The sequence below is a fragment of the Sardina pilchardus genome, chromosome 12 (genome assembly GCF_963854185.1).
Source record: "Sardina pilchardus chromosome 12, fSarPil1.1, whole genome shotgun sequence".
NCBI lineage: Eukaryota > Metazoa > Chordata > Actinopteri > Clupeiformes > Clupeidae > Sardina > Sardina pilchardus.
This window is the reverse complement of record NC_085005.1, coordinates 15717992-16002086: the sequence shown is the minus strand read 5'-3', so window position 1 is coordinate 16002086 and position 284095 is coordinate 15717992. Positions and strand designations below refer to the sequence as shown.

At 43.8% G+C, this 284095-nt stretch overlaps 20 protein-coding genes across 23 annotated transcripts in view; 14 read left to right on the top strand and 6 right to left on the bottom strand.

Annotated features, from left to right (window-relative positions):
* katnbl1 (katanin p80 subunit B-like 1) overlaps window positions 1-4952 on the top strand; it is a 6895-nt gene extending 1943 nt beyond the window's left edge. Inside the window, exons 4-10 of the mRNA XM_062550410.1 lie at window positions 125-410; window positions 3322-3437; window positions 3520-3570; window positions 3668-3757; window positions 3849-3953; window positions 4047-4140; window positions 4335-4952. Of these exons, the coding sequence (XP_062406394.1) occupies window positions 125-410; window positions 3322-3437; window positions 3520-3570; window positions 3668-3757; window positions 3849-3953; window positions 4047-4140; window positions 4335-4367 (775 nt within the window). The 3' untranslated portion in view covers window positions 4368-4952. The remainder of the gene's footprint in view (window positions 1-124; window positions 411-3321; window positions 3438-3519; window positions 3571-3667; window positions 3758-3848; window positions 3954-4046; window positions 4141-4334) is intronic.
* Window positions 4953-5349: 397 nt separating this feature from the next.
* emc7b (ER membrane protein complex subunit 7b) lies at window positions 5350-10047 on the top strand. Its single transcript, XM_062550409.1, has 5 exons — window positions 5350-5690; window positions 6199-6318; window positions 6507-6645; window positions 7860-7940; window positions 9137-10047. The coding sequence occupies exons 1-5, from the start codon at window positions 5461-5463 to the stop codon at window positions 9281-9283; spliced, it is 717 nt and encodes a 238-aa protein (XP_062406393.1). The 5' UTR covers window positions 5350-5460; the 3' UTR covers window positions 9284-10047.
* A 749-nt stretch (window positions 10048-10796) lies between these two features.
* Window positions 10797-13424, bottom strand: chrm5b (cholinergic receptor, muscarinic 5b). Its single transcript, XM_062550949.1, has one exon. The coding sequence runs from the start codon at window positions 13422-13424 to the stop codon at window positions 11859-11861; it is 1566 nt and encodes a 521-aa protein (XP_062406933.1). The 3' UTR covers window positions 10797-11858.
* Window positions 13425-13956: 532 nt separating this feature from the next.
* On the top strand, window positions 13957-41078 carry aven (apoptosis, caspase activation inhibitor). Its single transcript, XM_062551620.1, has 6 exons — window positions 13957-14154; window positions 14440-14614; window positions 39105-39175; window positions 39534-39629; window positions 39834-40143; window positions 40247-41078. The coding sequence occupies exons 1-6, from the start codon at window positions 13957-13959 to the stop codon at window positions 40381-40383; spliced, it is 987 nt and encodes a 328-aa protein (XP_062407604.1). The 3' UTR covers window positions 40384-41078.
* A 664-nt stretch (window positions 41079-41742) lies between these two features.
* Window positions 41743-140052, bottom strand: ryr3 (ryanodine receptor 3). The gene is made up of 102 exons (XM_062551622.1): window positions 139970-140052; window positions 129200-129319; window positions 126104-126208; window positions 121252-121326; window positions 120765-120843; window positions 120061-120173; window positions 117975-118074; window positions 117646-117739; window positions 117104-117178; window positions 116058-116214; window positions 115024-115188; window positions 112537-112658; window positions 112016-112196; window positions 110890-111025; window positions 108740-108835; window positions 105752-105870; window positions 104337-104470; window positions 101653-101894; window positions 100842-101034; window positions 98888-99104; window positions 98456-98560; window positions 96907-97010; window positions 96354-96437; window positions 96014-96173; window positions 95646-95790; window positions 94996-95201; window positions 94590-94764; window positions 94124-94332; window positions 93403-93618; window positions 92700-92860; window positions 92189-92351; window positions 91508-91594; window positions 90907-91133; window positions 89157-89994; window positions 88353-88553; window positions 87491-87593; window positions 87131-87265; window positions 84277-84550; window positions 83121-83238; window positions 81327-81456; window positions 78941-79044; window positions 78517-78652; window positions 77981-78164; window positions 77168-77276; window positions 76583-76703; window positions 76071-76240; window positions 74598-74818; window positions 73845-73935; window positions 71331-71471; window positions 70436-70599; window positions 70191-70269; window positions 69863-69952; window positions 69476-69613; window positions 69272-69334; window positions 68724-68799; window positions 68445-68568; window positions 67930-68045; window positions 67673-67740; window positions 67451-67572; window positions 67124-67173; window positions 66874-66934; window positions 66105-66340; window positions 65228-65309; window positions 64739-64869; window positions 63797-64114; window positions 62858-63098; window positions 62404-62491; window positions 61709-61801; window positions 60296-60466; window positions 59341-59400; window positions 58914-59048; window positions 57703-57815; window positions 56125-56221; window positions 54555-54667; window positions 53385-53436; window positions 53027-53083; window positions 52405-52504; window positions 52007-52086; window positions 51651-51727; window positions 50980-51053; window positions 49644-49661; window positions 48963-49043; window positions 48652-48740; window positions 48435-48563; window positions 48050-48154; window positions 47757-47838; window positions 46393-47666; window positions 46243-46280; window positions 45954-46122; window positions 45670-45756; window positions 45303-45491; window positions 44948-45078; window positions 44768-44810; window positions 44528-44655; window positions 44361-44421; window positions 44010-44156; window positions 43745-43879; window positions 43228-43384; window positions 42928-42992; window positions 42729-42829; window positions 42387-42438; window positions 41743-42020 (listed from the first exon to the last, which is right to left on the bottom strand). The coding sequence occupies exons 1-102, from the start codon at window positions 140015-140017 to the stop codon at window positions 41925-41927; spliced, it is 14535 nt and encodes a 4844-aa protein (XP_062407606.1). The 5' UTR covers window positions 140018-140052; the 3' UTR covers window positions 41743-41924.
* Window positions 140053-152302: 12250 nt separating this feature from the next.
* On the top strand, window positions 152303-171549 carry fmn1 (formin 1). The gene is made up of 18 exons (XM_062551407.1): window positions 152303-152505; window positions 153316-154585; window positions 154885-154996; window positions 156513-156574; window positions 156939-157663; window positions 158712-158850; window positions 159811-159898; window positions 160843-160904; window positions 161081-161169; window positions 161759-161888; window positions 162328-162474; window positions 162652-162711; window positions 162805-162925; window positions 167142-167234; window positions 168482-168533; window positions 169301-169450; window positions 169910-169991; window positions 170810-171549. The coding sequence occupies exons 1-18, from the start codon at window positions 152303-152305 to the stop codon at window positions 170852-170854; spliced, it is 3630 nt and encodes a 1209-aa protein (XP_062407391.1). The 3' UTR covers window positions 170855-171549.
* A 159-nt stretch (window positions 171550-171708) lies between these two features.
* Window positions 171709-173291, bottom strand: grem1a (gremlin 1a, DAN family BMP antagonist). Its single transcript, XM_062551420.1, has 2 exons — window positions 173133-173291; window positions 171709-172733 (listed from the first exon to the last, which is right to left on the bottom strand). Exons 1-2 carry the CDS (start codon window positions 173162-173164, stop codon window positions 172199-172201), a joined length of 567 nt encoding a protein of 188 aa, XP_062407404.1. The 5' UTR covers window positions 173165-173291; the 3' UTR covers window positions 171709-172198.
* Window positions 173292-173423: 132 nt separating this feature from the next.
* LOC134098375 (uncharacterized) lies at window positions 173424-180678 on the bottom strand. The gene is made up of 15 exons (XM_062551406.1): window positions 180371-180678; window positions 180015-180085; window positions 179823-179919; window positions 179449-179705; window positions 179197-179348; window positions 178800-178913; window positions 178345-178497; window positions 178133-178226; window positions 176974-177895; window positions 176416-176514; window positions 175522-175756; window positions 175217-175366; window positions 174780-174892; window positions 173944-173997; window positions 173424-173751 (listed from the first exon to the last, which is right to left on the bottom strand). Exons 1-15 carry the CDS (start codon window positions 180506-180508, stop codon window positions 173641-173643), a joined length of 2760 nt encoding a protein of 919 aa, XP_062407390.1. The 5' UTR covers window positions 180509-180678; the 3' UTR covers window positions 173424-173640.
* A 643-nt stretch (window positions 180679-181321) lies between these two features.
* actc1a (actin alpha cardiac muscle 1a) lies at window positions 181322-185594 on the bottom strand. Its single transcript, XM_062551003.1, has 9 exons — window positions 185551-185594; window positions 184005-184155; window positions 183699-183827; window positions 183072-183182; window positions 182859-182943; window positions 182488-182649; window positions 182054-182245; window positions 181703-181884; window positions 181322-181576 (listed from the first exon to the last, which is right to left on the bottom strand). Exons 2-9 carry the CDS (start codon window positions 184131-184133, stop codon window positions 181433-181435), a joined length of 1134 nt encoding a protein of 377 aa, XP_062406987.1. The 5' UTR covers window positions 184134-184155; window positions 185551-185594; the 3' UTR covers window positions 181322-181432.
* A 3782-nt stretch (window positions 185595-189376) lies between these two features.
* LOC134098189 (galactocerebrosidase-like) lies at window positions 189377-195120 on the top strand. The gene is made up of 17 exons (XM_062551176.1): window positions 189377-189636; window positions 189785-189853; window positions 189946-190009; window positions 190509-190622; window positions 190714-190853; window positions 190962-191000; window positions 191078-191205; window positions 191498-191653; window positions 191759-191883; window positions 192039-192166; window positions 192655-192744; window positions 192837-192926; window positions 193106-193250; window positions 193437-193617; window positions 194140-194303; window positions 194407-194483; window positions 194595-195120. Exons 1-17 carry the CDS (start codon window positions 189490-189492, stop codon window positions 194736-194738), a joined length of 2001 nt encoding a protein of 666 aa, XP_062407160.1. The 5' UTR covers window positions 189377-189489; the 3' UTR covers window positions 194739-195120.
* A 3158-nt stretch (window positions 195121-198278) lies between these two features.
* LOC134097847 (adenylate kinase 7-like) lies at window positions 198279-203229 on the top strand. Its single transcript, XM_062550799.1, has 18 exons — window positions 198279-198555; window positions 198647-198805; window positions 199043-199154; window positions 199325-199419; window positions 199497-199607; window positions 199753-199836; window positions 199940-200028; window positions 200144-200234; window positions 200340-200417; window positions 200588-200737; window positions 200850-200978; window positions 201081-201123; window positions 201550-201678; window positions 201806-201874; window positions 201963-202160; window positions 202459-202679; window positions 202880-203038; window positions 203146-203229. Exons 1-18 carry the CDS (start codon window positions 198466-198468, stop codon window positions 203182-203184), a joined length of 2046 nt encoding a protein of 681 aa, XP_062406783.1. The 5' UTR covers window positions 198279-198465; the 3' UTR covers window positions 203185-203229.
* Window positions 203230-203918: 689 nt separating this feature from the next.
* Window positions 203919-207309, top strand: LOC134097704 (tapasin-related protein-like). Its single transcript, XM_062550646.1, has 8 exons — window positions 203919-204035; window positions 204148-204351; window positions 204439-204711; window positions 204817-205146; window positions 205538-205873; window positions 206685-206774; window positions 206869-206885; window positions 206973-207309. Exons 1-8 carry the CDS (start codon window positions 203993-203995, stop codon window positions 206991-206993), a joined length of 1314 nt encoding a protein of 437 aa, XP_062406630.1. The 5' UTR covers window positions 203919-203992; the 3' UTR covers window positions 206994-207309.
* A 4866-nt stretch (window positions 207310-212175) lies between these two features.
* On the top strand, window positions 212176-215901 carry LOC134097896 (tapasin-related protein-like). The gene is made up of 6 exons (XM_062550843.1): window positions 212176-212318; window positions 212477-212671; window positions 212777-213049; window positions 213151-213480; window positions 214041-214379; window positions 214586-215901. Exons 1-6 carry the CDS (start codon window positions 212273-212275, stop codon window positions 214687-214689), a joined length of 1287 nt encoding a protein of 428 aa, XP_062406827.1. The 5' UTR covers window positions 212176-212272; the 3' UTR covers window positions 214690-215901.
* A 934-nt stretch (window positions 215902-216835) lies between these two features.
* Window positions 216836-220933, top strand: LOC134097880 (tapasin-related protein-like). 2 transcript variants are annotated; one of them, XM_062550832.1, is made up of 7 exons: window positions 216836-216960; window positions 217196-217399; window positions 217476-217745; window positions 217868-218200; window positions 218643-218987; window positions 219245-219328; window positions 219416-220933. In XM_062550832.1, exons 1-7 carry the CDS (start codon window positions 216921-216923, stop codon window positions 219424-219426), a joined length of 1287 nt encoding a protein of 428 aa, XP_062406816.1. In that variant the 5' UTR covers window positions 216836-216920; the 3' UTR covers window positions 219427-220933. The 2 variants fall into 2 exon arrangements, with proteins under 2 accessions (XP_062406816.1, XP_062406815.1); XM_062550831.1 differs by having other exon boundaries at window positions 219410-220933.
* A 1250-nt stretch (window positions 220934-222183) lies between these two features.
* rad51 (RAD51 recombinase) lies at window positions 222184-226952 on the top strand. Its single transcript, XM_062550604.1, has 10 exons — window positions 222184-222242; window positions 222946-223035; window positions 223323-223460; window positions 223559-223676; window positions 224230-224321; window positions 224730-224824; window positions 224978-225091; window positions 225579-225708; window positions 225953-226074; window positions 226343-226952. The coding sequence occupies exons 2-10, from the start codon at window positions 222952-222954 to the stop codon at window positions 226464-226466; spliced, it is 1017 nt and encodes a 338-aa protein (XP_062406588.1). The 5' UTR covers window positions 222184-222242; window positions 222946-222951; the 3' UTR covers window positions 226467-226952.
* Window positions 226953-227573: 621 nt separating this feature from the next.
* On the bottom strand, window positions 227574-234651 carry rmdn3 (regulator of microtubule dynamics 3). The gene is made up of 12 exons (XM_062550945.1): window positions 233688-234651; window positions 233239-233428; window positions 232958-233104; window positions 232157-232499; window positions 231683-231785; window positions 231029-231089; window positions 230863-230938; window positions 230568-230645; window positions 230083-230181; window positions 229791-229844; window positions 228875-228955; window positions 227574-228689 (listed from the first exon to the last, which is right to left on the bottom strand). Exons 1-12 carry the CDS (start codon window positions 233905-233907, stop codon window positions 228603-228605), a joined length of 1539 nt encoding a protein of 512 aa, XP_062406929.1. The 5' UTR covers window positions 233908-234651; the 3' UTR covers window positions 227574-228602.
* Window positions 234652-235151: 500 nt separating this feature from the next.
* Window positions 235152-236275, top strand: LOC134098196 (GTP cyclohydrolase 1 feedback regulatory protein-like). Its single transcript, XM_062551186.1, has 3 exons — window positions 235152-235209; window positions 235403-235497; window positions 235946-236275. The coding sequence occupies exons 1-3, from the start codon at window positions 235174-235176 to the stop codon at window positions 236076-236078; spliced, it is 264 nt and encodes an 87-aa protein (XP_062407170.1). The 5' UTR covers window positions 235152-235173; the 3' UTR covers window positions 236079-236275.
* Window positions 236276-239986: 3711 nt separating this feature from the next.
* Window positions 239987-243545, top strand: LOC134098216 (cdc42 effector protein 2-like). Its single transcript, XM_062551214.1, has 2 exons — window positions 239987-240393; window positions 242475-243545. Exon 2 carries the CDS (start codon window positions 242475-242477, stop codon window positions 243021-243023), a length of 549 nt encoding a protein of 182 aa, XP_062407198.1. The 5' UTR covers window positions 239987-240393; the 3' UTR covers window positions 243024-243545.
* Window positions 243546-245774: 2229 nt separating this feature from the next.
* LOC134097778 (inverted formin-2-like) lies at window positions 245775-268134 on the top strand. Of its 3 annotated transcripts, XM_062550722.1 has the most exons (24): window positions 245781-245901; window positions 250886-250984; window positions 251104-251534; window positions 251937-252052; window positions 252766-252925; window positions 253290-253323; window positions 253803-253944; window positions 256241-256373; window positions 256919-257644; window positions 257952-258100; window positions 258391-258452; window positions 258743-258845; window positions 259481-259566; window positions 259889-259989; window positions 261240-261310; window positions 261448-261555; window positions 262149-262219; window positions 262387-262510; window positions 262927-263091; window positions 263619-263721; window positions 263971-264123; window positions 264348-265052; window positions 266360-266419; window positions 267701-268134. In XM_062550722.1, the coding sequence occupies exons 3-23, from the start codon at window positions 251126-251128 to the stop codon at window positions 266416-266418; spliced, it is 3780 nt and encodes a 1259-aa protein (XP_062406706.1). In that variant the 5' UTR covers window positions 245781-245901; window positions 250886-250984; window positions 251104-251125; the 3' UTR covers window position 266419; window positions 267701-268134. The 3 variants fall into 3 exon arrangements, with proteins under 3 accessions (XP_062406705.1, XP_062406706.1, XP_062406704.1); XM_062550720.1 differs by lacking the exon at window positions 266360-266419; XM_062550721.1 differs by lacking the exons at window positions 250886-250984; window positions 266360-266419 and having other exon boundaries at window positions 245775-245901.
* Window positions 268135-268534: 400 nt separating this feature from the next.
* LOC134097967 (adenylosuccinate synthetase isozyme 1 B) lies at window positions 268535-279763 on the top strand. The gene is made up of 13 exons (XM_062550922.1): window positions 268535-268775; window positions 271973-272075; window positions 272226-272288; window positions 272521-272571; window positions 272659-272725; window positions 272975-273082; window positions 273214-273295; window positions 275121-275247; window positions 275691-275845; window positions 276763-276887; window positions 277082-277179; window positions 277583-277732; window positions 278295-279763. The coding sequence occupies exons 1-13, from the start codon at window positions 268611-268613 to the stop codon at window positions 278345-278347; spliced, it is 1347 nt and encodes a 448-aa protein (XP_062406906.1). The 5' UTR covers window positions 268535-268610; the 3' UTR covers window positions 278348-279763.
* The last annotated feature ends 4332 nt before the right edge of the window (window positions 279764-284095 follow it).

Sequence of the window (284095 nt, the reverse complement as noted above, 5' to 3'; positions counted from 1 at the left end):
CGCTTCACTTAAACCCATTGTCATCTAGAGGTCGCCATTATGTTGTGCTTTTATTGTCTACCTGCCGAGTCAAACCCATGCTTACCCCCCTTACTCCCTTTCCCTCACGTCCCTTTTTTCCAAGGCTTCCAGTTGGTCGCGGCGTGCACAACTCAAACAAAGCGAAGCGAGTGGTGGTGTTGAAGCGGCGGTCACGACACTCGGCGGCGGCGAGCTCCGGGCTGCTGCGCCGGAGGGTGCCAAGCGCAGGCCGGCCCTGTGACATGGCCAACAAGGAGAACGAGCTGACCTGTGCCGCCGGCGATGTGCAGGGCATCCCCTACAACGACAACTGCGGGTTCCCTGTTAACTCCGCAGAGGCCTCCAAAATGGCAACAGCCGGCTCCATGTACAGTGATTTCTTCACTGAGGTTGGTTGATGGATGTACATACAGATGTGTAATGGGTTACTGCCAGAGGTGGACAACTCCAGTTTCAGAAAGTAAAAGTCCTACCACATATCTTTGCCAACAATTTATTTAAACCAGCTGATTCTAATTAGCACAACTCTTCAGCTGAATAGAACAGCTAATTGATGAGATCACCTGTGCTAAGTGCGTAGGTAGAACCAAAACATGATTAAGCCAACATTAAGCTGGAGTTTTCCACCTCTGGTTACTGCATTACTTGCTGCGTGCTATACTGATGTTTGAGCAAGGATCATAAATTCCTTCTCACCGTCTTCGTTCAAATATAGTCAGAAAACACAGGACTTATGCACCAGGGCTGGAATTTAACAACAGCCATGGTCGTTGTTGCTTCTTGTTTCGGGCGTGATGCCCCTTTGAAAATAGGAGGTTCACAGGCCACTCTGGCCTTGGTGCCCCTTCTTTCAATATTTTGCTTTGTGTCTGACTAATAGCGAACTGACTATAGGCTAATTTGTTGCCTTAGCATTCACAGCGGGAATTAACTAGTCTTTGATGCGGTGGAGAAAGCTCACAGCAAGAAAAATCCAACATACAGCAGCCAGAAGATCCGGCAAGAAATGTAGATATTAGACAGCTTTGGGAAGCAATAGTCTAATGTCAGCTGACGGTGACCCATTCCCTTATGTTGCTGTGATGAAGAAATGTTTTTCCTTGACTTGTGTGTTGTTGATGACGTTACTTTATCTGATTCTCTCACATTAATCCGAGTGAGTGTCATTAAACACTACCCTGGTGTAGTGTAAATATTATGATGAGATAGCCTTGCCTAGCGCTAGAGTTAAAACCAAATTAGGGCGTACTCACACTGGGCACAGTTCACTTGTACTGTACCATAGTACAGTTCTCTCCCGTTCTTGGTCCACACTCACATTGCATACTATCAAACTGTACCCAGGCACAGTTGAGCTGCTGTGTTCTAGAATCTTAACATAGGTGCCCAACCATAGATATATACTGTAAACCATTCCCTTGTACAATTAGCTACAAGTAATCCGATTTTGAATTTGAAGCAAATTTGTGCATGCATGATGTCTCCAACTTTGGGCTTTAAGTTTCAGTGTGTTTTAAGTTTAAGTGTGTTTAATTTGTTCAATACATGATTTCATAACAGGTTGAATACAAAATAAATGTTAAAAATATCGGCTAGATATTTGGCCTAGTTGGCCTTGCCCCTAAAGTTATGAAATTCCAGGCCTGGTATGTACATGGTGTATAAACCACTTTGAAATGTTTTTTTTTTTCTAATTCAAGCCTGATTTCAGTCTAAAACCACCATTAGAGTTGTGGTTTTAGTATTGTGGTAATGACTAATCACGCAAGGGGGGAAGCTGGTGATGGAGCTGTCCTTCGCCACTTAGGGCACTAAACTGACTTGTTTAGCTCACCAGAAGTTGCTGGCAGACCCAACTGTGATTGGGCGGGGTCTTGAGATCAGCTGTTGACTTCACTGTGCCTCACCCCAAATACTGATCCGGCCGTGTCATTTTTGGCAAAGTGCAATGAAGAGAGGTCACCCGAAATGTAATGGACCCTTGACCCTTGACCCTCTTCATTGCCTGGGTTGGAATATGGGCTCAGTTTGCTTCATCAAGGTTCTTTGTCTAGAAACCTTTGGACATGCCTTTCTCAGGAAGCAGAGCAGAGCTATAGCTTTTCAGCAAGGTCTTAGATCTGTCCAATTGTCGTCATCTCCTTCCCACTTCTGATACCAATGTGTCAGAACCAGAGCCAACTGGCTCAGTCACCAGTTCCCCCTCTCGAGATTATAACACCAGTTCCCCCTCTCGAGATATGGTCATTATAACACTGCAAAAAACACACATCTTATGGATAGCCAAGACTAGAACTAGGAGTACACTTTTTGTGGTTTGTATAGTTATTCTATCTCCTGGTTGCATTCTAATAACGATATTGATGCATACATATTCTTTATGGTCATCATTAGCCCGACCCTGCCCACCTAGACCTTCTTTTATGGGGATCTAGTCTGGAAACCCATAGTTCTTAACAGTTTCTCTCCGACAAGAAAAATGTCAGGCCAGCAATCAGCAACCAGAGGGGAAGACTAAACAAACTTGTTGTGATAAACAGAAGCAGCAACACCTGCAAACCTGTAAATACCTGTAAATCGATTTCTTGAAATATGCAGAAATCTATTTACAGCAAAGGTAGACCCACATGTATTGTTTTCCTGACTATTAATGTTGTTTATTGTCAGTTTGTAAATATTAACCAAAGACGGAGGTATCGTTATGAATATCTGAACAATGTGATTGGTCAGGCTGGACCAATGATTTTAAAGTAAGTGGTGCCTGTCGCAATGCAAGCGTTGCAAACGTTTCCCAATCGAGAGTTGCCAGACTCTATTCACTTTGTGAAAGAGTCGGGCGGGGCCAGGCTAGGTCATCGTAACATGGCCAAAACAATCTAATGATGGCTCAGTGATGTTGCACAGTATTGTACTTTGCAATCCAGAAGTGTCCAAATTAACGTCTGACTTGACGAGCAAGGTCTAATAGCTAAAGGGCAACAGCAGCAGTAGGATTTATATAGTATTACTAACACAGCTAATATTAGCAAATATTAACACAAATATTAACTCCTATTCTTAACCTTTTTTTTTAACTTATTTTACTGACTATTATGCAACATGTAAATGAATTCAGAGAATAAAGCATCATAATCCTCATACAATTTAATCAGCCTAGTTTATTTTCTATGAAGGTATGGTTGGATACACTGCATACTCTCCTTGTATGTGCTGCTGACATGTACCATTACTTGGTTTCACATGTTGGTCACATAATCCCTGACGTCTACTAATGGTCAGTCCTGTCATGTTCTTGTTCAGATTTCCAAGGACCATGATGGGATGACACATGCTCTCTTTGGACGTAATCTTAAACTGAATGTTGCTTTAACTCTATGGCGGAAAAGTGCAAGTGAATTAGTGGCTTACTTGATGAGGTAAGAAGAGTTCAAGTTTTGGTTCTTATTATTGAAATGTAGTTAATCCAAAGCTGATTGCTTACTAATTTTCTCTCTGTAGAATACAAGACCAGGGTGTGCTGGTGGATTGCCTTCCCGTTCTTGCAAAAAGGTACCACTGTTGAATATGTTTGTAATAGCTCTACTAAATCTGTATTTGCAAAACCACTTTATATGCTTGGTTACTGATAATATACATTTTGATTTAGCCTTGAAGAGGAGCAATCCTGCATATCAATTGGCTGTTGTGTTGACCTTTTACCGCAAGTGAAGACAGTTCTTTCCAGTAAATACGAGGAGTAAGTCACTCACTATCAACCTCCTTTCACGGTTTTACTGATAATTGGCTCTGTTACCTCTGAATCTAATCTCCCCTGTTTCTCTTTCCAGACATTTGATTGTGGCTTTACACTGGGTCCATTCACTCATTAAGAGATGGTGGCCGGAACTTTCTGCTAATGGCAAAAGCTTACAAGAAAGCTGTCCGTGTGACGGGTACGTAAATTACGGGTACGCTGTGTTTTTTAAATGGTTTGATTTTGTTTATTATTCTGCGTTTGTCTAATCAAAGGGTTTTTTGTGCGACAGCAACATTCAGGTCATGAAACAGCAGCTACAGGAGTTATGGGTGGAAGGAAGTCGGTTAATTTTAGTTCCAGGAACTACGGGTGAAATAGCAAAGGTAAAATGCATGATTTAACACCATTAATATAACTCGTATTATTTTTTACATTACATTACATTTGGCTGAGGCTTTTTAACCAAAGCGACTTACAACATGTTAAAACACATTTTTAAGTTGCTATTGCAAGCAAGGTCTGTATGTGAAGTTGGACAGTTACTCACTGTTGTGTCTTTCTTCCCACTGGTGTTTAGGTCATTGAGACTTATCTTTCACAGCTGCGCTGAGGAATCCATGTAGCACACTAAGGGCGCGACCACTACGAACACTTGCTGCAGTTTTACGCTGCTTTTCTTGGCAAATCAGAAAGGGGATTTGGATGAACTGTTGCACCAAGTTCCCAGAGCACTAGCCTATGAGATCAGGGGATTGATGAACTGTCAAATTCAGACACTCCCCTGACAGTAGAGAAACTGGAGACATTTGATGAAGGCAAGAAGGCCTTCTTGTGAGCCTGGAATGGTTGCTTCACATTGAAGTGGATCGTCGTGGTAAGGGAGAGGGAGGAGGTGTGTGTCCCGTTCAACTCCATGAGACTGTCTGAAAGCAGGTGACTTAAGTGCCAACCTCTCTCTCACCACTGCAGTCAGTGCTGTGATGGTGATCATCTACATCGTTGGATGACTTATTTAATGCATCCCCACCCTCCGTTCATCTCTGATGTCTTCAATCAAGAACTTGAACTGCAGCAGTCTTAAGTTATTATAGGTCTCGTTGTTTGCCTGTTCAAGAATGAATTGTATGTGTAAAATGCACACAATGATTTTGTTTTTTCTTTTAATCAACCTTTTAAATAAATCTTCAACATCTGGCTTGCTATTTGGTCATTGAATGGCTGTACATTTGCCATGGTTTACGTAAACACTGCGTTGGTTTATCTGAACACTACATTATCGAAAAATGTGACACATCAGGCATGCTGCTAATGTAAAAACAGAACATTTTATGATAAAATCCGCATGGTTGAAGACGGTAATGATCACTCACAAATGTTGCATTAATTCAAAACACCAAACTACATAAGCTGCAGACCGTTCTGAATTGTGAGGAAGCGAAAGATATGAGCAAAATCCACCGTTTACTTAAGTGTATAATGCTCAAATACACCTTAATACGCTTTCAATGATGTGTGTGTGTGGGGGTAGTGTATGCGCCTTGTGAATAAAGTTTTTTTTACTGTACTCTATCTATGGTCATGTGACTTCTACTTCCTGTTGTAAGGATTACGTCGTCGCACTCGTAGGGAGAAATTCGACCGCAGTTGTCAAAGCTGCGTTTGGGCTACATAATATCCGATCGTACTATTTGCAGTAGATTAAGATGTTTCCACAAGATAGAATATTTCAGACATGTTTGGCCTTACACGCTTTGTTTGCCTTAGCGTGGTGTTTTAGTGATTCGGACGCAGGGCCTTCAGCTGCATCTTTACAAGCAAATGGAGACCGATTCAAGATTGAGGGTCGTGCAATTGTTCCAGGCGTAAAATCACAGGAATGGGTGTCCTCATCTCGTGTTATGGTTGAAGGAGAGGAGTATGTAGGCTTCTTAAGGTATTGAAATGTCATTATACAGCACTGTACATATTCTAGTCTAGAACACAACATTACGTTTCCAACAAGATGAGGTTAGCATGTTGAGCTAGCATGCAAACTAGCTCGGTTGCACGTACTAGCCAAGTACGCAACGTTAGCATGCCAGCTATCAGCTATCCTCTTCGAATTTACGACTGACATTATTCTAGCAGAAGTTTCATGATTTCACAAAACTACTAATGCAGATCTTGCTCAATCTCTCATTTTGATGATTAACACTATCGAGGGTATCTTAGAATTGATTTTGTCAGGTTGCGTCATGTTTTTTTTCAGGTTGCCAAAGCATGTTTTGCCTAGAAACGGAAGTGGAATACTGAGTAGCCTACACTAAAGCTAATTTATTTTTCAGTACCCTCTCTTGTCACTAGTCCAGCGAAGAATTGCTGCCACCAACCCCAATACGACACTGTCTTGCTAACGTCTTATTAGAAGTGGCTTAACTCAACGTTATGCTTTCTCCTCGCAGGACTGACGGAAGCTTTGTTGTCAATGATGTTCCCTCTGGCTCCTACGTTGTTGAGGTGGTGTCTCCTTCTTTTAAATTCGAGCCTGTGAGAGTGGACATAACTTCCAAAGGGAAAATCAGGTAAGAGTTCAAATGGCCCACTAAAAACTGAGCACCGTCCTGTCGAGATCCTCAGGAGATCCTGTTTTGTTTATGGTTTTAGCAAAGGCTTTACTTTAACAGTTTAAAGTAAATTCATAGCCTTAATAACAATCACCATAAAAACACAAACCACAACTCTGTACAAACTCTTTTCTTTTGGGTCACAGGGCACGTCAAGTGAATTACATTAAGACCTCAGAGGTCGTCCGTCACTCATATCCACTCCAGGTGAGGTCTCCAGGTCCACAGACATATTTCATGAAGAGGGAGACATGGGGCTGGTCAGATTTTCTCATGAACCCAATGGTAAGGATTTTTCTATTCCAGGATTCAAGGACATTCTATTCGTCTTACACAGAGACTGAGATAGTGTGATATTCTTCAGGTCAATGAATACAACTTTGTGTGTCCACAATAGTGGCATTCTTTCATCTTTGTAGTTAAAAACAGATTATACTCTGTCTTAAAATTGAATACAGTTTGTTGATGCATGTTATCGGATTGTCTTATCTTGGACATATTTGGTCTGATTGTAGATACACTATATTGCTAAAAGTATTGGGTCACCTGCCTTGACCCTCCTAATAACTAAAGTGGCATCCCATTCTTAATCGATAGGGTTTAATATGACGTTGGTCCACCCTTTCCAGCTATAACAGCTTCAACTCTTCTGGGAAGGCTTTCCATAAGGTTTAGGAGGGTGTTCATGGGAATTTTTGGCCATTCTTCCAGAAGCACATTTGTGAAGTCACACACTGATGTTTGATGAAGAGACTGGCTCTCAGTTTCTGCTCTAATTCATCTCAAAGGTGTTCTATCGGGTTGAGGTCAGCACTCTGTACTGGCCAGTCAAGTTCATCCACACCAAACTCTGAGACCCATGTCTTTATGGACCCTGCTTTGTGCACTGGTGCACAGTCATGTTGGAACAGGAAGGGGCCATCCCCGAGCTGGGCTTGGCCCCTTAGTTCCAGTGAAAGGAACTCTGAATGCTATAGCATTAACCAATAGATTTTGGACAATTTCATGCTCCCAACTTTGTGGGAGCAGTTTGGATAGCCACCTCCTGTTCCAACATGACTGTGCACCAGAGCACAAAGCAAGGTCCATAAAGACAGGGATCTCAGAGTTTGGTGTGGATGAACTTGACTGGCCTGCACAGAGTGCTGACCTTATCCCGATAGAACACCTTTGGGATGAATTAGAGTGGAGTCGCCTCATCCAACATCAGTGTGTAACCTCACAAATGCGCTTTAGGAAGAATGGCCAAAAATTCCAAAAAGTCAAAAAGTCATAGCTGTTACAGCGTGAAAGGGTGGACTAATGTCATATTAAACCCTATGGATTTAAGAATAGAATGTCACTTAAGTCATTAGGGGGGTCAAGGCAAGTGACCCAATACTTTTGGCAATATAGTGTATGTGAAAGAATATCACAGTTAAAATGGACAATTTTGGTACATAGCAGGTGCCAAGTTTTGTGCACCTTCATCCCATACTGATTTTATTCTGTTCTTGCAGGTAATGATGATGGTCCTTCCGTTATTGATCATTGTGCTGCTCCCCAAAGTTGTCAATACCAATGACCCAGAGATGAGAAAGGTACGAAATTAAGAGCTCTCTGTGTGCACGGATAGAAATTTGTGCAATATGTGCATGCTCACATATTGAAATCGTATAAACCCTTCGCATCGGGTGATTCAAACATTGACACTGTATGCGTGGGTGTTGTTCACATAAACAGAATCTCTGCGTGGTTGAGTGAGGGGTATGTGGATATTGCATTTAAGCAGCCTATTTGAAGCAAACTCCAGATGGCCTGCGTGACAAGTTTAGCATTTTCTTTGTTTTCAGTTTATTTGGCTAGGCTTTATTCACTCTGAACCTGAGGTCCTGGGACATCAAGCATTATGGCAGCAAATGTTTTCTTCGTGTCATTTGAGTGGGCCTTTTTCATTCTTAACTAATAATGTGCTTAGCAGTGCGCTGAAGAGTAGGCTACATTCCAATGCACAGAAAACCAACTGTGCTGGCTAATAAAATGTGTTGTGTTATAAAGAATATGGTACAGACCCTATCCACATGTTCATCGTTCAGATCAGAGCTCATGTGCATAATATCCGTCGAAAATGCTTGGAGATGGCTAGTGTGAGATCTGTATAAGTTTGAAATGTCTGGATGTTTTGTTCAGTTATACGACCCAATATCTTGATATATACGCAGACCTTGCGGACTTGCACTTATTTCTGAAAACAGTTAAAGTGTTCTATTGGTTACTGATTTAGTAGCTGATTTCTGTCTCAATATAGCTTGCTTATGGAGCATAATCCTGTCATGGTTGGATCTTAGATATGGCTATGATGTAGGGGAGTGATAAGAGTCAGTTATGTTTTAGGTGAAAGCTATATTCTGCATAACATTTTCACTGCACAAATGGCTTCAATGAATGCATCGAGGAGCGGCACATTACACCAAAGATCCTTCATTACTGACAAGATAGAGCAACATAAAGCACAATTCGAACAGTTCCTGTCTGCTTAAAGAGGCGTGTCGCAAAGACATCATAGTGGGATATCGATCTCTGTCAGATTGGAAAGCAGTTCAGTTCAAATGTAACGTAACTTTCTAGGTCTGCCCCCCTCCCCTTTGCGAAAATAGAACCCGGAAATGGTCAAACGTGTGCGCATCTCGCTCCGCTTTAAGCCTCTCTGATTGCACCACGCAATACCGTATCAGCCACGTATGTGATTTAATTGACCCCTACTCATCTCTCCACTGTGTCTGCTTTTTCTTCACAGGAGATGGAGCAGTCCATGAACATGCTCAACCCCAACCCAGAGCTGCCCGACGTCTCCGAGTTCATGACCAAGCTCTTCTCCAAGGGCTCCGCCAAGCCAGGTGGGGGCAGCAAAGGGAGTCGCAGTGCGGCGGTCAAGCGGAGGTAGTGCCGTGCCCTCGGCCAGAGTGGCCTGAGCGCCTGTGCTGAAATGTCAGTTCTACTGCATCGCTTCTCTCCTCGTGTCGTCTTTTCCTCTGTAAATATATTTTTTTTGTTTTCACCCCCCTCCACGCACACAAACATGCACACAGAAATGCATTCACTGTCGAGGAGCATGGGCCTAAAGAGTTTGAAATGGTTTTGTGTAGTCTTGTGTTGAGTTAATTTTTTTAAGTTGCTTTTTTTTATATATATATATAAAAAAAGTTCTTACTTATTTGAAATTGGATGTGTTTTGCACCAGTTGCAACTGTCATCACTCCTCATGGTCCCTGGATGTCCTCTCTAAATCAGGTGAATAGCAACTCACTAATGTCTGTTACTCAACTCCTCTATGGCTGCTGCACTTGAGATTTCATTTCCCACTAACAGATTCAACTCATTAACATTACCGATGTACTGGGGATCGGTTCCATTATGATTTAGCTACAGTGCAAGGAGATGCAGTGGGATTGTGTGAGGTATCAGAATGTGTGGAGTTATTCCTTTTTTTAACTTGGTATCTGCACCTTTTGGGTTGTGCACTTAAGTAAAATCAAAGTGGAATCGACCCCCCAACCCCCATCTCTATTTCCAGTGCTACTTGAACAAAAGCTAAAGGCCTGAATATTCATTATGAGATTTTTGTTGACCTAGCAAACATAACTGTGAATGAAAATGAGAAATTTTAGCTATATGAGACTTATTTAAATAAAAGTTATGATCAATTGTGATCGTCTACCAAGTCTTTTTATTATTATTATTCTACTGTATATACCACGCAGCTGCAGTCATGAGAGAACATGGGAAATGGCATACATTCATAATTCTGAGTAGTCTATACTATGTATTTACCAACCTCTTTGTAATGAAAATTCACTCTCGTCCAGTATAGCTACATTATAATTCTATTAAAAGCAGAACTCTATTGTTCCGATTCACTGTAGCAACTTGGAATTATTATGTTATTACATGTCTGCACAGGCTCACGAAATGTTATTGTTTTCAGAAATTCAGGTCAAGTCAGGGTTGCAATTATGAATGTCTTAGGGGGGGGAAACAAGCTATAGACAAATTGATTTTATATCTGGTGTTGTACAGACAGCCAAAATGACAAATTACTCAATTACTGGAACAATCTTGTATACAGTATGAGTGCTCTTAAGTTAAACATGATTAATAGCCATTGGCTGTTGGTAGCTTCCCGTAAGCAAAGCTCCAGTTTGAAATATTTATGAACAGTCAAGTAAACCAGCTCCCAATTTGAAATATTATGCAATGATTAGTGAGCTTACCGTATACTTCTAATTTCCAATATTGTGGATGCGCCCTGTGTGTAAGGAAGATTAAAAATGAAATGCAAATGTTGGGGGTTTTTTGGGTCATAATTACTGTATGTATTTCACTGCCCAGTTTGACACTTAACTAGTACTACATATATTTACACAGTACAGTGCAGCAGAGTTTGAATTTTAACAATGCACAAAATAACTTGTTTGTTTAAAGAAAAAAAGGAAAAAGTGAGAAGGTTGGGTGAGATTGATTCTCTCCAAAGATTTGTTCAACCTACTGATACAGAAACTCAAAATGCGTTGGCTGTAAGGCTCGAGCCCTTAATTCAAAGCCCATGTTCAGTAGAACTTGATATTAAATACACATATCAGTGGAGTCCTCTTGAAGTATGTCTGTGGTCTTAACAAGGTGATCATTATGAAGTTCGGAACATAATGGGCTAAAACACATGAGCAAATTTAAATCTTCTATGCCAGACAGCTACACTTGTAAGAGAAAAAACAATACAAGAGCAATAATGTGTTGATGAACTGCCAACTGATACAGATACATTCTGAAGCACTCGTTACACTTTTCAATAACTTGGAATTATATTGTTACATTTGAGTGGTTTGTGATTGTGAAGTATTGTACTGTAATGTTTTCACCTGCCTTTATGCTCACAATCATTTCAATCTGACATCTTTTCTTAACGATATTTGGAATAACATTTCTTACATTCAGTGCCATACAAATAATATATTGATAACATAAATTCATTTGTGCCTAAAATGTCAAGACACAATCTTAGAACTTAGGTTTTAGAATTTCAAATACGGAACAGTTCATTGTGGTGTAAACATGTCAGATAGCCCTTAAAATACAAGAAAATCCAACAAACAAATTTTCAAATGAACAACATGAATGAAAACCTGAACTTCTACCTTCATGAAAACAAACACATACAAATAATGTATAATAGTAAGTACCACACCATATGTACAGGCCTTAAGACGTCAAAACATCAACTATATTCAGTTTTGTGCTACAAATGGATACAACTCAAGATGGTGTAATTACAAGCTTATAACCTCTCAGAAAACTTTGGAAATGCCACTGTAACCAGACAATGTTCTTTACATTTGAGAGGTCAATTTGACTGAGGATGACAGCATGATCAAAATACATAGGTACACCATATTCTTCAACTCGGCTTCAAGTCAGGTCAACTTATCAGACACTCCCCAGTTCAACACCATTATGCCTAATTTTCATGTCAGCTTACTGTTCATGACAGGGTTTTGGCCACACCAGTACAATTTCTCCTTCCCTCTGTTCTTCCTCCATTTGCACAAGAGCAACATTTTGAACGTCTTCTGAAAAGTCTTGTTGCACAGGGCGTAGCACATGGGGTTAATGGTGCTGTTGACGTAGCAGAGCCAGTATCCCAAGTGCCAGAGAGTGTTAGGGACGCACTTGGGGCAGAAGGTGGAGATAAGGACCATGATATTATACGGGGTCCAGGTGAGGATGAACGCCAAGAGGATGGCACTGAGGGTCTGGGCTGCCTTCTTCTCCTTGATAAGGACCATTCTCTTTCTTTTGGTGATCTGAATCTTCAGATTGGGGTCCATGGGTTTGGTGGCAGTGGCAGAGGGGGAGGAGGTGAGTGGCAGCTGGTTGGGGGAAGGGGACAGGAGCAAGGGCGTCTGGTTGTCGGCCACTTCGCTTGGCTGAGGGCCCGCTTCCTTAGGGAGTGGCTTGAACTTGTAGGAGATGCCCTTCTTGCTGCCTTTCTGGGAGCTGCGTCTCGGAGACGGGCTGAAGTAACAGTCATCGCTGTAGCCAGTCAGCTTCCCGTTGTCGTTCAGCCCTGGCAGTGTCTGGCTCTTGCAGGACTCCTGCGAGGCTGTTGCGGAGACTGGCCTCTCCTCGTCCTCGGACGAAGTGTAGCTGTTGAAGGACGTGACCTGCTCGTTCTTGGCCCAGGTGTCGCGGGAGGAGCACACTGTGGTCATTGTGATGTTGCTCTGGTTTGACGAGGACCATGACGCTTGGGTCCTTTCTCTGTCGTTATCAAAGCCAAAGCAGGATTTTATCATGGTCCGTGGGGGCCTGGAAATGTCAGGGTTGTGTGTTGACGCTAGGCCTTGAAGCTCTGCCAGGTCCTTGGTGCGTTTCTCCGTCTCCTTGTATATTCTGCAGTAGAGAATTGTCATCACCGACACAGGGATGTAGAAAGCGGCTATAGCTGTGCCAAAGGTGATCACCGGTTCAGAGAAGAACTGGATTTGGCACTCGTTTGGTGGCACTGTCCGCTCGCCCACAAAGTATTGCCAGCAAAGAATTGGCGGAGCCCACAAGATGAATGACACCAGCCATGCCATGCCAATCATGATGCCGGCACGTTTTGGGGTCCTCTTTGCCCTGTATGTTAGTGGCCTTGTGATGGAGAAGTACCTGTCAAAGCTGATGACCAGCAGATTCATTACGGATGCATTGCTGGCCACATAGTCCAGAGCTAACCAGAGGTCACAAGCTAAATTCCCCAAGGACCAGCTACCCATTAATATATATGAAGTGTACAGGTTCATTGAGAATACTCCAATGATTAGGTCTGCAAAGGCTAAGCTCAGTAGATAGTAATTGTTCACAGTCTTCAGCTGGCTGTTCACCTTGAAGGAGAGCAGCACTAGAATGTTGCCTACAATTGTTATGAGGCTCACAACTGCTGATACAGTTGCGATGGTGATGACCTCCCATAGGCTGCGTGGAACAGTCTGGGCCTCTGATGTGTTTCCGTATAGGGTGGAGTTTTGCAAATCATCCAGATTCATGGTTCTACTGGAAATGTGTCAACTTAGTCATGAGTAAACTGAAGAACCTTCTTTGAGCTCCATCCCTATGAAATAGCAGATTATCTGAAATGAAAGGAAAAGAGAATTAGGCAAGGTAAGGCAGCTTTATTTCAGTTTGAGAACAGAGAACAGCTTATAAAATGTAACATGAAATATTAATTTATTGATTAATCATCGTAATACATCATGAGTTAAAATGACATTACTGTGGATTATGTAGACTATTTTTTTTTTTTTTAAACTTGACAACATAAAAGTGCAAGAGACCAACTTTTGTCTCTGTGGACAGTATTCAATGTGATTCAATTGTAGCTTATTGTGAGTATGTTATTATTATTATTATTATTATTATTATTATTATTACTAACATAATTTATGGTAATTTCATGAGAACATAATGCAGGAGGAAAAGGGAAAAAAAGGAACTCGTGTCTCTCCGGACAATATTCACTGTAACAACGACTTCGACAGCGTGTTGCATTGTAATTATTCCGGACAACACCCGTTGGAAATGGAGGGAGGTGGAAGACCGCACCGAGGCCGTGGCAGCGGCGGTAGAAGAGGAGGAGGAGGTGGTGGAAGTGACTCTGGCTTCTCGGGTGAACACAGAGGTGGTCGTGGGAGAGGTAGTCACCACCGTGGAAGGGGCAAAAGGGATCATTATCGGGGAAGAGGACGCGGCACTCTTGCAGCGGACTTCAGCAACCGGGTGAGATGCCGATGGCATGACTACTTAGCGAGGCTTCCCAGGCTAACCATCACATAGTTATCTAGCAAGTATATTTTACCCTCTGTGAATAACCACGAATAATCACCAAGCTGCTCTGGAAAACACTGCATTACTGAATAATTCACCATGTGAGGTATTTCGAGGCTCGTGTCAGATACGTTGCATTTGTTGTTGTTAGTAGAAGCGCATGCACCTAACAAACTTTGCAAACTACAACCAGTACCAGACATCACAACGTATCCTTGTTAACTGTTACATTGAAAGGGCCACGATGTCAACGATAATGCAGATTTTGAGGACGAGGGGCGCAGTGCTGTATTCTCCAGGAGAAAACTGGAATCAAACTGGGACCGCTATGAGGCGTCCGAGCTAGAGGAACAGAAGGATGACGTGCCTGTGCAGAGGGGAACGGACTACCATGCGCTCCTGGGCTCAGCGGGTAAGGAAAACACTGCGCGGTGACATTCTGTCAAATCAGTGCACATGGTTAGACCTGACAGTGACAGAATCTGCCCCCTTTTCAGTCGCGTCAGTCCAAATAGAATTTATTTGCTAGACTCATTTCAATATGCTTTTGTGGAGGACTGGGGTAGGACATTATGTTAAGACATCCATTGTCAGTGTGACAATAGTTAAATGTCTACTCAAATAAGTTCTTAAACAATTAAGAGGGATTTGCCCAAACAGGTACAGTTGCAGACAGTGAAGTTTACACAAGTCAGTTGTGTAATGATAAGGAAATTATGTGAAAATATCTGACAAGGCATTTGTAATAGTGCACAATGAAATTACTCAAATGGGCTCATTTCAGTCTTGCGTTTCATGCCTGGCCAGAACACAAAAGACATTTATTGTGTTATTTTCTGCGGTGGTCCCTGACCAAATGCAAATACTTTCCCCCCTTTTAACCATGCCAAGGACATTATGAAACAAAGCCAATGAAAAACAATAATGTATTAACACATTATTTCGTCTAATTTAACAAGACCAAATCCCATTGAATTGGAAAATGAGTTTCTATCACCACATATTGGACCAGCTACTCTAGGGAGGCACCTGCTGGATTTGCCTCTCATTTCCCTAATCTGCCTGCTCAACAGGAATGTTTATTTCCTGTGTGTGTGTGTGTGTGTGGTGTGTGTGTGTGTGTGTGTGTGTGTGTGTGTGTGTGTGTGTGTGTGTGTGTGTGTGTGTGTGTGTGTGTGTGTGTGTGTGTGTGTGTGTGTGTGTGTGTGTGTGTGTGTGTACACACGCATATGTTTATCCTTTTTTTTTATGTCAGGGAGGTTTTTCCGAATAGAGGACTGTTGTTGCACTGCGCACTCAAGTGGCAAAGCTAGAGTTTACTCCCACATGCTCTGAAAACCATCTCTGGTGCTGGGCTGGCAATACACTATACTGCACAGCAACCTAGTGGTACCTTGAGCATAAAGTTTGAGGTGTGACAAGCACAGAAGAGTTTCAGGTGGACATTTTCTCCTTTGCCCTTTTAAAACGTTTTTGTTTAAAAACGTTTTTGTTTTGCTGCCTCTTGTTGAATTTGAACACATCAGGTTTCAAGATGAACGTACTACTCATTTTGTAGTCAACCCCTCAGGCCTTTGATGTAGACTGACATGTTAAACAGCAATGCCTTTCATGTTAAACAACAATAAAATAATATGTGTTTGTATATATGTGCATATCACGCTAGAAGTTACGCTAATCAAGCACATTTTGTCACATTCATGACATGCTCCTTGACTGTGCTACTTCTGGTTAGTGGCTGTGCATAATGCATGAGAGGCACAGAAATGATGATTGGTGAACTTTATAGTCGTTCGGGGATGCTGTGCTTCATGTGCACCGGGTGTGCTTACCAATCAGGGGTGGCACAACTTAGGCAAATCGTGCAGCCCTAGTATCTATCAATATATCTATCACACACACACAGTACGAACACACACACACACACACACACACACACACACACACACACACACACAGAAATTAAAATAATGTAAAACATTGATTAGGAGAAAATCAAGAGTTGAAAACACAAATATAAAAGTAGATAAAAGAAAAATTAAACAAATAAATATAAAAAATGACAATAACAAGCTTGAGGGAGATCAAAGCTACAATTTTGTTTTAGTTCTGGTTTTATAAAAGCATACTTTTTTTTTAAACAATGTCCTGATTCTGAACATTCCTTAGAAGTCCTGTGTCAACCAAAGGTCATATGATCTGTGTATCCAGCACAGGTTGAAGGACACTATAATTGCTTTTCCGGTTGTTGGAAGCCTAGTGATTTGTTTTGGTCTCCCATCTATGTTTTTTTTCACTGAGAGTTTTGCCTACTCTGTCTGATTAGTCATCTCCAGAGGCTAGAGCATCCCAGAGTGCACTTAATTGAAGGTGGGTGTAGCGGTTTGTCATTTTTTCCCTGGGCAATTATGTGTGAATTCAGGAGTTGTACGGACATACTGTAGGTTCCCAGCCTCTTTAATACACACGCGCACACACACACACACACACTCACACACTCTCGCAGTGAGAGTCTACTTGGTTTACAGTGATACTGTACAGTTGTTGAGAGAGACCTTTTGTTTCTAAGTATGCTTGAGTGGCATCAGTGTTTAAATGCGGAGACTGATACTGAGTGAGGAGAACATAGACTATATAACACATAGACGATAGCTCAGTGGATTACATGCACAGCCTCTTCAACGCCCACCAGTTTGTGCTCTCATTTTCCCCATCCCCTTTACTAATTGTGTGTGTGTGTGTCTGTGTGAGAGAGAGAGAGAGAGGGAGAGGGAGAGATGCGATCCTTCAGCGTCCTATTAGATTTATGGGAAATGTACTTAACAGCCAAGTTATGTGTTTTTACGGTGTCTTGACCCTCCCTAGTTGTCCTTCAGAACTCTTAGACCCCCCACCCACCCCCACCTCATTACAACATGAATTCCTTGTACATTAGTGTACCTTCAAAATCTAACATTCTCCAGACATTTCTGAATCACTCTGACTCATTTATTAATATTTATTTACGAATAATTGGCCAGCCGTGGCTTGCGCCTGTGCTGTAATGCTCATGAAGAATTTGGCGTAATGTGCTAATTAGTTGATTAGAGAGCCTTCAGAGCTGGCGTGACGAGGTCCAGTGGTGCTGTTGCTCCGGCTTCACCCAGGAGCATACTGTAGCTACAGGGAGAGGCGTTTGTTTTTGTCCTTGTCTCCATTATGCATTGCTGTGGTGGAAAGGCCAAGTCAAGGCTCTCCTCGGAGCCGTCCGTTTAGCCTGCAAATGCAACCAGAAGCAGACGCGCTCTAGAGACACGTAGAAACAGATGGAGAGAGAGAGAGAGAGAAAGAAGGAGGAGGAGGAGGAAGAGGAGTGAATCGTTGATGTTGTTGACCCGACACCTTGAAGTTGAAGGCTACCTTTTCACAGGCAAAGTTAAGACGTATCCTCGCTCAGGAAATCCCGCCGTTCTTTTCAAGCATTGAATCTTTTTCTTTTGAATCTCTTCTTTGTTTTCCTTCTGTCTTGATTCACCCTCAGTAAGCCTAATTTCTATGAATATATCTGCTTTTTTTTCCTTTCCTTGAATGTATCTATTTGCTTTTTCTTTCTCACATCAAATCCTCTTGAACCTCTGTATCTATACGGCATTGTTATTATCCCTCCTGCCGCCCACTGTAGTGTGGTGGACACGTCTTGCACAGAGATGCAGACCTAAGCTGAACGGCACGGCGCGGCGAGAGAGGACGAGAGGGGTGACGCCTGATCTGTTTCAGGCAGAAATAGCACAGTGACGTGACGTGACATGGCGCGACATCCTGACCCCCCCTCATCCTCCAAGGCCCTCTGTGTCTCAGAAGTTATTAGAGCAGTCGCGCCATTCGTCAGTGGTAGTAGCATCTGTGAATGAGCCTACTGTGTGCCTGAACCGCATTCGTACTCTCAGCATACGTCACTCAATTAATACCAATATAAATCTGAATCTGAGTCTAAATTAGTCATATAGCTATCTGTGGTTCAACAGTTGTGTTGTGCATGACTTTATCTTCACCATAGATGCCTATTTTTATCCATTTAAAGATAGATTTGATATGAGGCAAATTATTATATAGCAAACTCTGGTTTCAACGGTTGTGTTGTGTACGGCTTTGTCCAAGAATAATTTTTGACTGATCTTGGCCCACGCCTGGGATTTGCACAATGACCTCTTTCCTGATGAGTGCGTTGTTGTGCGTCGCCACTGTTGCCGATATTTGCACTCGAGAGCTAATCAAATACATCCCTGCCTTCAGTGACGCAATGTTGTTGCAAATTGTGGACTGGCTAGAATTAGTGTATTACTGTACTCTGTCCGAACCATGATGCTTGTTTACTTTCTACTGAAGCACGACTGAGCAGAAAGGCTTTTTTAACCCCCATGGTGTGGAGAATTTATCAAAAAAAGTCTAATGAATTGGACAAGGACTGCATAATTTAAGTAACTGCATATGATGGGGCTGTGTGTTAGAAGCTAGGGAAAGCACTGGCTGACAGATGCCGGACTGAGTACATCCGTGCTTATCTTCAGGCGATCCCAGGTGTTTTGTGATGATTTGTTTTGAGCTCTGTAAAATTGGCAGGATGAAAATTGTTGCTGCTGTTGAGAAACACCACTGCAATATTTTGTGAGAGGACATGCGCGCGCACACACACACACACACACACACACACACACACACACACACACACACACACACACACACACACACACACACACACATACACATACATACTGTACATCCATACACTCACAAATACTCACATATCTCTCACATATAGACAACCAGATGCACAAATGCTCTCTTTGACACACACACACACACACAGCCAGTCAGTCAGACAGACAGGGTAGCCTCTCAACACGAGAGTCTGCCGACAGCGGTTTTGACGATCTCCCTTCATCACGAGCAGCAGGATAAAATGATGTCCAGCTTTGAGGAGTGCTGAAAATGCCGGCTGAAGGCAACATGACAGCTCAGTCACAAAGAACATCTAAACCTCTAACCCACAAATGCCACATTCGTTGTAATCCCCACCGACCTCAATTAAATACTGTCACCCATCAAAGCGATTTAATTGCCTTTGTGTATTAATGCCTAATACCTTTATTGTCTGGAATTTCAATGAGGTGCTTTTGTTGCTTCCACCTTTTTTCCTGGCCTTCCTATGGGATTTAATTGAATACTGATTACACCACAATTTAGTTGTATTGTTGGATGAATTTCTTGCATCCAAAATGGCAATCTTTCCTCATTCAGGCAGAAAGCGTACTCGTGTTAAATTAGAGGCTGGAGTTAATTTGAATTTGAATTGATTGCTAAACTGTGTCTTGTGGGTTTTAGCTTTAGCTGTTTCTGTTTCTGTTGGTCTCTCTCTCTCTCTTCCTCTCTTCCTGTCTCTTGTGATTGAGGTGGTGTTGCTAAGGATGATGCAGCCAGGACAAAAGGCTCACTTAATTTCGTTGGCTATTTAGTGTCTCATTGTTGCCTGAATGTATTAACCGACTGCTGATTGAACACCCACACAACTGTGCAAAGAGGTCCATGCTCATTAAAGCGACATCGAGTCAGGGGATCAATGGAAAAAAATATTTTCAGTTTTTGTCTGAAAACAACTGTTCAATTAGAGGTAATAATGGCATTTTTAGTTTTTGTTCATCAGTGGCTGTTGACGATGTATGACAAACATAATTTCAGTTCAGGAAAAAACAAACAAACAAACAAAAAAAAACGGCCAGTGTTTCACAGTGGCAGATAATCTTGCAACTTGGTGTGATTTTGCAGCAAATGTTGTGCTGTGAAAAGCCCTTCGGAGTTCTAGCTGTGAGTGCCGTCATCCTGAGAAACATGACCTGTTGTTGTGGCCACCTCCGCTAAAAATGGGCAACAATGTCACTGATGAGACATAAACGCTTAATGATTCAGCTAATGATTCCCACACACACACACACACACACACACACACACACACACACACACACACACACACACACACACACACACACACACACACACAGAGGATGCCAGACTGGACTGAATACACAGTTATAGTTCAGAACTACATTTGCCAGATCTTCTTACACAATGCTTTTTAAAACAATATTGCTTTATATAATATGCCAAGGTAGTCAAAAGAGTACACAGCCAGATGAAAAAACAAACAAACTTTTGATCCATTTTACTACACAGTTCTACTGGGAATGCTAATCACGCCTAACCTCTTCAACATTCAACAGAGCGAGGTTGTAATCTACTCACGACGCATAGCGAACAACAGTTGTCACCGCAGCTGGGGAAGTATGGTCAGTCATACAGAAATGGTTGTTTTTGGATTTGGATTTTTTTCTTTCGTTTTGTCTTTTTTTTTTGCTCTTTTGGCATCTTAACTGCAAAATACCAAGCCAGTTTTGTCACAGATCGAGGAAGAGGAAGAGCCAATGAAGGCAGACGTACCCTTGAAACCTGGTAACGGTGATCTCCGTGTCAGCAGCAGCAGCAGCAGCAGCAGCTATTCTCCCCACGCACCCTGGAGCCTGGACGCCCCTCCGGCCGGTGAGCTCTCTCCTCCAGCCGCTCGGCCGCACTCCCAGGCTCATAGTTTCTCCCCTCCAGCCCGCGCCAGGAGTAGTCGCTCAGCACAGCAGCACCTGGAGGATGACCTCAGCCCTCGGAGGTCCACGTGCAAAAGCGGTCGCTCCGACACTCCAAAAAGAGCCCGTTCGTGCAGTTCATTCCAGTTTCAGCCCCACTTTCACAGCGTCGGGTTTGAGACGCACTCTTCTGTCCTCTAGGTTTGTGATCTCCCCCCCCCACCAGGAGGAGGGGGGATGGGGGTGCGGTGCGGTGGGGTGGTCAGTTATGACACCCCCCCCACAGGAAGCTCATGAGTTTGTTGTTGAAGGAGGTCTAAAAAGTCCAGCTGCCGTCTCCTCTCTTCTCCCTTCTCTCACCTCCCAGAAAAGGAGTTGTGTGCTGAGAGTGGAACGATGGATGAACGAACGGACGGACAGATGGATGGATGGATGGATGGATGGATGAAGGAGATGGAGCTCTTGTGGCCAAGCGCCTCGGATGAGCTCTTGAGGTCTCTGCTGCAGATGCTAGTTAGGGTTTTTCTCTCTCTCTCGCTCTCTCTCTCTCTCTTTCTCTCTCTTTCTTTCTCTCTCTCTCTCTCTCTTGCTCGCTCTCTGTGAGCCGGCGTGCTCACTCTTCCTCCCCACTGCTGCTGTTGCTCCTGTTCCTGCTGTTGCTCCTCTTGCCTCTGCCGCTGCTGCCGCTGCCGTTACTCTGGCGAGTGTGTGTGTGTGTGTGTGTGCGCGTGCGCTCGCGTGTGTCTGTGTATGTGCGGCCGCAGCCGCTGCCGCTGACACACACAGCTGTAGCCCTCACTGGCTGGGTGGAGAAATTCCCACAGGGCCAGACAGATCGTCATGTTTCAACGACTTAGAGACACCCCACCCCCAGTTTAAGAGTGTGTGTGTGTGTGTGTGTTTGTGTGTTGGAAGGGTTTGGGGGGGTGTAAGTGTAGACTTGGTTTTGGAGTGAGTAAAAGGTGTGTGTGTGGGGGGGGGGGGCTTTGTTGGGACCTCACTGTGTGTGTGATGGAGAGGGAATAATTGTGTGTGTGTGTGTCAGGAGAATGCGGGGGTGAGCAAAGACAGGATGAGGCTTCCTGATGCATAACAGTCTCATTAATTACCCTGCCTCTGACACAGCCCGCTGGCCAAGCCCTGTGAAGCCCAAAGTGGTGATGAGGACTAGATACTATCTCTGGGTGACTAATATTAGTGACTGTGTGTTTGAACAGCTTGGGGGGAACAGTTCCTGTCAGGGTGGCCAACTAAGGGCAGATCCACATTTTTATTTGTTCAAACACACAGTCACCAATGTTTGTCACCCAGAGATAGTATCTCACCATCATCACTTTGGGGTTTGCAGAGCTTGGTCAGTGGGCTGTGTATATCTGTGTGTGTGTGTGTGTGTGTGTGTGTATTCTCTATTTCTGTCTCTCTCTCTCTCCTCCCTCCCCCCTGCAGTTTGACCTGGCTAGTCAAGATAAGACTCTGTCGTGTGTTGTGTAACAGAGGGGCCAGTGGTCCTCCGTCAGTGGTGCTTCCTTTTGGCGCCTTAAATCCCTGTGTCTTTCCCTTTCATTTTAAGACGGTCCAATCCTCTGCCCTCTCCGGCAGCCCATGCTGAGAAAGTGTCGCAGGAGACTCTAGTTTGATATGCTTGTTGGGAAACTTTCTTTAGATTAGTGATGATGTTCGTTAGGTGGGTTTCAACCTCAGGCTCCCCAAAATCGAGCTGTCGGATTCTTGCTGGCCTTGAGAAATCAAAAAATGTCAGAAGACATCATATTGATTGGTCTGTCCTTGTGTCACTTGCCTGCTTTGATCTTGTCGTGTGTGTGTGTGTGTGTGTGTGTGAGTGAGAGACAGAGAGCATAAATGCCAAGGTTTTTTTTCTTCCTTTTTCCTTATTCTGTATAAAGTATGCAAGATATTGGGAAGAAGTTGGATTTAAAGAGGAAAATATGACATTGAACTCTGATGTCTTTGCCATGACACAACTGCCTTGACCATAATGCTGTATGACATTATCGGAGATTAGTGGCCAGCCCCTAACCCTTTGATCCAACTATGTGCTTAGCCACCAGTTTTGGTGTGTGATGCACCATTTCTCAGAGATAAATATTTGCTTGTAACTACGGAATTACAATTCCACAATACTTCAGGAATATTTGTGTGTAACTGTGGCCAAATGACTACACGTGGAGCCCACTACAGTAATTTCCCGCATTGTGTATAAGCCGCAGGACAGTGTTTTATGCAAGTTAAAAGAGACAAAACCATTTTAATACCTGTATTAACCTTATAGCTGAAGAAATTTTGCAAAATCAATGAATAAGCCGCGGCTAATAGTCGGTACTAATTACGGTACTGGGCTCCTCCTTGTTATAAACCCCATGTTACAGTCTGAAGTCTCTCAGGTTGTCAAAACGATTTGATTAATAGCAAACTAATAGTCCTTGTCAAAGTACAGCAGATTATGCTTTTGCAGTCAGAGATAAGTAGTCCTAATGCATGCAGGACCAGGCTTGGAGGACTTGTCGTCGGATAAGGTTTTGAAGTGCCTCAGGTTGTTTGCTGCATCATTTGCTAAAAAAGGATTCCAATCACCACGTTAGAAAAAAATAAATAAAAGTACACTTGAGAGTGCAAATGTCAGTCTTCATGCTCGCTGAGGGACTGTGCGCCTGTAGCGCTTCTCTGACTGAACAGCTGAGCAACAGATTTTTTATTTTATTTTTTTTTCAAATTCGGGAATAAATAGTTCCTCTGTTAGAAGGACCGCTGTTTGAAGTCAGAAGCTGTCTTCATAAGTGCTCCATTCGTTGGGATCCAGTGTTTACTGACTTTAGATGGCCTGAAGGTATTTAATGTGTGGAACATTGATAAGAACCTCTACAATAAATCGTGATTTAATAGCCTCAGATTTCATGCTCAGGGGACTTGTTGCTTAGTGCTATCAACAGTGCCTCAATATTTGCTGCACCATTAACTGTCAAAGAAAGAACCAGAAACTGAGTGTGTCCTTCCGCTAAAAGACTAAGACGGACAGCCTGTTTTTAATGAACGAGACAGTATGACAAAGACTTCCCGCAGTACCTTATTTGGATTTCAGTGTATTGTGATGGATTGCGTTATTAGTGTTACTGTAGGTTTGCCGTTTCCTGACAGCGAATGAAAACGTGAAGGAACGGGATTGGTCTTTTTGGAGTCTCCTTGAAGGTTCCGTACATTTCATTGTGGACTCGTCAGCTTCTCTTCTCTCCTCTTCCTTTCTTATCAGGAGTCTTGTGCGCAGGTGTGCTGGGGTAACTGAGTGGCCTTCCTTCCCGCCGAGAGGAGAGCACAGTTTGTACAGACACACTATCAGACCACCCAGAGCAGTCTCCCCTAACCGCCCCACTCTCCCTGAATGAGTGACACACACATGCGTCAACACACACACACACACACACACACACACACGCTTACACACACATACACACACACACACACACACACACACAAGCACAAGCACACAGACAACACATGTACGCACTCGTACAGACAAACAAAGACAAACACACAGACAACACATGTACACACACACACACACACACACACACACACACACACACAAACAAAGACATGTACACACACACACACACACAGACAACACATGTACACACACACACGTACGCACACACACACAATGAGCACAAGGTTGTCAAGCGGGGCCTCTGGGAAGCAGCCCTGGTCCAGCTGCTTTTAACGAGTCCTTCAGACTGCCTCTAACATTGACGGGAAATGGTTTATGTAATACCGCGCGCCCGTTGTTCCCATGGATTTTCCAGGCTTCAAATTGTATTGAGCGTAATGGGGATGTAATGGAGGATATGAGCCGCGTTATGCATCCCAGAGGACGCTTAATGAGACACATGAATATATGGTGACGGCCCTTTGCCGTGCGCGCCTTCATCATATTCAAAGCCCACACACACACACACACACCGTCACACACACACACACACACGACACACACCGCCACTCCGGTCACCTCACCCTACCTACCACCACAGAGGACGGACGGTATGTCTGTCTGTCGGTCGCACAGGGAACTTCAGCTGCCGTCCTGTTCTTTTGTCCTTCAGTCCTCTGTGCATCCCCTCCGAGCGGCGAGCGCATGGCAAGACGTGTCTTTGGAGGGGCGTCTGGCTTTGGTACGTGTCTCTCCATGTGAGGTCGGCGGCCGCTGATTGATTGTAGGTGACAGCGCACCTGTGGGAGACTCTTATTTTTCGCCCCCCTCCCCCCCGCCCCTCCCTCCCTCGTCTCCTTTCGCTCTGAGCCATGGCCTCGATTCTTGTAGCTGTCAACAGCTGGGCCTTCCATCATCTGTGTCAGAGTCCTTTAAGGCTGTCGTCCCCTCTGGTATGCCTCCGCCGCAACCTTCCCACCTTATCTGGTATCATCAGATCATACAAGTCCCCCTGGTCACACCTAGCGCCTGACATCACTCTTTCTCCCCCCGCCTCGTCACCACCACTTTGTCTACGTAATCCCCTACTTCGATTTAAGGCCGAACGGAAACAATTGTGCTAAATGTCTCCTGGTTTCTCTCTCCTCTGTTCCAAATCACTTTGTTTCATTTTTGTGAAGTTGGAATGCTTTTGATCGTGACTGATGAGCGTGATGCGGCATGCAAGAGCTTCACCTTTTGTTGCATAAGCTCTTGTAACTCAGTTGTGAGTTGTGAAATGTTTGTGCCAAGTGAAGGTGAGGGAGATGACTTTTTAGAGTTGTTTAGTGCCCCCCCCCCCCTTTTTTTCTGATGTTGTCGTTGTAATCGTATTCTGGATGCATGCACATAATCCACCCACGCTGGTGTCTGAAAAGCTCAGGAGCCCCAGCGAAAGAACGCCTGGATCCCTGGCCCATCCGCCTCCAGTCACACACGCACACACACACACACACACGCACCTGTTTTAAATATGGGACTGGCGTTCTCCAACAGTTTGTGCTCACTGTGATCACATTAACTTTCTGCAGGATTGATGGCATCTTTATCATTCTTTTTATTCTCGATCAGTCGCCCAGCGCCTTTGTTTCTTGTGCCATCTGCTTGGCTTTCTGCCAGCCTTGCTCATCTTAAGAGTAACATAAATCCACCTGAAGCCTTCTATAGTCATCACAGTGAGGTACACCACCTTGCTTAATTGGACACAGTGCTATGATATTTTAGCCAGAGCATGTTGTGTATGTGTCCGAGCAGGTCTTGCTCACAGCAACCTTTCAGCCTTTCAGGGAAATATGACTCACTGTGAATATATGTGGTGAACGAATTCTGCACACCCCAAGAGAGGTGCTGGATAGAAATATATATATAGAAATGAATATCAAGGAATAAAGAGTAGCTGCGCACTCTTAACTCCTTTTGACTATCAATTTGTGACCGATGTTTTGGCAATAGCCTTCATCAGCCTGAGGAGGTTAGGAGTGTGTGCCTAGTCTTTCTTCATGAAAAATGACTCGCGCTCAAAAATTCAGTGCTAGGAAACCCTTTCTGCTCCTGTCGAGCATTCACATGCCTTACTGACCGGGTGTCTGACAGTCGCAATTATAAATACAGGAGGACAAACACCCCCCTTCACATACTCTCATCAAATGGTGTGAAGAAAACGGCATTGTATGAGTAGTCGTAGGCTTTTAATGGCTGTTGTGGGCTGTGTTGTGGGCTAGGGTTTTGGAGGCAGCATCCTCTATTCATTAAGGGATGAGTGGAGCGAACCCTCAAAGAAAAACACTGGAGCCTTTTTGTTTTATTTTATTCCAAACAAGTAATTATCCCTTGTCCCCAATGTCCCATTTATTTTTGCGGTATGGCTTTTTGTTGTTGTTGTTGTTGTTATTATTATTATTCTCAAGGGTTTAGCCCTAAACACTGAGACTGTGGACCTGAAGCTGGAAGTGGCTAATTGCGAGAGTGATCTGATCCCTGAGAGGTTGTGTCAGGCCCTGTGAGAATTTCAGGTGCCTTTGAGATTCTTGCTGCGCGTTATTTTCTCGTGGCTGGAATAGATTTTTGTGAGTTTTGTGGTCACGAGGAACGAGTCACAAGATGTAATGCTGTGCTTGATGTGACTGATGATGGTCTGGTTTTGAAGATATGCTATGCAACAGTTATTTTGCAAAGTAATTTTGCAAATTGGTGTGTTTTATTTTTTTTTTTTTTTTAAGAGAGAAAGCATGTAAGCATTGATGCATATCCACATAAAAATACAAAGATGAAAGATAGCCAATATGGCATCACCCTGTACTGCACCTCTGCACCCATTTGTTCCAGCTTTGACATGGTTGCTTGTTCCAGTCACTGGAACTGTGGATGTGAGTCTTGGTCCCTTTTAATTGGCTCTGCCAAAGATGGAACCTTCGTGGCCAAATAATTGGACAATCTAATAAGCTCCGATCACATTTATCAACGTATCATTTCGGCTGCCCTGTCGACCTGCCTCTTTCATTAGACTCTGGCCATACTTCCCTGTAAGGTGTATTGATTTTTTTTGGGCGAGGGGGCTGTGAGCTTTGAGTAGATTTATTCTGTTTGTCGTGGAAAAAGCAGAGTCCTTTGTGCTCCACAAGGCTGCTTCTCTTCTCCAGGTGGAGCAATCCCACAGTGAATGTTTGTCATGTCTCTGCCATGATGAGTAGTCAATCAAATGTATGCTATAAAGTCCACAGAGTGGAGTGGAGCGTCTCAAGAGGTGTTGTCATATCCTCCTAGTCATGATGACATTTATTTTTTTTAAAAAACTGATGATTCTTTGAAAAAAAAAAGAGCAACATTTGGGGACGATTGAAACCTACCATTTTGAAGATTGGATAATTCTGTGTCAGATCAGACCAAATCCAAGAAAATGGTTGCTGTCTAATGTTTAGCTCCCAAAGCCAGGACTTGTAAAACAGTTTTGTTCAATTGATGATTTGCGTGATTTGCCCTTGATTTTGTTAGTTATTACATTCTCTGAAATGCCTTATTTTGAAAGCCACGTTTGGGCAGTAAAATCTTAGAAAGTAGGATTCCTAACGTGACCAAACTCTATAAGATTGAAGACAGACATACTCTTTATGACTTGACTATTAAAAATGTTTTGCTGCATGCCTATTGATTTGATTTAAGGCATATTCAGGGCATAATAATGTCATTTTTATACCCTTGTGGCATCAATTAGCATTTTGTCTGCAAATGCAATACTTCACTAATGTTGTGCTAATGGTTTAGGTCTCCACAACATTAAGAATAGTAAGGATAAGACAAGGTGTGATTACATTTGTTAGTCATTTTCATAGGACTAAAATGGTATTTGGGGTAGGTCTATGTGAATATATGTGAGAATAGCTCAAGGACTTTATTCACATGCTATGAGGTATATCCCAATTTTGATCATATTCAGGATATGATGTTTACATGAACACAGAGAAGCCTGGTTATTAGTATCCCTATAGATGATGACTAGTATCCTGGACCAGTTACCAACAATGAACAATCAGCATAACCGGATCTCTCAAAACCAGGATAAGGATTCTGAAATCAGAATATGATATTTACATGCGCAAACACAAAAGCAGGATACTTCAAAATCCTGATCATAACAGGGATATAACAGGGATTAAGTGCATGTAAACACAGTCAATATGTCATCATTTAGTGCACAGAGTCAGTTTTGTGTACTGATACAAATAGTTGCATTGCTATACCCTTAGTATGATATTTATGTTTTAATCCAAATCTAGGGCCCTATGGCCCTATCCATGAGCATGCTGTACAAAATTCGTTCAGTCATGCTGAGAACATGTTTGTTTTCCATCCTTCAAAGGTTGGGCTGGCTGTGAATAAAACTTCACAATAGATTCATGCCCAAGCATAGCTTCCCAGATAATGTGTTTTTCAAGCTGTAAAACTGAAATAATATATATATGGAGAGGATTTGATTTTTTTTACAGGCCTTGTTTTGGGGAGTCTTTCATGATACAGAAAAAGATTGAACAAAATCTGAGAAGGTGCAGCAACAGTTTTTTTGTACTTTATGCCATCATGAATATTTTCTTGAATTAGGCCTAGTCAAATTTGATTGGAATGGTCAAAGTTCTCATTCAGTTTTGCAAATTCTATGGTTGTTTGTTTGTTTGTCATTATGAGTTGTTACCTCTCTCCAAATTCTCTTCATTTTATTAATTTATATGCCCTTTTTGTTCAAACAGTTATTGATGGTTCAGATAAAAGATAAGAACGGCATTTTCCTGGAATGACTTCATTACCATAGAAGTGTGGATTTAATGAGCAAGCCACTGTCATCGGCCCACTCCAGCCATGCTTTGAATCCCAGACAGCCCCTTTGGCTGGTCATTCTTTAGACCTCACTATGTGGCCTGTCCACATTAAGCCACCAATGAAGCTTGCGTTCGACGTGGTGAAAAATACCCCAAAAAAGCAGAATAATCCGCTGAGGATTTTTAAATGTCTAATCATACTGCAGTGCGCTGAGGATGGGGGTCACCTGAAAAGTTTGCATGTCACTCATTTTTTTTACCACTTTAATTGCAAACTTCATTGTTGCTTTCAAGAATTGCTTTCTGTTCGGAGCCTACGCACCACCACTAGGATTATAGCCAATCTCAAAGGCACTGATTCATTCTTGCATAACTCCATAATACTCCTCCTTTAGGGCCAACGGTGCTTTCGATGTATACGCGCATGTCAGAACTGGCCAAATGGTACTGTCAGAAAAACAAAAACAACCCTATTATGTTGTCAAAAACAAATGTGGGTGTAGTGTCTCATGCTGTTGGATAATGAAAAACAAAAACCCCGCCCTTCTTGATCAATGGCCCATTCGAGTCACCCATTGGTTGGCCAGACGCCTATCGGTTTGCCGCTGTTGATTAGGGGGTGTTGTGACGTTAAGGCCACGGACCCTGTCCTTAACGAGCGCCTCAGCCGGACCCCACGCAGGGCGACGGGACGGCCGTTGTTCCCGGCAGTGTTGTTGCCGTGCCGGCGTCCGCAGCTGGGTCTGGCATCAGCCTTATTTACCGCTGATTGGCCTCTTAGCTGACGTCGTGGCCACAGGGGCACCAGACCAGGCCTCACAAACACAACGGCCCCACGGCCAAAAAAAACTGTTAAGTGTTTGTCTAAATCTGGATGCTTCCCACTGGACTGTCCAGGGCGACGTCAGGTGTGTCCACCAGCCCCCCCCCCCCCCCACACACACACACACACACACACACACATACACACACACACACACACACACACACACACACACACTCTCCTCTCATATACATCCCTGCGGCTGTGCTGGCTGCTTGTCTTTTCCCATCCTGTGTGTGCTTGTTTGAGCAGCGGGTGCTGTGCTTTTGGCGTCAAAGGGGCCTTTATCAGTTCATTGTGCCCAGTGCGTCTGCGAGGGTCGGTTTGAGCCGCAGTGATTAGTTTTGCGTCGATTATTTGCTTGACCCCATGGCAACGTGGAGGGCAAACGTTTCCTGTGCTCATCGTTCTGCCATTCAGCGATTTGTACTGTTGTAGGAAAACACTCTCTCTCTCTCTCCCACTCTTTTGCTTTCTTCTTTTGACTATGAATTTAGGAAATAAGCTCTAAGGTACCTGAGTTGTTTGACTCCTCAGCATGCCCCCATGCCCCCCCCCCCCTCTCCCCCAACAACGCAAACCCCCACCCCACACCATCATATACCATCTCCTTAGCGCACACACACACACACACACGCACGCACACACACACACACACACATTTGATTTCTTTATTTGAATCCATCAATCAAATTTCTTTGAAAGGATTCAAATATTTTCAGAGAAAATACAACTTTGACATTCAAGGGTACATAAAGCATCGCCTACGCCACACAGCAAGACTGCCTATCACAGCTAATATGGAGCAGAATTTTGCCAGTTGTTTAGACTTTCCTTTTGATAGCTCTGCCAGTCTTAGTCCACTGATTGTCAGTTTGTGGACATGTCCCAGGCTGCCAAATATCAATGCCACAAACTTACATGAATATCCTAGGTTACTGATCTTTGTAAGGAGGGGTTGGTATTTAGCCATTTTTTCAACAAAGGCTATGTCCATATACAGATCATAAACACAACCTATTTCAAGGACTAGCACCTCCTTACTCCACACACACACACACACACACACTCACTCAAACACACACCACCACCACAACCACCCGCCCTGAGACACCACATTCACTTCCATCCGCTGCACTATCCATCAGCACTATCCAACGTGATGGCTAAATTAGGCTATTATTAAACACCGCATAGGAGGATTTTCATCACCCATTGTTAAATATCTTTTCGGAAAAGCGAGATAAGGTATCGTTATATAATTCACTCAATTATGCAAGTCATTCCGAGTCGACTTCTTTTTTTTTTTTAATTCCACATTCGGCATTGTGCTCTAAGAATTCATGAGAGCGGCTTCCTTTGATCACACACATCATAGAGTGTAGCTTGGCAGAATACCATCGAATGGGAGGACAACGTTTGGGAAATGCATCACTTTTGCATTGCGCAGGGCTGGTCTGTGACACTACCAGAGCTCTGGTGAATAATTCATTGGCTGAGCATTGTAATTAAAGACATAAAATGTCGCGTGGTGGAAAAATGAAAATCAATAGGCCTGCTATTATGCAGGACAGTGCAGTACAGTTGATGGTTAAACTTAACTCAAAATGTTCTAATGCTGTTTAATCATTCCATCAAAAGAAAAGGGTAAGTAGAGAGTAGGGCTGCACAACTTGGGGAAAATATCTAATTGGGATGTTTTCGGACAGTCTTGCAATATGATAGTGTTTGAATAGTGTTTTGAGAAGTTGTGCCACATCTGATTGGTGAGCATGCCGAGTGCATGAGGAGCTAGCACCTCCTTACTCCACACACACACACACACACACACACACACACACACACACACACACACCACCACCACCACCACAACCACCCGCCCTGAGACACCACATTCACTTCGATCCACTGCACGATTCATCAGCACTATCCAACGTGATGGCTATTATTAGACACCGCATAGGAGGAAATGCATTGTTGCTTCTTCTGTAGTCAGTTCCATTGATCATAGTGGAAACTAACTGTTACCAAAGATGCAACATGAACAGAGTTACGCACAGGAGTTGCGTACGGAATGGACTCACGTACCTGATGTAGCCTGCCTGTCAGGCTCTAGGTAATGCTCACCAAAGTGGCACAGTCAATGAGTCTGATGAATATAAAATGATTAATGTGACCAAATTAACTGTGCACGATTAGTTGCAGCCTTTGCGATTGGAAAACTGCATTGGTTCATAATTGTGCAGCCTTAGTTGAAAAGCAAGGTTTCTGCTTCTTTATATTTGTGTGCTGTCTATGGACTGCTAAAGGATCGACCAACCAAGTCACCCCCAATAGGTGAGGTAGAGGCTGTTGTCCATCTGCCTAGTCCTGTGTCCACTCATTACATTACATTACATTTGGCTGACGCTTTTTAACCAAAGCGACTTCCAACATGATAAAACATTTAAGCTTTTAAGAGCCCTTCTGACAACAAATAAAAAAACACATTAAGTGCATCAATGAGTGTAATAAGTGCATCAATGAGTGTAATTGTCTGTAGTAGTGCTGTGAGAGGAGATGTTCTCTGAAGAGCTGGGTTTTCAGACATTTTTCAGACACTCATATACTGTAACAAGGTATGGGGTCACTGTAACTGGGTCCCCTTGTAAATTGAAAGAGGATTTTCTAGGGATTCTATACTGACCAGTTCTAGAGACAGAGGTCCGCAGCTGCTGCTCTGCTTTCGTTGGCTTGTGTGATGGCGTCGAAGGTGTTTGTCTGTTTAGACTAATGAGACACCATCAACACTGCTTCCGAAAACAAAAACAAACGCTCACACTTTCATTTTTTTTTTTTTTTTACTGTATGCCCTGATTTCATTGGTTGTTTTGAATGAATAGCTGTCTGATGTTGCTGTGCATCACTGACCACAGACTTTAATTGCAATTAGTGTGAAATGATTTATTGAATGCGTGGTTAGTTCCACAGCTGATTGTTGTTAATTGGCTGTGTTACATACCACACTAACCGTCCCAGCTCGTTTATCTATCAAGTCTGGCAAAAATATACAGAGGCTAAAGGGAGTAACAAGAGGTGTGTGTGTGTGTGTGTGTGTGTGTGTGTGTGTGTGTGTTTGTGTGTGTGTGTGTGTGTGTGTGTGTGTGTGTGTGTGTGTGTGTGTGTGTGTGTGTGTGTGTGTGTGTGTGTGTGTGTGTGTGTGTGTGTGTGTGTGTGTCAGTGACTCACCCCACTGCGAGATGACACTTACCTTTTCTCACTGAAGAACCGAACACGTGTCTGGCAGGAAGAGTCTCATCTTTAAAATGTTGTTCAGGATTTGTTGGTTTAATCTTCCTTTAGAAGTTTTCTATTGTCCTTTTGAAGAGGTATGTGCTTCCTGGGTATTCCTGTGGGAAATGTGATAAGAAGAGGGGAAATAGCACGATCCCTGATGTGGAGAAACTGGATAGATGCCTAACAGGTAGCCTATCTGTCTAAACAAATAAAACATGTCATACATAAAGCATGTAATTTTCCACGGAGCCACACTTGGCCATCCCACCTCTAGGCTGATCTACTGTAGGCCTGCCTATATGCCCCCAGGTATGTGTGCATATGAGATGCATGTAACAGCTAATTCAGCTCGCAGAGTCTGCACCCGAGATACTGCTCCCGAATAGATTTCATAGTTTGCCACCTTTCTTGTGACATCAAGGAAACATCATATGAAAGGTGGTAAATCATTAAATCCATTTGGGAGCAGTATCTGGTGTTTTTTTTATATATATATATATATATATATATATATATATATATATATATTTTTTTTTATTTTTTTTTTTTTATTGACTTTTGTTCGGTCCAGCATCTAGAGTTTGTTTGTTTGGTTGTGTGTGATCCTTGTCAGCTTTTTACATGTGTGCTAAGGAGATGCCATTAAAACATATGGAGTTTTAGAGACCAGTTAGTTAAAAGGACTACCACTTCCTGATAGTGTCCTCTTAGAAGTGTAGTGGAGCGGCACTGTTCACACAAAACCTCTTTACTAAAAGGGTGGGGAGGAGCTGACAAACAGTCATCATGATGTATTCAGTAATCATGAAATGACGATATAACACTTAACCTATTCAAACAACACTGTATGGACCCAGGTGGAGTAGAATAAGCAAGTATGGAATGAGACCACTGCATGTTTATTAGTTTGATTCAGTTCAGTTCAAAGTTAGTCCTTTATACAGTGCCATTTCCCTGAGGAGCTTTACAGAGCTAAAAGCTTGAAACTGTCAAGACAAGCACATAGGGTAACGGTGGCAAGGAATAACTACCGAGCCACGATATTCCTGGGCCAACAATCACCATGATACCTGTAGAATCCAATTGATCAGAAATCCCATTTTTGGATAGCTGTGTTGTATTGATTTTAGTATTGCGTGGTAGACAGCGCTTGACATTTCCTTAGCCATGTAAAATTAATCAATAAGCCCCGAGAGGCCGTAAGTTACACTGATTTTAGAACACGTTCCTTACTGTACCTGTTCTAAAATCAAGCCTCTCGGGACTTTTTGCTTAATTTCATGTTTTTCCTGTCAGTCATATTGTATAAATTGAAGCCTGCTGAGACTGCACTAAGTTATAATAATGTAAAGTCACATTGTTATAATGTACAAGTTGTAATGTAAACAGAATGGATGGAAGATGAAAACTGGACCGAAGTGGGGTTTCATGAATAAGGTGGATTAGCAGGAAGGATCCTTTAGCAGCCTTGCGCTATTGTTCTACTGATTGGTCCTATGCATTTTAGTTCTACTATTTGGTGTTATATAAGTATATAGTCACGGGTGCTATGTAAATCCATGTGTGTGTATCACAGTGACCTCTAAAATCTGGTGACCACCAGTGACCACTAAAACTGATATCGTCACCTTCTACTTGCTGACCTGCGGGACAAAGATGCGACAGTCTCTTTTCCCCACAAACTCACTTGGTGTTGTTGATTTCACAACTGTAAATTGGCTCTTGTGCCACCTGCATACTCTTCTGAAGTGTACATCCATTCATGCCCAGAGGAAACTCCAGGGGAGGCTCGGTGGCAAACGACGAGAGAGTGCAAGATAAACGCGTGAGTGATTAAGGGAAAACAGATAGGACTACATTTTACAGCTGAAGCGTTCCCCTGGCGGCAGAAGCTGTGAGATTGTGGCGTCTCTCTCGAAGAGTGGCGTATAATGAAGTGGCCGATTTTTAATAACACGCTCAGCTCTGCTCCGCTCAGCTCAGCTCAGCTGGCACCACTTTCGGAGAGAGGCCTCCCAAAGGCCTGCCCGCATGCCCTCAGTCCTTGCTCTCGGCATGAGGGCCTGTGGGTTTGGAGTGCCAACCTGAGGGGGGGGGGGGGGGTGGCACATCTGTCGCCGCTAAACTCATGCCAGGGCTGGAAGCACCACCCGGTCCACCCTGTTGTATAGGGCCGCAGTACCCCCTCTCTCTACCCAACCGACCCCTGCAAAAACGTCCCACCCCAAGGACCGTCCACTTACAGTTTGGACATACGAGGCTTTATGGCCCGAACTAGCGACGGATGACCAGGCTTGTGTCTCTTTTTGGTTGCCTCCCAGAGCTCCAGGGAAGCGTCCCAGTCACTCAAGGCTCTTCTGCAGATGTTTGCTTTTGATTGATATTCGCACAGATTGGGGTGGATTAACACACACGCACAACACACACACATACGGCCGAAGCCTGAAACGCGACCAAAGACGGACTGCCGACTCTTCTGAGGCCGATGCGTCGTAAACTGTGCCAATCGCCATTAATATCTGATTCCCATTAACAATACAAATATGCTGAGACGCCTCGCGGGCCAAATATGGTTATCGCTCCGCTCGGGAAGCGCTTAGACCATACATGGCCAACTCGCTGAAAACGTTTAGCAGCAGTTTTTGCAGCTCATTATTCCACATCACGGTACAATGGGATTGTTGCAGAAAGATACACAAACACTGGTAGCTGGAAATCTATCCCATAGTTTGTCATTTTGGGGGAGGGGGGGGAGCACGTTCAGCTTTTAATAGACCACCAGTGATTACAGACTAAACAGTCCAGATAGGATATGTTTCAGCGTGTGCATAACTGAAGGACCATCCACAAGTGGGCAGATGGAGCTTCTTCAAACGCAGTGTTTTCATAGAGTCCTGAGCTCTTCGGTAGCTCTGTTTGCTTAAAAAACAGCTCCTTCTCGTTATTCCGGGTGCACTGTTGTGCTATGGCTGTGACTATGAAAATAACTGTAACTCTATAGGAGGTTGAGGGAGAGATCATGGTCTGACTTCAGTTCAGCAGCGTAGGAGGCGTCTAATTGACGGAACAGTTTAGTCATTCGTTAATTCTGTTCTATAAATTAGTTTATCCACCTGTTCATTCATACAGCGAACAATAGGACTCCACGGTTGCTGTATTTAAATATGAAGTCATCATTGAGTTTTTGAACAGTAATTGAGAAAAGTTTACTCGTTCTAAGGGGATGCTACTGAGTAGTTTGGTGGATGTTTGTTGTTGCATTACACTGTACCATGACCTCTAATATAACTTAAACTTCTAGTAACGGACTTCTAGTAAAGGCCATGTTCCAGAATATTGAGTTGTACAGTAGGTGAGGCTGAGATGCATCTGTTCTGTGTGCAGTAGATGGGATGGGAGCCATGCTCCAGGCTCTGTGTATGTGACCTGTGCTGTGAGCACCAGCTCTGTCGCGCTGACAGGGCCAGAGCTTATCGTCATGGCAGCTGTTGCCGTGGCACTGTCATGGACAGTGAAAGAAACATTCTAAAACTGCCAGGAGGGCATCTTCCATTCCACCGTTGCCAGTCACTGATCGGAATGACACGGTCGCCCGGGTGATGACGCACTACTCCCAGATGGTCAGCAGTGCTGACCTGGCAAGAGAGATGAGTTCCTGTGTATGTGTGTGTGTTTGTGTGTGTGCGAGCAAGGAGGAGTAGATGAAGCTCTCTCCTGACATCTTCTGTGTCTCTGTCTGTCTGCAAATGCACACACTCAAAGGAAAGCCACCACCCTTTTCTCTGATGCTAAGAGACCAGCATTACCTAAGAGGCGTCCATTACGAAAGGAAGTCAAATAGAGGTTACATCAGAGCACGTGCATGAGATGTTTTTCACAAGCGATTCTCAATCACACAACACACAAGAAGGCGGTCGACCATTTGCGACCTGATTTTTCCCTCAGCCAGATTTGACTTTGAAAATCCCCCCCAACAGGCCGACTAATTGTGTTAATAATTCAGTCGGTTTGATAACTCGCGTGGCAGATGGAAAGTCATTGTCCCACCACTTCAGCGTTTCGTAATTGCAATCGTGGCGTGCCGTTATGTCCGCATAAATCATCCCTTAGCCTGTCCGCCCCCCCCCCCTAGCCCCCAACCCCTTAGTTTCTCCCTGAATGCAAGCGCGTCCAAGCTGACAGAAGCTGTGCTTGAGCTCCGCTTTGCCACTTGACCCTCCGCTCTCGCTCAGCGGAGCAATCAGCGGCTTAACCAGCTGCATTTGGCAAGGGTGGCACGGCTGAATGAGGAGGAGGGGGGGGGGGGTGGTATGTGACCGCAGGGCCGAACGCGGGAGGTTGGGGACGGGGAGGCGGGAGGAGGAGAGCGGCAGGCGCCGCGCCGCACACTGTCGATGCGTCGGAGGCGGGCGACCATCCGGTCTTTTCTGCCCCGCGCCCGGGCCCTCGGACAGCTGCTCCTGACAGACAAGCCGCTTCTTTCTTTCTCCTGCCCTCAGTGCCTGCTGCCCCTGCCCGCCGCACGCATTCGGCTGGCTCTGAAGTGCAAATGACTTTCGGAGCGGAGAGACCGGGGTGGGCGGGGAAGTCAGGGATGGAGACATTCGTGCCGCCAGTAACCTCACCTCAACTTAGACCGCACATGGAAAGCAGGTGCCTTCAAAAAAAAAAAAATATATATATTTCTTTCTCAAACTGTTCCGAATTCTGTTCGAGTTGTAAGTAAGAGTGCAAAGTTTAATTAGAGCGAGGGAGAGGGAGAGAGAGCGAGGGAGAGAGAGACTCAGACGGAGAGAGGGAGTCTGATTTTAATGTATGCTGCTGCTGCTGCTGCTGCTGAAGAGCATGGAGGCTGCAGAGATGTGGTCTGGCTGCCAGGCCTGAGGCCATCATATGGTCTTATTGGTTTGTGCCAAAAGCCAAAAAATACGGAACAGATGTTTAAAATTAGCCTGCACATGTTGTTGTTTTTTTTTTCTCTCCTCCTAACATTCTGCTCCCATGACGAGAGGCTTATCTGTTCTGAGCACAAACATTAATGAAGTCCCAAATAAGCGGTTGTCTTCTGATACTGTCAATGGTGACTTGTTTTTTTTCTCTCTCTCTCTCCTGATAGAGCTTTGCCATTAGATGGCTCATTTAAAATGATTCCGAAAGGCTGTTAAGTGGTGCTTGTAACCCTGAGGGAATATTTCACGTCAACATTCCATCAGTTGTAATTGGTCTCGGTTAAAGTCCCAGCAGAATTCTCACTGTAGATACAGCTTTTCGATGACTGCTTAATCAATACGTATGGAGGCGAGCATTCATACTCGTTTGGATCGTAGGTGATCATTATCTTGGGCTGATTGGCTATGAGAAAGATTTCCTTTAACTTGAGTAGAGATGGTTCATGTCAGATGCAGGAGGAACTGAACAAATGCACAAATGGGGGGTATGTCCACCTGTCCAAAAGTATCCTCCTTGGTACTCTGATTTTGCTTTTTGTGGAGTATTATCGAGGCCACAGTGAAAATAATGACTGTGTGTGTGCCACATGTGAGCTGTGCTTTTGGAGAAGTCCGTAATGGTGGATTATTGTCATGTGCCTCACGTATTTAATAGAAAGAGAACAGCACACCGTGGACTTGTACTTCCGTACAGATTGTTACTTTACCTAAATCTAAAAGCACCTCAGCCAATTTTCAATTGCAGGATGTTTTGTGTTTTGATAACAATTTGTTTCTTCCATTTCAAATGTTCGCTTGGTAATGGAGGGTCATGCCAATGTGGAGAGTGGGCCCTCTTTTTTTGTGAGAAAAAAAAACAGTTTGATAAAAAGGGCACTCTTTTTATCAGTAGTTTCCCTGATGTTGCTGGAATATTGAAAGAAAAGTTTGAGCTTTGAGTCGTCTTTTTTTCCACAGGGGACTCGTTCTCACAGTTCCGATTCTCTGAGGAGAAAGACTGGGAGGTGGACTCACTGGCTGCACATCAGGTTAGAGATTTTATTGTTACATTTTGTTTACTAATTTATTGTTGGTAATAGATGAATACTACGGTACCTTTGCTACTACTACTACTACTAGTAATAATAATTGTTGCTGTTATTATTACCCTATCGATGGAACATGCTCATTTTTTTTTAACCGTTTTTATTTTCCCTACACAATGAACCTGTTCAGTGTACTGTGTGTATGTGTGTACAGGTGTGTTTATGCACAACAGGTTGCTGTTTTTTCTCATCTCCGCCTTCTCTCTCTTTCTCTCTCCCTCTCGCTCTCTCTCTCTCTCTCCCTTCCTCTCTCTCTTTCTCCCTCCCTCCCTCCCTCCTCTCTCTTTCTCTCTCTCTCCAGATGGCGGGTGTGTTTGTGGACCTGGCGCTGCTGGCCCAGTCTCTGCAGGAGCTGCCCCTCCACCAGCGGCTCAGTCTGGAGCCCGAGCTGGTCCAGGTAACGTTAGCACAGCGCTGCCCTCCCTCCCGCACACCTGATAAGCCGCTCTGATAGCGCCCTGCTTAAACAAAGATTTCCTTACGGTCTGTACGGCTGCATTGTGCTAAAACTGAACTGAGGGCTGTGGCGTGACGTCAATATCCTCTCTCTCTCTCTCTCTCTCTCCCCCTCTCTCCCTCTCTCTCTTTTCTTTTTTCCCAGGCGGCCACACCAGCAGAACTGCCCTCTGTAACCATGGTGAGCAAACCAGACACCAACAAGCTAGGCGGAGGGGGTTTTAAGGCCGCTGCTCCCCTGACCAAAGGCCTGGTGTCCAGCACGGGCATTTCCAGCCCGGTGAAGAAGACACCCGTCAGCACCGAAGCCCCGAGTAAACTGGAGAGTGGTACGGAAGAGGCAGATGAAGAGCTGGACCTACTCCTGGGCTTGCGGAAACCTGTAGCTGAGCTCTCTCTCTCTGAGTCGCAACCCAACAATACCGCAGTAGAGGTTACTCCAGTCTGTGAACAAAGTGAGTATGAACGTGTTTTAAAGAAGCACATTTCAGAGGTCAGTAATCTTCAGTGCAGACGGTAATCTTTGCTTGTTTTTAAAAAATGTTTTGTTTTTCGCAGAAGCAGGTGAAGAGAAGAAAACCGCGGAGGCTGTGAACAGGCCACAAGAAGAGGAAACCGCACCCCAACCAGTGCCTGTGAAACAGGAAGTGAGTGAGGAGGACCTGGAGGACTGGCTGGACAGCATGATCTCCTGACCTCAGAGAACCTTAAGCACAGAGTTCCACTGGGTCTTCGACAGACACAATGGTTAGAACCTGACGCAGAACCGGCTGCGCAGCAAAGGAAGCCGCTTGCACATACAGCTCAGACCGTTCCACCGAACGACCCGTGCCTAACCAATCAGTTCAGCCTCTGTCAAAGTAGTCTGTTTAACACCAGGGTTTACTGACCGTGTTAAAACAAGCAGAGGAATTGTAATTTTTGTTTCCTGCAAAGGTCTTAGACTTAACACGTAAGATGCAAGTTGCAAGGTCCAAGCCTTGAGTATTGACTCTTTTATGGATGCGCGTCCTTGTTTACTTTGTGGGGCATAACTCAGTCCAGTAGGTGCGGTGCCCTTGGGTGACTTTGGGACTTCAAGCCTGTGGATGAATGGGACTTTGGGACTTCATGCCTGTGGGATTGATGTGCTCAGAGACATGACTGACAAATGTGATTTATTGCATCGGTTGCTTTATTCTTTTTCCCCCCTCCCCAAAAAGAAATGGCGATCACCAAAGCTACTACATACATACAAATGGCCATACAATAGCAGTTTACATGTTTTTGTTGTTATTCAATAAACTCATAGTTTGTTCATTATTCTTTTTTTTTTTTTCAGCAGTGAATTTATCTGAATGCCGTAATCGTGATCATGTGCAGGTGGCTGAGAAAGCCCCTTGCAGTAGCCGCGAACAAATCCAAACTGATAAACACTTATTGCTAATGGTAGCTTCTGTATTCTAGAACAAACTCCAACTAAAGCCACAAAACTAACCTAGGTGTAACGATGACTCACTACTCCAGGTCTATAGCACTAAACAGTGAGGAGGGACAAAGTGTTCATTTCTTAGGTTTTTTTTGCATAGTTTCTCTTGCTAAGGCACTTTGACACTTGATAATACATTAAAATGGGCTCAAGTCGTGTCCCCATGAGGGACTGTGTATTTGACGCAGCACACAGACCTCTTTTCAAAGGTATTACACATTTTCTTTTAACGGTCATATTTTTCTTTACTGAAGTGTATCGTTTCTCTCATTGAAGCACTCTGTAAAATCCCTTAGCGGTACTTCTTGTGCATATTATTATTTTTTTTTTGTCAAACATTCACTCAGCACACTTTAACCCGCACCTAAGACGTCAATTTTACATTTCAAGACAAATTGTGCAACAGGTTTGGGCTTAGCAGATGGGAAGGCAACTTTTTATCAGTTCCATGAAGACAACGTAAGTCTTTTGGTAGTTTGGAGTTTTGGCATGGTTTGTCTCTTTTTTTCTCTCTCTTCTTCTATTTCCCTTCTTCATAGCAAAGGCATCCTCTCCGGAAAGTCTGTCATGTAGTTTTTAGTCTTCATTGAGTCAGTGAAGGTGAAAAGCAATGGTGGTGTTTTTTGTTTTGTTTTGTTTTCTTGAGTGATTACTTTCTTGGACTCAACAGCATGGAGGTAAAATCTAGTTTTGAGGTTCTTGTTTGTTTGGGATTCAGAGTTTGCAGTCTCAGTCAGATTGTGGCTAGGGACTCGACTCAGTCCTTTTTTAGCCTAGCTGGTCCTCATATTGCTTGCGGAAACAGTCTCCGGCTGGGAAGAAGTCCCAGCATCTCTCTTGGTACATCTTCCACACAAATGATTCCTGTGGGAGGAAAACATACAGATGGTGAATACAGACACAATTACAGTACCTGCACTCAAATGTTGATTGCAGCTCTGCGACAGACTAGACATTTTGTTAGATAACTAGACATTTAGGAAGAAAGATAAAGAGCATTTTGATTGATTTTATGGACCTAGAGTCTGACAAAATAAATGATGATGAAATGAAATGATAGATGACAAAAATAAATTCCAAGACCACACCTTAACATAGGTTAAAAGACAGAATAGAGAATTATTAAATGTAATATGTCAGATGTGGAATGACTGTACATGTAATGTAAATAATTATACCCTATGAGTAAAAAGTTAGATAATATATAGATAACAAAAGGGCGACTCGTACCTGACCCGTGTGCTCAGTTTCATCCTTGTTAATCAGATACATCAGGAAGAACCTGAATGGGGGGGGAAAGACACAGAATATAAGTACAGTAGTTTTGACGGTGCAATAGCACTGCTTTGGGTACAGTAGTTTCCTGTACATTAGCCACATTGTGTATAAACTCCAGGACAGTATTTTATGCAAGTAAAAATAAACAACCATAATAATACCATATTAACCGCCCCCGTATCTTAAGCTCATAGCTGATTTTTTTTTTGCAAAATCAATGTATAAGCCGCGGCTAATAATTGGGAAACTACGGTAAGCATTATCTTAAGATGTGTATAGGAAGGTGATTCTCACAGGTAGTTGGCAAGGTTGTGCTCTTGTAAGGTGTGGGTCTCGAAGCCATGGGGTGTAGTGTCGAAGTAGTCATTACCAATTCCACAGATGAAACATTTAGTCTGGAGAAGGACACAGTGTTACAGGTTATAATGAGGACGTTTGTCCCATTAGGAAAATTACGAGGTGCTTGCGCGAGAAATTGCATCGAGCCACTGACCTCCATATCCTCCTTCACTTGGTCCTGCTGGCCTCTCAGCTCTCCAAAAGCGTCAATAATCAAACCTATGAACGATGCAGATGTACAATTTGAAATATTCATATATATTAAAAATATATACATACTGTATATGGGGTGGAGGTTTTGAAAACTATTCATTGACACATTTAAATTGATTCATGAAACAGAATTACGAGTGTTCGGTATCTGGGCCAGTTTACTGCTATTTAGTAACTTTCTACTACATTTTGCTCCCATCGTGGTGGGTCACGCCGTCATGGCTCATCATCATCACCATACCCTGAATAATGGCCAGCAGGATGACGATGACGAAGAAGAAGAAGGTGATGTCGAAGAGGATACGGTAAAGTTCAGATGGATCCCCGGCTGGGTCTTCAATCTCATCACCGATGCCGCCGCCAGCCCTGACACCCACGTACATGTGGAACAAGTAGCACTGGGAACAGAAGTACAAAATAAATACAATAATGGACTACCGCATTTAACTTTGCTATTAGTCAACTGTGTTAGTTTTAGTTAGCATACTGTAATGCTTTATTGCCTTCATGCTCTGCTGGTTTATGGTCTTGATCTCCATATTTGTTAGTGTACAGATACTGTGAACCTAACAAAAGGCATCAACGTGATTTTAATTGATGCGTTTAATGGATAGGCCTTCATTAACTTAAGGCATAGTGTGATATAATAGTGAACACAGAAACACAAGGAAAGCAAGAATTTGTTTAAGAACAAGTACTATATAACTGAATCACAAAGCTTCGAGATCATTTAAATCGTGGGGATTTAATGTACTCACAGTCATCATATCGTCACACTTCATGTCAGGCTCATCCTCATCTTCACTCTTGTTGTAGAACTTGCGGAAGAAGTTGAAGGCCACGACTGTGTAGAGGTACACCACCACGGCCAACAGCCCAACGGTCAGCACCAGCTGTGTGGACACACAACATCAATGGGGCTTTCATCAGTATCAACAGTCCATTTACAGGGGAGAGAGGATGGAAGGTTTGGTATGCCTCAACTGCTGAGTTAACAGTGCCCCCTTGTGGCCATATACTTGCCTGTTTGCCATTGTGTGTTACGGATGACAGGATGGTCCTCAGAGGCTTGAAGCACATGGCGATGTCCAGCAAGTGGGCGGCGAAGAAGAAGTTGTTGTAGTGACCCAGGGAGGACATGGTGGTGTACCACACCAGATACAGGAAGGACTATAACAACACAAATCAAGATTGGTCAATCAGGGACTGAATCAACTTGAGCTCTCTGTGAATTTAGTCATCTCAAAAGTAGTCTCGGAACTTATTCATCTTAAACATAGCTTCGGAATTTAGCAACCATAAAAGTACCGTGAAGTGACTATGTTGACACAGTAATCCTCCAAAATAATTTTTAATAATACGTAAAAAACTCACATTGTCAGTCAGAACCACGCCCATTTTCCAAGTATGATACTTGGTGTCAATGGAACTCAACCTGCCAGGGTAAAGTGTAAGATCATAGCATTAAGCACGTTGTTCATTTTAACACACACACCATTCACACACCTTTTCAATAACTGGCAAATGAGTTGTGTGCTCACCAAGAAACTAGGGAGGCCTCAGGTGCCACTGTCTCTATCGTGGGGTCAAAGTCCAGAGCACTCTTGTCCAAGCCAAGGAGTTCAGCAATGCGCTCAGCTCCGTACAAATCACCATATTTATTGATGACCTATAGTAGGCATTATATAAGTCACAAGAGGAAAAACAGTTAAGATGAGATAACAGGCATATAATATTCATTAATCTAGTACCACCATAAATTCAACTAGAGTCTGTTTTACCTTTCTCTTGATAAATTTGTCCCAGTAATTGCTCGGAAAAGATCTAAAAGCAATGGAAACAGAGAATAAACAACTGGACCCCGACTGTAGTTTAAAAAGACACTGGATGATCCTGAGTGTTTCAAGACAGCAAAGTGAACTTGACATGAACTCCTTTGTAAATTTAGCTTGCTGTCTTACGGTGTGTTGATAACCAATCGATCCCACTGTCCTTTGATGTCATCGTCAGATGGCTGCTCGGTGATATAGATGCCTTCAAACTCCAGACTCCTCGCAATCTCCTTCTCCCTCTTGAACACCACCAGAGGGACCTGCACAAAGTCAACAGCACCACCGTGAATCATGTCACAAAGTTAAACCGTGTAGGCTAATATTATCGGAGGGCCCTGAACAATGTCAAAAGCACCTAAATGAATCAACTTGTGAATTTACAATGGTATACCCAACTATGGCAAGCCATCTTTAATGAGGCTGCCAATTCTGTCGTGCAATACTGGAGTGTCGTAGTGTTGGTTTACAACCACTCTCCTCTCACCTTCAGATAGTAATATCCCAAGACACACAGCAAGGAGATGAGAGTGTGTGAGAGCGCTAGGAAGGTCAACGTGGGTGCCATGTAGCCGGTACTCTCCTGAAGCACAAAGTACTCCAGCCCCTCATCGTCCTCTTCATCGTCACCGTTTTCCCAGGAGTCCTCGTCCTCATCCACCTCATCAGCAGTCACCTGAGAAGATGCCAAGATAAACAAGGGAGATTGGAATTGGAATCTGTGTACCCATAGGAACCAGGTTAGATTCCGACCTGAGGTTAATTCCCAATTCTTCAGTCTTCGCTGTCTTTTGCTTCTGATGTTATCAGCAACATCAGCAAATGTATGTAATTTCCAGAAGTGGGTTATTTACCTTGTAGAACAGGAGGATGAAGTTGATGGCAAAGGCCACAAACAGAGCCAGCATACGAAGGTTGTAGAAGTTGCGAGCCAGATAGTTCTGGAAAAAAAAAAAAAAAAATTATTACTGATGATATTACACTTGAACTGTTATTGTACAACTGCTATCGTACAAAACAAAACAATGAATTATTAACAACTAAATAACCAGTATTATGTTTTATTAAGCAGTAGCATTATCATAATGAAGGAGAAGAACAACAGGAAAAGAACCCAGCAAAAGACCCTCAGGCTCACCAGCATCTTGGTCTTGTAGACCTCCAGGCCTGCGACGAAGCTGGCCATGAAGGCAGGGCTCTCCTCCTGATCGGCACCACGTCTGGGCTTACGGGCGGGTTTGTCCTTCGCCGCCGGCTCCGCAGGCACCTCCTCTTTGGCCTTCTCCTCTTTCTCCTGATTCTCTGTGCTGTAGAAAAGCATGCATCGCAACTGTAGGACACTTTATGGAAACGGATAGTAATAATAATATAAGCTACTGGGCTCCATAGCAACTAAGGCTTAACACTTAGCAATTGTCTAAACTCACTCTGCTTTCTCTGGCTCGGATTCCTTCACTTCAGCTTTCTGCGTAAAATAAAACAAACGAGATCCGTAATCAGATTAAAGTTCACTGGACTTGATTGTCACCACACAAACAACACTTGCGCCACAGCTACTCTGGACGTTTATCGCTGACCTTGCTCTTCTTCTTCTCTGGCGCGGCGGACTCGGCAGGCTTGATCTCGCAGACGTCGCCCAGACCCAGTTCGTGCTTGGCGTCCCGTTTGGCCGCCCCGCCCATCAGCTCCATCATCACGTCCACCTCCACCGGCTCGCCGCTCGCCATCTGCGCCATGTCCGCCGCCGCCACCATTTCGCCGATGTCCGCCTTCTCCGCCTCTAGAACGTCGCCGTGGATTCCAAACTGAGTCGGGTCGGGCATGTTGCCCAGGATGTCGGTCACCTTGATGTTTTTGGCGCCCTCGACCAGGCCCCCGCCAAAGATGGACGTCCAGATGATGTGGAAGAAGCCAAAGATGACGTTGTAGATTCCCTTGAAGAAGCCGGTGAAGAGCATCCAGAAGAAGCCGAAGAAACCGGCGATCATCTCGCGGATGGTGAGCTTCCTCATCGCCTTGAACTGCTTGCCCATGCTGCGTAGGGTCAACATCTGACGGAAGTTGGAGATCTTCCGCTTAACAGAGCCGCAAGCCGCCGAGAAGGCCGACTGGGACTCCACGCCCTCCTCTTCCTCTTCCGGCTCGTCCTCCTCTTCCTCCTCTTCCTCGTGCCGCTCGACAACTTCCGGCTCGGAGATCTGTGAGGCCAGCTGCATCTCAAAGATGGTGTCCTCGCAGAAGTTGACAAACATCTCCATCTTCTCGCTCTCGCCGCCCTCGTTGACCACGTCGAAGATGAACTGTCGCTTGGACTCCTTGACCTGCGGCTTTTCCCACTGTGTGCGACTCGACTCGCTGATCTCAAAGTAGACCCTCTCGATCCTCTTGGCACTACCCATGATCTCGATGCGACCGAGGTATGGCTCGAAGTAATTCACGACGCTGTCAGCGAGGTCGAGGAAGGTGGCCAGGCGGTTGTCATGAGGCATGTGCTCGGACAGGTTCGTGAGCAGGACGACGACGTTAAAACCGATGTCTTTGGCGGGCTCGTGAAAGCGGTCAACGAACTCCTCGTAGTTAAACATGTCGTTCTCGTCGGCCTCTGCACAACAGAGGAGGAAGTCGATCTCTGATTGCATGTATTGCTTTTGGTTCTCCATAGCCTTCTGAAACTCCTTCTTGGATATGATCCCTTTGCTGTCAGGATCGTACTCCTTGAAGTTGTCGGAGGTCGTAAGGTCTTTTAGTTTGAGGAACATGTCAAAGAACTTGAGTATCATCTCTACGTTGCTAGAAGATTCCACCAGTGTATCTACCATCTGTTTTCCAATAGTTCCATTCACTATGTTACCTACAAATGAAAAGCACATTTGGAATTAATTTATTTCATCTACAGAATCAGAACAGATTACTGTCAGAATGCTGTGATTCAAATTCCTACCCTCAAGGAGAGACAGCATCATAACCACCATATCTTTCTGTAGATCCATCAATTCCTTCAACAGCTCAATTTGACTCGAGTCCTGAGGACAACGTTGAAGACATTCAGAAATGCTAACCCATCTTAACAGATTTTTAAGAATAAATGGCTATGTCCTGTAAATGTGATTGCTACAGTATGTACCACCAAACTAGACGTATCCTAATGATAAATAGAGAAGGACAAGCCAGGTTAAATGCTCAGATGACCATACATCAGAGAGCGGGGGGGGGGAAATATCAAAGAGATGGTACCTGTGAAAGCTTCATCTGCATGTTGGCAAACACATGCAGGAATCCCACCACGGCATCCCACAGCCTGCTGTGCGCCAAGCTCTGCTGGTTGCCGATGCAGGGGCCCTGGGGAAGGCAGGAAACTCCAATAAGCACTCACACCCACCCACCGCCTCCAACACCAGTCAGCATAAAAGAGCCAACATAAAAGCAGACCATTCAACTCTGCATAATAAAGAGGATTGATGTATTGCAACCATATCATCCAAGCACAAATTACTTTCCATATCCTTTTATGTCTCATGGCTTACTATACTATATAATATATTATATTTCTAATATATTTTTTTTTCTGAGAGAAAAATACATTATATGATTGGCAGGATTAATGAAAAAAAGTTATTACCTGAATGTACTCAGTAAGTGAGTTGAACACCTGCTTCGCTACAGCAAGGGCTTTGGAGAAGTTGTACTGGCCAGCTTCATCCATAACATCTTTTCCAGAGTAGTACCAGTAGAAATCGCTGATGGACTCCTAACAGGAGTGACAGGAGACTAAGAGTCAGAGTCGTGGCCACATAGTTCATGGCAGACAGAGTAAGACGACAGAAGGTGCGTGTTACCTGCAGACGGAGCAGGTAGTCCACAGTGCTGATGATGATGTTGACTGTGGTGGTGTTACCAGTCTGGGTACGGAGGAAATTCTGGAAATCTACGATTACAATCAGATCGTGAGAGGTCGTATAAGCTAAGATATGCTATATTAAAAGTCATGACTATTATCTTATACAAAGCTATGCAGATATCTTCTATCTTCTTAAAAAAGCTAATACAAATTTAAGAGTCCATAGCCCAATGTGAGATATATATCTAAGGGTATGGGTGGGAGGGGGGTATTTAAATGAATGTGAATTAAAAACAAGGGAATCCTTACCGGCGTTGTGGCCCTCACAGAGAAGCTGCAGAAACCTAAACAGATCCTTGGTGAAGTCGTCATTCTGCAGCACTTTAGAAGCTTCGGGGGTTATGGGGTTGAATAAACATTGTTAGATTAAGGGTAGCACACCTCCATGGCATATTATCAATCTCAGGAAGCTTTGATTTCAGAGCAGAGATGCAGACATGTCTCTTTCACTTGTCGCCTGTCCGATCTCATAATCTATATCATACGATATGACTGCTAATCACAGAAAACACAGTATGATAATAAGAATACAATAATGCTGATGGCACTGGGGAAAGCGATAAAGAGACACCATGTTAGTAATGTTATGATGAGGATGTCACAACCCCCAGCACACACCAACACAACACAACAACTGTAGTGCGTGAATGAGGTTTTTGTCAGTCTGTCTGTATCTAAGCCTATTGAGATGTCATGTCATCTCAGCATGCAAAACTGCTTTTGGACCAGTGGGGTTTATGAGAGTGACTCATCATAGCTGTAGGGGGCATGTGGAGGGTTGGTGGTTGGGGGGAGGAGGGGGTGTGGGGGTTGGGGGGTAAAGGTGGGTAAAGGTGGGTAAAGGTGTGGAAAGGTGGGAACATGCCCAGTACAGGTGACGGCACAGTGTAGGAGAGCGTTATAGAGAGCAGGATCCGTAACTGTATTTACCCTTCTCACTCGAGTTGACTGTCATCCATGAGAATGAATGAGAGGAGGAGGAAGACAAACGAGAAAAGCAGACGTAAGCAGAGAAGAGGACAATGGAATCTTTTTGTAAGTATATATATAACAAAACAAATAAAACAAACAAATTGGTAAGTATGTACAGACACGTGACAGGAAAACAACTAATGTTGTAAAACATTTTTAGTAGACTAAATTTGCCTTACACAAAGAAAAGTAGACGGAACATTACAATGACAGACAGACAAATTGATAACAGGACCACATAATGAAGACAAATAAACAACAGAGCTTTTCTATTGATCCTAGAAGATAGTTGGCGTTAAGGGTTATAAAAGTCCTTGCCGTTTTTATGCATTATCAGAGAACCTCTGTAATTAGTTCCTGACTACTGAAACTTTATCTGAATCAGATAACAACTAGAACAGTGCTGAACGTGCTATAATTTCTGCCCCAGCAAAACCCATATGTATTCCCTACTACTACTGATACTACACAAAGCACAACTACAGAATGCATTTACTGACAGTGATGCTCCAAAAGTGAGTATACAGACTCACCATTTTAGAAAACATTTTGATATATGGCATATAAACCATAAATTGAAGGGATGTTCTTGTAAGTTTAAAATCTGTTTTAAGTTTGGATTGGCTCTATATTGAAATCCAACCGGCTGGGTTTCGTCCAAGAGTCAGCAAATAGGGAGGAATTCTGGACGACAAATTGTTATTGACACCACATTGACCAGTCGCTGCTGAATGAGCAGTACGAGTAAGACGCCATAATGAAATTGCATTACATCAGAGTAATGCGATTCTTTTTACAGTGGCCACATTCAATCATGAGAAATAATGGTGCATTACTGTCTGGGGGTTTGTTCCATAAGCAGAAAGGAAAAGCTATTGGAATATGAAAAAAGGGGGTGGGGGGGTGGGGGTAGGGGGCTCTCCATAGCACTCTTTGCTAATTTAATGAGGTCTTCACTCAAAGGCTTAATGTTGCAGCACTCAATGGCATGAGGATGCTCAGACTGACACATGGGAGGAGTTGAGTGCAATGGTGAAGTGCTACAAATTTTCGATGATGGTCGGACATTCTACACACCCTACTTCATTAAAACAGCGCAGTAGTGAACTACAAACACCAGTCTTCAAAGAGAAGAAGAGGTTTTTAGGAGATTAGAGCGATGGGATTAGAGAGAGAGAGATGGGCGAAGCAGCGCTGTCGGCTGGCCTACTTTGGGTTGGTGGTCAGGGTAAGAGTGTGGGGGTGGGGGGGGGGCTGGGGGGGGAGACATAAGAGTGTCTCTTTGTTCACTCACTTGATCCTTCTTCAGACATCATTCCTAGGCTTTCTGCTTTGTTCTGTCTCTCAAATGCATTCAGATCCAGGACACTATGGGGAGGGTGAGACATTTTAAATTACATATAACATACCGTACATTGTTCTCAGTCACTTTCTCAGATCAGAATTGAACTTCTCAAGAGTATATGTTCAACCTCCACATCATCTAGTAGCTTGGGCACATCATAAAAATGATGTTTCATTGTTTTGAGCGTTACATGGTCTTTTGAGCCCCCACTGCCGACTTCAAGCCAGCTCTGCCTTGCTCAGAGGTGCATATTATGAACTTTTAATAGTCAAGTACACTGTACACTTCCAGCAAGGGGGTGAGGGGGGCGTGTTTCCTTTGTTTCAAAAGCACTTGTCATTCTGATGCCAATGACTTATTTAATGACATAAATATTTGCTTTTGAGACATGAACTATTTTGTATTTTGCATTTTGATCAAGTTACACACTTTCACACCACTGTGTGGTGCAGTTTATAAATTTTTTGAGAAATGCACTTACTGTGTATTACTGTGTGTAGATGTTAATGATGATTTGAGAAATGCACCAAAGTGATTAAGAACAATTGAGTCGTATACATAATAACATGGAAATGCTACCCATGATAATGTCAGTTGTACAGACGCAGAGTCTACAATACCTGCAAGCTTGCATGAGTCCAGTTAAACTTTTGAAAAAGCCAGCATCTCTTTTCAGTTTCAGGTAGTCCAGCATTTTCTGCACAGAAATTGCATTCGTAGTACAGGTAATACACACTACTGCAGACAAACTACTGCAAATGTCCTCATGAAAAAAAGGCATTCATGACTTATGCATAACGGAGTGTGTGTGTGTGTGTGTGTGTGAGAGAGAGAGAGAGAGAGAGAGTGTGTGTGTGTGTGTGTGTGTGTGTGTGTGTGTGTGTGTGTGTGTGTGTGTGTGTGTGTGTGTGTGTGTGTGAGAGAGAGAGAGAGTGTGTGTGTGTGTGTGTGTGTGTGTGTAGTGTACATGCTTTACCTGCTGGACAATCACATTACCACCACTCAGAATTGAGATGCCCAGTTTGAGTGTTCCGGTCACCATTGGCCCAAGGCGGCCTAAAGGAAAGGGATCATTAACATGAAGTCCCACATACAGGAACTACTTTGATACTTTTTGACCTTTGAACCTTAATTTCTACCCTTACAGTCTCTCGGGAAAGATAGACAGACACACACACACACACACACACACATACATACTGTACATACATAGGTAATACAATACAGTACTTGCTTACTCTAAGGTCTTCTACACTGTAGCACTGCAGTTATAAAATAATAGATAATGGATAATAATGGCTAAAAGTGCGAGCTAAGGAAATAACATAGTCATGTGAGCTTAGTGAGGCTTATGAAACGTGATGGATATCTCACCTTTACTGGCACTGATCATCTGCAGCACCATCTCAGCTGCCCCACGGGCATGGAGCCGGGCCTGCTGGTACAATATCTTCTGCTTCTCCATCTCTTTTTCCTGGGAGCCAGACACGCACGCACGCACGCACGCACGCACGCACGCACGCACGCACGCACGCACGCACGCACGCACACACGCACACACACAAACACACACACACACACACACACACACACACACACACACGTATGCACGCACGCACACACACACACACACACACACACACGTATGCACGCACACACACACACACACACACACACACACACACACACACACACACACACACACACACACACACACACACGCGCGTGTATGCACGCACGCACGCACGCAGACACACACACACACACACACACACACACACACACACACACACACGCGTATGCACGCACGCACGCACGCACGCACGCAGACACACAAACACACAAAAGGGAGTACATTCATCAGATCTGAGATTTAATGTGGTCATTTTTTTCCTTCAGTGTACTGAAAACAACTTTTGTCATTTCTAAAGGCTGGGATTAACTGAACCCTTTCGGCCTGCACCAGAACAGACGACAGCGGTGCATTTTCTCATACCTCAAAGCTCTTGGCTCCTTCCTCGTCTTCCTCCTCCTCCTCATCTTCTGCACAGCTCTGCAGAGAAATGAGACATTGGTGATCCATACTGACCAGCCCCAGTTACAGTATGTTACAAGCTTCATCTGTAAAGCACCTTTCATACACATCAATAATAATAATAATAATAATAATAATAATACAGTAATAACAACAACAATACATTTTGAGGCTAACACAGCATGTTGTTGCAGTATTATGTATATAGGCTTTGCTAACAAATGCTTAGGCTTATGTTAGGTCTTGACAATTTATTTTCATGCACTTCAACTGAGATGGACAGTTTTCATTTGTTTGATTATTCAAAGCTGAATAGTACCTTTGCCATCATGTCTGCATATGCTATATACAACGGATCTTCATCCAGCTGACTGTCAGAGACAAAATGCATGAACATACCATGAACAAACATTGTTCCCTCAACATTTCCTCCCATTGAGGCATATGATGTGTACTGTACACACACTGGCCCTCCTTATTTAGCAATGGAACCTAGAAACCAGAGTTGATCTGAGTACAGGAGTCATCTTATTATGACAGAGCTCATGTGTGATCCATGACACATAACATCACTCTAACCCCAGTGTAAGAATGAATAGGTTTGATGCATGCACAAATGTGAATGAAATATCTTGCCCCTACATATTCTCTGTTAAGAGAGATTTTCTGCCCTTGAGATACAGCTATGTAGCTATGCAGACATTGCAACTCCAATTGAACCAACTAGTTTTGACTGCCAGAAAAGTGAAAACATGGGGCTTAAAATGTAATGGATATGATCTTGAAGACAGAAAGCACCATGTACAACCAAATGCATTTATCACAAATGCAATTTATTACAATACCAGGCAACACCATAACGCCTTATGTCTGTCAATAACTCTTGTATTACAGATTTACAGTATGTCCATGGAACACTAAATCCTAATACAGGTTGGAGGACAACAGCATGAGAATAAATAATATTCTCTTGTGCACTGGACAACAAAATGGATGTCCATGCCATACACTTACTTTATTGTTGGGCCTTTCAAAGTAAACCCATAAACAAAAGGAACTCTGTCAATATGATGTACTCTAGGCTATTAATGTGTCAACATCACAAAAAACTAGGCTACAGATATGAAAGGAACTTTGATCCAGTTGGCTACATTCCATGAATACAACTCTCCAACTTGCCAGATGTCCTATGCTGCTCCACAAGCCTGTGCTGAATTGAAAAGTTCCATGCTTGAGGCTTGACCTGAGATTACAGGGTGTACCCACCCCTCACGGCCAGATTGATAAACGTCAAGTTTTACGAGGAAATTACCATATACTGTACCTGTTGTATGCCTGTTTTATGTTGTACTGTATGTTTGTTTCATAAATGTGTGTGTGTGTGTGTGTGTGTGAGAGTGTGTGTTTGGGTGCGTGTACGTGTGTGTGTGTGTGTGTGTGTGTGTGTGTGTGTGTGTGTGTGTGTGTGTGTGTGTGTGTGTGTCCTCACCTCCTCTCCGTGAGAGCATTGTGACTGAAGTGGAGGATGAGCTGGTGCAGAGGGTCAGGCTTGACCTCTGCTTCCTCCTCCTCTTCCTCATCCGCCACCTTTATCGGGGTTTTCTGCACAAGGATCCCCCCCACCACCCGTCAGCAAGACTCACTCTCTTTTACTCTCTCTTTTTTCAAATCCCACACAAACCAAATGCACACAGATGCACACCCAACTACACACAGTAAGCATCTGCACAGGAAGAAGCCATCTTTCTCAAACACACTACACGATTATATGCAACTGATTTCCCCCCGATGTTCCCCCGATTTCCCCCCACTTTTTTTTGCTGACTCTATCCATCTCCACAAAGAGAATGGCAGACTTCGCCAAAAGAACGCAACTCAAAACATGCACACTCACAACAAACACAAGGTAAATGGCCTTCATGTCACATGCTGGGATGAGCGCAAGAGTAACGCCGTACGGTACGCCGTCATCTGGGATTGAGGCACTAGATGGATGGGGAAGGGACGGTAGCAGTGGGCGTTCTGGGAGAGGGTCAGTGGTGGGAAAAGTCCAGCTTCGGAAAGTAAAAGTTCTACCACATAATCTGTGTCAACCACTCACTTGAGTTGAAACCAGCTGACTCTAATTAGCACAACTCTACAGACAGATAGAGCAGCTAATTGATGAGATCACCTGTGTTACGCGCACAGGTAGAACCAATACATGATTGAACTTTTTACTTTCTGAAGCTGAGTTTTCCAGCACTGGAGGGGGTTCATAGAGCTGGACATGCATGCACACTGACAGGAGGCATACACAGATGGAAAGTACAGTTAGTGTCCCTCGCTAGGCCCTGTTCTCTTCCCTACATCTTCTCTTAATACGTTTTTTTAACAAAACACTTAATGACTAATCCAAAGTCATCTGAAATGATATCAAACATTTCTGAATGATGTTTCTCACTGTCTACGCAATTGCAGTTCACAGCGATATAGCAATACAGAATGCCATCTGAGTTCATAAGGGGCTGAGTCCTAGAGATTTTGACAGGGTAAAGTTCTGAGTGTTAGAGCCACTTGTCTTAACACAGCACAACACAAGAGCAGACGAGATTTATGGCCTCAGATAGATGACACCAACATGCCACCAACTCCACAAACTGTTACTTGACTTACAAGAGACGACTACACCCACTGACGACACTGAGGTGGAGCTTCTGGTGGTGGGGAGTGGTTTGGGGGGGTGGTGGTAGGCAAGGTGAGTTTAGCAATGGGGTTGGGGGGGGTTGGGGGGGGTTCTAGTCCCCTCTTACCAGAACACAGGGGAACACGGCTTTGCTAGCAGTGAGTTGGGAGGAGGGGACGCCACGCACCACACACTCATGCGGGCCCCGGCGCGCGAGCCTGGGGATGCGGCGAGCCACCCGGGATGCGGCGGCAACGGCACCCGAGCAGAAAGCGGCCGAAAGCGCGGGCAGAGCCGGCCGCTCGACCGGCGCCAGCGTCGCGCCCGCGGGCCGCTCGACGTAGCGGGCGCCGCCGACCAGCGCCCAGCCGGCCGTCAGCGTGCGGGTACTTACGGCCAGGTCCTGCACTAGCTTCTCCTCAAAAAAGTACTCCTCTGCCTCTATCCAGAACCTCTGATAGGCCAGGAAGAAGTGGTTAATACAGCGATGCCTGGGAGAGGGAGGGATGGGAGGGGGAGGGAGGGATGGAGGGAAGAGCTGGTTTAGGCATGGAGGGGGGGGGGCAGATGGTACAGGAAAAGAAAGGATGCATGGACAGCTAAAGTGCAGAGAAGTAAGGATGAGTGGAGGGGGGGGAGTGTGATGGACTGCTTTCTCTGGGGGAGGTGGCATGTGTTTGGATGGAGGAGGTGAGGGGTGGGAGGTGATGGAGACCACTGCCTCATCTGACTGGTCGTAAGGATGGTTTAAAACACACAGAAGCACAGTTAAAATGTGGAGTGACAATAAGTCATTGTTACAGCTGAAACACCATTTTAAAACCATTCACTCAATCTATCAGGAATTAACTGGTCAACGCAAAACACTGGTTAGTATCAGTAAAATCTCCCAATCTTTTCGGATATACTACTAAATAATGGGTGTCTGTCACCACAGATGTGCACAAAATTAAGAGCTAAGGGTGTCAAAGAGAGCTCAGATAGGAATAAAAAATAAAAATGAGAATGTGTTGTTGGCACAACGTAGATTTGCTGCCCGACCACAGACCAATCAGAGTAGCAGTGGAGTGCTGGCATTCAGTCTTTAGCTTGCAAACATGAGAGGGAGGAGGACTGAGGTTGGAGCCATGAACTCGTTTAAGGGTCTCACAGTACCGTACCGTAAGCAAGGAGAACAGACGGTCAAAGCTGGAGTTTTGGTAACACTTTTCCAGCCACACGTACCGATAGCCATTCAGGAAGAAATTATTATTTTTGTATCTGGGGGAGGGAGGGGGGGGAGGGAGGGGGGGGAAGGGAGGGAGGGAGGGAGGGAGGGAGTGTGGCCCCGTGGCAGAGACAATAGAGAGGAAGACATTTTTTAGGAGGGTGAACAGAAGCGCAGGTCGGCACCAATGTCATGTGGAAGAGACACAATACATTAAGCTCACATGGAGGCTACACCGGGCACGTAACTGAAGCGTTCCGTTCGCTTAGCGTCTGCTGCTATAATTAGTTGCTGCTATATCAGTGAATATCTATATACGTATATATATCTATATATACAGTATATATATACAGTATATATATCAATGGAACTGGCTACACCAGACATGATAGCGGTGCATACGTTCGCAAAAATTAGACCAGTCTTCTAAAATCATTTCTACGCTACGCAAACGTAGCCCTACTACAGTACTTACAGACCCGGTGTAGCCCGGGCCTTATCCTCTCACTGATGGGATGCTCTATGGGGAGAGGGGGTAGGGGCGGGGTTGACTACCTTTAACTGGGAAAAGTGTAAAACACAGATGAAAAACAGGAAGGGGAGACAGCTCTGGGTGGGAATGTCAGTGTAATTCACTTCACTGCTTTTGAATAAGGAACCAAAGGCCATATGAACTTTTTTTCGTGCTAACATGGGTTCTTTAAAATTGTTTGTTGTCACTGGTGAAGATGTTGAGGGATGTTGTGGCCAGGTGAGGGGGTATACCTGGGCAAGTTGTAAAGGGGGGCCATGCGGAAGCAGGCCACCACGGCACGCTTGCGTTGTTTGGACAGCAGCTTCTGTGTCAAGTTCTTCTTATTCCTTAGGGGCAGCTCCACCTACACACACACACACGGAGATGAGCATTCAGAGGGGAAGACGTACACTTCCACACAGACACACACACGGAGATGAGCGTTCAGAGGGGAAGACGTACACTTCCACACACACACACACACACACACACGGAGATGAGCGTTCAGAGGGGAGGACGTACACTTCCACACACACAGCTTCATTTGTGACGGTTGGGATTCACAAGTGTAGTGTAGTGTAGTGATGTTGCTAACATGCTCAACACCTTTAGCATAGTCTCAAGTGGGTGCTAAATCTTCCTGAGTGTCAATAAAGACTTTATGAATAAAAGATGGCACTTTTTTCAATTTTAGGAATAAAGGATACACTCACAGTTCTTTTTTTTAAACTTTTTTAATCGCCCCACAGACGTTTTGGGCGAGACGCCCTTTCGTGGGGCGATCAAAAAAGTTTTGAAAAAGAACTGTGAGTGTTATCCTTTATTCATAAAATATTAAAATGTGACATGAGGAATGTTCCTGTAGTTTTGAGAACAACAACCCTACAACATTAAATCTACATACCAATTCCAACAATTCCCAATCACTATGCTGGCCATCAACCTACTTTTGTAACTTCAGAAAAAAAATAATGCATGGAAATGCACTGCATTAATGCAACACGATTGTGAGAATTTATTAAGTCCCCTAGCTGCATTGAAATTACAGCCTTAGGGATTGAGGTGGAAGGTACAGTATGCATTTATGTAAGCGCTGTTGAAACATAAATTGATGGCCCTCATGTAGGGCAAGCAACGATTATGTTGGATAAAACCACTCCAATCCAAGGTGTGGCCACGGCTATCATGCGTGTGCATGTACAGTATCCTTGTGTATGAGTAACGGATGCCAGCTAGCTAAGCTGTGCATGTAGAACGTTGGTAAACCTCACTCCCCGATGCCTCAAGCTAGTAGCCTGGGCTTTTAGCTGGATTGTTAGCACGCTCGACTCTCGATCTGTGGTGCTGCTGTTTCACAGGTTCGAGTCCAGGCGAGTGCAGGGCTGGACCACGGTGGTTCAACACAACGCAGGTTACATATGTATGTGAGCATAGCTGCGTGTGTGTGTGTGTTTCTCCATACCGCGTCCAGATGGAAGAGGGCGGCGGAGAGTCCCTGCACCCTCACGACGATGTGCTCGGGGTCCGGAGGCCCCTCGCTCTTCACCACCACGTCCTTGTACAGGTTCACCTGCCACTGCACCGCCGGGTCATCCGACTGCACACACACACACACACACACACACACACACACACACACACAATATCAAATCATAAAGCTATCACTGTTACGGCTATTCGTTTTATTGTATTATTTTATCTCATTCATTTTTACTGAAGCTGAAATAAAGACAGTAATCTTCCATTACACTTAAAGTACATTATTATTATTATTATTATTATTATTATTATTATTATGATTATTATTATTATTATTATTATTATTAATAATAACAATATATTTCAGTGCTCCACTATATGAGGAGTTTAGGTTTTATCATACATCTTACCTTCTCTTGAAGGTGAAGGTTCTGGCGAAGATGGTCTTTGACCTCGTCATCTGTGTCTTTCTGTTCATGAAAGGAGAGGAGCATACAGTCTATGATCAGTCAGAGTCGATGTGTTGAGTGGTGGTGGTGCTCAACCAAACCTACTCTTATACCAGACAGCATTGTGCCCCTTAATGGGAAATACATGCACCAGTTTGATAGCATATATGTGCAACCTTGGCATATGCTAAGTTGCCCATACTGTAGGTCACTGTGGTTGGACTTTTAAGTATAAACTTTTGAGAAGCGTATTCAGCAAAAGTCAGCGTTGGTGGTTGAGGTGAGGAAACAACAGAACTTCACATAGAACCGTAATGTAAAACCTGCTTAAAACCTTGTATGAAGTTTGAATTTCCACTTGGGGATCAACAAAGTATTCAGATAGAGATAGAGATAGATACTTTGTTGATCCCCAAGGGGAAATTCAAACTTCATACCACACTACAGCTATACAGCACTAACAATTTTCTATTCTTATTACTTTGATGTAGTCTATTACTATTATTAGTCTTATTACTACTATGTTTTCATGTCGGCTTTATGACAACTTTAAATTGTTACTTAGTTCATGGTAATGTTTATTGCTATTATTGAATTATACTGTAATATTCTATTCTACCCTAATTTCCCGACTATTAGCCGCGGCTTATAAATTGATTTTGCTAAATTTCTTCAGCTATGAGGCTAATACAGGGCAGTTAATATGGTGTCAATATGGTTGTGTTTCTTTTAACTTGCATAAAACACTGTCCTGCAGCTTAAACACAATGCGGCTTATACTGTATGTGGGAAATTACTGTATATAATTCTAAGCTAGAAAGCAGAAAGGAGTGCCTCTGAGCCAAGAGAACGTTGCCCTATGTGATGGGGTGGAGGTGGGTGACGGTGTGAGGGGGGGCTGGTCCGTGTCTCTCACCAGGCCGTAGCGGATCTTGGCCAGCGTGATGAGCTCCTGCTCGCCCGGCGTGCACATGTTGAGGCCGATGGGCAGCAGCTTCTTGAGGGCGGCCACGATGAGGGAGGTCTGCACCGAGTACAGCTCCCGCTTCCGCCGCCGGCCCTTACGCTCCTGGTCCTCGCCTCCCGACTGCGAAAGCACCAACACACACACACACACACACACACACACACACACACACACACACACACACACACACACACACACACACACACACACACACACACACACACACACACACACACACACACACACACATATGCATACAAATTCGCACACACACACACACACACAAATGCATACACATTCGCACACACACACACACACACACACACACACACACACACACATTTGCACACACAGCGTGACTAAAAGAGGAAAGGGAGTACTGTACGTCAATCAGACATAATTCTGTTCAACAGCGATGTACAGTAAGGTCACCGGTGTGACGGTACTGGCTTAAGGGTTAAGGTGCATATAACGCATGGTGCTCAATATCTCATAATTCATTCCGATCCTCATAAATAAATAAGAAGCACTGCTGTGCTAGCTTGCACTCATAGCAATTTAAGTAAAAGTGTCGTCCAGTCCCCTCGCCAATTAGGAAGTCCTGAACCTTGACAAACAGTGTTGGATTCATTTCTAATTCTGTGGGAGACCTCGTCTGGCCAAGCGCTGTTTCTAATTAGAGAAGAGGCACGAGTAAAATGCAAACACAGCAGCTAGGAGACATCTTCCAACAGAACTGAAACAGCATGAAAAATGTGCAAAGGAGGCCATTTTTGTAAAGTCCCACTCCGACCCAAAGCCAAGTTTGGAAAATACCACTGTGCAGCATCTGGGATGAAACTGCATTAGCACAACAAAAAAAGAAAAAAGAAAGAAAGAGAAATCCCTACTGTTCTCTTTGCCCCCCCCCCCTGAAATGCTGACACAAGAGTGAGGGATAGCAAGAAAGAGCGAGCAAAAGAGCAAAAGAGACAGAGCACACAGAGAGAGAAACAGAGAAATTGAGAGAGAGAGAGAGAGAGAGAGAGAGAGAGAGAGAGAGAGAGGAGAGAGAGAAAGAAAGAGAGAGTGAGATTGAGAGAGAGAAAAGGAGAGAGAGAGAGAGAGAGAGTGAGAGAGAGAAGGAGAGAGAGAGAGAGAGGGGGGGGGGGCTAATAAGAGGATTAGTTGCTAGGAGGTACACTGAGAGCAAATCAAACTCGCAGACGGCCAATTAGAGCAATCTCAGTGGCTCCAGCAGATCATTAGAACCAGTCTGTCTGGAGCCCCAATGAATGGAGACTACTGTATTTACACACGACAACAGCTACCGGGGTGGGTGGGTGTGCGGGGCAAAAAGCAGCAGACTGCTGTCCCTTTTACCTTGGCCATCTTGGTCTTGGAGTCCACAGTCAGGAAGGCCAGGTTGTTGATCTCATTCTGAACCACAAAGTTCTGCTCCTCCCTCTTGAAATTCTGTGTGGTGGAAGGCAGAGTGGGGGAGAGTAAGTGGATAAGGCTTAGAGTATTTGATTCAAACTTTACTGATACCAAGAGGGGGAATTATAGGCTTGTAGCTGAGCCATTCACACCAGGAATTATAACGTTTTTAAGTATTGCTTCAATTAATATAAATAACAGGGTCCACACCGCATACTATAACGATAATGACACAATGATATCGTCTGGGATTTCTTTCAGAGAGATTCTAAGAACGATAAAATCCAGAATGGTCAGTCAATCACAGTCCATCAAATTTCAGACATCACATCCACCGACATGAGGAGAGACTCTCCTGATCGTCGATCAGTGTGGCCACTCATAACTGTAACATTAAAGACAACCGTAACTATAACAATATGTAGAACAAATGAGAACTGTTGTTCTCATTCCTGCTGTGAATGGCCCTTTACACTATGAAGTAAGGCATACAGAGCAGTTAGCAACATCAAAGTGCTCTGTGCAACGTGAGTCAACACCTAAATTGGTACAGGCACGGCAGAGCAGAACCACATCCAAAATCTATTTCAGGGTGTTGAAAGGTGAAGAGAGAAAGACGGATACAGTTAGAGACTCACATGGGATTTGCACCAGAGGATAAAGATCTCAGCGACCATGTTAAAGAGCGTAGTGGAGTCATCGTCAGGCTCCTTAAGCCATTTGGACCTGGACACAAGAGTGACAAATCACTCCGTCATCATGTCATTATAAGAGCCAATTAATAAAGATGTCATTTTGAGTTATCCGATCGACCTACTCATATTCATTCATAGCTTTCCTTACACTGTGTGTAATTTGTCTCGAATGATCCCAATGTTGTTTGTTTGCTATCAGTACCTGAATCATATATGATCTGATCTTACACATCATTGTTTACATATTCTCATGTCACTCAATTATTACTACATAGTTTCACCATTTCTATTATAACAGTCACAGCATCATTTGTGTTTCTTGTCTGGAGTAACACATACTGTACTGTCAGGGCTGAAAATGTAAACAAGAGAAATCCTCAACGGGTCCCGTCCCTACCTGAAGTTGTCCACGTAGCGGATGAGCATGGGGTAGAAGGCGTACAGGTCCCTGCAGAGGACGGCAAACTCGTCCAGGATCTGCAGCTCCATCTCCTGCGTGTCGCCCTTGGTGTCGGCCTTCAGCGCCTCCTCCTCCGAGACCACCTTCACCGTCTTCTTCCTCATCTTCTCCAGGGTGGGCAGGAAGTGACTCTTCAGGAGGTCCGACCCGGCCTTGCAGATGACCGGCTGGGTGAAAACTAGAGGGACGATGAACAAGCAACTTAGTACATTTTTGAAACTGTAACAGCACTGGGTAAGTTGGTGAGTCCTAGAAGAAAGATGCATTAAATATATCTTTCACATGTTTTGCAACTAACTAACTAGGTAACAACAGAGCATTTTATAGCGGTACAAAGGGGAGTCCATGTTTTGTTTGTGTCAAGAATATTTGTGACAGTGACATGGTTATCACTGAAACTGAATTAAATTTAGCTGGATTTCCATATAAATGTGTAAATATTCAGCATTCTGATGATGTGACATCTATAATATGGACCTACATGTATTTGATCTATTCCAAGTAAACGTCACTGTGTTGTGTTTGACGGATCACACCACTGAACCCTTCACCTGCCCGGGCTTAAACCCACAACTTAACAGTGCCATTGGATTAGGAGGCAGATGTGCTAGCAAGGAAGCTAAAACCCATGGGTGCTAGCATCTCTTAACATCTGTACAGGCGATGGGAAGGAGGGAGGATTTCTCTTAGTGTACAGTACATACTACACAGCTATTGTACCAGCTGGCTAGCATTGCATAAACATGCTAGAGATGTGAAATCATCACATGCAGGAAGTCTCTGTTTGCATTATTGCTTCGTTGTTTCACCAGGGCGAAGGACAAGTTGCGATGCTGCATCTGCCTACGAAACACTGAGACTTGATGGCCGCCTCACCTGCCAGCCTCTTCATCCAGGGCGCCTCGTCGATGCCCAGGTTGTTGTTGAGGATGCGGAGGATGTTGCCCAGCATGGTGCTGAGGTGCTCGGACGAGACGCTGGTGCAGCATCCGCTGCTGCCGCTGTTGTTGTCCGGGCCCTTGTCCCACCAGGTGGACAGGTAGGTGCACAGCATGGGCAGGACCACCTCGATCACCTGCGGCATGTCGGAGTAGCGGGCGCCCGACTCGGACAGGTCGCTGATGTCCTTCAGCAGGCCGTCCAGCTCCGGCATCTCGGGGCACATCTCCGTCACGCTATCGGGCATGCTCAGGACTGGGGGAAGGGAAACGGGAGAGGTGCGAGAGGTCATTACAAATGTACAGTATGTTTGTGTATGTGTAACGGATGCCAGCTAGCTAAGCTGTGCATGTGGAACGTTGGTAAACCTCACTCCCCGATGTCTCAAGCTAGTAGCTCCGGCTTTTAGCTGGATTGTTAGCACGCTCGACTACGGTCGACCATGGTGGTGTAGTCACCCCTGTACCAAAACACTAGAGTCATTTCTACTCTACGTATGTCTTCATGTTTTGTTCAGTAAAAGTCAGTAAGTGCTTATTTTGTTAGGGTAGAATCTGGAAGCACTCACCATACATGACAAGCTCCATTTCATATTTGCTTATTTCCGCATAAGTGAGTCAATAAGTAGAAACTAAAGGCAATGTTCACTAATATAGCCTCTAACACATTTGAATGCAACAGAGGTTGCAGACCCAGAAAGCTTTAACACCAAATCCATAGACATTATCTAATAAGCTGGAATCAAAAGGAGAAAACATTATTTTAGAAAACATTCCAATCTTTATAGCAACTGTCTACAGTAATAGTTCTTGGTGTGGATGGGCCTGGATGCCCGATGTCTCTGTGTGGCGCTAAGTGTTGACTGTCAGTTGGACTCACTGGCTCTCTCGCGTGGCGTCTTGGTGTTGAACACGGACAGGGGGTTGTGCGCATCCAGGTGTGTCTCCAGGAAGGCCACGGGCATGGCGCTCACCAGAGTGGACAAACACTCGCCCAGGGTTGGCAGCTGCCTGGAGAGGACACGCCAGACACACAGCGGTCACCCCTTCAGAGAATTCACTCCCCCACCAACCCATAAACACAGACAAAACAATGGCACAGTCACCTTGAATTAAAATGAGAAAATCAAGATTCAGGGTGTCGCTCACACACATTACTTGACCGTTTGCCATGCAACCTTGAATTAAAGAGTCTTATTTAATAGGGGATGCCATGGGGGAATGATGGACCCGTTTTTGCAGTTGTAATATGAGACAACTTTAACTACGGGAGTGAATTGCTCTGAGGGAAGCAGTGGCCTTGAGATTATAATTTTAGATTATAATTTAAGAACTAAAGTGGCGGCACTACGACAGGGTGATGTTATACTTCTCAACGTATGAGTTCTTCCCCGTGCCCAGAGAGTACAGGCTGGTCAGGATCCGGTAACTGGATAGCTGCACGTCATCCACTGAAATGGTAAGAACAAGTCAGTAAACAGTCTACAAAATTAGAGATGCATGGATTGTAGACTTAGTGCTTCAATTGACAGATTCAACACTGACAGATGTCAACACTAGGTTAGACCAATAATGGTTGGTGAGGCAAGGCAGCGAGTGGGCAAGGGATCCTGGGGATGCAGGATTTGTACTGATATGTCCCTTTAACAAAAACCTTTACATCACTCACATATTCACACAGTATTAGAGCTATACTATTAGTTGAAACTATTAGTTTTAGACAGAATACTGAGGAGGAATTATTTGCTAACTAAGATATACTTATATACTTATAAAGTATCTCAATAAAGAACCAAGGTACCCAGAAACACACAGGTCCCCCGATGCCCATCCGAGATCCCTTTTTAACATTTTCCATGTAGTAATTTCTCCTTTAGATACAGTACTGCATTATAACACTACACATGAACTACTGTGCTATTCTGACTGGTGCAGAACAAAAAAAAAAGACTATGTTGACACATACAACACCGGTCTGAATGATTTCCACTATCATGATGACGCTAGAGAAAGAAAAGCCGTGGTGGGCCCCAGTCGTGGCGCGACTGGCTGGGGCACCTGCACCGCACGCCGGCGACCCGGGTTCGATTCCCGCCCCGTGGTCCTTTTCGGATCCCACCCCTGCTCTCTCTCCCACTCGCTTCCTGTCACTCTACACTGTCCTGTCACATTAAAAGGCATAAAAAGCCCAAAAAAATATACTTAAAAAAAAAAGAAAGGCCGTGGTGGTACTACGCAGTACGCACATAACAGATCTCCTCCAAAATGGTGGTGGGACACGTGCTGGAAGAGCGCGGTGAGCACGGGCAGCAGGGCCGTGATGGTGTAGTTGATGATCTGGGACACGCCCTTCATCTGGGTGCGCTGCGTCTGCTTGCCCAGCTTCAGGTTCTCCATGGTCTTCTCCAGGTCCTCCGCCGCGTTATCGAAGAACCCCCGCACCCCGGCCTTCACCAGCTCCGAGCCCGACTTCATCACCGTTCTGCAGGAGAGGAGGACAGAGGGTGGGATGAGTCTCGTCGGCAGTTGTAGACAATCAAGAGTCGCCGAGGCACAATTTAGACAAGTAAAGATAGAACATCAGCTGACATCTAACATTTAAAACTAAAACTAAACTTTTAACATGGTAAGATTAGAAAAACTAGGAAATGCATTTAACATGAAATTATTTTCTTATTTGTGTGTTTTTTAACATGGTGAGGTTAGAAAAAATAGGAAATGCATTTAACATGAAATTAAATCCATTTAAATGCATATAAAGCACATGTCAATTCCCTAATAATACCCTGGGGATAGGATGCACACAACTTGTGTAAGGATACAAATATACAGCTAACCCTGTAGTTCCAAAAGTGTCAGTATGCATTAGAGACACCACAGTAATACAATTACAGGGATCATGTGAAGGAAAAAAACACTACTTCAGGTTAAGCCTTATGCCACCAGGGTAATGACAGGCCATGGTTCATTCCCTAATTGCACGGTTTCATGGCAGATTTGACAGAGAAATCGAACCTGAAGTCCAGAGAATGGGCCAAGATGTGTAGGCAGCTCACCATCGTGGGTGAATCCGCACCTGACCAGAGTCATGAGACAGAGACAGAGACAGAGAGAGAGAGAGAGAGAGAGACAGAGAGAGACAGAGAGAGAGAGAGAGAGAGAGACTGACATCAGCTAACTCTGATCGAGTGCCATCTAGCGAGTCCCAGCAGAGATGGGATTAAAGATGAACTGTCAGATAGAAGCAGACAGGCTATTATCTTACCAAAGAGAGAAATCCTATGTCTGACAAGAGCTGCCAGCTTACAGAACAGACTGTGGGGGAGGGAGGAAAAAGAGAGAAAGTGAGAGAGACAAGAGCAAGAGTTTGTAGGATGCATTGATTGGGGAAGGAATGGGGGGTGGGGGGTGAGGTACAATGAAATCACCGAGATGATCAAAGCAAAGAAAAACGAGCATGCTGAAGACACTTGCTGGTCTCAGGGCAATCCTGTTTCATTGCGACATCATTCAGGTAGGGTAAGGCAGCATAAGCTAGTTTTAAAGGGAAATTAAAAGTGTTTCCGTAGATCGCTTGGGAGTTGGCGCCTACCTAGCAATCCTCTCCTTCTCTTTGTTGGTGGCGTAGCCACTGCTACTGAGGTTCTTGCTGGGAGTGGACAGAAAGTAGAGTGAGTGGTTCTTGAAGTACTGGTCAATTAGGGGCAGCAGAACCTGAAATGTGGGGACAGGGACAGAAGAATGTATTCAAGCAACACAGTACACAATTTAGGAATGAATCAATGTGTATTTTCATTGTGGGTGTTTAATATACCTTGGCAAAGAACTTAATCTCTTGCTCGTGAGGGGATTTGTCGGTTTTGCCACTGGTAGCCATGGCCTCTGAAGGAGGACAAAGTAGACATCATGTTGCGGCACGAAATCATGCAAAACGGCACGAAACGATGAGATCGTCAATTTATGTATATAAATATATTATATATATATATATATATATATATATTGTCATTTCAAACGGCTTTTCATTTTTAACTGATTTGTCCCCATGCTTCTCTGTGGCTTTGTACTCACCCAGGTGGGCGATGAACTCCTGGGCAGAGTCTACGTAGTTCAGCAGCCTCTTGAGGAACTTGGAGGCCAACCTCTTCTCCATGCTAGCGGATTCCTGCTCCATACTCTGGTGTTGTCTGGGAGAATATTGAATTAGACGGAGCTGAGATGATGAGACACCTTTATATATCAGCTGTAGTTTGTTGGGTGAGCATATTTGGTCCCATGTTCTGATATATTTCCAACAACTGGCTTTCTAAAGTGGCTAATGAATTGTATCGAAAAGTCTGAACTGACGGCAATAAACTGAAAAGCAAGAGGTCCGGGAGAGTACAAACGAGATTTCTTTCCTTTCCAGGACAAAATGCTAAAACAATTTTCCCTGACCAAAAAAATATGTACGAGCAGTGTAAGGAAAGGGGAGAAGGGGAGGGGAAATTGGCTCACTCTACTCCAGCGCTGCCCAGTGTGCTGTTCACCCAGAATACTAAGTGAGTGTGCTACGGCGGTAGCCACATTCTCTGTCTCCTTCTCACCTGATTACGGCGTAGCCGTTGACCTGCAGGAATTTGAAGAGCTCCTGGGCCTTCTCGCGGTCGCGGTACTTCTCCTTGGCCGTCAGCGTGTCATAGGGCACCAGCAGCGGGTGAGAGCCCCCTCCTGCAAAACAGAAAAAAAAAGCTTCCGCGGTCAGCTTAGTCAGTTAACACCTCCAGTTAGGATTATGCCTGGGGACCGCAAGTGGCACGAAGCGAAACGTGTCAAACTCCGGGCTAATAATAGAAGTTACAGCACAGGAGGAGTGTGTAGCCTACCTTTGCTCGCGAGCTCAGCCTTCTTCTTCTTGGCCCAGATGTTGTGGTAGTTTTCGGCCACGATCTCCACCATGCCCTGTGTTGGTGTTGAGCAGATTTAGTTAGTTCCTATTCAGGTCTTTGCATTCACTAGAGGAGTTGTTGGAACCATTTCAATTATGCTGGTATTTCAAAATGCGCATTAAAGCCCTAGAATGACATTTGTTGTAAATCGGTGTCGGGAAAAGGCCGCGTAAAAGGTTAGGCTACACCAGATGTTGCAGAAACTCACAATCTCTCCCACCCTGGATGAGGATGTTAAAAGTATTTAGGAATCTAAGTCTGATCGCTGTAGCTCTTAATATCATGACTTCATTAACTACAGTACGTTTCATACTACTGTGCTTGAAATGCAGATGTACCATTATCCTATGGCTAATTTATAAAGCGTACTATAAATCACATTTAAACACAAATGTCACAGACCTTAATGGTGTAAAAAGACACTATAACATACGCACATATTGAGAGTTAGTATCGCTTTACTGTATGTCTGAACCATCACATACCTGCAACTCTCTGGACAAAACCACGTTGTCCAGATCGAGTGGTGTGGGAGTGAAGGCTCCACTCTGTAAAAATAAAAACCCATTAGAGTGAACACAGAGAGGAGGTCTGGCTGCACTGTGGCCCCAGGGCTGTGCTATGTAGTGGTGAGAGCGGGCGGAAATGAGCTTGCTGAGGGAAAAGTAATCACGCTCGGCTCAGGCTACCTCGGAGATCTTGCGCTGTTTCTCGCTCTCTCGTTGCTGGAATATGGCCTCGCCTTCTTTGGTCCGCTCAACAGTCCAGCCCATAGCTAACATGCTTTTCAGGGACTCTTTCACTGGGTAGCGATAAGTCTCCCTTTCCTGGACCACACACACACATACACACACACACACACACACACACACACGTACACAGACAGGCAACAATACAACAGGGTTTTTGAAAAATGAATGCCCAAACTGAAAATGAATTAAGGATCGGAAATACAGTGACAGATTTGCAGAAGGGAAATGATTATGTTCATCTCAATGTGAGCCACACAACTTAATTGTAAAGCCTCGGTAGGTTTGTGTCACCACCGTTCCCTCTGCGGTGAGCACACACAGTACCTTTTCGCTCAGTGATTTATACGGCTGAAGTAATGGATGAGTTTTGGCCTCGTTGTCCACTTTCTCTCCACGATTCCAGCCTTGTGCCAACTGCAAACAGAATGGCAGTGAGAGTCTGTTAAAGAGAGATAGCCCTGTCCCACACGACATCCATCTCTGTCACTGGGCTTTAAATGAGATATGGAAATTGTTTTGAAGGGAATGCATTTGCTGTGCCCCCAGAACACACACACACAGACACACACACACACACACACACACACACATACTCAGCCCTCCCCACAAAATTGTCAGCTTGCTTTCTCGCTGCCTTGCTGTGCTCACCCACCTTCTCCGAAGACCATTTCTCGTGGGAGTGCTCGCCATACTTGTTGGCGATGTACTCCAGCTTTTCAGGGAGGGAAATGCTGAAAAGTGAAAAAAAGAAAGAACAAAAAAAAAACCACACGGGGCGTCAGTGGCGTTCTCGCATAGAATACATTAGCGGCTCGTGGAGATTGAAACGGGGCGTAATGTGAAATTGATGCGGCTGCGCTCCGGTGAGCGGCGGGCACGGCTGGTGCTCGCACTCACTTGGCAGTGCTGATGGGTTTGGGGTCGAAGTTGCCCTGGGCGTCCACGGAGGTCTGCTTCTCTAAGGTGGAGGCGGGGCTGGCGTCGACGAAATCGGGCGGCAGCGCCCCGGAGATGGCAGACAGGCACAGCATGGCCAGCTTGAAGAGGTCTGGCTCATATTTCTGCAGGTACAGATACAAACACGTTGACACATAGGTGCACAGGTACACAAATGCACGCACACACGCACGGCACGCACGCACACACACACACACACACACACTCTTTCTCTCTCCAGCAGACCAGCGAGACTAGAGGGACCGTGTCGTTACCTGAGGATACCTCATCCTTTTGATTTCACTTCAAAAGAAGCTGGAGATCTGAGTTTTAAGAACTCAGGGTCTATGAATAATTTGGTGCACTCTTTCTCCTTTTAGCAGCAGATGCACAATCTCGGTCTTATTATAGTTCCAAACCCTCCATGCTCAGCCCTGCTTTTTTTTAGTCTCATGAATAAAAATCCGCCGTGTAGAATAAATATTGATGTGGTACAAACTGTGTTCTAGATAGATCACCGCTAATTACTGGAGAGAGTCAAAGCCATTTTTGTTTTCTATTAATAATAATCCAGAAGTACAATTTGGAAGCAATACAATGCAATACAATACAATACAATACAGCCAGGAAAAGAAATACATGAATACAACAAAGACCGGAAAATCCAGGGTCTGTGTGGGAGTGTGTGTGTGTGTGTGTGTGTGTGCGCGCGCACACGCATGCGTGTGTGTGTGTGTGTGTGTGTGTGTGTGTGTGTGTGTGTGTGTGTGTGTGTGTGTGTGTGTGTGTGTGTGTGTGTGTGTGTACGCGTAAGCTTGTGTGTGTGTGTGTGTGTGTGTGTGTGTGTGAAACATACTTTCTGGGAGACGGCGTCAAAAAGTCCCCAGAAGAGCTTCTTGGTGAGTAGCAGCTCCTCCTCGGAGGCGATGCCGTAGCTGCCCAGGCCGGTGGGCAGGCAGTAGTACTTCCAGTTCTGCTCATAGTGGTTGGTCAGGAGCTGCAGAGACAAGAAACAACCGGAAACATTTCATTTCATTTTTTCCAAAAAAGGCACAAAGTATTAGCCGTGGCAATATCCTTCTTCATTCCTTGCTCCTGTCATTCCATTCTGATGACGGCGTTGAGATACTTCAGAAAATTCTGTAGAAACAGGCACCAGGAAGTCTTCCAACTGTGCTGAATAGCAATTGCACTCTGAATTCCCATGTTCGCAGTTGTGATTTTTAACTGGCATGCCCCCTTAAGTCAGAATTAGGTCTTAAGTGAGAAGTTTATATACACCATACGGTCGTATGCCTCACACTGACTGTCACATTGGCTACAGCTCACAACGTGAGTACTGTCAAAGTTTCATGGACCAAATAAGCCTCCAGCATTAAGATGGATGCACTGGGGTGCTGTGGACTGATGCTTTGTGTTTGTGATGGGAATGAAGTCAGACTTTTTTAGCCAGTTTTCCCCTGGTATAAGACCTAGTATACTAATACTGTGACATGACTGGTGCATATACAGTGTGTTTATGGTCAAATGTTATGTCTTCACCCTGCCTGGATTGCCAACGAAAACCTGACAAGTGCTACTCCTTGAAAAAAATAAAAAAAACTACGGAAACAATAAACGACCTACAGTATCTGTCTATCTTACATGGGTACATTCTACTCTCTCTCCAGGCATAATGACACCTCCAGGCCTGAGAGGAGGCAGGCAGACAGGCAGGCAGAGAGAGACGTGAGGTGTGAGACAGAGGAGGTGGGTGGTGATCCTCATGGGAGCCTAGGGTGGGTCACCTGACTTACAAAGACACTGTGCCAGCGGGGTTGATCAGAGGTGACACATCTCCGGCACCCGCTGACAGCCTCATCTGCCCTCATCTGCATGAAACCCACAAGTATGTATGTGTGTGTATTATATGGTGTGTGTGTGTGTGTGTGTGTGTGTGTGTGTATTATATGGTGTGTGTGTGTGTGGGTGTGTGTGTGGGTGTGTGTGTGTGTGCAGGTTATATGGTGTGTGTGTGTGTGTGTGTGTGTGTGTGTGTGTGTGTGTGTGTGTGTGTGTGTGTGTGCGTGCGTGTGCGAGTTATATGGTGTGTGCGTGTGTGCGTGTGTGTGTGTGTGTGTGTGTGTGTATGTATGTGTGGATGGTATGTGTGGATGTTAAGTGTGGGTGTGCATGTGTGTGTGTGACAGGGGGGCAAGCAAATCTGGAATTCAAATGTGTGTGAGCAAATGTGTGGCTGCAAATGTCTTTAAGCACATACCTCTGTGGGAGGGTGTATACTACACACAGGGTGTGTAAATGTAGCGAACATGTACTATATATGTCTGTGTGTACACCTTTTCTTCTTCTGGCTTGGACATGGGAGACCAAACTCCCAATGGCCCAGTGCTTTAAAGGAACAATCCCCAATTCCTCTAAATTATTACTATTTTGCAATCTGAGTTCAACAGCCATTAACAGGCAGTGTGTGGGTTGGAATAGTGTATGACCCAGTCTTTGTTTGTTTCTCACTTACAAATTCAGGACCACAGCTCATAAACACCAGGGCTTTTTTTGGCTTTGTTTTGTTTTGTTTTTTTTACTCACAGACTGAGCAGACAGCCACAGAAATGTGAGGAGAATTTCACAGAGTGCAATTAAAAAATGTAATGCATTATAATCAATTTTAACCGGCCAACACACATCTGATTTAAGACCTGCAACAAATCATCGCAAGCAGAGACTCACTGACAGGTCTGTGATTGACAGCTCAGAGGCCGGTAGAATAGGAACAGCGCTTGTCGGATTAGATTGCTGCAGCTTTGCACGTCATAAAACATAATGCAGAACATGTCCGCCAAATTAATTCACTGCTGTGAGGGAGGTATGAGTGACAGCGATGCAGTCAAAAGCTGGATTGCAAAAAAAAGTCTGGCTGGTCAGAATGGACCAGAAAATTAATGGGGCAGAAAATGGGGATTTGATATGTGCACCCTACAACTATTTTAAAGGTTGTGTGTGTGTGTGTGTGTGTGTGTGTGTGAGAGAGAGGTGTGTGTGTGTGTGTGTGTGTGTGTGTGTGTGTGTGTGTGTGTGTACATGTGCGTATGTGTGTGTGTGTGTGTGTGAATGGGTGCATGTCTGTTAGAGAGAGAGCGAGAGAAAGATAGAATGAAATAGACCAAGAGAGAGGTATACTGATAGAGTCAGAGGGAGAAATAGAGAGAGAGAAAGAGTGATAGAGTCTGAGGGAGAAATAGAGAGAGAGAAAGACTGATAGAGTCTGAGGGAGAAATAGAGAGAGAAAGGGAGAGGGAGAGAGAAAGCGAAACAGGGAAAGAGAGTGATAGAGATATGAAGACGACTGCTGGTGTCTGCAGACATGGCTCACCCTGATGGGCATCTTGCAGTACTCGGTGAGCAGGGGCACATCAAACACTAGACGCCTCAGCAGCTGCTGCAGCATAGACGGACGCAGGTGTCTGCCAAATAATACACACAAAAACAAAAACAAAAATAAACAACAACACACAAACAAAATAACAGCTGATATGCATACATACTGGCACAAAACACTGGTTCTCATCTAAACGTGTGTTGTGTATGTGTGTGTGCGTATGTGCATGTGGCCGTGTGTGTGTGTGTGTACAGTAGTGTGTCTGTGCGTGTGTACATACATGTACACACACTCTTAGTGTGGGTGTACTGTATGTCTACACTCATACAGTATGACTGCGTTTAACAGTCTGAGGTCACTATGGAGACATGTCAGTATGGAGACCGGTCACTATGGAGAGAGGTCAGTATGTAGAGAGGTCAGTATGGAGAGAGGTCACTATGGAGACTGGTCACTATGGAGAGAGGTCAGTATGGAGACAGGTTACTTTGGAGACAGGTTACTTTGGAGACAGGTTACCATGGAGACCAGTCACTATGGAGACAGGTCAGTATGGAAACCGGTCACTAAGGAGACAGGTCAGTATGGAGAGAGGTCACTATGGAGACTGGTCACTATGGAGACAGGTCAGTATGGAGACAGGTCAGTATGGAGACTGGTCACTATGGAGAGAGGTCACTATGGAGACAGGTCAGTATGGAGACTGGTCACTATGGAGAGAGGTCAGTATGCAGGTGTGTCCCTTACGAGCAGATGGCCAGGAGGCACTCCTCGATGGCGTCCCTCTGGGCCTTGGTGAGCGAGCGGCCCTTGGACAGGCGGTAGATGGTGTGCAGCGTGGAGTCGATGAGCGCGGCGTAGTGCTCCGTGCTGGAGAACAGGTGGGCGCAGCGGGTCAGCAGGGGCAGCACCGCCGAGCCGATGTACCTGTTCATCGCCAGCGCCGTCTCCGTGGTGCTCAGCACCTCCTGACCAGGGAGAGACACACACACGTCACGTCACGTCAGGGTTGGAAATTACGCTCACGTTTTAAAATGGGAGCATCCACCAGCCACTGAACTGTAGATCATTATTTTGCTCCTGACTACAACCAGTCAGTTTCATATATTCAGTCACAGACACATACACTTGCGCACACACACACACACACACACACACACAGACAAGCATACACATACACATGCACACACATACCCATATTGTAACAAAGATACAAACACATACACACACACACACACACACACACACACACACACACACACACACACAGATGCAGATAAAAGCTGTTACTCTATCCCGAACTAAACCCTTACTGACAGATTAACTGCGCAGATATTTACATTGCCAGCGAAAAACACCTGTGAACATGGGATAGAGTGACATAACATATATTTATACACACACACACACACACACACACACACACACACACATACACAGTACCATGAGAACAGCCATACCAATCACAGCTTTGAGGATACGCAAAGGGATTCGGCTGGAGTGCACTGCAAGCATCTAATGGCGGTACAACTCTGAAAGACGGACTAAGTGGGCAGTGGTGGGAGATTACGTGACACCCTGGGGTATGGCAGGACCCTAGCTGAGCTTTTCAGCACTGTTGTGAGGACGCGTGTGTGTTGACTAGAACACGGCTCTTGCCAATTCCGTCTGTCACCACATCGACCGCAAGCCCAACTGGCAAGGGTTCACCCTAGAGGCCAGAGCGAGAGTGAGCGAGGCCTTTGCTGTAGACAGACAGGGGCACGGACTGCCACATCTTTCACAGAGCTTTCTTCACAGTGAGACAAGACAAGACAAGACACTACAACTTAAATGTCAGTCAATCCAAAACACTATGGGATAACAGCTAGCTGTTGGTCAAAACAAACACTGAATCTCTAATATACATCTCTAATATCTAATCTCTAATATATCTCAACCCAAACAAATATAACTACCAGGAGCTCACAGTCAAGATCATTTTGTTCTATTCTGTTCTACATTATCACAATTAACACAGTTCATCTGCTATAGAAATGTCATTTAATTTCCAGTTCATTTTACTCCAGAGGTGAGTGTGAATGACTGGGCAACTGGGTAACTGAATAACGCTGTTTTCGGCAACCGTGGATTTGTGTCTGCATGTCTGTTTGTCAGTGGTTGTGTGTGTGTGAGTGTGTGTGTGTGTGTGTGTGGGGGGGGGTTGGGGTGGGCACTCACCGTGTCCAGAGAGGCCGAGGCCCGCAGGTCCGGCAGGAAGCCCACCTCCAGCAGCTGGAGCAGGAAGGCCTGGTCTCTGATCCCGTACACACGGTCCAGGAACAGCACCATCGGCGCCTTGTGCTCGGGGCAGAAGCTGGCCGACATGTCCGGCTCCGTCACCGAACCGTCTGAGAGAGAGGGATGACAGGAGAGAAAAAAAACAGAAAGAGAGGAGGAGAGAAAGAGAGACTCAGGGGAAAGGCACAGAGGACAGGGGAGTGGATATAAAACCGAAAGCCGTGGTGGTTGACAAAATTACAGAAGCGTATGAGTGCTGTAAAGCATTTAAAGAGATGAGAGCCATAAAATAAGAATGCGGTCCTGATGGACACTGTGACATTGTGACATCAATCAAACCCAGCCAGGAGTGGCCCAAAAACTATGTTTACAGTGCAATTCCTTTGGGGGTTTACGATGCTATTCCTTAGGGAGATGGGCCACCTTGGGCTGCCGGGGGGAGGGATTCATACCTTTATTGACGACGGGCATCTTGAGTGGGATGCTAATGATGCCAACGAGGTCCATGGTTGGCACCAGAGACTGAAGGATGGCGCGGATACGCAGCGCTTCCCCTTTGCCCTTGCTGATGAGCTGATGAGAGGCACAACTCAAATGTTCAAAACCATTTCGTCTTCGTTTCGTTTTTTTTACATTTATTCATTTTGGCGAAAACTTGTATCTACTGTACTTATGTGCTTGTGTGATCATTGGACCTATGGTCCTGTACACTGTACAGTAATTGCCGTTTGCCATTACCACTGTTAAAATATAAAATTCCTATAAAGTGGATGTGTTTTGTGGTGTCCAAGTAAAGCTCAGCTGGTACAGCATTATAGACTTCATCAGGATTCAGGACGTCCCTGTTCAGGCACTACTCTACTTCTGCTTTGGTAAGTTGCTTTGGATAAAAGTGGCTAAATGAGTAAATGTGATATAATGTGCCTTTTTAACATTATATATATATAATGACCTAAATCAGAGACAGAGAGAGAGAGTGTGTTTGTGTGTGTGTGTGTGTGTGTGTGTGTGTGTGTGTGTGTGTGTGGGACACCTACATGCATCTCAGGGGCACAGCGTCCCAGCAGGTCGATGAGGGCAGAGTAGAAGGACATGATGGCGTTGCCAATGTGTGTCACCTCCTCCTCCTCCTCACCCTCAACGGCCCTGAGAGAGAGGGAGAGAGAGAGGAAGAAAGAGACAGAGAAGCAGAGAGAGAGGGGGGAGATTCAGTTCACTCGGCTCACTTGGTAGCATACCCTTGCAGATTACTTTGTAGATTGGGGGTTGCGGATTCTGTTTGCAGCTGGGCTTATCTAAAGCTTGATGTGGACTTTTCTTGAGCGCAAAGACTGAATGCCAATTAGAGGTCCACAAGAAGCAATTCTTTGTATTTGAGAAGAGGGGGATTTGAATTGTACACTGCACTGGACCTTTAAAGCACATTCAAATGTTTCACTTCAGTTTGATGTGTCATGTTTTCTTGGATTCATGACCTCCATTGTCTCTAAAATAGAAACGTCTCTACGGCCTGTTATTGATCGGTGCACCCTTAAAACGTATGTGTTGAAAAATAGCACAACTTGTGTCATTTTTAACACATCTCTATGTCCAGATAAACAACACAGTTTGTGTTGTTTCCTTCTTTAATTTGTTTCACGTGTTAAAAATAACACAAGTTGCACTGTTTTTTAACACATCTCTGTATCCAGATAGGAACAACACAGTTTGTGTTTCTTTTTCTTATTTGTTACAAAATATGTGTAACAAATAACACAAATTGCGTTGTTGTTTTTTTTTAACACATTTCAGCGTCCAGGTAGGGACAACACATTGGTTTTAAGAGTGTGGTTTTAAGAGTGTGGTCTTACTCTGGTAGTCCTCCCTCAGGCACAGTGGGGAGGTCCAGAGCCGGGTCCTCGGAGATGGTGATGGCCTCCTGCATGGCGGCCAGCAGGCCTTGACCACCCTCGCCTCTCAAGGCTGGGCCGAAACACTCAGGCCGTCGAATAAGGAGCTTCACCACCACATTGGCGTTCTCCTCCACGCTCTCGCCTACGGTAAGAAGGACACACACGCATGAACATACACACACACACACACACACACACACACAAAATGCATAAATGAAATGCATAAATACGCTCTATATCACATGATAAAAACACACATTAAATACCATTTCACCCGAATCTGGTACTTTGACTGACTTCAATTGACTGTTGAGGCATGGATGTTTACTAATAAACAACTCACGCAGAATTAGCTGAGAGGGCAGAAGCTGAATTGAGCAAGCTAAGAGGCTTTTAGGCGTTTGTGGCCAGATATCTGTAAATAACAGGAAAACTTGCCCACAAATGTCTCTGCGCTAACACCAAAAATTCACCAGTCCAGTGTACCAACGTACCATTGACGAAGACGGCGAAGCGCAAGAAGGAGAGGTATCGCTCGCCTTCCATGGGGTTCCATCCAATGTCAGGGTAACCCCTGTTCACCAGCATGGCACAGCTCTGAAGCCCACAGCCAGCCAGGTATGTGACCACCTACACACACACAAACACACACAATGGAACAGAAAGCCTCAATACACACAGCACATCAAAACCACTGAATTATGCCATTTGCGTTTCTTTTAAAGATTACAATCTTATCACCGACAAGAGTTACGACAAGGTCACATTGAAACTCTGTAAGAGTTTTCCACAAAGAGTTTCTTTTAGTAGATGCTAATTTAATTCCGCATTCATTTGTATGTGCGGCTATGTCAGATTGTGAGCGGCTATCCGAACGTGGCGCTGTTTTATCAGGAGAGTTTGGGGAGATAAAGTCACCTTCTCCAGGTCAGGCTCCTCCAGCGCCAGGGCCAGGCCGTTATTATCCATCACAGAGGAGGCAGCCACGTCCAGGGGCGTGGAACCTCGCATGGCGGGGGAGGCTGTGTGGATACAGAAACGCACACACACACACACACACACACACACACACACACACACACACACACACACACACACACACACACAGTGTCAGAGAAACACACCTGCACATACACAAATACACACACATATGCAAACACAACCACACAAAAATACACACATATTTGAACACACACACAGACATACACTCCCTTGCTCTTCCTTGCTCACAGACACAAATACACACATACGCACACACGCAGTCACGCACACACACAAACAGCCAGATGCACAGAGGTCACAGCCAAGCCCTATTAAACCATTAATCCCGACTAAATTTGAAAAAAGTGTCTAACGGCGTGCTAGCACCCTCACAGCTTCGATGCTAAAGGGGCAAATTAATTCATTATCAGAGAGGCTATTTTTGTCCCTCTGTTGTAACAGCAGGGGGCACTGTCCCTCAGTCCTCCTCAATGAGGCACATCCGTTAATGTTATCAATCCACTCACCACCTATTCAGTTTCACCCTGATTTATAGTTTGACACAACACAGCACATGTGTCTGCTTCTGAGTTATATAGTTGCCCCAGAGAGAGAGAAGACAGAGCGAGAGAGAGAGATAAAAAAAAATCCATGCTTTCAGCAGACTATAAATTGCTGGAATTATTGATGAGATATTTGATAACTGGATAACTGCTTACATCTACTTTACAGAAAAACAAGCAGCTCTTTTTAAAACGGGAGGGCATGTCAAAAGACAGCTGAGGGCTTAAAGGCTAGCGTGCGTGTCACGTCCAGTCAACTAGGCCGAGGGGACCGAACTGGGCGGAGGCCATTGAGTCCGTGAGTGAGCGAATCCGCAGCTGTTGATGACCGCGAGGTGACAGACGACAGTAAAAAGGGTGGTAGCCGCCACCGACGTGCTCTCATTAGGCTCTGTGATTGTGGGAATGCCAGCGTCAGGGGCAGTAGAACTAGCCCAGGGCCGGGTGGGGCTGGAGTGGATCGAGGAGACGGTGGGGTGATGCAGTGGATTTTTTTGTATGAACATCCTGAAAAGTTGTACATTTCTGCTGTAAAAGTATGTAGCGCACACACACACACACACACACACACACACACACATACACAGACATACCCCCCCCCCCCCCACACACACACACACACACACACACACCCACACACACATACAGTACACAAACACACAAACACACATACGGTACACACAAATACGCACACACACAGTACTGCTCTGCACATTCACATTTCAAATCATGAAACCTGTCTCGAACAACACACACACTCACCCAGGCATAGTGTCTATTATTTTCACAAAACACACACACACACGTACATATATATGCACAAACAGACAAATACACACCCATACACACACACCCACACACACACACACACACACTCCATCTGAGCCCCTCCCCTGTGAGGTGCATCCAACAGCAGCAGCCATTCCTCACCGTCAGATCCTCAGTGACTCATCACTCTCTGCGCTGCATTCCAAAACCACCCATCTCCCTTTTCTCTCACACTTCTCTGCTTTTTCTTCTTCACTCTCTCTCCTCCTCCTCCTCCTCCTCCTCCTCCTCCTCTTTCACACACACACACACACAAAAAAATACTCTCTCTGATCTGTCATCAATCTGCCCCTCCCTGGCTGGCAGAGTACACCCGCTCCGCTCCACTCTCCTCACACCAACACCACCCGACCCAAACTCGCCCCGCGCCCCACGCCACCCTCAATCCCTCAAAACACCAATTCCCCCGTAGTTTTCTCCCCACGGGTTCTTGAATGATCGCCACAGTAGTTCTTATCGCCAGACCTCTTTCAAACCTCCGCCACCAACACACACACACACACACACACACACACACACAGACACACTGTACACACACATACGCACACACAAACACACACATAAACACACTCACACAAACACACACACACACACACACACACACACACACAAACACACACACACACACACACACACACACACACACACACACACACTCACATAAACACACTCACACAAACACACACACACACAAACTCACACAAACACACACATACACACACACACTCACATAAAGACACTCACACAAACACACAAACACACACACACACACAAACAAACACACACAAACACACACACACAAACACTCACATAAACACACTCACACACTCACACACACACACACACACACACACACGCGGCTGTTCCTCTGCCGTGCCCTGACTACAATAAGGTTTTGGTGCGGCGGTACGACGGTGCCGCTGTATACGCACCCAGGCCCACGCAGCTGTTCTCCAGCAGGTAGCTCAGGTGGTCGAACATGGCCTTCTGGTTCTGCCGGCTGATGCGACAGAAGTAGCACAGGAAGCGGCAGCAGCTGGCCACCATGGCGGGGAAGGCGATCTGAGGAGAAGACAAAAGAAGAACAAAGAGAAAACAAAAATAAAAATAAAAAAATAAAAAAACACCATCACCACGTCTCCCCATGGAGACAAACAACATGGACCCCCAATGGATCTCCATGAAATCCATTCTCTAGTAAGGGACCCGCAGAGGAAGGATGAAAGATAACGAAACGAAATAAAACAAAACAGCCACCATCATCAAACGTGGCAGCAAAGACATATTTAATACTAATACTGTAACTTCACTTATTTTTCAGCACTGGTGTTGATAAAGTTCAAATATTCAGTGCACGTACAAACAAGAGAATACCAGCAGTCAATCAAGATGGCGAGAGATGGCAAATTATCTGCAAAAAGTACAGATATACAACTGTACTTACATACACACATACACACACACAAACACACACACACACACAAACACACGCACACACACACACACACACACAAACACATGTTTGGTTCGTCATAAGGGTCTCCGTACGCAGCCTGCTCAGATCATATCTCAGAGTGGGGGGTTGTGGTCAGACATCTGCGACCCCCCACCCCCCCACCCCCTGAGGTGCATTCCCCAAAGCAGAAACCAGACGCTGCGGACCCTGTGGAACCCTGGGCTTCCACCCCCGCTGGCTACTTCACGCTTGGCACAGCGAGGGGCATCAAATCTCACCGCGCTCTAGCACAGCCCAAAAAGGACAGGCGTGATAGCCCCCCCACTGTCCCACCCCTCCACACACACACACACACACACACACACACACACACACACACACACACACACACACACCTCCGCCCGCCCCACTCTCTCTCTCTCTCTCGCTGTCTGACCCCCTCCACCCTTGAGTGCCTGCTAAGTTGTTAGGCCTGGGCAACATCTCCGCCTGCTGAGCTCCACGTCTTAATGACAGATAGGCTTTCCATGCCGATCAGGCCCTTGCATCACTCATACGTTTAGTTCCACGCCACGGATCAATTGGGAGCTACTGTACACCCCCGCAAGCGACAACTGTTCTCTTGGCACTTTGGAAGTTATCACATTTTCACCACAACGCTGTTCAGCAGTATATACACTCAAATCTAAATCATACAACAGATAGCAGATAAAGACATTATGGGAAAATTGTGATTTACCTCAGAGTGCCTCTCGTGCCTGAAAAGTCTGAATTTGATGAGGGAGACAGTCTGTGAGAGTAGTTTTTGACACTGTGCCCACTGAGCAAGCAACGTCTATGGACGTCCAAAAAACAGTGGTCTGTCCAGGCTGTGATCTGGACGTCTATTTTACAGTCAAAATGAGTTGATAAATGACACTGGGACAATAGTAAAATTAGTTGCAAATAGACGTTCGGCCATTCTGGCTACTCTGAGGACGTCTTCTGGATGTCTAATTAAGTCTTTCAGACGTCCTCAAGCGACGCCTATATCACACTCAGAACAACACATCTATTCAACGTCCAGGAAATACGTCTTAAAAACGTTCATTCTGGCTACTCGGAAGACGTCTTCTGGAGTTCGGCGACCACGTCTTCTGGACATATTTTGGACCAGTTTTTGCTCAGTGGGTATAGTGTGAGACTGTGTAGTGTGAGTGTGTAGCAGTTTTTGTAGACCTATTTCCCGTGTATCAGCAGCTGCTCTGGCTTGCCCTCACCGGTGTCTTACCTGAGACTTGTCGTCTCCTCCCAGGACGTTGACCATGACTTGCATGACTGTCTCATGCATCCCCAGCACTCTCATCAGGTTGGGATGTTGGTAGAAGACTTTGTTGTTCATGATGTCACTATAGGGAACACCAGGCAGAAGGGAGTGGTGAGAGATTTCATTATACTTCCAACAGCCATACAATCTACAAAATTATATTTATTATGCAAATTCTGTATCTGTGACCCTATGAAGTGTTCTTTTAACGTAAAGCTGTTAATGCTTCATAATCAACTGAACAACATGGCGGTCTCGAAAAAAAGTCGAAAAAAGAAATGGTCTCTTGCTTCATTACAAGCTTTGAGGCCAACCAGCCAACCAGCCAGCCAGCCATCCTCAAGCTGAGGGCTCTTTCAATCAAGGCTCAGGCTGAACGAGAGGTTCTTGAACAGTGATGGATGGATTGAGGCCACGGCACTAGCTGGTGGTAAGACTGAGTGTGCAACAGAGTCCGCCCGGTGCAGAGCTGCACACTTTATAAAGCCTTCTTCTCCTGTACCTTAGATTACCTTTCTCACTGCAGACGCTAGCAGTCATTATGTTAAGCTTAATTGCTAGCAGCATCATAACCACATCTTTCATTTTAATAAAATTTTTCAAGGCTTTGAAATTCATTGAATTCTTGAATTCACTGTTTTCATTTTATGAAATGGAAATGAGATTAAGGTCTAATGATATTAATTATGTAATTGTACTCCTCTATGGATAATGTGCAAATTTCTGTACATTGATACGAGTGTGATGTGAGTTTCCACATGAACTGGAATTAGAGTAAGTAGCCGGAAAGAAAAAAGCAATGTAAAAGGGTACACAATTTTATATGCTTGGTTGTATACTAGGATGTGAGTGGTCATGTCGTTTGCATGTCGTGTTCATCTTGAATTTCCCCTCGGTTTGAATTTCCCCTTGGGGATCAATAAAGTATCTATCTATCTATCTATCTATCTATCTACAGTGTATCTATCTACCTATCTATTTATCTATCTATCAATAAACTATCTATTTATCTACTGTATCTACTGTATCTACTGTATCTATCATTTTGTTACATGTTTTCAGTGAAGTCAGTGAGGGCGCTGGAGTGTGATGAGCGTGTGATGTGCCCGTCGATGCCCACCTGAGCCCGTCGATCATGAGCCTCTCCTCCTCGATGCCCATGCGCACGCTGAGCAGCGAGCGGATCTGGCCGAGCGAAGCCAGCAGGTGGATGGCGTCCTGCACCGAGGCGGCGCTGATGGTGTAGCTCTTCTTCATGGAGCGCAGCAGCTCGCCGATGCCGTCGTACTGCCGCCGCAGCAGGCTGAACATGGTGCGCACCAGCTGCGGGTCCTGCACCAGGCACTCCTGCGCCCACGTCACCATGGTCTGGGAGATCAGCTCCTTCAGGTTGGCTGGGGGAGGCACAAGCGTAGACTTTAAGTTCACAACTGTACGCTAATTAGTGATTAAAAATCGACTAACTACTGTATGAGCCCCCAAAAGGCAAGTAGCCCAGGGAACTGAGGGCAAAGACTTTGGGAGGTGCTTAAAATAGCTTAAAACAGAAGACTGCTTATTAGTTGCAGAATTTCTTTACATAACCTATTTAAGTCTTAAGAACTCATTATTTAGTTCTGAAACCTAATTCGTCAATTATTTGTTTCTTACAAACTATTAAAATGAAACAAATTTGTCTATGACCGTTTGCAAAATATGTTCAGACTTCAGAGTAGACAGGCTAATCCAAATTAACATACAGTACAGTATCATTTAGAGGCAAATCCAGTAGGTATTTTCGGACCTGATGCCATTATTGTCAGTCAGAAATAGAACAGCACTATTCTCTTTATGCGTTAGGCCTTCTCAATCCTCTCGGAAGCAAAGTGCCCTTTTTGATGTTACCAAAACTATGGTCGTGTCAGCAGCTTCGCCTGGCTGGTGAGCCTTTATGAGGGAATTGGAAACTATTACTCAGGCTGGAGAGAGAGAGAGAGAGAGAGAGAGAGAGAGAGAGAGAGAGAGAGAGAGAGAGAGAGGGATCGCTATACGTCTGCGGAGTGCTGCCGCTGTGCCTTCCCAGCTGAGTCAGTCTTTCCCGCGACCGACAGCCCTACACGGTGTTATGACTTCATAAGGATGAATCAATACACCAGCTCGGCACTTCTGGAGGGGTAGCAAGATCATTACCATGCGCAATAGATCATAATCTGGTGGGGGGGGGGGGGGGGGGTGGAGATGTTGCAATTTAAGCATTTAGCTGACACAAGTAAACAATTATTTTTTTTCCCTCACAAAAATTATTTATAGCACATTTCAAACATTTTCTTCCATTCTCCTAGTTTTAGTCTAAACAGTATTCTATACATATAAAAGCCAAATCCAACTGTGAAAACATGTACATGTATTCATTCAGCAGCAGTCACTTCTATCACAAAAAGGACTTACAAAATAACATCCAAGAGGAGACCTTATAGGGGACAATAGTTACCACAATAGCTGCCACAATAAATACCAGAAGGAGACCATAGGACAATTACGGGGTTTGGAAAGTACTCAAGTTTCATTTGGACCCACATGGATGGCCACTGACGTCCAGGTCACCAAAATCCACTCTGGCCATCAGCGAGCATCTAATTGGTCCAGAATTAACGGAACGGGCATTTTCGGTTCTGTTCAGGGGCGAGCTCGGTGCCAGGATGTTGGCAGCGGCTGCTGTGGCTCGGGCCAATGCCTGCTGGCCAGTGCCTACTGATGTGTTTTGCTTCCAAAAACACTGTTTTTCCCCTGATGTCCACGGGCAGCACAGAGATGCGGGGGTTAGGGATGCGGGGCTTAATATGCAGGACAGAGTGTGACGGTCAGGTGAAAAGCCTTTCCTGGGGAGTGCGACAGGACGGCCACATACCAGGGAGGAAGCACGGAATATGCCACATGCTCAGCCATCCCTGGAAGAGCACTGCTTGCAAGTTAATATCGCAGCACTACGGGGAGTGCTTATTGATCAAGGTAACCTTTTTGGATCACCGCTTTTGCAACATCCATCTTTTTAGCTGAGTCCATGATTAATTATATATATATACAGTATATATATAATTTTGGTGTTCAGCTTCAGTTAAAACAAACTTATATGTGACTTTTTTTGGCGGCTGTACACTGATGTTTTTTTTTATATAGCTAATTACACTGACCTACATACTTGACAGGGGGGGCTGCTGAGTCTCCAAACTCACCTCCCCCTGCATCCTAAATCTGCTGAATTATTTATACACCCCTAATGAGTCGCGGGAATTATTTTAGCATCCCTGGAAGTGTTTGCGAGGCTTGTTTTAACATACTGTACAGCCTGCCTCAGGGTGCTCGACCTTCAATCACAAGAGTGGACGTGTCTTCCAAAAAAGTCTAAATACTCATCCTGTGGACTGACTGGCTTTCCTCCAACAGCACTTTTGAAGTGTGCGTTTTTGTGGCATGGAAAAGGTAGTGATAGTTGACCTTCATTTGCCATCCCTACACACACACACACAGCAATCAAGACTGTCTTCATTCGTTGTTCCCTGTTAGTAAAACAACTTACCAAGTGCTTAAGAAGTTACCAATTACTGAGAGCATCTCCTCTCCTAACACATCTAATAACCCAACACCTTACCATGCACTTACTATGCACTTACTATGCACTTACTATGCCTCTTATCATGCACTTCTCTTCTTCTAGTGTTGTTATCTTCTTCTCCTTTCTACATCCTTCTACCTCTTTTTCCTTCTACGTCCATCTACCTTAGACCACTCTTCAACTAGTTAGCTCCGCCAAGGAGGCTATGTTTTCATCTGGGTTTCTTTGTTTGTTAGTTTGTCTGTTTGTTTGTTTGTTCGCAAGATAACTCAAAAAGCTATGGATGGATTTCGAATTTTCAGGGAAGGTGTTAAATGACCCAAGGAAGAAACTATTTAATTTAGCTTTTCTAGTACTTAAAGTTGTTTCGGTGCTGGCTTACTGGGAGCAGCTTGTTCCTCCTCTGTTGGTTCCGCCTCGGTTTTGTGCGGCCGGCCTTTGATTTTGTAGACGAGGGACATCAGGCGGCCCTTGATGGAGGTGTCCGGCTCCTCCTCCTCATCTTCAATTGGGATTCCTGCATGGGGAAACACACGTGAAATATGCTGTTAAAGACGCTCACATTTGAACACTCACTTGTATGCGATATGCGATACAATTTGGCAATATAACAACGTGTGTGTGTGTGTGTGTGTGTGTACTGTATGTGTATGTGTGTGTGTGTGTGTGTATGAATGTGTGTGTGTGTGTGTGTGTGTGTGTGTGTGTGTGTGTGTGTGTATGTGTGTGAACGGAGTCTTACCACAGTGTATTCTCAAATCATCGTGGAAAATGTGCAGCTCATCTTGAATTTCCTCAGGGCAGGGGCAATCCTCCCCCAGGGCGAAGTTGAGCAGCATATTAATCTGCATAATGAGAGTTTGTAAGATACGTGCAGAAACAGAAAATAAACAAGAGGATAAAATCTGAATCTCATGGTCCCGATGGCCTCTAGACATAATAGTGTGCGGACATAACATGACGCAAGCTGCCCTGAAAATCATATGTACTGTATTGTAGTGAAGACTCATACAGAAGACATCGAATATACATTAGGAGTGAAAGGTTGGATCACTTCCAAGTTCCTATTGGATGCTGCACATTTATTCCTGAAGCTTCTATACATCATTTTAAAGATAAGTAAGATGGAAGGGATGACATTGGCGATTAGCATTCGTTCTGGAGAATATGGCTGGTCTTTTTGGTAAAACAAAAGAGATTTAATTTTCCCAAATGTATTCACCCAAAGGATAAGTGGAATCCTAAATTAAAATGAAAGCTTCCCACAATTAATGATTCAGTCGAAGAGCAGCCATGCATAGGAAGTGAAACTGTCAGTTTCAAGTGAACCTCACTTGATATGGGAGAACCCTCAAAAGTTCTCTCAATGCACTTCTGTTAGCTTGAAATAAAGGCTTCAAACTCATTTTGATGCTATGAAGAATAAAGTCTCCAACATGGCTAATACGTTTTTGATGTACTGGGTATTATCTTAGCACAAAATGGTGTTGAACATTAACGCCAAGGGGCATATATATAAATTCTTCCGTGGTGCTGCTTTAAAGTTCTGCCAGGGCTGCCTATTTGTAATTCAGCTGACACCTGAACAGTGGGACTGCTGGTACCTGTTCCTGCGGGGGGGAACGGAACTCCTTGGTCTTCTTGGCGGTGACGGCAGCGGACATGTTGAGAGCCTGCATCAGCTCGTTGTACCTGAACTTCTGGTTGTACTGCAGCTTGGACACGTAGGCGTCGGCGAAGGCCACGATAGCCTCAATGCGCTGCTTCAGCTCACAGTCACAGAAGTAGTGCAGCAGCACACACATCTACACAACATATTTAGAGAAGTGTTTTAGCGTTACAGTATGAGGCCAGCGAATTATACCATGCAGAAATATTGAGAAAGGCACTGTACAAAACACATCGCTGGATAGAGTTGTTGAAACAAGGTGCAGAATAAGGTGCAGAACCTTTTTGGGACAACTGTATACATTCGGTTATGTGACTTCTCCAGGTCACTTATGAATTTGGCCTGATCACACAACAATATTACAAGTAGACAATGTTCTTGACATTTTCCCATTCTATTCTGTTTAGCCCAGACAGATGCTCTAAGTCAGTAACCTAATTGTTACTTTTTATGGCACTTATGGAAGCATATTATGGCACTATTATGGAATTATATTATGGCACTATTCATGGGTTTCATTTGGTCCCTTTCCACAGGTGTATCAAATCAAGCACCTACAGTAGATCATGAATGCAGACTGCATGGTGCTTGATTAATACACCTGTGGACAGGGACCTGATGAAACTGAATATATGGCACTTAATATGGGACTGAGTCCATTTTGCTGCACTGTCCCGCCCTCACATTAAAACATTCCGACACCACTGGTTCATCCAGGCGGAACAGACGGAGCTCTGACCTGCAGTTTGACCGACTCCGGCAGATGCTTCTCCAGGAGGCCCCTGGTGGGCGGCTTGGCCTCTTTGGCCTCCTCCTCGCCGGCCTCCACAGCCTTCCCCTCCGCGCTGGTCACCACCTCCTTCCCCGGCGCGGCCTCCACCGCCAGCGCGCCTCCACCACCAGCGCCTCCGCCGGACGCCTCCTCGGGCTCCTGGAAGACGTTGGGCTCGATGAGGAGCAGCACGAGGCGCACCTCCTCGCTGGTGAGCGCGCCCATGATGAGCAGCGTGCTGATGAGCTTGAGGATGGGCACGAACTGGTACTCCACGCTGCCGCCCACCGGGTCGCGGATGTGCACGCCGCCGCCGTGCACGGCCTCCGTCAGCATGGAGATGGCCTTGGCCTTGAGCTTGGCCAGCGGCATCTGCGGGCTGTGCATGTGCTGGTCGCGCTTGGTGCCGATGAAGCACGGCGGCGAGAAGGTCAGCCCCGGCGTCAGCGTGGTGCTCAGGCCCACGCCGGGCAGCGTGTGGCTCTTGGACGCGTCGCGGAAGAGCCGGATGCCGCGCGTCTCCGAGGTGACGGGGATGATGTACTCGTCCTTCATCATCAGGCGCGCCTCCTTGGCCCGGTCCAGGTGGATGCTGATGAGCACGTCGTAGAAGCCGGCGCGCAGCTGGCCCGTCAGGTATTGGTTGTCGATGGTGTAGAGGAGCTGCGATTGGTCCAGGTGGCTGCAGAGGGCGTGGGCCACGCGCGTGTTGCCCAGAGCGCAGAGGGCGCAGTAGAGCTTCAGCGTGTGGTAGTGGAACTGGCGTAGAGCCTCGTTCTCCGACAGCTCCATGATGTCAAGACACCTGAACCACAAGAGATCAATTACACAATAACCGGTCACATACCATAACATGGAGCCACAACAATTCAAATCATAAAGGGCAAGTGCTCCAAGAACATACAGTAGATCAGTGACAACCCTGGCTAAATAATAAACCTCCTAATAGCAAAGCCCAATTGGTTTCATTGTCCTTGTGAAACAGAACCATGGGGTTCTTCTATTAGTTGGTTGACCGTCTACTTCTGAGGTAATTTAGCTTCTCATTAATATAATATAATCTATGTTCTTGGAATACGTCCAAGGAGAGCCATAGCAACATCATTAACCATAACATATCAAAACAGCAGCTACCAATTCAATCAGAAGTTACTCCTTCGAGGAAGATGCATTAGCTTCTACATTAAACTGACAGTCAATATTGTATAAATAAATAATATAGTAAACCTATTAACAAACAAGTAGGTGTAGGTATTTCAAAATAAGTGTCCCCAAGGAAGAGATCAGGGCGCTTTGAGTACACAGATTAATGATGCAGCATATGGTATTCATAAAGAAAATGAGGTTTGTGTCATCCATACAAATGTATATGTGTCTGGATTCTGTGTATGTGTGTAAGTGTGTGTGACTGTGTGTGTGTCTGTGTATGTGTGTGTGTGTGTGTGTTTAAATAGTAAAGCCCTCGGGAGCACTACACTCTGCTGAAATACAAATGTATGCAATCACTGTCCTGTGGGACAATCTGCTGGCTCACGTCTCCGAGTGAGGAATCAGCGAGTGTGAAATCACCGGGACGCCTCCCTCCCTCCCTCCTCCCCACCGGTCAGGTCAGACAAGCCCACACACACACACACACAGACAGACAGACGGCTGTCGTCTCTCCGGGCGGCCATGCCACGCCGCGGTCGTCGTTCCGGCGGGGTGCGGAGGCACTGACCTGTTCTCCTCGGGGATGTGCACGGCCAGCATCTGCAGCGGGTCCAGGCACTGCACCACCCAGCCGTGGCGCTCGCTGACCCGCGCCGTCTCCACCGACAGGAAGGTGTTGGGCATGCGGCTCCACAGCACGGACACGATGGTCTGCACGTCCAGCCGCGGCGGGCACTGGGGCACCGGGTTCCTGTGCAGGCTCTTGAAGATGGCCGACGACAGGGGCATGGCATCCTGCAGCAGAGTGTGGAAGTTGGCGCACGGTTAATAGCACTATATGGCACTGGCATGAACTCTGTATTACAGTAAAGCAACAACCCAACTAGACCCAACCAACAACCCAACTAGACCCAACCAACAACCCAACCTACAGTAGCATAGCATAACTGACTGGAAGTGGGTTACATCAGTTAGCCTTTAGCTCTGTGTGGTTGCTGTGTGGTCATTAATAAAAAACCCAGCATCTCATACATTTGATTAAAGAGCATCACATTGATAAGATAAATATACAGTACAGGTTCAGATCATTCTTCAACGATATTTTTTTTTGTTTGTTTGTTTGTTTGCTTTTTTTCTTTTCAAAAATAAAGATAAAATCCAAAACCTACCTGGATCTTTGCAAACTCAAACTGGAGCAAATTAGGGCTTGTTGGCAGAATGAATGCCGCAGGAAACAGCTTGGTGTTGGGCTCCACCTGGTTGAGAGACAAGAGTAAAGTCCCATCACTGCGCTCACTCTCACACCGCCCGCTGTAGATCTTCAGATGCTTAGTCACGGACTTTAATTCAAACTGCACCGCCCTGTGCTTGACAAAGTAATGTTGCACATGGGGGGGGAGGCGGGTTGGTGCTGGGTGGATGGTGGGTGGCGGTGAGTCAGGATTAATGTAAATCCAGTCTGCTTTCAGACGGGAAATAGATTGTGAGTTGTCTCCAGTGACAGTGTGAGCCCCCGCCTGGCACTGTATCAACGTCAGCCATCAAGGAGAGACAGCAGCGGCGGGCTCATTAGTGCATAGCAGCGCAGGCAGCTCCTGGACCTGCAGGGCTTATCTTCTGGGCTGAGTTTGTAGACTCTCCGCTGAGAGATCAGCCTGGTTTCATCCATTTGGTTGCAGATGCCCCTTTTTTAATGGAGCCAATTACAGCACCGTAATTGTCAGAATACTATGAAATGTCTAGACAGCGAGCTCTGAGGTGGATTTGAACAGTCCGTGTTGGCATTACTAGTGGTTTTAATTCTGAGACAGTTGATATTCAGAGACCATCTGATAGGGTACAGCACCTACCTGGTAAGTGGTGGGCAACTCCTTGCCATTGGCAGTGAACGAGACGATACCGGAGGCCAGGTCTATGAAGCAGCCGATCTCAATGTCAACGTTGGAGCGGGAGGAGGACGAGCCGAGCCCTATGTCCCCTCCACACACCATATAGCAGTTGCTCCTCCTCAGGCTGATAACAGAACAAGGCAATAAGGAAACACACACCTTGAAATGGGACGCAGAGACAGCGGGCAAAACAAAGAAGATGATTAAAAGGTATCTTGATTTTCTTTCTTTCTTTCTTTCTTTCTCTTTTTTCTTTCTTTATTTTCAAAAGACAGATGGAGGTTTGTTGTTGCTGTTTTGTTAGTATTGCCTCACATTTATTTTGATGGCATATGCTCAGGTGCGGGACAGATAAAAAGCACCTGCTGTTCCCACGAGAGTCCAAAGCTACTCGCCACCGGCAGTTTCGGCAGCTTCAGCAGTTTCAAACAAAAACTCACCACCGCAAATCTGAATCGTCTTTTGAACTCACCTCTCGTGGACACGGCCTCGTTCGTCTCCTAGGGTTACGGTGACGGTGCGGATCTTGCTAAGGCTGAAATTCTTGCTGTAGTAGTGGTAGTCGGGAGTAACCCAGCCCACCCACACAGAAGTGGGATCCTGACCAGCAAACACTCTTACGGAGTAATAGTACTGAGGGAAAACAACACATTCATGGTACATTACGTTCTTTGATTCCGTATCCTTTTTTGTATTGCACACAGGAGCGGGTGTAGCCACTTTTAAAGCAGCACTATCCAACACTATTTGCCATTTTTTGATGTATGCTTTTGTCATGCAACTAGTTTATCATCTTAAAATTAATTTTGATGCTATATGATCATGTGAAGGACAGATAAACACATCTCGTTACAAGCACCCATCCAGGACATCCACTATGCACTCTCTAGTGCTCCAGGGATGGAGCACACAGGAATAATGAAAGACCTTTCCAAGCACAACATTGCTTGCTATATTACCAAGAGACACTAGATAACATTTTAGCAAGCCTCTAGCAGTGACAATAAGACTCTGGATGCCTCTCAGTTACAATGTCTAATTTATGGATGTGAATCTATAGCTTCATATATATATACAGTATATACAGTGTGTGTGTTTATACATATTTATACACACATACATACAGTACATACATACATACATACATGTATATATATATATATATATTTCTTTACCTTTGTGATGCTCCCATGATCAATCTTGCCACTGTCTTTCTTGGGCACTTCCGTTACCTCTACACCCTCAATGTTCTTTCTTGGCCCGGGGTAGAACTCGACGGGCATGCTCAGGCGACAGTACATCATGTCGTTGTTGCTTGCCTGTGTGCCATAGGTCTTATGGGACACCTTTAGGCACGGGGGTGTGTCCACAGTACCATCGATCCTGGTCACCTAAAAAAGGAGGGCATTCACTACATCGTTTGGTAACCAGCAGTTTGTTTGTTTTGTTGAATAGGAAAGTAGAAGAGAGTTTAACGGACAAAAGCCCACACATGTCCTTAATGTTGGGAACTAATAACTAAAAGCTATACAGTAATAACAATAATTTACATATGACTGCAGTAAAAAGCTCAACTAGGGATGAGTGTTGTAAATTAGCAATAGTTACAAACTCTTTGTGCAACACATCAGTCTCAGGCTTCTATTAGAACTATGTTCAATTGCATCATTACTATCAAATAAAATATAAATAAATAAATAGATTAAGATCTATCAACTATGTTGTTTGGGTTCTTACACCTATACATTATTACCTATAACAGTCATGGAAACTATAAACACTAATTTCTCTTCTGGGAGATGGAATTGCTGGGAGTTGGAACGTCCAATCGACCTGTGTTTCACCCATGTGGTGCCGTGTGCCCTGTGTTTCGCCCATGTCTGATGGAGGCCTCACCTCAATGTGTGGGTGATCCGCTGGCACGTTGACGAATGTGGGCAGGCGTTTGCTAAACCACATGGTGACCTCGCGGTTCATGTTGACGGCGAAGGGTTCGAATCCCTCCTGGAGGCCGTACATGGTGTAGTACTTAAAGGTGCTGGCGTCCTTGCCCAAGTTCATGCGCCCGATCTGGGAGAGTCCCAGGCTACACACTGGGATGAAGCCTGGAGGCGACACAACAACACGCTGTGGTTGCTGGCGGATGTTCAGACACATTTTCTCAGACGCTACCTTGGCCAACAGACAAGTTGGCTGAATCCTTTACTTTTTTTATTCAGTACTTTATTTCGCTCGTTTGTAATCACACTGTTCTGCAGTAAGTCAAGTTCCCTCACTTGAAAGCTGCTTTATCTCCATCTGTTTATGGACATTAAAACAGTGACATTGATTGATCGGCGCTTCGCCTGCATGTGCGACTCACCGTCCTCAGTCTCAAAGTCAGCGAAGCACAGCTCAGAGCCACTACTGGTGATGAGAATTTCTCCATTCAGAGTAAAGAGCATGGACTTGTCCTCCATATTGATCATACACCCAACCACGTCACCCTTGCTCCAGGTGCGGCCAAAGAAATGACCTCCTTTATGTACGCGTCGGCCCTAAGAAGAGCAAACCATTTAGTAGATTCCTCAAATAAGGCTTCCATGCAAACTTACTTTGTTAAATACCAATAATTTGTTTAACTGTATTGTCCGTTATTAACTGAAGACCACATAGTCTACAGTACTGTATATGATGGTGTTGTAGCTTCTAACCACCATTATACAGTATGGAAGAACATAGTGACCCATCGCAAGATATGTTGTGAGTTGTGATTGACAGCCACTTACCCGGAAACCATCAAATACATATGAGAGGTCGTCCATTCCCAGCTCTATGTCAGGCCTGGAGGCGGGCCTAGCCCAGCCCACCTGCATGTCTCCGCCTGTCAAAGCTTCAAACTCAAAGTACCACTTCCCAGTGGTGACCGCATAAGTCTGCTCCACGCGGAAGAAGCGGATAGTTTCGATGCTCTTCTTCTCTAATGCGTGGGCAGCTACAGGGTCAATGGAGAACGAGGATCTTGGTTACTGGGGCATGGGAAGCCTAGATCAAGTGTCTAAACCATCATGGGTTCAACTTTTTATTTCTATGAACTATCAATTCAACAAATAACAGTCAACAAATCACCTCTTAGTGTGAAAAATGCAGTTTGCCCTGCACTTTGGTTTATGACTGGGCTCAGTTCATATGTATTTGAAAGTGAGCCTTAATTGAAAATGATGGCAAAGGTTTGTTAAATATTGAATTAGATAATGAGCCATTACAGTGAAATGCAACTTTGAATTAATATTAGGATATGCTACACCAGTTAGAATGAAACCAGTTACCATTTTATATGCACCATAAGGGATGAGGCCTTAGGATCATTAGTTACTGATGAAATATGCTAACGATTCAAGTTTAACTCTATGTATTTTTAGATGGTGATTTTTCTCACGCTCTTGGTCTGGAGGGTCAATGTTGTACCCGTATCCGACCAGTGTTCGGATAGCCTCGCGGAGACTGTCGCGGTTGGATCTTTTAGTGCGCTCATCTAGTAAAGCATATGGCACCAGGCGAGGATTGCGTCTGCTCTTCAGATCCTACACAAAATCACAGACAGTGGTTAACGGTAAAACTTTCATCTACACAGTAATAAGTCTTGAGCCTATGCAAAAACACTGTGGTAAATTAATGACATGACTAATAACGTGATATAATGATTATAAAGTGATATACTGTATAATGATTAGAAAGTGTTATAATCAGCTAAATAAGTAATTTGACCCTTATGCAACCTGTAGTGTAGAGATAGATCAGTCTCACCTGCTGTATGCCATAGGTCCACCCTTGTTTGATTCTATCTTTGGCCCAAACGTTGTGAGCGTTCTCGGCCAATTTATCTACCAGAACTTCCTGACCAGGATTCAGCTTCACGTCAGAAAGGTCCAGTGGCGTGGGTTTATAACCGTTAGACATCACGTAACTACAACATTTTAGATGAGGAACGAAACATAGTGTACAATATTCAGCAAAGAGAAGGGCATTTTTATGTAAGGCTCTCCAGTGTGAAATCATACTTGTCAAGATATGTCAAGATATATGTCAAAATGAATGATAGTTTGTTTTGATGTGTTAACAAGTAGACAATATAGGAATACATTACTTCTTAGGAAGTTTGATTTTCTTCAGATCCTCCTCTGCATTGAGGTTGACATGGGAAACCATGCACCCCAAAGCCAGTAAGGTCCTGGAAGAGATAAACACTAAGTAAGCTTATGGAAGCATAAACAAAATGGATGTTGCTACAGAGAGGTAATGGCTTCACTGGCCAAGTTCATTGGACCTAATCAGATAAGAACAGAACACTAAACATAGGCCAGTGCCTGATACTTAGACCCCGAAATAAATTACCAAACCAACGGAGGTATTCAATATTGCAGGATAATGGAGGCTAACTGTAATGCATTTCTAATGCATTGGGGAGAGTTGCGGAAAGTTTTGAGTGAAATTAGTCCCAGGCTCCTGCCGCTCCCAATCAATACTCTCACTCTCATGGGATTCGCTTGAGGGATTAAAGTAGCCATGATTAGAATTTAAATCACGGCCCGGATCTGGATCTCTTACAGCGAGCTCCCTCCGTGGCACCACACACTGAAGACAGAGACACTGAGGTGAATTTGTGGGCTGAAACCGCTGCCGTTTCCACGGTAACTTACTTTAATGTCTCGGATGACATCTGCAGGTTATAATTCATTTCGGTCTCGGGCAATTTGGAGAAGTCAATGAGACAGGGGTGCTGTCTCTTGTTGTCATCTCGCACCTACAAGGTCCAAGGAGAGGATGGTTAGCAGCACACAATGACTTGGTTGCAAGGGCAACGTGTGTGCCTGAAGTTCTGAGAAATGTTTGAATTTGAACGTTTGTTTGAGTTATTATTTTTCTATTTTCAATGTTTAACAATCCAGCCCACACATGAATTCCATAACAATGTCTGATAATGTTAAGCCCTGAAAGTGACTTGATTCTTCTTTTTGTGATGCATACAACACTGCACTAGCCTATACTTAAAAGGTTTTGCTGTTAAAACTAATTCTTCCAATCTCTGTAGGCTACTGAACAGAGTTGAGCTTCAGTTCAGAGTACTCGGGCACTGTCATGAGTGGATGCACTTCCGCAGCTGAAGCTAATGCATGTCCAATTAAGAGACAGTGCCTGGGCCACAGATAATATATTGCACACTTCCGCAATAAAAGAAAGATAGTGCCTATCAAATCAGTTATGTGTGAGGCAAATGGGATTACAATGGAACTGGGGATCACAATAGCGCAGTTGTAAATGAAAAATGGCCACCAAATGGGGCTAGTGTCTCGGCTGCCAAGTCTCCGGCACGCGCCCTGGTGAGCGTCCCAGTCAGGGCACGGGACAATGTCACTTTGACGTAATGAGGTCCTCGTTAAAAGGAAATTAATCTGAGAACAGCTGGGCCTCCAAAATATTGCCCTTAATAAATGATAAGGTTCGGGCCCCCATGAGTGATGGGCGAATCTTCACCCGTAATTAATTTTTTGTCCATTCGCTCTCCCGCGCTCCCTGGGACGACAATGCCGTTCATTAAGTTTGTCAAACAAGGCCGTTGTATTCTGAAGGCTGCTGCTGCTGCACGCGACGCCGGGCTGGGTGAAGCTGAAGCTAACGCTAACGGAATACAAAGGAGAGCTGTGTGCTCAGCGTTTTCCCCTCTCCGCTCTGCGCCGCGGGGAGCTTAGCGAGAGGGGAGCATAAATCAAAGCCCTTTCCACCTTGAGCTCCCTATATGGCCAAAGATGAAAATCAATGTGTGAGGCCCGGGCCCATTCATACTGTGGCTATTGTGGGTCACTTAAGTGCTTTAATTAAAAGCTCATCAAACATCCTCGGAGAGAGAGAAAAAAAAATGACATTATCGCTGATCCTCCTTTAGGGTTCTTTAGATAAGGCCAATCTTGATTGAGAAGAGCAACGTACAGACACAAGATAATAATGCACTGATATAGATCACCATTTGTGTGTGAAGATAAAGAAAAATGAGTTCCCACATAATGACTCAGGCCTACTGATAAAGACTTATTAGCTCTTCAGAACCAAGGGAAGCCTTTTTTTCCATTTTTCTATACGTTGCTATAATTCCAGACGAGTTCAATCAGTAATGACTGAGTGATGAAGATTTATCAGGTATTCAGAACAGAGGAAAGAAAGCTTTTTAAAAATGTATGTCTATGTCTTTACCTTGCCATAAGTCCAGCCGAGTTCGATCTTATTCATGCCCCAGAGTTCATGGATGTTCTCAGCGAGCTTGTCCCTCACATGCTCTAGGTGAGGGGGCAAAACAATCTGGACAAAGGAAAGGTCAACAAGACAGATTTAACTGTTAGCAAACAAAGTAGTAAACACTAATAGTAAAACATTTCTAAGTTTTGTGTATTTAAAAGAAAACACAGGAATAAACCCACAAAGTTAGTTACAGATCCTGGTATGGGATCGAGAAATGGACTTGGGTGAAGGGAAAGAATTTAGAAGGCAGATTTAATAAAACACATGTCTATGTAGTTGCCATTGTTTCTGTTAGAAAGGACCCCTAATCTCAAAAGAACACTGACATCCAAGATTCTAGAGCGGAGCACTCTATGATCTTTGGTTCGCATTAATTGATTGACCCACCTGGCTGGTGTCCACAGGGATGGGTATGAAGGAGGCTTGGGACAGGAGCTTTGTGGTGCCCAGTATGTCTCGGACGCCCTCGTGGTCACGCTTGTACTCCTTCACCGGTTCAATGCGCATCTTCTCTTTGGGGAGCAGGGCTTCGTAGCACGGCGTGTAGCCGGCAGGCGGCAGGAACTTGAAGTCACCGTGGCGGCCACCCAACAGGAAGCGTACCCTGGAAAGACCCACTAGTTTAAAGATGGCATCCACGGATTCTAGTCCAGTAATGGGGCTTTTCCACAGCATGGCATCAGCTCAACTTGACTCGACTCTACTCGCTTGTTTTCCATTAGCTAAAACTGGTCACTGGTACCTGGTACTATTTTTGGTATCACCTCTGTTGAGGATCCAAGCAAGCCGAGACCAAAAGGTGACGCTAATGACATTACAGATGTTTTCTCCAGCGCTGCTATGGCAATCGGCTAGCTTATGGGGGTACTTTATTGCTGTGGAAAACGAACACGCGGCCAGTACCAAAATCGAGTAGAGTCAAGTCGATACCATGCAGTGGAAAAGCCCCACAATTCTCAACGGCATTTTTTTATCCCATTAGTTCTCGCAGTCCTCTAGCTGTTCTATGCGTTCCATGCTCAAGTTGCTTCAGTGGAAGAGAACAGTTTAGTGTAAATTGATTGACTGCTGTGCTCGAATATCAACAATCTAGAACTGCTAGAATTGTGGACTGTACCTTTAAATCCTTTCCCAGTGTAAAGACATTTCCATTTATGGTCCTTATGACAATTACATACTGTATGTCAGCTGTGAAGACACCAATCAGCAATGTTTGTTTATGTTTTCTGTACACATAGTTAAGACAGTAGTTAAATTGCTTCTGTCCATCCAGTGGGTTCTACAGTAGTTACACTGCCATTGTGTGTGCTCACACAAAAACACTCCTCTACGATTTCTGCAGGCAGTTCCTGCTCAGTAAAAGGATGTGTATTTGGGAACCATTCAAAAGTCTAGTCATGTTAATTCAGGGGCACTAGGCGGGGGAGTGTGATCTGATTGTCTGCTGAGCTCAAATATAAACAGTCAAGAATTGTTAGGATTGTGGACTGTGCCTTTAAAATAATCTCCCAGTTGTGACTTTCTGATTAGGGTTACATTTTGATACGCTTGCTCCGGGCTACAAAGAAATGTCGGAATAGAAATGTCTTTGTAATTTCAACTGGGAAATGTTCTGAGTAGTATGGCAAGAGTAGGCAAGAGGCTGCTTACAAAGTGACCTTTAGTGTTTAATGTAACATTTAACTTTTAACATTAAGGAAGCTGAGAATTTCGAGGTGTGTGTGGGAGAGAAGGCGGTTTGCCCTAGAGAAGCCAAGCCGAGCCCTGAGTATAATGCAACAGACATTGGAGGGTTTTTAAATTCAAAGTCAGAACAAAAATAGTTCCACCTCTAAAAACACTCTAGGACTCGATGTCCATGTAAATTATTGAGAAATGTTGGTTGGTCTGGCTCTCTGCTGTCCTACTTATAAATATTCAGACTGCAGGCATTTCAAAAATACCTTACAGTATGTCTGTCCACAAACTCTGAGGTGAGTGTTTGTAATTAATATTTCAACAAAATTACAGATTAAAGACATTCATGTGGACAGCATGAGATAACCCGAAATATCTTTACAGGTAGCGAATGGGGAACACTGTATCATTACAGGTGTGAGAGAGGTGTACGTATGGTGTGTATGAAAAGAGAGAAAGAAAGGAGGAGGTAGAGGGAAGAGAGAGAGAGAGAAAGAGAGAGAGAGAGAGAGAGAGAAAGTGCCTGTCTGGAGAGGAGCCCATGTTCTCTGTTACTGCAAGTGTGTGTGTGTGTGTGCAGGTGTGCAGGTGTGTGTGTGTGTGCAGGTGTGTGTGCGCGTGCAGCAGCTGTGTGTGTCTATATCAGTGAGTCTTTGATGCGTACTTGACCCCTGCCGAGAAGCTGACGACTGGGTAGAAGAAGCCGTCTATGTTGAAGTCCTCGAACATGCCCTGCACCGGCTGGCCGTTGATGCGGAAGGACATGCTCGGAGCGCCCAGGTCCAGGCAGCAGCTCACCACGTCATCGCCACTCAGCAGGTGCTGGTTGATGGACGCCACCGCCCTGGGAATACGACCTGCCGTGATACACAGTGGGGGGGGGGGGGGGAGGAGGAGGAGGGGGAACGTGTGGTTTCAAAGGTGAACACAGGTGGCAATACATTCAACTAATGCACAGGGATGATAAAAATATGGCATTACCCTGGCAGCTGTTGTGATTTAGTATGTATGACTCAGCAGTAAAAAGGTTCTGTTTCAAGAGATCGCCACACCTATAGATACCTATAGAAAAATCTATATGTACATAGTGCTTTCTTATGTAAGCATCTGTATGTGGCTGTAGTGGTTTGTGTGAAGTTAATGGATAGACGTATTTCATGTAGAAATGTCAATGCGATGATAAAAGAAAAAGTGGATGAAAATTAGGTGGATTTGTTTCTAAGTAATCAAGGCTATTAAATTCAAAGGTAGGCACTCAGAAAATAAATAAAAAAGTCTGGATTATATATGACCCCACACAACTAGGATCCTAGCCAACACAGTCTTGTTCTTGCTTGTAAAAACAGTTTTAAGCTCCTGGACCAAAAACCAAGGTAGTGTTCCAAATCCCCAATTCCTTAAAGTGCTAACTTATTTTCCGAATCCCCCCTCACATCAGCAGAGACGTGGTACTCCCCGCGGCCTGTGAGATGTACCTGACCAGAGGTGAAGCCCGTCGAAGCTGTAGGAGTAAAGGTCGTCACCCACGCCGTTGCCCCCCCATCCTTCTCCACCCCCGGGGTACGGGGCGTAGCCTTTAGTGGTGGCCCAGCCGACACGAAGGTGGGTGGGCTCGCTGGTCACAAAGTGGTCCACCTGGTCGATCATCAGCTCAAAGTACCACTTTTTATACTGGGCAGATCCCTCGTTAATGCCCAGGAAGATGTTGGGTCGCATGCTGTGAAAGAGGTGGGTGAGAAGGGGACCAAAGTAAGTACACACAAACCCTGAAATGCATGTGCTGATATTACATTACATTACATTTAGCTAACACTTTTTTTTTTTGCCCAAAGTGACTTACATAATTATGTCAATTATATTACAAGGGACTACACTGTCCCTTGTGCCTTGCTCAAGGGCACAACGATGGAAGCCGGGAACTGAACCAATAACTTTCAGACTACTGCAGGTCAGCCCAGCTCCTTAACCACGACACTACCACCGCCAATATACACCACCACCAGTCTAAAGTTTAGAAACACACATTTGCATACAGTATATACTGTATATCCATCAAATACACTACAAAATCGTTTGAAAATATAGTCAAGACGTTGTCAAAATTGATAAGAAATTGTTTTTTAATATTTGCTTCTCTCTCTGTAGGCCTATGTGTTTCCTGTTGCCAATTATTTTTCCCCCTTCCATAGGCCAGTCTCAGATGTGCCTGTTCTTTGTAACTCTCCTAAGAAGGTCATTCCTGAGCCTCCTCACTGCTTCTGATGAGACGGGTATTTTGTGGGTATTATTTCATAAAGCTGCCAGCTAAAGACCTGTGTGGCATTACTGTTCTCAAACAAGATTCTTATGTTCTTATCTGTCTACACAGATGGATGCACCAAGGCCCCCCACTTTTCTCTGGATCCTCAGCATGACTTTTGTGAATGCTGAAGTACACGTCCTTAGAATATATTCCTTTTTTTTCTTTCATTTCTTTCATGGAATGCCCTTAATGTTTTTTTCAGAGTATATTTTCTTTTTTTTTCTTTTTCAGAGTAAAGCTCTTCCTATTTGACCGTTTTTGACCACCATTAGCAGACACAGAGGACAAACACTCCAAATATTCAACTAGCCTCGCCGAAAGACAGTTTCCTACCTTATAGGCCAGTCAATCTAGCGTTTGACCCATAACTAATTGCAATAGTAATCATTCCAAGTTTTTTGTGATCCCTAGGTATATCTAATTAACATATAAAAAATCTACCCATTTATAGTTAGTGGAACATACTTTTTTTCAATGTCAAAGGTAGCAATTTCCAATGCATTTTGCCATTGGGATTTACTACTGGTGAAATGGGTAAAATGTTAAACTATAGATATCAAATTGAAACTTTCACAGTTGTTTACTCACATTAAGGCAAAGATTTTTTTGTATTGCAAGTTTTCTGAAATGTGATGTTTAGATATGCAAATGAGACCAGTTTTACTTATGCAATAATTTGCATATATTTCTAGAAAACTAAATCTGAACAATAGGTACAGTCAGCTTCAAAATAATTGCTGCATTTTGCTTCTATATTGGATACTAAAAGCCTATGCAAAGGGAATATTAGATATTACTTCATATCACCTCAGAAATGAGGAAATCAAGTCAAGTCAAAATCAATGTGTTTCAATGGAAGTACATTATAGAACAAATGATTGTCAATGATATGGTATGATGGAAGTATCTCAGTGCATGCCAACTCACTTGATATGTTGTCTAAAGGTCAATATCTTCCTTATGTGACTTGGCATGTGACTTGAGATACTTCCATCATACCATATCATTGACAATCATTTGTTCTATAATGTACTTCCATTGAAACGCATTGATTTTGACTTGACTTGATTTCCTCATTTCTGAGGTGATATCTAATATTCCCTTTGCATAGGCTTTTGGTATCCAATATAGAAGCAAACTGCAGCAATTATTTTGAAGTTGACTGTACCTATTGTTCAGATTTAGTTTTCTAGAAATATATGCAAATTATTGCATATTTAAGTAAAACTGGTCTCATTTGCATATCTAAACATCACATTTCAGAAAACTTGCAATACAAAAAATCTTTGGCTTAATGTAAGTAAACAACTGTGAAAGTTTCAATTTGATATCTATAGTTTAAAATTTTACCCATTTCACCGGTAGTAAATCCCAATGGCAAAATGCATTGGAAATTGCTACATTTGACCTTGAATAAAAGTATGTTCCACTAAATATAAATGGGTAGATTTTTAATATGTGATGCAGGAGGGTTTAAGGATCAATAAAAACTATGAACCATTACTATTGCAATTAGTTTAAGTTTTGGCCCTTTTTGAGCTAGATTGACTGGCCTATTAGGCAAAGTTCACACAGACATGTTTTTCACTTCCAAAGCACGACAATCCCAAAACAGTGAGTGCAAAAACACTTGGTGGAATTTGATTGTTTACATGTTGTTTCTATGACAAATTGTTTTTAGCTAAATAGCTAGCTAGCTTAGACTATAGCTGGCTTAGCAATTAATGGCCCAAAAATGCAAGCTCATAATTTGAACTATACATTATATTTCTAATAGTCTGGATAATAATGATAGACAGCTGCATCCTTCACTTTCAAACCCATGAATGTACGCATATTTCATTACTTGACCATTACCTTTGAACATCATTAACCAGTCGTGTCTGCAGGAGCAGATCTCTCCGAGGGAGCAGGTGGTCACAGATGAAGTTTTGATTGGCTCGGACGGCCACACCATTGCAAACGCAGAGCGAGCAGAGGACATCCAGAATCTGCATGGGGACCCCCAAATAGAACAAAGAGTGGGTAAACACTGTAAGTGATAGGTAACATATTGCATTTTATACTACATTATATTACACTGTCAAACTTTATGTGCCACAAATAACTGCTAAGTGAGTTTGCTCACACTGACGTCGTGGAGCATGGTTAAGGGAGAACTATAAAACACAGCTACTGTTCATCAGCTCTCTCAGTCAGTGCCCCAGGCAGTAATGTGTCGCACTCCATACGACAGGCTTTAAGCTTAGTGAGGCTTGACAGGCATTTCTAATAATGGGGGTGTGAGTACACTGGGATGGATGGTTAGGGTTTTTACAGGGTAGAGGAATGCCCCCCTCCCTCCTCCCTCCACCCTCAACTACTGCAGTAGGCTACCATCAGTATGGCCACCCTTGCTGGGTCAACACACTGAAGATTCTCAAAGACACTAAAAGCATCTGTCATCTGCTCTTTATGAGAAATGCCACGAATGTCACGACCCAGATGGAAACGCACCCATGTGTTATGACACGTTGAAACATGCCAAGCTTCAAATAACCCCTATTTTAGAGGTGGTATTGTACACCTTTCCGTTAAAAGTGATCAAAATAGCTCGGAGACACTTAGGGCCAGACAGCAACGGCCAATTTGGCTTGGATTGAGCCTAGTCCTACACTAAAAGCTTTTTCAATGGAGATTTTTCTTTTTTTTTTCAGATATTTTCCTTTTAGTCTAGGACTGGTCTTAAAGATGCTATTCTGAATAAGGTTTCATTTGTTGATATTGGACAGACACCACACGAAATACCAGCGAGCTCCCCTCCCCAAACCAAACCCCCCGCCCCCCCCAGGCACTTCTGTTATGGTTTGGGGGGCAGGGTTGCTCCACTTTCGTACATTTGTTTCCAGTTCAGGTAGCCAAGGCTGTGCATTTTTAACAGTACTCACAAAATGAATCAGATATTCACTGAATGAGACAAAAAGTGTTTAAAAAAAATAGTGGCTTAGAATCAGCTATAAGGGAAACTGGCTTCAATTTTTTTCCTGAATGAGTCTAACCACTAAAGTATATCACTAAATTAGGCTGTAACAACAAACAAAGCATTCACTTCCTCACTATTTGTTAATGTTCCCCCGGGAGTTGATGTGCAAAGAGCTTGGACTGGTTCTCTGCCAACTCTGTGATTTATCTTTTGCATTTAACAACCATTGTTTGTTTGTTTGTTTGTTTGTGTGTTTGTTGGTTGGTTTGTTTGTTGGTTTGTTTGTTGTGTGGGGGAGGTGGGAAGTGACCTTGTGGTTGCGTCCATGCTTGTACAGCAGAGAGATGATGGATTTAATGTGTGCTTTCTGGATGATGTTCAGGGCCTCGGGACTCTCCACCAGAATGCAGTGGAGAACCTCTAGAATTCCTGTGGGGAAACAGAGACAAAAACAAAAAAAAACTCACGCTGCTGATGCAACTTCTCAGAGCCTTTGTAGATGCATGGCACAGCCAGTGTGCTTATCTCTATGTGCTTATCTCAGTGGACAGTGCATACTAAACACACAGTGGAGAGATGCAGACACAAAAGTCTCAAATACCATAGCCCTCTGGGGATTTATTTTCTTAAGAGCAATTTTTAAAGGAAAGAAACATAGCTGTTTAAGAGAGGTTAAGGGAGTTTAAATGTGGGGGCTAGTTCATATACAACACAGGGTGATGTGTTGATACAGAGAAACATGCTTTTTAATAGTGTTTTCTCTCTGTGATGTTACAGCAGTAAATGAACTGTTGCCTACACAAGAAGATAGATAGATAGATAGATAGACAGATAGATAGACATATACAGTAGATAGATAGATACTTTATTGATCCCCAAGGGAAAATTCAAGAAACAAGAACACTTAAAACAGACAAAATAAAAAAGAATAAGTAACTCAAGGACATTCAGGTTCACCGACTGAGGTGAGACAGGTGTTTCTTTCTCTACCTACAGTACAGTACAGGTTTATTATCTTAACCACAAATGGAGAGACACTGATAAATTAGAGAGTGCAGGAACCATATTCAACCTTACATCTGGCATCTGGAACTAATATCTGGAATGAATCTTTGAAATTGCAGATAATGATTATCAGATTTAGAAAATAATAGCATGTTACATTATTGCTTTAGTTAGATGTGTTTGTGCTAGTGCAGATATTGGCATTCTTCAGGCACAAGGCTCGAGGTCTCACCGCTTTAAACTGTGGCCTTTTCTAAAGCTAGTGGAAAATGTCTGGCCTTCTCTCAAAGCCTCAGTAAGGAGGAACCATTATGTGGATAATGGTAAGAACATCATATACTCTTCACATTCTCTTACACAGCTTTGGAAAAAAATAAGCAAACCACTGCACATTTTTCGCAGCTGAGTGCTGAATGACATTCGAATGAGTTGACTGTCATATTCAAATTTACAGCGGTCTCTTAATAAAAATATCAACTCATTCAAATGCCACTCAGCAACTGTCGGGTGATATCAGAAAAATGTGCTGTGGCCTCTTAATCTTTTCCAGAGCTGTATGTTTATGTAAGTGTTTGGCAAGACATGGCAGATGTGACCAAGTCTATGTGTATGTATTAGATTAGATCAGATTAGATTAGATTAGATTAGATTCAACTTTATTGTCATTGTGCAGAGTCAAGTACAAAGACTGCAGTTGTTAAATACAATTCCAAGGAATTACCAGTGCATGAAAATGCAAAAAAATGTAGATATGGCTACTAAGGTGTAGCTAGGGTAAACATGGTGGTTGCATAGTTTAAAGAGAGTTGATGGTGTTAAGGTAGACATTTTAAAGCTTAAACATTCCTGTTCTAACTTAACTAATGATTTCTAACAGGTATTCTAAAATGTTGACTATGCTAACAATGCTAACCAGGTTGATAAGTTAACTTAGCTGATGATTTCTAGCAGTAATGTTAAAAATGCTAACTATGCTAACATTGCTAACTATCTTAACAATGCTAACCATGTTGATTAGCTAACTTAGCTAATCATTTTAGCAGTTGTGTTAAAAATGCTAACTATGCTAATAATGTTAACAATGCTAACTATGCTAACAATGCTAACCAGGTTGATTAGCTAACTTAGCTAATCATTTTTAGCAGTTATGCTAAAAATGCTAACTATGCTAACAATGCTAACAATGCTAACCATGCTAACAATGCTAACTTGCTAGTGAGGACTTTTATTTTGAAACAGTAGTTGCTAGGGTATCCATGGTGCCCACTATCAGGAATAAAGAAGTTACTGTAGTATAATCATGTTGGTTGCTATGGAAACTGTCAAAAACGCTTAGTTTTAATGGTTGCTATGTTGGTTGCTAGGTACATGGAGGTTTCATTTAGTTGACTGGAGGCATAGTTGATGATAACTGACAGTTGGAATGGTTGAACAGTTAAATAGTTGAGTAGTTTCAGTGGTTAAATGATTTAATAGTGTATTATTGCAGTGAGGACTTTTATTTTGAAACAGTTGTGGAAAGAGGAAACAGTTAACAGGATATGTAGTCTTCACAGAGAGATTGTATGCTTAAAGCCTGAGAGAGAGAGGGCTGCTGCAGGTGGTGCTGGCCACCTGGCATAAGATTCTAATTGCTCAACGACCCGATTGTGATGTCATAGAGGCCAATGTTAAGTCTATGGGGAAATTTTGAATAGTTTTTATTTAATAGTTCAAAAAGTATAAAAGTTACAAAGTTGAAAAGTCATAGCAACCCGATCCATTAGAATACCTACGTTACAGAGTTTGAATGAAGTTTCTAAGTTAAACGGTTGAAGAGAAATTGCGGTTAGAAAAATCGATCAGCTGAATAATAATAAGAAGCCTAGGAAGAACAGTACAGTGCATTTGCATGCACTGTAATAATAGAGTTGTAAATGCAGTACGAAATGCAGTTATTATGTGATTATTATGTAACTAAAGGCCAGTCCAAACACAAGATCCGCAACGAGACGAGCTGCAACATTCTAAAAACCAGCGACGTTCTAAAACTCTGCAACTAAGATTTGACATGTTGAATGTTTAGCGACGGCTTGCAACTGCTTGCAACTTTTGATTCACACCGCCGCAACTGCTCTCCGCAACCGTTTCAGACCGTCGCGAATCTTTGGTTTGAACTGGCCTTAAGAGACGACTGAAGTCACAAAGTCAGTCTAGCGAGTACAATTTCTTTCAGTTACCATTACTGTTTGGTGGCCTGAAAGGACCAAAAACGCTCTGTGCCATGATCCTTATGAATCTTTGTGCGTATTACCTGATGAGGACTCGAGCCTCTCCAGTTTGCTGACCAGCCAGTCCAGGTTGCGGGAGAACTGTGTACAGTTGGCCCTGTTGCCACGGATGAGGGCGGCTGAGAGGGAGAGACGGACAGACAGACACAGAAGCAGCCAGAGAGAAAGAGACAGAGAAAGGAGAGAACAGGAGCAGAAGGTCAGTGGGTGCTCCTCATTTCAGACGCATCCTGCATGCAGGAGCTCCCCCCCCCCCCTTCCTCTCTCCTCTGAGACAGATCCCTGGCTAGTGTGCAGGGGGCCAAATGGCTTCCCTGACCTGACTAATAAACGTGCCCTTCCTCTCCCTCCCATAACAAAACACAATTTAACAGCAGACTGAGCCCTTGTGTGTGAATGAAATATAAGATGAGCTTGCTGTGTGTGTGTGTGTGTGTGTGTGTGTGTGTGTGTGTGTGTGTGTGTGTGCATGTGTGTGTGCGTGCGTGTGCGTTTGTGTGCGTGGGTGTGTGTGTGCGCATTTGTGTGTGTGTGTGTGTGTGTGTGTGTGTGGGCAGAGTCTCGCGATCACGCTCCAGGTACAACCATCATTAAGAGCGAGTACTGCCGGAGGGCAGCCTCCAAGACAGGATCAGAGCGAGTCGATCAGCCCTCTGAACAGGAAGAGAGCAGCAGACTAAAGACACGCCGAGAGGGGAAAAGGAAGTCAGCTTCAAGGGCTGAATAACGAGCCAGAATATAAGGCAAGAAAAGGCAAAGGGGAAGAGAGGGGGAAAAGGAAATGAACATGCCTATTAGTAGGGGGGCTGACGGTGTGAAACCTGCTCACACGCCCTCATCAGGACCATCTCTCCAGGGGGGGTCTACTCTACTCTATGCCTCCCAGAAGCTCACCTCTGAGTCTCCACAGGAGAGGTGGCAAGATGTGCACCTGTAAAATCTGGCCTGTTCTCTATGGAGTACGTGTGTATGTGTACAAGTATGTGTACAAGTGTCAGTGTACTTGTGTGGGTGCATGTGTGTGTCTGTGTGTGTGTTTGTGTTTGTGGTGATGGGGGGTGGGGGGTTGTCTCTTAGGAGTATAAATATAGAGGCAGGGTGACTGGGGAGAGTCATTAAAATGATGGGTTGTTCGTTCCTCCTCGCAAAAAATAGAACTGCAAAAAAAAAACAAGAAAACAGAAAAACAACACGGCAACAATTCACAAAAAAAAGTTGAGACAAAAAAAGAAAATCAATGGCAGAGTTTTTTTTTATGTCCTCCTGCAGTCGAGATCAGAGGAGCCCGTGAGTCTCTGCTCTAATCTACACAGCCATGGAGAGAGAGAGATAGAGATAGAGTGAGAGAGAGAACAAGAGAGAGAGAGAACAAGAGAGAGAAATATGCACGTGGCGTACACAAATAAACACTACACATGATGAGGAGAGAGAGAGAGGGAGAGAGAGAGAGAGGAGAGAGAGAGAGGGAGAGAGAGAAATATGCACGTGGCACACACGAATAAACACTACACATGATGAGGAGAGAGGGAGAGAGAGAAATATGCATGTGGCGCACACGAATAAACGCTACACATGATGAGGAGAGAGGGAGAGAGAGAAATATGCATGTGGCGCACACGAATAAACGCTACACATGATGAGGAGACTCTTGAGACCGTCCCACCCACGGCTTGTTACTGGATGACAAATAGTGTTTGAAGGCGTCGATGATTAAGTCCAAGGGCCTTTCTGGGCCTTGGCTTATTTCCACGGTGACCCTGCATCAATCAAGCGGTGCGTGTTGCTGGGTAGGCAGGCAAGCAAGGCAGCCGGGCCCTTTAGGGGCAACGTAATGCTTTCATTGGTGCCCGAGACACGACGCTCACGATGACTGATGGATGTGGAGGGCTGTCACGTCACGTCAGCGCTGTCACCTGCATCAGCGACGCATTACGGATGGGAACGGGATGACAGAAGGAGTTCTTGGAGAGAGGGGGGTTAGGAGAGGTCTGTGTGTGTGTGTGTGTGTGTAAGTGTGCGTGTGCATGTGGTGCTGGTGTGTGTGTGTGTGTGTGTGTGTGTGTGTACTGTATGTTCTGGCGCTGGTGTGTGTGTGTGTGTGTGTGTGTGTGTGTGTCTGTGTGTCTGTGTGTCTGTGCATGTTGGTGGGCTGAGGCTGATGGCAATTTCCTACCCAGGAGCTCGTAAAGCAAGTTTAGAATGCTCTTCCAGGCTTCTCCAGCCTCTACTCCGGCAAACTCCTCAAAGTGGGCAGCGCTGTTGTAGACATTCAGACAGTTGATGCATTTGACCAGAAGTGTCAGCATTCCCTGTAGGGGAAAGGGGTGAAAAAAAAAACGTCTTAGTGTCTCTGTTCCACTGCTGACAAAGTTACAGCGTATCCTAAGTGCATGTGATGTGAGTGAGCAACAAAATCAGTTTAATTAAATGGTTTTCGATCATTACATTGTCCGTACAATACACAACAGTCCTGTGCAGCATGACCCTATGCAAAGTTTTTGAGCAGAAAACTCTGTCGGACATCCTCTCCCTATTTTCTGCCATTTTCTGCACATTGTTCTGCTATTTTAAAACGAGAAATATGACACAATAGAAGGGCAAATTTAACGGATTCAGCGCGGACAGGGAGCATTCAATGCTACACAACAGTTTCTCGCTCCGATTCAGTCAGGACACGTTGCTACACTCTAACAATTGTTGCAACTGTCAGGGCTTAGAGTTCTCTGGCAGGGTAGGAACTACGGCTTGACAGCACATGAAAAAACACTGACTATATCTATTATTGTATTTTTCTTTTCCTGGAGAAGCCAGAGTTCTTTGCTGGATTCTCTGCCCACATGGCATGCCTAATAAGTAGACTGTAGGAGAGTCTTGACTATGGCACTGGGTTATGTAACTACAAAATTAGGTATTAATGCTTCAGTGGGTGACAACATCCCAGTAAGAGATGACATCCCCCTGTCTCTTTCTATTCGTAATGTATAATGTATGTGTGAATCTTGATACAGACAACCACACTATAATCAAGAATTTCCCAGAGTGAAGAACTCCTGCTGTGAATAATGTTACTCACACATTTTTCCTTCCGTTCTCTCTGAATTGACAATCTCTCTCTCACGAGATATGTTAATATACCCTACGCTTCTCAATCTCAGTGGATCTGAGCGCACAGTCGCACACAGACAACTACAGTGCAATGAAAAACAAATTTCAAAATCCACGGTGGTGAATAAAACACATTCACATCTTCCTACTTCCTTCTCGGAACCCTGCTGCAGTTATAAATACTCCTCGCTCACCTCCTCCTTGAAGAGGTCCTGGCGCTTGATGAGGGAGCGCAGCTGCCGCTGCTTCTCCTCGTGCTCCAGCTCCGAGTCGGGCTGCTGGAAGTAGACGATGAGGTCGTTCAGAGACTCCCGCACTTCACCCACGGGCAGGCTCACCTCATTGCTCTTCTCCTCCTGCAGACTGTCCAGAGCCCTGAGAGAGAGAGAGAGAGAGAGAGAGAGAGAGAGAGAGAAAGAGAGAGAGGGAGGGAGAGAAATACAGTATGTGTGAGATAATGGAGTAGATAATTAGGGAATCTGGTGTTAGGGAAGCCTTTGGAATGAGAATGAAAAATTGTGAGAAAGGCCGAGATGAGGGAACATAAAGGATTCAGCTTTGCAGTTATCAAAAAGCTGGGAATTCTGTGGTATCACAAGGGTGATCCTAACTGTTATTATACAGTATGATTATGATTCCAGCTATGATATGATGTATGAGCTACTGATGCATTGTAATCTATATGTATGTGACATGGCGTGGCTGTCTCTCTTACTTGATGAACTGACTGAACAGGACGGTGGTGTTGCGGATGATGCGGGCGGCCCTGGACTCCTCGTGCTGGCAGAGCTGCAGGATCAGCCCATCGTCCATGTGGCCCTCTGGGTACAGAAAGGCCTGCGAGGTACACGCAGAAGGCCACACTTATAATACAGCCTCTTCACACACACACACACACACACTTAGTTTCTACACACGCAGCCTCTACACACACACACACACACACACACACACACACACTTAGCTTCTACACACACAGCCTCTACACATACAGCTGCTACATCATCAAAAATATTGGTGACCCACGGCGTTAATATGGCGCATTGACATTGTTAACCACACTAACTGTCACTCAGTAACAATACACTGTATCATAGAATAGACTAGAATCACAATACCTGTGGCATTGTAAAACCACCATAGCATGGTATCGTATCATAGACACAATATCATGATCATAATATATTACAATAAATGAACACCTAGGTGGCATTTTTCACCCTTATTGTATAACAATACATTACTACTGTGTTATATACAGTACATAGAAATGCGCATCATAATCGTAACCCTAACCCTGTTTGTACAGTATGCAAGCATCAATGTTGCTCAACTCATCATGTAGCAATATGTTACATGCTATTACAATATCCTAAGTTAGAGATAGTGGTTGCCAGGGATGAAGGGTACAGCGATATGCATAACTGAAACATTAATTTGAGAATAAGGTTTCCTATAATGTCAGTTAAAGGGACACTTCACCGATTAGCATTAAGCTTTGTATCTTTAGAAAATCTTTAGAATGGTTGTGCATCATTCCCTCAGTTTGCCTTGAGATGGGAGAAATACGGATTTCAATGTTGGACTTCCTGCTTTCAATGACGTAAAAATCATAATTTTACATCATTGAAAGCAGGAAGTCCTATTCATGGGTTTCATTGAAATCCATATTTCTCCCATCTCAAGGCAAACTGAGGGAATGATGCACGACTATTCAAAAACATGACTGGTTTTCTAAAGATACAAAGCTTAATGCTAATCGATGAAGTGTCCCTTTAATAATGTCAGCAGACCATCTCTTTTTTTTTTTTTTTTGTATATTTTTTTGGCCTTTTTGCCTTTATTGTTACAGGACAGTGAAGAGTAGACAGGAAGCAAGTGGGAGAGAGAGATGGGGTGGGATCGGGACACGACCGCAGGCCGGATTCGAACCTGGGTCCCCGTGGGCACTCGGACCCGTACATGGTATGGGCGCTGTAGCCTGCTGCACCACAGCACCCCCCAGCAGACCATCTCTTAATGTGGAGACTGCAGCATTGCTATATTTTTGTTTATGGATGATCCCTCTGATTCTACCTATGACCTGCGGAAAATATTTCAAATCAAATTGAACTTTCCTGCTTTCAAAATAGTTCAGCAAAATGATTTGGACTGGGTCCATATTGCACATTTCGAGGTTGACTAAACCCTACCCCAACAGTCTGGGGAAATCAGATCAAAAACAATTTCCAGCTCCTTTCATTACTGAGCAAACAGAGGCCAGACGTCTCAGGAAACCTCATAAAACAAACCCTCGCCGAGAATGGAAGTAAACATCACAAGACAGTGAGCCAACGAGGCACATTTAGATAATCAAATGTCTTTTCCATCTAACTTAGGGAAAGGGGAGGGATGGGAGAGGAGGCGAGGAGGGAGGGGGTGGGGGGATGTGTGTGTGTGTGTGTGTGTGTGTGTGCTGGGGGATGGGGGCGGTGTAGATGGATTGTATCCTTGAGGCACCCTAGCTGTGTTGCTCTATACACGGACCGTCACTCTAATAGGATAGCTTCATCAGCTAGACAGGATTAAAAACGTAGTTTGATATTTTCCTGGAGTGTGTCAAGATATGGGCACTGCACCAAGGCTCCAGCAGGATGTCACGTGTGGGCAGCGGTGGTGGTGGCAGCTGTTTCTGGCCAGGCTCACCCAGGCGGGGGGTGGTGGTGGTGGTGTGTGTGTGTGTGTGTGGGGGGGGGGTAGGTGGCCTGGGGACAACTGGGCACGGCTGACACTCCGCCGCACCTGTAAGAGCTAATCCGTCGCCTTGCGCTGCGGAGGTGCATCCGCCGGACGTCTCTCGTTATCACGTCTGGACGCTGAGCCCGTGCCACTCGTTTCGCATAGGCGGAGATAACCCTCTCTCTGGAGCGAGGGAGCCTCACGTTCTGCTCTACTCGGCACCTGACTCACAGGCTCCCAGGGCCAACGATCCCTGTGTAACAAGAGCTGGAATATGTTGTCATCCTAGGGTTTAACGGGCGTAGTTTATGGGCGTGTGTTCTGGAGCGAATTTACGAGTGTCATCACGTAGTAAAAAGACAGGTCACTCACTCAAAGGGTCGTTATAATGGAGGCCTTTTCACGTGAAAAGTTGAGAAGTTTATAAGCGCAGACAGCAAGCGCTACGGCACGTCACGTGAGAGGGATTGTTTTCAGTACTCACCCTTCTCTTGAGAGGGCCGAGGCGAGAGGATTTGGCGTCCGGCGCTTGATAGGACAGCCAAAGTCCGGTGGCCACATGCATGACGAAGCAGACCGAGTCTCCGTACTTAATCTCCGCCACTCCCATGCCTTCGATATCTCGCTTCGGGCCAGATTCCACTTTTTCCTGTCCGGGGAAGAAAAGAGGACAAACAAATGAGGATGCCATGCCAATTACTAAGCCGACTGATCTGGAAGCCTGTGAAAAGCCAACTGAGAATTACAGCTCTTTCCAGTAAAAGAGGGGGGGGGGAAAGAACTCAAAACCCTTCAGATAAAATGGAATCACACAGAACAGCAGGCGTATAATCACGTTTGAATGAATTAAATGCGTAGCGTGGCGTTTCAATGACTTCTCTTCACTGTTACGCTGCTATTGTAAAGTGAAAACAGAGTAAGCTTACGTAACTGAGTCACAATGAATGAACCACCACTGTACTGATGATGGATGCGCAGGCTGGTAATGAACAGCGAGGGGAAATCCAGTTGCAATTATAACTTTCATAAAGGTCGGCCATGTTGCCCCCATTGCAATCTTATTAAAGTCTAAGAAAAGTTCAAGTTCAATTACGGCCAGCAAGTGCTGTGGTAATTATAGATCCAGCCCATCCTTGAGGAATATTAGCCTTATTATGCTCTAAACTAATGGCATTAAATGCGGGGAACATTACCACAAAAGTTAAGAAAAACTGGGAGAGCCAGCCCAGTAAATGAAGCCCATCCCTGCACCAGCGGAGCGTATCCTCTCTGTTTGGCCACGCTCGACTGCACAGCCCTGGCATCTGCTGCTGCTCCGCGTCCATTACTATGCGCCCTGAACGCCATGTGTGCCCGGGATGAGTAATAAAAACCTATTCTGCGCTGCCGTTTTTGCCCGCGTGGCCTTGCAGGCACAGCGAATTCATTACAGGGGATTTTTCTCTCTCTTTTTTTTTTTTTGCTTTTTTTGCACGCCGGTAGAATTCGGCTCATTTGGCTGGCACCGGCGGGTCTGACCTTGGAGGCCCTGAAGCAGAATGACGTGGCCGCGGTGTTGGAGTTCTCGCGGTCCAGCAGGACCAGGCCGCGGTCCTCCGTCTGGCCCAGGTAGTGGCCGGTGGAAAGATGGCGGAGGCGGAAAGGCTGCCCCCATCTCAAATTACCCCCACTCCAACTGCACAGAGGAAAACACACAGACACATGCACATCATTAGACATCCGAATATATGGCACTAGAATATATATAAACCTATATAAAGCAATCAGTTCAAATACATCAGGCAGAACATTATGGATTCCATTTGAGTATGACTACAGAAAAGAATGTGTGCATATACAAAGAAAACTTAAGTAAGGGACTGAGCCTTTCATGCATATGTTTTAACTATCAAAGCATCAAGTACATCTAATTAAAATCTATTAATATTAAAGCACCTATAATAGTCTGGTATTCAGACCAGGAGTAGACACCTGAGAACAGATACACTCAAGTGTAGTCTTTGAACTGCGTGCATTAAAAGTGACGTTGGATAAGCACGACATAAAGATAAATCATAAATATTGAATCAACAAAGACTGTTTGGGATGTGGCTTTGTGGGTGTGGGTGTGAAACCGAGATGGAGAAGAGAAGAAAAAAACAGGGAGTGTGTGTCCCAGTCTGCGTGGGGCTGCGAGTTGAGAGATCAATGAAATTTTCAGGGGCAGACTCCATCTCATAAGTCGGAGAACTCCTCTGTGCATGTGTGTGTGTCTAATCAGAAGAGACAGTTCTCAGATCATCGGGTAGTCCTGCTGCTTCGGAGCCGCGGAGAAAAAACCTGGTCATCTAAAATTCAGGAACCCTTTTGATTCTCTCCTCAGCCTGTCAGTACGGGACAGGGAGGAGACGAGACAGCGAGAGAGTGAAGAGTGAAATAGATGGACAAAGAGAGGGGAGGTAGAAGAGGAATGAAAGAGATGGACAGAGAGAGAGGGGGAGAGACAGAGAAAGAGAGATGGAGGCTGAAAAAAGAAAGTAGCACAGCCAGAGAGAGAGAGAGAGAGAGAGAGACTGGGGCATCACCTGATCCGAAGAGGCTCCAATCTCCACAGAGACCTGGCCCTGGAACCCCCTTTACCTGCTTCATAATTCACTATCCTGTGGGAACAACAACCCATTGTAAGCAGAATTCCTTAAAACACTGCTGTTAGGCTTAGACAGCCCCTCACGCCTTCACGTGCTTACACAAACCACATATAAATATATTGCCTGAGAGTATAGAGGATATTAAAGGCAACGGAGAAACAAGAGAACAGACCAGGGCTAAGAATACTTTGCCTGACAGTAAGGGAAATATGAAATCAACTGCAGAAGTGACAGTTGCGTCATAAACTTTGATGCAATATACCACCCTAGAAGAAAACTTTCACAGCTGAACAGGGGATAAGCTAAAAATCATCTAAATTCAACATGCAATGGCATGTTGTTTTTAAATCATAGGCATCTTTAAGTCTAAACTAAATGTCTAAACTCAACATCAATCATTGAAAGAGTATTTTTCTGTTTTAATCTCATTGTTTTGTGTGAAGAGCCGTCTTTGTGTGAACTTAGTGACGGAAACCCACCTCTGCTGGTCCTCTTTCTTGTCTGCCCCTGGTATGGTGAGGCTCTCGTCGTGTCCGTGAAACAGGCGCATCACATGACCACCCTGAACAAAACCTGTGGAAACCAAGCCAGCCCAGCCCAGTCAGAGGTCTCAATATCTCAGCTGAGTAGAACTCGATATGAGTTCCTTCAAAGTCCATCAATTTAATCACTGCACTTGCTTCCTACTGGATGCACAATCAGGCCCAAGGCATGATTAATTAGTCAGGGATGTTTTTAACAGATATCTCTGAAGAACTGTGCCTCTTGATGGTGTTTACGGGTGTGTTGTGCGTTGCTGTGAACATACCTACGGCTATGTTGCTGCCAGAGCAGGTTGGCTGAACGTTCCAGAGGGTCTGCATGAAGGAGGCATCCACCGCAATGTTGCCATTAGCCATGGACAGGTGCTGTAGGATAGATAACAAGTTAGAAAAGTCAAAGATATCACTGTAGCACACAATCATTGATTTAGGGGGCTAATATAATCGACTAGCTGATTAAATATATGTTACTACATCTTCCTTGGAGTCAACACGGAGGGAAACATAACAATTCAGTGACACTCAGAAAACTACGCCCAGCTCAGCCCCGTCCTGCAGTGATTCCTTCCCTGGGGCGGATCGGAGCCGAGTCCGTTTTCAGGTCGCCAGTCGTCTGGGGAGCTCATTTCGGATGTCTACAAGACTCGCAGTTAAAGGTCACCCAAGGACGAAAGGGGGAAAGTGAGGGAGGAGAGAGAGAGGGAGGGGCAGGAGGGAGGGATGGAGGGAGGGAGAGAGAAGATGAGGGGGCTCAGAGGAAAGGTAGAATAATTGCCAGGCACATCAGCTGGTCCCGGGTGTCTGCAGGCGGTACAGCATGTCTGAATTAAGTGGCTCTGCACAGAGGCTCAGAGAGGACTGACAATGAACGCCTTTTTCCCCCGGACTTCAGTCGTCCCGTACTCAAAAAGCCACGTTTTTGTTCCCACAGTAAGCTGCTTATCATGACACTCTTTCCGTCCAAAAAAAAAAAGAGAAAAACTACTCAATCAGGGGACTGTGAGTCGCTGGCAAAAGCCAGGCTTGGACAACAACAACGGGTTTCACCTCGTTCTGTGGGGAACGCGATTAATACGGCCGACTTTGCTAGATTGAAGATGTCTGCCTCCACGGTCAGAGGCAGAGGCTCGGGTAATGCAAGGGCTGGAACCAGGACACTAAAAGCTCTGTGTTCAGGACAGATAGCTTGCAGAGGTGCCTCATTTTCACTCGCAGGAGCAGAACCCTCTCCCACCATGAGGGTCATGCTGTAATAGTAAATTGCACTCTGTAAAGAGCATGAGGTTGGGAGGGGTGGGGAGGTGGGAGGTGGGGGGTGGGCGGGGTGGGCGAGGTGGGGGGGGTCGAGGCCCTGGTGTCCACCCTCCAGCCATCCCAGAGACAAGTCACTTAATTAAAGTCGTCGGCATCCTTCAGCGGCCACAGAGCTCCCGAACCTGCCAGGTTTGGTTGCCAGATGCCTCGCTCACTAGACGAGCTGGTAATGGGTTTTCTCTGGTGATCAGATTTTTATCGTAGATTAGTAAAGCGCTCCCCATAGCTGCCGCTGCTGTATTCCCATTTCGGAGGCATTTCCCATTAGGGCCACCAGGGTTCAGAACTCCAGAAATTCATTATCCGAAGGCAACCGGAGGTGGAGAAGGACTGGTGGTGGTGGTGTTGGTGGCAGAGGTGGTGGAGGGGTGGACCTGATTGCCACAGGTCTGTAATCTCCGGTCAGTATAGTCTCCAGACAAACACATTTCCTTCTTTTTGAGTTTCTACAGCAGGGTGCGACATCTCAATTTGTGCCGCTCCATCCGGACTTGTGCAAGGCTGGCAGAGCTTTGGGATCATTCCAGGGGGGGTTCATGACATGAAAGTGAAGTGTGGGGTAAGGGAAGTGTGGGTAAACAAGTGAACAGGGCCCAAGAACCACTTGGAAGAAAAACAAATAAGCGGGTCTGCAATAGCTTGTATTAGATAACATCTACAACGGCTGGTTCTAAAAAGCACACAGACCACTGACACAAGAGGTTATAAATCTTTCTCCTGGAATATTTCTTCTATGCAAGTTGTCAATCATTCCCTGATTTCCTTGTATCCCTGACTGGAACTGTCTATGGAATTGCGATCATTCATTGGCAGTTCAATTTGAATGACAATCCGTGAACTGTTCATGCAGCATCCATACTGTACATCTGCGGAGAACTGCCTCCTTAGGCTTTTTGCAGGTGTCAAGACTGGAGGCGAACTCAAGACCGACAGGAAATTGTTTACAAATCGTTCGCCTATGTACACACCTCTAACGGTCTGACCCAAGATAGAATCTACTGCATCTGATCATGGACAGTTCACTCTCAGTGTACTTACCAGGTATCTCTCTGAAGACACGCTGACCAGAATCAGATCATCACCGATGCGGACCTTCTCGCCTTCTGACCTCTGCTTAGACGCGGGATGGATCGTCCACCAGCAGGCCTCTCCTGCAGGACAAGAACACACACACCCCCGAAAAAAGGATGACCTTAAGTGCTTAAATCAAGAAACATCATTACCAGCATCTATTTTTATGTATTCAAGAGACCTTGAAAAAGATGATTGCTTTCATTAGGGCGGTGCCGGAGAGCAGTGATAAATTCGACATTGAACTGAGTGATGACAAGTCATTCCTTTCCTCGACAGGAATCAGATACACCTTGGAGATTTCACAAGGGCTGGCATATCAAGGGATGAAATTGAAATTGTCTCAGATAATAGCGCCCTCCCTACAACCTCTATGCTGGGTTGCACAAAACATAAAAATAGTCTGATCTCAGTGCGTCACTCAAAATATCTTGTCAGGTGTTTGGACATAGACCTCTCATTTGATGAATTGGTCTTTTTTATACACGGCTCAAATATCACTCGGCCACTGCTCCTCCGACTAAGAAGTACTGTAGCCCCTGTATTTTCTGCTCGACTATGCGTGTCAATTTCAAAGCGAGGCCAGGGTAATGTGGTTGGGCTCGACCAGGTCGGGCTTCAATCACCATTTCATACGAATGCACACAGATGGAGAGGTAAATCTGCCGTACCCACTGAACCCTCCTGCAGACCCACGTCAAAAGATAGCTTGTCTGTCTGGGACTTTGATGTCTTCAGACACGTAAGATACTGCAAATAAAGACATTAGATAAGATGAAAACAATCTTAATAACGATATCAAAACAAAACAAAAAACAAACAACAAAAAAAGATTTAATCGAGATATTGGCCGCGTTTCCCAGATTCGTTAAGAAGCTTTTAAGTGCTAAGAACTTCTTAGGAGCACTTTAAGAACATTCTAAGAACACTCCTAAGAAGTTCTTAGCACTTAAGAGCTTCTTAACAAATCTGGGAAACCCGGCCATTGTCTGTATACTTTTCCGGGCATATACATGTGTGTTCTGAATGCCAAATGTCATAAATCAGCACTGTTCAGCTACAGTACTGCGTGTCTGTCTGAATTGACAAAGGTGTGAGTTTTCTGATTCAGTGACAGGCCAAGTGAGACTTGGACGAATAACTGTAGCACATGCTCACCATTCCGCTGAAGGAGTGCTTCAGTAGGATGGCGTGGCCGTACAGAAGGGTCCGATGTCCACCTCCTTGCACTGCCTGTGAACGAAACAGGCCCCATTCCAACAGTAAAGGTTAAAACCACATCAACAAGAGTCTTCTGGGAGAATTTTTTTTTTGCACAAGCCTCTGGGCATAAGGCTGTGGACATTACAAAAGGTTAAAGTGATGACTAACCAAAAAATAAATGAATAAAAATGGAAAGAAAGATCGAGACATTACGCATGCAGTTGTAGGTATTGACGGAATGTTAGAAGGACATTTGTTTTGGTTTTTTTCCCGTTGCAGTGTTTGAACGAGAAAAAAATTTCACTGGGCAATACCACACATGAGGAAATGTGAACTCCATCCTTAGCACAGGTAGAATCTGCATTTTTCAACAGTCTACTCAAAACTGCAAGAATACCCACCTTCCTTGTTACCCTCTGGTTGCATTATAGGAAAAAGATAAGTTTGCATCAGAAATAAGGCTCTGGGCACAACCTCTTCAGAATATGAAACACCCTGCATTTTAATTTGTGCATATTAATGTGGAATTACTGCTATCTACTGAGAGTAATTACTGCTGCAGCTGGCTTAATTGGCATAGATATCTCAACTTTAAATACACAGAGAGATTGTGACATTGGTTGTTGATCTCTCTCTGATTATTTCATCCAGTATTCAGTAGTGAGCTGGCCTGCCTGTCTGGCTGTCTGGCTGTCTGGTTCTCTGATCCAAGGGAGGGAGTGGTGTTTGGTACCTTTACTGGACCTCAACAGGAAGAGTTTGTTCAAAAGGGGGAAAAAAATGTAGAGGTCCCCTGCAGCTCTGCTCTGCTCCCACACCCCCATCCCCCAATGCCCCCAGCTGTTGCAGCAAGGCTAAGCTCCATATTTCAGGCCGGCTGTCATGTTGATACCTCATCCCACATGAAGCTGTGTGACCTTTCTTTGCTAGCATGCTAGCGTTGCTGCCGCTCTGATATTGCGCTGTCTCCTTACATTTAGCAAACTGTTACTACAGACCTCTGACGCCAAGAGTTTACCTCACCTTTTAGCCGTGCCAAAACATGTGATCTGAGCTAAAGTGCGATTGAGAAGTTCAGTTTCATTGCTGTTGCTTAGATGCTGTCTTCATTGCATGTTCTTGGCTTTGTTTGTGTATAGCCTACGATGGACTATTGGTGCCAAAATGAATTCCTACTGGATTAGAACAGTAGCAGTATCTGAGATTAGATGACACACACTTCCTGGGAAATTTCATGATCTTTTCAGCGCTAACCGATGATATAACCTTCATTAATGTCTTCTAGAAATGGGTGAAAAAAATAAAGAAACTTTCATTCAAGTACCCAAAATGATTGATACAACATGTAATCATATTGTGGTCGAACCATGTGAAACCACAGACTGTATATATAAGCAATATAGCACGAGTGAGATTGGTAGGCCTAATGGATATTCCGACGGGACAGCCGTGGGAATATCTATTACCAATCTCACTCTCACTCGTGCTATACTGCTTTTATACAACAATTCTACCACAAACTAAATAATCGGAAAACACCCCATTATTGTTTACAAAATGTCAATTTTGACTTCGACAATTTTGTTTTTACGCTTCAAAAAATAGCTCTTCTTCCAATATACAGCGTCTTCCTTGCCACGTAACCAACACTCCAGATCCCTCCCCAACGGGTCTTTCGTGTCTTCGTTGAAAGACATTGTGTAAATGCAGCAGACTAATGTTGGAAAACTGAGATTGATACAAAACTACAGATCGAAGTGTTCATTGTTTATAGACATTGATTTGGACGTTCCCTTGCATGGTGCACCCATTGAGATAACCTTTCTGCTCTCCATCAGAGGTTGTGGGCCATAGGCCTGTGTGCGTCTGAACGGGTATCCTGGGCATCTTTGCCAATTGCTCGTGGTCTCCTAATATATGCTGCAGCGCTTCCTGCTGTCCAGCGACAACGGTTTTAGAGTTGATGTCTCTCTTCGCGTCCGAGCCAGGTTTTAAAACAGTTCACAGGCCACCATGTTTGCTTCACGCTGTTCCTTTCGTGCCGGCTCTTTACAATGCAGTCCAATTCGTCTGCACTGATGGAGACGCACCTAGATGAAGATGCACTCTCCTCATGCTTTTCTCCCCGACACTTCATAAATTAACTCAAAAGTTATTTTATCTTAATCGATCCCCATTTTTTCTCTGTCAAGGCTATTCACTGTGTTAAATTATGAGAATTTTGTAAACTTAACGGCTATCGTTTGTGTCAAGACATCGACATCAATGTGTTGAAATCCGGAATCCAACCCAAATTCCAGAACATTTCCTCATTGGTTCCCTTTGAAATTTCATCATGCTAGACACCCAACTGCAAAGAGAAGTCAAGTCAGAAATACAACAACGTTCACTGCTGTCCAACCCATATGCAGTCTTCTCTGGCCTGTGGGAAAGTAGTAGGTCATCAAAGTAGACATGAGTCAGTAGACAGGAGGAGTAGTAGACAGGATCACTGTGCATTAGGGGAAAAACATCAACAAACATCTGGGGATCTCTTTTCTGTTGTTCACTTGTATAGAGATTTTAGGTGTTAGCAGTTTGACAGTGTTAAACGTACCACGAAAAGACCCAGAAACTGAAAAAAACAACCTGCTGAAGCATTAAACACCTCTCTTTCACTTGAAAATGTTTCTTTGTACATCCATCTTGCTTTATCAAAATGGATGTGTCTTCTGTTATGGGCAGTTATAGTGGAGAAATGACCAATTACTGGTGAGAGTGCTGGAGTCAGTTGATTTTTTTTTTTTTCACTGCACTGCCTCTGGATGAGAAAAACTGGTCTAGGGCAGTCGGTTTGACAAGAGCATTCATCTTAACAGTGGGGAAATTCTCTAAATATGTGCCTCTCTGGATCTATATTTCTTACATTGTACATGTCAGTAACTTAGGCAGTTAGGATCTATTCTTCTCACATCTTTCAAGTCTCTTTAGACTTCGACTTACAGACTATTTTATCTGTAAAATGTCGTTCTGAATGCCAAGGCATGACATTATTGATTGACTTGGCACAGAGTTTACTGTCTGGATGTTGGTATTGAATAGCCAAACCTTTTACTCGTTGAATGTTGGACTGATCAAGAAACTGAGACAGAACACATTTAGAGGTGAAAGATGAGATCTTTTTTGTTTGGCCAAGTTTAGCACCATCCATGCATTTCTATAGGAAGTGAAACATTAACGTACCTCATGACCAGAATTCTAGCAATGTTGAACAAAAATACAGACATGTTGTTAAGAAAAATAGGAAAGTTAAGGGGGAAAACACTAAATGATTATATACTGCAATCACTGATGTATTATGGATTATCTCATTATATCAGTGGATACATATTCATAAATATATAAACTGTTGTAATAAAAGATTAATTACATTATATTACAACATAACAATATTTTTGTTTAGCCAGTCTACCCAGTAATAGCAGTATATTCTACTATATCTAAAAATTATTCACATCAAGCTAACAAAAAGGTCAACAAATGTTAGTTCGCGAATGGGAACAGAACCAGTTCTCTGTCGGTGGGAAGAAGGCAATGTATGACGATATAAGGGTTTCTCCATTGCAGTCCTCACACAGTGAATCATATTACTCCCATATGCTAGAAGAGAAGCACTCTGTGTTATTCCAATTGAGTGGACAATCACCACCATGACACCTTGTGGATCAAACGGGATGGATGAGGTATAGCATGTGGAAATGTTACGTTGTGGTGCATGTGAAGTCATAAAACCCTTGTCAGCAGTGCATTCATAACCCAACCACTTCCATTCAACATGACCCGTGACTGCATGGACGTCAGACTTCAGACAGAGGGCCATTTTGCTGGTGATTTACAGCAGTTGGTGCAACACAATGGCTGCGTCGTGAACAGTGATTGCTAACCCCGGGGGTCGTAAAACTTGCCAGTATTCCAGCGGCGTCGGGGATACCTTTAGCAATCTCTCTGAATGTGACTGCAGCGTAAATCAAAGGCAAGCACTGCCATCCCAGCTGACAACACTGAAAGCCAGAGGGAATCACCCAGCTGCATTCTCTTATGACAAGCTGCTGCTGTGCCCCTGCCTCCATGTCACTCACAAAAAAACGCCTGTCCTTCCTGACTGGCTCTGCATACTGATATATCATACTGATTGTGATGTACTGACCATGGGCTTCATGATACACGATCATGCACTTTAACAACAAGGAGTGTTCTTTAGCCTGGCTCCGCCCACTTACAGTATATCCTGATGCTGCTTATTGTCAGTTTATAAAGTTTAGGCAAAGTAGGAAGTAACAGTAGGAATCTCTGATCAGTGTGATTGGTAAGGTTGGACCATTGATTTGACAGTTAGTGCCTGTCGCGAATCAAGTGTTGAAAACGAATCCCAATTGTGAGTCACCAGACTTTGTGAATACCTACTTGCATTAAATACTTAAATAGGTGCAAGTGCCTCTCATTTTTAATTACTTTGAAACAACTAATTAATTGTGCAAAAAAGATGGTTAAATGAAACACACAAAAAAAACATTATGGTAGTGATTTGATTCAAAAACCTCTCCTCTACTTGAGATCACTAGCATTCTCCTAGACTGGCAATCTCAAGTAGTTTAAAGAGCACGAGAAAAAAGCAGATGAAAGAGACGGACAGACAAATTGAGAAAAGTAAAAAAAAACAGAGAGAGAGAGAGAGACAGAGAGAGAGAGTGAGACAGAGAGAGACAGAGAGAGAGTGAGACAGAGAGAGAGACAAATCTCTCTAGTTGTACAACAAAGATGTGCTTACCCCTTCGCCATTGGGGCCACACTTGGCCAGCATCTCCTGCAGGGCCCGTACTGACAGCGACTGCTCCAGCACAAAGCTGCAGATGCACAGGTCTGGAGGGACATACTGAGGGAACACACACACACACACACACACACACACACACACACACACACACACACACACACACACACACACACACACACACACACACACATTTTAGGCCATAATAGCACACCTGGGGTAGAAGCTATGAAGCTGCCAACTTTTTTTTTTTCTTTTATGAAATTCTCCATCCAGGTATAATGTCTTCGTAGTTCCTTTTTTTCCCCTCCCTGAAGGCTGGTTGATGATGTTATCAGGTAGACGCATTGCCCACCTTCCTCTTCTGTTTGCCTCCGATAAGCCCGCTTTTACTCTCACTCACTCTCAGCTCTTATCGCTGGAGGAGAGTCGTTGGTGGTTGACAACGACGCCATTTTTTTAACAAAGCACAGGGGACTGGCCTCTCCAAATGACTCATGCCTTTCCCCCTCCACTCTACTCTCGGGTTTCCACCGTCTTTAATGAGTCCCCTGAGCAGACTTTTAATTTGTAGCTCCTGTCCCATAGTTCACCCCACCGCCGGCTAACTGCTAATGAAGCGCCTTTTGTTTCTCATTCAGCACCAACTGTCACCCCTCTGACACCACGTCCTTACACTTCCTTACATTTTCAATAAACTGTACACCCACTTTTGTTCGTTGTAGTGACTGATGATTCGTTTTTCAAAGGGATTTGACAGTCACAAAATGAGTAGGCAAAAATGTGCAAGGGAAGTGATTTCACAAAAATGTTGTAAATTCACACAGTAGAACCGATTATAGTCATGTTGTCACCTTTCGTGACTTCATAATGAGAGCCCCCCCTCATAAATATCTGGCTCCTGACTCTTTCGAGACCCCGGCTGCTCATTTGCACCTCTTCTGCCAGTGGCGGCTATAAGATATAACGGGGACCTATTAGGCGTCGGAGATTCCAGACATAGTCCCAAGGTGAGAAAGCTCTAGGGGCAGCTGTGGATAATTAACAGGGGTAAATGGAGGGCACTAGGGCCACTTAGTGAGCTGGAAGCTGCCACTGGACATGAGTAGCAGGACAGGTCTGTATAGACCTCTGAAGTTCGCCTGCAAAAAAAGAAACAAAGCGGCCGTCTTTGCCCATATAAGGAAATCCAGATGTTAATTGAAGCTAACTACCTAAGTTGCTCTAGGGTAGCAAAAATCTAAGTTTGCTGTCTTAATGTACCGCAGATCACAAGAGCCACTCTAAGGCAGAGGACAAAAGTGTGTGGAGCAAAACATCTGCATGCCATACTTCGTCCCCGCGAGAGTTTAACAGGTGCAATAATAATAAAAAAAAAAAACATGTTATTTTCCCATATAGGAAAAATCACAAGATACTATATCTCAAAGATGGCAGCTTTTTTGTAGGCGAACCTCAGAGGTCTATTGCCACTCTATTTTTTATCCCCACTATCTTTTCACCCGTTAAATAAGTCATCCCCTTGACCTCTGACCTCTACCTGAGGGTGGAAGGAGAGGGGAGTGAGTGAGTGAAATACAAGCAGGAGACAGTGATGATGAGAGAGTCTAAGATTGTAAATAAAAAGAGAGAGTGAGTGAAAGATTGAAAGCCCACGTTGTGAATAGGTCCTGCAGTGACAGGCCGTAGGGAGACAGATTGCCTTATGCTGTTACGCCCCAAGCTTCTTGTTTGGATACTAGCAGCGCGGAGCTCAGTAGTCACCCCTCATCTGCGTGTTGACTCAAACGAGCCAGTCTCTCCGTGAGGAGAAGAGGAGTTTTTGAATTTTACATGACATCAGATATTTCAACTGTCTGGATCTGAAGTTTGACTTGCTTGCTAAACCCACACCGTGTAGTCTCTGGAAACAACGATGAGAGGTAATTTCACAAGACGTAAAATATCCGAAATTGAACGATGTTTTCTCTCTCAGTTCGAGTGACAAGTTTACTATAATACACAACAACTCCACTGAAGATTCTGCAAGCGAATCCTTTTGGCAAACTTCAACTAAACTGACAGGTATCAAGGAAATGGATGCTCTGGTAAACATGACTCTGTAGTCTCTAGAGGCCTCTGCTTAGGTCTCTGCACAGGTTCCCTGCTGCCTTCAGGATTCAGTTTAATATCTTCGCCATCACTTTTAGAGCACTGCATGGTCAGACCCCTCATGTGTGACTGATCTTCTCAACTCCCACTTCTCGTTCTCTCAGGTCAAATAATCTCAATAATCTTAGGTCAAATAATCTCTATAATTACAAGTCACCAAAGCTATAGGACGCCCGAATCCGATCCACACCCCTTAGGTTTGCTGATTTTGTGGATTATTTTAAGGGGCAGCTAAAAAGCCCACCTGTTTATACAGGCATTTCATGGGATTCTGTATGTGTTCACTGTGCTTTCCTTTTGTGATTTATTGTCTTAGCATATTTTGTTTTACTGTGTATTGTTGTGTATTGTGTTATATCTTGTTTGGTGTTATGTGTTTTTTGTGAAGCACTAGGTGACTCTTGTCTGGGACTTTTTGCTGTATAAATACATCTTACTTACTAACTTACTTGCAGATTTAAAAGCATTCCTTCCTTTCCACTTATTTTATTGTTTTCAATTGAGGGAGTGAGCTGTTAAAAGTTAAGGTATCTTTTTTCATCAAAGAATATTCATGTACATTTACTGTCTTGATGGCATAATGGTAGACAACAAACCGTGGCAGTTTCACAAACACATTGAACTATTATGAAGTCTTGAGTTGCATTAAAGTTTTCAATGTTACTCTCGCTCGACAGGGTAGCCTGGCACACTAATGCATGAGCATTCATTTTAGGAATCGGTAATGAAATGCTGCACTGAGCTCTCCCGCTGCCTCAAGATAAATGCATTAGCGCTCCCCATAGCCACACTTACGACTAAATTACACATCTCCCCCTGGCAGTGAACTGCACTTATGATCGATGCCTCTCCGTAAACACTGCCATCGCCAGCGAGTGAGTGTCAGGAGAGGGCACCTGGGAAGTGAAGATCTTGCTGAGGTCATCTTAGGGCGGCCCTCACCTTAGCCTCAGAGGTCGGTTCCAAGAAACAGATTCGGTTTCCGAGTCCCTCCGCTGCCAGGCAAAACTTGCGGTTTTCTTTCTGGATTGCGGCGACGCACTGTACAACCACTTCATCTTCCTGGGAAAAAATGCCCAAAGAAAAACAGTGTTAGAGACAATTCTTCTACATATCACCAGAGCCGGTCGATAACAGATATAAAAAAGACATGATTAACAGTTGCAGTTGAGATATATTACACTGATGTCCAAACTTGGCACGCCTGGAATTCAGGTTACCTTGACTAATGTGATTCATTCCATTTGAACATCTTGTTTTGAATCTCTTTTTGTGCATTCCAGCATGCATCTGCTCTTGCAAGTTTGTTAATTAAATTTTTAATGAAAGATACCCAAGCGATTCCCATCAACATATCTCTGGAGCTTTACCTCTTGCATTCCCATTGCGTTCATAACTTTGGCCAGAGATGATTTATGTTTTCTATTTCTGCATCTGAAACATCATCTTTTTTCCTTTTTGTCTTATGGCAATGCAGAAGAATTCATTAGCTAGACTGCACAAGGGAGAGCCTTTAGGCTGATTTGGGTTTTACAGAACCATCTACACTTTATTTGCCTGGGCAGCTGCTGCAGAGCTTTAACCAATAGAGTGACCAATGCACAAGTGCACAAGTGCACAACTCATCAGCGAGAGAGAGAGAGAGAGAGAGAGAGAGAGAAAGAGAGAGAGAGAGAGAAGAGAGGGGGGGGGGGGACTGAAACAGAAACAGTGATGTTACGCTATTCCACAATGACTTCCTGTCTGCAAAAACTTTGGCACAGGCCTACAGGGAAAATATTGATTTGTGTGTCCAACCCCCACCCCCTCACACACACACATACACACATACTGTACACACACACACACACACACACACACACACACACACATTCTCTATCTTGTGCTTGCCAACTCACGGTCCACATTAATCTGACCTGATGGTTGCCATGGTTCTGACTACTGCAATCAGAGCAGTACAATTCATTATACACTGTCAGGCCGTCTGCAGCTATAACTGCTGCTCATTCAAGAGGACTCGACAGGTCCCAACACACAGCGCAGAGACCGACACAGATGGGGTCTGTGCACAGAAATATTACTCAGTTCAGTCAGTTCAGATGCTGAGGGGGGGGGGGTCTTTTTTTCCACCCAAGAGACATGTCCTACTTCATGTAAGGAAATATACACTGAAAATGACAAGAAGAACTGCACCATTTTCTGTGTTGATTTAAAAGAAAATTCAAATAAACAATGCAAGTGCATCCAATCATAATAATTAGGTAAAAAAGGGCATTCTGTAATGCTCTTTAGTGCTCTTCTGTAAGTTGCTCTTTGTCTGTGTTCATATATTTGTATAGCACTAAATGTAGTGTAGATTTAATCCAATATTATAAACTGATATTTGAGTTGATACTTATGGACTTATTACATGTCATGGACAAATATAATAAAAAATACTTTTTCAATCAAACAGAAAGATCAGAAAAAGTGAAAACATATATTTTACAGAAAAGAAAACTGGATATGTTTGCACTGTACATTGTATGGCTAAAAAAATCATTCATTTGCATCGAGGCAAACCCTTGCCAAAATGTCCCACTTTCAGATCATTGTGTTTCAGGCTGGATTACTGGCAAAGCCACACTCATCAATGTCGTGTCAATGAGACTCGCTACTTCCAGTGGAGCGGCATGCACTTCGATATTCGTAAATTGGGAAAGCAATGCCACAGAAGGCTCTCTAAACATGTCGGTGCCAGGGGATTGCCACCTCTTTAAAATGAAGAGGATCTTCCTTTCATCCCTTACACCAGCTGTAAAGACCCAGGGTAGGATCGCCTGCGCAACTGGAATGTTAGCTTCCGTTTGTGTGTGTGTGTGTGTGTGTGTGTGCCCGAGTGTACTTATGTGTGTGTGTGTTTACCACTTTCACAGCAAGGCAAAATGAAAACTTTAATCCCCAATCCCCCTGTATCTGAAGGTGCAATAGCACTACTTATCTAAGAGGGGATTTTTCCCCTTCCCCCAACCACCCCACTTCACTCCCATCTCCTCTCTTGATCCAGTGCCAAATAATGTGGAGAATCTGAAGCAAAGTGATCCAGGCAGAGAGAGAGAGAGAGAGAGAGAGAGAGAGAGAGAGAGAGAGAGAGAGAAGGAGGCAGAGAGAAGGAGCCATCTGCCAGAGGGTTAAGAAGAAGCATCACAGTCTATCTATAGGGCCATGGGGTGGTGCATGCGTAGCGGGCAGTGGGGGGTAAGAGAGGGAGCAACCTGACCCCGACCTTGCTAGCCCCTGCCAGCCGCCCTCATCCGTGCCCCATGCCCGCGCGGGCTACTGTAGGTGCGACCATGCCCACTTCAGCCTACCATTTGCTTGAGGATCCACAAAAGACGCAGGTGTTTGTGGTCGACCACCCCACTCAACCCAACCCAACCCAACCCAACCCAACCCAACCCAACCCAACCCCACCCCATTAAAAACCATCGTGTACTGCGCACACATACACACACGCACACACACACACACACAGAGCACCCCCACTCTCTTCCTCCCTGCTCAGTGCCGGTCGGGTTTTAAGGACAAGAACAGGTGTGTGTGTGTGTGGCCTGAAGCATCCACTGGGCCGTAACCCGAGAGTGGCCGATCCGCAGCCGAGCTCGACGCACGCACACAACTCAAGCCGGCCGGCACTGCCACAAACATGAACTTGACAGAGGGTGAACGCGCTCAATCCTTTCGGCGAGGGGCTATTTTCACAAACGTGCTGTGCACAGACTCTGTGTTGGGGCAGGGTGTGTTGGGAGAGGAGGGGGGGGGGATCTTTTTTTAAGAGGGAAAATGGCGGCACATGTTAACACTGGGCTATCTCGTTGTTGATTTATACAAAGGTGGGGCTTTCTCCCGCCTCGCACCAGGTCAGATTCACATTGCTCATAAATGTCATACAAGGTGATAAGTGCTGTTTACAAACTATCAGGTTAGGACTTTTTGGTGCATGCCTCCACTGACTGACAGCAAGCACAAACAACCTGATTGACCTAGGAAAAAAATAAGCTATATATTTGTTTTTCTGAAATTGATATAGATCCTTATTTCAGCCACAGCAGTCTTATTTCAGCCTTATTCCAGCCGTGAAGGAACAAGGAGACCCTTGCCTTGCTCCCAGGTTATTAACACAGACCCGGGTCACCAGGTGAAGAATTACACCTGCGCCAAAACAAGCCTCAGCGAGAGGCCGAGATCGAGGTCGAGGGGTTCTGCGCCACACACTGCGCTCGCACTCCTGAAATAGCTCAAATTCATCATACATTGCAAGGGCCCTCTCCACACAGATCCATCGATGACAGTTTGATGAGATGGCTCGCTTTGTGGCGGCGGCGGCTCCCCCCGCCACCCCACACCCCCTTTTCAGTCACAGTTCACCTGCCGAGTTCCAACGAGCGGGCCAGGTGCGCAGGGAGACTGCACGGTCATAATTACAGAAGCCTCAGGTGCCTGAAGTGGGGGGGAAATCAAGCCTTGAATATCAAGTGAGAGAGATCCTAGAGCCGAGAGAGCTTGCCCCCCATCCCCCCCCCCCCCTCGGTGCAAATGGCGCCCCATTCACATTCCCAATTCACAAGGTGCTGCCAGGGCCCGATAATGCATGAAAGTCAAACAGGTTGTGTCATTGGGCGATTGCATCCCGCATATAGTGCCAGCGGCTGGGTACGTCCTGACAGTGGGGCTCATTGGAAGTCTATTGAAAAAGCACTCTAAAACAGCCATCCCCTTGGCTTTGGGGACATACAGTAAATACACTCAGACACATTGCACACCTGGGACCCATTATTATATAGAGGCGACTCCTTAATACTGTTGCACAATGACCAGCAGTTATAAACAAAAATACTTCTGTAGAGTTCTCTAAATGGGTAATCTACAAATCCAATTTGATTTTAAACAATTTATTGTGAAGTCCCCAGATAATGGCAATTAAATGTGACCTCTCATAGGCTGTTGCCGAGTTTAGATTTAGGCTTAACATGATTTTATATTAAAAACTCTAAGCTTAAACCTCTAAGCTTAAAACTTTGGACCTTGCAACATTTGTTTAGTATGCATGACCTCCATTGCCATCCTAGACTTGTTATTGACAACAGTGACACATGTAGGTTCAGCAGAACAGGTTGCAGAGGTAATGTCTGAAGGGACCCTTGAGCCAACAGCTGGTCTAGAAATAGCAAGGGCATATGGAACAAGACAAGAATACGGACTCCTCAATCGCGATCAGCCACCGTTGGAAAAAAAAATAGCCACACCAGGGGTGCCATTTATGCCACATTTTATGAGCTTTGCCTCTTCCCTCACCGTCTGACTGACAGGAAGCAAGACAGAGTGTGATGCAGCGAGAGAGGAACAAGACGAGGACGGGAGTTGGCAGTCTGAATGTTGAGAGGACAGGGTGGGCGATAAATGAGACGTTCTGCGTTTTCTCAATCTTCCGGCAAACGTTTGCGGGCCTCAATGCAAAGTAGTACCTTATGCTGAAACTATCTTACAAATTGGATCTTCCCCGGCTTACTTTGCATGCATATTGCTTGAAAATAGCCCTGCATCACAAAAAGCGTGAGGCATGCGCTCTAGTGTGGGTGGATAGAATCAACAATGACAGATGAAAGCACAAGGTTGAAATGGAACTCAAATTATTTGATGCTATGGGGATCCTCGAGTGCACAAAGTTAGGAAAGAATTAAGTGCAGAGCATGTCAAGTCTGACTTCCAGTAATATTCAAAGTATGAGATTGTGATTATGTAATGCCTTACATTGATCGACAACAGCATAACAATCAAAAATCAACCCTGAAAATAAATATTTAAAATATATAATATCTTCTTCCTGTTGATTCTACCTACTGTACCAGCAGAGACTCAAACCAAAATCTTCTGCATTAGGTGTGAAGAGACTCTTCTATGCATAGTAATCATCAAAAGCTTTTGTTTCATGGTAGAAATGGTGCTTAACGCTGAAAGAGAATCATTTGTTCAAACAATCACAACCAAGGCACCAAGCTTTGTCACGGCTGGCAGGACACAGCTGGAGAAATGGGCTATTATTCCCTGGCTCGTCACTTTTAACAGCTTTTTATTACAATCTTTGATAATGAAATTATTGATCACTTTTACCTGAAATATATTCATGCATCAGTTTTTTAACAAACCAACACAATAAATGAGGCGAGACCATACTCATACTAATTTATAGAGACAATTTCCCCAAAGCTTTTTGTTATAATGGGCTATTTATCTCCCTCTGTTTCAGGATTGCATCCATGTCAAATGCATTTGGATTTAACTGAGCTGTTGCATACATCTGTTTCTAATACACAATTCAAACAGAAGGGAAGGTTTGGTGTGCCTCGGAATATAAAACTTGCAACTTGTAAACTTGTAAACCTTTAAACATAAAACACACACGCATGCCTCAGAACAAATGAATACGACGTCCTTACTGCTTGTGTCCACAGTGACAAAGACACATTGTTCAATAAAACATCTGCAATCAGAGCAGGGACGAGCAACTCCATCTTAATTCCCATAGCTGAATACTCATGGCGGACATCTTGCCCTTCTTCACAGATGGCTTCGTTGCGAGGAAGCAGCCAGACAAAACGCTCGAGCATCGCCATAAGACTCTGAGCAATCAATGAGGAGAGTGCACACACTAATCCACATTGGCATATTAAGTGAGAAGAGGGCACCAGACTCTGCAACAACCCGACACAGCCAAGGAGGGCTGGGCTGGGATGGGTGCAGTCTGCTCACGTACTGTGTGGGTGGATGGTTTGGCCCTCCGCCCAGCTGTTTACCTTTACCTGAGAAGCACTCATAACTCATATCCTCCATCACAATTGCCACTCGCCACCTTGACTGCATAGTCCATGCCACCAGGAGGGACGAGATTAATGTCTTAGAAATGGATTACTGAGTGCCACTCTGTCCCCACAAGTTTTCGTTTCAATTACGGGTCGCTGATCGTCAAGGCAACAAGTGCCAGGGGAGACCAGTAAACAACATTTGTCAGAAAACTTTTTACCTGAGTCTTAAAACTTCTGAGAAATGTTTATACATTTCATCACCTCTGTTGGAGACATAATCCCAATAGGCATCCATCAATGCTACTTCATAATCTGATTCTAATTACAATGCATGGGATTGATAAATGATCATTTTCAGAACACAACCCATGCTGCATCTAAATATGCTTGTTTCAGTTTTAAAGTTTTTAATTAAACAACAATGAAAGCAGTTGCAGCCAGCCCTACTGAAACGATAGCCTATACTTAAATTCATGAATTCTGAATCTGAAAATGTTACGTGCGTGAATGCTATTTCAAGACTCTTTATATATTACATAAATACAAACAAAGGGTGTATTAAACCAAGGTTAGGAAGCTCTCTGCATGTGACTATACACACCCTTTAAATGCCCCTGTTTATTTGTTTATCAAGCGACCTTCGCTGTCATGGTTCTGCTGTCAGTGTTGTTCTCGTAAACACTCTCTCTGATCAGAGCACAGAGGAGAGGGTTACTAACTTAAGCATCACGTCAGGCTCCGCTCCACGCTGCTAAATGAATGTGTCCTCCCCACTCTGCCCACCTCAGCAAACACACCCAGATCCAGAATCTGACTCCTCGCGTCAATCAGCTGCTATAGCCCTTACGGGAGGGGCGCCCGTCCCCCCCCCCCCTCCCAAGGGTGGTGGGGTGGGGTGATGATGGGTGGGAGGAGCAGTACTTGGCTACTTAAAAAAAAAAAAAACGTTGCTGTGAACTCTTGAGTCTGACCCCCTGCAAAATCTCTAAATTAGATTCAGAGTAAGGGAGCACCATCCTGCTCTCCCAGCTATTTGGTGCCCCCTTTCCAATCAACTGCTTGGGCGACTGCTGTGTCTGTCTTGGGTCTACTGGTGGCAAATAAATGTCATCTAGCCTGATATTGTGGCTTTATGCTATAAATGCATGGCAAGCCACATGGTGATTCTGGCCTCGGGGACACGATTCCCAATGTTTGCCACTCAATTATTTTTTAATGTCTGATCGAAAGCTGTGGTAGCAAGTTGTTGGTCTCTAAATACCAGTGCTCCCAATAAAAAACGGTGTTAAAATGTCAGTGGTAGACACTGGTGAGCTAGCTGGCATAATGGCCTCCTTGGCTAAACAGACACTTCCAGAGGACTCGATGTAGTGGTCTTGAAGGGGGTCTAAATTTAAACCCTGGAGTCGTCTGCTGGAATGTCAAAGGCTTCCAGAACAACATAAACTCCAAATAAGCCTACTGCTACTGTACGACTTGTGGCTCAAGCACCTGCCCAGGGAGTCTCTGAATCTGGGGCAGATCTGGCTGAGGTCTGGCCCTGATCTGGCCACCAGATTAAGACCAGGACCAAAGCCCACAGTCAGCAGCTGTAAAGGTTGTAATGTAATGTAAAGGTTATGTATGGTCTTCCTGTTTATTATGGCAAGGGGCTGGCGCTATGACGGCTGAAAGGGTCATAAGAGGGACATAACAAGAGTCAGTACATCAGGCAAGCTCTGTGCTGTAGTGCTGTATATGCTCTATTGCTGTATGTGCCTATGTTCATCTAAATAACTGTTAACTAGTAATATACACAACATGAAGAAATAACTGTCTAGATATTATGTTTAATGTTCACCTACTGTATAAAGATAATGTGCTAGACAGAATCGCATTGCCCTCCCTCATAATACCACTTTAAATCAGGTGGTGCTAGAAGGTCCCTGTAGCAAAAACTGCAATAGCCTTGACCTCAGCCATTTTTGCCACAACATTGTGGTTACATGCAGGAATAGAGAAGAATTAGGGTCTCACAAATGTGATGTACAGCCTCACTTGCTGAGAATGGGCAGTATGAAATGACTACGTTTGATAACCAAGCATTTGACACGTTGCATACGCTAGCTTTGATGCAGACACAAGCTTGGCTTGAACTATCTAACTGAGACTTAAACTCTTTCTTACACGTATTCTCACGTGTCTCCATTAGTTAAAGATACATTCTCATCAAAATGATTGCCATTAGACTTTTTAGAAATAACCTTCCCCCATTGAGTGCTACCCTTGTTCAGTAAGTTCTGAGACAATGTTGTCAACTGGAGAAGACAAGAGGGGAGGTGGAAAATTCCGGTAGCCTACGATGCTTTGAGGCTAGTAATGACTGCCATTTCAACACATCTGCGTCATTGTCTAATGATCATCATGATGACACAATGCTCATAAAGTCTACAAAGCAAGGAAAGCGCGAGGGAAAAGTTGCTATATTACTGCTTGCCATATCTCGCACAGCTCAGCATCAGCTCTGTAAATGGCTGCTCTTTCACAACACTGTGAGCACTGGGATCTGGTCATTTGTTCCAGTGCCTTCCTCAACTCACCATTACCCACACCAAGCTTGAAGGCAGTGGATATAGGTAGTCCTTCCCGACAGAACATTTTAACTCCATCCTTCATCCTGAATGTTCCCACAATATGTCTAACCTCCCACATTACCGAGATTCATTCAATAATGTGCTGCTTGCGAGGGCTGGTGGAAAAAGCTTGTGTGAGCACAATCCCTCATTCAGAAAAAGCATACATCATCTCATTTCTGCTCCCCAGCCATGACAGCTATAAGGCAAACTGCACCAGAGTGTGGTAATTAACTTCCACATGAAAGGTAAAATGCCTCTTTTATGTACAAGATTCAAGAAAGTAAAATCTGATACGCACAATAGGGCCATATACACCATAGAGAGGTCATTCATCATCACATGAAGTGATTTTTAAAAAGTAGTGCGTTGTGAGAGTCGTCATTTCAGGAGATATGACAGCCAGCGTTCCAGCTTTAGCTCTTCAACAGCAAGGTGATAAGGTGAGAGTTCACATACCTGGTGATCCAGGGATCTTAGAGCAAGTATGTTTGCATGTTTATTAATGACAACTAGGGCAAACAGTACAGCACAGCTTGGCAGTTTAAAGTTACACAGTGAACCACTACATCCTGTAATCCATATTCAGAACCATGGCATCCTATTTCCAACAATGCAACGTCAAGGAATACGACTAGAAATCACTGTTTATACCTCCTCTATGTAGATGAATGTGCAGATCTGTCTACATGATGCCAATAATGCCAGACTTCATTATTCACCATGTGACTACCTGGCTGTACATTACATGAGATCTATAGCCTATGACCTTTTAGTCTTAATTGTTAACCACAAAACAAATAACACTTTGCCCTCAAAGATTTTTTGATTTTAGATTAGATTTTTAGGTTTATTAAAAGGGGGGGGGGGGGGGGGCTGATCAATGTTGAACATCATCCCAGTCAGAGTTACAACGGAGCACAAAACTACTCTCATTAGTAAAGGTGAGATGTCTGTCACGTCAGTTTTGACACCATGCAGCAGCTTTGGGTCGGTGCTGCTGAAGCATGTCCCGTGTAGGCTACACACTTTGCTGTTGTCATCAGATTATCAACATGCCATTGTGACAGAGGAATCCGAGCATCGTGGGTCGGAGAAGAGGGCACGTTAAATACTGGGCTGTCAATGACCACTTGCGCATCCCCGAGGAATCCATCTGCCCTATGCTGTCGAACTGGCAGTAAATTCATATTCACACAACAACTTAATTTCAGCCCAGAGTATGATGCAACTCGTTCACAATTCTTAAAAAAAACTAGTATGAACACCAGCAGGTGCAACCCAAAAAAAATCCATTATTTTCAGAACCACTGCAATGTCATTTCAAAGAGGTGAAGCCTGTCAAAACCCACCTTGGCCACAAAAGGGACGGTTCGATTTCGTGCGAAATTGCATTGTATGCCCGCGTACCATTTAATTACATGAATATAGCACTTTGAATATTTACACGCCAAGCCTTATCCTCAGACTTATTAACGCCATACGTTCGTTCTCGTCATATCGTTTACAAATATAATTGCCATGATCCCTTGCATCTCTGTAACTAATCTGCGTCAAACCACATAAATAGAAAAGCATTAAAGAAGGCAAGGTGAGATATTAGGTTGTGCAAATGAATGACCATAAAACTGTATGTCTGACTCACAAAATGTGATATCGTGCCTTCAGAAAGTGCAAATCACGCGAATCTCGCTTCAGCTCAAATTGTTTATTGGTTCTCACATGACGTTTAACTCTAACATGTATTTTGACTGACGCCTGATATACTCTTTAAATTATGCACAGGATCTCCAAAACATCTACAAATCGGATACTGCCAATAACATAGTTTGTTTCAACTTCTATAACACGCTTTTAGTACATCAGAAATACCTTTCTATCATTTTTTGTCTTTCTTTTGTAATATCATATTCGCCCCTGCACCTGCAGATGGTCGGCTCATTTACATTCCATACCACAAGCTTGGCGACAAGTGCGTTTTCAGAATTGCCCACTCCGACAAGTTCCAAAGAATCAAGTGATTTTAAAAGTTGACATAGCGATAATCCTCAGTAAGTCCACGGGAATGTGTAACAAGTTGCGCGTTGTTATAGCCCAATCAAAGAAGCAATGAAAGATTTAGTCCCGGTATTCAAGGCAAAACCAGCAGATGCTTCATAAATGTATCCTATAAACGCCACACAAACGCACAAAATACACTTAATCCACATGATCAGCAAGCGGCTTCGCAGATGATTTGTATTGCATTGCCTACTTACAGTTCTTAAGAACTGAATTTCATCTTCCCCTTCTCCACCCTCAGCCATGGCTGTCGAGGAGTCTCCCTAGACTCTGAGAGCCACCACTGACTGCAAGCAGCGACGCGGTGCTTCTCCTCTCCTGCCGATATTAGCATACAGCTAATCCAAAGCCATATAGGGGAAGACCGGACAAGCCCACTACCGCGCCTCTGAGTGTCACTCAAATGCCAGCACTGCCTATCCCGGCAGCGCTTATCGTGGGGGACGTCCTGCACCGACCACGGGATATGATGATTCTTTAGATGGGCAGTTCCAAAGAAATTAGACTTAATAAGTGCTGGAAAATGAAACGATGGGGGAAAAGTTGACTTTTCTTGTAGGCTAAACAATGTCTTATCAATTAATTAGACTAGTGCACCCTGTTTTGGGATTAAGTGGTTCCAATCAACGTTGCAGCAATAGATTTTCTAGCGGTCGAAACTTTGTGCACCAATCAAAAGCCAATGAGCAAAGAAACATCTAAAGACTGCTGATTCACTGCTCTAGGGCTACAAGAATGAATATTTTGGAAGCTGTTCTGTGTTGTTTAAATTTAGTAGGCATATGTTAACAATATTGCTGCTGGCCCTTCCTCAATATTAAATCATACAACAACTCATGTGTGAACGTACATTATTCTCCTCCGTGAATTCGCAATCAGGTGTACAGTTCTTCAATGCTTTGGCGACACTTGGTGGTGAGTTTGGCGTAATAGACCAGCGCGCAGACCACAGCGTGCCAAACACGCGTGTGCGTGTGGGTATGCGCCCTCGCGTGAGGTTTGATTGCTGTGCGCTCGTGCATAGCACATTTACCTTTAATGTCCTAAACAGTAGGCAGGCCTATATTTTCTACTTTCGACCTGATCATCAAAGTATAGCATTAAGACAGGCCCCGGCGCAAACACAATCTTAATAAATATACCTTCATCAAAACAATATATTCTTTAAAGGAAATATTGACCTTGGATTTACTCTGCAATCGTCTGTAAAAGTTTTGTTTTCAAAGGGAGAAGGGGTCATAACTTTCTGACACAGTTCAGATCAGATCATTAGTTTCAAATTGAGATAGGTCACAGCACAGATTGAGGATAAGTAGCGTTAAATCCCATTCTCCGTCTGCCTGTTTGTGTAGCCTATATACCTGTCACACGGGCCAACAAGGTCTGGATTAAGACAACGGACCAATTGGAACGGTTTAAATACTTGATAACGAAAAGGATTGGCTGGTCAGCGATTCTGTCACTCTGTGGGAGGGCTACTGTGTGTCAGTGTGACAGTGAGTGCTGGTATGGTTTTGTGATATCTGAGCTCTGGAAATATGAAGGGTGCCTCCCCGAGCATACTGAGGTAAGTGTTTGTTCTGACAACCTGTCGCTATGTAATTCCACAAGTTCATTAGTTTAATTCATTACTAAGTAGTTTTTTGAGTAGGCTATGGATAAAAGACGCTGTATTTTGTAGCTTATGTATGGCAACGTTATAATGAAGGCTGTCAGTTACCGGAATTTAAAATTGGATTTTAATTATATCTGGTCCGTCGCATTTACAGAGCATGCGGACATTGGCTATACTACAGTGTTTGGATACAGTAGGTTAAATGAGTGTCTTTGTGAAGCGCTTGAAGTGCATTTGTCTCAGTTACACCAGCTGGTAGCCTACACAGTCCAATATGTACAACTGTTGTGCTGTTGTGTGTACCATAGTGGACTAAAGCATGCAAGTATACTAGTGTCTCTACTTGTTTCAAATAAAATTAGCCTGCCTATTTTACAAGTTCTTTGTTATGGTGAGATAGACGGTCTTAGCAGACACTCTTTGACTTTGACAGAAGGGATGCTAATTGAGGACATAACAGGGAATCCCCCGTCAGGTCAAGTCGCCTGCCATCCAGGTCACCACGAGGGCACGTTGTGCACACTGTTCGGTTTTAAATGATAACTGCGTAGCATATAGAACATTATTGAGGATGTGATAGATAGACATATAATTAAACACATTTAACAAAAACTATGTAAAATCTTTATTATGTTTATTATGTTTAATAATTATTCTGTTTGTTATGTTTCTTATAGCAGTTCATCCCTGGGTTGGATGCTATCTTGAACAGTGAGAGACGGTGAGAGTGTGTCAGAAATCTGACAGCATTAAGTAGACATATGGCTATAATGGAAGGAAGTCATACTGTCCTTCATCTTTATGAGCCAATCAGAGAGAGGACGTGGGTTAGCCAGTGCCCCCCTACGCGTAAAGGTCACAGCTCCTCCCAACGAGTCATCCCTTCCCAGAAGGACCGGCGAGTGATTTGCCATAATTTAAAGAAGGGGGAGTCTGCCAGAGGAAGTCAGAATGGGCCAACTGAGAAGGTCCTGTCCAGCTGCGAGAACTCAAAGGAGGCGGGCACAGTGGTGGAAGTACCTTGGCTGGCCAACCTGTTGGCTCTGTGCGCTGACTGCCAGGATCCGGTTGCCATGGGGAACCACCATGGCGCCAAACATTTGCACTCCCCCGAGGAGGACTGGGAGAGTCTGAGTCAAAGTCGGACTGGCCGACAGCAGCCCCAAAGGGAAGGACTGGGCTGTGGTAGCTGCGGTGGTGGGGGCAGCAGCCCGCAACTCACTCACAGCCTCTCGAACAGCGCCATCGCCACCGTCTCCGCCGATGTGGTGTCGAGCCCCAGGACCTGGGCGCAGGGCCGCAGGCTGAAGAAGCTGTGGGCGATGAACTCTGTGCACGTGGAGGAGACCCTGCAGAGCCTGGTCAAGCAGAGGCTCGACCCAGCCACCGAGTTCTGCACGGGCGGACCCTTGCGGGAAGCAGCAGCGGGGGAGGAAGAAGAGTACGCCTGCCTGGAGATTTCCGGAATGTCCAGCGGGATGGGAACAGATCTCAACTCGACAGCTGAAAATGCAGTGCCTCATCTCACAGACGCCCAGCCCGCTTTAGACAACTGGAGCGCTTCGGAAGACAAGCCCATCTCTGAGGCATCTAAGTTATGTTTGCGCCGCAAGGACTCGGAATATGACAACGAACTGTACCTCTGTTTGCTTGACAATGCGTTCGACTCCACGCCATCACCAGCAGAGCCAGTGGTGCGTCCAGTCTCGCGCACAGCAGAACCGGTCACTCAGGCCGGAGAGTGGACGAGGGAGGAGAGATCTCCGTCTCCCCTGACTCAGTTCCAGGTCAACGAGGCCGAGCTGAAGGATGCCGCCCTGAGGGTCGCCGCCAAGATGGAGGAGGTGGAGAGCATCATCCAAAGGGTCAGCCTGACCAGCTCCGACTGGACCAGAGACAGAGGCAGCAGGCACACCACCTCTGCCTTGTCCGGGTCCCTGTACAGGGATCGAGACTTGCCGAGGCACTCGGAGACGTCGGAGGAAGTCCCCACCATCCGCGTGGAGGAGCTCCGAGCCCTGGGAGAGGAGCTGAACCGCAGCCTCCGCCGGGCCCTGCAGCTGGACGGGCTGCTCCTGGGCGACGGCGACGACGAGGACGACTGGGGGGGCGTGAGCGGCATCAGGCCGCTGTTGGAGGAGGAGGACCGCGAGGCGGTGTGGGACCTGGACGAGGGCAGCGAGGAGAAGTTTCCGGGTCCCGAGGAGCGGCTCTTGCAGCGCGACTGCCACCACCCGCATCACCAGTGGCGCCCGCGGAATGCGTCGTCCACCTCCAGAGTCGGAGGAGGCGGCGGCAGTGGTGGGTTCGGCCTGGGGAGGAAGAGCGCTTCGTCGCCCTCGCTGAGCTCCCTCCTCTTCGCCTCGTCACCCAACCCCGCCAGCACGCCGGGCAGCCTGTCCCCTCTGCTCTCCCCGTGCTCGTCCCGGCTGTCCAGCCCCGTGCCACAGCACCACCTCCTGCTCCTGCCGGGGGAGACGCAGCACGAGGACGGAGGCCAGCGCCAACACGCCGCGGCAGGAGTACCGGACGCCGCAGGGGCAGCCGAGAGGGAGGACGAACAACATGTCCCCAGCAGGTCTGCGTTGGCACTCGAGCTCAGCAACACCAACCAGAGGGGTCCCAGATGGATCGTGCCAGCTGAACCAGCTGTGCCACCGATGCCTACAGGTTGGTAACCCCCCCCCCCCATCCCCCGCCTCCCCTCTGCACCTTGTTATCAGTGACTTTCTCTGCCATCTATCCTAGTTCTATCTATCTAGTTTGCTTTGCCAGAGTTGTCATTGATTCAACACATGGTGTCCTTGCAAGACACCTGCTGAGATTTACCCTCTGGTTATCGGACATGTCAACAGGTCATGGTGTCTCACAAATGCCCAGGCATAAGACAGTAGTGCAGGAGATACAAGCTTAAAGGGACTCATGGACTGGGTCTCTTAAAGGGACTCTGGGGGGGACTCATATACAATTATGCAACCAGTGTCTTATGAAACACAATCCTCTTTTAAGCCCTAATGTCTGAAACAACGGATTGACAGCTGCTTAGACGGTCTGAAGATAATAGCCCCAGACTGGCCCGACTCCCCCTGTTCATTCTGAGTGCCCACTGAAGTGTATAGGTATGCTAAGCCCGGACCTTGTGATGCTTGTTATGCCCTGCCTGCATGGGTAGAATAATTGATTAATGGTCTCATCCTCTCCGTCTCCCAAACCCCCTCAAGCAGAAGCATGCTGTTTCTCCCCCCTCAAGTGGTTCTAGAATCAGAATCACTTTATTGTCATTGCGCAGGGCACGGCGAAATTGGTTAGCTGGCCTAACGGTGCGTTGAATAAATGTAAAAGCAATAATATATCCAAAACCAAACCCCACAGACACAGATTCTCACCCAACTTCCACACTCGCACACGCACATGCACGCACATAAAAGAAGAAAGAAAGTAGTGCAAGATAGTAAACACATTCAGGTTAGTTATTATATTCAGTGTCTCGTTTTTTTTACAGCATTGCCAATTGTTTTATTGTGGTCATGCGACCCTGTGGTGTCAAAGTTGAGCAAGAGGAATTCAATTCGGTCCAAAGGGGTGTCAGAGGCAAGGGGTTAGTTAGTTAGTTAGTTAGTTAGTTAGTAGTTTATTTCTTGTCCCCATAGGGAAATTCTTTTTCACATTTTCCACCATCACATCGTACATGGTCACAGGCACAGGGATGACACATACATGATCGAGGACATAGGAGATGGCACATACATGCATACATATTTCATACACTATATACTGTACATTGACACAGACATTTACATATACAGTATTATTGGGAGTAGATGGTAGAAGAGCATACATTATTGCATTGGACCGGTTTAAGCCGCCCTCTTCTATTCTGACCGTATGGGTTAAAGGCCCCCTTTACTGACCGGCCATCACTGGCTTGTCTGAGTGGGCGTCTTACTAGGAATGCGTGATCAAAGACAGCAGCGGCTCATTCTGGGTCACACGGGGAGGAAGAGTGCTCAGGCATGTGGAATTGGCTTATTCACCTGATGCCTGGTGTGTGTCTGGAGATGGTGTCTGATCTGAGGGAGGTTAGAGAGCTCCTGCTGCTTAACTGGTAACTTACAGGAAGCGGTTGAGATCATCTAGGTCATGAGTTCTTTTGCCCAGGGAGTAAACACATTCTGGACATACCTGCCAATGGCAAAATGTGCACACGTACGGTACTGTAAGACTTTTGGATAAAACCATTTTCTAAGATGGCTAAGATGAATAAAGACTGATGGTTTTTCGGCCATGATCAAAAAACACGTAGAAAGATAAACATTAAAGCAACACTAAAGAGTTTTTCGTACCTTAAAGGTATACTATGCAGGATTGGCGATTTCATCGCCGGTTTCGCTTTCACTTTTCATTTTCGCTCGTTTTATGCTTGCATATTTCTCTGCAGAGCTTCCCCTACAGCTTTAGCATCTATATTTGACAAAACTCCTCAATCGGTCAGTCTGCCGTGCCTTTTCATGAGACTTTACATGACACTTCCTGGAGTAGAGCATGGGTGCGTGCCCGGTGTCTCCTGAAGTTGCAAGTGTGGTTTTACCGCTACAGACCACTAGAGCGGCCAAAAAAAACACAGTTCGACCGGTAATTACCCATTTAATCATATATAACAGTATGGAACGAATTGATTAACTGAAAAACGTTGCATAGTATACCTTTAAAATAATGTTTCCAAAATCATTTCAGCGGTTCATCAACTCGTGACAGGGTGAATGGCACTAATGCTTTCACTTCGCGGCCCTCTATCGGCTATAACCGCAGTATGTACAGTAACTTTACAAGTTGGGGTAGTGTATCTGTAGTTCGATGAAATGAGACATCAGAAACTACAAATTTGACTTGCTTCGATGTCACAATACATCATACTTTCAGAAAATCATGCAACATAAAAAGTGCTTTAGTGTTGCTTTAAAAGACAAATCTAAGGTCGATAACAGCTTCAGAGAAATATCAGAACAACAAAAATAATTAGAATCAAGTGGCATACCGGTATTAATAATAGTTGTCACTGATATTCAATCATTGTCTAAGGAGCTTTTCTTGAATTTTTCATTTCATTTTTTTTCTTTCATTTTTCCATCCCGTACCCCTCAAGGATTCTGACTACTGCAGTGTCTCTGATAAGAAAAGTTGCTCTCGCGTTCCGCCCAATCTCGGCAAATCAATGCAGCATCCCCCCTAGAAATTCTAATTGCTCTTGAAGTTCACACACCAGCTACCTAGTCTCATCGCCACTCATGCATCCAGGTCAGTACTCCCAAGACTGAACACTGCCTTCTGTGTTCTCCGTGTGTTAGATAATATGATTTTCCACCGCTTCCCTCCACAGTTGGCTGCTCTTCTCGCCCGTGTATTCGCACGCCCCTGCTAGCAAACGGCCTTTGCCCTCATTAAAGCTGATACTGGCAGCTGAGGCATCGGAATCCCTTGATTGTTTTAGCAGTTAACGTGTTTTCTTTTGAAATGAGCCTCACTGTAATTCAATTTCTTCTTGGTCTACTGACCTACGCAAGAACAGTCATTATTATCTTGAAGTGACCAAAACAGTGACACTTGCACACTACACATTTCCTAAGACTCTGAAAGCATATTGTTTGATGGATCCCCTATTAAATGGCTTCTTATTATATGGCCCTTGTTCCTTATATCAACAGCATGTACCTTAATTTCTCAACTACGCTGGAAAAATTAATATAATATTAATTAATATGGTTTTGTTTCTTTTAACTTGCATGAGATACTGCCCTGTGATGTATGCACAATGCAGCTAATACACAGGAAATGACTCTAGAATCTTGCACCTTACACATGGACGTTACAGTATATAGTATCTTATACTTACTACATAATACAGTTCTAATAGTTGTATGTACAGCTATAGTAAGAGGTACTATGTTATTTTGCAGATGCTTTTGTCCAAAGTGTTTTTGGACAATTTATCTGTGCATGTCTATGATCCTATTGCCTCTGTTACAATACTGTATTACAATACATTTTTTTTTTTTAATCACTTAACTGTTTTATCACTTTACTATAAACTGTAAGTTCTAATGTAGTTTAGTGTTTATTAATGTCATATTAAGTCGCTTTTTGAAAAAAAGGTCTGCTAAGAACCATAAGGAAACTAGAAAAGCACTTAGAGAGTGCAGACCTCCGCCAAGCAAAAGCATAACCGCCTCCTGGATCCAGACGGTGATACGGATCACTCCCAATATAATAGTTTCTTCCTTGGGACATTTAAGACCTTCCCTGAAAATTTCATTGAAATCCATAACTTTTCGAGTTATTTTGCAAGCAAACAAACAAACCAACAAACAGACAGACAGACAAACAAACCCCCGATGAAAACATAACCTCCTTGGCGGAGGCAACAAACATAACGTGTATGCGTGCCCACGTACCGGTGAGTGGATATAATAATGTGTGCAGCTGTATCAGGGAGAGAGAGAGACAGACAGACAGAGGGGGAGGCGGTGGTTGGGGGGGGGGGGGGGGGGGGGTACTGGGTGTGTGTGCGTGCCGTTCAGGTTAACACAGCAACCTGTTTTGGCCCAATCAGACGTCAGAGCAGCTGCTGGCAGCTGCCACTTAATGCACTGTTCAGGAAATGAAAATCCCCTTTAACCATCTCTGACCTGCTACCTCGCAATGGGATTACGGTCACCGAGATTAGACTGAGACAAAAAAGTCTGTAGACACTGGATGGGTGATTGTGTGTTGGGTTATGTGCGTTTCTACTTAAGCAAATGAGTGTGTGTGTGTGTGTTTGTCTGTGTGTGAGAGAGAGAGAGTGGGTTAGAGAGAGATAGAGAGGGGGTGGTTCTCTATGTGTGTGTGTGTGTGTGTGTGTTTGTGTCTGTGTGTGTGTTTTAATGTTTTTGATTTCATGCCATTGCAGCCATAGTTACGCTGCAATCAATTGTCCATTTCCACAAGTTGAGGTCGAGATAGGGACACGATTCTGTTTGTTCAATGTCATCTAAAACAAAGCTCAACAGATCCATCCGCCAAAACAGCTCAACATTTACTAGGAGTATTAGGAGCCAATCCTTTGGGGCCTTTTCATACCCCCATCTTAATGCCAATGTCACATTCTGTATGCTTGTCAAGCTGGATACACACATTTAGTTTGACTGCTTTGTGGATGCTCTATTGTTTGTGCTTTTATTGTTATGAAAATGATCTCAATCTCTTTATAGTTGTGTGTTTTTCTTCACTCACCAGAAGAAAGACTGGTGGGGAGAGTTGGTAAATGTTCCCGGGTCAGTCTCGGGCAGCCGTCCACCTGGCCCAGAAGAAGTGTCAGCTGAGGTTTAAGAAATCTGGTCGCCTGGTAGCCAGGGCCTACCACTGCCTGTACTGGACTGATGGCTTACTTGCAGTGCCAGTCGCAGTTCAGTATATGAAAGGATCATTGAAAATAGCTCAGTAGGCCACCAAAGAGCTTTGTGCGGAGGCAGACTTAGCGCTAGATCCAAGAACCAGAACAGATCTAGTTTCTTTTGTAAATACCACTGGCTAACTTGTTTATGTTTTCATGTTCCATGTTTAAATATTATTTCTAATAATATAAAGCGATTTATATAATATTTATATTTTATCAGAAATGAGAATTAAATGGAAAAAGGAAGTAGTTTTGCCTTTGTTTTGTGTTTTTTATGTTGCGCTTTGAATGCAGCAGTCCTCTTCTGAAAGGGAAGCTCCACCTCGTTTGGTACATCTGAGGTCCGATGTTTTCAACTGTAATAGGATTGGAGTTGGGAGCTATTTAGATCATTACATGAGTATTGATCCCCAGCTGTTAACACAATGGAGTGGTCGAATGTTGTTATGTACTGTGTCCAGAGTATTCTTCCGGTATTGGCACGCAAGGCATGCATGGCAGTCCTCATTTGTATTTACTCATGACTGAAATAGGACATTTTTAGATAGGTGCAGTATGGATTGATTGAACTATTCACAATACTGGGGCCTGTCATGCATTCTGCTGCAGTGCCACAAGATGTCCAAAAGGTGGCGTTGTGGTCCTGTGCACTTCTAGTTTGCCCGAGGCCAAGCCATGAACTCCCAGGGGCAATTGTACAATTTTCTCATGGAATTGAGAATGAAAGCTGACACAGAGTACACAATAGTTTAACTTTAAGTTATGTGTGTGTTTCGGCAAGAAACCAAGCTATTTGATTATTCAACCCTTGCCTCTATCTATTGACTAAGGTCTAAGCCCAAGCCCTTTGGACAGACAGGAGAAATGCCGTCCAAGCGAAAATAAACCCAGTGGACACTGGGAAATGCTCAAAAGTTCTCCAGAATGTCAGAGTGCTATTAGGATGACTGAGGTCAGTTGGTCCATGCCTCAAATTAGCATCCCAGTCTTCAGCAAACCCCAAGCCCTTTTTTCCACCCTTGCCCCTTACAGAATAACAGAAAACATATGCAAGATCCATGTCCGTCTGAAAAAGAAGTGCTTGAGAATCGTGTCCATAAAAAACCTCAAAGGTCTTTTTTGACCTCATAGAATTGTGTGGTTACTTATAAATGTATGCAACCTTTTTATTTATTTATTATTATTATTTTTTAAAAGTGCTTCTTGGTTATGGGTACCTCTTGTTCTTTACAGAAGAGCCGTTTCTGAACCAGGAGGATGAGTGGCAGCTTGATCTGGACTTCTCTCTGTCCTGCTGCAAGTCAGTGACCCAGGCCTCCAGTCTCAACCACGCCGACTTCCTGAGGATCACACCACCGGAGCATGACATCATCAGTGATGCGCCATTCTCCCCTGATCTGGTGTTTGTAGTAAGTGTCTGATGAATCTCCAACTTCCTCTTAGTATGCAATATTATACTTCTTCTTAGTATGCAATAGTATCTTTGGTGCAATAGGTAGTTTTGGTGCAATAGGTAGTTTGTGGACAGCACAGTTATTCATTTGATAGTTTGCTACAGTCATGGGTCAAATCTAGTTTCAGTTTAAAATTGCTGTATGTATGAGGTCTCAGAGTGGCAGTCATAACAGTGTTCTTTGCACAGCATCAGGGATGGGAAATATAGACCGGACCCACTTTAGAGTAACCACATCCAGGATATGTACTTTGATTTTCTTCAGAGAGAAATTGCGACCACTGATTCATACATAAATAAATTAAGGTCACATAGTGATTGGTTTTTAAACTTGAACTGATTTTGTGCTTACACTGGGATTTTGCCTGGGGTTTTTATTTAGCGGGGTCAGTAGGCTTGCTCACAAAGCATTCGGCTGCCTGGTCAGGAGCATTATGTTGATTGCCAGCTGTCTGCACTTCCTTAGAGCAAGTACCTGGCCCTTAAGCTGATTTAAAGGACAATTCGCCTCCCAGTTCAGCTCACTCTGTCTGAGCGTCACTGAAAGCTTGCCACTGACACTGCAATGTAGGAGAGAATCTTGCATTGCGTTTTCATGCTGATGTTTGCTATTATGGCCTGTTCTATCAAAATGGGGTTTCGCTGAGTGAATATTACTTACTTTGTTAGGGTCCTCTAGCAGCTGTTAGACAGAGAGTTCTGTGAGTCGTATGGACATTTCACTTCTGCAGTACTCGAAGAGACACTCTTATATTTTAAACTTCCCCACTGATCTTTCACTCGTTTCTTTACTCAGACAAATTGTTCAAACATGCCACATATTTGCTCAGATGCACATATGCACACAAACACACTCACTCACAGAAACACTCAAACACCGTCATATTTCTGCATGACTCCACTATCCATAGTACAAAAAGCAAATGCTGTCCACGTGTAAACATAAAGCATTGTTGCTTTGTGTGTTGGATTTATCCATTTGTCCTTCAGTGCTAAATAAAAGCAACTTTTCCTTGCTCGCTTGCACAGGAAAGTGAGGTCGCATGGGTGGGGCCTGGTTGAGTGGCTTATCACTGTGATTAGAATGCTAGGGGGACAGGTGACCTCTTGCTCGGGCGACATGCTGTCCAGATCAGCCATCTGATTCCGGCTGTGGGTGTGTGTTTATGCCTGTGTTTATATGTGTGGGTCTGTGATGGTTTGTGTGTGTGTGTGTGTGTGTGTGTGTGTGTGTGTGTACTGTATGTGTATGTGTGTGTTTGTGTGTGTGTATGTACAGTATATGTGTGTATGGACCAGCTCCAGTTGGGTGTGGTGTGCTTATTTTCTCCAGCTTGCTATCGTCTTGGGTGTAGCCAAACATCCTGCTCCCAGGGCACAGGAGGAGAACTTGAACTAGCACACTGGGGGAGTAGTGTTGGTCTGTGAGAGCATCTGCATTGGTCTGCATTACAACTTGGAAGACATGCCCCAGTAATGACGCTCACCAGCTCCCATGTAGTCGTTGGGCAACCAGGGTTAGTGGACGTTTTATAAACAAGACAGGAGAGGATACTGTAAGTACTAAAGCAAAAGGACCAGCAACAGACATCCTTCAGCGCTCCTACTGAGCCCGACCTCAGTCTGTGCATGACTCACGTCTCCACAACCACAAGGGGCTTCTGCGTGGCAGCGTACAGCCCAAATTTTCCTGGCGAGGCTTCCTGTGGAAACTTAAGAAGAGAGATGTTGCGAGAACTATCAAGAATCTAGCACCCTCTTAAAAAATGTTTTAAAAAGTTTTTGATTTGGAATGGTGAGCCATTGACTGTGACTATTTAAGCATAGGAAGGTTTAGATGGATTTTTCTGTGGGATGGACTTTTTTTTTCCCTCCAGAAAAATGAATGTTTTGCTGTGTGGGATTAACAGTGTCTACTGAATTTAGTGCATGTGGATTGACATTGGTGTTCCAGGAAATTCAGATCTGTGTGTCAGTAGGTACTGTAGCTGTATGTTTTGCTGATACAAGTGAAGTTTTGTAGCTCAAACATGGAAATCGATCCGGCCACTCGTGCAGATTCTGCCCCCGTGTCCTTCCTTGATAAATTTGCCACTGTTTTCACACTGCCTGACAGAGTACAGACTAACGGGACTGAAGAGAGGATGTTGACATTTTTCAGGAATCTATCTGAGCGAGATCCACGCGTCAGGAATGTGGACGACCCGGCCAAGACCGTGGGATGGAGTGATGGGTCAAGGACGACAGAAGAACTTAAAGGAGAAATTAATAGAGTGGACGTTACGAGTCAAAAGGGAAACACTAAAACAATAAGGGATGAAATGGAAAGAGAGGTTTTTTTAGATTCCTCTACGAGGCTAAGTCAACCCCTGACTCAGCCCAACTCAAACGTGGAGCTGCTTCCAGTGTTGTGTTCCGAGATGCCTGGCAGTTCTGAGCTTGCGAACGAGAAAATGGCTGGCAGAATGGAACATGCAGTGGAGAGTTCCAAAGAGCAACAGTCCAAATTCCCCAGTAGCTCAGGAGGTGATGAGCAACCAGAGCCTGATGTCACTGTCGAAAAACCTCATGAAAACCAAAACGATTATTTTGAAACAACTGATCATCAGACCAGTCAGTTCTGCCCAGAGGTTAAGCAAGAATTTGTCTCTGGAGTCAAAGAGTCAAAAGAGCTTGGTGAGTTAGCAGACATCATCGGTGAAGACCAGACATCTCTAAATATGGACAGACAGGATCTGTCAACAGACCAAAGTCAGAAAAACACCAGTGGTCAAGATGAAGGCAGTGACGCAGACGGTGACAAATTATCTGGAAACAACTCAGATAAGCATATGTTCATAGATAAATTTAATGAGGCAATTTCTCTTGAAAGAAACACTGAGGAAGTAAATGCTATCCATACTGAAGGAAGATCAAACAATCATCTGAATGCTTCACTGGTTCGTGTAAATGTTGCAGAGAACACACACCAGGATGAACCTTCAAAGAGCAGTCAACCAGGGCAATCTCCCCATGCTGGTGCTCCACACCCACCCGTGAACAGCAGGAATGACAAAGCGTCTGCGGAGAGCCAGGAATCATTTTCCCACTTCAACCAGACCTCCACAAACGATCAGGATAACAGCACAGTCAACACCGTCCTGGAAGTAACTATGAGCAACACCACCGAGGAAGATAACGCCACAAGCCCCGCCACACACCTGCAAATGTATGGGGAGAGCAAAGGAGAAGCCTGTGTTGTGAGCCTAGAGCAGCAAGATGAATCTGCAAAGGGCCTTCCTATAGGCGTTTCAACCTATACCAGTGAGTCCCCCGGCCATCTTGGTCCAACCTCTGAGGGGACAGGAGCCTCTATCCCCCAGGTGGTGCAACCAAATGTTCCAGGAGCTGAAGATTCAGGGAATGGAGACAAGAGTGTGGCCTTGCACTCTGACGGTTTGGATGTAAACACAGGGGCCGACAAGGACTTTGCTCAGAGGGCGTCTGGGAGATGTCATCCATCAGAAGAGGATAGCAACAACTCAGGGGGCGAAAAAGAAGAATGGGATGGGAAGAAGGATGAGATAGCAGACGTTGAAAAAAGAGAAATAGACAGTGTCGCAGTAGACGACACACCCTCCTCCTCCTCATCATCCCCCGTTGGTCCATCAGAGTCACCCACTACGGAAGCTGCATCTTCTCCCCGCGAGAAATCCGTCCAGCTACAGTCCCTCTTCAGCGGTCTCCTCAAGAGAGCATCAGTAGGCGAGGAGGAGGAGAAAGCCACCCCAGGCAAATCCCTGGTCCCCCAAGAACAGAAGACGCAGCCCCTTCAACGAGGCCTGTTCCCCGAGCAGTCTCCCACCAGGCAGAGCCCAACCAGAGGGGGAGCAGGGGAACCATGGGGAGGCTTCCTGGAACAACTCTCCCAGCTGCTGAACCTGGAGAGCAGCAAGGTGGAGGAGGAGACGACGGAGGAGCAGAGACAGATGGAGGAGAGTCAGACTGGACAGATACACAGCGAGAGTGGTGAAGTGGAGCTAAATCAAGAGGAGGAAAAGGAAAAAAAAGAGAAGAACGGAGAGGTGGAAGTGAAGGGAGAAATGACGGAGAAGACGGAGTCGCTACCTGCCACCAAGCCGGTGGAGGAGACTAAGAAACCCACCAGCTCAGAGTCAGCGTTGGACGCCTTCAAGGCCTTTTTCACCCCCAAGCCCACGAGGAAGCCCACCCTGGACAGAACTGACCTGGAGGCCTTGAAACAGAAAATGAGAAGTGACAGAGAGAAGCTGAGAGCCATCTTTGAGAGAAACTCTCCGAAGACAAACTCAAAAGTAGGCTGAATACAATGAAAAATCAGTTTGATTTAGTGCAGTTTGGCCACTCTGATGTACAATATGAGGCCTTTTTATTCGCTTTAAATAAGTTTCATATGGGGCAATTTTATTTATTTATTTATTTTTTGTTTATTTGTGTTTTATTCATTTATTTTGATCAATTGCAAAGATTCTTGTTCACCTATTCCTATAATCTCAGCTGACGCGTTAACATTACTGTATAAATAACCCACCATTGTTATTCTAAATCTCTCTTAATCTTTCGTGCCTTTTCCTCCTTCATCCCTCTCGTCCAGGCGGAGGACTCCCCCCTAGCGGAGCACGAGGAGCGGACGCCCCGACGCCTGCAGGCCATCTGGCCCCCGCCGAAGCCCAAGGACGAGGTGGGGCTCAAGTACACTGAAGCAGGTATGGAGCTCTCTTAGCCGACAGGAGAGGACGCCTTCACAATGCTAATTAGCTAGCTGTAGTGAGTCAGTGTTTGTCCAGCGTGTTCAATATTTGCCCAGGCATGGCACCTGACTGCTGTGCTGTTCTATTACAAACACTTCTCGAATCCGCCCTGCTCTTCAGCACTGGGCGCTATAGGCTACCTCCAGAACATGTTGTGATAAAGTTTCCCAAGGAGAATTGTTGACAGAGTCGAGCTTGGGTAGCAGCAGCAGTGAGAGAATGAAAATAGAATGCAAGAGAGTGCACATAGTAAATGATAAAAAGAAAAGCAAAAAAGAAAATGCATCCAAAGATGGGCAGAGTGAGAGGATGTGGTACTGACGGAAAGCCCAAAAAGTAGAAGAATGCACCCAATGAAAGAGTGCACATAGATCATGAGAAAGAACAGAGAGAGTGAGCATATGAAGAAAGGAAAGAAAGAGCAGACAGAGTCAAGGAAGGGAAGCAGCAGGAATGATAAGACTGCTGATAGAATGAGAGCGTGCATGTAGTAGATGAGAGAGAAAGTGCATCTAAAGACACAGGCACATGGAGCACTAAAAGGCTGCTGGAGTACATGGACAGAGAGAGAGAGGATGCTGTACTGACAGAAAGCCCAAAGAGGAGAAGAATGCACTCAATGAAATAGTGTGTGCAGACTGCAGAAAATGAGATGAGAGAATGAGTGAATGGGAATGATCAGAAAGAAAAAAAAAAAGAGCACAGGGTGATTACAAGACTATGACAGAGGTCAAAAAGGGAACACCCACATTGCATATATATTGACAAATAAGTCCTGGCTCCCAGAATGGCTTTTGCTGTCTCACATACTCACGGACAAGCACTATGAAGTGATGGACAATAGCTCTGATAGGGACTCACACTATCAGCCATTTGGGGTGTGTGCCTGGATACCCACCTTCTGCACACATTTCCTTGCTGCAGGGTACACAGACATTTCAGCCACCTAGACTGTAGGCTGAAGTGCCCATGTAATGTCACTGAGTTCGAGAGAGAAATGCCACTTAAAACAGTGCTGTTAGTGCCCCCTTGTGGACTGAAGAAATTGTGCCATCTTCTGTGCCAAGTTGCGGCCTAACTATCCAGTGTAAGCTATAACATAATTGTAACATTACGTGATGAAGATATTTATATTAAGCAAACAAAGGAAAGTTCTCCGCGCTTCTGCAGTTGTGCGACAATCTGGTGCATCCAGGCCAGGACAGATAGTGTATGAAAAGAAGAGTGCAATGCAAATGCCTTCTTTTGTATTTATTTAAAAGGTGCAAAACATTGACTAACGTTTCGACGTTACAAACGTCTTCATCAGAGTCCTTGGAATTGGTCCTATTCTTTCCAAGGACTCTGATGAAGACGTTTGTAACGTCGAAACGCTAGTCAATGTTTTGCACCTTTTAAATAAATACAAAAGAAGACATTTATATTAAGCATCAGCATGGCTGTCTATTAAGGTTTCCTGTCGTGCTTTCAGAACACCAGGCGGCTCTATTTCAGCTGAAGAGAGAGTGCAAAGAAGAGGTGGAGACGTTACAGGTTTGTACCCCTTGGATATATCTATCTAAATGTTTTGAAATAGTACAGTAAAGTCTATCAGGTTTTTTTTATTGCTTTAAAGTTATAGTCCACAATTCTCATCCAATCCAATACACTTTTTTGTCAAATTCAGTTCATTCAGTATGAACAACTCCAGTGTTTATAAAGTGGCTTGGCTTTTGTAATGGAGAACAAATAAAGTAGTGTAGACCGAACCATACTCAATTCCAACCAACCAACATATTGCTTTACACTAAGTAGATGAAAGGGAAGGGTGTCATTTGTTTGGATGATGAGCTCTAACCGGAGTCATGGACCGCACTTTAATTACGATGATTGACACACTGATTTTCTCCCCATCCAGGCAGGCTTTGAGCTGCAGCTCTTCCGAGTCCGTGGGGAGAACGCGGAGAACGTGTCTCGCCTGGAGGACGAGTTGTCCAAGCTGCAGAGTGACAAAGACGAAGTCACGCGTGGAGACTTCCGAGATGCGTGCGTGTCCACGGAGGACGACTTCTCGCCCAGGACCTTCCGCACCGTTTGCGTCCAGACAGACAGGGAGACCTTCATCAAGCCCGCCGAGGATGAGGAGCATCGAAGCGTCAGCCAGAATACCAATCACAGCGTTCCCAAAAAACTCAACCTCACTTCGCTGGGCCTCTCTGGGAAAACGGAGCCAGCTTCAGCACAAGAACCCCCTCCTTTCCAGCAATCAGACTCCTCGACCACAGTATCATCATCATCACTATCACCACCAGTGATGTCGCCAGGTTCCACAGACTTGACCCCACCTCCGGCGCCTCCGCTTCCTGGTTCTCTGACGTCCACTTCCAGTGCAGAAGCTCCCCAGGCACCTGATGGGCCCCCCATCCCACCTCCACCTCCACCACCTGTGCCTTCATGTGGTCCCCCCCCGGCACCGCCTCCTCCACCTTCCCACGGCGGCAGTCCTCTGCCTCCCCCTCCTTTTCCAGGAGTTGGTTTTGCCCTGAGTTCACCTCTGGAGAAGCCCCCCCGGAAGCCTGCTTTGGAACCCTCTTGTCCCATGAAGCCCCTCTACTGGACGAGGATTCAAATTCAAGACAACAAGTAAGTCTCTTGCGTCAGCTGTTTCTTCCCTGTAATACAATCTGACCCCGTTCCCCCCTCACCCCCCTTAGATTTTTGTGTGTGTGGGTTTTATGCAAATTGTGTGCCCGAGACCGCTGACATTTCCCGCTAGTGACAGAAAAGCCTGGGTAAAACATGTTGGTTTTTCTCTCGCGTTTTCACCACTTTTATTGTGTTCGGCGGCGAGTGGGCTCCATGGGAAAGAAGGCCCCTCTGGCGTGATCTGGGAGGTAGATAAGGATCAATAAACACGTTAGAACTCACTCAAACACACCGCACCACAAAATGGCTCCGCGTCGGGGGTGTTGCTGACAGAAGTATCGCCCATGCGACCGCAAACGGTCCAGCCGCCCATTACCCAAGTTTCCAGGCGCGTCTCGTCTGAGCCTTGCCGAAACGCGAACCTAGCATTTGCAGCTCCGTTTCGCAGCCGCCGTCTTGGGAGGTTTTTTCGGGGGGGGGCGATTTGCCGCCCCGAGGTCTGCGTGCTGAGCCGGTCGCTAGACGGCGATGGAACGCACCCGGGACCGCTGCTGGTGGTATCGATTTCTGCGGGAATCGCGGCGGCGTCCACCGACCAGCTCTCTCTCTCTCGCGCGCGCTTCCTGCTGCGCCGTAATCCGAGGCCTTGTGTGAAAACGTTGCTTCTCTTTCCTACGGCTCCTCGAAAGCCAGAGGGGGGGGGTGAGGAGAAGCGGCATTATCATTGTGTTTGGCTCAGCTGAAAAATGTTAATGGGAGAGAAATTAAACCAAGTGGCGAGGCGTGTGTGTGTGTGTGTGTGTGTGTGTGTGTGTGTGTGTGTGACCCTACAGCTTCTTCTCTTCCCCTAAGGTCAAAGCTCCTCTCTTCTGGAACCCTAAAAGAGTTGTGTGGTTTTTCTGGTTTCTTTCCTCCTGTTGACTAAGTCTCCTTCCTCCTGTTGACTGTCTGGTTAAATCAACAGCCAGGCTGTCAGCATCTCTATATCCGTTTCCTTGTGTGTTTATTTCTTTTTCTTTTTTTTTTTTCTTTTCTGTTTTGGCAGCAATGACACACTGTGGAGCTCTCTGGAGGAGCCATCCATCGACCCCTGTGAGCTCGAGGACCTGTTTGCCAAAGCTACGCTGCAGACCAAGCGGAAGCCTCTCTCCGAGGCCTACGAACGGAGAAACAAGGCCAAGAAGGTCAGACACACGATTGATGCTCTCGGAGTAAAATGTGGTGACATGTGTGTCCACTAGGGGGACTATTTACCTGAGTTTGCATTGCATACAGCCAGAGTGAAGTCACCTGTGCTAAGCACACATTGTAGAAGCCTCTCAAACTGAGACAGATAAAGTTACGGGTCCGAGAGATGATGCGGTTTTCACAGTGGCGTGAAATTATAGGAGACATCCCATTCATTTGGGACAATAGCAAATAGAAAACATGCAAGATAGACATGGCGTGTATTAAAGACAGTTGACCAACGTTTTTGGACTGGAAATATAATCAGGAAGTGAAATCCGCATCCTGACATTTATTTCAAAGTAATATTAAATGTTGGAAGTGGGAGGTAGGGGAGGACAGTCGTCGACTCTTCGTTGTAAAATGTTGGTCATGGGAAATGCAGTGGTTCTACTAACAGTATCCTGCGAGTTCCGAGTCGTTTCCTTGAGCGAATAAAAGTTGCTGACAGTCGAGGTCTGGCCCGGAGTGGCCATGTTTGATGTCGAGAGATTGCTGGTTAATGCTTCGGCCCAGTGAGAGTATATTGTCTTCGCAGTTTTTAATAACAGGATGCTGCACTTGGCACTGTAATTCCTCCCCAAATTAGCATAATTGTGTTCAATTTGTAAATAAAGAGGACTGGAGGAGAACCCAGAGTGCATATTTCCTCCTAAACACTTAAGACCGTTTGAGAAATGTGATCATTTTGTTGTTATTCCTGGCTCGGAATTCATTTTTTCCATAGCCTACTCTACCCCCTTCCCCCCTGACACTTAAGCAGGGGTGGGGGGGGGGTGAATATGTTTAGCAATAAACCACTATGGCAGCTCTGTCCATTGTTTGACCTTCGGAGCGCAAAGGTTATAGAAAAAAAAACGACAACAGAAAAGGCAGCAAAAACGTTCTCTCATGAGCTCCTTCTAAACCTTTTCTAGATCATCAAGCTCTTAGACAGCAAGCGCTCCCAAGCCGTTGGCATTTTCATCTCCAGCCTTCATCTGGAAATGAAGGACATCAAGCAAGGTGAGAGCCAGTCCATTCTAACCTTTCTGTGAGACCTGGCGGTGTCCACAATAACAACAACTCTGTGAAGTTATCGTCCTTAAAAAATACCCCCCCCCCCCCCCCCCCACGCACAACCCCCCCATAACATAATGGAAAACAGTAGTGCAAGCATGAAAGTCGTTCAGACTGTCTGGTTTGGTGAAGCACTAATCTCGCCCCCTACTGCCCCCCCCCCACTTTCCCCCTCTGAGCCTGAAAAACCCCAGTGGTAAGCGCAGCAGAGCTGTGGCCTTTAAATTGATATGTACATCCACAGAGCAGGAATCTGCCACTCTCGTCTCTGCTCGGCGGAAGGCGAGCCAGAATGCTTTGGCTGGTGGCGCACTAACAGGCTTCGGTCAAGCTCTGTCAATGCTGGTCCATTCCCCACAAAATCCTCTTCTTTCTTTCTTTCTTCCTTTCTTTCTTTCTATCTCTGTCTTTCCTTCCTTCTTTGTTTCACTCTTTCTTTCTTTCTATCCTTCTGTCTTTGTTTCTCATTGGTGTATATTCAGTGGGAACTAGTTCTAGCCAAAAACAAATTGTCTGGTGGCGCAGATCTGAAGCTGTGAGATCTGCCCCTTGGATACGAGGGATGTAGGATGATATTTGTTGTTCCTTCATTCCTTTCATCTGCAGTGAGCTGGGTGAAAGCTTAGATTCCGTTTTTCCCCTCCATAACACTGTCAGGAGTTTGTAATACATATTTTTGCAGCTTGCTATCCCCCTTGGTGCAGTGCAAGCCTTTTTATGTGGCACGTTTCACCTAATGACAGTGTCTCTTGGCAAACAACCCAAGTACGCATCATAGCCTATTAATGGCAAACCAGCCCCCCCACATCCCGCCTATGAAGTAAATTATCCAGGCTGCAATTTTACAGTCTATGGTGATCCATTTCGGCTCTGTATTTTTCCCTCTCAAGCTGTTCTGACCGTGGACAACTCTGTGGTGGATCTGGAGACCATCGAGGCTTTGTATGAAAATGCAAGTATTCACTTTTGACATTCCACATTATGCCACGTGTGCATTTGAAATCACTCCCTTTTTTTTGTCATGGATGCTCTGTGCGTTCCTCGTCTTTCTTCTCCTAATGTTTTTTTTATTGCTTTCTTTGTTGTTGTTGTTGTCGTTGTTGTTGTTGTTGTCGTTGTTGTTTTTAGAGGGCTCAGCCAGGAGAGTTGGAGCAGCTGAAGAAGCACTATGAGACGTCAGACGAGGAGCAAATCAGGCTGCTGGACAAGCCAGAACAGTGCGATTTGTTTACTACACCTTTATTTGCTCAATGTTGTGTTGTGTTATACCTCCTACAACTCTGCTTTTAATCAACGCTGATGCACTATTTTCTACTTATTTTCGAAATTACTCCTTAAACATGTTGTGGAAGAAACTTGGGTAACACTTTAATTGGATAGTCTGCCCACAGAGACTTTACAGATCATTTGTGTAGACTCAAGCTCAGCCAGCAATTAAAATTATTGTTGAACAATCACTGAACATCACCTTAATCAAATCTAACCCCTAATTCTAACCTTACTCATAAATTGTAGTTAACAGGGTGTCGAGAGAGTTTGTTGATAATCTGGGCATTTTTTGATAGTCTGTGGGCAGACTATCCAAGTACAACCAAAACTTTTCATATGATTTTGATCACTATCAAATCTGGCAAAGATGACTGTTACATGTAGATTGCAGTAAGTATGATGGAGTGTGATGGCGTAAAAGAGAGTAAAATCAAAACAACATGACTACTGATGAAAGTTGGATTGTTTAAGATTTTTTTTCAATTTTATTTATTTATTTTTTTACCCCTTTTTTCCCCTTCCTCTCCCCCTGGCCAGGTTCCTGTATGAGCTCTCTCAGATCCCTGATTTCTCTGGCCGGGCTCGCTGCCTCATTTTTCAGTCTGTGTTCGCAGACAGCATCGCCTCCATCAGGCGCAAGGTGGAGATCATTTCTCGGGTCTGCAAGGTGAACATGTCCCGAGCACAGCATGTTGAAAAATATAATCAATCTCTCTCTTTCTCTCTTTTTCTCTCTCTCTCTTTCTTTCTCTCTCTCTATCTCTCTCTCTCTCTTTCTCTCCCTCTCTCTCTACACACACATTGTGGAGCAATGCTCTTGTCACACAATATCCCATTGCTGGAGGCTGAGTCGTGGAATATCCTGATCAGCGTAGATTTTCAAGGCTAGACTAAATAAGTGTGACCGAATCTGCATCACTGAGCTGTTCCTTCTCAACCTTTTCAAATTCACATTTAAAAGTGCTTTGTTGGCATGAGAAATAGGCACTTGTATTGCCAGCGCAGCCATTACATGACGAACGCATGCACATACAGACAGACACAATTTAGAAAATAGCCTTCCTGTTGACTAAGAGAGGGTGACCGAAATGCTTGACCGCTTGCAGGGTCTCCTGGAGGAAGGGAGCGTGCGTGACGTGATCGGGCTCGTTCTGGCGTTGGGGAACTACATGAACGGGGGGAACAGGACCCGCGGTCAGGCTGACGGCTTCGGCCTGGAGATCCTGCCCAAGCTCAAGGACGTCAAGAGCAGGGTGAGTTCCCCCGGCACGCCATCTTTTACTGGCTCCCGACTCGGGATTTCATCATGTCATTTTTGGAATACAATACAAACACCAGACCTGTTTCTTAGTTATTACAGTAATTTTAGGGAGTGTTCCGTACTGCACTGAAATGTTCTTGGCCTTTGTGTTTTTGAATGGTCCCCTCAGGACAACCGTATCAGTTTGGTGGACTACGTTGTGTCCTACTACCTCCGCAACCTTGACGAGGTGAGGAATGGTGCCTCTGGTGTGTTTTGAGGTAACTCGTTGTGAAGCTGGCAGCTCCACGGGCCTGACTCTGGTCTTTCCAACCCTCCTCAGAATGCTGGCACTGATAAGAGTGTTTTCCCGCTGCCTGAACCCCAGGATGTCTTTCTGGCCGCGCAAGTCAAGTTTGAGGACCTGTTCAAAGACCTACGCAAGCTTAGGAAAGACCTCTCAGGTGAGAAAGCCATGTAATATCACTAACACCTCACAACAAGTTAGTTTAGTTAGCGTAATTGATAGTCGTTAGGAGATTACATGCAACAGTCAGATCTTGAATCTGTTATAGAGTATGTCAATGTATCTGTCTTCAAAAATATTGTTTTTTTTTTAACAACACAAAACAAACGACATACAACAGAAGAACAAGACTCGGCTTAGAGACTCAGATATACAAACAGACTTTGCTCATTAATTATATGACAACATAGAACGAGGAGATACTGTAGATTAATATCAAATTGGAAATGAAATACATAAAATAAAATAAAGGTCCTCTCCATTTTTTTACATAAATCCTCTTATCAGTATGGTTTCAATATTTAACCCCATAAAGGACATGAAAGGTTCCTATGTTCTGCGGAAGATGTTATCCGTATCATGCAATTTACATGTGAGATAATCTAGTGATATATTTTATATCTATGACAACTTTCTGCCACTGTGTTCTGGGGGGGGGGGGGGGGGATTATTCCTTATGAGATAGTATTTAATGACAGCAAGGTATTGAACCATGTCCAAATCAAATTCTTTTGTAAAAAATTCTAAACAAATTTTGAAGACAAGTTCATAGCAGGTACCTTGATGCTTGTTAGGGCAAGTGACTTATCACAGTTGAAGGCAGCGAGGCAGCTGCTTTCTGTTCTGAACAGAACCTTTGTCAATCCAACTGATCCGTCCTCAGCCAGCTGCCTTAGAGATCACAGTATAGCCACCAGCCACTAATGTAGATATGTGAAAATGATTCTTAACCCAAAACACAAACACACACACACACACACACACACACTCACACACACACACACACACACACACACACACACACACACACACACACACACACACACACACACACGTACATACACACACACACACACACACGCATACACACACACACACAGACACACACACACACACACACACACACACACACACACACACACGCATACACACACACACACACACACACACACACACACACACACACACACACACACACACACACACACACACACACACACACACACAGACACACACAGGCACACACACACACACGCACAAATAGTTAGATAGCACGCACACCACAAGACACCACACCACAAGAGCAGTAAACATGTTGTATGACAATGAGCTGCATCCGAGAGTCAAACAACTCAAGGCCCATGGTTAGTGTCTGTCCTACGCTGCTATTTTGTGGTCAGTCACTGACCCTTTTCTGGAGGAGGCTGATCCCCTTCGGATGATAACCAGGAGAAATTCTATCCCTTCCACAAATTGCTGGAGAGAAAGGAAGACCGAGTATTCCCCTGGGCCCTGGCTGGACAGACTGACACTCTTTCTCTTATCCCGAGGATTCAATAAGAACATGAAGAATCTTCCTGCAAACAAATTTGGTTCAGTGTTATGTGCCACAGCCCTCTCAAAAGCTATGTGTGCCCTTAAGTAAAGGACTTGACAGAGGTATTACATTTATTTATTTAACAGATGCATTTATCCAAAGCGACCTACAGAAAGAATAGCTTTCAAGTTGCAGTGCACAGGAGATCTTACCTACAGTAGGAATTACTACTGCATGTCAGTCAATACTATTACTAGAGGATAAGAGTGCAGACATTACAAGTATGAGTCAAAGTGTCAGTGGAGGAGAAAATGGAAGCAGGAGGAGGTAGAGGAGAGAAGAGAGGGAAATGTGTGATATGTGTGTGTTGAGTGTGTGAGGTTGGTAGAAGTGTTAGGAGAGGAGGTATCCTTTGGATGCGTTGGGTCTTCAAGAGCTTCTTGAGGACAGCTTATAAAGTCCCAGCTCTTCCAAGGATATTTGCTTGTCTTCCACAGCAAAGCTTATAGCCACCAGGTTTCAATAATTCTTCCATGTTTGTCTATCTTCCAGGAGTACCCTATTGTACTGTATATCATCTATGTTGGCAAATGAGCAAGACAAGAGTGCAGTTTTAATATATAGTGAGCTTACTCTACCCAGCTCTCTGAACACGTGCATGTGTGTGTGTGTGTGTGTGTATGTGTTGTGTTTATGTGTGAGTATGTCAGTGTCTGTGTGTGTGCGTGCGTGTGTGTGTGTGTGTGTGTGTGTGTGTGTGTCTGTGTGTCTGTGTGAGTGTATGTGTGTGTGTGTGTCTGTGTGTGTGTGTGTGTGTGTGTGTGTGTGTGCGTATGTGTGTGTGTGTGTGTGTGTGTGTGCGTGTATATGTGTGTGTGTTTGAGTGAGTGCGCTGAAGAGGAGACTTGCTGGAGTCTCTCTGATTCAGCCATGGCGCCTTTCAGATACGACTCTAATCCTGCCCATCAGATTCTTTGTGTTTGTGCACGACGCTGCGCTCTCGCTGCCCACGTCGCGGTGGGCCCAGGGAGGTGCAGATGCCATCCAGCGGCCCTGTGTTCTTACATAATCTCAGGGAAGCCACAACCTTATCGCCCATGTGGAGAAGATTTATCTCTTTGTGGGCTACTGTGGAGATGGTGATTCTCTCTCTCTCTCTCCCTCTCTCTCTCTCTGTCTCTCTGTCTCTCTCTCTGTCTATTTCTCCGTCTCCTGCCTCTTTTTGCCTCTCCATTTTCTCATTCTTTTTATTCTGTCTGTTCTGTTTTTCTCTCACTGTCTCTCTCTCTCCACGCTTTTCTTTGACTCATTCATTCTGTTTCTCACACACACACACATACACACACACACACACACACACACACACACACACACACTTTTTTTCTATCTCTCTCTTTCCCCTCTCGGTCTCCGTCTATCTCCACACTAAACTGTATCTGCTGTGGTTCAGTGTGGGCCCTACAGATCTGTGCTGGAGATTCTTTTCTTCGCCTCTCAACAGCCCGTCCTTATCAGCCGCCGCTGAATGCCGCGAAAAGCCCCAATCTGCCCTATCGCGGCCCCTCTCTTTTGTTCCACTGTTTGAACTGCCCCCATGCCCGTCTTGAACCTTGTGCCTTTTGTTTGTGCTCGCTGACGGTTAGTTTGCGCATGGCGGCCACATTGTGCTATGGCTTTGTTGTTGGGTTTTTTTTTTTTTTTGGTCTTGTGTTGTTGTTTGTTGTTGTTGTTGTACGCTGCGGTTTCTGACTGCTCAAGGTGACCGCATCCAGTGCGAGCGGCGCACTGAGAAACACAAGTCACCAGACTTCTCTCCAAAACACGTCTCTCTGTCTCTCTCTCTCTCTCTCTGGGGTATTTGGAGGGTCCCCAGTTGTTGTTTTCCCTCAAGGACTATATAACAACAATTTTATAATTCACATATGAGTCCTGTGCCACGTTGCATTAAGTCAAGTTGGTCTGCGCACGACAACGTTTCCACACCAACTTTGTCTCGGAAGTGCTTAACGGGTCCTGACGTCTTTGCATAAATTACCAAAACATGGCTTTGAAAGGCCTGGAAAAACATGTCACTTTCGTGTTTGACTTTGATTCGCGGCTGTGCAGCAGCTGCAATGTTTTGACCATGTTTCCGATCTCCCTGGAGCTCCAGGCTCCGTGACTCTGTTTACATGCGAATGAGTGACCCTCTTCAGCCTTAAAAGAAGAGAAAGCCCCTCTCTCCTCACAACATGAAAGCCAGGTGAAGTGTACGCTCCGACTTGCAGGTATCAGCCTCCACAGTTTACACAAACGACGAATGAAAACAGTATTCTTTGTAATCTAATCCGGGGCGATGCCGATCGGCCGTGTCCGCTCCCATCAGGGCGTATTATGACTGTGGCGGGAGACTGGCTCCTGTGATTCTCTGATTGGACGGCGAGCCAGCGGGGACAAACAGAGCAGGCCGGAGCCACAGGCGGAGCAGTGGTTATCGGTTATCTCCTGCCGCCATCGCTGTATCTAAACCGGCTCTATGCAAGAGAAACCGTGGCGATAACCTTTGACTCCTATACAGGTGGAGCACCATCCACCTCCCCACCTCTCTCAGAGCCACACTGGCACAGTGATTATGGTCCTAACCTGATTATACAATGTGGTCAGGAGGACCTATAATATCACTGATGGTTCAAGTTCATGAGATATTTTTTGTCACATAGCAGGTTTTTTGTCACATAGCATGTACTGTAGGTCATAGTGAATTAAAGGAGAGACTCAAACATAAGAACAATGAGTTTGTTTTAGTTTGTTTAGCGTTTGTTGCAAATTAATCCTTTTTCTTGGTTTCCTTCTGTAGTGTGTGAACAAGATGTCCAAAGGGTGTGTGCCAGTTCCTCCGAGGAGCACCTTCACCCATTCAAGGAGAAGATGGAGGGTTTTATTTCACACGGTAGGCGCATCAAACACCGAACAGGTGTCATGGTCGCATGACAATTTTTTTTGCCAGCAAGGGCGTGTTTTTACATACAAATAGAACGCATAAGGGATTCCCCAAAACAGACTATAAAAACTTTGTGTTAAGATAGGCAGGGCCATCTTTTTCAAAATGTAAACCGTGCCTACATAAAGTTATTGTTTTGTAAGTCTAATCTTACAGCATGTCTCTGTTTTCCAATGTTGTCATAAGCTTCTATGAGCAGCCTGTTGAACTGGGACAGCAACTCTTCTTCCCTCTCCCTCTCTCTCTTTCTCCCTTGCTCCCTCTCTCCCTCTCTCCATCTTTCTCCCTCTCTCCCTCTTTGCAGGGCCCACACCATAATTATTCCATTGTCTCTTCAACATAGATAAAAACACTCACATCCTGTTTCTATGGTGAATATCAGTGACTGGCCCTTTTTGGGAGCGGGGTGGGGAAGGTGGGGTGGGGTGGGGATGATAACTGTCTGTAGTCTTCACTACACAGAGTTAGATAGCTCTGAGTCCTGTCCCGATGGCAGACAGCACAGATAGGCATCAGGGGGAGATTTTTGGCAATGACTGGGACTTTTGAGTGTAGGTTGAGCAGGGAGAGCACCTGAGAGACTCAGGCAGAGTCGGCGAGTCTGCTAAAATTGCCTTTAGAGGTCAACGGGCCTCTGGTGGCACCATTATGGAAACACAAAACTGTAGGCAGCCCAGTGCGTCTGTGATTTTACCGGCAGGACAAGGCAACGTGACTTGGGGCGACAAGAAAAGCCTTTTTGTTCTGATTGCGCATGTAATGGCTGTTTTTAAGAGACCAAATTGTCGTCTGGCTCAGGCGCAGTGTGATCACGATCGGTTCCATTTGCAAGTAGACATGAACAGTGACAGGGTCAGTCACAGAGGAATTTAATATTAACTCACAGTGCCTGATTAAATGAAGGTGCACTATTGTCTGCTTGCTTTTTAAGGTTATCTTTGTGTTCAAAAGCATAATGGAATTGTGTCCAAGACAAGGATTAGCCAGCGTCTGGACTAAATTGCTTTTTTTGCATTTGGTGTCTCCTTTCACAGTGCTGTCTACATCTATTGTAAGCTTATTCATTGTCTGAAATGCTGTTTTATCTTGAAGTTCACCTGATACGTTATATGCTGTGCCCTTTATTGACTTACACTTAACCCAAACCATACACTGATTATCTTTGAACTTGGAATGTGGTTGTACTTGACCTGCAGCGCAACAAGATCATGGTGCAACAGAACATCAGTTGATTTGTGCACAGAAAAGGTAAGAAATGGATAATAACATTCAAACTATTCATACAATGTACTTTATATCAATGCATCTCTCTCCTATAATTATGAATAGCACCACTGACATACTTATTTGGTGCAACATTTATAGGCAGGCCTATTTGGATACAGAACTTTTTTTATTATTATTATATTTTTTGATCGTTTTATGCCTTTATTGATAGTGATAGTGGAGAGTGACAGGAAGTAAATAGAGAGAGAGTGGGGGTGGGATCTGGAAAGGACCACGGGCCGGAGATCGAATCCGGGTCGCCGGCGTGCGGTGCAGGTGCCCCAGCCAGTTGCGCCACAGCTGGGGCCTGTATGCAGTATCGTGATAAAGCTACTAGCTATCGATCACTTGATCAGTGGAACATTAGCAATATAGCACAGGCAGGGGGGGCACTATACAGTAGTGCAACAGGCTACAGCGCTCGTGCCATATACGGGTCCAAGTACCCATGGGGACCCAGGTTCGAGTCCGACCTGCGGTCATTTCCAAATCCCACCCCATCTCTCTGTCCCATTTGCTTCCTGTCTCTCTCCACTGTCCTAAACAAATAAAGGCAAAAAACCCAAAAAATATACTTTAAAAAAAAAAAAGCAATATAGCACAGGCTATCACAGATATGTTTCTGCTTAATTCAGTCCTAGGCTAGCCCCTTATCACTGTTTCTGTAGTTCACTAAAGGTCCTCTCTCTCTCTCTCTCTCTCTCTTTCACTCCCTCGCTCGGCCTGGTGTTGTCCTGTTGGCCACTCAGCTTCCATGACCTGGAGGTGTACCTTGGGGTGAAGCCCAAGTCTGGCGAAAAAGAGGTGATGCCGGGCCAGGTCTTCATGCTCTGGTTTGAGTTCTGTGGAGATTTCAAGACGCGCTGGAAACGAGAGAGCAAGAACATCTCCAAGGAGAGGTGAGAAAGTGGATGCCTGTGGTGTGTGTTCATGTTTTAGTGTCAAATGCATGTACATCCATGAGGACAATATGTGTGTGTGTGTGTGTGTCTGTGTGTGTGTGCGTGTGTGTGCATATGCGTATATGGGTATGTGTGTGTTTGTGTGTGTGTGTGTGTGTGTGTGTGTGTGTGTGTGTGTGTGTGTGTGTGTGTGTGTGTGTGTGTGTGTGTGTGTGTGTGTGTGTGTGCATATGCGTATGTGTATGTATGTGTGTGTGTGTGTGTGTGTGTGTGTGTGTGTGTGTGTGTGTGTGTGTGTGTGTGTGTGTGTGTGTGTGTGTGTGTGTGTGTGTGTGTGTGTGTGCATGCATGTGCATGAACTTGTGTATGTGTGTGTGTATTGGGGTGTGTGTGTGTGTGTGTGTGTGTGTGTGTGTCTTGACTGTGAGGGTTTAAGTGTATGTCATGTGTTTGCAGGCTAAGAGAGGCACAGCAATGTGTCAAAAACATCACAGGAGAAAAGAAGGTGGAAACGAGAAAGGTCCACGCTAACAGCCTGGTGAGTAAGCCCCTTAACCTTTGACCTTTCAGAGAACATGGGCATTGCCTCAGCTTCTGCTAGTTAGCAGCTAATTTGCTGCCAAGAGATTTGTTTCCAAAAGGCTGGTTGTATAAGTGTGGCCAATCAACATAGGGTTTTACTTAGGGCAATTGTTCATGGGGCTTTTTGAGGCCAGGATTGAATACCATGGAATAGTATTTTATTGCCTTATTTTGTTCTTCCTTGGCTGAATTTTGTAGCATAGCAACAGTAATTTAGATGGATGGGAGAGGTAATCCATCACTCTCTCCAGATCTATGATACGTCCATGTTTTTTTTTACCTCACAATGTTTAAACATAGAAAATTCCAAGTATGGAATTTCTCATCATTTAGTTAAAACTATGTGATGGGTTTTTCTGTCCATAAGAGTTGAAAGAGGTGAAAAGATCCTAAAATGAATGTGAAAATTACACTTTGGTTGTTCAAGCCAGCCTTGCATTTAGTATGTTTAACCATTCAAATTGGTTGTAGCATTTGCCTTGTTAAATGTGTGCTTACACACACAGTTACCATTACCATTTAAGCATCCTCATTAAATAATACTGGAGAAAAGGCTCTAAAACGTTTTCTGCAAGTACATATGATGTAATTAATTAAGAAAACATTGTTACCTCTGAACAATGAAAAACAATATGTTATTTTGAAATAATGAATAAATATAATAAATGAACAAAACCTTATATTTAAAATAAAAAAAGATATGAGTAAAACTACACGTTCATGTCCATGACACCTGCTGGGTCGTAACAGCTCTCTTCTCTCAACTGGCAACAGAAAGAAAGGTTACGCCAGAAAGAGGCCAGCCTGGGCACCAGCTAAAGCCCAGTGAGAGAGAGAGAGAGAGTGGACAACAGGAACAGCACCTAAAAATGCACAGGACCCCGAGTCTGCGTCTGCATTGTCATCCTGCTGCTTGACCTCCAGTCACTCTTTGGAGGCCTGTGGTAGTACCTCAGTCCACCAAATATGGGCATCAGCGCAAGGACATCTGATGAGGAATTGGGACCCTCTGAATGGCAGAGACTGAGAGACAGACTACTGCTGGCACTTTAAGGAGAGACCATAGGCGAAGGCCTTGAGGGCCTACCAGAGTGAGCACTTTAACATGGACTTTTATTGGCATTTGTGACTAATAATTTAGAATTGAAAGTCGCATCAAACAGATGGAAACTACTGATTGTAAAATATGAAAAATTGTTGCACACAGGCAGTATGGATCAAGCAATGACAAGTCTCATTCTAAATCATCTCTTCCCGCAGCAATGCTAAAAATGTAACTGAATTGCAATAGCCTATTTGAAATATTAAGAGTGTTTTATATGTTTTATTTCTAGTGTACAGTCTACATTTGTTCTGTATATTTAAAAAATGAAATTAATCATTTGTACTGCATTGTACTGTCTGAATGCTGAACACTTACATTCTGTAAAAAGTAACCTACTGTACAGTTCTTCAACCATTATGAAGGTAACATAAACTAATAATGATCAACCTAACACTTGTTCTGTTATCATGGCGACATTCCCATGTCTGGCAGTTACAGTACATATTTGATATGTTTGAAAACTATTACATAAATGTTTTAAAGTATGAATTCTTCTTTTAACTAACGTGTGAAGCTTTTCTGCCTTATCACTAAAAACATATTTCATCAGTATCAAGTACAAGGACAGTTATTAAAAGATGTAAAAATAAGTTTATTTCGATACAACAAACATTTAATAATGTATCATACAGAAAAACAGGAATTATGAAAGTTCTTTGTGTGACATTGATCACAATGACTGTACCAATAAGATTAAATTAGCGTGCACTATTGTTACAAATCCACACAGTGGATATACTGATTGACACATCTCTGTCTGGCGCAGATGAGATATGATCCAATAATGTTCCCAACCTTTTCCCCATGCTGAAAGAATCAGTTATATGAGCAAGCAAGTATGTCTTCACGAAAGTAGGCTTATGTTAATTATGCGCAGCCTGTAGTTTACATGCACTTGGACAAATTGGACCGTCAGTTTACCGACAGACGCACTAGTGTGAAACAAGGGGCTGTGGTGCGGAGTCTTGTAAACCTGCTTAAAGTCCTTTCGCCCCTCATCACCTTTTTTTCTCAGGTGAACATAGCAGTCCGTTCAAAAAGCTTTATAAAGGGATTTATTAATCCAAATCTATGGACGTACAGCGACACTGTTTTACGCGCTGGACGCGTTTCTTCTTGGTGTTTGGTTGCTTCCCAGGACAGAATAACGTGTACGTGACAGTGGTAAAGCTCTTGGGCTTACAAGTTGAGCACGACTGAAAAGCGCTGTCCTCTTGATAGACGTGTCGAGGGATGTAAAAAGAGTTGCACTGCCCATAACAGAAACGGTTGATGATTGTGCGGCTGAGGCAGCCTTCTTCATGAATGGTTTGTTTGAGTGGCTGCGTCTTGCACCAGTCCAGCTTCAGATAGCGGCGTTCTGTGACATGCAGGGCCTCTTGGCTAGAATCCAGCACCTCCTCAGCTGGTGTAGGCGGCCCCATCCCCCTGAATATGGTTTGTGGTGTCTGCGGCGATTGTTCCGACTGGTTTGGGTTGTATTTATTGGGATGGGGAATGGCGCCTTGAAATCCCCCGGTCCCTCTGCCCCTCGCTGGGCTCAGAAGTAGCCAGAAGACCACGACCGCAGCAATAGTTGTGTCTCTCTTCATCCTTGAATGGAGATGAAAAAGCAATTCATATTATAAACCGGATCATGGAAATTTGCAGACAAACTGAACCGCTTTGGTTTGCCCAGAGAAGTATAAAAGTAAGTGAAACTATGAAATTATGTAGGTCTAAGTAAGATACAACTAACCTAAAATAAAAGTAAATGTTCAGGAAGCGACCAAATATACCCATTCTAATCATGGGTCTCGTTTACTCTACATTATATTTGAGCTACGAAAAAAAGAAAAAGAAAGATAGGCCTAATAATAATAAAATGCCTGTCACCAGTTCATAAAACAATGTTCTAAGGAAATTGGATCGAATCAAACGGGCATTATCATAGACTAAAAAAAAACAGTCCAATCAATAAATAACGCTACTCCAGAAAATGTTGGCACTCACCTGTCGGACTTCTGACCATAAGCTGAGAACATGTGCCCAGTGTTCGTAGCGACTCGACAGAGCACCGGACAAAGAGATACAAAGTAAACACCGGACGAAACAGTAATGTGAAACAGCTCATCCACGGCTCATCTGGTTCAAGCGGAAAGCGTACACTAAAACTTGTGCCACCACCGAGATGCTTTTAAGAACATTTAAGTACATTGGCTTTGCATGATGCCTAGATGTCCACGCCCCCACGTCCATCCTCCTCCCTCAGAGAGCGGAAAAAAGTCAAGAGGACCAGAGGTGTGCATAAGAACATAGTTAGATTTTAATAGATAGAATTTTAATATACAACAGCTGCTTAGCCAAATGTGAGTGCAACAGCATACTATAAGTGTTGAATGAGGGCTCTTTAGCCCATCTAAAAGTTTTCAGATTCAGTGAAGAATTATTGAAATACATTTCTGTCTTGACACTGTTTTAACGTTGTAATGTAGGCCTATGACTATTGTGATTGTGTGGATCAGGGTTGAGGCTTGCTGGTGACTGTGTCTTCTTCCTCAGAGAAATGTGGCACTGATTTCTTGGCAACCACATTGTCCAGCCGCTGCCCCATCAGGTACGGGTTGACGCTCTGAAATATCAAAGTGTGTGAGACATGTTTGTGTTTATTTTAGCTTTGACTGGGCAAATGTGAAGTCACTGAACTAGCTGAATTGCTCACAGTCCTCAAGTCCATCTCCTCCTTTCAAAACTAACTCCACAGGAAATAATGCGGTTTCAGAAAGATCACACAACAGATTTTCTAAGACAGACAACAATATACCCTTTTTCTTCTCTTTGGTCCACCCTTAAGTTTTCCATACAACAGCTCCTTGTTCTGAAAGAGAAGGAAAAGAATTTTACCTCTGTCCCCTGAGAGCAAATTGCTTTCTTTTGTATTAGGCAATGGTCCTCTGTTTTGTTTTTCCAAATACTTTCAATAGTTTAGTATAATGTCCTGGCTTAAAGGAAATAAGACATAATTTCAGGCCACTTGAAAAGGTTTTTCAAAGAGTAATTTACTCATCAAAAACACAAGACTTTTATGTAACATTATATTCTGAAAAAAAGACAATATTATAATCATAAAAATGTCTGGTTTCAGACATTGTGTCTGATCTCAGGTGACTCACACAAAACTACACAGATAAGAGACGAAAAGTCTGGATGCTGTATCTCAGTGTGCAGAATTATGAAAACCATACCAGTAATAGAAACATATCAGCCTTTGTTATTTTTCAAAAAGTATGGGTGAAGGACAACTGCTGATTTTAAGAGAGCGCATAGGCCTATAAAAGAACAATGGATGTTAATGTGTTTTTGTATAATGTATGCATTACCTACTGTATAGGTAAATTATATTATAGGACTGGTTCAGTGTGACCATGATGATTGCACTAAAGTAATTGAAACAGTCTATGGACTTCAGTGGGTCACTGTGGGTCACTGTTCAGATATGCATTTTCATCCATTTCCATCAATCCTCTCAAATGCAGTGAGCTCATGTTAACATTCCTAGTTCCAAAGACATCCAACATCGTTAGCCTATAACGAAACCCACAATCAGCCTCGGGTGTGTTATGTATTGGCTGGGATTTTTGCCCTTGACTGATTACTTACCCACTTGGCCATGGCTGGGTAATCATGCTCTGGGTCGTAGAGGTGCTGATGCTTCTGGAACTCACGGCTGAACTCTGCAGTGTCTGGGGCTTTCTCCAAACACCCATCTGCCGCTGCAACAGAAACACAAAAAACCAGGAATCAAAATCACCTAGGAAAAAGTATCATGTTTGATAGTTCATGACTTTTCTTAATATCACATCTGTTTGTGACAAAATACCATACACGCTGCATATAATGTGTGCATAGGACTACTCATGACATAACCTATAAGCAATATATTAGTGTATCCAAGCTGGCAGGATATAGTAATATGTGTCACTATTATCATACTTTACTTGCATGGGTCTGGTGTTTCTGGAGGTACCAAATAATATGTGGTGTACAGCGATTCACCTTCTAGATACACTATTTTGTTTTTAGTTCCAAACACAAACCTGTCTTTCCTAGTGGGCAGGGGTTGGGGGGGTCGGGGTACCCATGGTCTTCACTGAAGTCTTTGGGAACGTTGTCCCCTGTTAATTCTGCCACAATATTGGGGATGTTGCCGTATGGTCCAAGGTGTTGAAGGCCCTCATGGGCTCCACCTGGTGAGCAAATGTTGGAATTACATGGCGAATTGGAGCTAGACCCACATGACAGTGTTCTGCGCACTTACAGAAATTAGGCTGAGCTTTGGTAAAACTGTTCCAAAAGCATGCTATCTATGGAAATCACATCCTGGGTGTGAACAATAGCTTACCTTGGATACTTTGAGGGCCTACAATATTGGTGGCCTGATGCGCTGGGTACTCTACCCTAGGGCGAGCGATACCCAGCTGTTCCATCACACCATGAAGCAGGCGCTGGATATCACCATCTGACACTTGGTCCGCCGTGCGGGGGCTGTGGCCTGAAACGACGGCTAACAAACCCACCACCAGGCTCAGGAAAACGGCAAATGTCCTCCTGATTGTCAAGTCCATCACGGACGCTGACTATTAAAGAAAATGACTTTAGATGTTTGTGCATAGGTTAAGACAATCTAATCAACTTGCAGCTACAGTATGCAGTCATCATCAGAGAAAACATGCTTGACAACATTACATTATTCAGTAGCCTAGGCTAGTTTCAGGCGTCAATCATTCGTTGCGTAATATTCGGCAGTAGAACATACTATTATGTATCTAATAACATGTTAGTTCGTAGACTACGTTGGGCCTACATGTGGTAAACCAAGAGAACAGAATAAAAAAATCTACTGCAGGCCAATTCTCGACAATAGCAGAGCAGGCGGTTAAAATAACGGAAATATACACGGTCTAGGAGAAAATCATTATTTTATAGCCCATGGTAATGTTTATCTTATTTTGTTATGAGGGTTTTGTCAAGAACGTTTTTTTGCATTGCAGCAGCCTTGTAATGATGTTAACAATAAGCCAAAGTGTAGACCATTCTCTATATGCGTAATGGATAAATAAACGACTCCGCTAGGTCTGGACTAGTGAAGATGGGGGATGCATCGGACACAAGACAGATAGCCTACAAGCTCCAAGATGAAGTCCAAGAGTACGCTATCACTCCCACTGAAAACGGCATCAGTGAAAACAATAAAATACTATAAGAATCGGCATAAATGGTTGCGTTGTTTACTCACCATGTAAATAGAGCGGCGGAAAACAGGTGCAACGGGGATGCCGTACCGTCCACTGCCTACATTACCACTGTTGCTAAGCACTCTGATTGCACCCATTTCCTGGATTGCCATTGGTTCACGCAGATGGAAAATTACATTCACTGCATTTCAGGCAGGTGGTCTATTTCTAGCGCTCAGCCTACCTTTTCAGGCTTAGCATGGGGTTAAATTTCTGAATACACCTGCTCGTTCCTCCACCAACAGGAATGAACAGACGAGATGCATATGAGAAGGTTTTTTTTATTTCTGTTAATAAATTAACCACAGCAATGTTACAATATGACATTAAAATGTTACATTACAGTAAAGGACTCATTTGATTTAAAAAATAATGTAATGACACAAGTCTGATCACTGGATCAAATGCTTTAAGTACGCTTACCCACCACACAGTAAAGAACTTAAGACATTAGGCAAAGATAAATCATAATCCAGTACACCTACACCAAACACGTGAAACAAGAACAACACAATCTCAACACATGCAAAACACTACAACTCTGAAATACAGGGCATTCAGTTGGGCTTCAAAGAAGACCCTCTGTAACTACCCCTGTCCATGCAACTTCTCTCTATGAACGAGTTAATCCTCTTCACATACTGGTAAACAGGGGTCCTTTGAAAATTAAGAGGGGATCGGAAGCCTTTTGGCGTTATCACGTGAAAACTGCTGAAGATTTTAACGTGGGCTGCCACCCTGCCTGGGTGAGGCTTTGGGTCTGTTGGTAAACCCAACACAGGCTGTGCAGTACCAGCAGTTGGCTCCAGTAGACATGCTCTCGCTTGGTCCTGGTTAGGTACCAATCCGCATGCCTCATTCTCTTCTTGAACGCCACAAAGCAGTTCTAGCTTCTGGACATCAACCTCTGGGGCGTCACGGCTTTGTTCATGTACCACCAAATCTTTGGAACTTCCATCTGGAGTTGTTACTCTTACCGTTACTTCATATTTTGACTCTCTCAATTCTCTCGCTTGACAGTTAAACTCAAATTTGAGAGTTGGGGAAGTGGGGGTCTGAAACAGTGACGCTCCTGTGTCCACCAGAAAAACAGACCCAACTGGAGTGACACACGGTGACACGGTGGGTGCTGCTGAACGTGCTTGGTCTTCATCTCTGGCATTAGGATTGATTTGCGGCGCGTTATTGTTTTGAGAATCCATAACCACACGGCCACCATCTTCAGTAAGGTCACAGGCTTTAGACGAACAAAGTTCAGGCTCCTCGGAGTGGCCTGGATCGGAAAGACAGCACAGTGTCTTCAGTATGCTGGAGAAAGAGGAGCTTTTCCTGGGAGCGGCCTCAGGCTTCCGGGTGTTTCCTGAAGTTATTTCCACAGGTGTATCAGTAGGCAGGTTTAGTGACGGCAAAGCTGATGGGATTGGTGTGCAATGTTCCTCTTGTTTGTTTGATGACAAACGGCTGATGTTTCCTTTGACGGCTCTGTGGAAGGCAGAACAAACATTTCAAAGTGTGTCTGTACTGATATTGGCCGGGTTTCCCAGAATTGTTAAGAAGCTCTTTAGTGCTAAGAACTTCTTAGGAGCGTTGTAAGAATGTTTTTGGAACGCTCCTAAGAAGTTCTTAGCACAGAGCTTCTTAACAATTCTGGGAAACCCGGCCATTAGCATATCAAGCTGTGAAAGTTTAGCATGTTGTGTATGGGGATTCTGAACTTACCTTCTAACTTTTTGGTACACTGATGCAGATCGGTTTGGTTGTGAAGCACTAGGTCTTTCGTTTTCAGTTAACAAAGGGGATGATTCAGATGTGCCTTTGGGTAAAAGCAATGGAGGAAATATAAAATAAAATACATTAAACAATAAACATAATCCATTTTGAGTGTGAGTGTGAGTGTGTGTGTGTGTGTGTGTGTGTGTGTGTGTGTTTACCCGAATTGAAAAGAACTCGTGGAAGCATCCCCAAGCAGAAGCTTCTTCTCTCTCTCGGTCTCTTTCTGGTCTGGTACCCTTCTGTCGAAGCCTGAGAGGAATGCCTTGCATTGGAACTGGGGGTCCTCCGCACGGATGTAAGCAAGGCTGAACCTATAAGATACACTGAGCATGATACAGTACATACTGTACCCTAACAAAACACTCTTTACCTTAGTACAGCTTCAAACTCATGTTGATGGAACAGTGATTTATAATAGGGAGGGTTGTTTCTCTGTCATTGTCGTTATTTACCTGGAATTGTATTATGCAACTTTGTACCAAACAAGGACAAGACCCATGTACCTCGTCAGCATCATTTTTTAAATCAGACAGCCAAGCATGTTCGAAAATTATGCTGATCAAATCATGGTTATAAGGCAGATACTTCAGGATACATGAGAGGGTTATAGCACCTGCATCAGAGAGTCTTCCTCTCCTCTTCCTCCTCCGATCCATGTCCATCTCCTCTAACATACCTGCATCTAGTAGTGAAGGGACCGTTTCCACAACGACCTCAGGGAGAACACCTACAGGAAGCAGAAAAGAGAACAAACATACTTAATATAATCAAATAGGTGTTGAGGTCATCTTGCCCTTCCGAATAGGCTTACTGTAGTTTTCTGCTAAAATGCAACAATCACATAGCCTGGGTTTACCCATGCTGCCTTGCACGCGATTTAATGATCACACATTGTAGACACTTTACAAACTTACTGAAGAACTTATTGTATGGTAACTGTAACTGGTCCAGTAAAAGCCACAGCTAACCAAACAGGTCATTTGATAAAGTGAGAGAAATAAGTGTCTTACCAATGTTGTGGGCATTTTCAATGAAAGTGTTCATGACGGCAACTTCAAGTTTATCATGGCCCTCAACAGCTTTTGAACCAGTGTTGAAGGGGAAAAGGTTTGGAGCAAAGATCACTGACAAGTTATAAGCAGTCATTTTGTTCTCAGTAGCTCTGAAACAAAACCACAAAGGAAAGTTTGAGATGGAACATTGAAGGTTTGTCATCATTAAACCACCGTAGATTTTATTTTGACTGACTGATGGACACCAACCTTTGCGAGAGCCTGTTGAGAAAGCAGGAGAGGAACCGGAGAGTCACCGCATTTGTATCAGGCAGGAGACAGGACAGCAGCTGGGTGGCCGAGGCCCTCTCCTTCTCAGAGGGGAGCTGCTGTGCTTGGAGCAGAGCCTGGTGCAACTCCGCTGGAAAGATGGGGCTTGGCAGCTCACGGAAAAACTGCTTCACCAGGCTAGCCACATCACAAGGGAGGGCTGTGGAGAGGCACTCTTCACCCTGATCCAGCTTGGCCTGTTTTTTTGTTTGTTTGTTGTTTTGGGGTTTTTTTTTTAATATATATTTTTTAATTAAAGTACCATGGAATACATTTCTCTATCTATACCATGGAGATAAAAACGCCACACTCACCTTGAGGGATTTCAGGCGTATGACAGAGCTAGATTTCCTGAACAAGCCTTCAGTGTCGGCATACTTTGAAAGGTGTTGGCAAGCATCCACCAAAAATCTAATGCAAATTCAAGCAGATGACACATGTATTTAAGGGGGCTAACTCTTGCTATATGTCAGTTTTATTGACTGTCTGAATTGATGTGAATTTACCTTGGCACTAGTCCATATTCTGTTACCTCACATGCATACACATTTTCCAGTGGGACACCAAAAATGTGTATCTAGACAAAGTAAGGGGGAAAGAGTAAGAAGGTTAAAAGGAACGCGTTTCTATTGAACTTTCTATCCATGCATTCAAGCAACACAACCTACTGGTCCCTAATAATCACACGTCCAACCTTTTAAGTCGAGCATGCGCGCAAAGAAATCATTTTAAGTAGAAAATGCGCATATTCTCCGATATGCCTACTACTATGGCGTTAAACCATAGTAGTAGTTAGTAGTAGTAGGCTAGAGAAAATGTTACTGCACTGTGTCGAAATAAACTGAATGTTGCATGTGCATACCGAACTTTCCCCATGGCATGGTGTCCCAGTGTTTGAATCGTCTCTGATGGTCAGTGAAGACTTCAGCTTGATTCCATAAATAGTACGAAGATGCTGCAACACAGCCATGCGCATTACACTCAGGTCGGAGATCTTCATCGTGAGTTTGTTCACTGTTGCACAACCTAGTAATAATCGACGAAACAATTAGCGGACATGGAAACGTTTTAGTTTTTACAAATTGTTTTCATTGCTAAAACCATTAAGTCCCGCTCCCTCTCTTTTCACCTGACGACAACCTACTGGTGTGACGTGCAGGAGGTCTCCAAAGGTCGCCCTTCTCTTTGCCAGATTATAGCAGGTCATTTTATAATCGAGGAATAACTTACCTAGTTAAAATGCTCGATTTTTCAGATAAGAAACATTTATTTTGGTTTATGAGTTTCGTGATTACTGCTTAACAGAAAAATATTGATGTTTCTCCTTTTTGTTATTGCCTTGATATCTGGACAAACGTAAACTATGACAATGTTGACAATGTCCATATTCAGTGTAGTCTCGAATAACGCACAATATAGGCAATTTTTGGACAGAAGGTGTCATCCAGAAACTGCACCATGAGGTGTGGCACTTGTAATGTATAAAACAGGAAGTTATGAGATTGTAAATGTACTATGCTTGGGCTACTAGAATAAATAAAATAATACATTTCCCATAAACATTTCTTCCTGAGGAATTCTTGCAATGTATTTTTCAATGCAATTCCAACAATTGCATTGTCTCACAAATTTTGCCAAACGTATGTTTTCACACAGTCTAAAACAGATTATTTGAAATTTCATCTTGACCATAGTTAGTCCAACCTGTGAGAATCTGAACAAATGTGGCCTTGGCACTTATTTTTGTCTAGTAGTTGCTATCAAATCCATGTTTTAATTGATAATGTAAAGAACAGATCACACAAAGTCCATGTACTGTCATGGGCAACTATTTTTATTAAAACAGGACATGTATATACAGTAAACGGTACAGTACAAATGTAGACGGAGAGAGATGGATGGAGTGGTAGCGAGTTTTGGTTGCTTAGAAGCACTTCCTGTGGACAATGGAGGGGCCTGCCTCATCGTACTCCTGCTTGCTGATCCACATCTGCTGGAAGGTGGACAGGGAAGCCAGGATGGAGCCGCCGATCCAGACGGAGTACTTACGCTCAGGGGGAGCAATGATCTAGAGGGAGAAGAGAAGAGTAACTGATGAGCACTATGGCTTTTGGTCTTTGGAGCTCAGTGAAATTCAGCATTATGCTATATATATGCCAGTGGGATGAGAGCGATGGTACTGTAGATGGCTCACCTTGATCTTCATGGTGCTGGGGGCCAGGGCAGTGATCTCCTTCTGCATGCGGTCAGCAATACCAGGGTACATGGTGGTACCACCGGACAGAACGTTGTTGGCGTACAGATCCTTACGGATGTCAATGTCGCACTTCATGATGCTGTTGTAGGCAGTCTCATGGATACCAGCAGACTCCATACCTGTCAGGTAAAGCAGACAAAGTTGTACAAGTCGCACAGGTTAGTGTGGCGTCTTTCTTCCAAAAAGATGTTCATCTGAGGACTTGCACTACATTCTTTGAACACTAGAGGGCAATATAGTACTAAACATTGATATTAAAAATATATGTAAGATGCAAGGGATACTGACCAATGAAGGAAGGCTGGAAGAGGGTCTCGGGGCAACGGAAACGCTCGTTACCAATGGTGATGACCTGGCCGTCGGGCAACTCATAGGACTTCTCCAGGGAGGAGGAGGAGGCAGCGGTGGCCATCTCATTCTCAAAGTCCAGAGCAACGTAGCACAGCTTCTCCTTGATGTCACGCACGATCTCACGCTCAGCTGTAGGAGACAAGATTCACGAAAGGGTGAGGATAGTTTCACATGAGTTTTGATCACCAAATACCACAGGTACATCTCAATCTGAATAGATCAAATAGGTCCAGGCTATATACACAAACCATTCGACAAAAGCACACATCCTTATGAGATATTTTCTCAGATATAGAAATATTTTAGGCCTGTTTTTTGCATTTTCTTGAGAGACAAGACAATTTCATTCTCCTGTTTTCAGAAGCGCTTACCAGTGGTCACGAAAGAGTAGCCACGCTCTGTCAGGATCTTCATCAGGTAGTCAGTCAGGTCGCGACCGGCCAGATCCAGACGCATGATGGCATGGGGCAGAGCGTAACCCTCATAGATGGGGACGTTGTGGGTCACACCATCACCGGAGTCCAGCACAATACCTATGGAGCAGTGAAGAGATAAATAGTGAGACGGGTGAAAATACTGGAATTTTCTACATCAATTATGTTCTTGTAATCAAATTTGAAATGTTTTATGTTTCTGTTTTAGTAAAACCATGTGGATGGTTGTACCATGTGTGTGCATTTTGATTATGATTTGCTCTACTGATTGTAATTGGCAGTGAGTGGATCTCGTGACGTATACTGACCGGTGGTACGGCCGGAGGCGTACAGGGACAGGACAGCCTGGATGGCCACATACATGGCAGGGACGTTGAAGGTCTCGAACATGATCTGCAAGGAGATTAAAGACAAGGGAGGCATGTTAAGTAGGCCAGCACAGACCTTGCTCTCTATGGCAGGCATTTGACCTTGGTCAAGAGGGGAGATAATGCTTGGCGCCTTCACAGGCGCGTTCTCACTTGGGTCATCTTCTCCCTGTTGGCCTTGGGGTTGAGGGGGGCCTCAGTGAGCAGGGTGGGGTGCTCCTCGGGGGCCACACGCAGCTCATTGTAGAAGGTGTGATGCCAGATCTGACAGGGTGGACAGGAGACAGAGAAGAGGGTGTTAAACACAGGGCTTGTGGGCACTTTAGTCATTATTACAAGTTAACAGGGCATGTTTGATCAACTTTGTCTACTTTATTTTGTTAACTCATGAGAGAGTTGAGTAAAGCTGGGACTCTCTCAAATCATACTGTCACAATACACAATGCCCGCTTTAACAATAATATCTGATTCAACAATTCTGCAATACTCGATACATTGTAAAAGATAAATCTACCATATCGTAATGTAGATGAAATGTGTAAATAAAGTCAAAAGGCAAAAAGCTGAAATTGTGCATTTATTCCATTTCATTTGTATTACCGAGATTGATATCTGTAGGCCTACTGATATTTTGTCACCCTAGAGTTGACTGTGTAGCCTACAACAGATGTACATGTTGCAGATAATCACTTCAACTGGTCCAGTGATCTAAATAGACTCAATAACTGTCTCTATGAGTGTATGTGTGAAGTACTGTTCTGCGTTTAATGGGCTACCCACCTTCTCCATGTCGTCCCAGTTGGTGATGATGCCGTGCTCGATGGGGTACTTCAGAGTCAGGATACCCCTCTTGCTCTGGGCCTCGTCTCCGACATAGCTGTCTTTCTGACCCATACCCACCATCACACCCTGTTGGGAAGCATGCAAAATGTCAGATATTGTGCCAGCTGCGTAACCGCCAGTAAAAATACACCAATAGATGCACCAAAATATGGTTTACCATAAAGCGTAATTCATATCAAGTAGTAGTGAGCAAAGATTCTGTTCTAGAATCTTTGGTAGTGAGCTTATGTGAAAGTTGTGTACCTGATGACGGGGCCTTCCAACGATGGAAGGGAAGACAGCGCGGGGAGCGTCATCACCGGCAAACCCAGCCTTGACCAAGCCAGAGCCGTTGTCGCACACAAGGGCGGTAGTCTCGTCGTCGTCGCACATGATTGGTCTTTTCTGGGATGGTCTACAGTGAACCAAAACGCAAACGGTGAATTTGGTGAACAGAAATAGCCTACGTCTACGCAGAGAAATAATCTCACACAATTGTCTTGAGTCTACTGAATTCACTGTGCGTAATGAAAAGTTATTTAGCCAAATATTTTATGTTGCTTTACATGTTTGACCATCAGATGTAAACATTACTTTTGAGGCCATAAAAGTCTTGATAGAGCACCCGAAACCGTTGCTCTTTTAGCAATGCAAAGACCGCCTCAAAACATATCACAAGCAACAATGCATCATGCTGATAACAGTAACAAGTCAAAAAGGGACGTAGCCAAGGCCCCCAAATTCAAGTTGCTATTTTGAGCATCAGCTCTTGTCATTCCAACCAACAGCCCTCCTGAGCCTCCTATCTGTAGCTATTTCACAGCTGAAGGAGTTTGTCCGCTGACAGCTGAGTGCGGTGCCTGCATCCAGTCACAGCTGCCCCCTCAGGGAAGGCTAGGCTAGACCCGCTATGCGTGAACCATGGCATGTGCTAAAATCTTTCTGGCCCTGACAGCAGCTACCATCTGAGTGTTCAGCCTTGAGAGTGAAGTCCAACACAGCTGAACTGACCTGACCTGACTCCCTTACAATATCTGGTTATGGTTCACACCTTCAATGACTATCACAGTGTTACTCCTAGTACAATCATCAGTCCTTAATTGTTTCAAACTCACTCTGCATCTCTGCTTGAAGTAGCCTACCTGTGTTGATTCAAGAGAATCTTGAACTCTCTAGATGGGTACCAAACTCACACAATCTGACAAGCACTCTAGTCAGCTGGCTTTGCCCGTATTGCCTCACTGGAATCACTTGTCTCTCATCCTGTCACTATGCTGGTGTGTAGACCATGATTTATTCTGTGCATCTTCCTGATGGAGCCATTATTTTTGTCTGTTCATCCTTATGAAGTAGCCACTAATTCAGTGTATCCTCTTGAAGTAGCCACTAGTTTCTGTACATCCTTTGAGGTAGTCACTATTCTTTCTGTTTATCCTTTCGAGGTAGCCACTATTTTCTCTGTTTATCCTTTTTTGAAGAAGCCACTTTTTAATTTAGTGTATTCTGAAGTAGCCACTATACTTTCTGTATATCCTTTAAAGTAGCCACTGTTTTTTTCTGTTTATCCTCCGGAAATAGCCTCTATATATTCTGTGTATCATCCTGAAGTATTTGCTGTTCTGTCAGTGTAGCCTCTTGAAATAGGGACTATATTTTCTGGCCTATCACCCTGAAGTAGCCACTATTCTTTCTGTTTATCCTCTTGAAGTAGACACTATTAATTCAGCGTATCCTTCTGAAATCACTACCATTCTGTCAGTGTATGCTCCTGTAGTAGTCCATAGAAAGATAGGCAGTGGGAGTCACTCACCAAGTTGTACCGCAAGACTGGAGTTTCCTCTGGGACAAAGGGCGAGGGTCTAGGATACTCCTTAAATATGCCCGTGTTCCAGGGGGGTAGGGAGCAAGGGGCGGGCCCAGGGGTTCACACAAGCCCAAATAAGAGCTGCCCAAAAGTCACCCGCGTAAACGTGCATCTATGAGTGCATGCGGGGGGCCTTTGACAGGACGCCACTAAAATGGGGAAATGTTTCCTAGGAGACAGGAGTCCATCCCCGTCACAAAAATAAGACTGAGCACAGAAGTTGTCATTCTGTTTTTTTCACTCAGAGCAAACAAATATTGCATATAATATCTCATTAAATGAGATCAGAGAGATTTTTTCTCTTCATCTTACTGGTTGTCAATTCAGTGTGTGGCCTAGGGATGCATAACCATCTTTAGTTATTTGAGTCTTTTAGTAGATATTCTGCAACAGTGAAGGCAAATCAAATGATCAGAATGCTATGACTTCAGTGGGACCTTAATATACAGCTTGTGGTATTGCACAATAATATTATTCCTCTACTTTGTTATGAGTGTTCTTGTGCATTATGAAATTGATATTATGCTCCACTTGAGGAGGTTGATGAAATAGCCTGGCTATATTGGCCATGTTTAACATAGTGGGGAGCAGAGCCAGGAGTGCGATGAGTTAATTGTACATGACTACAAACCAATCTGTCATTTCCTTACTGGATGCAGTATACAGTCAGGGGTCAAAAGGTAACTAGAGAGACGAGTATCAGTTGCATCTTGTTAAATCGTGTCTGTCTCTGAAAAGTGCCGTTGATGGGATGTCACAGGAACGGAGCTACTGTAACTGGATACGAGTTTTTCGATTGGGGCTGAGGGTGCCGGGGTGTTGGGGTGGGGGTGGGTGAGGGAAATCCTTGTAGACAGGGAGGTCTCCTTAAGGAGCAGTTGGTGGGTATTCAGCCAGTGTCTGTGGGACCCCTTCCTCTGTGAGCCTCTGGTAAGGTATGTGGACACTCAAAACATGCCAGACAGCTGAAGACAGTTGTCTGTGTCCTTTGTCTTTGCCTGTGTGTGTGTCTGATTGTCTTGTGTGTGTGTGTGTGTGTGTGTGTGTGTGTGTGTGTGTGTGTATGTGTGTGTGTGTGTGTATGTGTGTGCGTGTGTGTGTGTGTGTGTGCAATGATGGGGGGGAGTGACGCCTCCTCCACAACTGCTCTCGGACGCCCCGGTGGCAAAACACCCATCGGCGCACTGATTGGCCCAGCTCTCTCCTTTTAGGGCCATGCTGGGTGACAGGTGGCGGCGGGCGCACATCAGCGCGGTGCCTCTGCTCCGGGGCGGCAGCCCCAGCTCCTTATTCGTCACCTTTACCCAACCCACTTCCTCCCCCCCGGAGGCCCTCCCCTCTGCCCCTCCATGCTCGCCGTCTCTCTTGTACCCTATGAGGAAATGAGAGTCTCTTTTTTCCTATATAGAGTCTTGGGGTCAGGGGCTCATTCACCGGGGTCCCACAGTGCCGCCGAGCTTAGTGAAAGGCCACTGATCTATTTCTCTATTTCGAGGCTCTGGATTTGCATAAAGAGAATACTATGTTCTCTCGGTTACCTGGATTATGAAGTAACATAGGGAGCATCTTTGGAAGCATCCAAATATGGTGGAGTTGAATTGTAAACGTATTAAATCTCCCCATTTCGGCCTAAAAAGCTGTTCATGTTTTAGAAAAAAAGTTGGAAAGGTGTCATTGTAAAGTGTGCAGAGTATTATATAATATATAATAATATATGTTCATTATGTTTTGGAATACCTGAGAATCTCAAGCTGAGATACAAGCAAAGACAACTTATCTTTCAATACGACTTATAATTCAAATATGACATGTATGGCTCAATCACTTTGTGCTTTGATACTTTGTAAGGGACTCTGTAGAGTCTGTAGAGTGACTCAATATGCTAGAGGTCTGCGGCATAGTTGGATTATGTGAGAGCATTTTTGAGCTCCACACGTCCCCCCCCCCCCCTTTCTGGGCTAGCGTCTCTATTTTTAAAACCTCCTTTACAACCGCAGCATAGATAGTAGGTAGACGCCATCCACCAGGATTCTCATGCAGCGCTGTATTGTCTGTCAAATGCCACTGACCCCTTTAGCCACAGGTCCTCTGTGCTCCTCTGTCAGTCAAGCACAGGTCATGTTGGTGTGTCTTAATTTGTGCTACATTTACAACTACATGTCACCTTTTGACAATAGACAATAGGTTTCTGTGGGGTGCTCCGTCCTTATAGGGAAATTTGGGGAGCACCAGAATTGCCTGTTTCAGACAGCTGTCTAATTCATTGCCCCTGACTGCTACTACTGCTGTTGTTCAGTGTAGTCACAGCTGTTTGTCACAAATGCTCTTTAACATTCATAGCCTGCTGAAGAATGGTTTGTTGACCACCACTAAATGTGTCTGTTACCAAGAATAGTTGAGCCCTTGGTCCTCATACAAGAAAAACATAGAGAAAAAACCATAGAGGAACATACAGGAAAAACTACTGTAAAGCGACTAATGTTAGGTGACATTGTTTGTCAACATACATCTACAAAAACTTTATTTTTATTTAACTTTTATTACATTATATAACTTTGAGTCATAAACATGCCACAATGTACGATCATGATCAGAATGCTCTGTTTCTCTTTTAAAGCTGATGTATATACCACTTTAACTGACATTTAATTTAAACATTTTGCCAACAGTTTGGTCTCTCATACCATACATGTAACCAGCTACTTGCTAGTCAAGCTTTCCAGGAAGACTTGATGTTGACATGCGTGACAATCAGGAATACCTACATACAGTAAATACTTTCCTGCGTAATATGCGTGAACACTGGCAGTTGATTATGGCAGACAATGCCAGTCCATTGACTAGTGAAGTGGGCTCTGACAGTTTAGATGAATTGTGACTGCATGCAAGTGGTTCTTTATTTTATGAGCCAGAGTATCTAGCATACCAAAACCATTGTGGCATTGGCCCATGGCTCTCTGCCATGGTGAGATTTAGACAGACAGACAGGCAGACAGGCGCGACCACACACACATACACACACACACACACACACACACACTCACACGTGCACACGCACACGCACACACGCATTCTCTCTCTCTCTCTCTGGGATCTCTTATGTGGAACTTATTACATATAACAAACTATATATAGCCTAAATAGTTTACGCATGGGGTGGAGGCAAATTGCATGTACTTTCTGTATATCGGCCAAATACAAAGCTATTCAATATGAGAGATTTAGCCTAGTGTTTCAGTGGATTGAAAATGTCAATATTGATATTTATTTTACACTATAGTTCATTTTAGGCAGGGGTCGAAAATGTTGGTATACTTGGAAAATATTTAGTTTGAAGCCTATTTCTACTTAAGCCCATTTAACCAATGTTATTTCATCTTTCTTCAAGGCTGACCTCTACTGCTCATGGAGAAAGGAACATCACTATGTTGTAAGCCTACACATTCTAACCTTCTAACACGTATTTTGCCAGCCGAAATAAATATCTTATAATTTGTCCTTTCTAATTTTATTTTGTAAAATAAAAGTTGATATATAAAAAAACAGACATTCTTGAAATAACTGACTATTTAGGCCTACATGAACAGTAACAATAGGTCTATTTAAACAATAGGCTAAATGGGGGAGAATGTAGGCTATTAAGACTGAAACCACTACAGACGATTCGTAAAACAGTGTTTCGATTAGAAAGTGCGTAAAATTGCGCTCGGTTTAACCCTGATGCACTCGAACAGACCCAAGCGACGTGCAATAAGGAAGTAAGTTGGTCATATGACAATTCATGTGCAGACGATGTGTAACTACAGTTTATTGACTTTCAAGCGGTAGCTAACGTCTAAAGTTTTGTATTCGATCTGAAATGCCTACCATTCCTCTGCTCTCTAAATGGCTTCTGGCTACTTTGTAACTGTAAATCTCGGCATATTCCTCTCATTGTGGATAAGCATAATCAATGCCGAGTTCTATGTGATAGATGATCAGATCGGTCTTGGAAGGCGTTTTGACGGAATCGGTGGTTTAAGCGGAGGAGGGGTAAGCGGAGTGTTTTTAAACACAGCTGTCCTCAAAAGATTGATAGAAAATAGCCTAACTGTGTCGCATTGCAGTCACTGTGTTGCAGTTCTACCCGTTACTTTTGTGTTACATTTCAACGCGTCACATTTGTATTTCTTCTTTCTAGGCAACAACTAGACTTTTGGTCAACTATGATGAACCATATCGTGGCCAAATATTAGACTATTTATTCAAGGTAGGCTACGTTTATTTCATTGTTCAATAGGCTAGCAATAGCCTACCAGCTGTTCTAAAAATAGTTTAATTGAATCTCTTTTGTTTTTCTAGCCAGGTTTTGGCGCTTCCTTACAGATTCTCAAAGTTGAAATCGGAGGAGATGCACAGACTACTGGTAGGTTTAGTCATGACACTTGAATCAACTTCAATGAAATAAATTGGAACTGAGGACACTTTAATAATTCATATGCATAATATGTTATTTTGTCTATGGCTCATCTTTTTAGATCTGACGAATTGTATGAAGCCATCTGTGTAGGCTACAAAAACGTTTGCAGCAGAGAACACATCTACAATTTGCATATCTTTTTATATACAAGCCCTATTTGGCCACAAAGCCAACTATCCTATGTGTAATCACACTCTGATCTTCACACTCGTCTTCAGTGAAACTCACATGATTGGCCAAAAGCCGGATATAACACTTTATGAATGCTTAGTTGACTACTGGTGTCAGAGACACAGCCATAAAATAGACATGCATTTTATCGCATGTTATAAAAAAGGTTCTTGAACATATCCATACTCCTCCTAGACATGCAATAAAAATGTATTGAAGCATTGTGGACTACCTAGCTGCTTTTGTAAATAGGCCTATGCTGTGTTGTTCTCAGATGGAACAGAACCCTCCCACATGCACTATGAAGGAGATGAGAACTACTTCAGAGGATATGAGTGGTGGCTGATGAAAGAGGCCAAGAAGAGGAACCCCGACATCACTCTGATTGGTAAGACATTGTTTCTCAAGAGAAAACTAGGGATTTGAAATTGGGTTTCTGTTGACCCATGATAGAAGTGTTTGTTTTGTTTATCTGTCAGGCCTTCCTTGGGCATTTCCACGTTGGGTGGGTAGAGAGCAGAGTTCACCATACCAGAATCCTGATGTCACCGCTGGTTATGTTGTGTCCTGGATCATTGGGGCAAAGCAGTATCATAACCTAGATATTGACTATGTTGGGGTGAGTGAATTATGTATACCCCTCATCCAGAATGGTCAGGATTGTCATATATCAACATAAAAGCTGACTTGTTAATATCTCTCAATCTATCACTTTGATATTTTATAGATATGGAATGAAAGGAAGTTTAATGCTGAGTATATTAAGGTAAGAGATGATATCCAACATATTTTGGTTTCTCGCAAGTCTTTTCTCTGTACTATTTATGTCTCTCGTTTGTCTAGATTTTAAGAGTCACGTTGGATAAGGCCGGCCTTACTGATGTGGGCATCATTGCAGCTGATGGGAACTGGGATATATCAGTTGCTATGGCACTGGATCCCCAACTTTATGGGGCCATTGATATCATTGGGTAAGTCTTGTGGACATCATTGGATAAAGTATAGCCATATGTTTATCTGTAAATAAAACACACACACACACACACACACACACACACACACACACACACACACACACATACACACACACACACACACACACACACACACACACACACACATACATACACACACATACACACACATACACATATATCTGTCTGAACCTCCACAATCTTAAACTGACATATTTTCTTTATATGCATTCATAAAACGTACGAAATAAGATACTGATGGTAGCTTTCTTTCTATTGATACTCCCAGGGTTCACTATCCAGGAACAAAGACTATACCTCAAGCTTTGTGGACCAGGAAGACACTTTGGTCCGCAGAAGACTACAGCACCTTCAACAACGATGTGGGTGGGGGCTGCTGGGCTCGCATTCTCAACCAGAACTATGTCAACGGGAGGATGACTTCGTACGTTTCCACCTCGCTCCTCACAGAATATGTGCCTGCCCTTTTAAAGGGTCAAAGACCTCAGCAGAGCTCACCCCTACCATTGTGTCTGTATTCTATTTTTAGCACCATCTCCTGGAACCTGGTGGCAAGTTACTATGAAGACCTCTCATTTGGACGGGATGGGCTGATGACCGCAGAGGAACCCTGGAGTGGGAACTATGTGGTGGAATCCCCCATATGGATAACAGGTGTGACACAGATTTATCTGTTTTTGTTTGTTTGTTTATTTGTTTGTTTGTTTGTTTCATTCATAGTCATTCTCCTTGTCCACATTTATTACAGCGGAATACAGTAACATTTATGCTTTAAATGTGACTTTAAATTTTGTTTTATTACTTTATAGCTCACACCACCCAGTTTGCAAAGCCAGGTTGGAGGTATCTAGAGACAGTCGGAAACCTAACACATGGTGGAAGCTATGTTTCTCTGACAGACGGGAAAGGGAACCTTACACTCGTCATAGAAACTATGGTAAGTGTGCGGTGAAGTGTGCAATACCTGTCTGTCTTAAACCAGAGCAATCAGGGGGCCAGAATCATCACAATCAAAGCCATCGATATATCAAAGTTGCGACAGCTGTTGACTTCCATGTTAAAGCCAGATTAGAGCAGTCACGTGGTTAGTGGGTAGCCTCAGTAGTTCCCTTGGTCCCTAGTTTACTACGGGATTGACAGCAGCGATCGCATTAATATTTACGGTAAATACTCAATGAAAATTACTATAAACTGCATTTCCACATACATATATTACTCAATGAAAATGCATTATTATGCACACGACCATAAGTCATGTAGAAAAGTCTTATTATAACACCTGAGATATTCATTCATTCTCTATGGAATAGTTCCTTTCAACCGGATGTGCCGCCATTGTTTGTACACGGGAGTCAATGGTAGTGTCGCAACTTTGAGATATCGATGGCTTTGATCACAATGTTTGTGTTTGTTACTGTTTTCCAGACGCATGATCACTCCATATGCGTTCGACCTCCATTGCCACCTTACAAGGTGTCCCCTCAAAATGCTACATTTCATCTCAAGGGCTCTTTCGTAAGTCAGATCTTCCCAATAATATTCAGATTTAAATGCCTGATCTGTCCTCAAACCAAACATTGAATATGATCTGTGTTCACTCACCTTAGGCAACAGTCTCGGAGCTTCAGTTATGGTACTCCAAATTAGACTTTGCAAACTCAAAGTCTACCCTCTTCAAGAAACTACAGACTGTCAAGGTAAACAGTTTCTTTGACTGTGTAATCACATGCTGACCATATTCTAAATATGTCTTTGATATTGAATGGTCTTGTATTTGTCAAACTTTGCAGTCATTCTGTATTTGTGTGCATCTACTGTATGTATATGTATGTTTGGAAAACTGAAATGTAACAGAATGTTCTGAATCTTCCCACAGGTTTTTGATGGATTCTTCACCTTGAGCTTAGGTCTTGATGAGGTTTACACCTTAACTACAATCACAACTGGACAAAAGGGCCACCACACAGACCCACCCAATTCATCTCCATTCCCTAAGAAGTATCTTGATGACTTTGATGTCCGTAAGGCCCCTCTACTGAATTATAACTCAGCCACGTTTTACTTGTCCTCTTGGAAACCAACCATGAAAATTGAAATAAGTTATTCGCACATACCTCTCCTGACAAGATGAGATGAAAGTACGAAAATATGTACTTACTAGGTTAGTGTGATTTCATCATTACATGGTCTTACTCTGTCCTCTGTAGGGAACCCTTCCTTTGATGAGGCTCCTTACTTTGCCGATCAGACCGGGGTGTTTGAGTATTTCCAAAACCTGACCGACCCAGGACCTCATGTCTTTACACTACGACAGATTGTCACTCAGCGCCCAATAGCCTGGGCAAATGATGCAGATCAAACCATCAGCATTGTCGGAGATCATAGCTGGTATGTTCACTCAGTTTGATGATCAGACACTCAATGTCACTGGAGACAGTTGTGAATCTGTTAATCTGTAGTTAGATTAGGCCTGGAGTTATATCTGAGAGTTATACAATCAGGGGATTTACTGAAGTTACAGGGGAGAGTTAATTAAGTATAAGCTGAACAGATATTAGACCCCTGTTGAAAGACCCCAAACTGTCGCAGGAATAGAAAGCATTGGGCAGTTCATTGCACCATCGAGGTACCACTGAGGAAGAGTGTTGAATTTGACCTAGTGTTTATGGCTGGTTGATATCCATTGGTGGTTATGCCCCTTGGAAACTGGAAGTGAATGTATCTAATTTCTTGCATGCACTCTCCTCAAAACTCTTGCAGTGTTGTTCATCAAGGAGTGTTTTATTGTTCATAAACTATGTGTTTTAAGGAATGCAATGTTTACATTCTGTCTGTGAGATGATGATGATATTGATGATATTATTGATGATGATGATTATGATGATGATGGGTATCGTCTCTGATTTACAGGAGAGACTTGACTGTGACCTGTGACGTCTTAATTGAAACCATGAGTACAGGAGGTGTGTTCATTGCTGCAAGAGTGGATAAGGGAGGCGAGTCTGTCAGGGAGGCTATGGGAGTCTTCTTCTGGGTGTTTGCCGACGGCACTTACAGAGTAACCAATGATATTGGTAAGTGACATACTTCAGTAAATGGATTTAAAAAAAATTAAATTGACAAACTTCCTTGTACAACATGTATAATTTGTCATTGTTGTCATTTGTTTATGTTAAGGTGGGAAGATAGTGCGAGCAGAGGGCTTATCAGGAACAAGAGCAGGGAAATGGCACACACTGACCCTCACAGTCAAGGTAATGGTTAACAAGAAAAACTATGCATAGGGAACTATGCACACCGTTTCTACCCTGTTCTGTTCATAAACTGTCGCTTAAGTTGAAATGTTTTCTTATGTTTGTCTGCAGGGACAATATGCTTATGGAATGCTGGATGGATACCCACTGTGGAAGAATGCTGTGATTCTAAACCCAAAGAATGGATGGGCTGCTATCGGAACATACTCTTTTGAATATGCCCAGTTTGATAACTTCCAAGTGCTGGCAGACTGAGTAGTCTAGCTGTTTTTCACAAAGACTCTGTGTATGTTCCTGTTCCCAAGCACATAATTGTGAGCGCTGTCTTGTTAAAAATAGCATTCCAGAGTTGGATTGAATGTTGAATGCGTCTCATTCCTGAAAATTCTCTGGTTCCCTAACGGAGCACAAGGGGGGATTTTATTCAGGTGTAGTGTGAATGTACGTTTCAAATTATTTGTGATTTACTTGTTTTAAATAACAATAGATGAATGTGAAGGGTTATTTTCCAATCTTAATTCCAAGGGGAAATGTTTATTAATTTATTTTTTTTGATTGGAGTTATTAAAGGATTCAAGGCCTGGGCCACCAGTATGGAAGCATATGAGTTCCATAATTCAAATGAGAATGCATTCTGCAATATGCAATTCTAAAAGACATTACATTAGGCAATTGCTAATTCATTATGCAATTTAATATTACAATTTGCAATACTTTCTTTCAAAATGCATTTTAATATACAAAGTGACAATGCAATCATCAAATCAATTTGATTTATTTTGGTTAAAAATTTGAATAAACATGGATTGAATTGCATTCCATTTTGCCATGGTACTTTAGTCTCAAAATTCAAATGGCAATTCATTTTGCATTTCAATTTTCAATATTCAGTTTCATCTTTTAATTGTCAATTACTTTTGCAATGTAATGTTCAAAATTCAATGTAGAATTGAATTATTTTTTAATTTTTTAATGTATTTAATTTTTTTTTGAAAATGTTTTTAAAACAAATATTGAAAACATTTTGAATATTTTTTGGCAAAAAGTTTTGCCCGGTTTGCAGAAATAGCGCCCCCGTTATTGCATAGCACTTTGTCACGCTCTTTGTGTCTCAAAATTCAAATGGCAATGGCAAACGCGATTCCAAAACACATTGCAATCTGTCAGTCTTCCATCACCCATGGCGGGAACTACGTCACGTCCGTGTTTATCTCGCATTGGTCAGTTTTCTCTTTAAGGCGGGTCTTAGGCAGGGCGGCTGACGGCCTCCAGGTAGAGAAGAGAACGTAAAAGAGAAATTGTCGCTGACACAGTAGCCTACTGTTGAAGGTGATGGGCAAAAACAGTCGCTCAGCTACTGAGGGAGGCAGGCGTGTGTGTGTGCGCGTGCGGAGACCTTGATCCGACCGTACGCCACCCCCTCCAGGAGCGTGTATCAGGGTGAAGCGTTAAAAACAGCACACAGGTAGCCAGGGGAGCTGAGGGAGCTGGCAGCCCAGGGCCCTGGAGCTCATATCTGGGTGGAGCGTTTGCCCCTCTCAGCCCGGAGGACTGCTCCAGATTAACGACCATAGACAGTAAGATAGGTTACTGACAGGGCTAACACAGGGCTACTAACAGGGCAGGGCTGTTAATTACAGGGCTACATCGTTTCATTCACACTCAGGCACTCCTGGTCTGACCACGACCGCCGGTCCAGCTGCAGCCTGCACTGTCAGGAAGTCAAGGAAGCGTAGCCACGTCCTGAGATATCGGTGGCTTTGCCCCAAACGAGGAACGTGCATCGTTCTTTTCACAAATACACCATATTTTTAAGCAAATAAAGTTGTTTACTTAAGATTACAGCGTTTTATCAACGTTTGGTCCGCGAAAATATTCTCGCTGCACCGGTAGGGAAACCGCCGTCATGTCATCCGGCACAAGCTTCCATGGTACACTGCTGTCATAAGCATTACGGTTCCCCATTGACTCCCATTGATTCTGACTGACCATTTCGAAGGAAAACGTCAATTATGTACTGAAACAAACGCCGCTGACATATGATATGATAGTAACCATTTCGTCGATAAAATTTCGAAATTCTTGCTGTATTATGTCGGACAAAAATGTAGGTTACATAATTGACGTTTTCCTTCGAAATGGTCAGTCAGAATCAATGGGAGTCAATGGGGAACCGTAATGCTTATGACAGCAGTGTACCAAGGAAGCTTGTGCCGGATGACATGACGGCGGTGGTAGGGAATCGGTTGCGAGACTCGGTGAGACGTGATCCCATCCCACTGGATTGTTGTTTGTACAAACATTCAACATCCAAAACTATAACTGAAAAACGTCGACATTGACGAATGTAATGCATTTGTGCTACGTTATAAAAATAAAACGTAGACACTGATTAAAAGATGCACTTGCTAATTTGTGCTACATTCTTATCAACGATCAGTGAAAAACTACTTCCTCGTTTAGGGCAAAGCCATCGATATCTCAGCAAGTGACTACGCTTGCTTTCCGGTCCTGACCAAACGTTGATAGAACGCTGAGTAATCTTAAGTAAACAACTTTATTTGCTTAAAAATATGGTGTATTTGAGAAAAGAACGATGCACGTTCCTCGTTTGGGGCAAAGCCATCGATATCTCAGGACGTGGCTACGCTTCCTTGACTTCCTGACAGTGCAGGCTGCAGCTAGACCGGCGGTCGTGGTCAGATCAGGAGTGCCTGAGTGTGAATGAAACGATGTAGCCCTGTAATTAACAGCCCTGCCCTGTTAGTAGCCCTGTGTTAGCCCGGTCAGTAGCCTATCTTACTGTCTATGGTCGTTAATCTGGAGCAGTCCTCCGGGCTGAGAGGGGCAAACGCTCCACCCAGATATGAGCTCCAGGGCCCTGGGCTGCCAGCTCCCTCAACTCCCCTGGCTACCCGTGTGCTGTTTTTAACGCTTCACCCTGATACACGCTCCTGGAGGGGGTGGCGTAAGGTCGGATCAAGGTCTCCGCACGCACACACACACACGCCTGCCTCCCTCAGTAGCTGAGCGACTGTTTTTGCCCATCACCTTCAACAGTGGGCTACTGTGTCAGCGACAATTTCTCTTTTACGTTCTCTTCTCTACCTGGAGGCCGTCAGCCGCCCTGCCTAAGACCCGCCTTAAAGAGAAAACTGACCAATGCGAGATAAACACGGACGTGACGTAGTTCCCGCCATGGGTGATGGAAGACTGACAGATTGCAATGTGTTTTGGAATCGCGTTTGCCATTGCCATTTGAATTTTGAGACACAAAGAGCGTGACAAAGTGCTATGCAATAACGGTGGCGCTATTTCTGCAAACCGGGCAAAACTTTTTGCCAAAAAATATTCAAAATGTTTTCAATATTTGTTTTAAAAACATTTTCAAAAAAAAATTAAATACATTAAAAAATTAAAAAATAATTCAATTCTACATTGAATTTTGAACATTACATTGCAAAAGTAATTGACAATTAAAAGATGAAACTGAATATTGAAAATTGAAATGCAAAATGAATTGCCATTTGAATTTTGAGACTAAAGTACCATGGCAAAATGGAATGCAATTCAATCCATGTTTATTCAAATTTTTAACCAAAATAAATCAAATTGATTTGATGATTGCATTGTCACTTTGTATATTAAAATGCATTTTGAAAGAAAGTATTGCAAATTGTAATATTAAATTGCATAATGAATTAGCAATTGCCTAATGTAATGTCTTTTAGAATTGCATATTGCAGAATGCATTCTCATTTGAATTATGGAACTCATATGCTTCCATACACCAGGGTACATGGATCCCTTGCATTTCACTTTTATGCGTGTACATTTTTGCACAAATCAAATGATTTTGATTTTTAGAATAAATTTGGATTTTCACGACCGTCTCCGTTCTTTGGTGTTGAGGACAGCGCTGCGCGTGGCCTAGGTTCTAGCCTTGACAACAAGTGTCGCTTCTGCGTAGCAACGGAAAACCATGGCCGACAACAAGGGAGCAGTTGCAGCGCGCACAAAACGAATATTTATAAACAACGTTGATTCGTATTCATCAAAGAATATCGCGAAGGTAATGACCATAAATTGTGATCTCGAAATATTGGCATTGACTCTTTTCTCTATAGCCTGATATGAGTTTGTAATTGTTCGTGATGGGGTAGATTCTTTCGACCTGTGTCCCTGGCGAGTCACTTGGAGAGAATGAAGAGGAAGAGGACGCTCAAGATAGAAACTCAACATCACAACGAACCTTTCAGATTGTCGGCACTGTAGCAAACACAGGCGGAGAAAAGCAGAGTTTTACAGTAGAAGAATATTCCGTAAGTTTGTAACACCCTCGTATTGTGTTTACCTAGTGCGCACATGCGCACACTTCCTAGTTCTGAGATCCCGGGGTTAAACGTCACGCCAATAGGCTCATGCAACATTATGGGCAGAGCCACTGATTATGGGTGTTAGTAAGACTTTGTGAACAACAGATAACCCCATACCAAAAAAATGGACAAAAGGATGTGAAGTGCCTCCTTTGGTTCCCCCCCCTCTTCTTTTCATTATAGTCTGATAACAGAGATGAACTTTATCAACGTCTGCTGGACTGTGATGTTATTGTATACAACATTACAGAGGATACTAATGAACTACTAGATGAGGCAGCGTGGGCCATCACAAGTAAGTGGATTAATTAAATTAATTTTGTTATAGAAGGTCAGAAGAATTTCTACTTTCAATTCTCTGTAGAGCAGTTTTGTATTACTTTATTCTTGATGTAGCTGAAAGTTCAACTAGCACACTGAAGTCAAGCACTCCATGTTCATGTTTTGACTTTGTATTGCCAACAGCCCTTCATACTTACATTGAGCACTTAGGGGTCCCAAAGATCTTCATTCTGCTGGCACCTCTAATGACATGGGCTTTGACCAAATCCTCAGATCCGGTCAGTAATTTCACAATCTGCACAGTGATGGCTAAACATCAGCATAAAGTTCAGTTGTGACTGAATGTTTTCTTCAGGATGACCCTGACATTGCACTGACTGAGGATGATTTCAGGAGACGAAGGCCACATCCAAACTACAAAGAACTTTCCGCAGTGGAGAAAAATGTGCTCAAGTTGGGTAGGACTGTAAGTAGGCATACGCCATGTGTGTAGGCTATTACCCACCAGTTGTAGAGTTATGTTACAGAACAAAATTAACCTAATGATAAAATACACTTTAATTTTATTAAAGCAAGTAATTGTATACTTTATTCTAAATGTATACTTTCAGAAAAAATCTCGGCTGTCCACATATGTGGTGACATCAGCGCTGCAGTATGGCATGGGAGAGGACATTTTTCACCCCTTTTTCAAGGTACCGTAAAACACTATCCTTAATGTAGATCTAAAGAATAACATGGGTCATTTGCAAGGTCTATTTTGACATAATTTCATGTGTTTTGAAACTTCACCACTAGATGGCGTGGCTTGGACAAGTGGAGAAAATTCCCATTTATGGGTCTGGTACAAACAGCGTCCCCACCATTCACATCAGTGACCTAGCAGGGTATGCTGTTTTGTCCTGTCAAGATGTCATATAAATTGTATGCATAACACACAACATTGTCTTTTTGTATACATAGCTCAAGAAAAGTACAATGCATATATTGTTTTAAATTTAGGGTGATTCAAAACATCATTGATCACAAGCCGAAAGAACATTTCTTTTTTGCCGTGGATGACTCAAACAACACTTTGGAGGAAATTATAAGGGTAAGACATTTTAAATACCCACAAGGGGAAATGAAAATGAAGACATCACCGTGTTGCTTTACTGGAATTAACGTATTGGTATGTTTCTCATTTATCTCATACAAGGCTATCAGCCTCGGCCTTGGAACAGGGAATACTGAAGTGCTCTCAAAGGAAGCAGCTTTACAGGCAAAAGTGTTAACGGTATGTGTAATGTTCTGGGAACGACTGCCCACTTGGGGCCAAGTTAGTTAGCTAGATAGTTAGTTAGTTAGTTAGTTTGTTTGTTTGTTTGTTGGTTTGTTTCTGTGGGACCCTATTGAACCGATTTGGCCTGATTTATATGTGTAGTTTTTTCATTTTCTGTCTTACAGCAGCAAGAACTTGATCATTTAACCATCAATCTTCGGATTGATGGCTTTTCTGTGAAAAATACTCTCAATGTCCAGTGGGTTTGTGAAACTGGATTTGTGGAAAACCTTGGTCGTGTCATTGCTGAGTACAAGCACACAAGACAGTTACTGGTAAGTTTTCTGGTGTGGAATGGATGTGGTTTTATCTGTGAACAATTCACTGATGGTCACATAAGAGCTACAATATTGCTACAGTTTTGCAAATTCTCATGCTGTCATGCAGCCGATCAAAATTTGCCTTCTTGGACCACCTGCTGTTGGAAAAAGCTCTGTGGCTGAAAAGATAAGCAAAGTTTACAAAATTCATCACATTAATGTGAAGGCCATATTTGATGAAAAGATTAAATCTTTGGTAAGTCATTTGATAACAAATACAACATAAGAAATCCCTATACTTTTTAGAAATGTTCTAATAGAGATACGTTACAAAAATTAACCCAACTTTTTCTTTCAGTGTGCAGAGGATGAAAATGATACTGACACCACGAAACCTCCAGGTGAGAGAATTAGAAATTTCTTGTAAAGTTGTTTGATGTCAAACTTTAATGTTAAATACTTTTATAGTAAAAGCATCATTGTCAATGGTCATTTTTGTATTCTGGTGCATGTAGTAGGCCTATGTGCGCACGCTCGCAAATATATGTATGCGTGCAATGTGCATGTATGAAACAAGGAGGTACACAACCACACTTCTATTTGGGAAAAACACCTAATGCACCACAGCATTAGTATTCATCTTTCATGTAGCAGTTATGTGGCAAAAGATACAGGATATTAATCTATAAGACAAATAGATACGACTTCTCTGTGGTCCTGCTGTCAGTCAAGCTACACCAGGGGGGGGGGGGGTGTCTTGGCGGTGCCCAAAAATGTCTTCATTTGGAGACAGTAAAGCCTACCTACCTTCATTTCTCTGCTTACAGAGTTGGATGAACAGACTAGGCATGGCCTCGTCAAAGAGAGACTGAATTCCATGCCATGTCGAAACCACGGGTTGGTGCTCGATGGCTTCCCCGACACTTACACTGAGGCTAAAGACTTTTTTTACTATGGTACTCTTTTTTTCTCTTTTTTTTTAGTTAAAACTCTTCACACAGTACCAACATACTGTCTAAATGGCCTTTGTTGCACTTATGTTTAAATTAATCTCTCTTCATCAAATTCTGAAATGAAATTTAGATGATTTTGCTATGGGATTGGAGGAGCCCAGGCCAGGACAGAACTCATTTGATCCAAATATTATGCCAGGTCAGTCTAAAGAAATTACAGATGGCTGCATGCACAGGTTGTTGTAGTGCCACCAGCTTTCTGAATCATCTTCTTGTGTCCACTGCAGAATATATTTTCTCACTTGATGCCACTGATGAGTTTCTGAAGGAGCGAGTACTCAAGCTGCCTGAAAGCGACGCGGTGAAAATGGGTTACACTCAGGAGAAGTTCCTCGCCAACCTGACAGCATTCAGAGAGGCCAACGTGGAAGACCAGACAGTCCTCAACTACTTTGATGAGCAGGAAATCCACCCAGAACACATAGGTGATTGACATATACTGTAAATAGCGAGATACTGTACATACAATACAAACATAAAGTCAGTTAAAGTCAAGCTATTTAAGTAGGCTATGTAGCATATTCTAAAACAATGGAAATTGACCTTGAGGGCTTTTCCTATTAAAGAGGTTATTTACAATTGAGCAATAAAGTATATGAAAAGACCAGCAATGCTATAAGAAATGAATCTGTAGCCACATGCTTATGTTGTGGTTTTAAGTCATTCTGTGGATTTCATTATTATTATTATTATTATTATTATTATTATATATATTTTTTAAAGAAATCAATAATGCAGAGGACCGAGACAACCTGGCGGTGGTCGAGAAAATCACCACCCTAATCGGGGCACCCAAGAACTATGGGCTGACGCCTGAGGAGCAGAAAGCAGCGGAGCTCAAAGCCAATCTCTTGAGGCAGGAGAAGCTCCAGCAGGAGGCCACTGAGAGGGAGCGCGTGGAGGCAGAGCAGACAGCCAGGCTGGCTATCGAGCTGGAGAAATGGGTGAGTGTGTGAGGGATGACCTCCAAGCACAAGGAATAAGCAACGCTATCTGATGACTGTTCAGTATTTGCATTCATTTTGCATGATTTTTGGTGTTTTCATGGTGGAGCACACTTATATTTGCAGTAGTAGAAGTGCACTTGCATTATGTTATGTTTTTTTGAAGAATACAAAACTTTTGACTTTGGGTGCCCATACAGACACGACACGTGACTGAGGTGAAAAAGCAGGAGACCGAGCTTCTGGAGGCCCGCTCCTTTCCTCTGCGAAACTACCTGATGAAATACGTAATGCCGACTGTCTCCCAGGGGTTGCTGGAGAGTTGCAGAGCCAAGGCAGATGATCCTGTGGACTTCCTGGTAATTTTCCCCTGTTTTTTCCCTTGTGTATGTGGCAGAGTATTGTAAGTATTGGAATACTTTACTCTGTTTTTAATATGCTCACTGATTGTGTGTTTGTGTTCCAGGCTGAATACCTCTTGAGGAACAGTTTGGAAGATGACTGATCAATGGTTGCCTTGACATTTTGCAAAATAAGATTATATTAACATTATTGACTTGTGCAATGTTTGTGTGTATATTGCATTCATTTGAATAAATGTTTGAATATTGAAATATTGAATAAATGTTCTTTATTTCCTCGAAGCTTCTAATTTCTTTTTGTAGGCTATTTACAGTATATGAGAGATTACATCATCATTTTACAGTGAATGCTGGGTCTACTGTTCTATCAAAGTTTGCTTATAGCCCCAAATAAGGTTTGAGGCACAAATGTAACACTGTCTACAGATTTTGAGCGAGCGCAGAGATGAACTTGAGCGAGAGGGAGAGAGCTAGAGCGAGCAAAGGGAGCTGTGTATGAGAGCGCGTACACAGTGAATCGGAATTAGAGGGGGGCTGTTGTTGCGCATACATGTTGACCATAGCGAATACACAAAGACATTTGTTTACCACAGAATTGATTCCCGTTTGCTCCATTACAAATTATTTGTGCTCAAGTTTAATTTTTCCTCTAAATATAATTTGTGTGCTTGCTCAAAATATGTTTCTGCGCTCAATATTGCTCCAATCTGCGCTCATAATTGAGGCACAAATGTAACGGCATATGAATCGTGATTAAGAAAACGAATAATTAGAATATCTAATGCACCATACTGCGTTACATACGTGATAGGCCACCGAATGATGGCTTGGTCACGCCCACTATACTTTTAGTGAAGCGAATCGGGGGTTCGCTGAACGAAAGAGAAAGTGAAAGTTTGTGAAATGACCTACACGTATGACTATGGCTTGGATAAAGCAACTTAGATCACTATGACTTCCCTCCTTTATGGTCTTTTTTCCGTGTTTTTCACAGGTAGGCCTATACCTTTTTTGTTTGCGTGTGTGTTGTGAGTGACTAATTGCAGCCTTCTAACTCGTTGACGTTGCTTGTGTTCTAAGCGAATGTTTTTCATTTGCTTTTGCAGCTGCTGTCTCACAATCTATTGATGATGTTCGTTGGCTGCCATGTCGGTTTAGAGACGAACAAGTCCATATAGTCGAGGAAATAGTCCTGGGGAAACCGATGAGAGTAAATGAAACAAGATATCAACTTCGAGATGCTGTATTGCAGTTTGGTCAGCCCGGAGATAGTCCTGTGCATTCGGAGATAATAACCTTCCTTGTCACGGGTAAGCTAAGATTGGTTCATCAGGAAGTGTCCTCTTTTTAATGCGTGCACTGCGCCAAATGACAAATCTCTTTTAAATGTGTCTCAGCCTCTAAGGTGGACGTGCGACGGCACTTTAAAGGGGGATTGGACACTCTTGAATGTGAGCTGCACAGGCACCGCACGGGCGCTTCGCCGGTGCGCTGGCCCAGCATGGGAGCCCAGGAGCGCGACAACTGGTTTACCTGCACACTGCGCCACACGGAGGGGCTCTTCGTTATCACTTATTTCCTCAGACACAGTCCCATTGCTCCCAATGTTGTGCAGCCAGACTTCCAGCAGTGGGTTCCAGTTGCAGATAGAGACACAATCACCACCTCAGGTCAGTGTCATCACCATAATGGGTGGGTGGTAGTGGGATAGATCATATGGCTAATTGGTCATATCAGAGATAACTCTCTTCACATTTCTCTATTTTTGTGGCCAGCTGTAATGATGGTGTTGACCAACACCCCCTCTCTGGAGGTCGGCCTGATGAAGGAACAGAGCCTGAACTGTGAGTTTGCTGTAGACCACAAGTCGGCCCACCTCACTGTGGAGTGGCACCTGCAGCGCAAAGGTCAACGCTCAAAGCTCTTCAGCTACTCCAGCCGCACGGGCCAGACTGAGGGCAGTGGTGTGTCTGTGAAGGCCATCGCCAGGGGAGACGCGTCGCTCAAGATCCCCCTTACAAGGGAAACCAGTGAGGGCACCTACGTCTGCTCTGTGCACGTGCTTCCACTCTCCGGCGGCCATGACATCACCCTGAACATCATGGGTGAGAGACTCTTACAGAAAAAAACATAACTCAAAAAAATGTAATAAACAGTCAGAGGATGTCCTTTGTTATAATTCAATGTATCATTAATCTAATTCAGCACAATCCTAAATGGTAAACAGCATGACTTTGACCAAGTCATACACTGTATCAGCCATTCAAAATGTTCTTTCAGAAGCATGAAAAGGATGGCTGCAGTAGTGCAGTCGCCCGAGTCCGCTGTTGAATAGTGCATCAGCAGCCATTTGTCTGAACGAAGAACCATTTCTTTAATGATTGTCATGTTTTTCTTGAGCAGCACTTCTGAATTAGGCAGAAGCTGCGGCCTTTTGTCCTGCGTCTCATGATTCTGTAGATTTGCCAATCACCACAACATTCTGTTTTTTTTCAGAGCCTCCTCGTGTGTCCCTGAATGTGAACTCTCAGGTGTCTCTGTCCGAGGGGGAGTTGCAGAGGGTGGATTGTGAGGCGGCGGGCTTCTACCCCCTGGATGTGCACATGGAGTGGCTGAAGGAGTCTCTCACCCCGGGAGCGAGCCGCATGCCCGAGGTGCTGAAGGTGGTCATGTTCTCCAACCACCGCCACAACCCGGACGGCACCTACACCCTCACTGCCTATTTCCTGCTCAAGCCCACACTCCGGGACTCTGGGTACCGCTACACGTGCAGAGTGTCTCACGATGCCCTGCGAATGCCCATCCGGAAGAGCTTCAACCTCATTGTCACGGGTTAGTAGTCTCTGAGGGGGAGTGGGGGGGGGTGTCTGAGAGGAGTAAAAACTGTTGGTTTATATTGCTCCATTTTTGCATGAGACGTCCGAAGAAGGTTGTAATGTCTGCTTTCCTGGGTCAAGTTTCCTGATAACATTGTCTTTTTTTAAGGAAGACTTCAAAGGTATACCTGGCTAAAGTTGTTTACTTTTGTAGGCAATGTTTTCCAAACTCTCTTAAGGGTCATTTTTACTGTATACTAACTGCCATAAGGTATCCCTGAAGAGGCTGAATCCACATTTCTAGCATCAATTATTGTTATTCATCTAGTCTGGAGCATGTGTGAGATTTGTTCAATGGGCATTGACAGCGCAGGTGATAAGAATACTTTATCCGTTCATCTTTACCAGCTCATTTGCTGCACCTTCTGCCCTGTTTGACGCGTGTCCGTTCAATCAAAGCCATGAGCACTTAATTAACGCACATCACAACACTTGTTTGCACTCTCATACTCTTCATAAAACACACATACTGTAGGCCTACACATTTGTCCTTCTTTTGCACAGTTGAGAATGTAAATTGTTATGCTAAAAACAGTCTAAAAGAACTTTCATGAATGTGTGACTTATAGACACTACTACTACACTACGTTTCAGATAACATGTCTAAATCTTAAGGTATATAACTAACGAACAACGTAGCATTGAGAAGGTTTCGGTAAATCACGCCCTGCTCTGTGTCTGTCTCATTCTATACTAAAATCTACTCATGTCCGAAACCACCAGTAAAGAAAATAGAGCTGTTGTGTTTTGTTTTCTTGACATTGTAGAGAAGGATTCGTATCTGTGGTACCTGCCTCTTATTCTGTCCATACTTGGACTTGGAGTCTTTGCTTTCCTGTGGTCCAGACGACGTGCAGGTAAATTAACAGCCAGTATTTTACTTGTATTGATTTTGTGACAGATCACAATATGAGTTTATTTCCCTCATTACATATGTTGTTGTTTTTACAGTACCAAAAGCACCTAAGGTAAGATCCATATCTACAAAAAGTTTAGACTGTCAAATATGTTCTACCTTTGCTGATTATGGCTAATATTTTTCTTCTTTTGATTAGGGTGTGTATGGCCGCGCCTAGAACTGAAGAGTAAGAAGAGTTTTAAAATGTGGCATACTGATTGCGGAAAATCCCTTGATTCTGTTCACACTTGAAGCACTCCAACAGCGGGTTAATGTTGGAGTTTATGCACTTTTGAGTTGGCTGACAAAAGTGAAATACCTTTGGATTCCTTGGATCAATTAAAGTACAACGCTCACTATGACAGTGGTAGTTAACAATTTGGAAGATGACTGATCCATTTTTAATTTTGGATTAAAGGAATCAATGAAACTGTTTTAGCCTACTGATGTTTGCAATGCTTATTTATGTTCAATAAATATATTTAATTTCTTCACAGCCAGTTTTGAGTTGAATCACTGGTGACAGTACCTGAGAGTCCCGAGTAGACGTTGCAAAGCATACATTCTTATTTATTTTTTAATGTTTTATTTTAGTATATATGTACACTACATGTATACTATATTAGTATATAGTATGCAGTATATGTAAAGCAGCAAAGTGAGGGCAGCCTGCTGAAAAGTTGAACTACCTCTATGGTGTATTTTGCTTCTTGTCCTTGGTTTTTAAAATGTAACTATGTTGTTTTGGACAAAAGTACCTGCTAATGTTTTAAAATAGAAACAAGGGAACAAGGGAAATCGTAGTTGATGACCGGTACCCATAGTTCTATTCGGTACAGATGCACAAAACGTTACACAGCTGGAGAGATTAAAGAGAAGCTTTCCCAGAGGGACTGGTTTGACGTTTTGGAAAGCAGTGACGTTGATGGGGCTTGGGCTTTACAGCTGCTCTTGATGTGGTTGCACCAATGAAGGAAACCAGAATAAAACAGAAAATGGGGTGACTTCATGACATTCTGGATCTCATCATACAATGCCAGATGGTTCAGAACATTTAGATACACATTGTCTTGTGCTTGATTTACTTTCATAACCAGGCTAGTTACAAAGTAGGCCTACAGAAAACAAGCCTTTTAAAATACTTTAATACTGCCTTTTAAAACAGTTGCTGTCAGTCTGGTTCATAAGTTGCCTAGTGTGTCAGGTTGATGACTCGGTAATTGTAAATAAGTTATAAAGACAAACATGTTATTCCAGATGCTTTTGAAATTGACAAGGGCCGGGCTTCCTAGATTCATTAAGAAGCTCTTAAGTGCTATGAACTTCTTAGGAGCATTCTTAGAACGTTCTTAGAGCGCTCCTAAGAAGTTCTTATAGCCGTTAGCACTTTAGAGCTTCTTAAAGAATCTGGGAAACCCGGCCAAGGTCTCTGTGGACAGTCTGTCCACATTGTTAATGAATAATGCCACTCGACTGGACTTAATTCTGTCCAGATTTCTGAAGCAGCCTCCTCCTGTTACTGATATTTTGTGATAGGTCTCAGCACAATACATTTATTTTAGACATGGCATGTTCAGCAATGTGCTAACATACAGTATTATAACAGGGTTTATTTGCTCATAATCATTTGAACTTTATTCATGAGTGGTCAGCATCAACATCATGTTGGGCAGTGTGTTCCATTCAGAGACGAAAGAGCAGGAAGCCACAGAAGGTGGAGACATTACGAGGATCATAAGTCGCATGTTAACTACATCTCCCTCCTCCAGCTGCAGAGCCACACCACTGGACAGATAGGCGGGCATTCCATCTGTATGATCTCTCCACAAATACATGACATGATTGTCATTCATAAACATCTTGATCCCCATATAGCGTGACCTTGGTATATCCATGATATTGAATCTGAAGTAGTAGACTCCCCTGACTGGAGCTGTAAAGAAGCCTGTCGTGCTGCTGTAGGCCTGTCCAACATACTGTATGACTTTAGTGAAGACCAAGTTCAGCTCAGTATTCCCAGACTCTAAGTATCCATCTATCCTAGTGATAGATGTCAATATGCATGCCTCTGTCATGTCTTTTCTCACATTCATGACACTCTGACAAAAGAAAGGGGCAGAATTGCTCAGTATTTGCAATGATGACACAGAACGGTTTACATTTGCAAGTGATGAGCTTATATTTATTCACATACTGTAAGCAGTTGTGCCTTGTGTTTCCCTCACAGAGGATGTGGTTTCCATCATTGTCAGTCTCAAATATACATGACCTGCTCTTCATTCTTAATCATCCTGATGTGTACCGTGCGTGAGGTTAGTACATCCATTACAGTAATTGAAGACCCTGCAGTCTAATGTCTGAAATGTGGACGACTTGTGTCTGCTGAATCAGCATTAAAAGGTAAAAATGTCTGATTAGAGTCTGATTAGAGTGTGTGTCTACCTGCCTGTCAATCACGTATCCCTGCCAGTGAAGTGAAGCATATGTGCTGGTCTTAGGGGGGCTGGACTTCAAAACAGCCAACTTCTTCCAGGTTCACTAGAGGATGCCACTGATAGTTGTGATGGCCTTAACTCTTTGTTGTTTAATGTATGGATTTGACACTCGAGAGAGAACTTTTTTGAAAACTTTGGCATCGACGCACGTCAGATGCTGCCAGTGGGCTTTGCGCCGCTAAAAGTAATGGAGTTCTAATCTCTGGCATTAATTGATGCACATCGACGCCATCAGTGAGTGTTGGCCTTAAAACAGATAAAAGTATAAGTACAGTATATATACTTTTGATCCCGAAATAAGGAAGGTGTAACAAATATCCATCTTACTTCTTCAGAGATATATGACAATTTGACCAAATAAAAAGGCAGCATTGCTCAGTATTTCCAGTGATGACACAGAAGAGTTGCAATTTAAGCATGGTTTATTTGCTCATGCTCATTTATGTATTATTCAGTTCAACATAAACAATTCAGCCTTGTGTTCCCTTCTGAGAGGAAAGAGCAGGAAACCACTGAAGATGCTGTGATAATTACCACTATCATAGAGGCTGTGGCCTGCAGGGATTCACATGTTAACTTCATCTCCCTCCTCCAGCTGCAGAGCAACGCCCCCAGAAAGATAGGTGGCCTGTCCATCAGTATCATACTCATATAAACTCATAACAAACTCTTCATTCTTAGCCATTATAATGTGCATCCTTTGTGAGTGTAGAAAATCCACAACAGTGAATCTGAAGTAGTAGACTCCCCTGACTGGAGCTGTGAAGAAACCTGTCGTGTTGCTGTAGGCCTCTCCACTATTAGTGATGATTTTAGTGAAGACCAAGTTCAAGTCTTTGTTCCCAGACTCTATGTCTCCTTTACCCAGCCCTGCTGAGAATGCCACCTTGGGTTGCTCTGTGATCTCTTTCTTCAGATTCTCTACTTCAGTCTCAGTGTCTTCCAGTCTGGTATTCACTGCTGACAGCTCTGCCTCTTGTGCTGCAGTTTCCATCTTCAGGTTCTCCACCTCAGTCTCACTGGCAGCCAGTCTGGTCTCTTGTGCTGCAGTTTCCATCTTCAGGTTCATCACTTCAGTCTTCATGGTGGTCAGGTCTGTGTGTTGGACTGCAGTGTCTTTCTTCACATGCTCCATGTCAGTCTCAGTGGCTACCAGTCTCTCGGTAACTGACCTCAGATCAGCTGTCTGATCTGCAGTTGCATTCCTCAGATTCATCACTTCAGTCTCACTGGCAGCCAATCTGATTTTTACAGCCATAAGCTCTGTGTCTTGTACTGCATTCACCCTTCCCAGAGACTCCACCTCAGTCTCACTGGCAGCCAGTCTGGAATCTTGTCCTGCATTTTCCTTGATCAGGTTCATCATTTCAGTCTTCACAGCGGTCAGCTCAGTGTCTTGGGCATCATTTTCTGTCTCCATTTTCTTCAACAGTTCAGCCTTGGTGCTCTGTAACTCATTCTGTGTGACAGTCAGCAGCACTCTCAGCTCCACCACCATGTCTCTGAGTTCCCTGAGCTCTGCAGAGACGTCCAGTGTAGTAGTGACTGCAGCAGCAGCAGCCCCAGTGCTCTGGCTCTCAGTCTGAACTTCAGTCTGGGTGCTCTGAGTCTGAGCTCCACACATGGAGAACAGCAGCACCAGCAGTGGGATGACGACCCTCATCTTTAAGAGCACTTTGTTTCTCAAGCAGTAGCAACAGCAGCACCTGCAGTAGTAGTAGTATTAGTAGCAGTGCTGGTAGTGGTGGTAGTAGTAGTAGTAGTAGTTTGATGAAGTGTTCTTCCTGAGACACCTTCTTTTATATCCCCCAGTTGTCATTATGTAAGAAATGTTGTATAATATCAAAAAAAGTCCATGGTCATTCATGAACAGATTTAGAAATGTGTGTGTGTGTGTGTGTTTGTTATTTTACATAAAAAATAGTATAATATCAAAGGGTGGGGGTTTTTTTTGGAAAAAAAAGCTTTGTGTTATGTGTGGGGCAGGTAGTTGAGATAATCAGATGTGTTTTGACATGGGTAGGCGAAAAGGTCAAGCCGCTGAATAGATTTATAGCCTTTTTTTCACATTAAAAAATGGTATAAAATCAAAGGGTGGGTTTTTGGGGAAAAAAAGCTTTGTGTTATGTGTGGGGCAGTTAGTTGAGATCATCAGATGAGTTTTGACATGGGTAGGCGAAAAGGTCAAGCTGCAGAATAGATTTAAAGCATTTCAAGCATGGTTTTTACATTAAAAAATATATAAAATCAAACACTGTTTTTTTTTTTTTAGAAATTAAGCTTTGTGTTATGTGTAGGAGAGCTAGCCGAGTTCACCATATGTGTTTTGACATGTGTAGGTCAAAAGGTCAGACCGCACAATAGATTTATAGCATTTGAACATTTAAAAGTTGTATAAAATCAAAGGTTGTTTTTTGGAGAAAATAAGCTTTGTGTTATGTGTGGGGCAGTTAGCTGATTTCACCATATGTGGTTTGACATGGGTAAGTCAAAAAATGAAGTCGCAGAATAGATTAAAAAGCATGTATCAACATTAAAAATTTAAAAAGTTTTTTTAAAAAGTTTTTTTGACAAATGAAGCTTTGTGTTATGTAGGCAAGCCTTGTAGTAACACATGCACGTTGGTTTGACACAAATGTGTCCCTTGTAGCCAGTGCTGAATAGGTTTTTCGAATGTGTCGAATATCCAACATCCAATATAAAACCAACTTTACCACGCTCCATTGCGGAAGGATTTAGCGCCCGAAGCGCTTTATGTGTAGCCTGATAAACCAGCAATTGGCGCTGGTTTTCCAGGCTACTTTATGTGTGTCTGCGGCAAAAATTACGCACGTCTTTGACACGCAGGTATGCCTTTTCCAAAAGAGCTCTGTAACCTAATCCGGAAGTTTTTGAATTAACAGAGTTAACAGCAACACCTGTTGGGCTCTAGCTTGTTTGAAGTAGGCTAACTTAAATCATCATGGTTTTGATATTTGGTGCTCTACTTCTTCCCGTGTATTTGACAGGTCAGACTTTGATGTTATATGCACTTGTTTTTGTGCCATGCCAGTTTGCTATCGGTTTAGTTGTGTTTTTAATAGCCTACCTCCTCCGGCCGAATCGTTTTTTGGCTGTTTATTGTAAAATACGTCTGACTCTGACATGTATTTATTTGGTTTTACAGTTGTTATCTCGAGTGAGGTTCGTTGGCTGCCATGCGAGTTTATTGAACAACATGCTGTGATCGTCGAGGAACTATTTCAAGGGAAGAAGATTAATGTATCGGTAACAAAATATCAACTTCGAGATGCTGGACTGCAGTTTGGCAAGCCCGGAGACCGTCCAGTGCATTCGGAGTTAATAACCTTCCTTGTTACAGGTTAGTTTGCCTCTAACTAGCCTATCTGTCTGTTCAACATAAAGCATCATTGTCCTATTACGTGTAGCCTACTACGCCAACTGAAAATATATTTGTGGGTCTCAGCCTCTAAGGTGGACATGCAGTGGTACCTTAAAGATGGATTGGACACTCTTCAATGCGAGTTGCGTCGGTACCGCACGGGCGCTTCGCCGGTACGCTGGCCCAGCATGGGAGCCCAGGAGCGCGACAACTGGTTTACCTGCACACTGCGCCACACAGAGGGGCTCTTCGTTATCACTTATTTCCTCAGACACAGTCCCATTGCTCCCAATGTTGTGCAGCCAGACTTCCAGCAGTGGGTTCCAGTTGCAGATAGAGACACAATCACCACCTCAGGTCAGTGTCATCACCATGATGGGTGTGTGGTAGTGGGGTAGATCATATGGCTAATTGATCATATCAGAGATAACTTCACATTTCTCTATTTTTGTGGCCAGCTGTAATGATGGTATTGACCCATACCCCCTCTCTGGAGGTCGGCCTGATGAAGGAACAGAGCCTGAACTGTGAGTTTGCTGTAGACCACAAGTCGGCCCACCTCACTGTGGAGTGGCACCTGCAGCGCAAAGGCCAGCACTCAAAGCTCTTCAGCTACTCCAGCCGCACGGGCCAGACTGAGGGCAGTGGTGTGTCTGTGAAGGCCATCGCCAGGGGAGACGCGTCGCTCAAGATCCCCCTTACAAGGGAAACCAGTGAGGGCACCTACGTCTGCTCTGTGCACGTACCTCCACTCTCCGGCGGCCACAGCATGGACCTGCACATCATGGGTGAGAGACTCTTACGGAAAGAACTCAAATGAACTCACATGACTTCTACAGTATAAGTCACCCGCATATTTACCCGGGTAGAAGCACAACACTATTCCAGTCATACCAGTTCCAGTGTCATACACAAATGCATTGCAGAACCTGCTTATGGGGACAGCCATTTTCTGGTTGTACGTTTTTTTTATTGCTGGTGTGGCAGTTGAAGCAGAGTGCCAAGCAAATATAACTAATGAGAAGATGTAAGACAGGAGAAAAAGAAAAGCTGGTAATATGCTTCTGTTGAGAGCCATCTAGTGCAGATCCAAGCAGACCAAGCCTACAAGCATGGATTGAATTCAAAATACCTGAACATGCCACATACCAGTATATAGGCTAATCACAATGTAATACATCTGCAATATGTGCTGTTATGAATAAGTATATATTCAACTTATTGAAGTTATATGAGTTATTTGCCTTCATAAGGCTAATGTACCCCCCCCTGAATAATTGTGAAATAATTGTGATAACAATGTTGACCAAAAATAATCATGATTTTGATTTTTGCCATAATCGAGCAGCCCTGCCTCCCCATGTGTCCCTGAATGTGAACTCTGAGGTGTCTCTGTCTGAGGGGGAGTTGCAGAGGGTGAATTGTGAAGCAAAAGACTACTACCCCCTGGATGTGCACATGGAGTGGTTGAAGGAGTCTCTTACCCCGGGAGCAAGCCATACACCCGAGGTGCTGAAGGTCGTCAAGTTCTCCGACCACCGCCACAACCCGGACGGCACCTACACCCTCACTGCCTATTTCCTGCTCAAGCCCACACTCCGGGACTCTGGGTATCGCTACACGTGCAGAGTGTCTCACGATGCCCTGCGAATGCCCATCCGGAAGAGCTTCACCCTCAGTGTCACGGGTAAGTACCTTGCCCTCAGTCTCTAACTTACAATTAAAACTCTACATATTAAATTGTGCAGGATTTGAGCTTATTTTAATTTCCTGACTTTCCTGCTCTTATCTTATGTCTATTTCTATGCTGTGCATTATGAATTTTTAACGTTATGTAAGCAACCAGTGAAGAAAATAAAATTGTTGACTCTTTCTGTTGTCTCCTCCTGACAGAGAAGGATTCACATCTGTGGTACCTACCTCCTTTTCTGGCTATGATTGGAATCCTGGCTTTGCTGCAGTCCAAACTACGCAAACAGCTTCCTGTTTTACTTTAATTTATTTTCTGACGGTTTTCAGTACAATAGGTTTATTTTACGCATTGCATGTTCAGCAATGTACTAACATATTATAACTTTGCTACCGGTGTTCTCATGATAACGTCGCTAACGTTATCATCAATGTTACTGTCCTCAAGAACCGCTTATGTGGAAGATGCCAGCGCAATAGTCAGAGAGGTCATTTGACTAACCAAAAAGACTGGCCCTTTACCAGAACAGGTATTCAGGACTGAATCCATCGCTATCTGGGGTCCACCAAGAGTTGCCTATCTGCGAGTTGGATTTCTAGCGTCTACTCCAGGCTGCTCTGACCAGACGGCCCAGACTTCAGATCTGTGTTTCCAGAGCTCTACAGATGGCCAAAGGACTGTTCTGGTGCCTCTCACACCTACGGCATGAGAGGCACCATTGTCCATGGACTTGACTTTGTTTGTTTTCTTTATCTACGTCTTTGAGTAAAACACTTGGAATGGTCTCTTGTGCTAGAAATGTTTAGGCATACTTTACTTTTACCTTACCTATGCTCCACAGACTACCAACTAATTCACTGGGTTGGTCTGTTCAAAGACACTATATGCACTGATTCACACAGTACTGTTGTCTATGGACATTTTTCACTTGGTTAAATTTAACCAACTGGACTAACACAGTGATTTGTATTTTTTACTGTTTTATTATATTTAATATTATTAATTATTAATATTTTACTGTGTGTTATGTCATGCGTGTTCTATGTACCAAAGATTTATAGGCGTCTTTCGCTGCTCCGTCTGGCATGCTGCCGGGGCGCTTTTAGGTGTTCTCACTTTTTATTTTATCTTGGCTTCACGGAAAATGAGGACTAGGCTACTCAATGAACTTCCAAAATAATGAATGAATGAATGTAACTAAAATGTTGTTTTATGGACTGAGAAATATACTCTGCTCATTCTTATCATGATGCATCATCTTTTTCTTCTGACTAGGATGTCTGGCCTTCCCTAGAACCATATGGCAGTCTAAAAGTAGATATTTTTTATATATATATAGAATCATTCCCATGCTTCAACCTTTTCAGCAGTTTTCTATGTACACCTTGAGGGAAAATGACAAAGAAGGAATTCAATATTTTGCCATTGCTTTGACAGTTGTATTTTTTTGTAAGAACTTTAACCTTTTGGACACTTCTGCAAGAATATAACCTATAATTTGATACTTCCATTTCCATAACTTGTGCGACAGCTTGATTGTGTGACAGATCACTATATGAGTTTATTTCACACATTACACAACTTTTGTTTTTGCAGTCTCTTGAAATCATAATCTCAAAGTGAGATTGATCTCTAAAAGTGTGTAGCCTACAAGTAATTGTAGATAGGTGAATATGTCCACCTGTATTATACTATTTTTTTCCCTTCTGACTAGATAGTCTTTATTGTCATTGCCACTTCACCTTTATTGTCATTGCCACCTTTCAAAGGTAGGCTGCTACAGTGTGATTGAAGGTGCTGTCAACTCATAAGGTATAAATATAAGAGCAGTAAATAGTAAAAAAAAAAATACACATAAGCCTATAAAAAATAAAAAGAATATGCTAAACATATAATGCACTGGTTATGATCAAGAATGGTTCTGTACAGATTGCACTGGATAAAAACTACATAAATACTGCTAATTAAAAGCGGTACAGAATGTGTGTGCGTGTGTGTGTGTGTGTGTGTGTGTGTGTGTGTGTGTGTGTGTGTGTGTGTGTGTGTGTGTGTGTGTATGTGTGTGATGTTAATATGTTTTACACACAATTGACGATAACTTCGTCGCCACAATTGTGGAATGCAGCGATCTGGGACATGGAGGAAAAGAGCATAGCCATCCATATGATAATAAATGGAGATACAACACATTTGCATCATAATTTAGGACTAGGCCTACATGCAGACACGTCCAGCAATTTTAGAACGCATTATCTGAAATGCGCAAACATGCAGTTGTCACAGACTACAGTCGTTTTTCACTGGTGAAATGGCGATGTTCGCTAAACATGACGTCGCCAAAAAAGATGGCTGTATTGCGGTGACGTTAAAGCGCGACGCTGTAAGTTCTGTAAGTGAAAGCGAAAGTTTAGATAGCCTGTATGGTGTAGGTACACAGATAGCTATATAGATATTTGCTGTTGTTGGGCTCTTTGAATGGGTAGCTTATATGTGCCGTTTTGAAAATGAATTTGAAAATGAGATTGAATTTAAATCGCCATGGTTCTGATATGTGCTCTCCTTTCCGTGGTTTTGACAGGTGTGTGTGTGTGTGTGTGTGTGTGTGTGTGTGTGTGTGTGTGTGTGTGTGTGTGTGTGTGTGTGTGTGTGTTATGAGCTTGTTTTTGTGCCATTTTTCATTGATTGAGTTGAATTGTTAATCTAGCCTACCTCTTTTAAGACCTAATCGATTTGTTGGCTGTAGACTGTTGTAGATTAGGCTATGTAGCCTACAGTAATCACGTCTGACATAGCCTATTTATTTGGTTTTACAGCTGTTCTCTCCCAGTCTAAACATGAGGTTCGCTGGCTGCCATGCGAGTTTATTGACGAACATGTTGTGATCGTCGAGGAACTCGTTTTAGGGAAGAAGATGAACATATCGGAAACAAAATATCAACATCGAAATGCTGGACTGCAGTTTGGCAATCCCGGAGACAGGCCAGTGCGTTCGGATTTAATAACCTTCCTCGCCACAGGTTAGTCTGTTCAACATAACGTGTCCTTCTCGTGTCATACACCACGCTAACTAACACATCAATTTGTGGGTCTCAGCCTCCAAGGTGGACATGCGACGGTACATGAAAGAGGGATTGGACACTCTTCAATGCGAGGTGCGCAGGTACCGTACGGGCGCTTCGCCGGTACGCTGGCCCAGCATGGGAGCCCAGGAGCACGACAACTGGTTTACCTGCACACTGCGCCACACAGAGGGACATTTTGTCATCACTTCTTTCCTCAGACATAGTCCCAGTGTTCCCGATGTTATGCAGCCAAACTTACAGTGGAGTCCAATTGCAGATAGAGACATAATCACCACTACAGGTAAAGTCGATGTTGCTGTGTGTTTAGAGAACAGAGTATGATAATAACAGGTGGTAGTGTTATAACACCATACTCATACTGTTTATGCCTTTCCGCATGTCTCTGTTTTTGTGCCTGCCCAGCTGTGGTGTTGATGTTCAGCAACACCCCCTCTGTGGTGGTTGCCCTGATGGAGGAGCAGACGCTGAACTGTGAGTTTGCTGTAGACCACAAGGCAGCCCACCTCACTGTAGAGTGGTACCTGCAGCGCAACGGTTATCCCACGACCAAGCTCTTCAGCTACGCCAGCCACACCGGCCAAAGCGAGGGCAGTGGCGTGTCTGTGAAGGCCATTGCTAAGGGAGATGCGTCTCTCAAGATTCCCCTTACAAGAGAAACCAGTGAGGGCACCTATGTCTGCTCTTTGCACATACCTCCACTCTCAGGCAGCTGCAACATCCCCGTGGAAATCAAGGGTGAGAGACTCTTACGAAAATAAAAACATGACTCAAAAACATTTAATCAAAGGATTGGTGCTTGTTTACAGTAGGCTACACTTTTTGCATTTATTAAACACTTGATTCAATACACTTTTAGTTGAATTTTAGTGAAATTCTCTCATCCTCATGTTTTTCCAGTGTATGTGCTCAAAACACTATAGCATCTTGTAAATGGGCTTGGACTGGCCTACACCATTCCAGTGAATCACAACTTGTTAATAGGGACAGGTGCAATTTGTTGGCTGTAGATTTATCAACCTTTCACCATAGTTATCAACCTTTCACCTTTCAAACTTTACTTTTAAGGTTACTTTTATTGCTTGAGCAGCATGTCGGAATTAAGCAGAATTTGCAGCCTTTTATCCTTTGCTTCATGATTGTGTAGATTTGCCAATCACCACAGCGCTCTGTCTTTCAGAGCCTCCCTTTGTGTCCCTGAATGTGAACTCTGAGGTGTCTCTGTCTGAGGGGGAGTTGCAGAGGGTGGATTGTGAGGCGAAAGGCTACTACCCCCTGGACGTGCACATGGAATGGGTGAGGAAGTCTGTTAACCCAGGAACGAGTCACGTGTTTGAAGTGCTGAATACTCTAGGTATTGTCAAATTCCCTAGCCATCGCCACAACCCGGATGGCACCTACTCCAGCATCGCCTATTTCCTGCTCAGGCCCACCCTCCAGGACTCTGGGTACCTCTACACATGCAGAGTGTCTCACAAAGCTCTGCAAATGCCCATCCGGAAGAGCTTCACCCTCAGTGTCACAAGTTAGTACCTATACTGTCTCAATCTGATTTATGATTTAAACTGTACATATTAAATAATGCAGGATTCTAAACTAAAGTCCTTGTAATGTCCTTTCCTGTTCTTATCTGTACACTACAGTATATTTTTATGGCCTAGTTCACTGCAAAAAAAAGATTTTCCCTTTTAGGTGTGTTAATATTTACTAGTGAATGTCGATTTCGTCATGTAAGCAACCAGTAAAGAAAATCTAATTGTGAGGTGTTACATGTCCTAACAGGAAAGGATTCATATATATGGTACCTACCTCCTCTTTTGAGTATAATTGGAATCCTGGCTTTGCTACTGTCCAGACGACATGCAGGTACATAAACAGCTTTCTGTTTTACTTTCATTCATTTTGTGACAGCACAATATAAGTTGTACTAACGTATTACTTTTTCAGTTGCAGGAAAAGCATAAGACTCATCCCCACAAATATAGTCTGGTTACAACCATAAGATTGAACATTAGTATGGGGAGTCTGGGTTTTCTACTGCACAAGAGGCGTGATCAATGGACATCGTTCAAACGACTCTATACGCATGGATAGTCCCTCAGCCAATCAGACCAACGATCCGGTGTGCCTTGTGGATAAGCTAGCTTGTGATTGGACACAAAGGCTGTGGACAGGAAGCATGCAGGGGAGATAGATGTGCAGGTTTCCAGCCTGAGCTGCCAGGCAAAATCCCAATTTGCCGGAAGGTCAGGCAGGGTTTACCCAGCCTGCACAAATATGCAGCTAAAAGCAGTTTTATAGACTGGGAAAACTGCTTCTTCGATCATCTTCTTCTGGCTAGAATGTCTCTGGCCGTCCCTAGAACCATATAAAAGCTTTGAAATTTGCCACATTGGGGACATTTCTATGATTCAACCTTCTGCACAAGTTTTATATGGGGTATGATGGGGCTACTCTCACCAGCTCTCTTCAACCTGTACATGAACAAGTTATCCAACCAATTGACAGGCTGCAAAACTGTCTGTATAATTGGTAACACCTTGGTAAATCATGCTGGTGATATGACCATTTTCTCTCCCAGCTGGCTTTCAGATACTGAATATATGCCTTGAATATGGGGTGAAATATGGGGTGAAAATGAGGCGTAATATGTAATGTAGGCTATAATGCTAAATAGAATGCCCTCTTGATGTGAAGGACAGAAGGGGACAAAGATCTTTGTTTTCCAGACCTTTTCCTTTATCTGTTACAAGTGATTGGTGTCTATAGCATAATATGGCTATGGCTATGGCTATGGCTATGGCTATGGCTATGGCTATGGTTATTTAGCAGACGCCTTTGTCCAAAGCGACATACAAATAAATAACAATACAAATTAAATTAACAGTGAACAATTACAAACTAGGGAGAATAGTAATATTATCAGTAGAACATTAATTTTAAGCACTAACCTAATGAGAAATAAAACAGTGAAATGAGAATAGCAATCAAATAAGTCACTCAGTTAATTATATATGATAATAATAACTAAAGCATGGTATGGCTAAATTTAAGGACAATAGCAAAATAAATTTCAAATTCTATCAATAGACAAATTATAACAAAACAATACTATTATACAAACCATAACACATCACAAACTCAAAGGACTAAGTGCATATTAAATAAATATGCCTTAAGACCCCTCTTAAAAGATCCAAAGCTGTTGCTGGAACGGAGAGCACTGGGTAACTCATTCCACCAACATGGAACCACTGAAGAATCTGAGTCTGAATCTGAGTCACTACATTACAGATCAGTTATCTGATAATGATCGCTTATTATACAGTATGCCCAGAATAACATGTTGGCAAGAAAATTACACATGGGCAGAGATCATGTCAAAATTATAAAAAGTAGACAATCCACGCACATCCTATTCAACCTGGGTGCCGGAACTTCAGAAAAGGCCATACAAAAAGGATAAAAAGTCCGCACACCAGTATAGCTCCCAGTGATAGTTTATTGAAGCAACGTTTCGAGCGTACTGCTCGAAACGTTGCTTCAATAAACTATCACTGGGAGCTATACTGGTGTGCGGACTTTTTATCCTTTTTATCATGTCAAAATTAGTCATATTGTTCTCTTTTAGGCTACTCCCTTATGGACTAAAGATATGCATAAGCTTAAGGTTGCTTATAATGACTGTATGATGATATTACTCAGGTGGTCTAATGTAAGTGACCTGTATGTGTCAGCTCCCTCCAGACATTATTTAGAAGTTATTGATGTACTGTATAAATGAAGTTGTCCTCTGAATGTCAGAAAATCACTCTGCATCTGATATATATTTGCCATTTTTAGAATGGTTTTGTTTTCCTTTTCCTTTTTAATGTACAGTCTATGTCTGTTGTTTGTGGCTTCTGAAAAGTAGTAGGTCAGTGGTCAAAATAAGGTGCACTCTTTGTGCATCAATGTGGGAGGTAGGCCTAACCCTTCGCTTTGTTTATATTGACTTTTTTTTTCAGCTCTAAAAAATGACTGTTGGTCAAAGTTGTTTTAATGCAAGGATTTAAACTGTAATGGATTTTACACTGAAACTGTATGCAAACTACTGCACGTAGGCTATGTGTGGATGTGCACAAATGGATATAATGAATTATAGCCTAGTATCAGGCTAAGGAAAAATGAATGCTCTCCTTAGGATATGCTCACCAACAGCAGTGAAATATAGTGAAGGAGTAGCCTATTTTGTGACCCAGAATGTCACCATTGGGTTCACTGGATCGAGCCAAATGACTCCATGATTGCCATAGTTTTGAATTAATGAATAATAAAGCGTTCTTTTTGTCATGTTTGCAATGTTTACTTTCTTCTTCTTCCTTCCCTCCTTGCTCCTTCCTAATGGTGGTTGGCAAACTGCTTTTGGAAGCATTAGGCCTAGGCCTACTGACATTTAGGCTACCGAAATGGAGTGTGCCTGATCTAATAATAATAATATGTACTGTACATTCTTGTAGTCAGACCAGTTTCCTCTAAGAAGTGAAACAAAAACCTAAAACAGACATCACCTGAATTTTTCAGAAGAATTGTTTTAATTCTTCAAGGTTCACTTTCTATCTCCAACTCTTGGATGGGTGGCTGTGTAATGTTTACTTTTGTTGAGGGCGGGGTCTTTAGACTGGGAGGATCAGTGCGTGCCGTGCGAGATTAGAGCAACTGAAACGTCATTACGTTTTGGATGACAATGCGGCGAGCGGGAAAATTCATTTCAGTTGTTTGGTAACGCTATCGAGCAGAGGTAGGTGGCTGTGTTGAGATCAAGTTAACATTAGTCATACGCAGTGAAATTGTAACCTTATGCTTTTATATTTAGTTAACAATCGTATTTGGACTTCGATAATGATTTGGCTAAACTGACAACAGCGGTTACTAGTTAAAGTTAGCCACTTTAGTGGCCCTGCTGATGATACAAGTTAGCGTAGTTTAGCATCAACTTCACATGATAACTATCTAGTTACTCGTCCGGTAAGGTTATTTCTTAACTCCCCATTCACAGACACATTTAGATAGCTGTCCTGTGTTCATTCGTAACGGTTTACCGCGATTGTAATGGATTTGTAGAATGTAGAATAAACTGATGACGTTGACATGCAAGTCGGATTGTTGTGGCTAGCTGTCTTGCAGAGGAGCACAGAATCAGAAAATGTTCATGTAGAAAGTTGAACTTTACAAGACGGATTTAATGTTAACCTTACGTCTTTGAATATAACTAATCTTTTCACCAGCTGCTAGATGTCGGCTAAAGTAACATTAGCTGTTTGGTTGTTGATTGTTAACATCCCCATGAAGTTCCTTGTTGTGCTAACAGTTAACTTGCATTGTGCACAATGTTTATAAACATGTGTAGTGGCTACATCCTACAAGCTGTACATCCTGATTGGTAATGGCTGGACCTGTGTGATTTCGTTGTACCTACAATAAAAAATTACTTTATTCCACAGAACACGATGGCTATGAGGAGTGAGAGCAGGGTGGAGGCAGAGGTTGAAGAGGAGGAGAGTTTTGGGCCCCAGCCCCTAAGCAGACTTGAGGTATAGCCCACACGTGACACCTTTATTTTCGTGTGCCTGTGTTGGTAATCTGTGGAACCTATTACATAGACACGTATACATATACATTAGAATAATTGCCTGCCAGAATCAATATACTGTGTATATATATATATATATATATATATATATATATATTCCCCAACTATTTATAATGTCATACTTTGCTGGGTCTTCATCAAGACATAGTTTGTGGGGGATTAGTGTAAAATTGAAATGTTTAAAGCATCCTCAGGGGACTTGTCTCAATGTGTCTGTTTCCTGTACAGCAATGTGGCATCGGTGCTGGTGACATAAAGAAACTGGAAGATGCTGGCTTCCATACTATCGAAGCGGTGGCATATGCTCCCAAGAAGGAACTGCTTAACATCAAGGGCATCAGTGAAGCAAAAGCAGAGAAGATTCTGGTGAGACAGTTACTGTTAATCAAAGTGATCTGTTCGTTGCCCTCTACTTTGCACTGTTACGTTGTATTATTCACACACACCTGTGGTCTGCTCTTTAGGGTGAAGCAGCTAAATTGGTGCCAATGGGGTTCACCACAGCGACAGAGTTTCACCAGCGACGGGCTGAAATAATCCAGATCTCCACGGGCTCCAAGGAGCTGGACAAGCTACTTCAGGGTATGTGTACAGTATATATTTAATGAAACATGATTTACTCAGTGGTGTAGTCTAGTTAGCTGTAGTGGATATACTGTGATGTAGTTTGTACTGTGATCAACCCCAAATGTAAATACGTATCCTTGCCTATATTTTAAGTGGGTATACTGAGATGGCGATGCTTTTTAAGTCAGTATACAGCGTAGTCCTATGCATTGCGTAGACTACACCACTGGATCTTCTATTTACTGAAACATGAAACATGAAAATAAGGACTATTACATGTGTTGGAGTGTGCAGTGGTTTTACTGGTTATGCTGAAGCAGGTTTTATACATAAAAAAAGAGAAAGAAACTAGATGGCAAAGGAAAGTTATGAGCAGCAGTTTATAACAGCGCTTTCCTGTATAGAACTGCTAGAACAAGAGATTAGTATACTGTGGTTTCATCCAGCACTGTACTTGAGTGAGTGTGAAACATTGGGTTTCATCATGGAAGAAGCATGTATTTTTAGGCTCAGTAAACAGTCTCATATGAACCTGTGGGTTATGATCTTGGATGTGTTTCTGTTCCAGGTGGCGTAGAGACTGGCTCCATCACAGAGATGTTTGGGGAGTTCAGAACGGGAAAGACACAGTTGTGTCACACCCTTGCAGTGACCTGTCAGGTAGTGTGTCGTTGTCAAGAATGTGAAATGCGGAGTCAGTCTCAATTTACTGCTCCACAGTCAGCCCATTTGAATATAGGCAAGAGAAATATTATGTTGTATACTGACCACCCCAAAGCACTGATTTCTCTAAAGATGGAAATGGCAACAGCCATAGAAATGCTGTTGGGGTTCAAGATGACCTTCAAAATAAAATTGTATGTCTCTGAAAAAAAGAAACCAATTAGTTAGTGGAATATATGATCATTCAACCTGTATTAAAAATACCCTCAAGCTCATATTTTGAGTTCAATGTCATGGTAAAAGTCAGGCATGTATTTTGCGGGTTGACGTGTGTTTTTTATTATTATTATTGTTATTATTATTATTATTGTATTATTGAAATGTTCTGTTTGTCCTTCCCTTCAGTTGCCCATTGACCAAGGTGGTGGAGAGGGTAAAGCCATGTACATAGACACAGAGGGAACCTTTCGACCAGAGAGACTTCTGGCTGTGGCTGAGAGGTGTGGACTTCTGCGTTACTCATAAACTTAATTTAATATGTAACTGTGCTGCTGACGTTATGCTTCAAAATTCTGTCAGCGTCCGAAATTAACCTGACGTAGTGCTGGAAGTCGCTTTACACTGAAGTGTTTAATATGTGTATTTATTTCCAGGTATGGGTTGGTCGGGAGTGATGTCCTGGACAATGTTGCTTACGCCAGAGCCTTCAACACTGACCACCAGACTCAGCTGCTGTATCAGGCATCTGCCATGATGGCCGAATCCAGGTAGGTTCTTCTCCCATCCTTGAATTGTTTGTGGTTAACCTGTTCCACCCTAAACTCATCACTATCACCATCACTATCCTCCACTAGGACTGTTAACCTCCAGTAACTACCATTCCAAAGTTTCTACATACCAATGCTAAAATGATACTGTGGCAAAAATCTTCTGTAGTAGGAGGATAGACCTAGACTTCAGAATATGAACCTTTTAAATTCTTTTGTTAAAATCTCATGAAGATTCCCGTCTTAAAATGTTGGTCCTAATTAAATGGGCTTGTATTAAAACATGTTTCAATGTGTCCCTTCTTGTATAGTAAAGGTAGCATAGTAGTTTACTAGTCTAGTAAAATTCATAACTTTATGGTTGATGAAGGTCTAACGACTGAAAGCTAGCACTCAGTAAAGCTTTTTTGCACAGACTTGAAGTGTGCGGATTCTTCTTTAAAATAACTTTATGGTTAAAATGAGAATTCCCACCTCTCCGTGTCAGATATGCCCTGCTGATTGTGGACAGTGCCACGGCGCTCTACAGGACCGACTACTCCGGCAGAGGAGAGCTGTCCGCCCGCCAGGGCCATCTGGCCAGATTCTTACGCATGCTGCTACGCTTGGCTGATGAGGTGGGTCCTGAAAAAGCATCTTGGCTTTTTTCAACATTTCTCCTTTTAAAGGCCTTGTGACGGACCGCTATGCGGCCGCAAAGTTGCCGCTCTTGTGGCAGTCTATATGTGCGGCCACATAGCGGTCCGTCACAGGCCTACTGTAGGAACCTTTGTTAAATGTGTTTTGGGTCTTCAAAGAAATTCAGAGTGGGCCTTGCTACAACTCTGTGTGTGTGTGTGTTTGTCTCCTCTCTAACGGCAGTTTGGAGTGGCGGTTGTCATCACCAACCAAGTGGTGGCTCAGGTGGATGGAGCGGCTATGTTCTCTGCAGACCCCAAAAAACCCATCGGTGGCAACATCATAGCACATGCTTCCACTACAAGGTATAGTATAGAGAAAGCCTCCGAGCTAGGTGAAACTGATTGTTTTGAGAAACCGAGATCTATGTGAAAAATCGCCAGGTTTCTCCTTTAACGTAGCGCTTCACTGCGCTTTATTTTGTGCACTTTTGCTTATTATTTAAATTAGGGCCCTCCGTGTTGCCACTCACCTGATGGCGGCTATTTGTGCCCTTTCCCCTAAACTGTTATCCTGTCCTCTCTTCCTTTCTCTTTGCTACTGTTCCTGTCTTTCATCACTCGCTGCAAATAGGTTGTATTTAAGAAAAGGCAGGGGAGAAACCAGGATATGTAAGATCTACGACTCCCCGTGTCTACCGGAGGCGGAGGCCATGTTTGCCATTAACGCCGATGGCGTCGGAGATGCCAAAGACTGAAGAGCACGGTGTTTCTACTCAGAGGAGCACACACGTAACCGCTTGGATCCGCACAGCTTCAGCGTAACTTCAATGTTTGATGTCTTGGCAGAAACTCAAGCTAAAGGTTTGTTGAGAACTTGTCTGGCAATATGAAGCTTGTGGAGACTGCAGAAAATATTAACACAATTCTGAACTCAAGTGTATTGAGAGGTGGATTTTTTGACATGGCTTTCAACCCGTAGTTGCAGAAGGACTGCTTGGGAGTTGAAGGGTTTGGCGTGTCCCTGAAAGAGGTGCACGCTTCATAATCTCAGCCATTGATCCCCAGATTGGGAATAATCATATTGGAAGTGTCGTTTACTGTAGGAGATGCTATATAGTTTTCATTTGTGGGATTTCTTTGTTATTGTTTGTCATCGTCCTGCTGCCTTTGTCTTTATTTCTGTGTTAACCATCTACACGTTGTGTACATATTATATATTAAAATCATTTTTATGATCAGGACTGATGGTTTCATGGCTGATTTAATCTGTCGTTTCCGAAATTGGCACACCTGGCCTAGTTTGTAAACAAGTTATAAGGTGGCTGGACTTTTTTTTTTAACTGAACGCTCACTGTAAGTTTGTTACATGGGAATACCATTGCCCTCTCATAAATACAATAGTAACGGGTACCTATTCATACTGGCAGTCACGTGACTACTGGCAGGCAAGAAACATTGACAAAAATGGCTAATGTCGCTATCCAGAAGGTGACATCTGCTCTGCTGTGTGATGAAGCCCTCATTTGAATGTACACCCTGCCTGTCGGTAAATGACCGATAACTAGTTTTTTAAAAAAAGACACAACTGGCAATTAGTGCATCCAATCGCACAACAACTATCTGTCATGTCGTTTTCACCTTAAAACACCAACTTTCGTTTAGTAAAACTGGCAACATCCTTGCAAGATCCTTGATTAATGGTGCTCTTGCCCGCCAGCCAGTTGTTGTGGCGTCACATGCAAAGTATGATGCATGTGCAAACGTCCCATGACGTTTTCTATCCACTATAATGTGGTTAATCCTATTTGAGTTAATTTGGTCATGAACTGACAAGCCACCTTGCAAAAGAAATAATTCACAGATTCAAATAAAATCAACTTTTAATAAATACACGTCAGTCAACGAGTGATGATTTGAATTAAAAGTATATAGTGCAGTGGTCTAACACAGAGTAAACAGCTTTACATGGAATGTTAATGTGAGTCCTTGAAACAAGCATGTACTGTATTGACTTTAAATAGAATTTGTAATCTTTGTAAAAAAATAAAATAATAAATAAAATGACCAAAGGTGAGGACAAACATACTTCAGCCTCTTATGCTGTTAAAAAAATACTTCTGGACTTTGAGTGTGATCTCAGTGTTATGTCTGAGGTCCCATAACACAAAGCGTAAAGACGTGCACTGATTCCGAAACTTAAGTGGAGAGCTATTTTCACACACGAATATAGAACCATAAGAATTCAAGCATGCACTGCTTAACAGGGTAGATGACAACTTTCACACAATTTGCTGTTTGGGATGTCAAATGAGCATGTAATTCTAAAATAAAGTTAATTTCTATTTAATAGCCTTCACAACACCAACACGACAACAATTAAATATTGCCTGAAAATTTGGAGGGCGTTTAGTCTGGATTGATATGCCTTCACTTGCAACATTAAACACACTGACACCATGAGCTTGATTATGATCATTTGTCTTCGTATTCTGCTGAATGTACCAATTACGCACTTAATTAAAAACTCAGATTAAGACTTAATTGAGGTAAAAACCGTATATAAAATTCTGGAGGGGGGGGAGGGGTGCACTAATCAGGTGGCATTTTATACCTATTTCTTACTTCATCCCTAGCAAGGAGTACTTGGAGACTACAACTAAGTGCACCTCAAAAGGTGTTACACAGTTGACAAAACGACCAAATTACTGAATCAGTTTATCAGTGCAGAATCAACATGACTCGATCCTGAAATGTTTGCACTTTCGACCACATTGGACACAATACCACACATGGTCATCTACGTAATGGAATGGGGACTGCTAGACAAGCAGTCGTCAGTGCTTCATCTGTATACCCATATTTCTGCAGGTGTTGAGGGACGAGACGGCCGTCTAGAAATCCCCATTCGATGGAGACAGATCTGACGGTGTGTCGATCAAAGCTTCCAGTTCCTCCTCAAGAGTAGAGTTGTCAGTCTCCTGTGTGAATCATAGGCTTGCATTTAAACCCTTTCATTGGTGCAAAATAATCAAATTAAAATGCAATTACGCAGTTTGGAAAAGACAAAGGGAACACTGCCACTTTTATTGCTCCCTACAGAAGGAATAACATTTCTGCTTAGATAGCAAAAGGCAGAATGCTCAGACTCAGAGAAACCGCTCACCTCACTGGTCACACTGGGCATCTGGATCGCCAGTCGGGCCCAATTGCTGGCCTCTGAAGTACTCCCAAGCTCCTTGTGACACTACTCAAACCATAGTGAACAGATTTTAGTACCCTTTTACTCTTCACTGTATTTACATATTATTTAGTTTAGTTACAAACATAGTTTCATATTAAAGTAACACATTGAGGATACATAAGTGTAGAAACTAGATGAGCTCAATTTGGCCAGTAGAGTTTAATATTCACTGTATTTACATATTATTTAGTTTAGTTACAAACATAGTTTCATGTTAAAGTAACACCTTGAGGGTACATAAGTGTAGAAACTAGATGAGATCAATGTGGCCAGTAGGTGGCACTGTCTGAGAGGACAGTGTCCAGTTCCAGCCACCCAAAAGTAAATCTGCCTTTCACCAAGAAGAAAACCAGTTTCAAGCAGAGGCAGAAGCAAGATGAAAGAAAGTGGCTTTTCTCAAAGGAATTCTCAGCTCAGTTTTCACTGCTATTGTAGTCTAAAATGTCTCTCTAAAGGGGAGCTTGTTCAGCCAGATTTTTTAACCTGCTGAAAAACAAGCTGCAGGGCAATAGTTTAGGTAAGTTGAAACCCAAACCACAACACAATGTCCAACAGCATGCGTTGGATGGGAGGACAAGTTAATGTGCCACTTCACTTTTATCAGGTGTTTAAATGAATCAAGTGTTGGAAAGCTTTTCAAGGTTTGCAAGGATATTCTGAATTCAATGGAATGCTTCAAAACTGCAGCGAACACAGTGAATGTGCTGGCAGTCAGGTTCACCACAGAAAACATAACAGTGCCTCAAGACTAGGCTTGTCCATGACGTATGAAAATGGTTATCAGATTTGGAAAAGCTCTAGCAGAACTGATGATCCCTCATATAAATGCTGACTTTACCTTGGCAATGTAAACCCTCACAGTCTTGGAGAAGCCGGGGCTAAGCTCTTCTGCCTGCAAAGACAAAACAGAGACAAGACTGCTCAATCTTACACCGATACAATTGTCTTTGTCAGATAAGACTTTCAGGTTTATCCCTAAAGCTCTTACACTCCTGCCTGAAAGTTGTATATCCATCTTGAAAAAACAAGTGTATTTTAATATAAACAGGAAATTGTGTTGAGTGTTCCTCGGTGCTGGGATGGTGACTGTGATGATGACGATAATGATGATGAGGACGAAGGCCACTTACTTTGAGGAAGTACTCCAGCGCCTCATGGACAGTGGATGAAGGAGGGGACTCGTACAGCGCTGCAGCAGCCTTCTTCTCCAGCCAACCCAGCATAGACACCTGGAGGTGAAGCACACACCAGCATCATGGCTTGAGGTCAAGAATTAGTGGCCTAATCATGCATCAATCTAGTCAAGGAACAAGATCATTATTATATAATCTTCATCTGCTACATGTTCCTACAGAGGCTATTGAACCACACCCAGGCTTCATGGCTTGAGCTCAAAGAATTATTGGCCTATTCTTTTTTTTAATTATTTTTTCCTATCATGCATCAACAAGATCATTAGTAAAGCATCTTCTTCACCTGCTACCTGTTCCTACTGAGACTATCGTGTATCAGTGTTGTGTTAATCCCCTGGGTTCAGTGCCCTGACACACTGCTACAAATCTCATTTGGGAATGATCTAAGGTTCCCATGAGCCCTGGCACGTCTCCAGGCCTACCTCATAGCACCAGCGCCCAAGTAGATAGAAACAGAGGGGGTCATCGTCCCTCAGTGCGATGGCTCTATCTAGATGCTCCTGCAACAGTCAGAGCAAGTTCATTATAGCATGACATGACATTTGTGATGAAATAAAAAATGTTTTTAGATGAACTCAAGGGAGATGGATATAGTTATTATGACACTGCAACAACAGAATACAATGTTATTCTTTTATCTCAATTAATTACAAAATGTAAAATAATTCTTGGAATAGTTGATAGTTGCACTTTCGCGCGCTCTGTCTGCCAGCTTACCTTGAGGATGTGGCTGCTTTTCAGTTTGCCGTGCATGCTTTCATACTGTGAGTTGAGGCCGGTAAGGACGGCAAACCTAAAGAGGAGCATGCGTCATCAGAAGAGGGACAAAAACAAACACACACGCAGGACAGGAGTTCACCGGTCTCTCAACTGGCTCGCTCACCATTTATGGCATTCGGCGTTCAGGCCATTTCTGTTCAGTGCTGCCTCGGCTTCGTCGCGGCCTGAAGGGAGAGGATCAGAGTTTGAGCGGGAGAGTGCCAGGGAGGTTGCCCCTCTCGTAAACAGAGGCACATGTTTATCTAGTGACCTATGACCAATATCACATATTGAGGGTTTCCCTCATTTCATTAAACAAAGCCACTGTATTTCAAGCTTGTGTCTTTCTTTTCTTGACACAGTTGATATCATAGCTGCTATGGAAATTCTGAACTCTCTGTCCTCAACTGGAAATGTTATCAAAAAATGGAAGAACATTTGCTTTGCAAATGTGCTCTGCTAAATCAACTGGAGAGACATGACTGTGGCAGCGCTAATGTCCTGTGCTAATGTCATGTCCCACTGACACAACAACATTTGTGCCACGACTGTGCTGGTGCTTTAGACAGTCTGACTCAGCAAACACTTAAAGGAGAAATCCGGCAGTTTTTCACATAGATCTCCATTACCCGGGGTCATCGAGTACAGTCAGAAAAAAAAAAAAAAAACAACCGGTTTTACTTAGATTGAGTTACTAATTCCAGTAGCTAACGCAGCCAGGCAGCTACAACGCTACACTGGGCATGTCCATGAGCACCCGTGTGTTTCTCCTTCTCACCTTGCTCAGCATAAGACTTCTTCTCTTCCTTGTCGTCAGTGATCTCATACATGTCATTGTAGGCGCGTGCAAGACGCCACAGGAACTCTGTGCTGTCAGAATACTGAAATCACAAATCAGCACAATCACATGGAGGAAAAGCTAAGTGGCTACTGCGGAGACAGTTACATAATTACATTATAAGTGCAGAGAAAGGCTAGACTGTATTCCACACTGGCAAGTCAATTTGATACACTATTTACATTTACAGATAACAATGATGATATGCGTACACAGTCCTGGTTCTGTAAATGGGGACATAAAGTGTCAATAAGCACAGGACATGCACTTCTTTCAGCAAATCAACATGGAAGGGAGGGGTGTAATTTAATATCTACAACATTTTTGCCAGAATAACATGTCTTGGTACTCTGTGATATCGGCATCAAACGACTGTTGCTGCTGCTGCTGCTAGATTCTGACAGAGATGCTCACCAGAGGCTTGTTGGTGTGGAGCAGGTTGAAGCCCTCCTTCTTGGCTCCGCTGTCCCCCTCATGCAGCAGGTCGCTCTGGGACAGGAGCAGTGCCAACTCGGCGCTGGGCACGTCCGTCACCATGGTCACCATGGTTGCCATGGTGGGCCACTCTCGGTCCGCGTCTTCCTCGTCGTCATCCTCGGCCTGGGAGTCCTCCTGGCGAAGGGTGAGCACGGTGGCGACGCTGCGATCCTCGTCATCCTCTTCGTCGGACTCTTTGTCCTCCTTGTCGCCTTCCTTGTCCGTCTCACGGTCTGTTTCACGGTCTGTGTAGTCTGATTCTGCATAGGCAGTGGAATACCTAGAATAAACAAAGACAGGAATCAAGTATGTTCACCATAAACAAAGACAGGAATCGTGTATGTTCACCCAGATCATTTTCCATGTGTCTCAAAAGTGATTCCTTCAACTGGTCAAAGATCTCTCCTTCTGAGGTATTTCTACAGTTGCCTTCAAGAACTGTTCCACTTTTGACAACTCATTTCATGCAGATCAGACAATTCTGCAAAGCAAGCTTCAATATGTATTTTCACAATTATCACCCCATGAACTTCGACTATGGACATATTAAAAATAATTTCTACATAATCACCACGGTGGATTACAGTATTTTACCCAGTTAATACCCCACCCCCACCTTCTCACCCTCCATACAGGCTGAGTTACTGCCAGTGCCCACTCCTATTTGACCCAGTTAAAGCCCCTTCCTTGCAGAGCCTCACTCTCTCCTATGTGACCCAGTTCTAGCCCCTTCCTTACCCCCCCTCGCTCTCCGTTCCTCCGCACGTGCTGGCTGGACCAGCGCTGGCACTGAAGTAGATGGAGCTGGAGCTCATGGAGTCCGTCCGCTCCCGCGGGATAAGATGGCGTCTGCGTCGCGCCCGCTGGTGCTCCTCCAAACCCTTCCTGATGGGGCACAGAGGTCATGCCAGACGGTCAGACCACACGGAGGGCAAGTAACACAACACACCAGCATTTCAAGCAGCTACTAAAGCCGTTAATAGGCAGGTGAACATGACACCTCAGTGAGTCACACTCACTTCACGTCCTCGATGATCTTCTGGGCGATGTCCTGCAGGCCAGTCCGCAGCTCGGACACCTCGCTCCTGAGGCCCGCCACGCACACAAGCACGTCGTCCAGACGGTTCTTCAACTCCACCTGCTGTTCCGGGGAGAGACCCTGCAGACCCTGCAGGGCCGAGCCCAGCGCTGCCACCTCTGATGGCATATCTAACATAACACATGCAAAACAACGTGATCACATAACATGCAGTCCTAAGTCCATTCGTTATCATTCCACCTGAATGTCCAGCATTCTCATCATCTGTGTTAGACAGATCATTTAATAGGTGTACATAGTACTGTATGCTCCGATGGGAGAGTCCAACGACACCAGTCACCACATCGAACATAAACAGTATGACAATCATAAACTTTGAGGTTGATCAAACTTGCTTATGATTTAACGGATGTGCCAGCCTCTCCTTACCTTGCAAGTCAAGGGCAGGTGTTTGTTGTCTGTCCACATCATCTGTGCATGCCATAAGAGTAGAGGGGCTCGCCTGAGGCACCTCAGGATCCTCGGTTCTTTTTCTGGAAACTTCCTTGTAAATAAGAAATCCGACTACACCAGCGCCAGCCGTAGCTCCGATACCGAGACTAATTAACCCATTTTTCCCGAATGTATTCATGATGCCACTTGCTAACATTTCAGCCTGTTCTTACAGTATTCCAAATAGTACACTGCACAAGGGCACCCAGTCAAGCACTGTTTAACTAAATCTTGTCTGATATATAGTGACGATATTCCACGTTTAATATTGATTTCATAATGGATTTAGTCAAGCTAACATGTTCTCGTTTACAGCCATGTTAAAGACACTGCATTGCTACTCAGTGGTTATACGTCTCTCCCTAAATGCTCCTGCTCCTACGTGAAAACATTCCTTTTTATCTCTGCGTTTAAGCTCGTTCAGGACTATCACACTGCATAAATCAACAACTAATGCAATGTCACTCCAAAATTCTAAAAGAAAGCGAAACTGGCCGCTTGTTGGCTAGTCAGCTAGCTAAGACCAACGTTGGGACATATCAAACGAGTTTGTCTTGCTTAATATTAACGGTCTGACAAAGTAGAAAAACGAAAAAACCTACCCAGTGGGTTATTTACATAAAATGGCAAAAACAAAGCAATAACGTTACAATAGTTGATCGATATTAATCAATTAACGACATGTCCTCAATAATGTAGGCATCCACGCTTGCACGCGACGACATGCCAAAGTGATGTTCGCCACTGGCAGATTATCTGATACTCTAACATGAACCAATGGCAACCCTGTCAATGTCATATCCTAATCGAATTCATTGTTGAGAGTATAGCTTAAACGTGCCTGGATCTCACATGGACGTTTTTACGGCGCAGTTTGTTTTCCCTATCTCCCTCATGTCTGTGACAGATCTGCCAAGGAGGATGAGAACGAAAACATGAAATGTGTTACAATATAAAACTTCCGGTGGGAAACTTTAATGCGCCAGCCATGTGGAGCATTCTGCTACAATCTGTCACGATGTAATTAAATGTAATACAATGTTGCACTGACACGTGCCAACATACACACACAAAAAACATTGTAATTCACCACACAGAACACAAAGAATTGGCAAAGAATGATGTTGAATGTGAATGTAGGTTATATTTTAGACTTCAGTTGCAAGTAGCCTGCCCTATTGTATTTAGTTACAAATGTCTGAATACTGTTCATTAAATCTAAGGAGTGTGCTTTGAGCTTCAGTCCCTTTATTGAGTGAGGATATTAAAGATGATATCTTTAAGACGAGAGGAAATGTGTTTTAGGTAGATGTGCAAAGACATTATTACAGATTGTACAACCTTTTCTTTTGCAGACGGGCTTTAAAAGGTTTGATCCTCAAATTTCAATATACAGAGCAGTCGAACTGAACGGTGTCTGGGGATGCCATACCTTCTGATCAGTACATTGCTGCGTTCGGTGAGTATTTCTGTTTATTTTATTTATCAATGAAATAGTAATGGCGTGTGTGTGTGTGTGTGTGTGTGTGTGTGTGTGTGTGTGTGTGTGTGTGTGTGTGTGTGCATTCATCATGTGTGCTTCTAACATTGTTAACAACAGTAATAATGTTGGTGTTGTTAACGGCGATGGTGGCTGTGGTGGTTATCCACAGGAGACTGGTCCTACCATGGTTGGGGATGATATGTCTGATCCTGCCATCATGAATTATCTAGGAGCTAGAAAAACCACCATGCTGGGCAACAACTTGTGAGTGTAAGGCACAGAGGCCATCATTTACATATTATCTATGGTACAGGGTCTCATGATCAAAAAGACATAATGCTAACCTCAGATGAGTGATGACCACAACACTTTTCATCTGATTGTTGTCTTATAATGTAAAAGGAAGGTGTAGTGTTTAATTATTGTTTTGCCACATTCAGTATCTTGGAAATGCTTTTTTGATGTAAAACAAACAAGGCTTACATACATAATTGAGGATGTGATGAGATCTCTCTCTTTCTCTCTCTCTCTCTCCCTTGAAGGGATAAATCGTCACTGTCTTTTTTTTTTTTTTTTTTTTACTACAACCACTACTCGCGGCACCTTCTGCCCTGTATCTAACCTGTAATTATTTGCGAATATAACTTCACCTTATTGTTTGGTTACTGTTCAAGTAAACCAGTGATTCCTGACTGCTGTCTCTGCACTGCAGTGGGGAGTATCACGTGGGCGAGCCACCCAGGACTGTCCTGGACAAGTTGGAGAAGATTGGCTTCAGCGTGGTGAGCATGACAGGGGTGGGGCAGACACTCATATGGTGCCTGCACAAGGACACCTGCATGTGAGCCACGGTGGCACCCCATGATCTGAAGAACGTACACAAAACTATCATGACGGTGTTCTCATATGTGTTAGTCCTTCAATCATACAGTAAGCACAGGCTTTGATCAAGTGAACTATTGTGTATATTTCTCATTTCACAGTTAACTGAATTACATGTTAGTGTCATTGCACTACATTATTAGCTTGTTTGACATGTATTAAATAGACCTTCAACTCATGATGAGGTTGTGTTTGTATAATATTTCAAATGTCAAAACTGTGGCTCAGCTGTGAATGTATACATGTGCATAGCCAGGGACTTGGCTGGCTGTACATACAGTAGGCTACGTAATCCATGTGTAGATTAAGCTTAAAAGATCTTTCTTCAATGGGGATTTTCATTTAAGTTTTCTTACAGTCTAGAACTAATCCACATATGGGGAAACTGGCCCATACTGTGAATCCTGTAAAAATGTTGTTTAGCTACATAAATCTGGTATTCATGTCACACAGATTAAGCTTTCAAAATAATCAACATCTCTCCTTTTCGTCTCTATTGTTTGGGTGAGAGATTTGACTCATGAAGGTGCCTGTAGAAGCCCACACACCGTAATGTTATTAATACAGTTCAAGCCATGCGTGTGAGAGCTCATATTCCATAAACATGTGTCACTTCCTCCTTCTCTTATACTGTGGGAAACCGGGTTTCGGGACAAAAGGGGAGTGTTAGGAATGCATTCCTCAGTAGGTGTTCTGATGGAGTGTCAGGTAGAAATCGAGAGCATGGATTGCCACATACAAACCACATACAAATCACACCCGTCATCAAACTACAAGTAAAGATGAGCAATGCTTCACCTGTGAAATGACAATGTTACAGTTATGGGAACTGTAATGTTTTTTTTTATTTACGTAAAATTCCTACCTGTTCATGGTGTTAATCAGGGTTTCAGCTGGGATCAAATTAATTTATGATAAACACATTAGTATTGACACATTATGATAGCACAGTAATGCCATTTCATAGACTTTTTGATGTGTGACTAATTAACTTTTTTTTTTGTTATGTTTTGATTGTTCAGAGAGGGTAGAGAAGCGACACACACTCTGGCTCCATATCAATGTTTTTTTATTGAGTGATAACGTTTTGGCTTTGAACCTTCAACAGATTGTTGCCTTTACTCAATGACCTTCAACTATGCTCAAGATCAAAACATGAAAGAGATCAAATAGGTAAGTGTGATGCGGTGAGAACGGGTACATTTACACTGGGTAAGAAACACTCAATGCCCTTAAGAGTTCTGTCAGCATAGGGCTCCCATTTGTTACGGTACCTACAGTATGTAATGGGGTTATGTAATCAATCCTTATCTGCTAGTCAAATAAAGGCTGGAATGCTGGGAATTTCACAGTTTATACCATTAATCAGTTATAGGGTACATCAGCATTAACACAATAGATCATCCCTTCACTTGAACAGGTGCATTATTGGATGTTTCACTCGTTGAAAGATAGGTGGCGGGGGCCTCGAGTGCATTCACAGGGTGACTTTTGCTGTTTTGCACCTGCTAGTGTCTGCTGCCTGAGGAGGATTCCACTCTGTCTGCGAACTTATTTGGTATTCAGATTATATAACTTTTACTCATGGTAAACATAATCGCTTTGAATGTTGGCATGTGGGTTCAAACAAATAGCATTTCACAGGGGATAGAGGGCAGCCTGCACACCTTATGCTGTAGGTGCAGTTATTTACAGCTAAGTGCAATTTCGGAGAAGGAACAAGAAAAGCGCAACACTGCTTACTCAACAGTTTAACTAATTTATTGATGATGAGGATCTGACTGACCGAAACATCAGCTCATCAATAAATTGGGTGATCCTCTGAGTAAGCAATGTTGCACTTTTATTTTTCTTGCTCTTGAAATACATAGCAAAAATAATTCATATCAATTAAAAAGGTAAAGAAAGTAACCAGCATCTAAACATTGCGCTTCATGTTTAGTTCAAATGAAGGTATACAAAGTTTAAGTGAGTCCAGAGTTCTTCACTCCATGGGTAGAATTTCATAAGGTTTGAGGTCATCATTTAAACCTGTTGACTTAAACCCTATACGCAAAGGTATGTCTTAATGCATCACATTCTCATCCAGCTGAACATTGTGTTTCATGGCAGTAAAGAATCCTCTGCATAGTTGTCATTCAGACGAGCAACACTGAAGGACACAATGTAACAAAAGAGACATTCCATATGTGATCATTATCGTCGCTATGTCATTGCCTCATGAATATGTTATGCTATGTGTCCACTGGAGCCCTGCCAGATTTCGGGAGAGCCCAACTGCTACGTTTGGCCACTCAACAATTAGTCTGCCTCTGGTGACAAGGCCCTGGCCTTGTCGGGCTAAGAATGATGTACAAATTTGCGAGACAAATTCTTGGGCTGGTCTTATACATATCACCTAGCACAACTTCCACAGCTGTGTGTTTGTGTGAGTGTGTGTGTGTGTGTGTGTGTGTGTGTGTGTGTGTGTGTGTGTGTGTGTGTGTGTGTATGTGTCAGTCATTTATAAGACCTGACACTCATTTCTAAAAGAGAAAGCACACAACACTGCTTTAAGTGTGATTCAATAGGTAACTTATTTTTCCAATAAAAATATAAACTCTCGCTTTGAATGTTGCGGTATTTCAGGAAACAATATATTACTTTATTACTTTATGACTCAAAAAGGGTACTTGTGACCGTTTGAATTTTCGCTCCGCTTATTGGATTATTTTGAATTCACGTGAACACAAAGGGCACTTCACTAGGAAAGTGATAAGGAAATATGCATCTTCTCTAAAAAGGCCAAATCAAAGTTTAGATCAAAGTCCTTCTTAGATTACACAAATCAGCGGTGATAACAGAGGAATTTATACTGGTTTTGGCCTTCATTCATGTCAAATAGCTGTTTGATGTGACATTATTAATAAGCAAATTGTTCTGCATGTATTCCCTCACGAAATCTGAGGGTAGGAAGTAGGAATAGGAAAAATACTGCACCCTCATGTGGTACAAAGCATTCTATAAAGCAGGAAGTGTACACTAGTCTGGATGTATCCTGTTTTTGACAGGTTCTGCTAACAGATTTTTAAGTCCTCAGAAATTAGCACACCATATTTGGTGTAAACATCTGTCCTTTTCTTTTGAAGTTTGACGGCATACTGTGTCAACATGATGCCATCAGTTCACTCATAAGACACTACCACAATAAACAGAAGTGAAGGAGGAAAGAACTGTTAGTCAACCTGTGTGTAGATTAGATTAACTAGAAGATAGTCTATCTCCAAACATTCGCAGGACTCACACTTAACATACAGTAAAGGCATTCTTTAACATCTATGTGAATTCAGGCTAAAGCTGTTTTTCCTGGTTAGGTCGTGTCCATTTGAAACCACACAAAAAGCACATGGTCTGGTCTCTCTTTACAGTGTTATGTGGAAAAAGCTCATTCCTTTGGGAAAATGAGATTTCCAGTCTTACAGGAAAGACTGGCGGGAGGACAGGCGTCTGCGGGGGTTGATGTTTACCACCAACATGCTAACAAACATCAAATCAATCAATTAAAAGCTTTCTGTAGCTGTGAAATTACACACTAACCAGTGTCAGCCTTCTGTGATTATGAAAACTACTGTCTGACTACACGGAGGTAGGGTATTGTTTACTGTGTGTGATTTGACCATTTGCTCAGCACCCTGCATGGCCTTTCTCTTTGAAAGGAATTTATAGGGGTAAGGTAACATAACCCCCACGGCAACATGAAGCCTGCATGGCTCTCAGCTCCTCCGACTCTGGTCAGTGATGTGAATGAACGCATACTCCGCCTCCCACTCCTCCCACTTCAGCCGTCCTCTTATGCTTACCCCTGCTGAAGGTCTCAGGAAACATACTCTACCTACAACCAGGACCTTGGCAAGTCGCTTTGCTCTCTGTACTCACTCTACTTTGGGACATAGTGTGCGATTAAAAACAAAACAAAACAAATAAACAGTGGATTTAGGAGCGAGTGGCCGAGACTGCGTGCTGATAAAAGGGACTGACGAAGCTGATACCAGAAGTGGAAAAAGTCAACTGCCTTATCTCTGAGGAGAAACCCATCTACCTAACACAAGACGCTGAGGGTGACTTGTCTGATACCGAGCCTTCTGTGGGGACAGAGACATTGGGGAAGCCAGAGGGGGAGAAGTGAGATCCATACAAGCTCGGCAGGTCAAACCCCCTCATACAGGCAGGGGACTTGCAGGTCCGGGAAGAACAGACTTTGGACCTACACTGTCTACTAGACTCACAAGGTCCACTCAGGTAAGCTTTGAACTGTGCAACCGGATAAGGAGAAAGTACATAGGCTACAGTAAATGTAATGACAGTGTTGGATACTGTAGTGGCTACAGGGGTGTAACACAACAAGGGATTACATTAATAGTATAACTCAATGCCAGCAATGTGGTATGCGTTTCATTCAGATTCACTTTTGTTTTGCTGAGGTTACATTTTCTTATCCTCCATTCCGAGAGCAGCGTTTCATTTGCCTTTTTGGGTAAAAACAGTCCTGCATGTGGTTGTTTTTGGTGGACATTTTGTACCTATGGCTGGTTATCTCATCTGAGGAAGAATCCCAAAAACATTTTCCCACATAGCTGAAGTTTGTCACACCATTCCCTTACGTGAAACGAAAGGAATGTTGCTGCTTCAAGGTAATGGCATGTAGAGGACATAGTGCATGAAGAAGATATCTGCTAGAGTGCTTTTTAACTCTGTCTTTGTAAACCCACAAACATACATCCTTACACATTTAGGACTGTAGAATTTAATTGGGCTCTATCTGTATTTAATCCGCAAAGTTTAGGTGATTTATTGAGGTGTAAACAAAATGCTGGCAGGTGCTTTGTGCAGTTCACTGGTCAAGAATGATAATGGTTGCAGTTTTAATGTGCTGTTGGGTTTTAAAGATTTCTGCCCTTAGAAAAGGAAAATAGGCCACATTCCTACGCTTCAACATAATTCTGAAGGTTTGGCTGCCTCAGGTGCTTTTTGGTTTGGCAGAACACACACACACACACACACACACACACACACACACACACACACACACACACACACACACACACACACACACACACACACACACACACACACACACACACACACACACACACACACACACACACACACACACACACACACACACACACACACACACACACACACACACACACACACACACACACACACACACACACACACACACACACATCCAAACTCAATAGTTCATTTCCCCCAGACAGTTGTACTTTGGCCTTAACCATGAGAGTGCGAAAAAGATTTCTAACCTTTCATCTCTGACATAAAATGATACAGTGAAACCAGTGCCAGTTGAAACATGTCCTGATTGCCACATAATATGCTATGCTATACTCATGACCTGATTTGAAAAGAGATAAGAGTTGTTCCTCTGGAAAGAAATGCAGATGTAACCTTTACACTGGTCTCCTCTGCATCACACATAACAAAGCCTACCTTACACTGACAGACTTGGGAAAAATTCTTAAAAGACTGTAGTCTTTTGAGTAAAGCTTGAATGAGGGGCATTAGTTAAACGACTACCATCTTTCAAGAATCTTTCCCAAATCTCGTCAGAGTCTGTCAGTGTAAGGTATAGGCTTAAGACCACAGAACAGTTTTAACCATTAAAGTCTTCACTGCTTCATAACATCTATTCCACGTTCACAACCTGGAGATTTGAAACCAGGACGTAACAAGTAGTAGTTGAGAATGTGGTCCTTACTGTAAGCACGTTGTTGACATAACTTTTAATCTGTCCCGCACACCGGATCTGGCTAAAGACCCAAGTGTTCATTAGATCAACAAAACATACACTAGTCATGCCTGGTGATTTGAACGTAGTCCCAGGGACTAAAGGAGATGTCTGAGAACCTTGCGGTGACTAAAGTCTCCTTTACTACAGTATTTCCCCACATAGCCTGGGAATGTTTCAAAAGAGAGTCACTGTATTCGCTGCATATCAAGCTGGCCAAACTGGTTAAGACCTGATTCATTACCACATATACTCTGTAATGATAATCAGCTGATTTTAAAACTGTCCTTTTTTTATAATGCTTAAAGCTTTTACCTGAAACAACTCACAGAGACCAATTACAGGGAGAGACACCCCCGAGGCAACTGGGGTGAAGTGCCTTGCTCAGGGGTAAAGTGCCTTGCTCAGGGGCACATTGGTGGCAGTTAAGAATCAAACCAACAACTTTCCAGCTTCCAATTTGGAGCCAAGTGTCTTAGCCTTCCTTAAACCATCACCGCTTTGAAATGAGATGTGGTCCTAAAACATTGTGCTGATGGTCGTTTCTCTTTCTTGTCTTCCACTCCAGATGCCTCTAAAGAACTCGCTCTACTTCAAGTCGGCGACCCTGCGGTGGTCCCGCAAGCAGAAGCCGAAGGTCATGCTCTCCAGCAGCATGATCAGCCAGCCGCTGGGCGACTTCCGCCACCTCTCCCACATCGGCCTCGACGAGTCCTTCGGCGACGTCTCCGCCTTCCAGCGCAGCGGCAGCCTGGTGCTGCACGGCTCCCGCAGCGACCAGAACCTGTACCTGGTGGGCCCGCCGCCGCCCAAGCCGCCCCGGCTCCTCACCCCGGAGGAGGCCGCCGCTCAGGCCCGCAGCAGGGCCACCAGCCCCACTCACAAGAAGAGCCACTCGCTCCCCCTGCTGGACGAAGTCGAGGTGGTGCACCTGCCCTGCGCTGATCAAGCGGACGGCGAAGTGGACGGCCTCGTCGGACTGAGCGCCAAACTGCCCCCTAAAGCCCAGCGGTGCGGTGTGAGCGTTGTGGGAGCAGACGACCTTCCCTTGTCTCTCAACCTGGACCTGGGGCCCTCCATACTGGACGATGTCCTAAAAGTGATGGACAGCCATTGAGAATCTGCTGAACAGCCATTACATTGGTGGACTGCTGTACATAGACGTTATGACAAAAAAAGCCCTTTGGCACTACAAACTGTACTGAGGTAATTGATAAGGAAGAGATGACATAATTGATCCCTTAAACAGGGTGTGGGGACATGAAGGAAGTTCCTTGTTCTGCCTATGATTACCCACTTCCCAGCAATTTGTAAATATCTTCTTATTTTTTAAAGTGGGAGATACTGGGTAAAGGGAAACACCTTTCATTTACTTTTAACTATAAGCACTTCTATGGTTTAAAGGAGTCACCATAGAAGGTACAATCCTCATTGAGTATCAATGCCTCATGGTGTATTTTCCTCTACATAGAGGAAACATGTTGTAAGCTAAACTAGTCTGGAAAAGGCTAAAATTACTCCTGGTCCTCAGGTCCTTGGCTTAAGAACCCCTTTGTGTTGTTGTACATATTTATTATACATGACTTAATGGTCTGATCATACTTATTATCCAAGTCAATAAAATATATTTGAAGAATCATTGATGATTAACTGCATTTCTAAGCCAATTTGACGTGTACAGACCATGTTGAGAATCCAGACATGTTGAGAATCCTCTGATGCTTTATAGAACTACAACTAATCATTTTTTATGTTACAACACCCCCTACTGGTGTTTGCTATTATTTCAATTATTGCTGGAGCTCCCAGTGTTACTATCTTTAGTGTTGAAAGGAGTGCTTGCGTAAGCCTTCCTTACAGACTTTGACAAGATTTGGGAAAAATTCTTGAAAGATTGTAGTCTTTTACCTAATGCCCCTCATTCAAGATTTATTCAAAAGACTACAATCTTTCAATAATTTTTCCCAATTCTTGTCTGTCAGTGTAAGGTAGGCTTTACTTTATTACTTGTCTTGGCAGTCATGAATTGTTATGTTATTCCTTGTTAAAATACATTGGCACCATCTAGTGGCTAAAAAGAAAAGTACATATCTACAGAATTTACCACTCCAAATCATGCTGATATATTTGAATAATTTTCATTTCATTCATGAAGAACACATATATACGAAACCAACTTCTGCAAACACAAAAACAGAGTTACAATCAGCCACTTTCAGATAGGCCTGTATAGGCCACTAAATATATATGTACCCACTGTATAAGCTATACCCACTCATCATTTCGCCATTCGATGCACAACATATTCCTGTGACGTTGTCATAGGTATACAATTACTTGCTTATGGGTAATGGTCTGTAATGGTCTAGGCATTCCTGAGCACTGAGTGAAAACATGCCTCATCGGCAGCACGGCAGCAGCACAACTGAGATATTGTCTTTGTTTTGATCCTCTCAGAGATGCTATGAATCAGCTTTTGTTCAGACTGGAACCTTACTCTGCCGAGCTACTCTCGCCATTTGGCTCACATAGGCCTTCAGATTCACAGCTGGGCCTGACATATTCCTTTTACTCAACCTTAAGATGATCTTAATGAACTCAGACAGCAAGTCTGCACCGTATCCTGCAGCAAATGCATTTGCATTCTACATTTGTTATGATCCACATCAAAGAAACTGCAAAGGGTGAAGAAGTTTCAGCATATCTGGAGACTGGCTACCCACAAACACTAAGACTAAGCTCAGGTTGGAAACCTGCACATCTATATCCCGTGCTTCCTGTCCACAACCTTGGGGTCCAATCACAAACTTATCCAAAAGACGCACCCGGATCGTTGGTCTGATTGGTTGAAGGACTATCCAAGTGTATGGAGTTGTGCAGTAGAAATAAAGTGCAGACTCCCCAGACAAATGTTCGATCTTAAAAGATTGAGCTTATATGGTGATAATCAGACTATATGTCCAGAGTACAATGACTTAATTTTCATCAAATTGTGGAAACTAAATGGAGCTAAACTGGGACAAAAGACAGCATATGATACTGTATGCAAAAATGTACATGGATAATCATTTCAGATCTATGGAACTTGAACAGCTTTTTCTCACAGTGACTGTCACTTTAGCCAGCCTAACCTGGTTTGACCTGCTGCAGGGTATACCTACAAGGGTTTGCCTATCTGCTAAACCACTGACATGATTCATTGAAATTTACGAGTGAGATAAGACTCAATGGGAACCAGGATGTGAAGTTGGGAAACAAAGCATGACTAAACAGACAGACAATACATTAGACTCAATTAGAAAAAAATGTCTGGATCTTACACAAGTCCTCAGCCACACTACACCCCCAGTTTAAGCATGCAGATATAGTTCTTAATTAAAATATTCCATTTTGTGTTCTGCTTTACCTATAACGTTAAAATGTGTACTCTCAGTCACTATCCAATATAAAACAAGGAATACCTTTGGAGTTAGACGGAGGCTAAGAGCTGACATAGGATCTATTGTAGCTGACGGAAGTTGGTCGAAGTTTGGCAGGAAAATCGCACTGCCAACACTAGTGCACTGCAGCATAAATTCTAGGCTACAGTTTGTTCCAGATGAAAGTTGCGCCTTATATAATCTTCATTTTGGTTTGTTGCCTTGTGAGTTAGGTGGATAAAGTCTCAATCTCAATCACAGTGGCAGTGACTGAAAACAGTGATAAACGCTCACATGCTGACGAGAACACGTGGAATGTTTGCAGTCAACACTGGTTTGAGACTGGGAGGCAACCGTGAAAATAATGAGCTGATTCAAGCGTTCCGAGGGTGGAGCTATCCAGATGTTGTCATTTACCCATTCGCCCTCACTGTAGCCAGCATTGGAGATTTCAATGGAAAAGTAGAGGCATCTACATCCGTTCACTGTGAACTTGGAGCAACGGAGCTCAGGAAAACGGACAGATCAAGTCCTAATATAAATTGGAAACCTGCAAGAGGATTAGGCATACACAAGGTAAGATCGCTTTTTCAACAAAAATAAAACATCGTAAGTGAATGTAGGCGATTACAAAGTGTCCATGTCTCATCCATCTCCAATGGCACACAAAATAGTTTATGCCTACTACAAAGACATTAATTTTATGGAAAGGTTTTTATCCTAAACAGACTGATAAACGTAATCGTTTTGTGAATAACTTCACACACATCTTTTAGATGGTTGATCAGCTTCTGAAGTGAAGCTCAATCAATCTTTCTACGAAGCAGGCTTATCCAGTAGGCTACGTCCATTATGAAGAAGAGGTTAGGCCTGCGGTGCCTATGAAAGTATCACTGAGTAGTAGCGCCTATAGAACGTTACTTACCCTAAACATGATGAGGTGCGCAACTGGATAGCCTATGGGATTAAGCTGACAACGTCGATAGATTTGATCTTTGGTTCTTGGACACGAAGGCGGCTCTGTGTCATGTGAACAACCAAATGACAACATAACATTTCACTGTAGAGTTATCAATAACGCCCACAGCCTCCTCTAACTCGAATCGCTTATCTTCACAGGTGCATTCTGTTTCAAAACGCGGCGGTACGATATTGTGGCAGATAATGCAATAGCTTTCTACCATACATCCTCAGATAGAGCACAATATTGAATTCCTGTTGAAATGACTAGTCCAAGAGGCCTATGCCATACTAAAAGAGTGATCTCAACTAGTGTTAGGCTACTTACTTGTAGGCCTATCCCATTTTGAGGAACTATCATGGAACTATTTTGTTACGCAGGAACGGTATCATAAGCAACTTGTCTAGTCATCAGAGTGAGACTTGTTTAGTCTGCGACAGGATGCACAGATTTACCACTAGGCTACCGACCACACCTCATTTTGTCGGGTTTCTTGTTTGGAAACGGATGCTGTGTTAATTCTTCATTGTGCTGACTGTAAAAATGACCAGTTTCCAGAAATCCATGCCCTGCCACATACTGTACCCTGTGGCAAGTCTGTTTAACACATTATCAAAGGCTAACAAAGCAGAACATGATGTCTCTTTTTTGGAAATGTAATCTAAGATTAAATTAATTGACTATGAGTATAACTTCCTTGTCATGCAGTCATATTATTATGAGACTTGCTGTGTTGGCTATATATGTGGAGCCTGGTCCCATGATCGCATGTGATTCAGATGGGGCTCAAGGTATCATTTTGTGACAGGATAATATGCATAAGTTGGACTGGCAGCAGTGATCTTTCTCTGTGTTTATTCCTGAAATTGTTTTATATAATGCAGTGGGTTTACTATTGGAGCGTGAATGGCCTCTGACTTGCGTAATGTGCTTGGCCTTCTTGTAGGGGTAATCTTGAAATTATACTGCTTGAATGAAGTCAGTTATAATGTGGATAGGTAGGCATGCTGCATATAGACATTGTAGAACATGTAGAGGAAATTATAGTCTAGCCATCTTTAGCCTAATTATGTTGCTGAAGCAGGAATCCAGGCAACAGAATTCCCCAGTTGTGTTGTTATTGTCATGGTGACCCAAATTAAACCATCGGCATGTGTAGCTGTGTCGGACTATCTGCCTCGTCAAAACAAAGCTTTACAAAGCAAAGCTCAGACAGCGCTATTATGTGACGACGTCAACACATAATAGTGTTGTCTGTTTTTTTTATCAAATGTTCAGGTCATTAGCAAAACACTCCTGAGTAGAGCATGTCACAAAGGTTACAGAATCACTGATAACTCAAGCATGTACTTTATGTATAGTAAAACATATATTATTTGTTATTCTACCTATGTCCTCTATGATAAACCTTTAACTACATTATCTTGAAACGAATCAGGATAACCATGGTACTATGGTAGAAATGAGTTGTGGTGTTGTCAAATCGTCAGGCATGCAGTTCTTGAGTAAAGAGACACTCCCTTTTTCTCATGGCATGACTAGAGAATGTCTGACATGGTTTTAAGTGACTGAGTTAGTCTAAACAATATAAATAAGTCTAAACTATTAAGTCTATACTGTTTTAAGTATACGTGTGTGTTTGTGTGTTTGTGTGTTTGTGTGTGTGTGTGTGTGTGTGTGTGTGTGTGTGTGTGTGTGTGTGTGTGTCTGTGTGTGTCTGTGTGTGTCTGTGTGTGTCTGTGTGTGTGTGTGTGAGAGAGAGAGAGTGTGTGTGTGTGTGTGTGTGTGTGTTTATAGTTATACAGGAGGGCTACAATTTAGACTTGCTGTATGAATAAAATACATTATTGAGTATAACACATGGTATATGAATCGTCTGGTCACTGGCACCAAAGAGAACCGAGACAGGAATGTAGAGGAGAGATAAGATAGCAGAGGTCAGCAGTGAGGTACTTTGATGAAAAAATTACTAACATATGTCTGTATTAGGCTAAGTGTCCATGTATATTACAGGTATTAATCATGTTTTAAGTGTGGAATATCCCATGTTTCCACAGCGATACTTACTTTGTAGGCTCATTCCACATGGCATTCCTAGAGACATGTCATGCTTAAGTTATCCAAACCACTCACATCCATGTGTCAAAATGTGTCAGCTTTGCGCCTGCTTGCACGCCTGATGTGCTGTTTTTCCCCATAAGAAACTGGGTTTTGAGAAAGAGACAAGCCTGGTTCAGCAGACCAGTCTCTACCTGACCAGGAGATTACGCCAAGAAAGAGGCTGTACTTGGCCTGCCCTCTTCTCTGGTCTGTGGTTGTGTGTGTTGACATGTCCCATGTGTGACCAACCCTGCCATCCACAGGGCTTGTTAAGGCTTGGATAGTCTTATTCCTTTAAGGTCATATCTTAAATAGAAGTGGCAAGCCTCCAAGTTTAGGTGTTATTTTTTCTCTGTGAATTGTAAGTCAATCGTGCGGTTCATTCTATTCATGCATTCTGTCCACTGATGTCTTGACTAATGGAACAGAATTGATTTCTAACATCCAGTGTAAATTCATGTTATGTCAAGTCATAATTACAACAGAGGGTGAGATTCAGTCTGACAGAGCAGATAATGCAGCATGTAACTTGGCAAGTCATTTTTGTGGACCCATGCAACAGCGCTGTGTTGATAGCAAAGAGGTCGTGTAGAGAATCAGCTGAACAGTATTTCAGTATACTGTGGCAACAAGGGGCTGAACAGATTCTCCAGACCTACTTATTTGATCTGGTAAGGCCCAGAGTACACACACACATACACATACACATACACATACACATACACACACATACACATACACATACACATACACATACACATACACATACACATACACATACACATACACATACACATACTAGCACACACACACACACACACACACACACACACACATACATACACATACTAGCACACACACACACACACACACACATATATATACACATACAAACACACACACACACACACACACACACACACACATACAAGCACACACACACACACACACACACACACACACACACACACATACAAGCACACACACACACACACACACACACACACACACACACACACACACACACACACGCATACATATAGCATGCACACACATGCTTGCACAGAGCGTGACTCACTGGACCCTGGAGGCCACTGCCTGGAAGATGTGTAAACGTCACCCCAATCTGTGGATCAGACTTCCTTACACTGGAATAGGGTGTACACACGATTGCCAAAACTCGTGGTCACCAAATGCTGTACATCTTATGACTCTGACTGAGTAGTGAACAGCCTCGTGCATAGCCTTGTGCACTACTGCCATAAAAAGGCTTTTGAATCAGCATTTTTATCGGGTCGTTAGTTTTTATTCAGCTCATATCAGGCAGTCTGGATTTGTTCTGCTGTAAAAGGGGCATCTAGTTGTATGTAATGTTATGGGGAATACAGTTTATGCTTAAACACTTAAAACTCTTATTTTCTCCTAACTAATTAGGGTGACTCATATTCTATAAAGATATGTCCTATGGATTATTACACTCATTGCTATGCCCTGAGGATGGTCGTTTTGATCGAAAGCTAGGCTGCCTATTAACACTTGCATAAATGACTGAAGTGTGCAGACAGTTTCTTTTGAAGATTCTCAGTTTTTATTTTGTCTGGCACCTTCTTTATTGTGCGGTGTAACTCCTCCAAAATGAAGATATGTCCTCCTAACCTTGCCTTGGTTCACTGGGACCTTGAGTAATACGGAGTCATGTTGACTCTTATTCCAGGCTTTTGCCAGGCAGAATGGAATATTTTCACCTAATCTTTTCATCAAAATCTCAATTGAGAAAGACTCAATTAAAATAAGAAAAATCCTTCTGTCCTTACTCATGTCTTCTGTTCCTTTCTTTTGACTTTGAGTATACTGTGCCCTTTCTTTGCACAAACATCTCTGGTTTCAACATCCACCCACCACTATCACCCCCAAGGTTTGCCAAGCTCAGTGAAATACAACCTACAGTAGTAGGTCTTAATCCAGGGGTAACATCTTGTTCAGACATGCAGCATCAGCTTTCGGGAAATGCTTTATTGGGTACCAATACTCCTGTGGCGTCTCCAGTGTTGGAGAGCGAAGAAGGTCAAGACATCTTTAGCTCTCAAAGTGTTTGATTTCAGTTAGTTCAATGTGCCCTTCGCAAATGGTTTAACTTTGGTCATTTGATTCATTTTGACCCCTAGTCACAATCTGCTTCATCCTGAAAATGCTGACATAAAATAAAAGAAAAAAATTCAGCATTGGTTAGGAAATCGCTGAAGCACTTGCTGGAGAATCACTTCCTCAAATTTCCTCAAAACAGTGTCCAGTGGAAATCGCATCCAGTTAGAGGCAGACCAAATAGAGGTGTCCTACCACCAACACAAGCTGACTTTTTAAACTTTAGATCAGGTAGCCTAGCCTCCTAGTTTATGACTAGCAAAATTAAGGTGAAGTTCTCCATGCTGGGAAAAGAAGTTCAGCAACCATCTAAACCATTATTGCTCAGTCCAAGCCACATGTCTATTTCCCATACAGATACAGACCGAGTCAGGACTGTGTGTGACGTGAACATCAGACTTTGCTTGGTCTTGTTTTGGAATGCACACACTGAGCACAAATTTCGAGGGAAAAAAGGTATAGTTCAATCAAAGACTGCATGGTTTCTGTACTGTACAGTATGTCCTGAAACAGACCCCTTCTCCTCCTCCTCCTCCTCCTCCTCCCCTTCCTCCTCCTCTGTCCCTGTGGTGCAGGAGTGCAGTTCCTGCCTCCACCATGTCTGGGAGCGGGAGGGGCAAATGGGGTGCCCTGAAGGAGAAGGTGGCCCGGACGGGCAGCGGCGGCTCCCAGGACGAGGCCGACGCGCGCCTGGAGGCCAACCTGGAGAACGCCGACCCGGAGCTGTGCATCCGCCTGCTGCAGGTGCCCTCGGTGGTCAACTACTCGGGCCTGCGGCGGCGGCTGGAGTCCAGCGACCGGGAGTGGATGCTGCAGTTCCTGGAGCTGGGCGGCCTGGACCTGCTGATGGAGGCGCTGGAGCGTCTGTCGGGCCGCGGCTGCGCCCGCATCGCCGACGCCCTGCTGCAGCTCACCTGCGTCGGCTGCGTGCGCGCCATCATGAACTCGGCCGCCGGCATCAACTTCATCGTCGAGGCGGAGGGATACGTGAGAACGCTGTCGCAAGGTGAGCCAAGCCGACTGCATCACACGCCCATGTGGGTCAGTAGCACATAGATAGTCACACAGATCATCTGTATGAGTCTATGGGCTACTTGTGAAAAGTTGCCATGATGTTGGTGAATTGATTGGTCATTTGGATCAATAGATCCACAGACAATAGAAGTCCAACTATGTATTGGTTCCACCTGTGGTTGAAGGACTATCCAAGCGTACGGAGTCATTTGAACTATGCCCATTGATTACACCTCTTGTGCAGTAGAAATAAAGCGCAGACTCTCCAGACTAATGTTCAATCTTAAAAGATTGAGCTTAGTATGGTGATAGCCAGACTAGTGCATACAGTATACAGTATAACTTGGAATAAATATCAGTGTTCTATGCTCAATGTTCTATGTTCCCTCCCCAGCGTTGGATACGTCCAACACCATGGTGAAGATGCAGGTGTTTGAGCTCCTGGCAGCTCTGATCATGTTTTCCCCTCAAGGGCGTGAGCTGGCTCTGGATGCCCTGCAACACTACAAGGTCAGTTCCTCACAAGCACACAACCCCGCAATCGGATGTGGCTCATGCAGGACGAGCACAGGGTGTGTCTTGTCTTTGTGAAGTACTGTGGTAGAGAAGAATGCCTCTTGCCAAATCGCTGATCTCCATGAGGAATGCGGCGATGGTTGCCACACCCCTGCTAGAATTCCCATCAGTGATGTATTGCAAATTTATGCATTGCTGGAATTCTAATCTGCCAAGATGACGCTAATCTAGTTTCTTTGGCTCACGTCAAATGTCACAGAGATTTGGAACATGTTTTACCAGTGCAGTCCAAAGAGATGAGGTATCACTGACTTTTAAAGACTTGTGATAAGGTCCCCTGAAGTCCATACATTCTTCACCTTTGGACAGGTATGATGTGTGGAAAGCGGTAACCTCTGAGAAAACCTCAATTCTTGTTCCCCCTGACTGGCCCAATATACCATGCTTGTGTTTAACCCTTTGAAAAGTACCAAATAAAGTGGAAAATTAATTCAGCAGATGAAAATGAATGTAAAATGTGAAATGTCTTCAAATGTAACAATATCTTATCTCAGACTGTATTAGATGTTCTCTGTAAATTCTGCTTAAAGTTACCAAGGGTGTTGTTTTGTGTTTTTGTGGTGATGATGGTCAATGTTTCCGTGTTCTTGTTGTTTGTGTCCAGTAGGAAAAATAATCATTTGAAAATACCTCATGTGTGTATCTAGAATGTGAAAAGCCAGCAGTATCGCTTCAGCGTGGTCATGAACGAGCTCCACTCCACCGATAATGTGCCTTACATGGTGACCCTCCTCAGCGTGGTCAACGCTCTCATCTTCAGCACCGAGGAGCTGAGGAGCAGGGACAAGCTACGCAAGGAGTTCATCGGTAAGATATTCGTCTGCTGTACAGTAATTTCCTGCATATAAGCCACATTGTGTGTAAGCCGCAGGACTATATGCAAGTTAAACAAAACAAAACCATATTAACACCATATTAACTGCCCCCTTGTATTAACCTCATAGCTGAAGACATTTTGCAAAATCAATTTATAAGCCGCGGCTAATAGAAATTCGGTAGGTCAATTTGGATAACTGCTAAGTGAGAAAGTAGTCTGATACTGTAGAGAGTGTTAAATGTAAATGGTTTTGGTTTGTAAATGGTTAAGGCTTTTCGCTGTACCATCATAGACCCAACATGTGGCCATCAACCATCAATCAATATCTGTGTTTCTGTTCTGATATTCCTGCAGGTTTACAGATCTTAGATGTCCTACCAAAACTACGGTATGCCTTTTCCTCCTTTCCTTGTTTCACCTTAACTGTTAGTTACCCCTAGCCTGGAAAATCCAGACCCTGATATTCTTTCAGATTGAGGGTCTGGCCAAGAATAATGTAATGGCCCAACTCTTGGGGCGGCACCAAGCATGTATTTGAAAATCTCACTGCATGCAATTGGATAACACTACGACCAATGTTTACTGACTTTGAACGTTGCAACGCTGTTGTCATCAGTTTAGTTTGCCTCTGGCCCGCCTATATCAGATACACCGATTTTGATTGGTTACCCATGATGCCTTGGGTAAAAGTAACATGCATCATAGGTCATTGCCAGAATATCTTGCAGACACAATTCAAATTGTGCTCTCGTGAGAACTCTGGATTTCCAGGGTATATTACCCCCATAAATATCTTGTGTCCTCTATTAGCACATAGTTTTGAAATACCCAAGAGCACTGAAACTTGAATATCCTGCTGATGTTTAGGGAGGAAGAGGATGAAGACCTGCTCATCCAGTGTGAGGCCTTCGAGGAGACCATGGCAGATGACGATGAGGAGCTGCAGAGGGTGTTCGGGGGCATTGACATGAGCAACCATCAGGAAGTCTTCAGCGCACTGTTCTCTCAAGTGAGGGTGACACTGAGTGTTTTGAAATATGCAGACACCAAGACGAGCCTGTCAAACACTGTAAAACATAAAATGTAAAAAATGTCATGACAAAATGTAAAAAATGTAAAAGCAGAAATGATGACATTTGAGTGAAACTGCATTAGCCATCATGTAATGCAGTGTAAACACCAGAGTCTGGGAGTAAATGGGGTCACCAGTGTGGGAGTTGTTCTAGGCAAATGTGGCATGATATGATTAACCATCGCAAAGCGGTCAGCACTCAACACTCAAGTGAGGGTGACAGAGTGCTTTGTATATGGTGTAAAAACACGCTGATACTCTTGATGTCAGATCTCGGGCCCAGCCTAGAGCCAGCTACTCCAAATAAGACTCCAGATAGCCCTTGGGATAAATAAAGCAATAAAAGCTTCACAATTACACAAAATGATCACCATAAAGAGATAATAATGGTTAGCATTTTCTTAGTGGGTGTATCCAGTCCGTTGAATGCCTGGCTGCATTGCGTGACTGAGCCACCTTTGATGTACATGAAAGAACCTTTTGAAAATGGTCAAGGATAATACAGCTCTGTGTATCCTAATCATAACTTTGTGATTAGTCTGACAGACTGGCAGGCTACCAGGTGCGTATAAAGTGTTCCATTCGCAGAGCGGATACTCTGCTTCCACTATAGCCAATAGAACTGACTACACCAGATAGTGATAGTGGTGCGTACATTGGACAAGGTTCCTCTGAAACCGGTTGTGGTAGCGTAGTGGTTCAGGAGCGCTGGGATAGCATGCAGTAGCCTGAAAAGTTGTGGGTTTCAATTACCAACTTCCACTGTTGTAACCCTAGAGCAAGGCACTTAACCCCAAGTTGTTCTGGGAACAATGAAGTCCCTTTGAAATAGAACTGACATGTATAAGTCCCTTTGGATGAACAGTGTCTGCTGAATGAATACGGTACGTACATTTAATGTAAATGTGAAACTATTTACACTCAAACGGAGCACTGCAGTTGCACACCCGGTGTAGCCTGGCTGTGAATCAGTCTGATCAGCTTCCCTTATCTTATCTACAGCAGTTGACTGTTTCAGATAGACTATACTGTAGGTAGATGCAGCAGCCATAATAAGTCATAGACCTCTTCTCCTTGTACCAGTCTCCAGTCATAAACTTGGTATCCATCGCGTTATCACATTTTGACTTGCCTGAGTAGCCATAGCTGTGGGAGTTTGATTGATGACTATGATGTTGCATTGCCGCTCCCCACCCTAAAGGCCACAACTTAGTGGACACATCAATCACAGTTAGTCAAACTGTATCCACATGAGGGCAAATGTATCTGCAGTTGATAACCATGATCCCATTTCCAACGCCTCAGTTCCCTTGCCTACGTTCAGAGACCACAATTAGTCAGAAGCTACTCATGCCATAGCTATTGTATGGGATTAAGCTATAGTCAAATAGTACAAATGTTATGGCTGTGTTAGATCAACAGTAGCACCCCCTCAGTCTATTTTGCTTCAAATAAAAGCTTAGAAGTATCAGTCAATCCGATTACCGTAATTTCCTAACTATTAGCCGCGGCTTATACGTTGATTTTGCTAAAAAGAATCTTCAGCTATGAGGTTTATACACGTGGGCAGTTAATATGGTATTAATATGGTTTTGTTTCTTTTAATTTGCATAAAACAATGCTGTCCTGCAGCTTCTACACAATGCGACTAATACACAGGAAGAGGAGCTGTGGGGCAACACCTGTACCACGTATGGGACAGAGACAGAGACAGAGACAGAGACAGACCTGCGGTCATTTCCCGATCCCAGCCCAGCCTCACATCTCTCTCCTACTCATTTCCTGTCTCTGTCTACTGTCATTTTTAAAAAAAAAGCAAAACATAATAACTTGAAAACTAAAAAACAGCATAAAAAATGAAATAATAAGAAACTTAGAAAAGCACTCAGAGAGCGCAGACCTCCACCTGAATTGTTCTTCCTAGGTTGTCCTCCATTTGAACCTAAACTATTCAGATCGCCATCACGTGGCCATACCATACCATTAGTATCTATCTATCTACAGTATCTATCTATCTATCTATCTATCTATCTATCTATTACACCACTAAGCAAAAAACATAAACGCCTCGGGAATTTAATTGTTTCGTCAAACAAACAAACAAACAGACAAACACACAAATGCCGGTCCCCGATGAAAACATAACCTCCTTGGCGGAGGTAAATAACCTGTGAGCACAGTTGATGACCATAATGTCCTCTCTACTCCATGTCCCTCCCTCCCCCACCTCCAGGTGAGCAGTGGCCCGACCTCCGTGCAGCTGCTGACCATCCTGCAGGCCCTGCTGCTGGTGGGCCCAGAGCGGGGGGACGTGTGGCTGGCCCTGGAGGCCCTGGCCGACCGCGCCACGCTGCTGGCCCAGGACCGTGAGTGCATGGAGATGGGTGGACGGGTGGGGTGGGAGGGGTTATGCTGGGGCGACACAAGAATTTTAATACATTTTTATAGCCAATTTATGTAGGTACGTGTGTGTGTGTGTGTGTGTGTGTGTGTGTGTGTGTGTGTGTGTGTGTGTGTGTGTGTGTGTGTGTGTGTGTGTGTGTGTGTGTGTGTGTGTGTGTGTGTGTGTGTGTGTGTGTGTGTGTGTGTGTGTGTGTGTGTGTGTGTGTGTGTGTGTGTGTGTGTGTGTGTGTGTGTGTGTGTGTGTGTGTGTGTGTGTGTGTGTGTGTGTGTGTGTGTGTGTGTGTGTGTGCATGTGTATGTGGATATGTACATTACAGTTAAATATAAAGTTACATCAATTTGTATATAAAGTATATAAAAGCAAACTTTTAAATTCCAGTAGTTTTATGGTCTGTGCCAGATTTTAGTGCAGTTTTTCCAGTTGGTGAAGCAAAGCAGCACAAATCAAAATGTCCTCCTGTGAAAGGTTTGTCTAACTTGTTGTTCTCCCCTGCGTGGTGGTTTCCAGCTGAAGTTCACTCCACTGAGCGGCTCATGGCGCGCTTGCTGGCCGGTAAAGGCAAAGCCAGACACCAGGAGACCGAGCAGGTCAAGAAGTCGCACAGGATGAGAGACCGGGCCGTGCAGACCGTCCCTGTGGAGGAGAGGGAGGCCGAGACCAAAGCAGAGGCAGCCGAGGTGTCCTCACAAGAAGGCCAGAAAACAGCTGCCGCACCACCTCCACCTCCCCCACCACCTCCTCCACCCCCACCCCTTCCTGGGATGCCTGGTCCACCACCACCACCTCCTTTGCCTGGTATGGGACCTCCACCACCACCTCCTTTGCCTGGTATGGGACCTCCACCACCACCTCCTTTGCCTGGTATGGGACCTCCACCACCACCTCCTTTGCCTGGTATGGGACCTCCACCACCACCTCCTTTGCCTGGTATGGGGCCTCCACCACCACCTCCTTTGCCTGGTATGGGACCTCCACCACCACCTCCTTTGCCTGGTATGGGACCTCCACCACCACCTCCTTTGCCAGGGATGGGACCTCCACCACCACCTCCTTTGCCTGGTATGGGGCCGCCGCCACCACCTCCTCCACCAGGTTGTGGGGACATCATTGTGGCACAGAGTGTCCAGACTCTGGGGCGCTCCTACTACGCTCCTCCACCAAAGCCGGGCCACTACCCGACACTACGCATGAAGAAGCTCAACTGGCAGAAGTTGCCTGCAAATGTAGTATCTGGTAAAACATCTTTGTCTTCAGTGCCTTAATGGTCATTCTTTTCAGTGAGTGAATGAATTCTCCTGAGAAGGAGATCTGTTACAGACATGTTTTTGGTGTTGGTTTTCAGTTTTAGAAACATGTTAGAAAACTTTTTTTTTTCCAGAAGCTTTTAAAGTTATTTTTTTATGTGTCGTCACATATTTTTTAGAACAAGCATATCTATTATGTGATAATACATACATACTCATACAATGGATACATGTTTGGCAATAGATTAGCTAAATACACCGCCACATAAATTAACTGCTTTCTTATCTAAATGTAGTCAGTCGCTCCATATGGACGTCACTTCAGCCCAGTTCAGACACAATGGAGCCAGACTACTCCAGCATCGAGCAGCTCTTCTCAATGCCAGTGGTGGAGGCCAAGGCCAAAGGCACAACAGCACCAGTCGTTAAGAAGGAGCCCAAAGAGGTGAGAATGTGCCCAAATTCAATGTTTTTTATTTATTTTATTGGTTATATGTATAATCATGTACTGTACATGTTAAAAATAAATGTTACCATTTGATGTATTGTACCAGTGTTAGTCTAGTTGAAAGAAATCTTGCCAGACTTACAGGAAAGTGTAAACAGTAAAGTGTTTTGTGCATAACTATCTTTTTAATATCCTTCTGTTGAGAGTTCCCTGAAATGTACTCTGAATATTTGCACCACAAAGCCAGCAATACAGTTACTGAAACACAACTCTTCTGTCTTTTATAGATATCGTTTATTGATGCCAAGAAAAACCTCAACTTGAACATATTCTTAAAGCAATTTAAATGGTGAGTGTAATTGTTCCTGACTTTACTGATATACATCTTTACTTACTGTAAGTGCATCAATGACTTAGCGTCTTAATTAAAAGTGTTTTTCAGTTGTCATAGATGTATTACCTTTTCTTATCTGGTCTGTCAGTGGGCAACCAATCTGAGAAGTCTCAAAACTTTGGCCGCACTCTCTCTGTTGTTGACCAACAGAGTTAAATCACATTTCTCAATCTGTCAGTAATGTCATGACTTGCCTCTCTATTGTGTCGATTAAACCTTTGATTGTGCCTCTTAAAAATCCCCAGTTCCCATGAAGACTTTGTTGCAATGATTCGCAATGGCGATCGCTCTAAGTTTGACGTGGAGGTGCTGAAACAGCTGCAGAAGCTACTTCCAGAGAAGCATGAGGTAGCCTATGTCAAGTCAAGTCATTTTATTGTTATAACATAATGAAAACAACACAGTTGACCCAATGAGCTTTACAATTTGTGAGGTTAGACATAACTAATATATATAATCTCACCACCCTTACAGCAGAGAATCCTTTGACCTACAGTATTTCTGTGCCAAGGAATTTTGAGGAACCCAATATTTTTTGTACTAATGAAATAGGCTATTTGGGGGATTTTTAAATGCATCAATGACTTAGCGTCTCAATTGAAAGTGGTTTTCAGTTGTCAAAGATGTATTAGCTTTTCTTATCAGGTCTGTGGGCAACCAATCTGAGAAGTCTCATTCTCAAAACTTTGGCAGCACTCTTGTTGACCAAAAGTTAAATCAGATTTCTCAATCAGTAATGTCATGACTTGCCTCTCTATTGTGCTCAGCTCATGAAAAAAAATGTGGCTACGAAAATGTAGACCAACTGTTAATACCTATAATGATTCATCATAATCAGTAACCATTTGTCATTTAACCTTTGCTGTGCCTTAGCACCTGCAGGACTGAATAATTAAAAATCAGGAAATCGGTTACAGTTGGTATGAATTGCAGAAGATTCTTACCCAACTGCTCATGTCGATCCCATGTTTTTCTTTGCACAGATTGAGAATCTGAAGTCTTACGATGGCGAGAGAGAAAAGCTCGCAGGTGTTGATCAGTTTTATCTGTTGCTGTTGGGTGTTCCTGGGTAAGTCTTACTTAGATATTCTGCTCATTCAACATAGAAACGATGCATATAGGCTACATTACAACACTTGAATAGGGCCTACATATTTACTATGTAAATGCAATGTATTGTGAACACATGGAATGACGTATTAGAAAGCATGCAGTGCACCATAACAAGACAAGGTGACTTTATATAGCACCTTTAGTCACTCAAAGTGCTTTGCAAGACTATGCAGTGCACAGGTAATACAGTCACCCCACCTTACAGTTTTTACTGGTTGAATTTGGGCAACATTTTGTGAGACCGAAATAGACATTTGTTTTTGTTTATTTGAATGCAGCTACCCACTGCGTATCGAGTGCATGTCGCTGTGTGAGGAGACCGCGGCGGTGCTGGAGATGCTGAAGCCAAGAGCGGACAAACTGGACGCAGCCTGTGACGGTCAGTAGAACGGACCTGCGCACGAGCAGCATGCCCCCACCTACTGGATACCTGAATGTGGTGTAATGGCATAGGGCTCTTCTCATTCGTCTTTTTATCTATCCTCCCTTCCTTCCTTCCTTGGTCCTCCGGCTCGTTCCCACTGATCTATAAAAGAATGATGGGACGACAACAGTGGGATAATCTATCCAGTGTTCTTTATAGATCAGTGAGAACGAGCCGGAGGACCGAGGAAGGAAGGAAGGGAGGATAGATATAAAAGACGAATGAGAAGAGCCTATGGTTCCCATTCTATTGGCCTTATTCACACAACAGCCATTGTAAACCAAAGCGAGGCATGGGGGTACGCAAACCACTTCATTGTTGTGTTCTATGCATGCAGCAGTAGAATAAAGAATAGAATATATACTTTTTTGATCCCGTGAGGGAAATTCAGTTCTCTGCATTTAACCCAATTTAACCGAATTAGTGAACACACAGCACACAGTGAACACACAGTGAGGTGAATCACACAACCCAGAGCAGTGAGCTGCCTGCCCAACCAGCGGCGCTCGGGGAGCAGTGAGGGGTTAGGTGCCTTGCTCAAGGGCACTTCAGCCGTGGTGGACTGGTCGGGGATCGAACCGGCAACCCTGCGGTTACAAGCCCGATGCGCTAACCAGTACACCACGGCTGCCCAGTAAGTAGCGAGAACGCGTTAATCATAGTTAGTGTACCCCATCGGCTCCTTTTGGTCTACACATTGCCGCCGTGTGACCAAGGCAAATAAGTAGCAGGAGGAAAAGGGCATTGCCTACCCTAGTGTGTCACTGTACCCATTGTACAGCAGCACTCAGAGGACCTCTCAGAGCTTCTCCAAGAAGCAGCTTAACCAACGTCCTTTTAAAGGGACACTTCACCGATTAACATTAAGCTTTGTATCTTTAGAAAACCAGTCATGTTTGAGAATGGTTGTGCATCATTCCCTCAGTTTGCCTTGAGATGGGAGAAATCATCATTTTACATCATTGAAAGCAGGAAGTCCTATTCATGGATTTCATTGAAATCCGTATTTCTCCCATAATGAAATTCCTTGTGCTCAAGTGTGTATATGTGTAGAGAATATTGCCATATCGGTGTCACGAACTAACCCCTTATTCTATTAGGCTATTTGAGCGCTGTGTCTCCTCATAAAAAAGTTTCTGGCTTATAGCTGATTCAGATGAGGCTATTGTTCTAATCGTAACTGCTCTGAATCCATGTCATCTTAGGTCTGAAAGACAGCCCCCGTTTTCCAAGCTTCTGCAAACTCATTCTGGATGTTGGCAACTTCCTTAACTATGTAAGCACACATTTCTTAATCTGATGACTCAGTTTTAGATTGGGAAAAAATGACCTGCTATCATTGTGTATTCTTTTCAATGCAGCTGCAAACTAACATAATCTTGTTGGTATTTTATTTGGTATGATTTTGAAAAGGGGAGTCACACTGGCAATGCTGAGGGCTTTAAGATAAGCACCCTGCTGAAACTCTCAGAGACCAAGGCCAACAAGTCCCGCATCACTCTGCTTCATCACATAGTTGCGGTAAGATATCTGGACGCTGCATGCCATAACACCAAACCTGGCCGTTTATTAACTGTCTGTCAATGCTGAGAGTGGACTGCGAGAAAAATATTGGAATGTGAAATCTAAGTATTAAGTAAGTTGCACAATGGAAATTAAATTAAGTAAAATGCTGACAAAGATGTACTGTATAACGCTATCTCATAAAGTCAATATCAAGCTATGAGGCTTTATAAAGCTAAAGCCAATACATTGAAATGAAAAGCAAGAAGCCCCCGTAAGGGTTTGGTATCAGTTTGATATGCCTCATTAATGGCCTAGTCATAAACTTGAATGATTGCAAAACTGAAGCATGTATTCCAGTTTATCCAGTGTCTCTATTTAAGTAGGTCTTTAGATGATTTCTTTTCTTAAAGCTTAAACTGAAAGAAATAATCCTTGGCTTGAATGGTTATGTTATGGCAACATCACTGTCAAAACAGAATTTGCAATCACATAATTAAGTTTTCCTTAAACTGTCAGACTGGCATTCACTGCACTCAGTATGCCAACACCAACACTGGAGAAGAACACTGTTTGTGAGCTCTCTTGCATTGCCTTCTCTTGCGTAACAGGAGGCTGAACAGAATCATCCTGACCTCCTGAAACTCCCCGATGACCTGGAGATTTGTGAGAAGGCCGCTGGGTAAATATTATAAAAATGTGAAACGTTTGCATGCACGTGCCGCTCTGGTATTTCTTCACCATTATCCAAAGCATCACGGATGCTTGCTCTGCCTAGTTTGAGTCTGATATTTGTGTCCGATAATGCCACTCACTGTAATGCCTCACTGAAATGACCTCTCTTAACAGACTCAGCCTGGACACGGTCAAGTCAGAGGCCAGCTCCTTGATAAAGGGTCTAAAGAATTCAGAAAAGAAGGTTGCCTCCTCATCAATAGAGGACATCAAGGAACAGTATCTGAATGACATCAAGGTACAGTACGCTCTCCATTCTGTAAAAACAAAAGAGAATGTCTGCACACATTGTGGACTTTGTCCTGCGCCTGGCCTACACATTGATGGGATGTGCACTCAACCATTCTACCAGACACTAGCAGGCTATGTTATGCATACCTACATGCTCTGGTGTTACAGAACTAGAGTATAAATTAAGAGTTCAGCTGAAAAAATACTCAAGTCCACCTTCACAAAGGTGCAAAATTGTTGTTTTACTGTCAATTCTTCATCATTTTTATCTACCAACTACTGTATATATAACTATATATATGTATGTGTGTGTGCGTGTGTGTGCTTTATATGTAAATTAATCAAAAATTGACTTTTTTGGACGTTTTTGTATCTGAACCCCTTAAATGACCCATACCAAAATTGTTCCGTCTACCCATAAAGGGCTGCTTGCAGCAGTGTGAAGAACTGGAGGAGCGACTGGAATCTATAGAGAAGAAGAAGGAGGACTTGGCGGAGTACTTCTGCGAAGATGCCTCACGCTTCTCACTTGAGGAGCTCTTTGGGACCCTGAGGACATTCCGTGGCCAGTTCCTCAAAGCTATTAAAGTATTAGAGTATTTTTCATATATTGTAGACTTGCTACAGATGGTATTAAAATGTATAGCTGTTCCGTAACCTGTCCACGGTCAGATTCAAAATCCCACTCCTGTTCCCAGAGCACACTGACCACAATGTAATTGTAGTGAAGTGAAATGTACTTGTGCTCTGTCATATTTACTTTCTGGCGCTTAGTTTGTCATTTAAACAAATGTAACTGCCACGGGAGGAATCCATTAAGAGCTTTGAGGAGGAAATTATCAACCCAAATGTTTGCTCTCTTCTTTCACACAAGAGTGACATGGAATTAGCTGTTATGCTGTCTCTGACAAACACACTCTGATTTGTTGAAAGGGTTTATGTAAACACAAGGGAGATAGATGAATTAGATTGATTTCCTTTCATCACAATACTGGGCATGGATCACTTACTGACCACCACCACCTTGATGGGTTCTACTCTGAGTTGTTTGTTAGTTCATACTCTCCTCACTGCTCTCTCGTATTGTCTAACACGTTCATTTCCATCATCACCAGGACAACCAGACCAGAAAAGAACAGGCCATCAGAATTGAGAAGAGGAAGAAACAGATGGCCAAGGAGGATGCCAAACGAGAGAGAGGAGAGGACGGCAAGATATGTGGGTGTCATTTCACTATTAACCAATGAATGATCAGTGTACACCTGCTTACATTTAATCGACACGGGAACTTAGCAGGAGGATAGCATTTGTTGTGAAGCCGGGCTTTCAAATTTTGAAACACTTTGCTGTGAAATTGTTCTTACTATTGATATTGTTTTAACCCTGAAGACCACACCATTGTTTTGTCTGTTTTAGCTTAGTACATTGAAAGATATGACTCGTGTTCTATTTCTGCTCCTGATTCAGTACGGAAAGGCGTTGCTGTCCAAGAGGAGGGCTGCATCATCGACCACCTGCTGGCTGATATCAAGAAGGGCTTTCAACTGAGGAAGACCAGGCCTCGACTAGACAAGGACAAACTGCCACCTGGCGGGAGGAAGAGGGATGGCATCCAGACTGGTATGAACATATACTGTACATGTGAACAATACATCTCATTGACTCAGAAAGGACAGAATAGTTTACAGCACATAATCAAATACTATTAAATATTATTGTTATTATATTACCCTCTACCTGTGTGTTTGTGTGTGTGTGTGTGTGTATTGTTACATTTGTGTGTGTGTGTGTGTGTGTGTGTGTGTGTGTGTGTGTGTGTGTGTGTGTGTGTGTGTGTTTAACAGATCAGACCACAAAACCTGTAGAAGCTTCCAGCACTGGCCCCTCTGATGCCCTTGCGCACCCTGAAGTGACCAGTGCACCTGTGGCTCCAAGCAGCAGCTCTCAGAACTCCAGTGAACCAGCACCTCCACCGGGCGACCATCCACACACCCCCACACAGCCCACACCACAACCAACTACACCCATATCAGGGCTACCGGCCGCCCCCACCACACAGCCCACACCACAACCAACTACACCCATATCAGGGCTACCGGTCACCCCCACCTCACAGCCCACACCACAACCAGCTACACCCATATCAGGGCCACCGGCCGCCCCCACCACACAGCCCACACCACAACCAACTACACCCATATCAGGGCCACCGGCCGCCCCCACCACGGACTCTCTGGACCCCTCTGATCAGTCTGAGGGCACGGCGCCCCTGACTGAGCCGGACAAGCCGTCCGACAGGACTAAGGCGGGGCTCGGGGAGAGCGCAGGGGTCCAGGACGCAGACCAGTCGGATGTGAACGGGAATGAGCTCTCTGCCGGAGCAGCGGGACCAGCGACAGCAGCGAACGGGAGCGAGGAGAGCGTTCCGGACGGGCAGGCGACAGAGGAGCGGAAGGTCTCGGAAGAGGTGCCCGCTGCTACGGGAGTGAGCGATTCGGGAAAGAAAAGGAGCCTCAAGCCAAATAAGGATACATTGAGAAAAAGCCAAGGTAATGTCTCTCACTGCAGCCTGACGTTCATTAAGAAACGACTTTGGAGGGAATCATTTGGATTTCATAATAATATGTGTAAGGCTAATGTCCATAAAGGCATAAAAGTTTTTGTAAATATTCAGTTATGCAACAGCAACAGTTTAATTGACAGCATTGGAATTGACCTTCTTTGCAATGAATCAGTAAAGGCATCCAATGTACTGTAGTTTTGGGTATTTTCGGCGACTCTAGCGCTCCCCCTAGAGACATGAAATATTTAGATTTTACCTTGTAAATTATTCTCACTGCTTGAGTCCTTATACACGCTGCATGCACTTTTGTTTTGGAGTCAAAGGACTTGCAACAGGCTAAGACTATCTCCAAAGAGCTGGGTTTCTGCTGCGGGTCGCTAAGCAGCTATGCTCTGTGGCTATGCTAGGTGAACGATTCCCCTATTATGAACTCATTAGTAGGGGTGTCACGATTTTGATTGTTAAGTCAAAATTGATGGAAATTATATCTCACATTACATATCAACTTTGAACTCAAAGGTAGAATCAATGATGCAGCCACACCTCCAATGTCACGTCCACCTACACACAAAAATGCACACACACACACACACACACACACACACACACACACACACACACACACATTAAACTGTGCTGCCAACAATCCTCTAACTTTCGACTGCAGCCAGTTTAAAAAAAAAAAAAAAAAGAAATAAAAAATAAAAAATAAAATCTACCAACCGAAATTGAAGCCCGTCTTGCTACTCTTAAATCACCGGTGTGGACGTATTTTCGTTCATTCACAACCAATTTACACTGATTTACTCAATTTAATCTAGTTACAGTCCAAGTTACTTTAAAGTATTAAATGCACATTGATAAGTGTGTATTCCATGAACACTAACCATGGGTCTCTTTGGATTGTGTTGAAAGAATCAAATTATCATTCTGAATCGTTTCATTGCACTATATTCATACCTATGTTTGATGTTTGTTGTTTACAACCTCGTGGTGGGAATGTTTTCAAAATAAATGCCACGAAACAAAATAGGAAAAGGGCGATATTGCTGGTCATTAACCAACAAATTGGGCATGAATCTGTTATATTAAGGTAAACTAGCATAGTGCCTCTTTAGAGTGTAGTGTAGTGTAGTGTACCATTGACAAAATCTGAACAAACTGTTTTGAATCACAGCTCTCAAACCATGATAAGTCCAGTTGAAACCTTAGAAACATGCTATAGTGAGTAAATAATCTGAAACATGTAAAAAAATGTTTCCCTTTCTTTTGGGGGGTTTCTCCTCCACACAGATCGGAATTCAGGAGACAAGCACAACAAACCCCGCAAAAAAGGGTGTGTTGTGCAATGAGGTATGTTTATATTCCAGGTCGCCATTCTACCATGGTGAGGGCCGATTACCATGAGTCACCATTCGCACTAAAAAAACGCTCACGTCATTGGTGTCGCTGGGTCTTCCCTTTTTAATCCTGTTCACGCTTCTTCTTGACTGACCACTGTTCCAGGTGCCGGAGCCTCCGCTCCTGTGCCTGCCTACCTGTGCGTTCACTGTGTGCACTTCACTGTATGTCTGGCTATGTGGGGCTTTTGGGAAGCAAATGGGTTTTTTTCAGTTTCTGTCTTAAATGTGCACTGAGATTCACCGTTTGGTATGGACACCCACCCATAGGTTTACACGCACCAACATACACATTCAGTTTATACATCTATCTATCAATCCTCTATCTGTCCATCAATGTCTCTATCTTATCTATCTATCTATCTATCTATCTATCTATCTATCTATCTGTCTATCTATCTATCTCCTCTCTCTCCTCTCTCCCCATGCTGACAGGAGACATAAGTCCCCTGATGGGCAGCACGTAGCGACCAATTGAAGGGCAATAGGCCTGACCTTTCCCCATATGCTGCAACCACATCACCAGACACCACCCCACCACCACCGCCCCCCCCCCCCCCCCCATCCCCTCCTCACTCTCCCATGGGTCTCCAGCTTTTCCATGATTACGTAACCCAGTTTGGAACAGTGCATTCTGCTCTGCCATGCCACATCTTTACGGCTTTTGTTTGTACTCCCAGTTTACAGAAAAGCACTGTCTGCAACACATACGCAGACATGTACACACACTCACACTCACACACACACACACACACACACACACACACACACACACACACCCACAAACACATTCAGTGCCTATTGGGCTTTGTATTGATTGGGTGTGATTAGGTCTGTTATCCACTGGATGCCTCATCACTTCTCTGTTTTTGCTGTGTGTCTCACTTCATAATGTGTAATGTGTGTCATGTTGGGTAACACTTTGAAATGTTTTCATGCATCTTTGCATTTTCAACTTCCCCCATCATTGCGCTTATTGTTTATTTGCGTCCATTATCGTAAACTGACAGGTGAAAAATCTAACATAATAATAATGACTCTGAGAGAGGTTGATTTGGCTCACTATCTTCTTCTGGCTTTTCTAATGTATTTCATTTTTCTCATTCGGTGAACTGTACTGTCCCTCTTTTACAAAAATTGCTGTGACTGTTTCTACAGTAGTATTTTTTTTTTATGTGGTTGACTGTCTACTTATATTTGTGTCTCATATGTGCTGTGCTCATTCTTTTCACAGGTGGCGCTAAGAAGAGAAACAAAAGCAAGTCCAAAGTGCATACATCCAAACCAAATAAATAGATGGACATTTGATTCTGGGATTTTGTCATCCGTGACAGCATAGATGACTGAATCAATCTAAGTTTCCTGACTCTCTTGGGATAAATGAATGGAGAATATCCCTATCAGTGACTCTAACATGAAAACACTGACTTATGCCTGCTTATCTGAAAAGGAAGTTATATACAGATCATGTGTATAGAACGGAACTTAAGCAATATTTTTTTCTGACAGAAATGGTTTCTTCATTTTTCTTGGTTCAGACCAACAAAGCGTTGGTTATTGAAGAGCTTATATCATTTCAAAAGGCTATATTTTCGTACTAAAATATATCTGACAATGTTTACATTGGCAACTGTTACATATACACTTATTGCATATTGGTCGAATTAAAAAAAAAATGTAAATGAAGTGACTGCGTCGTTTGATTTCTTTTCCAAACTGTTTTACATTTACTTTTCACTGGAGTGTGTGTGTGTGTGTGTGTGTGTGTGTGTGTGTGTGTGTGTGTGTGTGTGTGTGTGTGTGTGTGTGTGTGTGTGTGTGTGTGTGTGTGTGTGTGTGTGTGTGTGTGTGCGTGCGTGCATGTGCGTGCGTGGGTGTGTGCGAGTCTGTCCACCACAAATACCTTTGTATGAGCAGGCTAGTATTCACTGTGGTTTACACAGAGGCAGACTGGCTCGGACAATTGTACAACCGTGCGTGCGCACGGCGACTTGGTCATGTGAAGGTCACTTTGTGGTTGCTTCCTCTGACATCACAGAGGTCTGAACCATATTAGGGTGGTCCGACTTTTCCAACTTGGACTCTGGCCACAGTCAGACTGTCCTGCTTCTGTCCAGGGCGCTCGTTGCTAGACTGGTGTAAACATGTCGGCTAAAGATCAGAAAAGCCCTAACGTGGGGAGGAAGCGTCCGCGGAATGATGTGGGGAACAAAGTGACGGTTGTTCTCGGGGGACAGTGGGGCGATGAAGGCAAGGGGAAAGTTGTCGATCTGCTTGCAACTGAGTCAGACATTGTGTGCAGATGTCAGGTAACTTGAAGTTACTCAGAAACTTTTTGGCTCAAGATGTAAACCGCAAAAGATGCCTACTAATCTACTCCAATTGAGTGAAGAGACTATATGACTACGTGTTGTAAAATGTGTTCCGTTAAGTCGTAACTGTGTTTGCGAGTAAAGATAAGGGGCAGTGAATGGGTTCTTTACCTTCCTAATGGACCATAACTTCGTCACGGAATTTGTTAAGTGCCTAGGAACCCGAAAATAATCAGGGATGGGCTTGGCTACTCGCGGTTTCAGGCAGTTAATGTGCAGCGTATCTGTCGCTGTGGTGAGAGTCATTTGAATTAAATAATATTGGCAAAGACAAAAAGTAATTTTATACTGCTATATTTTCTATAAATATTAACAAATGACCTTCTCATACAGGCTGTTGCTATAGCAGACTATGTGTGTTGACTGTGTTCATTCAACTACTGTAATGGTATCTGCGTGCTGTGTGCAGGCATTTGCACTATCCTCTGCCCCTATGATAATGCAGTCGCAATTCGGTTGTTGATAGTTGAGTTCAACAGCCAATCAAATGACAGCTCTTCCTTGCGTGCTCCTGAAGGTGGCTTATTGTCACGCTTAAAAACCTCAAGCAGAATTTCAGTGGCCATGTTGTTTGTATTACCACAGAGCCAGGACCTAGGGGTCCATCAAAATAATGGTCTGGGGAAGTTGCCAAAAATTATCCTGGGATACAACCCTATTGTCACATATGGTTGTTGGTGAAAGAAGAATCACTTTTCCCTAAAGCCTCCAGTGTGCGTTGGTCTAAGCTTGACACAACTGAACTCTGAGAACACAAACTGCATCCAAATCTATTGTGTTAAGATGCAGTAATGTGTGTGTGTAATACTTCAAAGGACGCATTTTGAACAAGGATTATGTCATTAGACTCAAATTTAAACTATACTTTGTGTTTGTCAAATTGAACGTGAAGCAACTTGGTTGGTCAATTTCAAGTTCAATGCATGTCCTGAGTAATGTCTGTGAGCATGTCCCTAAGTCTAACAAAAAATATGATAAAACTAAAGAAAGCCTTCAGAGGGTGCTATATGACCAGACAACAGAGATGCATGTTGATGTGTGATGTGCACTGATTTCATGCATTTTAAATACAAATCATCTATCTTCATTTGTGTGACCTTATAGGAACTGCCAGACTTTCCAGGTCAACTTGTGCATGTGGGAGGGCAGAGTAATTGTCACATAACTTCTGCATGGTGTAGTACAAGCCACTTAAATCATAATTAAATACAAATTCAGTATAAAGTCATATATAGGCCTACTGTCTCTTAGTAAGATAGTAGTGCATGTTTAATTCACAAATACCACTTTAAACGGAATGGAGGAAGGAAGACTGCAACTTTCATTCTTGGTCATTATACCACTAGCCAGGGACAGATAGTGGGTGCATTTTAGGCAGGGGGTGGTAGGGGGATTCCAGACTCTGTCTGTCAGCTGTGGGTGGTGTGTGTGGGGTGGGGGATACATGAGAAGGGCAAGCTGAGATCCCCCTTGATGTCTGGCTTCACGTTGTCTGCCCAGTTAAAATAGCTCTGTTTCTCTAGGGTAACTTGATGTGGGCCTCCACAGTCTAGCCATAGTCTGGCATCAGAGGAGAAAGAGGAAGGTATATAGGATGGGTGTTGAGGAGGGCCAGAAGTCTGAAACAGAAGCAGTTGGGTTTTGGTGATAGTTAGACAAAGTAATAAATCTTGTGCGGCTAGAAACTCAGACTCTCTTGGCCTTGAAGTTATAATTTGACACTTTGATGACATCCAGACACCTGCTGGCAGCCCATTTTACCTTCTGATTTATGTCTTTGTGTTACTGAGACAGTGACACCTAAAAGCTAATTTTCAAAGCAAATTCAAGCATTAGCAGACTCTGGTGTGTTTGTTTACAGACATTAGCAGGCTTTGATTCAGTTAGATCTCACTCACAGGGACCAGTAACACTTTGATTTTCCAGTTTAGTCACTATGAGCAAATAGAAAATCCCAGAGCTACAAACCACGCGTTCTAATCTGGCACCTGTCAATAAACGCCTTCTTAAAATGTAGTTACGTGCATGCAGACATGTTTTTAGTGTGCATTTGATTGTATTGTCGTGGGCAGTTTGTGCTTTGTTTGTTTGCGCAGTCTGTGCTTATTGTCTACACACCTTTGACCTGCTTGTGGAAATGGAATGTAGGCCACTGAAGACTTGTTCATATCCCTCTCAGTTAAATGTCCTGCTCATTCAAATTGTCCATTTTTGGATTTCTGAGCCGAACTCCTGTAGTAGAAGTCTAGATACTTGCAACCTCCAGGATGGCCTTACTGTAGATGTCAGATGTGAGATGTCAAATGACATGATACTCCCGGTCTGCAGATTCGTTATAGCTGCGGTAATCCTGTGGTCAGAGAGGGATGTCAATCATCCAGGCTCCCTAAATCATGCATGCTCTGACATGTTCAGATCAGTGGCCAATACCAGTTGAAATAGATGCCACAGCTATCATCACACTTTCTAGTAGTGCTGTTCCACATTGGTGGGTTTACAGAGAGAGGCGCGCTCAAACTCCAAGACATCTCCTTGCTTCTTTGGGTGCGAGTTAAAAATATCCTATTCCAATGTGCAAAAGAACCGCACTCACTCGTTCATTGTCATACTATTCTTTATTGTAGCACCATGCCTAAAAAACAAACGCGTTTCAGCGTCAAGCCGTCCTCACACTGAAGACAGCTTGACACCGAAACGCGTTTGTTTGTTTTTTTGGCATTAAGAATTAGTGAGGCAGAAATGTAGTGGAGGGACTCTTCTGGCAGTATTCAGATAATTCTGCACACAGAAATGAACAGAAAGTTTGTTTTTTGAAGACTCTGTCATGGGATGTTTACATATCGTAAATGTGTCAGTTGGTACATTTCCAGTTGTGTCCTGGCCCAACAAGCTGCAAGTCATTTGTGTTCATGATATCATTTAGTACACTACTTAGTTTTCCTCAGAACTACTGAAAAACCACGACAGTAGGCCTACATCTCAGAATCACATTGACTTGTTTTGTTTTCACATTGAAATCTACATATTTTACTTTTATTTCCATGTACATGCAATGAGTAACACGTTGCTCCAAATAACATTGCTCTCAGTTTCGTTTAAGTGGCCAATCGGTCTCCTGTCATCTTGTATTGCAGGGAGGCAACAATGCGGGTCATACTGTAGTGGTGGAGGGGAAGGAGTATGATTTCCATCTCCTACCCAGCGGCATCATCAACTCCAAAGCCACCTCTTTTATCGGTGGGTATAGTAAATCAGATGAACATCTCATACAGTGAACAGCTAACATAATAGAGTTGTCAGGGATACCGGCTAAAGAACAAGCCTGTGATGTGATGTGATGTGATGAGTTCTGTGCGTTGATGTTGAAACTCTCTTTGTTCCTTTAAGGAAATGGAGTTGTCATCCATCTACCTGGATTATTTGAGGAAGGGGATAAAAACGAGAAGAAAGGTAAAAAAAAAAGTATATTCTAGACTGTACCTAGAATGGGAGCAAAGCAGGAACAAAATAACAGTGGGTACATTTTCAAGACTGGAGCTGGATCAAGCAAACATATTTAAGCAATAAGGAAAACTTATTCTGCAATTAATGATTAACCTCACTGTTTGAATATATTTCTTTTTGACTTATACTGTACACTGCTATGAAAGCATCTCTCTGTCTGATATAATGTCCTGCACAGGTCTCAAAGACTGGGAGAAGAGACTGGTGATCTCAGATAGGGCCCACATAGGTAAGGGACTTCTCTAGCAGGACAAATGTTTTTGCTCACATGTACAGTACAAATCCAGTGCTGAGACGCTCCTGTTCTTGTGGACAGTGTTTGACTTTCACCAGGCAGTGGACGGACTGCAGGAGGTACAGAGGAAAGCCCAGGAAGGGAAGAAGTAAGCAGCCTGGACACAAGTTCAATTCCTGTGTACTTGCAGTTACTGTATATCACATTCATTTTACAGTAACCCTGGGCACACCAAAGACCTGTAGACTACTGTATGTTAGCCCAAAGAGTTTTGTTTGTTTGTCAAGAGTGACACTGTCTACATTATTTCGAAAGAAATCCAAAAATGTTTTGGACTTTCTGCCTGCGACAGATTTTTGTGAATATCTACAGTATATGTCCTATTTTTCTCTCACAGCATAGGAACTACAAGAAAAGGAATTGGACCGACCTACTCCAGCAAAGCCTCCCGCACCGGCCTTAGAATCTGTGACCTGCTCGCCGACTTCAAAGAGTTTTCAGCCAGGTATAGGACGCGGTGTATGTTTTTTAACAGACCAAGTTTTATATACTTGTGCTTGTGTCTTTATTATCACCTTGATAAAATATCTGTTAATATGTTACCTCACAACAGCACATTTATTGTTGTGATTTTAGATTCAAGTTGCTTGCGCAACAGTACCAATCCATGTTCCCTACTCTGGAAGTAGACATCGATGGTCAGCTAAAAAAACTTCAGGTAAGCGGAGGTTCTACGTATTAAGTGTGTGGTAAGAGTCCCCTGAGGCCTTGGCAGTGCGAGTACTCTCACTGGGCACGGTTCACTTGTGCCGTGTCGGAGTACGGTTCTCTCCCATTCTATGTTCATACTCACACTACATACCATCAAACTATATCCAGGCACAGAAAAGCTGGCTGGGCTACTTCTGAAAGACTAACCCAGAGATGACTGGAGCACTCAGATTAAATGACTTTTTTTTTATTGTGGTGCACAAACGACTGACGTTTCGACGCACTGCGTCGACGTTTAGACGCACTGCGTCTTCTTCAGAGTCTGGAGGAAACGTCAGTCGTTTGTGCACCACAATAAAAAAAAGTTATTTAATCTGAGTGCTCCAGTCATCTCTGGGTTAGTCTTTTAGAAGTAGCCCAGCCAGCGTTTCTTATCCTGTGGTCCTGGACTGTGAGCACCGACAAGGTTTGAGCGCAAGTGACACCCCTTCTACATATATCCAGGCACAGTTGAGCTGCTGTGCTCTAGAATCTTTGCATAGGCACGATCAGAAGCCCAACCGTTCCATGCCCGAGTCCACCTTCTCAAGCGTACCGTTGCCCGGGTATGTTACAGAGCGATCGCACTGGTCAAACAAAAACAGGCTTTGGGAGTCAAATGCACTTGGGCACGGTACGGGTCGCATAGTGTGAGAAACGCCCTTAATCATGTCCTCAAACCAGTCTGTCTTATTTATAGCGTCGTATAAATAGCATTATTTCATTTTAAAGGAAGGGATGATGTTATCTCATATATGCTGGGCTGGACATTCCTGTAGCCTAGTAAATTTGATGAAGATGACATGCACATGCCTGGTAAATTAACAGCTCATTTGCACATAGAGGAAAATATAAGGCTACATTCAGTGAGGGTGTTTGAGTTATCAATTTTTGTTGAGTGAACAGAGTTGTAGCACAGCTACAGTTACAACAGAGCGCAGAGTGCTACTGCCACTGCTGACATACAGTGCTCAGCATATGAATACACCCATACTAAAGTTGGCTACAAACTGGGGTACTTTCCATAAGATCATCATGGCACAGTGCAACTCAAACCATGCCATCAGGCTAACTGAAACAAAGCATGCATGCCAATCTGCATGTTGAAGTGTATGTGATGATGTGGGGCTATTTTAATTCCAAAGACCAAGGGAACTTTATCAGGATACATAGGATCCTGATTCCATGAAGATGGCCTTTAAAAATAAAAGTCTGCCTGCCTCTATGGGAGTGCCCCCTTTACATTAAGGAAGAACATTCATTTATTTATGTATTTACAATATATTTTTTATTCACAAAGAAAATTGGTGCCCTTAAAAGGTGGACTTCTCCACATTTAGTAAATTAAGGCATTATTATTATTATTATAATTTCCAAAAGATTACTTTTTTAATTCCTCTTTTCAGTCAACTTTAGCATGGGTGTATTCACTCGTGTGAGTGCTTTTGGATACTTATCTATAAATAACTTTACCTGGGAAAGAATCTGTTTGCAATAAGTAAAAATGACTTTGAACATATTGCGTGTGGTTCTCAAGACAAAGAGAATATAAAACACATATTGCTTGTTGATGTTTGCTATACACTGCTACAACCAGAGATGCTTCTCTCTTGCTGTCAACTGTTGATCGCTAGGTGTGAATTCCTTTCCCTCACCCCAGTGTGACTTGGCATGACTTTGTTACTGCGTCTGTGTCAGTTTATTTAGCGTGAGTCAGACTCGAGCCTACTTTGTGGGCTTCGGTCTGGGAAGGTCAAAGAATTTCTCTCCCCCTCTACAAAAAAACCCTGCAGGAGTTTGCCGAGCGGATTCGACCCATGGTGCGGGACGGTGTCTATTTCATGTACGAGGCCCTACACGGAGTCCCAAAGAAGATCCTTGTGGAGGGGGCCAATGCTGCCCTGCTTGACATTGACTTTGGTAAGGCAATACTTCTGTCTTTCTTGGTGGTGCCTCCACAAAGCCCCTTTGAAGAGACATTACTGTTTCTACTTTAAGCATGGGCCAGGTGTGTGTGTGTGCGTGCGTGCGTGCTTGCGTGCTTGCGTGCTTGCGTGCGTGCGTGCGTGCGTGCGTGCGTGCATGCATGCCTGCGTGCGTGCGTGCGTGCGTGCCTGCGTGCCTGCATGTGTACATGCAATACATGTGAGGAGGGTGTGCTATGGATGGCCAATAAGTCTTCTGTCCCCTATGTTTGTGGATGACTTCACAAATGTTCAAATTCTTGGTTAGAGAGACAAATCTTTGTTTACACCTCAGCCCTCCCCAGTGCATACAGTACATGAGTGCAGCGATACTAGTCAATATTCAACACTGAAGATGTTGCCATTCGTATGAGTTTTCACTTCTCATTCTCAATGTAGGTACTTATCCCTTTGTGACATCATCAAACTGCACCGTCGGCGGAGTGTGCACCGGGCTTGGCATTCCTCCACAGAATGTTGGGGATGTTTATGGCGTGGTCAAGGCCTACACCACACGCGTGGGGATCGGCGCTTTTCCCACAGAACAGCTTAACGTGAGTGTGATGTGTTATGATTATGCCTCAATTAACCCATTTGCATGACTGTGACAAAGGTGAGCCTATTCATATATTTAGGCTGCACATTACAGTGCATAAACATTTTATGAATCCATACATAGCCTTCATATAAGCATACATTAGGCCTATTACACAATGTTCCATTTTAAAATATATTTGTAATTACCTCCGCCAAGGAGGGTATGTTTTAATTGGGGTTTGTTTGTATATTTGTCTGTTTGTTTGTCTGTTTGTTTGGCTGTTTAACTTTAGTTTGTCTGGTCTGTAACTCAAATGATAACTCAAAATGATCTGTGCTTGAGTAACTTCACACAACATAGTGTGTTTCACAACATTCCAATGACTCCACTTAGCATTAGCGCACCTCAGTGTTAGCAAGAGTGTGTCAGGACCCTACACACTCCAGATCCAAAATACATGGGGTGTGACACTGTGAAACACTTGAGATGAGGGACCCCGTCACGTGACCATATTGAGGGGGAGAGTATCATATAGGATGGCCTTTCAGTTGTAGATAGTAAGATGTTTGTCCCAGACACTGCTGCCATCCTTAGGCCCTTCCCAGCTGTCACTCAACACACGGGCCATCCCATGACATGTCAGGTGACGGAGCTCCCGAATGCTTGTTTTATTATCACAGCTCAGATTCAGCAGCCAGCGCACAAGCCAGTGTTGACAGGCCAGTGCGTGAGTCTCAGGCCCAGCTGTGTGTAATCACCGCACATCTCAGCACCTTGTAAATAGCTAGAATGTTATTCTCCATATTTACTGTGAGCCACTTTGGATAAACGTTTGGATGAAAATATAAATCTAACAGTGGTAGCTAGCTAGCGTGGGTGCTAACACTAACATGCTAACATGCCATCTCTGTCTGCTTTTCTGCCGTGGCGCAGGAAATGGGGGAGCTGCTTCAGACCAGGGGTCATGAGGTGGGGGTGACCACCGGGAGGAAGCGGCGCTGCGGTTGGCTGGACCTGGTCATCCTTCGCTACGCCCACATGATCAACGGTTTCACAGCGTCAGTGCAGGATGCAAACTTATTATTTGCCTTCTATCCTCCTCACTACAACCCCCTCTCCCAATCAATACACCTTTGAGATCTATCTTATAGGCCAGAAAATAAACCTCCAAGACAAAAGGTTTAGCTCATTAAAAAGTTATGTAGGTATTGGGATGTCCATGTGTGATTTTTTTTGTTATCCTCTTTTTCAGACTGGCCTTAACTAAACTTGATATCCTTGATGTGATGGATGAGATCAAAGTTGGAGTGGCGTACAAAATCAACGGCAAACGAATCCCATACTTTCCAGGTACCATCGTACAGAATGATTCAGATGTTTTTAAAAAGTGATTTTGAGTCAGAGTAAGTAAGTAAGTAATTTTTATTTATATAGCGCATTTAAGAGAGAGAGTATAGATAGCATATTCCCACATCTTCCTTAAGTCTATCACATACTGACTTGACACAAGTTGAAAAGTCTATTTCTGAGAGAAAATAATCACATTGCATGCAGTGTAGTTGTACCTTCAAGACAGCTGCTGATTTTAATTTCCAGTTAATTGTGAGTGAAAATTGCCGATAATTTCGGCATTTGCATAGAGCAAAAGTGATTTCTCCCACATCATTTGTAGTTAACCTGACTGTGAATTGTTGGCAGGGTTTCCCTCTCTTGATAGCCTGATGTCATAAAAATCTTCTCTTTTCCTGATTAGCCAACATGGAAATTCTTCAGAAGGTGGAGGTGGAGTACGAGAAGCTCCCCGGGTGGAAGAGCGATACCTCACCATGCAGGAAGTGGGAGGACCTGCCACCCAAGGCCCAGAATTACATCCGCTTCGTTGAAAACCACGTCGGCGTTCCAAGTAAGTCAGTCTAGAAGAAAAAGCCCCATCTGTGGCTGTGATCCCAGCTGGTCAGCGTAGAGTAGAGTGTACATTAAAGAACCAGTAGGATGGCATTCCAGTAGGGACCAGTGTAGGGGATGATGATTAATGAACATTGGTCATATGCCCAGATACTTGTAAAATTACCAAAAAAGGGTCTATATCCTGTAGATACTATTTATTATCATATTCAAAGTTATTTTTGTGTCCGCTGGGAAAAACATGTTGGTTTATTTTGACAATCTTTATTTTGGTGGGCTCTGTTGGGACCTGCCTACCCTTCCATGTGGAAAGAGGAGTTTTAGGGATTTAGGTGGGTTGTAAGTGACGTTGCTTGGGAACGTAGGTCAAAGCAGTTTAAATAAGGTGCCTAGAACGTAGCCAATACAGCCTATTGTGATTGTGTGTGTGTCCACAAGGGTTTGGCTGAGCTATCAGCTGGTTAAAGTCAGCTAATTGAGACTTGACCATGACTTTTTGGCCTAAGCTGTGCTTAATTGAAAGGTTCTAACCTTGCTTTATGCTTTCCCTCTTTTTCCAGTCAAATGGGTTGGAGTCGGAAAGTCCAGAGAATGCATGATTCAGCTGTTCTAGGGATTCCAAGAACCCCCAGTGCTTCATGCATCACCACTCTCCCTCTCCCTCTCTCTTTCCTAGTCCATCCATCCATCCATGGTGCTGCTCTGGATGTATTTGATATAGACTCCCTTTGTTGTTCCTGTAAATTGTGAGATTCTGTTTTGTTTTTGGTGAAGCAGAACATAAATGAAACGAAAGTGGAAAGATGACCATGGCGACTTTATTTTGGTTCCTTCGGAATACATGCAATACATCTAGTGATGTTCTCATTTTTAGACCAAAACTACTGAAAGCATAACATGTTGGGCAAGCACTGTTTACTGATACCCAACTTGTTGTCTGATGTCATGCCCCATTCAGAGCTATTTGCATGTGTTATCTTTGAGTTACTGCAAATATCTCATACAGATTCAAGGATACATACTTAACATTGCACATGGATTGCTGTATGTGCATGTAAATGCAATAACTCCGAGGGTAAACAATGTCTGACCATCTTTTTCTATGCTATACTGCACATTTTATGTCTGAATCATGCTATTTGGCCATGTGTGCATATTGTTTTCCGAAAATAATGCCATAGTTTCATACGACTATTTGTCAAGAATTTAATTGGCCTAATGTGTTGCGACATTTCGCAAATTGCGAATTTATTAATTTCCCCTGTCTTGCATAACACATGTTTTAAGACTTGAAAACCCCATGGCCAGTATTTATGCTCATTCATTTACATGAATGTGACCTACAATTTTTCTTTACACCTTGATAATCTTGTAATAACTTTATGCTGTTTTTGAGTATCTGTTACGGCTTGAATACCTTTGGTCAATCTGGCATTTTAATCACAGTTCAATTGTGCAGTGTGAAGACTTATGCTGAGAGGAGAACGTAGCAGATTCATGTTTCCTCCTTCGAGAGTAAATCCTTGCACTTGCACTGCAGAAACTTCCAATCTAATAAAATCTAACCAAGTGTTAATTAATCTTCAGCGCTATCTCGTGAAATCGTTTGATTTTGGATTTTGGCTGCCAGTGCGGTGAGCAAATTTGTCTTGATAAGATTCCTTGAAATAAGTCAAACTTGTATTAAATTAAATCAAAGGGATGTTTTGAGAGGGCCAGCTATGTCTCTTTATACTAAAAACAATAGCAAATAGATGTTTTGATCTTAATATAAGATGACAAAAACTTGGTTAGATTTCTTTTTTTTTTTTTGCAGTGCATGTGACAGCCTGGCACTATGCGGATGTGTCACAGAGCTTTACTGTACACCATCAAACCTGTCTAGTGGGGTATTTCCACCAGTGGGGAAGTGTACATTTAGGCCTATTTCAGCCTGTAATCTTCCTCGTCAGAGTTTCCACTTTTTACTGTATAACACAGGTGCAGTAAAGAGAAAGTGGAAGTCAGCAAATAAACCTGATGCACACCAGAGTACCTGAATGGTTTGGATTCTCTGTGACTGATTGAAGAAATACTGCTCATTATCAGATATGTTAAGTTCAACAACGTGGAGGAGGGGATAAATGCTAGCCTGACCAGCCAGACCCACATCAAGATTTGCATGCCACTAGGGGCGTCTAGGCTAGATAAATGCCACTCTTTGGGAACAAGTAAAAGTAAAATATTCTGCCATATTTTGTATGGTATCTCACATATTCATACTGTTTTAATATATATATATATATATACAGTACAGGCCAAAAGTTTGGACACACCTTCTCATTCAATGAGTTTCCTTTATTTTCATGACTATTGACATTGTAGACTCACACTGAAGGCATCAAACTATGAATTAACACATGTGGAAAACAAAAAAGTGTAAAACAACTGAAAATATGCCTTATATTCTAGTTTCTTCAAAGTAGCCACCTTTGCTCTGATTACTGCTTTGCACACACTCTGCATTCTCTGGATGAGCTTCAAGAGGTAGTCACCAGAAATGGTTTTCACTTCACATGTGTGCCCTGTCAGGTTTAATAAGTGTGATTTATTGCCTTATAAATGGGGTTGGGAATCAGTTGTGTTGTGCAGAAGTCAGGGGTGATACACAGCTGATAGTCCTACTGAATAGACTGTTAGAATTTGTATTATGGCAAGAAAAAAAGCAGCTAAGTAAAGAAAAACGAGTGGCCATCATTACTTTAAGAAATGAAGGCCAGTCAGGCCAAAAAAATGGGAAAACTTTGAAAGTGTCCCCAAGTGCAGTCGCAAAAACCATCAAGCGCTACAAAGAAACTGGCCGTCCCAGGAAAGGAAGACCAAGAGTCACCTCTGCTGCGGAGGATAAGTTCATCCGAGTCACCAGCCTCAGAAATCGCTCTTTAACAGCAGCTCAGATTAGAGACCAGGTCAATGCCACACAGTTCTAGCAGCAGACACATCTCTAGAACAACTGTTAAGACAAGACTGCCTGAATCAGGCCTTTATGGTAGAATAGCTGCTAGGAAACCACTGCTAAGGACAGGCAACAAGCAGAAGAGACTTGTTTGGGCTAAAGAACGCAAGGAATGGACATTAGACCAGTGGAAATCTGTGCTTTGGTCTGATGAGTCAAAATCGGAGACCTTTGGTTCCAACCACCGTGTGGACTGCAGAGTGAAGGCAAAAGGGCCAACAAGTGCTAAGCATCTCTGGGAACTCCTTCAAGACTGTTGGAAGACCATTTCAGGTGACTCTTGAAGCTCATCAAGAGAATGCCAAGAGTGTGCGAAGCAGTATTAAAAGCAAAAGGTGGCTACTTTGAAGAACCTATAAAATAAGGCAACATATAAGACATATTTTCAGTTGTTTCACACTTTTTTGTTAAGTATATAATTCCACATGTGTTAATTCATAATTCTAATGCCTTCGGTATGAATCTACAATTTTCATAGTCATATAGTATGAAAATAAAGAAGGGGTGTCCGAATGAGAAGGTGTGTCCAAACTTTTGGCCTGTACTGTATATATATTAAAAAAAAAAAAAAAAAAAGAAAAGGACACTTCTGTACTGTTGTACTTCAAGACATAGTTTACTCCCTATCTACTTGACTTCATCGCAATGCTTATTTTCTCCACAAGGTAGCGCAATTGGGTCTTTAGGGAGCAGTCAGAAAGTGCAAGGTAAGTTCTCCTACATAGAATTGCCACACAATTTCTTCAAAACCAAGTGCACGTTCTTAGAAATGAAATTGCTACATTTAAAGACAACTCGTTGAGTCAGCATCTTGTTCATAATCACTTGAAGCTCCACCTATAGTGTACATTTTTCCAGACACACCCTTCAAATGAATTTCAAAAGTATTTGAAATTCAGCATTTAATTTCTCAAGTACACTTTGAATATAAAATTCTAAAGAATATAAAATTGTTACTAGTCTGTAATTGGATGATTTTACCAAAGGCACAGGTTGAACTAGCCTTGAAACAAGGCTACAAGACAAACATGACCTTCCCCTGCAGCAAATGAAGATAGTATCAACTGACCAAGAGTTCAGTGGAACAGCTGACACTGAATGAAAACCACATCCTGGGCAAACAGTTTTAGACCTCTTTTTGTTGTTTTACATGTTTTACCCACGAGCATGTGTTATCTCCATTTATGACCTCTATGGGTGAGATAAGTGTGATAATCTGCAGGGAGTGGAGGCCAGGGGTGAGACCAGGGCACTGTGTGCCTCTTGTGCCAGTGCCAGCCATTCTCTAACAAGACTCTCACAGCTCCACCTATAAGGTGCCTCTCATGTAAAGTTTAAACGTCCTCCCTCGCTCCTCGGGCCTCGATCCTCACGGATCTACATGAAGAATGATGGGGCGGCAACAACGATAGTCCATCCCTTCGTCTATCTTTCTTTATGCAGATCAGTGAGGATCGAGGCCCGATGAGCGAGGGAGGACGTATAGACTTTACATGAGAGGCACCCATAGTGTTGCCGTGTGGGTGATCTATCAGGGTTATTTGAGTCTATCAGGGTATGGCATGAATTATGAGCCTCTGGGCATATATGAAGAGTTAAGTAAAGGGCCCCCCATACCCACCTCCAAAAGTTAACCGACGAAGTCCACCATAAGGGATAACATCAACACATTGAGTGAGCAACAGATTTCTCTTGGGCTATGGAAAGTTGTCATTTTTGGGCCTATTTGCTTCAAGCTGTTTTTATCCATCTAGTTACTGTAATGACATGCTGCCTATATATACATAAAGGATACATGGTAAGACTAGACTTTGGATTCAAAGTCAACCTTATTTTCTTTATGCTTAAAGTCTTTGTGTTGATTCTATCATGTTGATCTATCTTAAAACATAATTCTCAAATGCCTTGAGAAATATAGGCCTCCAGGAACTGGTCAATCCGGGACTGAGGGGTATTCATACTGGAATCGATTTCAAATGCCATACTGGAAGTGAGTAAGTCTCACGCAGAAAACCGAAAAAGCATACAACTTTTCAGCCCCATCCTATGAGCAACAGACCATTTCTTACCTCCAAGGTGACTGTTTGCTCGCATCCTGTTGGTGTTTCAGGGGTACTGTCAGTGTAAGGTCACCTACCTGACACTGCCTTCTCGGAGATCACATGACTTAGAGTAAAGACACAGATGGTAGTCGAGAGCGAAGGCGTGGAGGAGGAGGAGGTCTCGTATGCAGTGAGTTTTTTTTTCAGTGCAAAATGAATCGGCGGAGAGTATAGAGCTCACCACGAATGCACTAGCGATTTCAGTGTGCAGTCAGAGCAGAGAGCGTGGGTGTACGACTCCACGCAACCCACTTCCCAGAGTGCTCGAGTCATTCTGAGAAGACATGAGTGGCGTGGCGTCTATACTCGAAGAGGCAAAAATACAAGTGCTACGAACAACTCAAAACATTAACTCGAAATGAAACAAGATCATTGACGTGTCCCTCAACAAGTCACACATCCTTAATGTCCAGTTGAAACTTTTACTGTACTATTCACTGACGTTATCATCAGGATCTTCTCAACAAACAAAATCACAGTTTAATGTGTGGCTGCTGATTAGGCAGTAAGACATGTTGTCGTACAGTATGACCTGATAGCATGGCACAACAAGATTTATTTTAAAGATGCTTTATAGGTCAGCGAAAAACAGAACGAAGCTAAAATTATACAGTAAAATGGTATACAGTAAATTGACAAGATGAGACATGCTTGTGTGACCTCATTGAACACCGACAAAAAGTTGCCACAACTAAAGGACATTGACAAGACCACAAAATGTCAGACATCATGTAATATCAGGAACGGAGGTCATGTCAGATGTGGGGGCAAAAAAATAATAAAGTGAAAACAGCTGTCTGATTCCTGATATGTCAATCACAACCACCATGTGACCACAGGCTGACCTGTCTCTGTGAGAAGCTACGCAGGTCTTCAAGATTTATTTCCATTCTGTAGACCACCATGACCTTTGAAATATAAGCTTGAACCTGCCCACAGAAACAAGCTGTTGTTGAGGGGTTTGAAAGCTGTACCCTTAATAATAAAGTGGGAATTCCTTCTCTCCTACGACACAAGGAAACTTGATTGGGGGTGTATGTGTGTGTGTGTAGGGGGGGTGACATCTGTCTACAGGCCCATCTCCATAACACTCATACCGAGCTGTCTAAATAACATAAATACCCTTTAGAAACATTGAGTCACCAACCATACGATTATGAAAAAAAAATTTGGACTGGGCTTGGTGGGTGTCTTACTCAGATTGATTAGGCATTTCGATAGATTCACTTTGTAAGTGTGGGAGTTGTGCACAATCGTTCATTGC

Excerpts from the sequence above, each read along its gene's own strand:
- emc7b (XM_062550409.1), top strand. The coding sequence starts at position 5,461 with ATGTTTCCACAAGATAGAATATTTCAGACATGTTTGGCCTTACACGCT. Across the intron at positions 5,691-6,198 it reads GAGTATGTAGGCTTCTTAAG|GACTGACGGAAGCTTTGTTG; the intron begins GTATTGAAATGT and ends TTCTCCTCGCAG. Across the intron at positions 7,941-9,136 it reads ATGACCCAGAGATGAGAAAG|GAGATGGAGCAGTCCATGAA; the intron begins GTACGAAATTAA and ends TTTTCTTCACAG.
- chrm5b (XM_062550949.1), bottom strand. The coding sequence starts at position 13,424 with ATGAATCTGGATGATTTGCAAAACTCCACCCTATACGGAAACACATCA.
- aven (XM_062551620.1), top strand. The coding sequence starts at position 13,957 with ATGGAGGGAGGTGGAAGACCGCACCGAGGCCGTGGCAGCGGCGGTAGA. Across the intron at positions 39,630-39,833 it reads TGGAGCCCGAGCTGGTCCAG|GCGGCCACACCAGCAGAACT; the intron begins GTAACGTTAGCA and ends CTTTTTTCCCAG. Across the intron at positions 40,144-40,246 it reads TACTCCAGTCTGTGAACAAA|AAGCAGGTGAAGAGAAGAAA; the intron begins GTGAGTATGAAC and ends TGTTTTTCGCAG.
- ryr3 (XM_062551622.1), bottom strand. The coding sequence starts at position 140,017 with ATGGCTGAGGGTGGAGAAGGGGAAGATGAAATTCAGTTCTTAAGAACT. Across the intron at positions 95,791-96,013 it reads GGACCTATGGCATACAGCAG|GATCTGAAGAGCAGACGCAA; the intron begins GTGAGACTGATC and ends GATTTTGTGTAG. Across the intron at positions 59,049-59,340 it reads ACCTTCACCTTCAAGAGAAG|TCGGATGACCCGGCGGTGCA; the intron begins GTAAGATGTATG and ends GTGTGTGTGCAG.
- fmn1 (XM_062551407.1), top strand. The coding sequence starts at position 152,303 with ATGGAAATCGATCCGGCCACTCGTGCAGATTCTGCCCCCGTGTCCTTC. Across the intron at positions 159,899-160,842 it reads AATGAAGGACATCAAGCAAG|CTGTTCTGACCGTGGACAAC; the intron begins GTGAGAGCCAGT and ends TTCCCTCTCAAG. Across the intron at positions 161,889-162,327 it reads TCATTTCTCGGGTCTGCAAG|GGTCTCCTGGAGGAAGGGAG; the intron begins GTGAACATGTCC and ends GACCGCTTGCAG.
- grem1a (XM_062551420.1), bottom strand. The coding sequence starts at position 173,164 with ATGTTCTCAGCTTATGGTCAGAAGTCCGACAG. Across the intron at positions 172,734-173,132 it reads TATGGTCAGAAGTCCGACAG|GATGAAGAGAGACACAACTA; the intron begins GTGAGTGCCAAC and ends TCTCCATTCAAG.
- LOC134098375 (XM_062551406.1), bottom strand. The coding sequence starts at position 180,508 with ATGAAGATCTCCGACCTGAGTGTAATGCGCATGGCTGTGTTGCAGCAT. Across the intron at positions 175,757-176,415 it reads TCCGCCGCTCTATTTACATG|TCAGCGTCCGTGATGGACTT; the intron begins GTGAGTAAACAA and ends TTTCTTTAATAG. Across the intron at positions 173,752-173,943 it reads GACCAAAGAGAAGAAAAAGG|AGCGTCAACCCGTACCTGAT; the intron begins GTATATTGTTGT and ends TTGATATTTCAG.
- actc1a (XM_062551003.1), bottom strand. The coding sequence starts at position 184,133 with ATGTGCGACGACGACGAGACTACCGCCCTTGTGTGCGACAACGGCTCT. Across the intron at positions 182,944-183,071 it reads ACAGGGAGAAGATGACCCAA|ATCATGTTCGAGACCTTCAA; the intron begins GTGAGAACGCGC and ends ATCTCCTTGCAG. Across the intron at positions 181,885-182,053 it reads CTTCCAGCCTTCCTTCATTG|GTATGGAGTCTGCTGGTATC; the intron begins GTCAGTATCCCT and ends TTTACCTGACAG.
- LOC134098189 (XM_062551176.1), top strand. The coding sequence starts at position 189,490 with ATGGCTTCTGGCTACTTTGTAACTGTAAATCTCGGCATATTCCTCTCA. Across the intron at positions 191,206-191,497 it reads GGGGCCATTGATATCATTGG|GGTTCACTATCCAGGAACAA; the intron begins GTAAGTCTTGTG and ends TGATACTCCCAG. Across the intron at positions 194,484-194,594 it reads CACTGACCCTCACAGTCAAG|GGACAATATGCTTATGGAAT; the intron begins GTAATGGTTAAC and ends GTTTGTCTGCAG.
- LOC134097847 (XM_062550799.1), top strand. The coding sequence starts at position 198,466 with ATGGCCGACAACAAGGGAGCAGTTGCAGCGCGCACAAAACGAATATTT. Across the intron at positions 200,029-200,143 it reads CACATCAGTGACCTAGCAGG|GGTGATTCAAAACATCATTG; the intron begins GTATGCTGTTTT and ends TTTTAAATTTAG. Across the intron at positions 203,039-203,145 it reads ATGATCCTGTGGACTTCCTG|GCTGAATACCTCTTGAGGAA; the intron begins GTAATTTTCCCC and ends TTTGTGTTCCAG.
- LOC134097704 (XM_062550646.1), top strand. The coding sequence starts at position 203,993 with ATGACTTCCCTCCTTTATGGTCTTTTTTCCGTGTTTTTCACAG. Across the intron at positions 204,036-204,147 it reads TTTTTCCGTGTTTTTCACAG|CTGCTGTCTCACAATCTATT; the intron begins GTAGGCCTATAC and ends TTGCTTTTGCAG. Across the intron at positions 204,352-204,438 it reads AATAACCTTCCTTGTCACGG|CCTCTAAGGTGGACGTGCGA; the intron begins GTAAGCTAAGAT and ends AATGTGTCTCAG.
- LOC134097896 (XM_062550843.1), top strand. The coding sequence starts at position 212,273 with ATGGTTTTGATATTTGGTGCTCTACTTCTTCCCGTGTATTTGACAG. Across the intron at positions 213,481-214,040 it reads CATGGACCTGCACATCATGG|CCCTGCCTCCCCATGTGTCC; the intron begins GTGAGAGACTCT and ends ATAATCGAGCAG. Across the intron at positions 214,380-214,585 it reads CTTCACCCTCAGTGTCACGG|AGAAGGATTCACATCTGTGG; the intron begins GTAAGTACCTTG and ends TCCTCCTGACAG.
- LOC134097880 (XM_062550831.1), top strand. The coding sequence starts at position 216,921 with ATGGTTCTGATATGTGCTCTCCTTTCCGTGGTTTTGACAG. Across the intron at positions 217,400-217,475 it reads AATAACCTTCCTCGCCACAG|CCTCCAAGGTGGACATGCGA; the intron begins GTTAGTCTGTTC and ends TGTGGGTCTCAG. Across the intron at positions 218,201-218,642 it reads CATCCCCGTGGAAATCAAGG|AGCCTCCCTTTGTGTCCCTG; the intron begins GTGAGAGACTCT and ends TCTGTCTTTCAG.
- rad51 (XM_062550604.1), top strand. The coding sequence starts at position 222,952 with ATGGCTATGAGGAGTGAGAGCAGGGTGGAGGCAGAGGTTGAAGAGGAG. Across the intron at positions 224,825-224,977 it reads CTTCTGGCTGTGGCTGAGAG|GTATGGGTTGGTCGGGAGTG; the intron begins GTGTGGACTTCT and ends ATTTATTTCCAG. Across the intron at positions 225,092-225,578 it reads GCCATGATGGCCGAATCCAG|ATATGCCCTGCTGATTGTGG; the intron begins GTAGGTTCTTCT and ends TCTCCGTGTCAG.
- rmdn3 (XM_062550945.1), bottom strand. The coding sequence starts at position 233,907 with ATGTTAGCAAGTGGCATCATGAATACATTCGGGAAAAATGGGTTAATT. Across the intron at positions 229,845-230,082 it reads CGCTGGAGTACTTCCTCAAA|GCAGAAGAGCTTAGCCCCGG; the intron begins GTAAGTGGCCTT and ends TTGTCTTTGCAG. Across the intron at positions 228,956-229,790 it reads TGAGGGTTTACATTGCCAAG|TGTCACAAGGAGCTTGGGAG; the intron begins GTAAAGTCAGCA and ends TGGTTTGAGTAG.
- LOC134098196 (XM_062551186.1), top strand. The coding sequence starts at position 235,174 with ATGCCATACCTTCTGATCAGTACATTGCTGCGTTCG. Across the intron at positions 235,210-235,402 it reads TCAGTACATTGCTGCGTTCG|GAGACTGGTCCTACCATGGT; the intron begins GTGAGTATTTCT and ends GGTTATCCACAG. Across the intron at positions 235,498-235,945 it reads ACCATGCTGGGCAACAACTT|TGGGGAGTATCACGTGGGCG; the intron begins GTGAGTGTAAGG and ends TCTGCACTGCAG.
- LOC134098216 (XM_062551214.1), top strand. The coding sequence starts at position 242,475 with ATGCCTCTAAAGAACTCGCTCTACTTCAAGTCGGCGACCCTGCGGTGG.
- LOC134097778 (XM_062550721.1), top strand. The coding sequence starts at position 251,126 with ATGTCTGGGAGCGGGAGGGGCAAATGGGGTGCCCTGAAGGAGAAGGTG. Across the intron at positions 264,124-264,347 it reads GAGGGATGGCATCCAGACTG|ATCAGACCACAAAACCTGTA; the intron begins GTATGAACATAT and ends TGTGTTTAACAG. Across the intron at positions 265,053-267,700 it reads TACATTGAGAAAAAGCCAAG|GTGGCGCTAAGAAGAGAAAC; the intron begins GTAATGTCTCTC and ends TTCTTTTCACAG.
- LOC134097967 (XM_062550922.1), top strand. The coding sequence starts at position 268,611 with ATGTCGGCTAAAGATCAGAAAAGCCCTAACGTGGGGAGGAAGCGTCCG. Across the intron at positions 273,296-275,120 it reads GTCAGCTAAAAAAACTTCAG|GAGTTTGCCGAGCGGATTCG; the intron begins GTAAGCGGAGGT and ends AAAACCCTGCAG. Across the intron at positions 277,180-277,582 it reads ACGAATCCCATACTTTCCAG|CCAACATGGAAATTCTTCAG; the intron begins GTACCATCGTAC and ends TTTCCTGATTAG.